We start from the raw sequence: 288,358 nt of genomic DNA, 5'->3' as shown, positions 1-288,358 counted from the left end.
AAACAATGACAGTGACCCCTGGGTAAGCAATGATGACTCGGTGAGAGACAATTATATAGTATAATACTCATTACACAGAACATCAGCAAGTCTGCATTCTACAATAAGATGGCCACTATTTTTTTTTTCTTTCAGTACAGAACTCTCTTTCACAAACCTGCCATCTTCTACAAAATTTTGCTCAAAGATAACAGTTTGTATCAAAATACCTAACTTATGTCCGATAACAGTTGAACTTACACAAATTAGTTCTAAGCTGTGGTTTGAGTTATAATCTTTTCCATTGGTTCTATCAACAGGAATTAATTAACCACAGACTGCAGCCTTCCATAAAATCTCCTCTTATTACTGTGTTCTCAAGTAGCCAGGTAGCTTTCCTGTCTTGTCTGAAATACATCCGTAACACAGACATGACTGCATTACTTTCTTCTCGGGATGGTAGTTGGAGGGGGGCACTCATTATATCTCACTGAAATGTGGTACATATGAGAACCAAACACAGCTTGAGCAAAGTCTATGTTTGGAATCCTATTAGACCCAAATGAAGAAATAACAAAGAGCATTCATGATGGGTACAATGTGTACTCAGATCCCAATTTTAAGCTAATATTTTGATTTGGGCTCAACTAAATCTCACGACCCTGTCTGCATATCCTGAAGCGACAGACCACAAATACAATACTGCACATACTCTTTGGCAGGTCGTTCATGTACATGTATATTTACTGTGTCAAAATTGAAGGAAAGTGTCAAAATGTGACTAATTCTTTGTCTATAAATAAAACATTAGTATTCAACCTTCAAGCTCCAGCATGGCAGTTTTAGAAGTTTTGAATGATTTTTGTGAGAACTGCACTATGTCTAAAGTGTGTTCAAATGCTAAAAATTATATGAAAACTGGTGTCATAGCAAAGGACATGGTCTCTTGAAACTGGATATCTGTATCATCTATTTAAAACTATTTAAGCCATGAAGAAATCGTGAGTCCAAACTGACTGATTTACTCAATGCTTTTACATCCAGAGCACATAACTTTGGTGAGCTGAAATCAGCAACATGGCTTTATAGACACAAACCCCTGCATAGCGGTACAGCAGTGCACAATTATTGGTGTAATTTGCACTTTGATTCTTGTCTGTGACTTTCTCCAGTGAACTTAAATCAAAATGTTCAATTCTGGAGTTGATGCACATTTAAGACTTTGAGTTTGATGTTGAGAATTCCTTTGGTGAGGACAGTGACAGTGACACTGGTAATGACAGTGGCAAAGTCAGGGATATGTAGACTAGAAGAAGAAGCATGCAGACATGGACTTGATTGTGTGCGGCTTGCCAACCTTAGTCGTCTATCAGCACAAATTAGCGCCCCATGCTTGAGCTAAAACCTCCTTTATATTCCTTGTTTTGAGAAAATGTATTCAATATCTCCTATAAAGAAATAACTAGGAATCTATGAAGATGATGAAGGAACAATATTCATGCACCTGAGTCTATGAAGAAGTTATGACTGATTTCGTAACAAAATAGGCCATGCAACACTTGGCACACCATACAAAACTTACGGTCTTTGTCCATGGTGTATATTTTACCACCTTCGTGAATTCGGGCCATTGCGTACAACATTACCTCACTACACTATGGCTGTGGGGAATTCATGTATCTGCTTTGTAGTTAAATGTGTCTCTAGAATGAAGTCATAATTTTGGTGCCTCAAATTCTGCATCAGATCGAGTTTTGTGTTCCATCAAATCACTTTCTCTCAAACTTTGTAGACAAGTTTTCATGTTCTGAATCATGATTATTCATACTACTGCACTGCTAAGCTTTCCAAAAATGTACATGTGTAATGTGACTTATTTCTGAATTTCAAACCATTTTCCCTGTTACCAATAATTTACAAAAATAATGCAGCAACTACAGCAGTCAATTGGGATGCAGTTCTGCTTATTACCCAATCGCTGTGGCCTAAATTTATGAAGGTAGCTTGAGATCAATCCACGGTTTAAAATCAGTCCATGGACTATAAAACAAGCCATAATACCTTTCACCTGGTCCCTTTTGGTAACAAATATTTCATTCGTTTACCCCAGTCTCACCCCAGTGAGTGTGACTTCATCTTGTGACCTATTATCCAACAGTGTTCAAGCAAATAATTGTCAATGTATTTCTACTCCGCCCCCCCCCCCCCCGACATTCACACAACCATTTGAGAGTCCAAGCTATTCTGCAAAAGTACAGTGACCTTTGACCTTGACTGCTCATTGATATCATGCTCACACAAACAATTTTCAATGCACTTTCTATTCTACCCTATTAATCATATGGCATCACTACTGGACATTGTTTAGCATTGTTGCAAGCATAAGAATGCAACAGCATACAGTGCATACAACATATCTTGAGCAGTTCACCTATCTGGAGTGGGAACCAAGGACACATGCAGTCCTGGTGCCCAAATTAAGGTTGACTGACAAGGACTGTGTTTACAATTAGCACCAACACAAGGGTATGCTTCTGTGGCATCAATTATACATCCTGGGGAATCCTAACATGTAGGTTCAAAGCCATGTTTCTCAGACATCATTTTTCCCTTCTACTGCTAGTCTACAAAATAAACAAGGTCTAAAAAGTCAACAATCACTTTACAAAATGTAATGAAAAAAAGTAATAATCAAAGAATTCATTTGATTTGGAGGAACTGATTTTTTTTTTCACCATTTAAGACTCGCACACATTCATACACAAGAATCATTGGGTTTTTGGATCACGATGCAAAAATAATTCTATTCCCAGCTATTCGCATTGAACCAAAGCACTCACTCAGCTGCACAAGTTTCAGAACTTTGCATGTTGAAGCAATAACCAAAGCATGACATGAGGCATTGCTACCTAGGCTTAGAGTAGTGTGTTGAATCATGTGATTCTTTTAAAAAAAAGAAAAAAAAATAGAAATGTCGCTATGGCGACTGGTCTGCCTCCGCCATAATGTATGATTCTCCTAATAGGTCTATAGTACATGTGGACAACCTGTGATAACATTTTCAAACAAGGAAAAGTAGAAATTACGCGGTGCGTAATATATGTCCCCGCCGGAAGTAGCATTTTGTAGCAAAATGTGCAAAATAGGTAAAAAATCAAGGTCAAAGGTCAAAGAAGTCAAAGGTCAAAATTCTGTGTAAAAGTTTTGAAGCCCTCACCTAGTGCCATCACATAAAGCAAACGGAATCGAAATCGGGTTAGAAATGGCGAAGGAGTAGCATTTTATAGCCAATGTACAATACAGGTCAAAAATCAAGGTCAAAGGTCAAAGAAGTCAAAGGTCAAAATTCTGTGTAAAGTTTTGAAGCCCTCACCTAGTGCCATCACATAAAGCAAACGGAATCGAAATCGGGTTAGAAATGGCGAAGGAGTAGCATTTTGTAGCCAATGTACAATACAGGTCAAAAATCAAGGTCAAAGGTCAAAGAAGGCAAAGTTCAAAATTCTGTGTAGAAGTTTTGTTAAGCCCTCACCTAGTGCCATCACATAAAGCAAACGGAATCGAAATCGGGTTAGAAATGGCGAAGGAGTAGCATTTTGTAGCAAAATGTACAATAAAGGTCAAAAATCAAGGTCAAAGGTCAAAGAAGGCAAAGGTCAAAATTCTGTGTAGAAGTTTTGAAGCCCTCACCTAGTGCCATCACATTAAGCAAACGGAATCGAAATCGGGTTAGAAATGGTGAAGGAGTAGCATTTTGTAGCAAAATGTACAATATAGGTCAAAAATCAAGGTCAAAGGTCAAAGAAGGCAAAGGTCAAAATTCTGTGTAGAAGTTTTGAAGCCCTCACCTAGTGCCATCACATAAAGCAAACGGAATCGAAATCGGGTTAGAAATGGCGAAGGAGTAGCATTTTGTAGCCAATGTACAATACAGGTCAAAAATCAAGGTCAAAGGTCAAAGAAGGCAAAGTTCAAAATTCTGTGTAGAAGTTTTGTTAAGCCCTCACCTAGTGCCATCACATAAAGCAAACGGAATCTAAATCGGGTTAGAAATGGCGAAGGAGTAGCATTTTGTAGCAAAATGTACAATATAGGTCAAAAATCAAGGTCAAAGGTCAAAGAAGGCAAAGGTCAAAATTCTGTGTAGAAGTTTTGAAGCCCTCACCTAGTGCCATCACATTAAGCAAACGGAATCGAAATCGGGTTAGAAATGGTGAAGGAGTAGCATTTTGTAGCAAAATGTACAATATAGGTCAAAAATCAAGGTCAAAGGTCAAAGAAGGCAAAGGTCAAAATTCTGTGTAGAAGTTTTGAAGCCCTCACCTAGTGCCATCACATAAAGCAAACGGAATCGAAATCGGGTTAGAAATGGCGAAGGAGTAGCATTTTGTAGCAAAATGTACAATATAGGTCAAAAATCAAGGTCAAAGGTCAAAGAAGTCAAAGGTCAAAATTCTGTGTAGAAGTTTTGAAGCCCTCACCTAGTGCCATCATATAAAGCAAACGGAATCGAAATCGGGTTAGAAATGGCGAAGGAGTAGCACTTTGTAGCATAATGTACAATATAGGTCAAAGGTCAAGGTCAAAGGTCACGACTGAAATACTGTGTAAAAGTTTCAAAGCTCCCATGTAGTGCTATCATATAAAGCAAACAGAATCAAAATTGGCTCATAAATGACAGAGAAGTAGCAAATTGAAGATTTTGATCACACACGGACGCACACACGGACACACGGACGGACGGACGGACGGACACACGGACACACACACGTACGGAGCCCGTTTCATAGTCCCCTGCTCGAATTCGTTCGGCGGGGACAAAAATTGGCAAAATATTAAAAATGACATGTTTGTCACAGATCAATGTGTTGAATGTTCACCTTCCTTGACCTAGGTTTAATTGGATGAATGGGAGAGCATATATTTGGGGATTTCAGGACTTTTACTTGACTTTGACCATTTTATAAGTTTATGCATTGAGTGATTTTTAAGGTACAGAGAAAAGAGCGCAATTTCTGTATTGAATAATAAATTGTTACCATTTTCATCTGGCCTTTGACCCTTGACCTTTGACCCGAAAATTCATCAGAGAATCACTGTCAGGCAGAACATACATAAATATGTACTATAACAGTTTCAATTTAACTTGAGCCACTTCCAAGAAATGGAGGAAGAAGTAAAGTTCAGCACTTTCAATTGATCTTTGACCTTTGACCTTTTTGGCCAAAAAAAAAAAAAAAAAAAAAAAAACCTTCCCAGAGAATCTCTATTGGGTTATACAGCATACACCAAGGTTGAACAAAGAAATAATCCTGCAGGCATTGCATATATATGAGGGAAATAGTACAATTTTGAAGTGTTGCCCTTGACCTTTGACCCCTGACCTTTGATCCCATGAACCCAAAATTCTGTAGATAATCACTGCCAGTCGGTACATACATATATACTATGTTCCATGAAGATACCTTGAACCGTTTCCAAGATATGGAAAAAAAGTGAAATTTTAACATTTTTACTTGACCTTTTGACCTTTGACCTCATGACCCCAAACTTTCACCAGAGAATTTTGATTGGATCATACATGTATACACTAAGTTTCAAGAAAATATCTTCAGGCATTGCATAGATATGGGGGGAATAGTGAAATTTTGAGCATTGACCTTGACCTTTGACCTTTAGCATGTGCACCCAAAAGTTGATAGGCACATCTTCACCCCCTAATACACATACATGCCAAAGTTCCATTAGGATACCTCAAAAGGTTTTTTATTTACGCTGTCCACAAAATTCATTACGGAAGGACGGACGGAAGGACGGATGGCTGGAAGGACGGACAACCCGTAAACATAATGCCTCCGGCACCACTTTGTGGCGGAGGCATAAAAAAAAAAATGTCTGCCTGCCATTGACACACACTGCGCACAGCAAAGTGTTGCAATGTTTTCAAAACAAAATGCAATGTTTCTTGTCTTCTTTTTTAGTGCGTCTACGTACAAGAAATTTTGGTTTTTGCAGCATGTTTCAAAAATTGAATTTTGGCAGTCATTATTTTTGGGTGTTTGAAAAGGCCTGATGTGAAGTAATGCAGAGACCTTGATATATCCTGTGTAAAGTCAAATAGAAGTCATCCAATCCACAAAATAAATAAATAGTGATGATTTCACAAAGAAAAAGAAAGAAATTCTAAGACGAAAGAAAGAAGCCTTATTCAGTCTATTTTAACCCGTTTAAGACGGACTGATTTTGCTACAACATGCATTTCCCATAGACATCTGCTAAAGTATACTTGGGTCTCATCCTCAATGGGTTAAAAGATTTCAAGAGGATTATAATGTTACACAGCTTCAACTGAGACATAAATGATAGCATTTGAATTATGATTTCAGTAAAACTTTCAGTCCTACATTAGCATACACTATTCTTATTCATATCAACTCTGTGATAAAGTTAAACTACCCCTTCGTCAGGTTGCATGGGGATGGGAAGATGTCACAAGTACAGCTGTATTAAAGCACTTAAACTTAGTACAATACACCACCATCCTTTAGTTGACTGGGATGCCTCTGCTTCTCACTCGGTCAATATCATTTGCAATATATACGTAGCACAAACATAATATTGTCCAAGATATTTTTATCCATTACACCACATAGCAGAATCTTTAGCCTTATACTTTGTTGATAATATGTTGAAAAACTTATATAACTATGGAATTAAATCATCAATGAACATTCCTGGCCAAAGCTATGCCTAAAAAAATATATCTTCAACCAAAGTACTTTGACCTTAGATCTATCACCACTAACATGTTCATGCACATAATTTTAATCTATTTCTACCCTGTCCACCAACTTACACCAGCACTACACTTTCGTAGCCGCAATAATTATTTGAAATGACAAAACGTACAGTGTCCATTGACATTGGATTTGGCCTCACACTATTATAATTTCATGGAAAACACTTAAACTGTCTTTTATTTCTACCAATCCAACCAAATTATACTATGAAAGGGTAATACTTCATGAAGTTACAATAGAAAAAAAAAGTCATTTTTAGTGAAAGTTCAGTGACTTTTGACCTCTGACCTTGAGATATTTTGTCAAAACTCTAAGTACCAAGAAAATCCATTGAGCAGTTTGATTCTGCTGTCACAATAATTAGATGAGAGACAGACCAATAGATGAACAACCAGAAAACATGATGCCTCAAGAATTTTTTGGGTTGGCAGTTTAAAAATGTGAAGAAATTAGTCTAATTTGAAGGATGCATGAATATTGTATAACAGCCCAGTCCAACTTCACACATATTTGACAATTGAAATCTCAAACTACATTATTGCAAATCATGTACTTTTTTAAGAGCCTATATATACATTGTACATATTGTCCATGTACAATGTCACTCATTTAAGACTTGGATTTCTTTAGGGTAAACAAAAAATACATGTATGTTGCTGAGTGCTCTTTGTTTATCTTTTTTTTAATTTCCTTTACTTTTTTTCCAAGTAGCACCTAGCAATAATTGCATGTTAGTAGCTCGAGCAAATTTCTGCCGGATACATCTAGACTGATTCTATACTAGGTACTGAATAGGTCTGAGTGTATGTTTGTTCCTACTCTCTAAAAAAAAATGATTGAAAATACTCACTCTTGAAGGAGTGAATACAAAAAAGAGTGAATTAGAGTGAAATTGGAGTGAATTTTGAGTTAAAATTTTGAGGGATCACTCGAAGATTTTGGAGTGATCTCTGAGGTCACTCTAAAACGAGTGAAAATGAACATTTTCACTCAAAATTCACTCCAATTTCACTCAAAATTCACTCCAATTTCACTCTAAATTCACTCTTTTTTGTATTCACTCCTTCAAGAGTGAGTATTTTCACTCAATTTTTTTTTAGAGAGTAACATTATTGCACTGACTTTGTCAGTTTACTATATGACACAGACTTGTGTGATAGCTCTCTTTATCATACAACAGAGTACATTGTAAGTCTCAATAAATCATTTGCCACCCGTCACATTTGTCACATCTTACCCTTAGTGCTTCACCTTTATTTCAGATCTGCAGTTTTAAGAACAGTACAATCCCATAAAGATTATCACTAAAAGGCTCATTTCTTGCGAGTTAATGTTCATATTGTCATACCTGGGAAATTTCATTCTCTTTCAGGAGAGCCACTTGGGAATACTCATGTTATGAACATATCAGGTTGTCGCTTCTCAGATGGTGGACTGTATTGGAGATATCCAAACTGTGATGTAAAATGAATGATGTGGACAGGCACACTGCAAAAGTGGGTATCTTCACACATTTTACACTCTTACAAGCAAGGTAAATACATGTATCACTGGTTTGTAATTACACTGAATTTTCAGAAAATTGTGGATTCTTACAGGGAAACGGTACAGCAAGGAAGCATTTTTACGTGGCTACTGTCATGCTGCATTCACAATAGTGGCAGTCACACTGGCAAAAGATTGTGATCTTTAAACTTTGTGTACACTAGAAACTGAAACTTCGTGAAGTTGGTCACTTGACCATTCCACCATCTGGTTGCGGGCTGTACCTCCGAAGTGCGCGGTCATTGTGATGAAAAGGAGTGCATTATTACATCACAATCATCAGGTGTCAGATGGCGTACCCTTTCCTCTCTGTTGCACACGTGCAGTAGTGACCCATAACTTCTTGATCTAAAGATCGAGAAGTTTGGCTGCCAGTGTGAACGGATGACAAAAGATCGCAAAGACTTTGTGATCTTAAACTTCACTATCATTTGCCAGTGTGAACACAGCTATAGAGCACTGAATTTTTTCCATGTACATTTCACTCAAAAGATTCTATGCAGCCAAATCTCTCACAAGCAATACCACCTCCACACAGCCACAATGTGAATCCAAGACATAATCATTACTATGGGTTTGCAGCAGGACACAATTTCTCTTGTATAACTCAATGAGGCTCATCTAACCAGAAGGCACAGCCCGCCTGCTTTCTGCCCAGTGAATAGATATTGCTATGAGCCAAGGTATCCCAGATGTCATTACCTTACAGCTTATAAAACATGCATAGAATGACTACTTGTTACAATCAATGCAAAAATTTCTTTATACTCTTTTTTTTTTCTTGGCTTAAAATTGTGTTTCTGATTTGATATTATTGTCCCAGGATCATCATCCAAACAGTCTTTCTTTCTTTTTTGTATTTGTTGTTGTTGAAAAGAACCAAAATTCTTCATATAAAAACACAACATCAAAACATTCCCACCCTACCAACACAACAATCCAATGTACAATAAAGTAAAAGAATAATATTAAAGGTCCTGTTTACCTTTGGGAGCAGCGATTTTAAAAATGTTTAAGATATCACTTTTGATGCATATGTGTAGGTCAGCTGTATCATAAATATCCAACTCGTCACTCAGATGAATTCCATCTGCCTTTAACTAGAACAATGTTTACACATTCTATATTTACATTTGCTGGACCTAAATATTGGAACAACCTTTCTAACAGTTTGAGGACATCTCCAAGTTTAAGTTCCTTTAAGAGTAATCTGAAGAAAAATATTTTGAACAGTTATAAGAATTGTTGATTCTTTATTGGTTGCAAAGAAGTGTAAAATCCAACCTTATATTCTATTGGAATTACAGCTAAGCGGCCCCATCCATCCACTACCTCTCGTGTCCTTCTATTTTTTTTTTGTCTCTTATCTTCACACCACGCATTAAGCTGCTTTCTCCCCCCCCTCTCTCTCATACACACACACACACACTCACACACACACACACACACACACACACATACTATTTTGTTTCTCTCCTCTCTTTTCCGGCATGACAGCGACTTAGTGTAGTGTAGGGATTTGTTCAGGGTTTTTGTTTCGGATAAGTTAGGTTATAGGTCTTTTTGTCTTAGTTTCTTTGTTTCATCCATTTTCAATGCTTATCAGTCTATCGATCATATAATTTCTTGTATTACGTGTGGGGGGAATGCAGCCTACAAGCTCAGCTTTTTAGCATTCCTCCCCATTTCCAACATTTTCCTATACCTACAAGTTTTCTGTAAATTTATCCTTTACTTTGTATGATGAAATTTATGCACTGTATTCAATTTTTGTAATATATTTATATGTTTTTGTTGGAAATGAAAAATAAATGAATGAATGAATACCTTCCTACCATATAAAAGTTTAGCAGTAAAGCCTAAAATATAAGGACGTATCACTATTCTTCTCATTACACCATAGCTGTAGATGGTTTAGTTTGGAAACATTTTTATTATAACTATTGTTCACATTTTGTATATTGAACAATACTTAACATCGATTATACTGGTTCAAATTTTTACATTGGTTGTTCCTATCCCGAACTAAAATTTTAGAACTATTTTGAAGCAATAATACTGGGTTTTTGTTTCATCTGCAAATGGTATATCATGCCTTTAATAGTAATAATTAACAAATAAATAAATAAATCTCTCCATGTCTAACCAAAATTACAGAAGTGTTATGTACAGTCAACTCACTCACCAATAATCAAAATTAAAACAAAACAATGCTGTGGGCCATTAACTTTACAAAATAAGGTATGCTGGATAAAAAATTCATATCTTGATAAAATGTTGTGATTTCGGTTGTGATCTTTTCGACCCCTTTCACTTAAAAACCTTATTTCATATGTTATGAGACACTTTTTTTTTTAAACAAATGATTCTGTAAGAAACTACAGAATTTTCCCCCCATTATTTGAGAGTGTGTGTGTGTGAGTGTGTGTGTGTGTTTGTTTTTGCCAGAGATATTAGAATCTGTCTTCCATCAGGAATTACCATCATGGCTTGAAAGAAATTTATTATCATTTTTTTTTTCCTAGATAAATCTACTCTTGAACTCTCAACACTGATTCTGCATTGCTCAATAAAGGGAAGACAGTAACATCTTGCCCCTCTCTGTCTCTCTATGTATAATGGCACTGCATATCAGTCGATATCCATGTTATTTGCACAAAACATGGTCGATCCTTCCCTACTAACTTTTACCCCCTTTCTCTGCAGTGTACATTTGTTTTAGTTTTTTGTATTCATCTTTACTTTGACGACACACAGTATACATCTCCCCCAAAGTACAGCATAAAGAGAGGCACTAGACATCATTTATTCATTTCCATAATGGCCTACCTTCCACTCTGACTTCTCTAACACCTGCCAGCTAGGCAAAGGAATAAAAGATATCGCATTGATTAAAGGCCTGCCATAGACACCATCTCTAGTATACATATGATGGATCTCAGATGAATACATGGGGCCAAGGGGGGGGGGGGGGGGGGGGGAGGGGGCAAACAACCTGGTGTCCACCAGCACACGGACAAGACACAGAATGCAAATTTAGTAACTTGCATTCATTCAGCAACTCCTCTGCATATTCTTGAAAGATTTCATTTATTAGGTGCATTCAAATACATGTATAAAGATTACTGGTTTGCATCATGATGTAAAAATGCATTTTATTTGTCACCATTCTCACATGAAAAAAAGAGTCATTTGGCTGCAAATGAAGCACTTTGAATCTCAAGACTGCACAAGTTCTTGTACCTTGTCAATAATGTACAAAACAAACAAAATATATACACATGATATATACAGTAACTATGATTATAACTGGTTGAAATTGAAATTGGGTTGTACAAAGAGAGGTATGACAGGACCTACATGAAAGCAAGCTTGTTTGGCTGTAAGTCCCAAATAATCAGTGTTTGTGAAAGAGAAAAGGAGAACGGATAGAAGTCCAGACCAGGTGATTTGATGATACCAAATAAGGGAAGCTGGGAATGCCTAACTGATAAAAAAAAAAGAAGATATCATAGATTTGTGAAAAACAATACTTTTTGTTTCACATCTTAGTGCACGGTCACCAGAACAAAAATTCCTACTGTCACTGTGCACATTCAGCATTAAAGCCACTGATACATTAGACGTCTTCTACATTGAGAATTCCTACCTGATATCTTAAAGGGACTGTACAGTACTGGTTTAGGTGGGGATTCATGTTTTGAACATTCCTAAGTGAGATACTGAGAAACCTCTTATGAAATATGAAAGAGCATGTAATTTTAAGAAGGATCCCATGTTTATTTGATGAACATTGGTTTTCAAATGGCTGAGATATCCAAAAAAGTGATAATAATAAAAGACTACAGGCCATGTCTTTTATTAGGATCTCTTTGTTTCACCTTGCTTTTGGATATCTCAGCCATTTCAAAACCGATTTTCATCAAATAAACTTTTGATACCCCTTAGAATGGCATGCTGTTTGACATCTCATAGAGTGTTTTCTGAATATCTCGCAAAACGTTAAAAGCTAATTCCTCACCTCGACCAAAACTGTACACACCCTTTAAGCTCAACCTATACCACATTTGAACCAATACATGTCTGCATTACATGATTTGTGATTTGCTATTTGCATACCAACTTTAATCAACTGAAATGGTAAAAAAAAACAAAAAAAAAAAAACACCCTTAACCCTCTACATAATTTGACAAGCAAGGGTCTTTCATTTTCTCTGAGTTCAATGTGCTTGAGATAATTTCTATACAGATGTAAGTGTTAGGTCTATGCAGCATCCAACATTTACAATATGGAACAGCCATGTTATAATCTCCAAGAAGCTTGCTGCTCAATAGTATGGAAATTTCACAAAATGTCCGCATGAAAAATCAATCTTGCATCAAGAATAAAGACAAAGCTTGTTTTCCTCCTTACAATACACTGTATGATACAACTAAATCATAAAAGCATGCATTGTGTCCCCTTAGAAAGACAGCATATATGGCATCTACATCATTTCACTTCATATCGCTGGTCGATCAAGCTTGAGTTATTCACTCTGACTTTGCACCAGCAACAGACTGACACCAGCTTTCATCTCCTCTTTCCTCTTTATATTCTTTCTTTCTGTCTCTCTATCTTTCTTCATCCCTCTCCTTCTCTCCCTTTGTCACCTACCTTACTCATTTCCTCTCCAGGGAATAAAAAAAGACAATTCTTCTCGGTGCGTTTCATTTTTTTTTTTAAAGCTTGAACACACTAGAATCGATACTGAACTTGCAATGCAAGATTGCATAAACATCATGTTCAATTCAGCATGGAGACATACTTCAGCAGCAGTGATGAGGACATACATGGTATCAGCCCTGGAATGCACAGATATTATTATGAGGCAGTTGGTATGCTGTATACAGAGGAACTGCGCAAATGTGCACAGATAAACCGCAAACTTCACGCAATGAAATACATACATCATCCAACAGTGACATACAGCTGACCAACTTACCCAAAGCAATTATTTGGAAGGACTAAAAAGTCCTTGCCACAACAGTCTTTAGAGCTGAGGTTGGTACTTTGCAGAATTTAACTGGAAACATACAGGGATAGAGGTTGCAAGACTGCCACTATACCATACTGGGGGTTCACACAACAAAAGGAGTGAGATTTTGATCACAATCCAAATTGTGATCCAAATCTGACTTTACAGTCACCGTTCATACGAGGCAAATGATGTTACTGAATAAACGTTTTCTCAGGGTTTCTGACTTGTGTACCCACCTTACATGTGACATTGTCTACAGTAATAGATGCAGAGATCATAACTTTCGAAGACCTCTGGTCTCCCCCCCCCCAAAAAAAAAAGACAATTTACTGTACACATTACAACATAGTGCTACCAAGGAGGTATGTGTGTGATTATGTCCTTGGTGCCACAAGATAACATAACCCTTTTCCACCAAACCCATATTTGCTTATTTGTTGTTGTTTTTTTCACTTCAACATTCATCCTAAAGAAAGGTACGTTAGGATAGGTACTACCTTATAAAAAGAAATGTGCACAAGAAATATATGAGAAATTTGCCAATTGAAGCAAAATTACACTACACATGCATATTCACAAATACTGCGACAATGACTAACAGTTCCAGATGTTGCTTCAAATGGATTGAAAAGGAATAAAGTTAGTTTTGCGGAGCATAAATTTGTCCATATTGTGTAATAAATTGTTTTATATCATTGCAGATGTATAGTATGTAATACTTACTGACATATATATCTCACATGCCTGAACCAATAGTACAGGTATGTGAAAAATGATCGACATTTCCTACTCAACCAATGATGGATGCAATAAATTGGCGAAGAATGTATTCGCGATACATTAATTTTGAAACAAAATAAATACTACTCAAGGATGCATGAGCAAAAAAGGGCTCTCTGAACTTTGCGGAAGTGCACTGCCATCACACGTAATTGCATCGAAAGCTTCAATTATCATTCAACACAAATGCGAACAACCAGTGAACCTGTAATTATCATTTCATGTGATTTGAATGCAAGAGAGTGTGTCTGATGGTTCTTTCCCTATAACAGGTCTATCTTCTGGGGAACATTAGGCAATTAAAGCTCACAAGTGGTTTTGGCTAAAGCACAGGATTTCATCTGAGAAGATTTGCATTAATATCATATTAATTTGGAGGACAGCATCTCAGGTATCACCGTCAACTGAAAGCAACAAATCACCCGGCAGAATTTGAGCACGAAGTTATTGTTATTTTATTTTGTCTATTATTATTATCATTTTTTTTTTTTTGGGGGGGGGGGGGGGGGGACAGCCTTGCCTTTGTTCTAGTTATACACTCTATTCCCATTGAATCCTGATCATGTGCTAAAAGTACCAAGACAGAAATGGGTACTTATGGGACTGACAAGAATATGACATGTTTTTCAAAAGTAGCATGTCTGAAAATAATTGCCCATTTCTTAGTGTTTGAAATCATTTCATGTCTGAACTCTAATCACTCATGTGAAAGTATTTTTGTCTGTTTGGTTGCATGGACATGAAAACAAAAATCACTTAGCAGTTTTGCAAGTTTCTCAAATTTACTCGACAGCTTTTTAAAGTCAGTTAGAGCTCGTGACCTCATTAAAAACCGATGCCGTATGGACGAATTTGATCCATCTTTAGCACTCACCAAGCATGCTGAACAACATTAGAATGAGGTTAATTGAATTAAGACAGTGTGCATCACAATATCCACTGGATTCTGATGTGGAAGCATCATGCATTATCTCCCACTCCATCAAATAGTGGCCTGATCCTTTCAGTAAAGGATGTGCAATAGTATCAAAATCCTCTACTTTGGGCTGATAACTGCAAGTCTGCTATGCCTCCAGTTTTAGAGTGCTACAGACAAAATCATAGTGAAATTACAGCTCACTGATCTGTGTAAGAATGAATTCAATAGAGGATATCCCAACCAACTAATATTGAAGATTGTCCTTTCCTAATTGCTTCCCCTATACAAGTCAAATCCAGGGAGGAAGTGGACAATCTAGTTCCAGGTCACTGATCCCTGGGGAAGCAGGAACAATGTGCACTATATGACAGACTAGGTCCAGCATTAACCACTTGTCAAAAAGATGAGGCCTAATAAATCAGACTGAGACAAAAGCCAGGGAAACTAAAGCGGTTGACAGGTGTAGATCATATCCTACTCAGAGGCTGTGCTCTGATGAATTGATAGCCATGTCTTATTAAATGTACAAACTTCATATAGTATTATTTCTGTTGTTTGAATTCATGTTGTAGCCATTTTGTAAACACCATTACTACATCAGGTAGCCATGTCAGAATGAGGAAAACACTTTTAAAAAGTCAATTATATTGGTAAGTACATTTGTTTTTTAAATTCTGTCAGTTTCTTCTCGATACTTACTGACGTTCAACTGTGTCAAACTGTGGTGCATGTTGCTATAATATCTATTAAATTTACTGGAAACACCTGTACACTAAAACAGTGTGTCTCAACTTCTCAAAGTGCTCCTCTTCAGTTTCTTGTGCTAGTGACTGACTGAACACTCTAGCATTTTCATTGTGCTGTAGAGATCGAATGCTTGCATACAAGTATAGTGTGCCTTCTAGTATGTATCCCTAGGACATACAAATAGATAAAAAATGCAACCATTCCTGTTTTGTGCTGAATGTGTACCCTCTGAATGCAAGATTTATGCTAAACATGAAATGAAAGGAGGGTTACTGAGTGATAATGATTTTAATTCAAACTTTGTGAAACAGCTGGAGGTGCAGATTTCTGTTTTAAAAAAATGTAGTACAGAGTGCAATCTTCGAAAGAGGGAGAAAAGGTATGTTGGCACATGCTTTTGCTGTATTGTACAACTTCATATCAGTTGATTTCATTTTTGGATATAATCACTTATGCGCAATTATTTTTTTGTGCAAAATCAAATTGTGAAATAGAATTGTATTTGTAGTTAATGTAATAATGTCCATCATTTTTGTTTGTCTGTTTGTTTGTTTGTTTAATGTGAAGGACTATTGCACTGTGTTGTTCGTACATTTGCAGCAAATGGCACATGCCTCAGCCTCAGGGCTGCTTTGTAGCATTCTTGTTTTGATGAAATAAACCAATATCTATCTATCTATCTATCTATCTATCTATCTATCTATCTATCTATCTATCTATCTATCTATCTATCTATCCATCTATCTATCCTGTCATTTTTGCACTGAATCCTCTTGGTGTTATGATGAACACACGTACCACTGCTCCCAATTAGTGTGCCTGGGCTGTTGTCATGTCAACCCCAATGCCATAGCCGCCACCTGCACAGCCTCAGAGCTGCAAAGCACAGCATAGCATCCATGGTAATCACATGCAAACCAGGCACTGTGGCAGAAGAATAGCAATAATCGTCCAAAGGTCATGATGAGATTTTGACTTAATCAAATTTTGAGGAGCTAACCATTCATAAAGACACTCCCTGTAACATCACAAGCGGCACTGAAGCGCAAGAGCATCAACATTTTGTCTGCACTATACATGGTAATCAATCTAGCAGACTGCCTCACAGATTAAACCTATATGAAGACCTCAGCCCCTGCAGCTCATAGGGGATTGCTTGTGATATAAATTACAGAGCAATAGTGCTAGATTCATCCCCTGCATGATGGCAGGCTACAGTGTTGCATACCTCATTAACTGACGGAGAGTACAGAATTCATTCCTTTGTGGAGAAATATCGAGATAATGATATCATCTATATTATTGACAGTACTATGATTAACAAAATAATATGATGTTTTACAGTGACATCAATTTTCAAGTTATTACACAAGGCATTTCTAATACCGTACGTTAATAATAAAGTTGATTTGAATTCTTTACAAAAATGCACACACACACACACACACACACACACACAGCTCAATGAGAATACAAGCTAAATCAGACATATTTTGGGGAACTGCATTGCCTATGAACACCAGTGAAATTTCATACTTGGCATCCTGGGAGGTTTTTTGAAAATTGTCTCGTGGTTACATAATGTTCTACACTTGTAGCATCCACAACTAATATAAGTATGACTGCCTTATCACAAAAGCAAATATTACACAGTTCTTGCAAATCTTCTGCATTTGTGGCTGCTAGAGAATTTAAAAAGTGCAACATATTATTTAGGTCACTTATCAAAAAAAAAAGAAAAAAGAAAAAGTACATGTACATTTGTAACTTATCATTCACGTCACAAAATAGACAAGGGTGACCTGGTGCTGGGATCAGGTTTAAGACTACAAAACCACAGGACTAGTGATAATTTCAGTCAAATTTAAAGTTGATCAATGAGTCAAAAGGATATTCACTATAGTCAATGTCTATTTAGCTGTTCACTGTTGTACCATGTACATACTTGTTTATTTGTTCAATATTGTGAAAGCAAAACTATTGAAATGAGACAGGGGTCATGTCAATCATTAACTGGATACTTGTCATATTACAAGTTAATACCCTACTGTTTTCTCTGACATGCTTCATATCTTTCCTATTCCTATGAAGTAAGTTTCAAGTATCACATGCATAATATTTTCATATCTAGCATACAATACAGGCAATACATAGCGTAGCAAGACAGACTTCCATGACATCTATCAACATACATACTTTAATACACATGGAACAGATAATTAGGGGAGGAGATGATTATAACTCAACTAGGATTTCTAAAAAGGTTGAAATAGGGCACATTTCTACTGAACCCGTTAATCACATTGTTCTATTTGGCAGGGCAGGATGCTATTTTTGGATGAAGAGAAAGGAACAAAGAGGCAGAGACAGCACCCCATTATTAATCACACTTCCTCTGTCAAATGAGGGTACAACTTTTGGGGGGACTCTCTCTATGTTGCAAGGGTTATTTTTTATATCTATTGAAAAAAGAGAGAGAAAAAAAAATGTATTACTGTAACAGTAATGTAACCCCCTTAGGCCCTACTTCTTGTACTAGAGCCATGTATTCTTACATATTTGCATATAACTATAGCTATTACAATTTGACTATTAATCACCACTATCCCCCCCCCCCCCAAATCCAAATAAAACAGCTTTAATGGGGGGAAAATTATCCATTGGAATGTTCTTGATCCAGTGCTAGATATGATGCTTTTTAAGCAGTATAACTACTGTTGGCATTTTTCTTGGTTTTGTATTTTTATAAACTAGTGCTCACTTAGGTTCTGCCATAAAATGGTATGGAGCACTATACAGATACTGCTACACTCACCGCTTTTGTGAATTTTACTGTGCGAATCATTGTCTGTCTATTCTAACGGATGTAATTAAGGATTGAATTGATGATTTCCATTGCTACAACACAAGAGTAAGAGTCACAGACAGTGTAGGAACCGCAGAGGATATTCTATAGAGGGCAGTATTCATTCATGCAACAAGAGCTTGTTTCACCTATAATTCATGATACAGCATGCATCCAAAACACTGCCCTTGTTGGAACATTCATAACACTTTATCATCAAATCCTACAATAGAATGTAGTGTCTTGCAAGAAAAAAGAGATTAAGCAAACATTTTAATGTGAGGGAAAAAAATCACATAAATAGCTTAGGGCTTTTTAGCTGACAGTAGAAACTTCAAATGTCTTCAAAAGTGTGCATACTCTTGCTCTGGGATCACATTCTAGGCAGGGTAACTGTCTTGTTTAGAAGAGCTAACTTGATGATTGTCAAGTGGGACAAAAACAAAACATTTTGTATGCCCTTGCATGTTTAGAATCTTCATAATACCATGTCTTAAGAGGCTTTGCAATGTCTGGGTTCTGTGCCCTGTGAAAAGAATCAAAAGAAAATATGACTACTGCATGTATTCAAGATTTCACATACATACAACATTCATGCACAATTAAATCAAAGAATTTGGTCAGCACACATTGTATTGTAGTGTCCTGCAAAACAATTTTGGAATTCATGCTTTTGTGGTTTCTCTATCTCAAAAAGGGAGATCAATGTGTGATAAAGTTATCTCCACCCATAAAACACACATAAGTTTCTGAAGCAATGCATTTGTCGCAATGCTTAGGATCCTATAATCAAATTACAGTAAATGCCATGAGCATCGAAAGGCAGACCTGTACACTATACAAGTAGCTACCACTATCATCATGCATATCATTATATCTTTGTTACTATTGTTTCTATTAACATTATTATTATTATTATCATTATCATTATTATTATCATTATTATTATTACTACTACTACTACTACTACTACTACTACTACTATTACTACCACTACTGATACTACTACTACTACTACTACTATTACTACCACTACTAATACTAATACTACTACTACTACTACTACTAGTACTACTGCTATTACTATTATCTTCATCATATTATCATCATTACTATTTTTATCATCATTACTATTACTACTCTTACTAATATCAAGTTATACTTAGGATTGCATGACAAAGCCACAAAAACTTCATCAAGAACAGGATGGAACCTGTTAGGTTTGAAAATTTACTTCTTTATATCTCTACCACAGTATAGGCCTACATGTATAATCTGTGTAATTCCTACATATTTTTCAAATCCGTGCATATGCTTTCTTCCATCATCACTTACCTGTGTACAAATCTTGTTGAATTTCTTGTCTTAATGGTAATAATGATAAAAAAACCACATTAGTGGTCCACTCCTAACACATGCAGACTTAACTTCCACAGGAATTTAAGTGTAGATTCATGCAAAGCTCATCACCAAGCCCATGTTTACTGCTAAGATTGCACAGGTGTTAATGAGTGATTTATTATTTGCTGAAATGACCAAATCTGAACTTCTACAAGAGATAACATTGAGATTAATTTGATTGAAATGTATTTGGTGATACAAGGGGCAGAAGCTATTGTATGTGTACAGGTTTCAGACTTGTTTGCTTGTAGTGTTATTCATTGGAACACTTCACCTCTGAAGATTACTTCCAGATCAACAAAACCCCACTCCCGATTTGTTGGCAGTGTACACAGAACAGCGACTGTCAAAACACAGATGCTCACTACTGCACTTAAATCATCATTTATTGTTTTCAAAGGACATGCAATACATACATATATATATATATAATCATACATTGTACGTAATTACATAAAACTAACCCAGACTACCAAACTGAGACAGCAATCTTTCTGGGCAAAATTATGTCAAGTTATTTCTTGAAAATAACAACATCTGGGTTTAGTAATGTTATATCATAATTCTTTTTCTTTCTGCTATCATAATATGCAATGAATAGATAGAATAAATAAATGAATATTATCCTTATTTTGTCTCAAGCTAACAAGCTATGATTTTTTTTTCTGTTTTCTGTGATCATAACTTTATTACCCGTTGAGGATGAGTCCTGAGTATACTCAGATAGGTGTCTATGGAAATGAGTGTTATAGCAAAATCGGTATGTCCTCAATGGCTTAAGCAACCATTGAAAGCAATATAACAAATGACACACAGGTGGTGGAAAGATAGAGTCATTTGTGCAGGCTGAGTCTGAATATTGATAATCACAACAGTTTATGGATGTTTTTGTTCTTTTGTGGTATGGCCGCAAGACCAGAGCTAAAGTGGTCGTCCCTAGTCAACGAGACCACAGCCCATTGCATGTAGTCATCCCTGGTCAAAGAGAACACAGCCCCATAGTCATCTCTAGTCAAAGAGACCACAGCCCATGTAGTCATCAGACTCTTCCTGACTCTTCTCCTTCTCCTCCTTGGTGTCTGCTCCACTACTTCCTGCTGCTCCACCACCAGCACCAACATCTCCTCCAGCCGGCATGAATACAAGCGTACCCTTGTCATAAGATACTACCTCTCCCAGATCATTTCTGCTAAGTTTGGAGATGATCTTGTTCAGTTTTTTGTTGCCCGCTTTAATGCCTACGGTTTACCTCCTTAATTGATTTCACTGGCTGAGGGACTGCTGTCATCCAGGGCACAGAGAAGGTATACGGCCAAGTACACATTCATAATTCTTTGCGATGATTCTAGGACATTTACCCACCCCCTGCATAATTACCCTCTGGACAACTTATCAGGCAGGACAACTATCCCTTACCACAGTTGACCCGCCCCTGACCCCGACAATTAATTCTTTATGTGCCACGTTTGCACGCACGACTAAGTCGCCGATGTGCCAAGTTCGCATATTCTGCTCATACACACAAACCCGCCCAAACTGATCTATAAATCGCCAAATCCCACACTACAATGAAGCATTTATCACGATTCTATTTCTGTCACATGTAGCTTGCATTTCACATGGTGACTGACTATCAGGTGGTGTTCCCTACTGGATTTGCAAGTAAATTCTAGGTTTCTGTCACTGTTTTGTGTGCAAAAGTCACGCCTCTACAATATCGTAGATTATTTAAAAGAAAAAACAATCATAGATTTGTCATACAATGTACATCAAAGCAAGGCTTATCATTTTTGCATTAACTCTGCTCATTACATGTCCAGGGTAACAAAAATCTGTAAAAGTTACACAGATTTGAAAAACAGAATGCTTTCAGAAAGCATGACTACAGTCAGAATAATGTGGGACACTGGGGGTTTATACCATGGCACATATAGAGTTAACCAGTACACAACTACCTTCCAAGGACAATCACCTCCCAGAAGCAAACATATGCAAAGATGAAGCAAAGAGAAACAAGAAAATAGAAATGGTAGGGAATGACAAGTAAAGTTGAAAGGAAAAAGAAAAGGAAAGAAAAGGAACATGAATAGAAAAAGATTGGATAAAAACAAAAAACTAAATTGAAAGTTGAAGGGTTAAAGAAAACAGAGAATTACATGAGGAAAGATGAGAAAATGTGAGAAGACAACAAGAGAAATATGACTGCTTAGAGAATGATATAAAATAAAGATGATTGCAGACATGAAAGAAAGACCCACACCAAGAAAGAATTACAAAGAAGATAAATTACGAAATGAAGGAAATGCTCACTTAAATGCACACCAAAGCTGACCTGTACTTCCTAGTTAAAACTGTGCACTTCACACTCATAGTTGTGCATTGCTCATAAGAATGGGCGGATTAGTCATAAACATCAAATTGCATGGAGCTGTTTTGAAACATGTTTTAATCATGATTCATTATGCGAGTTCAGCTTCAAAAAGTGCATGAAGACATCCTCACAGTTGTCATCCCATTGCTGGTACCCTATCTTAACCCATTACCTATGGGTACCTGATGGCCTGGGCATTAATTCTCTGAAGATCTCAGAATTCAGTATGAAATGGGTTAACACAGCCTTTTCAATGTCCGCTTCACCTCCAAAGAACAAAATTCCTAGCCTTGGGCAATGAAAATTCAGGAGATAGCAAAGGTACTGTTTTAACAGACATGTAGCGAAAACCTTCGCCCAGGAGATTTCCATAGCAACCTACCCATTCACACGTGATCCAACCCCAGCGAGAAAATTTGGATCGTGCTAGTTACACCATTTTCTAGTGATAGAGTGCCACTGTAGGATCCTGGATATGAACACATTTAACGTATCCACATGCATTTCATTGACAACCCTGGCGTGTGTGTTCAACATGGATTTGTGGTGAACGACTTTGCCAATACTGTTTGGAGATGAAACCGGTACAAGAGTAAATGTGTTGAATGGTACAGGTACCATTCATCTGTTAATTCACATTTTCCTTGTTCTACATGTTCCTTTTCATTATCAAGAAGATGAACATAATGTTGTACAGCATGTCAGTAAGAATTACTTTGGCTTACATGTACTATACAAATGAATAATATGATGGGATTTACGTACACCTACATTATTCTGATCTCACACAATTTTTGGACAAAACAGTACGAAAATCAAGGCCAACAGAAGGGGCTTCTGCAATTAGCAACCTACATATTGAATTCTGAAGGTTTTTTTTTTCTCTTTTTAGCTAGTCTGCCAGTCTTTTTACTCACAAAATAAAATCTTGCCAGTCATGCCACCATAACAGTTGGATAACCACATGATAGGTCAACTAGAAATCCATCACATGCCATGCTTTGTATCTTTAGAAGATGGATCTTCTCACATGCTCTCTCGATCTTCCTCTCTTTCTTTCTGTTGCCTTCTTTCAAGCAGGATACCTACAGATGGGTGTTCCTCACCTGGGAAATTCTGACCTAATTGTCACTTATCCTATCTTAGGGTATATTTAAAGACCAATCAGCCTGAGGATACCACAGACATAGAGTGGGTAGGCTGGTACAGCTCTTGTTATATTCAAGAATGACTGATCTCTATGTGTGTATGTATAGCCGAAAAATGTCAACTGGAGTTGACCGTTACCGAGGAGCACATGCTTCAATGCACGCATTAATTTGCTGAGGGGTGCTCTTCATTGCAAACATTTAAGAATTAGATACGAGAACATCAATACTGTAAAACATGATATATTCGCGGCACAAAATTTTCGCGAATTGCCACTGGTGTTCAATGCATATAGTGTAGACAAGAAATTTTGCGTGCATTTTAATTTCACGAATCTTGGCACTCGCAAAATTAAAATGCACGCGAACATTCCTTGTTTTACAGTATCTCATTTGATATGAACCCTTTACACTAACTATGCAGTTAGATATCATAGTACTTATTTGTTTCTATTTTTTCTGCTCTGTTTATGTTCTTTCTCATGTGTTTTATGCTCAAGATTACAAACAGATTGTTCCTAACTACCATATTTACGTTCGTTCTGTCTTGTTTTTTTATTGTGTGCACGTGTCATGTAATGTAGTATATCGACACAGGGCTCCCTTGTACAGCAGGCCTTTGTTTCTCTGAATGGGACTACCATGCTCTTAAAGAAGACTTAATAAATAAACAAGGAAAAGTAGAAATTACGCGGTGCGTAATATATGTCCCCGCCGGAAGTAGCATTTAGTAGCAAAATGTACAATATAGGTAAAAAGATGAAGGTCAAAGGTCAAAATTCTATGTAGAAGTTTTGAAGCCCTCACCTAGTGCCATCACATAAAGCAAACGGAATCGAAATCGGGTTAGAAATGGCGAAGGAGTAGCATTTTGTAGCCAATGTACAATATAGGTAAAAAAATCAAGGTCAAAGGTCAAAGAAGTCAAAGGTCAAAATTCTGTGTAGAAGTTTTGAAGCCCTCACCTACCAGTGCCATCACTTAAAACAAACGGAATTGAAATTGGGTTACAAATGGCACAGGAGTAGCATTTTGTAGCAAAATGTACAATATAGGTCAAAAATCAAGGTCAAAGGTCAAAGAAGTCAAAGGTCAAAATTCTGTGTAAAAGTTTTGAAACCCTCACCTAGTGCCATCACATAAAGCAAACGGAATCAAAATCGGGTTAGAAATGGCGAAGGAGTAGCATTTTGTAGGCAATATACAATATAGGTCAAAAATCAAGGTCAAAGGTCAAAGAAGTCAAAGGTCAAAATTCTGGTAGAAGTTTTGAAGCCCTCACCTAGTGCCATCACTTAAAGCAAACGGAATTGAAATCGGGTTACAAATGGCGAAGGAGTAGCATTTTGTAGCAAAATGTACAATATAGGTCAAAAATCAAGGTCAAAGGTCAAAGAAGTCAAAGGTCAAAATTCTGTGTAGAAGTTTTGAAGCCCTCACCTAGTGCCATCACTTAAAGCAAACGGAATTGAAATCGGGTTACAAATGGCGAAGGAGTAGCATTTTGTAGCAAAATGTACAATATAGGTCAAAAATCAAGGTCAAAGGTCAAAGAAGTCAAAGGTCAAAATTCTGTGTAGAAGTTTTGAAGCCCTCACCTAGTGCCATCATATAAAGCAAACGGAATCAAAATCGGGTTAGAAATGGCGAAGGAGTAGCATTTTGAAGCAAAATGTACAATATAGGTCAAAGGTCAAGGTCAAAGGTCACAATTGAAATTCTGTATAGAAGTTTCAAAGCTCCTATGTAGTGCTATCATATAAAGCAAACAGAATCAAAATCGGGTTAGAAATGGCGAAGGAGTAGCATTTTGAACATTTTGATCACACACGGACGCACACACGGACGGACACACGGACGGACGGACGGACGCACGGACGGACATACACACATACGGAGCCCGTTTCATAGTCCCCTGCTCGAACTCGTTCGGCGGGGACAATAAACAAATACATAAATGAATAAATAAAACAAATAAACTAGAGGGGCCGTCAAAGGCGACAGACCCACGCCTTAGCGGTGCTACAGAGTAGTTGCAATACTATACTATGGGGTCAAAACTATAAGGTCACATAGAATTTGCAGGGGTCAAGTGATCATCACCAAAATCTAGGCGATTCTTCCCTGTCACTATCCGAACATTCCCTGAAAATTCTGTTAGTTTGTCAGAACAAAATTAATTGTTTTTGTTAAATTAGAACAGCAAAATTGCCGAAGTTTGAACTTAAGTCACTTCCACCAAAACACTCTACAATGAAAAAGAGTGCAAAGCGGTGATCTTGGTGCTGTGTCCATATTTCGCCGAGTGAGATAGTGCACTACTAGCCCAACCAGAAAGCATGGCGGCCCCGTGCGCCAGCACGACACTTGTGTACAGCGACAGGGCTGTGTATAGTTAGTGCACAATGAAATGGAAGCATACGCACTGCAGTGTGATTGGGACCAAGCAAAATTTTTCCGTGATTGAGGAATGTTCCTCCAACGAAAAGAGAATCAATATTAATATGAAAAATCACCAAATACAGGCCATTTTGTGACGACGGAAAGCAAACTTTCACAAAATGTTTACAAATTCAGAAGGATTAGTCCCTCAAATAAACATAAATTTCGGAATTCTTACGAACATTTGAGCAGCGAAGTCCGTCGTCTGGGAATTCTGTTTTCGTATGGTAGCGGAAAATCGCAAAGTAAGAAACAGGAAAATGTCTGGAGCGGTCACCCCATCATATGGTCAAAACTGCAAGGTCACACAGAATTTGCAGGGGTCAACCGATTATCACCAAAATCTAACTGATTCTTTCCTGTCACTATCCAAACATTCCCTGAACATTTGGTGCAAATCCGTTTGCCCGTTCTCTTGTTATCTTGTACACAAACAAACAAACAAACAAACAAACAAACAAACATACGGAACCCTTTACATAACCCCCTGCCGTGGGTAATAATTAGTCGCAATGTAATGTACTCTGGTAGGCAGCATATGAAAATTGGTTCAACTGAACTCCCCGATGTTTCCCCACGCTACTGCTCAAGTCTCTAAAGCTCCAGTTGTGAAGAAAGTACAGTGTACCAAATATACACAATAAAACCCTGCTTTTATTTGTACGAGAAAATTTACTGCAAAGCTGGTGCAGAGATATTTCAAATTGAAAGTGGCAAACATAGGAATTTTGTGACAACAAAATACAGTCAAACCTGTCTATAGCGGCCACCCAAGGGAAACGGAAAAAGTGGCCGTTATAGACAGGTGGCCGCTATAGACAGGTAATCCAACTTTATGTGCATTGCTTACATGTACATGTATCATCGTTGTATCCTTACATGTACATGTATGTGTGTACGTATGCATACATCGTGTGTTTCATGCATTTAACCATGCCGGTGTATATGTGACTCTGCACCTCAAAACAAACAAAAAGTCGCCAGACATGAATTTTTAGTTAAGACCCTACTCTGAAAGAGCAGACTTTAAGCTTTAAAATGATGTATAACTCAAATCAAATGGACTCTCCTAACCTATCTAGATATTGGAAAGAAAGCACAAACTCAGGAAAAGTGTGAACTGAGAAAAGAGGCTCTGAAGTACAGTGTCTATTCAAGCGCTTAATCTTTACCAAACCGTGCTGGCTGTGTGATGAATGGGACAAAAAACAGGAAGTAAACCACCAGAGTAACAACAATGAAGGGATTATCACATTAAACTGAAATTAAGCATGCCTCATTAACACATTCTGTCCATAATTAACGCCAACTTTCAAAGCAGTAGCACTATCTTTTCAAAAGTTATTAGAGTTGAAAGTGAAAAGTGTGGACAAGGTTTTTCAGAAATGAAAAAGGGATTCTAAAGACACACATAATCACACTATTCTACCAAAAGTGTTCGAGATAAACGGCTAAAAAAACACACTTTCCTGCCCGTTTCATGATACCAAATTTTAGCATAATGTAAAAGAAGACCCGTTCTTTCAGAAAATATGAAAAAGTCAAGTTCGGCTAGGTTGACGCATTTCACTTATTTTCAGTCCTCACGCAAAATCAGTGTGTGCGACTTTATGTTCGTTTTGAGGTGCACGGTCACATATGAAATTGTTGCACAGTAGCATGTTTATTGTCGTGAAGAAAGCTTAACAATCCTGCATTATTATGACTGAATGAGGGATGAATGCAGCGGTGGCGATCACTGAACGTTGCCTGCCCGCACGGCTACCAAACAGAAAAACACACTGAATTATCGGCTTGGCTACGGCTCCATTGGGTTTTTGGCCGCCATAGACAGGTTGATATCTCCCGCGGGAAACAAAATTTGTGGCCGCTGGCCGCGTTAGAGAGGTGGCCGCTATACACAGGGTCTTTAACACAGCTTTTCTCTCGGGGGGATTTTGCAGTGGCCACCATAGACAGGTGGCCGCTATAGACAGGTGGCCGCTAAGGCAGGTTTGACTGTACAGAGAAAATCACTATTACAGAGACTCCAACCCCAAGCACCTTCTGATCTAGAGATTCTCCCGCCTGAACCCAAGGCAAAAGGGAGACTCTAACTTGATGTGCGCAAAGTCCCTTGGGTCATTATAGGGTGCTATAGATACTCTCTCGTGCTATCTCAGGCTTATTTTCAACATACGATGGCAATAAGTAAGTAATAATTCAATGAATCAAATAATACATTTTGGCTTAAGAAAACTTCATTTCATATAATATGTGCAGATGCTATACATGCATGTGTATTATGAAATTGACTGGCATCTACACAACCATACAAGCGGGAGACAAAGAGCCAGGGTGGGAGAAAATAAATCTCAAGCAGGAGAGTTACAGTCTCTGCTATTAAAGTTCGCTCTCAGTTTACTGGCCAAACAGGACAGAAAATGTTGCGTACATAAACTCCTCAGCAACCATAAGTTTCGTTAGAATCATTACTTATGAACATTCGCACAATGCATCACATGACTTCATACTCATAAGATTTCAAAAAGATCGAAGCAGGTTTTCTGTCTTAATTAGTGTTAGAAAAATAAGGGGCTTCTAGGGCAGCTTACGGCACATGTTATTTTGCTTGCAAGTACGTGACTCAGTCTCCAGTCACCAGTACGTAACGTGGGGTACATCAAAGTCTGTGTTCGTTTGAAAAAGAACAAAAGCAGCGCCATTCAGAACTATTGGCCAAGCAAGGGGGGGGCGCACCTGTCAAGCAACAGTAAGGACCACAACCGATTACGGGATTACACCCTGGGCACACGCTGTCTATTGTTTGCTTCAACTACGCTGAAGTCGTCTCTTCAATAGAAACAATAACGCTCTGAGTTTACGATCAATCGTTCTTTTGTAACTTGCACTTTGGCAATGAACGACTTCAGTGAAATACGTCATCACCAGCCAATCAGCTTTGAGCAGTTGCTCGGGGCAGAGCTTGTGAAATCGGCGCGCAAAGACCTTGCTCAAGCTGTGCAGCAAAAATTGACGAGCTGAAAAATGCCTACAAATAATCACATATTCCACACTTTTCTGGTAAGCGCGACACCTTGAAATTTGAGCTAGTGGTAGTTAAAACCCTATCAGCCACAAATCAGAATTTTGATTTCTTATCGGTACCTCAAATAAAATCTGATTTTTCTCGGTTGTGGTACCAGTGAATTGTGGCTGGTTTTGATGTGATGGGTCACACACATGCATGTATATATCTTCTTTTTTTTTTTACAGGAGATATAATATGCATATATTTTGATCTCTTATCGGTACCGGTACCTCAATTCTATTGATGGTGACCTTAAAGCTAGCACTATAGTACTATATAAACAGAGTGTATTTAGACAGATGGTATCCATGACTGACTAGACTTCCTTCCTTCCTCTACCTTTCTTTTTCTCATCTCTTTCTCTCCGTACACTTAGGATGGATGAATCTTGATATGATACAAAAAGTAGTGGAGGTATAAGCAGCTGAATCAGATTCCAGAGTACTACCTGATTTGTAGTTACAATATTTGTAACCCGCTACAACAAAAGGATCCGAAAGTAAAGGGAGGTCTATTTTCTGAAAATGACATGACATTATTCCCTTACTCTTCCGCCTTGATTTCATACATAACACGACTCATAAAAGTACTCCGTTGCGGAGATATTTTCTGAGACCATGTCGAGCGATCTAGGAAATCAGCGTTTTGTGAAAACCGCCTTCAAAGTTTTCTTTCCGACACAATCGTGATCAAGGGGAGGAACAACAGTTTTCATCTCTGAACAATAGAAGGTCTGCTCATAGCAAGCTCCCCGATGTTAATTCAAGCTGAGCACCATGACCAATTAGTAACCAGGATGCTCCACAATGACCAATAAGATCACTCCCTTGTTGTTAGGAGCGGAGTCGATCTGCAGCGCTAAATCCAAATCTTCGGACATGTGTCTGTTTCACTGAAAAATCTGAAAATCATGGCCCAAAACAATGCTAATTTTGTGCCTTTCCCTTGATCATTTAGCTCCAAATTTCAGCAGATGATAGATGAAACATTTAGATTACAACATCATGCCAAAAACAGAAATTTTGTGATTTTGACCGATTTTGATGATATGATTGACTTCAAACTCAGCCGTCAGTGACTTTCAGATCCTTTTGTCTTGGCAGGTCATGTTTACTTGATTTTGGCAGCCATGATTCATAAACATAATATAAATGAGTCCAGTCTACAAATTGTATTGAATCCATCTGTTCTCCCCAATGGCCAAGTAGCCTGGTAGTGTAATATGGATCCCTTAACGTACGGTAGCAAACTGGACTCTCTGATTGCGCAATTCTGATTCTGATTTTATCACCCAAAATTTATAGGGTCTAGTCATCCTTACAATGTTCATACTCATAGACAGTGTTGTTCCCCATCTTGCATTACATTGGAAAGACAATAAAATAGACAATTTTTTTTTTGTTGGGGGGGGGGGGGGGTATTCTGAATGTTCTTTGATACTACATGTAGATTTATAGTTGGAGAACACATCTAACCTGTTGTGTTAAATAGAATCTACTCGTGTGGAGCCCATCAGTTGATAAAATAATCGATCTCACAATAGCTGTACTCACAACACAACTTGGCTTTTTTTTTTAAATTAATATTTTGCATTGTCTTGGATCTATCTGAGGTTCACACTAACGTTAGACTCACTGTTAGATCTGTAATCTAGCTGTAAATGGAGCCGGTGTAGACGAATGAAGGACAAGACAGTAGGACCAAGGAGCTTCAAGAAGCTCCTTGGTAGGACTAGGGAGGTGACCTGGTAGGTAGGACCTAAGGTCATCTGAGGACGACCTGCTGAATTTTTACTGCTCAATCTCACCTTAATTTAAACCAGATGCCGATGTCCCCTGAGAGTTGCTGTGTGACTGGCGATACGGTTTCCGTCAAAGCCAAAAAAGATAACAGTGTCTGTCTTGAAGGAATGGACCTTCTGTCAACAAAGTGACAAGATTATTGTAGAATTGTTGGCGTACCAGATGCAGAGCGCATCAGTATTTTGCGATATCAATCATTCAATACCCTATCATTCAGGCTACTCACCTCCCTGTTGTTACCAATCGTGTGCAAGCATCGCGCTCGTAACCGTAGACCCAACCACTGCTGGTGCAGGCGGCAGTCTGGGCGGCATGCATGAAACGAAATTACACTAGCTGGTTGACAGCGAACAAGTCGCGTGGAAAAATAAATAAAAACAAAGTAGAGAAAACACCACGTGCTCGCCGATGTTAGTCTATTTTCTAGCGCTGTTACAGAAGCGTGTTGTCCCTGTTGTCCCTCCTCACGTCATACGATGCATCGAGGATAATCTATTATATCTGTCATCGAAGTCCTGCATTATGTAGTGAAAATTATATAGTAAAAATATCAATACATGTATTTCTTTATTGCATGCTCGTTTGGGTCATTTTGTTTTTTGAATTGCTGATCGCTGACTAATCATAAAATGTATTAAGGTGATTTCAAAAGGACTTGCATTTTCAAATTGATTGAAGCATTAATCTTTGATTTTTTTTTTTTAAATCAGATAAATCTAACCTGATTTGAAGACTAGCTTTTGAGAATTACAGGGGGGGGGGGGGTCATCAACTTAGTAAGCGCTGACAAGTTGTCATTTTCTGACAATCACCATGGTAACAGTCAGTGACCAGAGCATCTCAGCCAATCAAAACCAAGGATTTTGCTGAAATTGTCAGCGCTGACTGTATTGATGAAACACCCCCAGGTGGTGACTACAATTATGATCTTCGCAACTTTCCAATTTTTTGAATTACTGTCTATGAAATCAAATAAAAATAACAGATTATATTACAGCAGTGATTTATTACAACTTTGTAACTCTGATTGTTGAGGGTAGACCTATGTCAAGTGTAATAACTTACTAAACAGATAAACAACGTTTTTCATGTATTTTTACAATTAATGGGGAGTTGTAAGCCAATAACATCTTTGTCTCATCTTATTTGCATATGACATGGCAACTGATGCTATCATTATTTTGTGAATTTTGAACATTTTCCAATTGAATGTAATATCGTAGGTTTCCTACAGTAGGCCTACAAATGTAACAAAGCTTCTTCTGTTCATTCTCTACGACTTTACTCTATCTATTAAATCAAATTAAGACTGGGGTCATTTCTGTAGCTGCAAGACAGTGGGAAATGACACTCCTAGGGCCTATATTCTAGGGATCAGATAAAAGGAAACTGAATATAGCCTAGGCCTTAACTTCCTCATCACTGACCAGAAAACAATGAAATTACACTCACATTACATTTCATTGAAATGACACAAAGGTCAGACATTAGATTTTCTCATCTCATTGGGAGAGTCTCAAGTTTGACAGACAAGGATCACTGGCTCAATCAAATAAAAAAGGCAAAGATGCCATAATGAACTTTCCTGATAACATGGAAAACAATAGGAAGATATGAGATCCTTTCGGTTAGAAATGATGAACATCTTCATCTGATAAGCCAAAGAATCTTGGCATAGCAGGTATCCAAGTATAAGCTGGAAGAACAGGCAAGCAAAAACAAAACAAAACAAAAACAAAACAAAACAACCCCCCTCCCCTGCATAATTCCTCAAATAAGTTTGACAGATTTCAGACCTGAAGGTAGTAGAAGTTCGGTCCAATTACTCTTTAAACTGGTTATGGTATGGCCTCATCAGAATTTAGTCTGCCACTCCCCCCCCCCCCAAAAAAAAAGAGATAATAATAACAATAATTAATATATAATGTATGGTGTATATATACTCAACCAAAAAAGTAAGTTCCCCCTAGCATTTTTGGATATATCTCAAAAAGTATTTTACCGATTTTCATACTTCAAACGGGAATGGATAGGCAATTTTATTACTCAGAACATGAATGGCATATCATTGCCACCAGATATCATTATTGGTGTGGAAAAAATGCATTTTATGTCAAGATGCATGGAGAAAAAAAAGTTGCACTTATAGGTTATACGAAGCATATTGTGTACATTTCCTATGCAAGTTACTAAATGACCTTTTTAAATTGTGCTTCCCTATTAAACAGATGTTATGCATACTTTTTAAACAGTAGGCCTTTTCAATATGAAAATGTTGGTCGAAGCCATGTGCTTTTTAATTTAAATTTTGGTTGATCACATTAATGTGCTTATGACCATTTTGCATCATGCCGCGTCTGCAAATTTTTGAAAGAGGGAGAGCTACAGCTTTACTTGAAGCTGGGGTTCCGGTTAAGGAGGTGGCCAGGAGACTAGGGGTTTCGCCCAATGCCGTAAGGAAACTTAGAGCAAAGTTTCAGGAAACTGGAGAGGCCAAAGATCTGCCAAGAAGTGGCCGACCAAGGGTGACATCTCTTGCAGAGAACATGGGCCAACATTGAGAAGCGCCAAATACAAACTTTAGTTAACAGTATGAGGAAGAGATGCCGGCTGGTCAATGAAGCGGATGGTGGACATCTCAATTATTAAATACCTCACTGTATGCTCATGAAAAGAAAGAGATAGAGAAATATGCAATAAACCATGCTTAAAAGTTCAGAATAATGAGTGATTGTTTGATTATTTGTGTAAAAGTCAATGCAAATCACTAAAGTGCAACTTTTTTTCATGTATTTTGACATAAAAAGCATTTTTTTCACACCAATAATGATATCTGGTGGCAATGATATGCCATTCATGTTATGAGTAATAAAATCCCTATCCATTCCCATTTGAATTATGAAAATCGGTAAAACACTTTTTGCGATATATCCAAAAATGCTAGGGGGGAACTTACTTTTTTGGTTGCGTGTATTTATATATATATATATATATATATATATATATACACTCAGCAAAAAAAGAAAGTAAACACTTTTTCGAGGTCATATTTTTCATTGAAGATTTTTATGAAAATCAATGTATTATATACCATACTAAAGGTAATCTAATTGGCTATCAAGCTAATAGCTTTAGTAAAACGAAAACTTTACGCATGAGTGAGCACATTCGTTTTCATCCTCCAAGGCACAAAATTAAAAATTGCAAAACTTGACATGTTCTCTTTCATTTGCAAATGCCTGTAACGATAACATTGACAATAAAAGGCCAGTTTAACACAATGAGGGACATGAATGAAATAGGAAAAATAAGTTTTTGTCCTTTATTTCTTTATAACCTCTAAGAAAAACAAAGTGGGAAACTAAAGGGGAAAAATAAGAATTTTCTGTCAAGTCAAACTTCAAATGACAAAGGGAATAATAAGCATAAAGATGATTCAATGAGCAGAATTTCTTTATTTATTTCTTCTAATCTAGTGATTTAAAATCCATTTGACAATTTCAAGAACCAAACATTATCTACAATTTAATGATTTGAAAAAAAACCCCTCAAATTTCTACCATTTTGATCAATTATTACTTCTTCTCTTATTTCATTTGAATATAGATTTGACATAAGATGCTTCATTTTCCTCCATTATTTTCAGCCTTCATTGGTCTTTTAGGCTTTAAAAATATGATAGAGATCAAAGGTTTATTTTTGCAACTCAATTCATGTTTCTTTTTGTGCAAAATTTGTTGTTTGTTCTTATTGTTCTATGGAGGAGCACATACGCATGAATGACAACTTGTTCCGTTTTGCAATTTTTACTTTTGTGCTCTGGAAGAGAAAAACAATGGTGTTCACTCATGCATAAAGTTTTCCTTTTTGTTGACCTACCAGGCTGATAGCCAATTAGATTACCTTCAATATGGTATATAATACATTAGCTTTCAGCCAAATATTCTATGAGAAATCTAAACTTGAAAAGGCGTTTACTTTCTTTTTTTGCCGAGTGTATATGGTGATATCGATTCCATACATAATATGTGAATGTTGTTAACATAAGTGTTTTTTAGTCTATTCTTGCCATGTCCTCTCTTTTTCTTACTCTTCCTACTTCAACAATATATATATATATATATATATATATTGTCTATCCCTTTCTCTCTCTCTCTCTCTCTCTCTCTCCCTCTCTCTCTCTGTCCCATACACTCTCTAAAGGAGAACCAGACTGTCATTGATACAATGTGAACTCCTTGACATATGAAATATCATCTTTTATTATCTTTTATTATCTTTTTATATCCATATACTCTATACGGATGGAGACTAGAATACATATTCTATTGAATAATGTACAGTGCATGCATCTTTAATGCATGCTACCCACATAAAGGCTAGTGATACAATGTAATCAATCGCTGAAGGGCAATCACACTAGTATTGCAATTTCAAGTCAAGATATATCAAACATGCATTCATTCTACTGCTGGTATGTCTTGAAATAAACCTTTACTTGTAGGTAAAGGGATGACTAATCAGCCAGACACTGAAAGGATTTCTCTTTTAAATGTACCTGACTTCTGATTATCTTGGAAATACAATTGTTCTCAATATCAAACAATATGAAATGATATTCAAAGAATATCATAATTGCTTAACCATGTCAAAGTTAATATAAGATTTGACACATACTGGTTGCGATACACAATATCATCCGTAATTCTGTGACGGTATCAAAATGAATGAATAGCAGATTCTGTTTTACCATTATTTCATTCACATCCAAAGCAAACCCACAACAGCTCTACATCTCCTTTTTGATGATTTCTTTGCAGCCGATCAGAAGACTGGTTTCTGTGCAATCTTGGCAATCCCTTGGAATGTAGGGAACTGTCAACAAAGGACAAGTGCTGTAGGCCCTGTTTGAATGCTCAAAAGCAAAGTGAACAGTACGGTAACGTGACAATTTTGGGGGTTTGAGTGCTCTGTGGAGACAGTGTATATCTCCGAGTTATTTTGGATATCAAGTACCAAGAGGAGTCACACCTTTTACAGCAACGGGGTCATTTACCTTGTGTGCTTATGCTACATACAGGTGTCCCTTACAAAGAGGATCACATCCCTGTACTATGATGCAGTGTTTCCTACACACATTCTCATGTCAACATTTGGTACCTGGCACGGGACACTTTTGGACCACTTTGCACTCCGAGTGCTCTCTGGCAGGATATATTACAGTACAATACACTTTTGGGAGCATTTGAACACTCCTCTGACATGGGTATGGCATGGCACATTACACTCTAGGACAATGTTCAAATGACCCCTTGTCTGCACTGCCAATTAAAAGTTCACCCCACAGGGAACACAGCAAACTTGTAATATATAATATATCATATGTACGTTGTATATAATGGCAGAAACTAAATATGTATCTGGCAGCACAGGTGATTTCTTAACATTTCACTTGTCCACAAAAATCCTTTGTGAACATCAAAAAAGTCTGCGTATTGATTTACGTCATTTGAATGCAAATGTCAAATTTGACAGAAAAACTTGCGATATATGCATGCAGTGGGTTTATCCAGGTATCTTGAAATATCAACGCATCATGTAATTTGGCTTACTTACAACTAAAATGAGTAACTAAACTGATATCAATAAAAAAAAAATTACTGTTAAAACAGAAGTCACAAATGGCATATCTCACTCCCCTTCACATATGTTGGAAGAAAACAATACATACTGCAGATACATGGCAATTTCTAATCTGCACAATATGTAGCATGCAATTCATTTGACATGTTGCAAAACTGTAAATTGGCCTGAGATTCTTTTCCCCCTACTACACCCTAATTGCACAACCTATGCTCACATATTTTTAATAACAAATGAGTGAAAAATTAACTCACAAGCATCCAGTGCACAATCTACAGACATTAGATACTGAGAGCTTCAGAAAAATTCATCACTAACACCATCACCATAGAGACATACTCCTGATGCTCTGCCTTGTCACTACAGTGTGGCATTTCATGAGGTGCTCCATAATGGAAATAGTAAGATGCTATTCATTGATGACATCTGTGTCACTTCACACACACCCAAATACACTCTGACACAGACACATGCAACACATACTCACTGATAATATAAATGACAGAGGAATCAGGTTCTGCCAAAGGAACATATAGGAAATATTGTCATTTAAGTCATTACACCATGTGCTTGACAACAGTAGCATAAAAACAACAATAAAAATATGTTTTGAAGTATCAAGTAACTGGCACTATAAATTCTAACAAACATGTATTTGTGAAAATATCAGCCACAGTAGTATATAAACAGAAGAACAGACATTGACAATTCCATTTCATCAGATACCGTATATGCCGAAAATTTCACAAGGTTTTTATTTTCGCGAAATTTTGCGAATCAGGTACTATTTGCGAATCTAAAAACACGCAAAAATATTAACATCCATCCAGACATGAATGTGACGTGCACGCATACATTTCTCTGTTCAGTACTGTACCCCACAATCACAAATTTGAACTTGCGAAATTGTCGGGAAGTCCCAGTTTGCAAAAAAATTAGACTCACTAAATATATGACGTACAGAGTACATGTATCAGACATCAAATCATATTAAATGGCACAGAAAATGCAATTAAATTAAAAAAAAGACACTGTGACATGGCTCTGGTTATCTACACATCACTGATTTTTGATACACCTAATTTGACTGATGATAATATGTAGAGAGAGTTTGATTGTGGACATAGAAATTGAAAAGTAAAAGATGTTAGCTGTCCATGATACAAGTTGTTTATCTTTTATTTCAAAGAATACTACAGTCAAGTAAGTCAAGGCCTATTTCATACAATATATTCTGTATCAAATGGAATGAATACATGCACACCTCCTTAGGCTAATTATAATTTCCACACTGACAGATGCGGCAAAATTCTCTAATCTTAAAAGAATTGTCACTTAGCAACATAATATAAAAGAGATGATAAGCAGTCAACTCATCAAATTGTAGATTAAAAAAAAATAAACCTCATCTGAATAAAATTGAGGGAAGCTGAATGACGTTTGATTTACCATGATATTTACATGGCATGAGACTTTTGTATTTCACCATCTCTGCACATGGCAGTATAGAATCATGGTTGCTCATTGTTGCTGCTCTTCATCAATACAACATTCATAATCATCAAAGCACTTAAGTTTTCTTCAAGTAATCAATACACATCAGTTACAATAAATATATCTCAGTCCCAGCTTTAGACATACTGTAACCAACAGGCAATGTCCTTATTCACTACGACGTTACAAACTTCAGAAATTGCATCACTGGTCATGGAAACTCAGTACTGCTGGCTGCAGCTTTGAGGGTAATTACATTCCTCCAGTCACATGTTCTGCATCTAGTATCCTCTTTCGATGAGGAGCACAGCCGGAGAAGTTTGGAGAATTAACAGCCAAAAGCCAGGAGGTAGACAAGTAAGACATGAAGAGTAGCAGCATAGATGACAGCAAGAGATCGTGGTCTGAGTCCACCTTGAACAACTCTCGTCAGACTTCTGGAGATTAAATACATGATAATGAAGAAGAGCATTATTATTGACATTACAAGTCACAATGGTAAGTAGATTACTTGCATCACACATTCTGCTATATTTCAGAAGAGGACAAGACCTAAAGTGTTATTCAACGTGATATCCTTTCCTCTCTCTTTCCAGTGAACATAAAACAATAAACTTGCCAAAACCATTTCAGCTGTAATTGTGCCTGATATGCACAGCAATCATATCAACCAATTCCTGCTTGAGATGGACTGGATATCACACAGTCTAACTTTCAGAGGAATAAATAAAAACATGTGTGACAATATAGATTAAAAGAAATGAGTTTTAATGTATGAACAGAGCAGGCAAAATGATGATGTATGTAAAATGAAGAAAATAACGTCTTCAACAAAGGTATTGCAGAGGAAAATTCTCAAGATATAAAGATGAAAGACATAAAAACAAATGTTCTTTTCTTGATAATGTCAGGTGCATACTGCCAAGCACATGAAACAAGGATCCTTATGTTCATGAATAATGCATCAGTTTTCTGAGTGTCTGATAGGACGATACAACCAAAGTTTCGGTCAATGAATAAAAGATATATTGAGTACGGATGGAAAGCACTTCACTTTCATCTCGCAAACATTAGCGCCAAGTAAAGCAGTTCCAAGTCTCTCATACTTTCACAATCAATGACATCTCCAAAGTTATTGATGGGTCAACATGACTCTATCTACTAAGCCAATCAAAGCTCAGATAATGCAGAGCAGACATGTATAACTGTATATATGAAGCTCGGCAGTGGGGGTAGTCACTTACTGTTAGCATGCAGTGATTACAAAATAGTAACCCGGTACTCAACAGTAGTTTGCTGGTTTTGACATGGTGCTTCAATTTGACCACTGTTTGGTTTGGAACAAATATTTCCTCATTATATCCGCACAAAGTCTGCCATGTTTTTCTTCATTTTTTACTGAGAAGGAACAGTTTACCTCATCAGAAGTGGATTCTTGTGTCTGGCCTTGTTATAGCGGGACTCCCCTGAACTTAGCAAAATTCCAAGATCTGATACCATCATGCAAACATGCTGGCTTGGCTTTAAGCATCTTCAAGAATACTATCACCTAGATTTCCCAATCACCTACATGTATTTCACATCACTTACCCTCTTCCTTTGAAGCATCTCCTAAACTTGTTTGCAAATGTATTACCATGGCGAGCTGTCAAACACAGAAGAGAAATATGTTAATGCAGTGTGTATACATATTTAAGATCTCCATGCCAACTAGAAGTGTGCAAGACTGTTTCATTCATCCACATAAATGTAGAAAGGCAAGAAGCCCCTGTTTGTAATTCATTGCATGGTCTTGATCAGCACTCAACGTGGCTTTAAGGTGTATCTTTGGCCAAAAAATTAATTTGGATATGTGAAAGAGACACATTTCAGTCATCCATTGCACCATCTTTCAGAGAAAATGGGTCATTAATTAGTGAAATAATGCATCTCAAAGTTTCCAAACACACTGTGTCTGGGAGATTCAGGAACCGCTGTGGTTCTGTAACCCAGTGGAAACAACAGGGTTTGCTGTAGTCTTGCCTCCCAGACCCATTGTGTTTAGAAACTTTCAGATGCATTATTTCACTAATTAATGACCCATTTTCTCTGAAAGTTGGTGTAATGGACTCCTGAAATGTGTCTCTTTCACATATCAAAAATAATTTTTTTGGGCAAAGATACACTTTAACTGAAAGCCCCTATGATATGTACAACATAACTACACTAACATTAAATGGTAGTGTTTCATTGAAGCTAAGATTTTTTTTTACCCCAGAGAGGTACTTGTAACTCAAAATTGTCTCAAATGGTCAGTGGAGTTCGGGAGATATCATTTAAAAATATTTCAACTCTTCATGCTACAATCCGTAGACACACATGTATCTGGTGTACAACGTATGTGTCTAAATGACTAGGCCTAAGTAAGTTTCTGCTCATGAAAACTTTGCTATATGACTGAATATACAAATTTTGTAGAATCTGTTGCAAATCAAACTTGAAAAATAATTGAGTGCTTATTTCAATAAAGGGTGACATATTTCATATATTTACATAGCGTGATCTGACTGCCTACTTTGTACTATTGCAAGCACAACCCATTACATGCTTACAAAATAATAAAAATGATATTAGATTATAAACTAGAGACACACTCTGAGAGCGCAGACTTCTGCCAAGCAGCTCATTTCAACCACTGATCTTGTTCTTCCATAGAGATCAGTGATTCCTACCCATATGTATTCATGCTGAAAATTGCCCAATTTCCCAAAATAAAGCTTTTTGTTATGTCATTAATGCCAGCTGCGCGGCACCTCGCCTTAGACCAGAAACTAGAGCATGCACTCTAGTGCATGTATGAAAACCTCAAAAATACGCAGCTTCAACTCCCCAGTTCATTGACCCTACCTGCCAAAATATCAAAAATCCTTCATAAAACCATAAAAATTCCCGGATCACTTCCAAAATTTAATCATCTGTTCCTTGTGTCATTTTCAGCCTTTCCTGAAAGTTTCATGCAAGTCCATTCACAACTTTTTGAGATAGTTTGCACACGGACAAACAAATACCGGTAAGTAAACCAACAGTAATGAAAACATATCCTCCTCCCTTGGCAGAGGTAATAATGTAGAGTTTGACAGCAGCACCAGAGCACTTACTCAAGCGATGACCAGCCTTGTATGCCTTCACCATAAGTTGAGTGTCTTCATCATCTGAATCAATGTAAAGACTGTACTCCTTCCTCATTGCCATAGGGGTTGACATTGAGGAGTGATGAGGGTCAGCGGACCGCTGCTGAGCTCGTAGTCTCTCCTGCGTATGGCGTAAAGCTTCCTCAACAAAGGCCCTCTGTTCTTGCTCATACAGAAGGGATGCCTGTAGAAGGAATTAATCAATCTTTAACTACAGCAATCTCAAAAGAACTAAAAAACAAACAAACTATGTGGTGTGCAATATGTGGTGCAAATAGGTTGAGGAGGGGGGCTAAAAAGGAAGCTTTGATTTATTTATTTTTTTTTTTTTTGTGCTGTAGAGGTTCAAACATGATATCAAAATTGGGCGAAGTGCTTCTTTTAATATGTGACCGTGCATCACAAAACGAACAAAAAGTCGCACACACTGATTTTATGTGAGGACTGAAAATAGGTGAAATGGGTCAACTGAGCCTATCTTGACTTTTTCATATTTTCTGGAAGAGCAAGTCTTCTTCAACGGTGTGCTAAAATTAGGAATAATAAAACGGGCAGGAAAATGTGATTTCTTGAACATTTTTTGGCAGAACAGTGTGATTGAGTGTGTCTTTAAAGTCCTCTTTTCATTTCTTAAAAACCTTGTACACACTCTCCACTTTCATCTCCCATAACTTGTGAAAAGATGATGCTACTGCTTTGAAAGTTATCATTAATTAAGGACAGAGTATGTTTATAAGGCATGCTCAATTTCAATTTGATCTGATAATCTCTTCATTGTTGTTACTCCAGTGGTTTACATCCTGTTTTTTGTCCCATTCATCACACAGCCAGCACGGCTTGGTAAAGATTAATTGCTTGAATAGACCTGTACTTCAGAGCATCTTTTCTCAGTTCATACTTTTCCTGAGTGTGTGCTTTCTTTCCAATATTTAGAAAGGTTAGGAGAGTCCATTCGATTTGAGTTATACATCATTTTAAAGCTTAAAGTCTGCTCTTTCAGAATATGCTCTCAACTAAAATTTCATGTCTGGCAACTTTTTGTTTGTTTTGTGGTGCAGGGTCACATATGTACTTATTGAGTACAATAGTCTGTTGTTGTCATAGTAAATGCTATTCTTTATAACACTGATGATAAAAACAAAACGAAATCATAATCACTCCATAGAGTGTGTTTCAGTGAGCACTGGACCATAGCCAACAGAAATTCAAAGTTAAGATTTATTTTTTTTTCCATTTGTAGAATGTGTAGAAAGCATCACTGTTGAGTACAATGCCAGAGACTCCAACTCTCCCGCTTTCGACGGGATATCTCCCGCCGAAAGCCCATTTTTCGCAGAATCTCCCGTTCTCCCGCTTGAAACGATTTTCTTCTTATTTTCATTGCAAGTTGAAAAATAAGCCTTAGCGCGAGACAGCATCTAGAACCATAGCCCACAAGGAACTTCGTGCTCATGATGTGCGCGAAGTGCACATGAAGTTGCAGTCTCCCGTTTGCTAGGGGTTTCAGGCGGGAGAATCTCCAGATCAGAAGGTGCTTGGGGTTGGAGTCTCTGCAATGCCCAAATGATAATATTCATAAGTCCCCCCTCCTTACGATTGCTCAACAAATCACAGGTCTACCTGTAACATTTTAGTTAGCAATGATTTGTGGCACTGAGTCGAACATAAGTGCCAATGCTGATATCTCTTTTAATAGCTCTGTGTACTATCTCTTCTTAATCCTCAATTTACACCTGACTAAAGCCTTCAAAATGACATCCATCTCAATTTTTTTTTTTTTCAGAAATAGTACATTTCACTAATTCGGTAAATTTGAATTTCACAAAATGCACATACACAGACTCCTTGTAATCTACAGATAAGCTCATGGGAAAGAATTCAGCCAAGAAAACATCAATCTAAGATGAATTAAAGTACCACTACCTCCACTTGGGAAACTGTCCTGGCCAAATGTTCTCTCTCTTTCTCAGCTTCCGTCAATCTAAAAATGAAATAGAAACAAGAGGTCAGGAGGTAGATGGATGAACATTGATATCACAATGGTGGCTACCAGTGGATAGCAGCTCAGTAAGGGTTTGGTTCTTATTTTCACCAAAAGTAAACATTTAGAATAACAAATACGAATGGAACAAACAAAATGGACTCTCTTGCAGTTCAAAAAGCTGTATTAACAGGCATGAAAACATACATGTGTAATACTCTCTTAGAGCCTGGGTTTGGAAAGGGTTCACCAATATTCAGCAAAGTTAGATGCTGCCTTATGCAAGGATAGGGAGCTTTAGATTTTTGCGATGTGGATATTTAGGGGAAAAAAACCCCTGTTCTGCGCATACGCAAAATCGCTTATCAAAATTGAATTTGCATCAGCTGAGTTTTCACTACGCATTCTGGGCAATTTTTGCATCCACTTGACACACTGATCACAGGGGTGCCATTTCACTTTGTATAGGCTGCCTCTCCACGTAATCTACAGCTGCTCTGCAACACGAGGCGGGGAGTGAGGAGAACAGTCAACACAATCGTCTAAAGCCTCCACACAAATTTAAAGCTCCCTGATGTCACAGTGAAAGTAACTAACTTGTTTGTTAGAAGTGTGACTTCTTCCTCTTTGATGGTCAGAGGGGATGGTGAAGTAGGAGGAGCCATCTGGTCTTGGGTTGGAGCACTGCGCTGGACAATCACTTCTTCCTTGACCACTGGTGATTCAGCCATCTGCAGAAAGAGCAAAACAACCATTTTTTTTTTTTTCACAAAGATGAATACAACTTACATATTTTTTTATATAATTTTATGAAAGGTTTACAGAACACACACAGAACTGCACTCAACCAGCCCAGTGTACAAAGGACTTACTATGATAATTCCCAGATACAGAGGTACACCATGTGCATTGTATGAAGGTACAGGAAGTCTGGGAAAAAAATTTAAATTACAAAAAAAGTCTGAAGTGCATTAAACTGTTCCTCTTTTTGTACCAAAGACCATGCAATAAACTGACAATTTCCAACAAAAATTTGCTGTAAAGAAAGGCATCTAAATATTGCCTTCGATAATGGTCATTACTATGAAGACGAAACCAAAACTATAAATTACCAAGTCATATATTGTTGAGTTACTTTAGGTCTGGAATACTTTTTACATGAATTAATAGAATACTTTTAGCAATGAGGAAGTACAATAAAATTATGAATTAATGTAAGTTTTCTTTCTGTGACGTTGTTGTGGTAGCTCTCTTTGAAAATATGTTCACTTAATCAATCTACATATTACAATAGACTAAGCGCTTTTTTAGGTGTAGATTAAACATGCAGTCAAACTAATGGAAAGAATATTCTCATAGAGCATTTGGTATACATCACATGGCATGTTGTCATAAACACATCTATTATGATATAACATGTTGGCATACCATCATCTTGCTGACATTCCCTTGACTCTCTTCCACCTGCTGAGTGAGGGCAGCAAACTCACTCTTCAATCTGTTGATGTATTGCTCAGCATCCTTCAGATTGCGCTCCTTGTTTCTGAGGAGGACTTTTAGACTCTTGTTGTCCTCTACAAGGCCAGCTATCCTCTGTGTCAGAGTTTCACATCTACAGTGTAGGTCAAAATATAACATACAAATATGAAATATAAATACAGACATTGTCATCTGGAAATAACCAATGACTCCACAAGAAAACAACATTCCTGCAATCTTTTATGGGTTGGAAACTCTGTTAAGATGTACACTTGTAGAGCAACATACATTGTATTGCTTGCTATTGTGAGCTCAAAGTTGCACACACTGTGCATGTATGCATGATAATCTAGCTAGTCTACAACTGTACACATGTGTGCATTGCCTGATGCTTTCCTATTAGTGATGCTGTGGGCCCAATAATGTAGAAGCAATAAGTGTTGAATGTGTGCATATCATTAAAATGCACAATCAGAGTCATGCACAGATATTACATACTCAATAAATTCCATAAAAGCCATTCATTCTTTCTTGGTTTTCTCAGTACAGAAATCACAGCCATGCTATATATATCTCATGGATATATCATATTATATATATAGACATCTATCCAATATGGGGATGGCGTACAACATTTCCCTGTTTATCTCATTAAGGTAAATCTATCAAATGTTGTGCCCTCTACAAACTTGCCTGAGTTCCCTCTGATGTAGGCCTTGGATAGCTCTATCCCTGTCCTCTGTAGACCGGGCCAGTTCGAGTCTTATCGTTTGCTCAGAGTCCAGCAGTTGTTGCAACCTAAAACAGCACAATCAGGAAAACAGAATAAATAAATAAGTCTTAGAAGGAGTCCTTAATATTGTCAAAGAAATTACATGGATTAATTTTTAGAGAAAACCAAAAAATAAACAAAAATATAAAGAATCACTTATTTGCTCAAAGACATGTCATGGACAATTATAATGCAATTCATTATTCATTTTAACATTCAACATCTTTGTCCTTTTACCTGTCTGCAAATTACAACAACATTTGTTTGTAAATCTGAATGCACTTCCAGATTTTGGGCTGTTTGTTTCTCTGTATTTCTTGTGGCACTTGATGCGTTGAAAACAGCAAAAATTAGAGAACTACAATGTAACCTCTATGACCTAGACAACAGCCTCATCTGCTTCTTGACATAAAGGATAAGACTTAGTGATTAAGTTCCCCAATCCCAACCACATCTACCTGTCTCAGATTCTGGAAAGAGGATAGACTTATATGAGCAAAAAAGCTATTCAAAACTTGGTTTTGAGAGAGTGACATCTTTATATCACTGCACTTCTGTACATACATTCACTTTAAGATGTTTTGATTATCATATCTGTTTGGACAGATTCAGCTCATGGAATACATAATGTATGTATTAACCATCAAACATTTCCCTGTCTACTCCTTGAGCTGTAGAAGCATACATTATGGCTTACCTCTCATCCACTGACCCCTGGCCCTGTAGTTGTTGCTCAAGTCCTTGGACACGTGCAGAGAGCACCCCAGCCTCACTCTTCAGCCCATCCCTTTCCTTGGTAATAATCTCTGCTTCAGTAAGAAGCCTAGAACACTCCTCTTGCAACCTCTCCTCTTCCTCCCGAAGACTACTGGTATCATTCAGCACATCCTCATACTGCCTTTGGAGTGACTCCATCTCTACAGCCACGGACGACTTTTCCTCCTGGAAGATCGCAAGTTGAGAAGACATCTCACTCTGGAGGCGTTGGATTTGGTCTTGTTTTCCTGCCTCCATGGCCCCAAGCCTCTGCTGCAGCTGCTTGTTTTGCTCTCGCAACTCCCTCATCTCCGAGCCAACTTCATCAATCTCTAAGTGACAGTGCTCCAGTTCATCACCAAGCTCACGATTCTCTTGGGCAAGGTTTGTCAGTTCCTGCTCCAATCTTGCCTTCTCCCCACTCAACTGTTCTGCCCCTTCATTAACACCATGCATCTCAGCAATTTCCTCCTGCAGTCTCACCACCTCCTTTCTTGCTTCATCCAAGGCATGATCCGCTGTTTGTAATTTCTCCGCTGCTTCTGTAAGGGTGTTTGCGAGCTCAGTGTTCATGACCTGCAGTGAATTTTTCTCTGTTGTTAATTTACCAATGTCCACATTGGCACTAACAACATCATCATTACTCTTCCTCAGTTCCTCAGTCATGTCTGCTACTCTCCTTTCATAGATAGCGACATCCTTCTCATATTTATCTTCCCACAACTTGTGCTGAGCCTCTAGCTCCACCTCCAGGGATTTTAACCTGGCTTTCAGCCCATCTCCTTCTTTGCCCCGTGTCTTCACCACTTCCTTCAGCTCAGCTGCTAACCTGTCACCCTTCTCTCTTGCTACCTTCAGCCCCATCCTCAACTCTTCTAACTCCACCTTGTTAACTTCATCCTCACCCACCAGTCTCTTCACCTCCCCTCGCATTTTTATGTTTTCCTCTTCTAGTTTCACCTTCTTCTTTCTCAAATCCTCCACTTCTGTCTTCAAGGCATCACAGTCTCTCCTTGTCTTATCCAGGCTTGTTCCTGATTCCTCTACAACACTCCTCAGAAGCTCATTCTCCTGCTGCAGCTCCTTGGTTTCCTTGGCAAGTCTGTCAATATTCTCTTGAAGGGATGATTTTTCAGACCAGCTCTCATCTCGAGACTGACGCAGGACTTCAACTTCCTTCTCCATGTTGCCTAATCTGTCCAGATAACTCTCCTCCTTCTTGACAATGCCCTCAGAGGCACTTTCCTTATCCTGACGAAGCTGCTCCATTTCTAATGACATCTTCCGCTTGGCCTCCTTGATTTTCTGAATCTGCTCCTTCAGCTTTTCACTTCTCTGCTCAGCTCTGGTCTTTAGGCTCTGCTCCTTTTTTAAAGCATCAGTAAGCTTGGTAAACTGCAAGAAAAAAATAATGGAAGAAAATATTTCCCTAGTCCATGCACTTTATTCTGCTTGTTTTTCCAAGAAATAAATAGAGCATACATTTGCATACTTCTTGTTACATATGTATTTTCTAAATCCTTTGATTACACATCAGCCTTCTTCATTTTTTTTTTGAGACATCCAATCACATTAATTCCAGAATGAATTCAAATAACCTTAGTAATGTGGAGAAGATAACTATCCTTTATTGCTATTGTTGCACAGAAGGCCTTATTCACAGGTAGCCTTGGTGATACAAAATATAATAGAAAATAGCTTCATGCATAATTTTACACAACATCACTGTTCCTTCACTTTCTGCAAGAACTAAGTTAGCTAGCGTCATTGAGCACTAGATGGCGCTCTCGCGCAAGTACATCGTTTTCTACACACGCAGTGCTCAACTCTTCGCGATGATCGCTAGCTGTAGCAGTTATGACAGGGTGCATTGATATCATTCTTTTCAAAAGTAATACGGCCCTATGTCAAACGACATGTTCGAATCACAAACCTGAACTACTTTTGCCTTCCTTGTACGTTGGTTTGAGTCTGCTACGAACCGCTAAGGTAGCCCGAGGAGGACGATCTGTTAGCACGCTAAGTCAAAATTTCGCACTTATTTGTCGTGACCTTGGTATATTTTGTACTTAATCCACATTGCGCAAAATATGGCAGTGTCGAAACTTAACTTTTTTCAAAATTGAAGTGTTTTCTGATTTTTTGAAAGGAAGATTTATCGACCCAAAGTAAGCCCATGTGGTAAGAACGGTACACGAAATGGACCTTGCAATGCCTGTTTCAGTGAAATTGGCTGCCCGATCGCGCAGCCCGTGGAGAGCTTCGCGGTTGCTCCCATTGGAGTCGCTATAGGTGTTGTGTGATTTACGACTGCCCGTGGACGCCGCACGGACGCCGCGCGCTGGCTCGGCGCTAGCGAGCTCTCTACTTATGAATATGATGATGGGCGAATCGAAGCCACCGCTACGACAGGCCTACGTGTACGCAAAAAGTTATTAAAATGCGAGATTTTTCCAAGAAAATGAAAAGATGGACTGATTTAAACACTGTTTATGTGTATGTTACACATCAATCTACAGATAATTGATCTCATTTCATGGTTCGGTGAAAATCTGATTTTCTTAGGATGAAGGCTAACTAAGTTAAACTTTTTAATACCAGGCAAGACTGGGGGAATTTTGTGATTGCACATTGAATGGAAGGTATTTGTGCATCAGTAGAGTCAAAACTCCTTAGATGATGGACAACTTAAAGCAGAATATAATTGTCACAAAGCATTTTTCATTTAACAGAAAACAAATACCAGATGCTTTTGACAATATGCATAAAAATAAGGCACTTTTTTTTTTTCATCTTTAAAAAAAAAAAAAAGCAAAAGGGATGTTACGGACCTGAAAAGAAAAGGGGGGGGGGGCGGAAGAATCAAACACAGAACTTAGGGCCTTCTGGTACCCTCCCAAAACATAATATTATCATAATACCAGTGCTATACCACCAATACCTCTTATGCACAGTTCAACTTATCCATCAAGCCATTAGAATGTTTTAAACTTGTTCAACATATTATGCTACCTCATGCTATTCCACATCACTACACAGACCAAATGTATTGGACAATGCAGTAAAGAAAGAGAACACATAGCTTCCAAGTCAAAGATTTGAATCAATGCTCATATTAGATCCTTACGATATCTTACACAGAGGTTTTCATTTTCTTGCTCGTGTGTCCTTGTACTACCATGTTAAGGAAAGCAATAAAAGATCTACTCGATTTATGCAACAGAGTTTTGAAGACAAAACTACTGTACCTTCTCATTATCTAATTACTAGATTTATTTTTATACATTAGATAATTTACCTCATTCCTGCTCTCCTGTAGTTCCTGTTCAATTCTGACAAGTTCTTCATTAGCTCTCTGCAGTCTCAATGCCAGCTCCTCGTTTTCCAATACTGATGTCTTTCTTTGGTCAACCTGATCTTTGAGGACAACTTCTCTCTCCATTAATCCAGCATTTTCCACACGCAGCTCCTCAAGTTTAGAGTGCATGTCAGTATTCTCTGTCTGGAGCCTTGCCATCTCCTCCATTGTGGAATTCATTTGTGCCTTCATCGCCTCTTTTTCTCTTGAGTACTCCTCAGCTGACTTTGCTTTATCACTGATGGATGCATTCTCTTCTTTCACGCACTCAAGTTCTCTTTGATATGCAACATTTTCTTCTTTCACTTTGGCTAGCTGAGCCTCTACCAATTGTAATCTCTCTACAGATGAATCACGCTCTGCTGCAAGACCTTCCACATGCTTGTTTAGTGTAGTAACAGTTTTCTCCATTTCTCCAGAATCTTCCTCAAGTTGCTGTGACTTCACTGCCAATTCCTCAGTGAGTCTCGAAACCAATTCGTCTTTTTGCACCAAACGCTCAAACAATTGCTCTTTCTCATCAGCTATTGCCCTTAATTCCTCCAGCATCTGTTCTTTCTGTTCAATGGATCTTAACAACTCCTCAACCTGCACATCTGTCTCCTTCACTTGGGTTTCAGCTTCAGCAAACCGTTTCTTCTCCATTTCTAACTCCTGTTTGAACTCACCTAGTAGTCTTTCCTTCTCGTTAGCATCATCCTCCAGTTTTTGGATGCACTCTTCCTTCATCTGACAAGTGTCCATTAGCTCTTTGATCATTCTCCTTTCATTGTCCAGCTTCTCCTCTATCAACTGATTCTTCTCCTGGGAATCCTGTAAGGATGAGTTGAGTTGATCAACTTTAGCAGTCAGCTCAGTTATTGTACTCTTGGTCACATCCCAGTCAGCCCTAAGGTTGGAAACTTCCATGTCCTTTTGAGTCAGTATTTCCTGAAGCTTTTTGAGTTCATTAGTGGCATCCCTGAGCTGGACTTCTTTATTCCTCATTTCCATGTCCTTGTCTCGGACAGTGGTATCTAGTGTTGAAATCTGAGCATTCAGTTCATCATTCTTTCTAAGCACCTCTAATAGCTCTTCATGTGACTCTTTCTCCTCAGCTTCTGAGACTGCAGCAGATTCCTTCATACTAGCCTCTTTCCTCAGGGCTGCAATTTCAGCTTCTAATTCCCTATTTTTCTGGTTGGCAGCTTCAAACTTGGATTTCACATCTTTGGCTTTGGTGAGAAGTTTTCCATATTTCAATTTTCCTTGTTCAATCTCCTTCTGTAGCTTAGCGATTTCATCTTTAACGCCATCAGACTCATCAGGAGCTGAAGTCTGTTTCCTCTCTTCAATCTTGGCAGTCTGAGAAGATAGCTCTTCCTGCAGGTTGGCAATAAGCGAATCTCTTTCCACAAAGCTCTGGTTCATGCCTTCGAGAGCTGCCTGACGCTCTGCTAAAGTGGTCTGCAAGTCTTGGATTACTTCATCCCGCTGCCTTACCTCCATATTCAGTTCATCAATCTTGGCATTCACCTCTGCTAGTTTCTGAGTTAGGACATCTGCCTGATCTTTGACGTCATCTTCTCTAGATATCATCACTTCCTTCAAGGTCTTCAGAGCCAAGTCCCTCTCTTCTAATTCTTGTCTCATCCTTCCTAGCTCTTTCTGGTATTCATTTGTTTTCTGAGTCACAATCTTCAGGTTCTCTTCTATGTCGTCCTTACTCTTAAGCCTTTCCATGAGCTCCTCTGCCTCTGTAGTTTTCTGAGCCACTGCATTTCTCAGTTGCTTTACCTCTGCAACAGCCTTTTTCAGCTTCTCACGTAGAGCATGAGCTCTGTTCTCAAGCTCAGACTTTGCAGCCACATTTTCTTCATCAGTCTGTTTTATCCGCTCATCCCGTTCTTTAATCTGCTGAATGAGCTCTGCGGTCTCCTCACTGTGGGTGGACATAGCGGTCAACTCACTCTGTAGTCTTTTTTCAGTCTCTAATGCCTGCTGGGTGAGATGTTCAATCTTGTCCCTACTGACTTTAAGATCCTCCTGTAAGGAACTCACTTCTTCTTCTTTGTCATTTAACTTCTTGATCATATCTGTTCTCCACTCATTGTTTTTGTCATCTGCCACCCTCTTATCATCCTGACTGTGGGAAAGTTCATTCTGAAGGGACTGTAGCTCTTCATTAAACAGTTGTTCTCTGTCTGCCTGCTGAATGCTAATCTTTTCCAGTGTTGCCTTCCTCTGCTCCAACTCTTCCATAACTTGTTCTTTTTCCATCTTGATATCCGTGATGGCTTCTTGAAGCTGCTTAATCTGTTGTTCCATCTCATGTGTGATGGCACCTTTCTGATTTTCTGCATGAGCTAGCTTTTCTTGCAGCATTTCAATTTCTTGTGCTGCTATCTGTTCATTTTCTATGACCTTCTGAGTGAGCTGTTCTAGAATGTCACTCTTTTCTTGTAGCTTCTGTTGCAGTGTTGTTTCATTCTTTTCTTGCTCTGCCGTCCTCCCCATTAGTTTATCAATGGCACTTGTCTTGTCAGCAAGCTCAGTTTTCATTGTCTCAAGAGTTTTCAGAAGTTCTTGTTTTTCTCCTTCATGGAGACTCTTGATGTCCATTTCTACAGTTGCTGCTTTCTGAAGAGATTCTTGAATGGCTGTTACCTCTTCCTCCTTCTGCCTTTGTTGGTTGTCAAAGACTTGTTGAGTTTGTACAATCTCCTCTTCTTTCTCCCTCAAGGCTAGATGAAGTTTCTGCATCTGTTCTTTTGCAACAGCTAGCTCTTCAGCAAGCTGAGTCTTTTCTTTTTTACTCTGACTACATCTATTCTCTGCTTGGCTCAAAGTCTCTTTCTCATCTTCGACTTGCTTTTCAAGCATTTTTAGCTGGTCTTGTAATGTTGCTTCTTTATGTAAACTGTCTTGCAGCTGTGACTCTATCTCATGCAAAGAGGTTATTCTATTTTCCTTCTCTGTGATTACATTCTGCATTTGCTGGAGAATCTCTTCATTCTTTTTCTTCTCATCTGCCTTTTCATTCATCAGATCTTCTAATTTTGAAAGTGAAGAAGTAGATTCAGCTTTGCTTTGACTCTCCAGATCTCTCAGCTTCTCAGCCATTGTGGACAACTGATTGTCTCTGTCACAAACAACAGTACGAAGACTTTCAAGTTCTTCACTGTGATTGTGATTGCTCTCTTCAGTCTCAGAAAGAGCTTTCCTCAGTCTTTTAATTTCCAGAATGCTCTCCTCATTGCCCTGTGACATTGTTTCTATCTGCGCATCCTTTTCTTTGAGCAATTCTTTAATACTATTGAGTTCTTCTGAGCACTTTTCAAAGTTTGTTTCCAACTGCCCTACATTCTCTGTAGCTTTGCTCCATCTCTCTTCTACATCCTGAATTTGTTCTTTCAAGCTAGTCAGGGATGCATCCTTTGCCTGCACAATTTCCTCTTGTTCAGCACCGTACCTGACTGCTTCATCCAGCTTCTCTCTTATTGCCATCAAGTTTGAGTCTTTAAGACCTAATGCCACCTCAAGCTGTTTCTTGTCTGTCTCAATAGAAGCAATCACCTCTTCATGGTGGATAGTTTGGTCTTTCAGTGAAGAGAGTTCTACTTCCAACTTTCTTTGGGATTCCTCCAGGTAGCTCTTTTCAGTTTGAGACAACTCAAGTTTCTTCTTCAAGTCATCGATAACATTCATAGACTCCATTTGCTGCACACTCAGCTCTTCCTCTTTCCTCCTCAACAATTCATCAGAGGATTCTGTATTTCTCTTTATCTCTCTTTCCAATGTCTCCTTTTCTTCTCTGAGATCTTCACAGATCCTTTGAGATGATTCTAACTCATTCTTCAAGTGAGCAATCTCCTGACTAAGTTTCATTTCTACATTGTTAGCCTCTTCTTTCTCTTTCTTCAAGAGTTCTTGGTAGGATGATTCCTTGTCTTGTACAAGTTTCAGGGAGGTCATGAGCTGCTCTTGTAAGGAGTTAGCATGCTCCTCCTTCTCATCTAGTTCCTCAGACAACTTTGCAAGTTTGGACTCTGACTCTTTCTCAGTGTCTTTCATCTCACTTTTTGTTTTCTCTAGATCTCTCTTCAAGTTCTCTACCACTCTTTCCTGCTCCGTCTGGCTCCTCTGATTATTCATAAGTTCTGTTTCCAGTTCTTCAATCTGACTGAGAAGTGATGACATCTTGGATTCATGTTTACGACCTTCTTCATTCTGCCCTTCTTTCAGTATTTGTACTTGTCTCTCTAATTGAGTTATCACTGTCTGCAAAGACTCAACTTTGAAATCCTTTTCAGACACTTCTGCCTCCAATGTCTCAGACTTTGAACTTGCCATCTTAGCTTTTTCTGCCAACTCTTTCAGGTCTTCATCCTTTTCTTGACAATTTTGCTGCAGCTCTGAAATTTCTTTCTCTTGTTTTTCTATTATTGCATCGATCTTGCATTTTTCAGCGGCAAAAATTGAGCTTTGGTTCTCAGCGTGTGAGTGAGCTTGTTCAAGGTCCATCTGAAGCATTTCAATGTTGGCTTCAGCTTTCAGCTTCTCCTCAGACAACTTAGCATTAGATTCTTTTAACTCACCAACAGCAGTCTGGAAGACAGAAATCAGAAACAATTCAACCTTTCAGAACACATTAAAAAACAGATGTCCTCATAGTCTCACTTAATGTTGACTCCAGGGATGTGTTAGTTGTTGCATCAACACAGGGCTATTTTCTTTTTTGCTATGTGTATAGGGGCTTAATCTGAATCTAAAATATTGTACTGTCATTGATGGCATAAAATGCCATACATGTGGGAAGCAGACTAATTTACCTTGAAAACTCAAGCTCATATGACACTTCTTAAACCATAACTGACCAATGAAATTAGTCAGACAAGTAATTACGAATAAAACTGGAGTAATTCAACTGTGGCGCAGTTGACTATTTCCGCTTCTCATGCAATCATTACATGTGCCTTAAATGTTCATGGCCCTTCACGTTAAAGTCCACTGATCTTGACCTTTGACCAATGATTGACCTTTGACCAATGATTGACCTCCATCCCTCTCTCCATTAACATTTTCTCATTCAAGGAGAGGTTTTTGGGGGCCTATAATATCCCTATCAAAAAAGACCATATGAATCCCTTGCTACTGTAAACGCCATATATTTAACGAGTTTAATTTTTCGCAAATTGGGACTTCGTGACAATTTTGCGAGTGGTTACATTCATGACTGTGGAGTACAGTGCTGAACGGAGCAATGTACAGTGTATGCATGCACTTCACATTTATGTTGGGGATCAGAGTTATTATTTTCGTGTGTCTATGAATTTGTGAATAACAAATGAATCGCAAAATTTGCGAAATAAAAACCTTGCAAAATATTAGTCTATGTAGTATCTCTTTTAGAACATAAATAAAGTAAGAGTTCTTGGGATGCTCTTCAAAAAGCCATTACTGGGCATGATCAACTCACTTCTAGCTGAGTTTTGGTATCCTGAGTCCTGGTGAGGTCAGAGGTCAGTGTCTCCACCTGTTCCTTCCAATTTGCCTGCTCCTTGAGGAGGACTTCCTTCTCCCGCTCCATCTCCACCAAGGACTGGAACTCGGTCTCCATCTTTCTCCGTTCCTTAGCCAGCTCCTCCTCCAGACAGGAGACAGATTTCTCTAGGCCTGGTAAATGAGGACATTTGCTATACTTCAAGTGCACAGATTACTGAAGGGGAGGTATATTTCATATAATTTTTATCATGTAAGATCACTAAAGACAGAGACCAGGATATGAGAACAAATAAAAGCAGACACAATCAACATATCTAGATGTGTTCCTATGAACCAGTCTCTTTCTTTAATTAACAGTATGAAGTTTTGGAGCAAATGTTAACATTCTCAACATTGCAAACAGAGGGAAACTGACCAGAAATGAATATAATTTGTAAGTGGAAAAATGAGCAAAGATTTTTCCACTAATTCTCGACATTACACAACATTCTGTGTTATAGAATGATATACAGCAATACCGGGAAATGGCTGCTAAAATTTACAATATTAGGCAACCACAATCGATATATCTACAATATATTTGTTCCCCCCCCCCCCCCCCCCCCCAGCTCAGTTGAACATTTGCAAAGACTATACTATGCATTTACATAAAATAAGCACAATCACATTACATAATATGTGACCGTGCATCACAAAACCAACAGAAAGTCGCCAGACATGGATTTTTAGTCAAGGGCAGATTCTGAAAGAGCAGACATTAAGCCTTAAAATGATGTATAACTCAATTAAAATTCACTCTCATAACCTATCCAAATATTGCAAAGAAAGCACACACTCTGGAAAAGTGTTTACTGAGAAGAGAGTCTCTGAAGTATAGTCTATTCAAGCACTAAATCTTACTAAGCCTTGTTAGCTGTGCATTGAATGGAACAAGTGCAATGAATGGGACAAAAGACAGGGTGTAAAACGCTACAGAAATGACAATGAAGGGACTATCAGATTAAGCTGCAATTAAGCATGCTCTATTAACACATTCTATCCATAATACCAACTTTCAAAGCAGTAGCATAATCCTTTCAGTTATTAGAGTTGAAAGTGAAGATTGTGTACAGGATTTCTAAGAAATGAAAAGAGGCCTCGGGGATATACCTATATATAGTCATACTATTCTACAAAAAAAAAGTGTTAATAAAACTCAAGATTGACTAGGATGACCCATTTTACTTATTTTGAATCCTCAAGTAAAATCAGGGCATGCAACTTTTGGTTGGTTTTGTGATACATGGTCACATATTATATGATCACAATTTTAATAAGCTTTGAGTATGCAGGAGCAAACCACTATCAGACCCATGGGTACCTTTTTAAAGATATCTTAGGTTGCCATTAAAGGTACTTCTTCTGCCATCTTTATAATGAGGTACATGACATACAAGGGAAACATTGTTACAAGCAAAATCATGTACCCAACTATAATATGCCAGTTTCATGAGAAAGCTCAGATTTTTCTCTTCACGAACAGCTGAAAGAACGACTATGTGCACATGTTTCTGGATTTAATGCAAATTATGGTACCTGAAAGACTAAATTTAGGAGAAATGTGAAAATAATTATGAGAGCTTGTGAGGCCTACTATCCTTGATACAAGTTTATTAAGAAAGTTGAATTACCCTCTTTCTCTTCCTCAAGTTGAACCATCTTGAGCTCCATGGAAACCTTCTCATCAGCCAAGCCTACCCTAGCTATCTCTGTGTCCTTCTGAGACTGGTTGGATTCATCCAAAGACTGCTGGAGTGAGGCAATTTTCTCCTCTTGTTCCACCTGCACATAGAAAATCATATGTAATTAGGCAAAACAGAAACAAACTGTGTGCCATCACATTTTAGTCAGTCCTAGTGATGTACATGTTGTAGTTTCTTGGAACATATGAATGTTATTTCATTTTCATATGAATGGAAAATGTAGCAACAAAAACATATCCTCACTAAAAACAAGTTGACAGTGCACATGCACACACATTGTCAACACTGAGCACAGAAAATGCCCAGAAAAAGTTCGTTTCCTGTAATATCTTTGCACTTATTCATTTATATTTTCAACACAAAAGACAATACATTTTAACAAACTTAATTAACCATGTCTATACTATCATGTATGCTAGATTATGTGCATTCATAAAATGTAAGCACACTATAAATCATAAATGCCCTGATAGAGCTACTTGTATATTTGTCCATTTCTCACATCTTTTCAAAGGAGGTAGATGTTTGAAAAACAACTGTTTGTCAATTTTCATGCACGAATAATGTGAGATGACCATAACAAAAATTCATGACACACTGTCAATATATACCCATACTCTGAATGGTCATGAGAGATTAGTGAAATATAATATTCTAAAAGAGCTAATTTTTGGAAAATTCTTGATGCCTCATGTAAAGGAGTTTAAAAGTGTCTTGACAAAAAAAAAAGGTAACTATCAAACAGGGACTCTCATAAAGCACACATGGCATACACATGTACCGATAACCTTATCACAATGTCACCACTACAAGATGTCTGCTATGTTAGGAGTGTGTAACACATGAAGTGTATAGTAGGGCATATGTTTAAATCACCAATGACCTCAATATGTTTGCTTTATAGCAGAACAGGACTTCATTACGTCCTCTCTTTAAACACATTTTTGTTGTTGTAAGTGAGAGACAATAGAAGAGAAATTTTGCTGATCAAAACTTATACAATATATCAGCTATGTATGTGCTATCACTAGAGAACTTGTCCAAGTGCTTGTGATGGCTGTAATAGGCAACAGTAATGTTTGTTTCTGGTTTTCTTGCCATATACAATGAGAACTTTGTGTTTGGGTCAAATCAGGGTACTTGCTACGCTGCTAAGGATGCTATAGACTTTTGAAGGATATTTAAAACAGAGGGTACAATACAAATACATGTACATGTTCACAGAATCTGGACAGGCTGCATGCATGAAATTATGAATAAAAACAAAATCATTGTCCAAAACACATGCATATAATCAGCATAAAGAGAGCCTATGTATCGCACTGCTAGCTATAATTACATGGTTGAAATCAAAAGAGTTACAAATGGTAAAACCTCATAAATAGAGGTACATAAGACTGAGTGCACACCTAAAGTGGACTGATTTTACAGGTGTCTTGTCATTAAAGCTCTAAGAATGGTACATGATCCCTAGTTCTTTTGACCCATGTGCTATGAGTTCAAACTAGTAATAATGCTTTTCTCTGTTCTGAAGCATGTGTAGGATATACTTTATCACAAATCAATTGCTTCATCATTATATCATAGAGTCTTAGCTATGGGTGACTACAAGCTTTTTTTTTTCAGTATCACTTTTTCTATGGATAACTTGACTTCAAAAATGTCTTTAACATCCATTAGCAACGAATGTTTATGTGTGTGTGCGTTTTCTTTTTTTTTATCAGAAGGAAACAGTCATTGCTTGTTTTCAAAGTCCACAGAAAACGTAGTGTGCAGGAAGAACCAAATGCAGGTTATATGTAATGAACAAGTCATGCTATAACATATTTCAGGTGGATATAGATTTCCAAATTAGAAATACCAGTACCTATTCTGTCTATGCAGAAGAATTTGAATGTTTAAATGTGAAAGTTATCATGATGTTAATAGATACTGACAATGCCACGGACATGTAACATGCAAACATAGAAGACAAAGGATGGTCAAACAGTGAGTTAGAGGGGAGGGGGAATGGGTGGTGGATGGGCTGATGGGGGATGCAGGAACTTTTACTGGTTCGTTGTCTTCTAATGTGTTGCTGACCATTTTGGACTGAGAAGATTTTCTATAGTCAGTGAGCTCCACCAGCCGAGATTCGACACTGACCCGCCATTTCACTTCCTGGTGGCACTTCTCTTCAGCTTCACTCAGCTTGCCCTGAAGGTCATCGACCTCCTGGCTCAGCCTGCTGATCTTGTCCTGTTCAGCCTGGTTGTGGTTGACTTGATTCTGGGAGGAACCCAACAAAGGATGTATACATCATTATGTCAGTGACAAATGTGCAAAGACCCTTTGCCGTTTCTCTCTTTGGAGAAACATCTATGAAGAGACAGAGTCTCACTTCTGTAATCTACACCTGGTGACAAAATAATTTGAGAGACAAGTGGTTGTGTGTGGCTTGAGAAGTAAGTGTCACAGCAAGCCAAGTGTTCATTCACTAGCAAAGATGTATACAATGTCGTTATGAGACAAAAAGGGTAGGCGGTACAGAAAATGGAATGACTACAGGTCTTTACATAGCTTTACCAGAGCATGGATGGAGAGACAGGAGTATAGAAGATCAGAAACAAAGAGACCTCAGAAAGGATGACCAGAAGGGGGATTATGTAATGTTACAGTGAGATGATACAGATGACATGTGATGACTTTTTCAGCTAACATACATATTAATCAAAAGGCATCAAATTAAACATGTTGTCTTGTTGGCAAACATTAGTCAGGTAAACACTCTCTAGCTTCACATGCTATGAGTTAAAACAAAAAAAAAATACAAAATTTATTGTAATAAATCATATTTTACAACATATTCTATCAATTCTTCATCACTTGGTCAAATGGCTACCAATCCTAAAAAGACAATTTAAACCACATTTTTAACAGAAAAGTGGCCCAAAATGCAAGAACTTGTGGGATTATGTATACATTTTTTCAGTTTCCTGTGTGAGAGTTATTTGCGATACATTTCCATTAAAACTTGCTGTCATGCAGGCATATGATAAACTCTACACTCTGCTCACTGAGAGTTCAAGGTAAATAATCTCCTCCTTCAACAATAAAGCAAAGCAGTTGAGGACTTTGTTGTAGCATTGCAATCTGTAAAGTCCGAAGCTTTTTCCCCTCTAACCTGTTCAACCTGAGCTGTAAGTTGAGAGATTCTTTCCTCTAGCTCCATCTTCTTCTCCTCTGCCTGATGGATGATAGTCTGAAGCTCAGTCTTTTCTTCCTCCATCTTTTTCTTCCTTTCCTCTCCTTCCTCAATGGTCTTCTCCAAACTCTCTGATACACAGGATACATTGGATAGAATAGATAGTCTTCTCCAAACTCTCTGATACACACGATAGATTGGATAGAATAGATAGTCTTCTCCAAACTCTCTGATACACACGATAGATTGGATAGAATATAGCAATATTTACATGTGCTGCTCAGCCATCACAAACAACTCATCTCCTAACTAAAGGTGGAATGACACACTGTACCAACATCAGCTACCTACTAATATGTTATGATGTAAATCACACTAACACACGTAGTGGTATATACAACGTTACATTCAGAATTGTATGTATATGCATACTTTTTTTGCTGTTTGAATTCCCTTTATTCTTTAAGTTGTATCATCTACATTATGTCGAGAGATGTCATTTGATCCTTTTTCAAGATTTCTCTAGAAGTACATGTAAAAAAAAAAAGAAGCTTTAATATTGTGTCATTGCATTAACATGTGGTTTCACGATGATTTAGAATACCAGCAGTTTAGATTATGCTAGGCATAATTATTATCATTATTATATAGTAACTTGCTCTTGTTGGTTGACTCTCACTTTCATTTTGTAGCCTATCTTTGTACACCAGGTTAGGGCACACTGCTTGTTCAGCCCCTCACCCCTTCATTCATGCTGTTGCTATTTCACTCTTTCCCTATTCTTTATCCCTTTGTTTGATGTTGCCTCCCTATTCATCCACATCCTTCACAGGTTGCCCCCATGATCCTTGGGATCATCACTCACCCACCTCTGCCTATTGTCTGTCCACCTTCCTGCTTTAATCCCCCACCCTTTATACTTGTTGGGCTCCTTGCCCATGACTTCCAATGCATCCCTTTTGTTTTCTTTGTTCTGTGTCCCTAGCCCTCCCCTGACTGTTCTTGTTGTCTGTAGTCCTTATAAATTTGTGATTGCTTTCCCTGCCTGTTTGTCATTTTGCCTCTGATGAAGATTCTGCTAGGATCGAAAGCTCAGGCCCCATTCGACTCCATTATGCTAAGCTAGTGGAAAACACTATAGAAGCCTTTGTTTACAAAAACAGCCATGAAGTATAGACAAAGTTGTACAAAATTGGTTTGTTTAAAATGGGAAATGAAATGAATATTTTTTTGTTGTTGAAAAGTGCAAGGGAATCCTCTGTCCCAGAGGATGCAGAGTAACTTAAGTGATGCTATGAAGAAACTAAAAATATCACTGAATTGATACCACCATCTAATAATGTGATGTTACCATGGCAACACACTTTTCACTACTCTAAAAATATATGTCCACACAACTTTACATAACCACAAAGAGCACCAAATTTCTTTTGAATCGCTTACAAACTTGAAAATTTTGATTTGCAAGGCTTTTTCCTGATTTGGTGCCATAATACGTCACTATGGCAATGCCTTTTCTGCCACTCTTACAAATTTGTCCTGCATAATTTTGCATCAACTTGTTCAAGTGTTTCCATATTCTTGTGAATGGCTGAAAAAAACTAACCAAGTAGTTAATCTGCAAACCTTTTACCTGATTTTGAGGCTGGTCCTGTTGCCATGGCAATGCACTTTCCCCTACTGTTAAAAATGTGTCTTGCAAAATTTGACATTGAGTTTCACATCTGTGCCATATTTCTTTTGAATTGCTTGAAAATTGGAGAAGTTTAGATCTGCAACATTTGCAACAGTAAAACTGCCCACCCGCCGCCTGACTGACTGACTACACTCTGATTCATATTTTCCCCTTTGCACTTTGTTTGGCTGGGGTACGCACAACTATGCTTTTTTTTTGTCAAATAAGTGACATTTCACTCACATGATTAATGTGTGTCTGTAGCCACTGCCCTTGTTAAGTGATGATGACCACTTCGTAATGCCTACTACATAAAAAGTAAATTGACTTTACTAATATTCCAATGTCCACAGCTTTCTATATAATCATATGCCCAATGTTGCTGCAACTTGCATGGATATGAGAGACTTACCCCGAGTTCAAGCACTGTTGATCTTGCAGGAGAAATTTCTCCTATGTACACTGCTTTCCCATGTGGATTATAATTGCATGTTTGTAATGGCCAATACTCTTTTTTGGCTTGATGGTAAGCAGTCTTTAAAGGAGTGTTTATCTCCCTCTAACACTACCTCCACAGCTGTCATATGACCTATCTACATTCTCACTGAAGAGCACACGGTGAGATTAAGTACCGTCACACTGAATACAAGTATAGCAGTGCATCAAATGAAATGGCATGAAAATATTATTGGTGTTCTTGCTGTCACGTGGGATACGTTTCTCCTTTTCTACTTTCACCTTGGAAAGACTTCCACTAAAGGCACTGACTGATTGATGCAGAGCAATCAAACCAGGACATCTCAGGAAGAATGAAATAATTTCTGAATGTTTAATGCCATCCCATGTACACTATACCTATTTGAGCCTTGGTCTCATCAAAGTCCACCAGTCTCAGCTGTAGATGACCCTTCTCATCCTCCAGCTCAGCCACCTTGTTCTTAAGGTCTGTCACCTCCTCAACCAGAGCATCCACCTGTTACAAAGGAAAGCAGCAAAGGAATAACAACTTCTTGCATTTGTATATTGTTGGATATCTCATAAACATATTGAAAGACAGAGACAGACAGACAGACAGACAGACAAACAGACAGACTAACTGACCGAGATAGACAGACAGACAGACAGATAGACAGACAGAAGGAGAGATACAAATGTTAATACAAATACAGTGTATAATGGTTTCGAGATAGCTTCTTGGGACTCTTTGAATCAACCGTTCATAATGTAGAAATGTCTGCCATAAGTTGGAACCAGAGAAATGACACATTGTTTTCTGGCAGTACGCTAGTCTTTAGGGCTATGAGCATACAGCTTCACAGAATGAAGCCGTTGCCACAATTATACAAGCAGCTACATAAACAAGTGCAAATAAAACCTCTGCCTTGATGAAATACTGCAGTAACGACGTGGCACTAAAGTCCAATGTTCTTTGTCACAATTTCACAATTTTTCACAATTTCAAGTGCAAATTGCATGGCATGACACTCCATAAGTGTGAAATATTTTTTCCCAAATCTCACAAGCACTCAAAACCAAGAGAAGGTTGCAATCCTCAAATAGAAATTTTACAGTAACAGAGCAGTTCATCAGTTTCTAACAATTAAACACATGTATGAATACACTATGCTGTTTAACAGGCTGATCAAGTAACAGGCAAAAATAGATTGAACAACTTACAACCCAGCGCAGTTTACATAGGATACTATTTTCTGCACACCTCCTGCAGGCATTCACAAGTCCCACTGTGTACCAACACAGATTCAATGTATGGTGTACATTGTGTTCGACGGCAGAAATGTGCCTACAATATTGATCAATCTCCCATCTTTATTTACACTGTAAATATCACACAGATGCAGTATAAGTGAATACTGCTGACATGTAGGTAAGTATGTACTCTATCAGCTTTTGATAACAAGGTCCCAACACCTGCCTTCTCTCCCACTAAGTGGTAAGTAAGGCATGTGTCCTTACTGCAAGAAATTTATAATTAAGTTGGACAGTATTTTTTATTCAAAAGGTGGATGGTGGAAAGTAGAATCACAAGAGAGTTTAAAATTTAAGATTACATATTTTTCAAAGATTTTGTGATGAATTGCACTGCGAGTGTTAAAAAACTCATGTTACAATATACAGCATTAAAAACAGGGCTAACACTCATGCTCCATTGAGTCACTGAATGACTTATAGTTCATGTGTACATTAATGCACATTGCACAAGCATGTTCAACTTCATAATTTGCCTGAAATTGTGTTCCATAACTAAGTAAAGGTTGTTTGGAGATATAAGGATTTGAGGTCTATGAATTGACACCTTACAAAAATATCTGCATACAACCAACTGTTCAGTGATCACCACCAATAAACTTGTCAACCACTTGCAGATACATGTATGCTGCACAACAATTAAAAAATCCTGACAGATTACTGTAATGTGTGTGTATCAGAGATTTAACTCATTCTCTCACAAGGTTTTCACATGTACTATTAGCTGTTTGTTGTTATATTTTGGTGACTGTTGGGTGAATGTTAGAGGAGGAATGTCCATTTCCAGCCACCTGAAATCAACTAAAAGTGTGTGTTGGGGGGGGGGGGGGGACCCCTGCATGAACTAACTAGACATTCTATAGTCACTGTCTATCGTTTATTACAAATTAACTCATCTAGGCACACACAAAAGCGAAATAAAAAGATTTGAAAAATTTCAGTCGGCAGCTTCAACACCAAAGTAAAACAGAACTGCTGCTAACCAAAATATTTGAAAGACCTCTGACATCTTAACATTTTTGTAGAGTACCAAAATCACCTTTAATGTCTTACAGTGAAGTACACAAGAGTGTTTTTGTAATCTAAGTGTAAGTGATAGCATGTTTGTGTGATTCAACTTTAGCATTCAGAGATTGTGGCTCCTGGTGGATAGATGGCATTGTTACTCAGGTCCAAACACATAGAGAAACAAGCCATCGAGCATTTGAACATTTCTACACAAATCAGCATCAGCGAACTCATCCAATAAGATGATTTGGGGAAGGAAGATGACACATATTACAAACTTAAATCCTTTGAAAGAACTTAACATTCATTTGACTGTCCCTACAACAAATGCAGGATAAACAATGTCACAAATAAATATCTGCCTCATTTTCTGAAACCTGTCCGCCAAAACAGGAATACACACACCATCAGAGTCTAGAATAGTGCAGAGAATTCACCAAAACACATTACACTCTAACCTCAGACTGCTGGTGATCCATTTGAGAGAACACATATGTACAGTGACTCTCCATGCCTGGTCTGACTAAATATGTCACTAGAGTCTCTCCAGAAATCCACAGAAACTTGAGAATTTTCAAAATGATATATACAGTCCACATACTGGTGAAGCACATGGGTGCTCACTGTTGAGCTCCCTTACATATAGCAGAACTCTATGCACAACATACAGTGTATGACATGCAAGGAAACACATGTGGATACACTCTGCCTAATGATGTAAAATGTGTTGCATTGTTTGCCTTGTGGATCACATTCCCAGACTGCCAATGGTTGCATATCTTCAAAGTTATGAATATGCAAATATTTTTATCTTCATGTAATCACATACCTGAAAAGCACACTTAAGTATGTCTGAGATGAATAGATATCACCTACTATGCTGGAGATCAAGTCATTCCAAAGAACCATGGAAACAATTAATCCTGACACCTGTTACTCATTTCTTGTAAAGGCAATCACCTGGATTGCTGGGTAGAGCATGAAAGGATTATGTTATATGTGCATGGTTTGTGTGTGTGCATGAGTTCTTAAACTTCCCCTTGTGTAACTGTACTGCTGCATGTGATTTTAAGAGCTTGTCTGGTTTTGATCTTTTCTTCTTATTTTTTTTTCTCTTTCTGTCTCATGCAAATACAACAAATGAAGATACAGTTCTTGCTCATGTCATCAGCATTTCAAACTTTCCTGACCTTCATACACAAAGCACTACTAAGCTGTCGATGTATTAACTTGAGGGATCGATATAATAGCAACAAGAGGGCACTTTATCAAATGTTTGATTTGGAGGGTTGATGTGCTGTAGAATTAGCGGGTGCAAATCTCGTTGTGCTGCCTACTTTGGGTCTTTTACATCACCTGCAGTACATTTCTATGCATGATTGCCAATATCTTACAGCTACACAAAGAAATCATCAAGTTTTGCCCATTATTTCTTTTTTGTATAATAATGAAAAGCGGATGTAAACACATATCACAAGTTTTGTCTAGATGGCAGAGGAACTTCACTAACAAGTAACTTTGAAGGAGAAACTACAAATGGCTTGTAGGACAGGCCTATGAACAGCTGCAATCCTCCAGCCGATTCACCCTCGAACCTTCGGTTTCAATGCTGGTGTGGCACCAGTGGATTCCAATAGTTTTTCTTCACTAATGTAGGATCTTTATCCATGGATACCTCATTAGACTTCTCCTCTTGCTTTCCTCTGACCAACACACCACTGCTTTGCGGCGGAACCCAATACTCATAAAAATATTTTCATATGGACTGTGATTTGAATTATTGTTTGAGTCATTTTAGACAGCATTTTAGATACATTCTTGCATAAGGCATATCATGATATTGGCTGATATCAATAGGAAAACTATGAAGATACAATTGTATGCCTGTACTTAAAGGCAATCGGTCGTCGCAGGCGATTCGCAGCTCAGTAGAAAAGCACGACAAGCTGCTCCTCCCGTTATTGTACCCCCGTACGTACCGAATGCCGAACACGACGCTACGCAGCGCACCAGCGAAAACCAGATGGGGCACGAGAGCCGTGCGAGCCGTCCACTGTAATTTCAACATGGACGCCCGAATACCTACCGAATGGGGCCGAATGGGTGCACGCACAAAACCGCACAACAGCCATGTGCATGAAAATCTCTCCTACGGGTCCCCGTCGCGACACAACAGTAGAGCTGTGTGGTGTACGTACGTACGTATCTGGCTGCAGTCTCTGTTTATTTGCACTATGGTGCCAATTTCAGCAATCTAAGCAATAATATTTTAAAATGTCTGAAAATATTATATAACAATATTTTAAATCATTCATATATTACGTTGTTTAATATTTGGTATTTATAGATATGCTTTGATGAAGAAATATTAAAACTCTAAACTTCATGTATAGCAAGTTACAATGCTCATTGCCATATGGCGGGTTGTTTTGATCTCATTGGCAATTGTCTGCTGCGTCAGCTGTGTTACAGTATGTTGGGCCGGATCGGAACATAACAAAGTTGGTGTAAAGTCGTCGGTACCGGTATGTCAATATCAATAATGTGTGTGGTATGCGTTTACTGTTTCGGATTAGCCTTGGCTTTGGTTTAGTAATTAAACCTCACAATGGAGATCAAAACAGCCGTCCAACTCGAGTAAAACGTATCTACTTGTTTGACGCTATCGACGAGTGGAGAACGCAGAGAGACGTGTTCTTAGCATGCTTAGGACAGGGAGGTTTCCTCTCACCTCCCTGCTTAGGACGAGTAAGAGACCAGTGGCAGAGGGGGAAGCTTCAGCGTCAGCGTGCCGATGAAAAATTTGCTTTCCACTTGCTGGAGTTGCATGAACAGTTTTGCAGGAATTTAGAATGTGCAAATTCGTGTTACGGCATGCACGGTGGAATTGTAATGCCACGGCTTACGCCAATCAAGCAACCCCAGCTGACCAAGCAGGGGTCGCATTTAACTTTTTTTTTGACTAGCCAAACGGACTACTTAGAATCAATTTTGACACTGAAGCAATATTTTGGCTAGCCAGACGGACTAGTTACTTCAGAATTTTATGATTTTTAGCTAGTCCGACGTGATTTTGGGTGGCCAATGGCCAGCGGACCATTGCCAATTTCGAACCCTGCCAAGTCAACAACTTCAAGGAATCCAGATCCAGATGATGTGTAAGTAACGTTAGAAGTCTATTACATGAATCAATGATTGAAGTGGAATGACTTTTTCTAATCTATCTTTAACTGCTAGGGCCTTTGCGTTTCATCGACAAGTAGGCCTATTTTTCTATGTATAATTCCGCGAAAAACTTCTCTAAGTTCTCATTTATGTCAAATTATGATAACGCCGTAATCGAAATGACATTTGCTGGGTCAGTTTTTTTGCTGGGTCAGTTTATCGCTTCTTAAAAACTGACCCAGCAGTAGGCAGCAAATGTCATTAGTCAGGGAATCGCAAGTAGTGGTAAGTTTTTTGTCATCACAGTATTGAGAATTTAAAGTATTTCATGTGCAAATGTAGAATCTGTAGATAGATACAGAGAGGTCACTTTCCTGAGCAGCTAGCGTCAACAATCCAGGTTAAATTTGCATAGCCAGATTTCATGGCTGCGATTCAAATACTGTTTGTCCCCATTGATTTAACTGTATAGCAAAGTCTCCTCTTTCATCATATTTACGGGCCCTACATTTTAAGTTTGGTTAAGGAATTTTGATAAAGATTGTAATTTTCATAAGCTTGGCAAAAGTTTCAGGCATCTATGTTGCATTTATAGTCAAACTTCCAATGCATTTGGTCCAATAATTTGAAACCAAATTCAAGTGATCCAGTGAAGTGTACATCTTTTCATGTGAATTTCTACAAGTATGTTGAAATGTAAATTCTGAAGAAAAAAAAATTGATCCTTAACAGTTGAAATTCGTTAAAGTTTGGTTACACCGACAGTGTCAGGTCAGTGTAGTAACTACAGAGTTACAGTAGTGTACGTACAATACCCTTGTACGTGAAAGTTAGTTTTATTTACCTTCACATCTTCATATAGGAGTGTCTAATAGGGATGTTGATTGGTGTGGAAGTTGTTGATGAACAACAGTTCATAAGAATCCATCGTTTTAATTCTAATACAGATATTGGTCATAGGTCAAGGGGCAATATGAACCTATCAGTTTGTAACATGCTAATATGTACAGGTATGAGCTTCATCAAGTACGATTAATTGGTATCCGTGGCACATCCCTTATTTGTTGATCAAAGGTACGCCTCTGATTGGTATTTTAATCAGTGTTTGGTAGAAAGCTAACCCATTACAATGGCTTTGCGATGTTACACTGAGTTGACTATGGACAAAGGTCTACTGTCCGCGATTTTCATTAATTTGTAGGGCATTTTTCACACATAACCTCAAATACTGATACCTGTGATAGGTTTATTTATAATGGTTATCCTTCACACTGTATTGTTGAGACAATAGTGTTCTGTTTGTTTGTGTAAGAGGGAGATAGACAATAATTTCTTTATGCTCCTGTCTGAAGAAGGCATTACATCTTATTTGTCATGTACTTATCTATGAGTTTTAATGTTCACTTTGTGTGTGTGTGTGTCTTTTTTTTAAAGATTATTCACACCAGGCTAAGCTGACAGAACTATAACTGTGAGTTTACCTAGTCAAATGAAAGGGTTTCGGCATTGCTTCTTACATATAGTATATTCCAGGAAGGTGATACAACGCTCACCTTCTTCATATTAGTTAGTAAAACAATGAAGAGTGCAAAAATACTGCATAAATGTGCAGTGCAACTGTGGCCGTTGGCCGTTGGCCCTGCACGGGCACAGTCGCTTCCCCGTCCTGAATTTATGTACACACGCCAGGGCAAGTACATGATACAGGCAGGGTCTCCGACCCAATCGTCCGCGTTCAGAATAGACAACTCGGCGGTAATATCCGCTACCCATGACGATGTGTCATCGTCCATGATGGCCACCCTATCTATTATAATGTGGTCTGCACTCACTAATCTGATCTGATCTGATGATTACAGTATAGTTGACGAGTGACGACGATCGACGATGCGATGAAGAGAATGCGTAGTCGTACGAAGTATACGCAGCTAGCTACTAGCTCATGCGAACATCACTCACAATACACAAAACGTACTGTCCCGCGCTCAGCAAGCGATCGCGAGCAATCGAGATACTATAGCGCGATACATTGCTTTAGGGATGTCTTGCGCACACACACATTTCGCTTCGTAGCAACTTCGGAAGCGAGTTTACGTGCTGCCGCCCGCGGCTGAAATATGTCCATGTATCCTCGCGACTGGGTGTCTTTAAAGCAGACTCCATAACCAAAGTATGCCAAAGTAATATAGTGCTGCCACTGGCCAATATCTTACAGCTACTGTCGAGCTCTTGAACTGTGATTAGGTAAGGTAAAGTACTGCATGACTGTCACTGTAAATTTGATCGGAATGTATCATTTTTTTTTATAGTAGACAACACTGTTGGTGAAAGTCACACAATGGTATCAGTGAAGCTACACATGTGACATTACCTTATCTTTGTTAAGTATCTTCTAAGTCTCATTTACACAGCAACAACAAGACAGATAGAAATGGCAACATTTTTTTTTTCAGGGCATACGAGGTATTCTGCCACAAAGATGGTTTCAAGAGAGAGAGATTGAGGGGGTAGGGGGAAAGAGAACACAGTCTTCAAACAGTTGTAATGGTACAGAAATCACAAATCTATGTCTGTGGTGTATATGTAAAAAGAGGACTTACAAACCTTTTTCAAGCCTTGCAATTCTTCTTCCAGGGCCTTGACCTTGTTCTTGGCCTGGTTCTTGAGTTTGTTGAATTTCTCCTCTGCCTTGGATTTAAAATCTGCAATCTCCTCCTCCTTCTCTCTCAGTTCTATTCTCCCTTTCTCCACCTCCTCCTCTAAATCCTGTATCCTAGTCTCCAATCCTTCCTTCCCTTGTTCACTGATGCGGTCACGTTCCTCCTCTCTGTGCTTCATCTCCCTGACTTCAGCCCTGGCTCCATCCAGCTCTGATTGACCAGCTTCCAGTGTGGTTGTCATGTCCAGCAATCTCTCTTCCATTTCTTGTTTCTCTGTACCAGCTTTCCTCATCTCCTCTTCTTTCTCTGATTTAGTCCTCTCCATCTCTTTCTCCAGAGCTCTAATTTTGTCTTCCAGTTGTGTCTTTTCTGCCTCACTACTCTTGACCTTCTCCTGTCCTTCAAGTTCTGCCTTCTCTTTGTCTGCATTCAATGATTCTAACTGATTGCGTGTCTGCCCCAGCTCCTCTCGAACCTGTTCAAAGCTCTGAGCCAGTGTAGAGTACTGGCTGCTGGCTTGTTGGTAAGCTGTCTCATATTGACTGAGGGCTGTCTGAAGAGCTGATATGGCATTTGATTTCTCTGACAGTTCTGACTCCCACTTTTCTCTGACTTCTACCGTCTTCTTCAGCTCAGACTCCATCTCCTCTTTTTCTTTCTTCCACTCCTCCTCCTTAGATAATGAAAAAATGAGAACAAAAGCCATGAATAGAATTAGTCATATGTACAATGAGAACAGTGATGAAATTTACACTTTAGTCACTGCCATGATGAAGTTTAAGGCTGCATTGTGCCAAACCAAGTTATGAATATATGCATGCCAAACATCATAGATACTATATCTTACTGACAACTTGTGTCCAAAACTAACTTTGCCCTTCGGTCATCAAAACATTCCACAATGGCAAGTAAAAAGAACACAACAACTGAATTTAAAGTAATTATATAGAAAAAAATATGATGTCATCACTGTGACAGTCATACTTTATCACACATTCCAATAAACATGGTGAATATCATTGAGTTTCAGAAAAAAACTTTATATTGCTCAATCAAATAATCAGGATCTACTGTGAGACATTGTGGTATATGGAACAAATGCCTTTTTTGTAGAATCATTCCCAAAGCGAGAATTGCTCATAGCTGAAGATAAGTCAGCCCCTAATTGTAATTACTTGTAACACCTCTACCCTGAAGTTGCCTCAAACTCATAATGTACAATGTATGAATACAGAATATATCAAGCCCAGGAAATAAATCTTTCACGTGTATATGAACCTAGATAATTATGAATGACCAACAGGGGAGGGAACACACAAAATGAGCCATGCAAAGGGACTGACATGCTATTGAAACAACATGTCAGCAAAGATCACACTTCGTCAATTATTGATTGGTATTTCACTAAAATATTTGATATACACATTGATGCTCCCCTAGCCCCCTATCATACCCTGTCTGCAAACTGTTCTTGCATGGCTCTCATCTGTTCCTTAGCGATCCCCAGCTTCTCCCCCACTGATGTCATGCTAGTCTGGTGATCAGCCAGGGAATGCTCCTTCTCAGTTATCTCTGTCTGTAGTGCCTCTATCACCTTGGTTTTACCAGCCAGATTCTCCTCCATTTCCAGACAACGCCGCTCAAGGGTCTGCAGGTGACAAAATAGTATACAGATGATATTTCCTTCTTGCTAATACATTATCACCATCTACACACACAAGCTCATGTACATGTAGTCATGGTTACACTCTTTGATATTACATATGCATTTTTAGATTTAAACAATGTATCTATCAGTCTAGTGCTCTTCACTTGACTGCATATGGTGTGTGACAGCATACATGTACCGGTAACTTACGCAATTAAACAGAGTAGCCAATCAAGAGATAAATATAATTACATGCAGCAATGTTTATCAAATTTTACCAATTCAACAAGACTACCCCACTACTCATTACCCCATTACTCATTACCCCATTAGTCAGTACCCCATTATGATGAAGGTTTTCGTTTTAATAAGTTTTTAACACATTTGATCATTGTAATGACACATACATTTTTTCTCATTGTACCATTATTCATTTTTACTCACATTGTGAATAGCAAGTTAATTAAAATATGACAGATTCAAAGCCTAAAGGGAGTTGATGTCATTTGTTGATGCCTCTCCATACAAAGAGCAAGTGGGGGGGGGGGGGCCTTCCCCTTCAGATCTCGGTCCAACTACATACAGACACTTGCCCAAGTATATTTGAGACTACTCTTTAATGGATTAACATAGTCTTGCAAGAATAGAACACTATTAAACAGAATGACAAAAAAAAAAAGCAATGAGGACTAATTCAACTAGATAATGTATACAGATTCTTCGCATGGTGTCTTAGAAGATGGGCTGACTTAATTAAAATGCCACTAGATATATTTGGGAATGCTGGAAGTTGCTACAAAGTTTCAATAAAAAATATCAGTAAGAAAAGTAAGAAGTATTAAGTCTTCCCTACCAAGGCCTCCATCATACCTTGATTGATTCCTGTAGCTGAGTCTCCCTTTCTCCCTTCTCTGCTCCTTCATAGACTTGTAGCTTTTCCTCCATTAGTGCCTTCTCCTGGTTAAACCTCTCCCTCTCCTGCCTTAAGAGGGCAGTCTTTGCCTCTAGCTCATCAGCTAGCTGCGTTATTCTCTCATCGGAGCTCTCCATCTTGGAACGCATATTCTCAATGACCCTGTTCAGGTCACCGATCTCTTGGTCCTTCTTGGACCCCTCTTCTTGCAGCACCTGCCCAAGTACAGAAAACTAAAAATTAACCTATCCAGTGCCTATCAAGTGCAGTGAATGAAACTGATTTCACTTCAAATTTTCTCAGCACACTCAGCTACAAGATGATGTTGGACAATAGCATTTAATACAGTAAAGGGCAAATGTTTAGAATTTAAAGCACACAAAAGGGTGACTGTACCTTGTCAGTATGATACTGTTGGTTTTATGGCTTTTGCTCAAGCTAGATTGGTATTAACCACAGGCCAGATATGGCTTCCTTTCTGCCTCGAATGTTTATAATTATACATGTACGTCTAAAATGTATGCTGAGGACCATTTCATGGTGGATTCTTTACTCCGCTGGTTCTTTGGTGTCATGTAAGTTAAAGGACAAGTCCACCTTCATATACACGTGGATTGAGTGAATGCAGCAATATTAGTAGAACACTTCAGTGAAAGTTTGGGGGAAATCGAACAATGCGTTCAAAAGTTATGAATGCACAGTCACTGATGGATGAGAGGACTACTACGTAACAGTAAATGATGTCACATGCATACAGTGCTATAAGGAAAATAGAAAGAGAATTACACAAAATTTTACTTTTTGAAAAAAGTGCACATTTCCTCGACTCATCACTGACGTATGTTAAGGGTAATATCATTCCCCCTGCCTTCTGAAAGAGGGAAGTCAAGTGATCTTTTTTTATGCGAGAAAAGTGCAAATATGTTGAATTTTCTTATATTTTCTTTATATCGTTGTACACTTGTGACATCACAAGCTGTATTAGTCTTCTCATCCAGCAGTGACTGAGCAGAAACTTCAAAAATTCATAACTTTTAAAGAGATTGTCCGATTTTCCTCAAACTCTTGCTGATGTGTTCTATTAATATGGCTGCATTCATTTAATCCACATGTCTATGAAGGTGAACTTGTCCTTTAAACTTACAATATACTAATCACAGGCTAATAGACATATCATGTACTAGGGACTATGACAAAATAACAAAACTGCTTCTAGTTCATCAAAAACATCAATAGAAATAGCATGAATGCAGCCAAACACAGCAAAGCGATTTTTACAAATAGTGACTATTTCAAGGTTGAAATCAGATTCACACCTATTGAGTATGTTCAGCTTTGTTCACATTTCTTTTAAAGACTTCATTTGTAGGAAAAACATATCAAAAAATATTATGAGATTTCTAGGAAGATAGTGCAAGAAGGTTAGGAGTTAGGTGGGATATAGATAAATCCAAACACCAACATTGTGCACAGTTAACAATGTATTCTCTCTCACAGGGTAGAAAGACTTAAAGAGTAAAACAGGAAAAGGAGAGCACAGTCTATGTGACATGCCAATGTGAAATAAATACTTGAACACATCCTTATGATATCCCAATGAAGCATGCAACACATAAAAGCTATATTAGCTTTGAGCGCACCACAACCAATGAATGAGACATTGACAAATTACAACACACACACACACACACGCACACACATAATAACAGAATAAATATGGAGTAATTGGGTGGTTTCACTGGAGTGAACACATAGAAATGACCTGGCAGTATTTTTTTTTTTTTTTTGGGGGGGGGGGGGTAGGGAGACAAAGTAGTTATACTACAACACATATATCAAGTACTGCTAATCCTTCAGCAATCCTAACCCAATGTTAACCAGCTTTTGTATAAACATCTATACCTGACTAACCCCTCTTGACTGATATACTCTTATGTCACATGAATCAGATATCATTTTTGCCTACATTTTTTTATCAGTCTGCACACATTATATGTTGTAATCTATGCATTCACTATGAATGTTGACTACTGTAAACTGATCCTTTCACCTGAAGCAACATTAAGACTAATAATGATCAATCATGATGATAATGATAATCATATCTACAACAACAATAACAGTGATAGTATTAATAACAAGTTTTCTTAGCCATGATGTAAACAATGTCCTACAGAAAGTGTCTCAAAAAAAGTGTCCATTGCTGAAACTCTAAAGATCAAAGCTTGCAATGAGAAACTACATGGTGCAGGCAAATGACCACAGTTTGGACCTCTATCTTCACAGATACCTCTTGAGCTGAGACTTTAAAAAAAGGAAAAATGCAAACCAATTCACACCTCAAACATGGAGGAATATAATGCCAGCAGAAGCAGCCAAAGAAAAAAAAATGCATGAGAAAGATTATATTTGAAATATATGTTAAATGTGTGTGTATCACAGCAGCAAAGAACAGCAAGGAAAACTAAATGTCAGTCACTCGAGGCCAGGTCTCTCACCTTAATTGCCCTATCTCTACCCTCTATAACTTCATCCTGGTCACGACTCATCTGCTTGGCCCCTTGAGTCTGGTATTCCAACAAAGCCACCCTGTCACTCTGCTCAATCAGGAGCTGGTCCTTGCGAACAAGATGGTCCAGGACCTCTTGTGACTTTGTCTTCTCCTCGCGTAATAATTTCTACATCCATTGCCATGAAGAAAGTCAGTCACATATCAAGTCCAACACACAGTCCATGGATGTAAATTTTATTCAAACCCTTTAGCCTTCAGCTTGTATGTGTCTTTTCATCAACAGTAGCAATAATAGATTAAAGAATCAGTAGGGATATTGAAGGTGATCCAAGAAGATTGTCGGATCATCTAAAAAAAAGTCTTGATTTTTTTTTTTCTTGGAAGGGGTTAGGGAATGAATGTTTCTAGACATTGATAAACACATACTTTTCTTCTTTATAATCCCAAACATGAAGACTTAATGCTAATATGTGTATTATCAGGTTTGAATTACACACAATACACACAGAAGAAATATAAAAAGGTTAGGGCTGCCACAAGTTTCCTTTTTCATGGATTATGCTTCACTTATTATTATTATTTTTTTTTTTTTTTGGTCTAAAGATTTGGATGCAATTTAAGCACTACATTCTCTACTGTTATACATATTTGACTAAGTAAAACAATTAGATTTGTGACTGCATCACAACACCTACAAAAAGTTGCAATATCAGATGTTTCATGTAAGAACTCAAAATAGGTGAAATGGGTCAACCTAGTCAATTTTGAGATTTTTATGTATTCTAAAAGAGCAATTCTTCGACATAATTCTTAAGTTTGGGATCATAACATAAATTTAAAATTCAGGGATGATATTGAGGTTTTTTGACAGAACCAGAAATCAAAATTTTCAGGTGATTTTGATACATCAAAATAGCAAAATGTGTACAGACTTGAGAAAAAAAAACCTGAAATCAGATTTAAATCTACAGAATATCATGCCTGAAAATTGTGTTTTGTTTTTTGTTTGTTTGTTTGTTTGTTTGTTGTTGTTGTTTTTTTTTTTTGGGGGGGGAAGCTCTTCTAGAACTTTTTTTTTTGTACAAATGTGATTAGGTATGTCCAAGAGGCCCCTTTATATTCAATTTCTTAAAAACCCATTACACACTCTTCACTTTCAACTCTAATAACCTTTGAAAGGATGATGCTACTGCTCTGAAAGTCAGTGGCAGTCATGAATAGGATGTGCTTATAGAGTGTGCAAAATTTCAGCTTAATCTGCTAATCCCTTCATTGTGGCTGCTCTGGAGTTTTAGATCCTGTTTTTTGTCCCATTCATTGCACAGTGCACAGCTTGGTGATAGACCCTAACTTCAAAGCCTCTTTTCTCAGTAAGCACTTTTCCAGAGTTTGTACTTTCTTCCCATTATTTAGATAGTTTAGGATGGTCCATTTGTATTGAGTTATGCATCATTTTAAAGTTTAGAGTCTGATCTCTCAGAACCTGCTCTTAACTAATTATCCATGTCTAGTGACTTTTTGGCAGTTTTGTGATGCAAGGTCATATTTGCATGGGAAATGTCTTTTTCTAATTTTTAACATGATTTTGCCATGCAAATATGTTCAACAAATACGAACGTAATGCTTGATGGAAGCAGAATGGGAAAACAAAGTTTTAGTGAGGATTTCACAATTCATCAGTGATGATCATCATGCCATCAAGACACTCAAATAAGCTCTCATGCATTTGCTGATTATGAATGACACATTGTGCATGCATGCAGAGGATTTGTCTTCTTAAAATATAGTTCATGCTTGTTTGTGCATCATATGAACTGATTTCCATGTACATGAAGTAAACACAAACATATTATTTAGACATATAACACAAGTATAATTTGATGGATGAAACACACTTTGTATACAGTTTAGGCAGTGTGAAAAACAGGAGATGCAAAAATGTCATTATAGCGACAAACAATAAACATGTATAATTAGCATGCAAGTCACAATACTGGTAAGAAAACTGAGACAAGGGATGATAATGATGACAGTTTATATTGGGGTGGAGTTTGTATATATGTGAGGAAATATGAAAATACAGCAAAACAAAAGATGAAGACATATCTATACCTCTAACTCCTTCACTCGGTTATTGAGTTGAGTGGTAGGACCAGTATCCATGACAACAGCGGCTCCTCCACTCCGAAGAGCCTCTAACATGGCATCTCGCTTCTCAATGATCTTTTCTTTCTCCTGGAAGATACATGTGACATTTACAGAGATGGAAGCAATAGAGAGCAAAGAACAAGGAAAGTGTGAAGTACAGTCCAAAGTCTTTTCCCATCACAAAGGAAAATTCAAAATGATGACAATGGAAGAACAAGAAAGACTGGTCTATGTGGCTGCATGGTAGAATACAAGAAAGAAGGGACTTATGTGGTTTATACCTGATTCAGCTGATGGCAGACAGTCCAGGCACTGGAAGCTACAGCATCTATAGAATCTACACATGCATTTTGATTGAATTGAATTTTCCCCCTTTTAAAGAAAGCTTTATTCATGGCAAAGAGAGATGTACAAGCATGCTTAAAGAGATTGTACGAACCAGAAGTTCTCCTGTCGTTCTCCTGTCCTGTTCTTCCAGTTCTTCTATCCTTTGCTCACAGACTTTGATCCTGTCATCTCGTTGGTTCAGCATAGCCTGCTTCTCATTCACAATTTCTTCCAGCTTGGACAGTTTGGACTCACTCTCTGCCAGACCCTTCTCTTTCTCATCCAGCTTCTTCTTAAGGACCAGAAGTTTACCTCTACTAGAGGCATCATCACTGGCTCCTTCCTATCAGCATAAGGACACACAAAAAAAGTTATATAGAACAGCTGTATCTGATCTTTCAAATACTTTCAGAATACTGGCAAGACAGAAGGAATTTGCATCACACACCAGTGCAGCTAATTCACTGATACATGTATGTTATTGTATTCACTGGCAATAAGGCAGCAGTGCAGTATAAGCCACAGCCCATTTTTGGTGACTTGTGCCAACAAGAAATGTGCAGTAAAACTTTCATCACTTTTAAGAATTTAGATAATAATTTTCATTTCTATTTCAGCCAATCTTCATACTATTACAATTGATGATTCATCAAGTTGTTTTTATTGCAATCAACAAATTGCCCTTCATTGACGTACCGTACATAAACATTGATTATTTACAGTTTAAGTAACAACCATAATAAAAAATCATGGACATACATACGCAGGCAGTACAGCTTTCACAGGTTAATTTAAAAAAAAAAGTTTGTGTTTGTTTTATTTGAAATTCTACAGGTATGGACAGAATGAAGTGCTTGCATCAGGATTTTTGAGCATGTAACGTGAAGAATTATTGAGCGCGTGTTCGCGAAATTTTGAAGTGTCAAACTTGAGCATAAAACTTGTGTGAAAAAGAGAGTGCGTGCAAAAATGTTTGAAAGGTAAATATCTATTGTAATGTACTGCCAGAGAGAGTGGTATTGTGTAATGTCCACAGGGCAGGTTATTAGATATCAGAATCGCTACTATGGCTATGCAAACAAAGTTTGCATCGCGCTTCATATTTAAAGTTTCATTTCAATCTCCTCAAAATTCACACAGAAACAACTGCTACTAGAAGCTAATGACATAAAACAAGTTGCCACTGGACTGCTGAACACAGCACTGTCTGTAAAATTAATGAATTCATTGGATGTTATGGAGTTGCTCAATAGGATTATTGTAGGGTCCCAAGCATAATTTTGTGTGGTTCATTAAGCAGGTGATTTGCTGGGTTGGAAAGACCATGATTTGGTTGTAGTGATGTATAGGCCCCATCCTGACTTTATTGCTCTATTTCTGTTAAAAATAGTGTGGCCTTATCACTAGCAAATACAGTAATATAAAACGTGACATGATTGTCTGGTTTACCACAGCAACCAACATAATCATTTCTTTTACATTTGCCATTTGGAATGGTGCATATTGTTCTGCTTCTTCAGTTAGTTTTGATGAATTGACAAAACACTATCAAGATCTTCTCAGTTCAGAAAATAGCTACAAATTCTCCAGCTCTCCAATTTGTCTCAGTTATAAGAAACAATCAGCTATAAGACTTTAACTGCAGTGAGAACACAATTTGTGTTATTTCTTCATGTGGATGTGTTCTGTGAGTGCAAAGGCAGACTTGCAGTCCCTTCTGTTTTTTAAGGCACCCTCTACAATAGGTTTCACAAACAGGAAGCAATACGTATCTTATCAACAGCCAATCTATGTGAGGATTTATGAGAATAACAGGCTACCTTGTGGTACATGTAGAATCCATTGCTTATATTATCATTCCTTTTTTTCTCTCTCTCTTTTTGTTTTTGGCTCTTCTTTTGGGATGCACCTTTTGTTTTTGTTTTCATTTTGTGTGTGTTTGTTTTGTTTTGATACGATTTGAAGGTTTTTGAAGGGGCAGTTTGCCACATTGCTTATATTGGTCCCTGTTGCATCTCTGCTCTTCCTATGCATTCATAAACCCTTGGGGGTAACAGAAACATTAGTAAATTTCATATGTTACACAGGAGGCCACAGGAGAGGTTTGAACAAACTCTAATGCAAAGAAAGTGGCTTCAGCCAAATCCCCTCTCACTTCTGACAGCTTTGAGACCTGTGCTGCCCAGCTGGAGTTAATTACCTTATCATCTCCTGCTTTGCCTTTGCCACCTTTCTTGGCTTCTTCCAGCTGGTTGGTCAGTGTGGCAATCTTGGCCTTAGCCTGCAGCTTGAACTTGGACAGCTTGGCTGTGGACTCCACCAACTCCTTGTCCTTCTGACGGATCATGTCTTTCAGCTGGCTCAGTAGCCGGCTCTGCTCTGCCAGCTGCTCCTGGGCATCCGAGGCACTGGCGAAGCTAGAGTCTCCTGCTGAGACAAAGCTGGCATCACCAGGAGACATGGCGCTGGTGTCCATGGAGACAGAGCCCTTACACAAGGATTATTAGATGTAATGTATGAAGTGATAACAGGAACTCTGGTATCTTTTCATTTCTGAACTCAAATTACTTCATAATCTAAAATCATGCTGCTGTCATCACTTTTGCTCCTCTGTTCCTCTCTTTACCTTCATGCAACATACATTTTTGTCTGGTCCCTTAACTCCACCGTATCAGCATCTCATTACAATGTTGTCAGTGCATATATTGTGTATAAATCACAATGTCAATAATATATTCACCACCTATCCATGAGCCAAGACATTATACACACAAACAGGTTGTTAGAATTGCAAAATTTCTAAGATACATGTAATACTCTCCTTGTTACATGAAAGCTCATTGATCAGTGAATAATCTCTACTGAAACTCTCGCATCACTCTATCAAGATATGACATGTCATCTTTATCAGGTGGCACAAAAATGTCTGGACGTATGGAGCTATATGAGGCTACACACAAGAAAGTGGACACTTTCTATACATATAAATTGTAGTTCACCATACTCATGAAGCCATAGACCACTGTGAGTTATCACAATCTTTTGATGATGGGATCAAAGACAGTAGGAGCTGACATTAGACAACTGGAAGCATAGTCAAAATATCTCAAGAAAACACACATTACAAGCATGCTACATAATATTTATGTAAGTAATACATAATGTACATGATGCAGTCTTCACCTGCTTAGTGCCTCTCCCTGCATCCTCCTCCTCACTCACAGACTTGTTGACATTGTCCACCACAGTGTCCAGTCTTCCCTGGACATTTTGCACCAGGTTTGACATGCGCCCCCACATGTTGGTAGTCTGCAAGTTTCCTCTTCTGCAAGATGTCACCCTCACTCTAAATCTGCAGGTAGTAAATAACATGCATAACAGCATTCATTTATTATAAATACTCTACATATAAACTGCAAACCAGAAATTAGATAAGTTTCTTACAGTGTGCTGTGTGTTTCTTCAGTATTATCATTATTCCTATTATTTTATTTATTTACTGTGTTTTATTCATTTACTTTTATTTTTTGCTGGGTGTCTACATGGTACACTTTTGTATATCATTTTAAGACCTATCATGGACTCCCCATAGAATGTGGATGCATCCTGAAGGAACAGTAAGTAATGCACTAAACACCTTGGGATATGCTGAACATGTGGGATGTGCTAGCTTTTTATATGTGTACGTAGCAATCAAAGATAATGCTGGTCTATCAAAAAAAAAATCATCCTGCAGATTTTCAGATTAGAGTGGATGTGTCCTAGATTACAAGAACAAAGTAGTTAATGTTTTTGTTTTCCTAGAAGAAAAGAAATTAGACAATCAGTTATCATGAGATTCTGAGCTCCAGCTCCATAAAATAGAAGCTTCAAGAGCTGAATTTAATCCTTCCGTCACAAAAAAAACAACTTAAAACTGAACTTGTCACCTAATTTGGGACCAAACTTACGAGAACAGTGGATTTCATAAAGGGTCAGTCTCCACTTGAGATAATTAAAAGTTCAAGAATTTAGCTTTAACTGTAGTGAGGCGAAGTTCCATCAACACACATATACATCCTACATGAATCAAAAACAATGATCCAAGTCTCCAGCATGCTTCATTTGTGAAAGTTTGACAACTTTCCAATCATCATCATCTTGTGTCATCACACAACCATTTCCCAATGTCTAGCGCATGCAAGAGCCACGTCATTCGCCACTGCCAGGTCCCTCTCGGTACAAGGTTGTAACATTGCATTGCAGCTCAGAAGATGAGGCATAGTCGTGTTACGATGGCATTAGTGGGAAATCGTGTCTGGAGTAAAAGAGGCACCCTAGAACTTCTAGGGGCCCTGCAGTTACGACTGAAAAATTACACTTGATTTTATTTTAGCTTACAGGATGTTACTCTCACATGTCTCTGCTTCCACAAAATTTCATGATGATCTTATTTTGGTCATTATAATGATATTGTTACAAATATAGCCAGACGGCTGTTATTAGGATATGACAGGGTAATTCATACATGTCATGCTTGCCAACATGTTTACACTGTATCCATATGATGTACTGTAAAAGTGGAAATTTTCGCAGTGTGGAAATTTTTTCGCATTGCACGCGACAAGAAACTGATGCGAAAATATAACAGCACACAAATATTTTGGCTTGTTATAGAGCTACAGATTTTTGTACATTTGTCACAATACAATGTCTTGGAGTCAAAAGGGGTCTGAACTTTCAATTCAAGCAGAATCTTCTTCAGCGGCAAAATGACAAACAAGTAGGGAAAGCAATCACATAAGGACTACACACAACAAGCATAGTCAGGGGAGGGCTAGAGGGACACAGAACAAAGAAAATAAAAGGGGTGGGCTAGAAATCAAAGGCAGGGAGCCCAACAGGTATCAAGGGGGATTCAAGCAACAGACAAAAGGCAGAGGAAGGTCAGTGATGATCCCAAGGATCATGGGAGGGAAACCTATGATAGATAACAATGAATAGGGAGGCAACATCAAACAAGATAAGGAACAACAAAGGGATAAAGAATAGGAAAAGAGTGAAATAGCAACAGCATGAGTGAAGAGGGGGGGGGGGGAGGCTGAACAAGCAGCGAGCCCTAACCTGGTGTGCAAAGATGTGGCAACAAAATGAAAGAAAGAGTCAACCAATAATTACAAAGTACAAAACATATCACCATGTATACACATAAAGGTAAAACATACTGGATTGATACTAAGCAAAAATCCTAAAGGGAGAAACATATGCATGTATGTGTATACTATACATATAAACAAAAACAAATTATACAAGTTAGTGTATACGATGTATGTGGAAAGGGCTATATAAACATAACTCTGACAAGAGGAAGGACCAAACCAGGAATAAGGGTTGTTCATTAGGAACATGTGTAAAGTATAAAGGGATGACAAAAATTATGTTAGTCATTTTCCTTCTGGATGCTGAGGCCATGGGGTTGGATTGTGTGAAGTCATCTCATCCAGAGCTTCTCTCTGTTGGTTGGGACTGTTTCCGGACAAGTGCCCAAAGATTTGATGCCCTCTAGAATCATGTCTGTGACAGAGTGAAATAGGGAGATAGAAATGGTGGCCAATTGGAGTGTCCAGCTTGGCTGTGTTGACAGTTGATCTGTGCCCATACTATGTAGACACATCTTTTGAGTGTGGTCTTGGTTTCCCCTACATGCTGGATCCTACCAACTCTGCAAGTGGCGAGATACAGTCTACGTGACGATAGTGGTGGTACAAGTCAAGTGATGTTGCCCTTGGTATGGCGAGAGAGGCCGGTAGAGTTGCTGGCGAAAGAATCATAAGTCACCCTCATGGATGTGTATGTTACAAGTTACATCTAATGTACACTGTACTATAGTATGGTACTGGCTGTGCATTTGAAGGTGCCATGCTGTAAGGGAGAAGAATTGTCAGTGCAGTGAGGAAGAGTACAATATGTACTCAAAGCTCAGGCCCCTTTTGACTCTGAATTTTTAAAAAAGAGAAAAAAACACAAAATTCACCAAACGCGGCAGAGTGCAAAAAATGATGTGCATGACTAATTTTCCCTCCTTTTAGTATGATCAGCAATGATTGCAAATACATGTCACTAGACGCATGACATTCTTTCTCATAAGAGTACAGGGAGATTGCACGAGGATACAATTTTACATCCTTAGAGTATCAACGTGAACGTTGAGATGTGATTCAAGTGTTCAAGATTTTGCATGATATGGAAGACTTTGATCCAGCTGTTCTCTTAAAGATTGAATCCTCAGTCTGAATGGCCCTCTACAAGTCTCCAACTTACTGGGCGTCATCGTAGGTAATTCAGGAAGATTCTAATTGAATGATTGATAGATTAACTAGAATCTAGGTCTAGTCTACTGCTAGACTCCAGATTCTTAAATACCTAATCATTAACGTGCAAGTCTCTGCACGAATCTCATACTTGGTATATGCCTCAAATGCAAGCATAATACCAGTCCTTTTTACTTACAATACATCCCTGCAGGCATTCATTTTGGCAGGAATACAGTACCGTGCTACTAGTAATTTACTAGTATGGGTAGTTATCACGTTACAAAACTTTGAACACCGTGTCACGCTTAATAGACCCTCTTCACATTGTCATAGATGCCAAGTTCAAAAAATTTTTATGACACGAGTGAGATTTTCATGACCCAGCATCTTGGCGTGCACAAATGTTCTTGAGCGAGGGGAGGGTGTGGGAGGGGGTTGTCTGCCCTCCCACGGTAGGGAGCTTTTTCAATTTTTAGCTCTTAATGGTAGAAGGGCAGAAGCTGGTGCATACTTATAGTGACTACCACTGGTATTTTTTACTTATTTTGAAAGACAAAAGGGAAATATGCCTTCAGTTGCCACTCGCACTTTAATCATTTAAGCTAGGCTCCCAATGCATGAGAAAAATGGGTGTCATGCATGAGATCGTGAGACAGACCCTGAATGCTTGAGTCTCACTCACAGTCACAATGCGTGAGACTTGGTAGCTCTGCCTCTTCAAAGAAGTAGTATCTAGACCACCTTTAAACCAACTACAGTACAGTTATACCAGTTATACCTTGTACATTAACATGTACATGATATGTTTGGACGTGGAACTGGAATGCTAGCAGATATTTTACTACATCTCTTGGACAAGGCTACATGTATCTGACAATGACATTTCTAACGTGCTGTTAGTTTTGTTAATTTAGATCCCGACTCCTACTCCCGTCTAAATTTACTAACGTTACGTCGTTAGACTAGAACTCTAACGACTAGGGTTAGATCTATTAACGTTACTGAGTATTTCTGTAAAATACCTTTCAGTTTCACACTAGCTAGACTAGTCGCCATACCACTGTAAAATGAAACTTGACAACATCGAAGTGGAAACGGTTTCCTGGCTAGAGCGAAGGTCGACGGAGATCGTCTGGGATGAAATTCCCGATTCTTCGATCATATCATCGACATCAAGGCATGTAGAACCTCACTCACGGCACAGCTCTCGTATTGAACTTGTACACGGATCAAGTTGATGGTGGTGAATCGAAGCAGCAGCTGGGCAAAGTCCATTCATTTCTGCAGCACAGGACTCGCATTCAGTTGGTACACTCGAGCTGAAACTGTACACGTCAGTCGCGCATCGTTGTTTATATCTCTAGCGCCATCTACGATGATTTTTGCAGGGGGGGGGGGAGATCAGTGGTTCTTTCTTGTCCTTTCTTTTTGTTTTCTTTTTCCTTTGATGACGACGATCGATGAAAAGCATCTATTAAGTATGTAGCGCTATTTATCTGTTAAAAGGAACAACATTCAAAGACACCCAGCTCCCATAATATGCTACACATTATTCACAAAGTTGATGCAAAAGTTAGGTTTTTAGCTTAGATTTGAAGGTATGTGTGAAAGGTTGTTATAATTCATTAAAAAATATCCCTAAGTTGGATTGGTAGCGACTTTTAAAGATAATTATGGGGTATGAGATTTTCTTCAATTTGTATCTCTCTGTAATAATTATCTGTGTAAGATCACATCTGTTAATCCCCATCTTTCGACAAACAAGTCGTAAAAAGGAACTAACGGGAATCGAACATGTCATAGTATATGCTGTTACAGTAGGCCCCAGAGGGAGACAACTTGAAGAAGATTCATGTAACCCGCCCCCATAGTTATCTTCATACCCTCTGCCTAATATCAACACGGCGTATGCATGGTCCGCCTGGACTACTTAACATAACAATGTCAGAATTTGGGAGCTTGAATATTGTCCAAAGCTCATTGTGTCACTGCCGACAACCAGTGTGGATAGCCTGGTGGTAATGTCGCTGCCTGGAAAGCAGTATTAGGCCTATGACAGGTCTGTATTCTTGTTGGTTCATTTCTTTCCCGACATGTTAGTTAAAATGTAGATCAGCAGTTGCGATCTTACAAATTTCGTTTGTAGGCCTACAGGACGAGACAAATTGAAGAAAACTCATGCCCCACATCTTCACCCCTCTGCTTAGTAATCTCATACTTTCAGTTTCAAAGATGTGGAGCTACCGAAGAGAAAGATCTCTATCCCCAAAAGTTGTAGGCGGCTTCTCTATAACTTTCTTCTTCTTTTTTTTTTCGTCTTTTTTAATATTCATTTATGCGTGTATGTATTGGTCTGTTTTTTCAATCATTTATGATATCAACATTAGGACCAAACAAATGTCCCATCTGAAGTTCTCAGACGATACAAGATTTCTGAGTATCACTGATACTGCATGACAGATGTATAGTGACTATTTGTATAGCAATGCAAATGTGTTGGCACTCATGGCAATGGCCAAAAAACAACGACAACAACAAATAAACAAAACAAACTTCACACTGGATAAAAAAGGGACATTGGTAACCTGAGCATCATTGATGGCATATCAGATCACTCTGCTGTACTTGGTAAAGTCCATCGTCACCGCCCCCCCCCCCCAACTCAGACCAAAGTGGTGATATCACGTAATATCAATTTTCTGCCATCGAGATTCCATCATTTTGCGAGGATGTGAAATCTACCTTAGACTCTAACCACAATATAGATGGAGATCTGAGCATTGAAGTTGAAAGCTTCAACAATGTTCTTGCTGAAGTACTTGACAAGCATGCACCTATGAAGGAGCGAACTGTGAAACTGCGCCCACAGTCTCCATGGTTTGATGAAAAAATCAGGGAAGGAAAGCAACTACGTCGTCAACTGGAGAAGAAATGGAGAAAATCAGATCTTCTTATTGATCGGCAAGCATACTGTCAACAGAAGCAGACAGTAATTCGTGATATTAGACTTGCAAAATCACATTACTACAATGATCTATTCATTGAGCATGCCAAAGACCAACGACAGATTTTCCATTTAACCAACAAACTTCTCAACCAGAGGAAGAATTAATCTTTTCCAAGGTGTGAATCTCAGCAGGGCTTGGCCCAGCTTTTCTGCGAATTCTTCACAGACAAGATAAAGAAAATTCGAGAGGAATTTGGAATGGCTGATAACTTTTATCTTCTTCAGCAAGACACCCCTGCAGCATGTCGTTTCCCAGGTTTTGATGAAGTATCAGAGCAAGAGGTATACTTCAGATTCTTTCAAAATCCCCAGGAAAGTGTTGTGATTTAGACCCAGTTCCTGCATCATTGATGAAGAAGTGCGCCACTGCAGTAGTTCCAGCTATGACATCTACCATCAATAACTCTCTAAAATTGGGTGAGGTTCCTCCTGTGCTAAAGGTTGCTAAGATCTGCCCTGTGCTGAAGAAGGCAAATTTGGATTCAGATGTGATGAGCAATTTCCGTCCTGTGTCAAACCTCTGTTTTCTGAGCAAAACCTTAGAGAGAGTAGTATCCAAGCAGCTCACACAACATTCTTACAAGAAAACAGCTTATATGATGATTTCCAGTCGGCTTATCGTGCTCACCACAGTGTGGAGACTTCAGAATGATCTCCTTCAAGCTATGAATGTTGGGAAGATATCTCTCCTGGTCCTTTTGGACATGTCTGCAGCCTTTGATACTGTAGATCATGGAGTTCTTCTTACTCGCTTGGAAAGCCTCTTTGGTGGTAACTGAAATTGCGCTTCACTGGTTCCGTTCTTATCTCACTCAGAGAACACACTTTGTGAGCATGGACGGTGCTAGCTCTGACAGATTGCCTTTGCAATATGGACTTCCTCAAGGATCTGTCCTGGGCCCAGTGCTCTTCTGCATGTACTGCTTGCCACTTGGAGATATCATCAAGAGTCATGGCCTTAGTTATCATTGCTATGCTGATGATATCCAGATATATCTATCAGTGAATACTGTCCATTCTGAAGTAATCCAAGCAATACAGCGTATTGAGGCTTGTGTTGATGAGTTGCATAAGTGGATGATTTCAAACTTTCTGAAGCTTAATGAAGGGAAGACGGAGTTTATGATCATTGGGTCTAAGCATCAAAGACCAAAGGTAAACGTCACTGGGATCAGAGTGGGTGGAGATATGATCCCTCCTTGATACTGCCAGGAATCTTGGAATAATTTTTTACTCTAATCTTTCCATGGAAAGCCACATCTTGGCTGTATCCAGAGCAGCTTTCTTAGCTCTCAGAAACATTGGCTTGATCCGCAAGTACACCAATGACCATGTTGCAGAACTTCTGGTGCATGCATACATCACATCAAGGCTTGACATGGGAAATTCAGTATTGTATTATCTGAATAAATCACAATAACACAGACTTCAGCACCTGCAGAATAGCGCAGCTAGAGTTGTCACCATGTCCAGGAAGAGTACAAGCATCAACTCTCTTCTGAAAAAGCTACATTGGCTATGTGTTGAACAGGGGATTGAGTATAAGATCAGTTTGGTTGTGTACAAGGCACTGAATGGCAGTTCTCCATCATTAAATTATGTGATCTACTAGAGCCATATGTCCCAGCAAGAGAAAATCTACGTTCTGCAGACAAGTACCTGCTGGTGGAACACAGAGCACACTACTCTTGGGGAGCTCGTTCATTCCGCGTGGCTGCTGCAAAGATATGGAATGGCCTTCCTCAGTCTATCCGCAGAGCTCTTACCACAGAATCTTTTAAAACAGCCCCCAAGACCCATCTCTTCAAATTGAAAAACTAGCCAATGTGTAAGAATGTATGCTTACACATTTGGAGACAATTACTTCCTGGAACTATTTCTTTTTATTTTAACTGTCATATCACTTTTTAACTGTCATTTTAACTGTCATATCATATACCCAGTGAGTGGGTCAACCAGTATACGAACCACCCCTTACGATAATTTTGTTACCGATAGCCTGAACACTGCTGCAAATGAATTGCCTTTTGATTTTAGTAATGATCATATCACCCAAAATAAGTTGTGTAATTATATTACAGTGAATCAATACAAAAATATAATTCAGAATTTTTCTGAGGATACATTTTCTTTTTTGCATCTAAATATAAGGAGTTTGAATAAACATTTTGATGATTTAAAATTCTTATTAGAATCTGATGCAAGTCAGTCGCTATCCGTTATCGGATTAAGTGAGACATGGTTAGCTTCCAATGCAGAAAATTATTTCGCAATCGAGGGTTATAATTTATTTGTTAACAATAGGTCTGATAAGAATGGAGGGGGGGTTGCATTGTATGTAGCACGTTCCTATGATACTATTATTCATGAAGATATCTCTAGAATGGACAATATTGTTGAATCTTTGTTTATAGAAATTTTCATCCCAGGATGTAGAAATCTTATGGTAGGCGTTATATACAGACCCCCTAATTCAAATTCTAATGATTTTTTAGATTATTTTTCAGATCTGGCTAATTCACACGTTTTTAAAAATAAGGATTGCTTTTTACTCGGCGATTTTAATATTGATTTGCTGAAGTCTGAGCATGATAATATCTCTAGTGAGTTTCTCCATACACTTCTGTCCTCGTCTTTTCTTCCGCTTATTTCTAAACCCACACGTGTTACAGATCGCTCTGCCACCCTCATTGACAACTTGTTTTGTAATATTTTACCCCTCCCCGATTCTTTTATAGTTCTTTCAGATATGACCGATCATTTTCCAATAATGACTTGTTTTACACCTAAAACACCAGCTAATACTAAACCTGTTTCATCTTTTTTGTTCAGACGTAGAGTTTCACCTGAAAAGTTAGCAAGTTTTGATGCGGCTCTCGAGAATGCTGACTGGTCAGGAGTATTTGGCAGCGATGACGTTAATATATCTTTTCATAATTTTATGGAAATTTTCAATCATCATTTAGATGATGTAATTCCAAAACAAAGAAATAGAACCGAGTATAAAAAATCACCCAGGTTACCTTGGATTTCAAGATCAATTCTTCGTTCAATTAATAGGAAAAATCGTTTGTATTATAAGTACAAAATTGAAAAAACTGAGCGATCGAAGAATAGATATACATCATACAAAAATACTTTGACAATGATTTTACGTTCTGAAAAGAAAAGATATTATTCTAAGCAATTATCGAGATATAAGTTTGATATGAAAAATACCTGGAAAGTTTTAAAACAGGCCATGAATGTTCCGAGTAAAAACTCTGACATTGATAGAGTTAAAGTGAATGATGAATTGATTAATGATCCCCTTTATATTGCAAATATTTTTAATACTTATTTTTCAAAAATAGGCGAAAATTATGCTCATAATATTCCTGCAACAGAGACTCATTTTACTGAATTTTTAGGTCATCGTAACTCTGATTCCATATTTTTCACACCAACTAACAGATTTGAAATTATTGATATAGTTTCCTCTTTTGAAAATAAACGTAGTTCTGGTTATGATGAGATAGATAATTTTGTACTTAAGGGTGTTATTTCCTCGGTTGCTGATCCACTTGCTCATATATTCAATTTATCAATTCTTAACGGTGTGTTTCCCGATAAAATGAAATTAGCTAAAGTAATCCCAATATTTAAGGCAGGTGATAAGTTTGAAATCAGCAATTATCGCCCAATTTCATTATTATCGTCATTGTCCAAGGTCTTAGAAAAACTCATTTATAAGAGAATGATTAATTTTTTGAAGGCACATGAGGTTATTACGAATTATCAGTTTGGTTTTCGCGAGAAACATAGTACTACGCATGCTCTTTTGCATTTTGTTGATAGAGTTGTTCATGCAATTGATAACCATTCTCATTTAGTTAGTATTTTCTTGGACTTCTCCAAGGCCTTCGACACTATCAATCATGATATTTTACTTTATAAGTTATCGCATTATGGAATACGTGGGAAGGCCTTGGAGTGGTTCAGGAGTTATTTAGTTGATAGAAAACAATTTGTAACAATTAAAAACTATGATTCAGACGTCAAAGAAGTCAAATGCGGCGTCCCACAGGGAAGTCTTTTAGGGCCGTTATTGTTCATTATTTATATCAATGATTTTTGTCGCGTATCCGACAGCCTCTCTTTTATTCATTTTGCAGATGACACAAATGTATTTTTTGCCCATAATGATATTGATTTTCTTGTTCATAAAATCAACATTGAGTTGAAGAAAGTGACAAATTGGGTCAGGGCCAATAGGCTATCACTCAATGCTCAAAAAACGAAATATATGCTTTTTAGTAACACTGTTGACAGTTTAAGTATGAATATAGTATTAGATGACTCTCATCTACAAAGAGTCTCACATACCAAATTTTTGGGTGTCATTGTGGATGACAAACTTTCCTGGAAATCACATGTTGATAATGTTTGTAATATAGTATCACGTAATATAGGTATAATAAATAGATTGAAATTTTATATTTCACAAAAATCATTACTTATGTTATATTCGTCGTTAATATTGCCTCATCTTAATTATGGAGTATTAGTTTGGGGCAACACTCATCAGAATTTATTAGACAAAGTGTTTCTTTTACAAAAGAAAGCTCTTCGTGTTATCTGTAATTCCTCTGTATGTTCTCATACAAATATGTTGTTTGCCTCCAACAAGCTCTTAAAAATGACAGATTTGTTTTTGTTTAATTTAGGGCAATTTATGTACAAGTATTGTAATAACTTGCTTCCATCTATTTTTGATTCTATGTTCCTCAAAAATCAATCATTTCACAAATATCCCACTAGGCGATCTGGTGAATTTCATTTACCTCTTTTAAGAACGATTTTTGCTAAAAACTCACTTATTTATGTAGGCCCAAATTATTGGAATTCTTTGAATCATGACTTAAAAGATGCTCCATCCATATACTCTTTCAAGAGGAGACTGAAGACTTTTTTATTGCAATCGTATGACTCTACAATACTGAATTAACCTTTTGGCTTTTTTTTATACTAACCTGTTTACTTTGTCCCCTACTCGAAGAGGTTTGCAATGTTGTCATCTATGCCATTTTTTACCCATAGAGTCTAGTAGATGACTCTCCGTGTGCTACCTCGGTTCATATATCCCTCTATTTTCTATTTTCTTGTCTTTCTTCAAGGCGTCAAAATTTCGCTTTCCCCAGCAACTATCTTCTGTTTCTCTCGGCATGCTTCTGCCGAAGATCGCTGTTTATGTTTATGTTGTTTCTGTTGTTCTGTTACTGTTTCTGTCTCTTGTTTGCGTTCTTGTCTGCTATTTTGTCTTCAGTTCGTCAGTCTTGTCCATCCCGTTTTGTCCTTTACAACCTTTTCTTTAGTAGTTGTCTTGCTGTCTAATCCTGTTTTATGTTAGTTCGCGTCTATGTAAATGTATTTATTTGTTAATCTAATTTCTAGTGGGCTTCCAGACTTCTTCCACTTTGTTATCTGCTTGTATATACGACGGTTCAATTTAGGATCTTTTCGTTGATGTTCTTCTCCAGAGGGACCCACATACTACAAGCTCTGTCTTTTTAGTGGGTCCCTCCATTTTTCGCATTTAAAACAACGGTATACATGTATTTCGCTTTGATCACTTATGTTTCTTTCTTGCAATACAATGTATGATTACTTTAGGTCCTCAATTGTTATACTCTTTTTATTTCACTATGTTCTACTTACCTTATTTTCTGTTACAAAATGAAGTGAAACATATGTTTTTTTGTTGAAAAAATGAAATAAACTTTGAACTTGAACTTGAACTTGAACAAGCGGTGCACCCATGAAATTTAAGCTGAATTATGTATTTATTTTGGAGCAAGCGCCATGAGCGCCTGACTTGGCGGATACCGGCGCTATACAAGACTTCATCATCATCATCATAATGCAGTTATTATAGTTTGTGTCAAGAAGGCATTGGTCAGTCATTCAGTGTTATGGTTGTGAACGTTGGTCAAAGATGAAATGGATAATAATGGGAAGGCGGCGGTCAGACGTGTGGTTCATGAGAAGGAGATTATATGCATACTGATTATGTCAAATATTAGATAAGAATGGTGAAATACTCGTGACGGGGGGGGGTATTAAGGTAACATAAGAAAAGGTAGACAATGTCATAGAGAAATAAGCCTGAATTTCAAATTGATGAGATTTGTTAATAAAAAAAACACACAACAACACACAAAATATAGGGCGATGATTCGAAAGATAAATTATGCTGGTGTGATCGTTCTCTCTAATAGGCTTAGATATACTTCCGAGAACCCGTATGTGAAGGTCTCTGAGTTACAGTTTCTTCATAAGTTTAGAATTTTTGATCATTTACATCAAAATTAGTCACTAACAAATTACCACATAATCTATTATGAGCAGTTGTTGCTATGACATCACACGCCTAAGGGACTCTTTTCACCTCCAAAATAGGCCTGTATACTTGTCGGGTGTACGTTCAGAGTTCGACACCCACGAGTCCTACAGCCCATGACTTATACAGCCTTGTGAGCAAGGGTGCCGGAAAAAGGGGGGGGGGGAGGGAGGAGGGGGCACGTGCCCCCCCCCTCCCATAACATTTTTTTAGGAGCAAAACGAGTTTTTGTCAATTTCATATCTGAAAATGCGAATTAACTAATTATATAATTAGTGTATAGGCCTATACATCATACATCATTGCCTCGCGTCCGCCATTCAGTGTGCCGCTTGAAACATCCTTTAGTAAGCCTTTCATTTTCCCTTTCTTCTATGCTCTCTAGCAATATAAGAATAATTTTCATTTCTCGAACAATGCAAAGCTTTTAATGAATACATTTCAGACGAATGGCAAAGTAAAAGTGGCTCTCTCGCTCTGCCCGTAATAGTAAAATGACTAGTTTTCATAGGTTATGATCCCTTATAGCCCTTCGCAGTGATTTTTTTTCTTAATTCCTGCGAGAAATTTGATTTAAAATGCGCTATAAACGCGACTTATACTCTGTTTTTACAAGAAATCCTTACCGTGGGAGGGGGGTATCCCCATCTCACACCCTCGCCGAGGATCTCAAACCGTCACATTAATGTGCCCCCGTATGTTATAATCATAGTCCTTCGCACTGATTTTTTAAAACTATGTTTAATTCCCTAGAAATCTTATTTGAAATGCTTTATAAACGCGACTTTTATATACTGTTGTTTTACAAAAAGTCCCTACCGTGGGAGGATGTATCCACCACCCCCACCCCCCCCCCCCCCCCATCCTCGGTCCCTTCTTTCCCTCGCCGAGGATCTCACGCCGTCACATTAAAATAACATACCCCCGGATGTTATAATCATAGTCCTTCGCACTCATTTTTTCACTATATTCAATTCACCAGAAATTTGCTTTTAAATGCTCTATAAACGCGACTGGTATACTCTGTTTTTACAAAAAGTCCCTACCGTGGGAGGGGGATATCCCTCCTCCTCCCACACACCCCCCCCCCCTTCCTTGGTCGCTTTGCTCCCTCGCCGAGGATCTCACACAGTCACATAATGTACCCCCCGGATGTTGTAATCATAGTACTTCGCACTGATTTTTTTCTCACTATGTCTAATTCCCTAGAAATTTGCTTTGAAATGAGACCGGGCATCACAAAACGAACAAAAAGTCGCACACACTGATTTTGTATGAGGACTGAAAATAGGTGAAATGGGTCAACCCAGCCAATCTTGACTTTTTCATATTTTCTGAAAGAGCAAGTCTTCTTTTACATTGTACTAAAATTTGGGATCATGAAACGGGAAGAAAAGTGTGTTTTTTAGCAGTTTATCTCGAACATGTTTGGTAAAATAGTGTGATTAGGTGTGTCTTTAGAGTCCCCTTTTCATTTTTGAAAAACCTTGTACACACTCTTCACTTTCAACTCTAATAACTTTTGAAAGGATAATGCTACTGTTTGGAAAGTTGGCATTGATTATTGACAGAATGTGTTAATGAGGCATGCTCAATTTCAGTTTAATCTGATAATCCCTTCATTGTTGTTACTCCGGTGGTTTTACTTCCTGTTTTTTGTCCCATTCATCGCACAGCCAGCACGGCTTGGTTAAGATTAAGCGCTTGAATAGACAGTGTACTTCAGAGCCTCTTTTCTCAGTTCACACTTTTCCTGAGTGTGTGTTTTCTTTCCAATATTTAAATAGGTTAGGAGAGTCCATTTGATTTGAGTTATACATCATTATAAAGCTTAAAGTCTGCTCCTTTAGAATATGGTCTTAACTAAGAATTCATGTCTGGCGACGTTTTGTTCGTTTTGTGGTGCAGGGTCACAAATGCTCTATAAACGCGACTTTTGTACTCTGTTTTTACAAAAAGTCCCTACCGTGGGAGGGGGTTGCCATGATATGACATATTTTGTATTTGTCACGTAATAATTTGTCTCATTAATTTCGGTTAATGTTTATCATGTAGATCATGGGGGAGGGGTAAGAAATTGAATTGAAAAGTAATGGCTAGAAAAGATGTGCAACTTTAAAAACAAAAGCCTGCATCAGCTTGACCAAATAAGGAGATTTGCGATGCACAATGAAAGTAAAAGACAGTGATTTGGAATTCAATGGTTTTAGGATGAGTAAACCCTATGTGACGTCAAAATACGAGAAAAGGGTATCATGATGCTATGCCTCATACTGTTTCGAATGTGGACGTCATTCACGACGTAAAAGCACAAGTTTCTATATAGCTGGGTCAAAACAGGACCATTTCAAAGAAATCCTGGTTTCCGTGGACAGGAAGTGATGACGTCAAGCGGAGGCTTGACCAGTGCAAAATGAGATACTCAGGAAAGTTTTGACAGGCAGAAAACTCCAGCCAATAAGAAAAGGGGGCATGACTTCTGCAAAAACTTTCTAGGAAGTCACTTCATTTGATTTATTTTACATGGAGACCTACGGTCCAACAAATAAATATGCAATGTTTAGGCGCAAAGTTCAGATGCCATCTAATTTGCGGAACACTCAGGACGAGGCTACGTTACTTCGAGATTGCGAAGTTAGAGAGTAGTATAGCAGAGTGTTAATTGGAATCAGTGTGATTCAGGGATTGTTGCATTTCGGCTCGGACAGCCTGACCGTCCAGAAGAGAATCTAGGAGGATTCGAGTTTAAACACCCACAACTGTTGTAAGTACACGATCATTTAATTGAAAGTTGTTTGTGCCTTGTAAGTTTCTATGTAATTCCCGATATGGCATGTATGTGTGATGTTTGTATGTCAAACCGAATTTTAATTGCATTGTGGAAGAAATAGAACCCAGAACAACGCTAAGATTTTAATGGGCTGATTAATCATCCCCTACTCAACGTTAAAAGATAATGATATATTGTGAAACACTATTATGGAAATTATGTGTGGTTAATAAGATGGAATTATACATGTGTTTTGTTAAAGCTTTATGACTAGAATCAAGAATAACAAAGGACCACAAATTACAAGGGAGGTATCATGTTATTGAATTAACAGGGTGTTTAGGGTTCCAGAGAGGACCAAAAGTTTGGGTTCCGTGTCGACAAGGACCGCAGTCGGGAAGCCAACGATCAGAAAGGGGAGATTCAGGCAGGGCATCGTAGACCACCTAGAGCAACCCAGCAAGGGAGCTCATAGAATTACCATCCGGGCAGAACAACCAAGCTCAAGATCAAGTCAAATTGGAAATCTGTACTCAAGTTTGTACTATGTTATTATTGCAAACCATCACCACTTTGAAACCAGTAAATATCATTGATTGTTATATTGGAAGAATACTGTGTGATTGGCTACTTACTTCGAGGCACGTGAGTTGCACAAGTCGAGAGAGTTGATTGAATGAATGGTCTGCTAACAATCTGCTGCATTTGGAGAAAGCCAACCTTTGACTATATATACGATCCCAGTCGCAGGGAGGACTTTCGTTCCCCACATTCAGAGGAAAGTCCCCTGCGACAAGGGTATCCCCCCTCCCACACCCTCCCAGCGTTGTGGGGTTCAAAATACGACAAAACGATGTATCTGGACACTATACACCATTCTGTCAAATAATTGATCTTGTCTTAGAAATATACGACAAAAGGGTGTATTATAGGCATGTAGGTGGTTTTTTTTTTTATTCAGGTTCAGTTACCAACTAAGTCTACTAAAAAAATGTACACGTAAATACTTTTTTAAAGTGCATAATTGTCCTCAAAACCTCACTAGTAAAATATAGCCAGAATCCCATACCCCAATGACGTCATCAACACAACAATAGAGCTGCACCATCAGTGTGGGATGAGATATGTGACGAAAATCGCAAGCTTTAGTTTTGTTATATATTGTAACTGACTTTCTATAACCACAATAGGTAGATATAACTGTGTTTATCGATATTCAAGTTTAAAAGTCGCCGACAAACACGGAGGAGAAAAAAAGAAAGAGAACTGAGAGGTCCACTAAAAAGCAATGCTTGTACATTGTGGACCATTCAAGAATTTCTTCAAAAACACTTACTACAATTACAAATACTTTACCCAAAAATAATTCAGACAAAATGGAACAAACAACAGAGACACAACAACATGACATTGACTTATGCTATAAGAGTCACACACGGCCGGGTCACAAAACGGATTTAATTCAGGTGAAAATGAGCCGGATTAGTCCCGGAATGGAGGGTAATTTATGCTATACAGTCACACATGGCCGGATTTTGAACCGGGTCCATAAGGAATTAAAACCGCATCGACCCGGTTCGAGCCGTGTAGACCCGTACTGACCCGTATCGAACCGTATAAAAATCCGCTTTAATGAATCCTTTTCGACCCCTATCGACCCGTGCCGAATCCGGATGTAAATCTTGTCATCATCCGTTGCATGAAGGCAATGCGGAACACGGCAAGGGTCCACACGGTTTTACGCTGCGGGTTGCAGCTGGTCGATGCGAGTCAATGCGGTTCGAACTGGGTCAATTCGGATATCGATACGGAATTGAAATCCGTGAGAAAATTTTGAACATGACCAAAAATTTTTCACCGCCGTATTGGACCCCCCGGAATCCATCAGGAATTGACACGGGTTACGACGCGGGTCAATGCGTGTCTCTACGGCTCGAACCGGGTCGATACGGTTTTAATTCCTTATGGACCCGGTACGAAATCCGGCCGTGTGTGACTCTAACATAAACTGAGGGGGATACGATTGAACGGAATGAGACAAAAACAAAATTAAAAGAAGAAAGGAAAAAAAGAAAGAAAGAAAGAAAGAAAGAAAGAAAGAAAGAAAGAAAGAAAGAAAGAGAAAAGAAAGAGAATGCCTACACGCTGAACAAGAGAAACGGAAGAGAGAATTGAGGAGGTACTTCGAACAGCTGGTGACTGCACGCAGCTGTCTAAAAATTATGCAAATAAGATGCCGTATTTCATTGCCTAGTAATGCCATTTTTCACTGCGTAATGATGAATTCACTGACTGATGATGAACCTTATGTTTGCTGTAACCTATATAGGTAATGAAAATAGATATCTCAGCCAGAATTTAACAAAAACGATTTCAAATTACGCTTAAAAAAATGTATAACGATGGAGAATTTTTTATTTCAGAACTTAATGAATTCCAAAATTTAGGGCCGGTGTATATAAATGTGGTCTGAGCTGATAATGTTCTCAAAAGAGGTAAATGAAACTCATTAGACCACCTACTGTTTCTGTAAAATTTTATCCTTTTTGTATGTTTCTTTGTCTCCCTCCAAAGCGCATAGAGACCATGCCAAAGGTATTATGCGCTTTATAAGAACGGTGATAATAATGATAATAATAAATAATACTCATGAAAAGATTGATGTCTTCGAACATTTTAATTAAAGATATTGGGAAGAGCATTTGTGTTGTAATTGAACATGAACTGACCCAGTTGAAAAAGAAACAAATCTTTAATTTTTAAAATCTTATCTTAAGTGAACAATGAATCTGAATGGGAACGATGCGAAACCCCACTTAATAATACGAAGTGCTTTTTTTTTGCAATAACAATAATTTATCTAATAAAAATTTGATGGGCGCTACCCCATGCTAAAATTCCGTAATTAAGATAAGGTAATATTACAGAAAAATAGAATGTTAACAAAGACGACAATGAAATGTGAAACTTAAGTCTGTTAATAATTCCAATATTACGTGAAATTATTTTACTTACGTTGATAATATGAGGCCTCCACGAAAGCTTATCATCCACTGCAATACCAAGGAATTTTATGTGGAATACACCTCAATTTATACATTTAGCCAAAATTCAATTTAGGGAATATAACATCCACATGGCTTCATCAAATGACATCATTATATCTTCAGTGCAAAATAGTGTCGATTATGTTACATCCTCAATATGGCAAGCACACACACACGCACACACACGCACACACGCGCACACACACACACACACACACGCACATAATATATAGGGCCTATTTATGATAAACGCATGTATATCATTTCATGACTCAGTCGACACAATATGCTCAGAGACTTTTCATTTCAACCCTTTCTCATACATTGTTTGTGTACATTTTCTCTCATTTTATGTCACTATATCCTTTCTTTTTACATTTTGAAGTAAAGTCTTTCTTTCAAGTGTGTTGATGCTATTTTCGTATCGATAATTCGTCTGCGTTCTTGCTGTAGTCTGGAAGGAAAAATTAGCCTTTTCGCTGCACGGTGCGCTATTTGCTGTAATGTGTTTGTCTCGTAACCCACTGAGTGTTGGTATTTGTGATTTGTGTGACATGTTTGATGGGGTGCTCTGATGATGACAGTGGTTCTGAAGATTAATTGACAAAGGATAAAATGATAAGATTAGAGACAGCAATAATAACTTCTGATGCTGGTGTCAAAGACGGCTTGCTCACATGTGTTCATTCTTTTCTTCCCTTTCTCGTCTCTCACTCTTCCCCTCCCTATAACACATGAATGATGAAGAAAACAAATGGCAAACCGAAAATACGAAACACCCTTATACTGCCACAAAAAAAAAGGATTAGGCCTATGTGGTATAGAAACTGTGTGAAGCAACATGTTCATAACAACGAATAATAATAACATCTATTTTTTTATGAACAGTAAAGTGGTAAAAAATTAGCGAAAGAGTGTTAGACTTGGCAGGGGAAGAAGGGAGACATTTGAACAAAAGAATGCACCACACACGCATTTCTTAGGTTTCATATGAAATGTAAACAAGTATATATCGTGACTTCATTGACTCTCTGCGTTTGAACAACGACGAAATGTCTAAATATAGATGCTGTTCTCTGTGATTTGATACACTTGGCAAAGTTGTAGCAAATATTGGAACTCAAGGAGAACAGTTCCTATGAGTCATGTAGATAAATTTGATTTGGAAAAAAAGGTCTCGCTGCCATCTCATGATGGAATTTCACATTTGAAATAAAAGAAATTATAGACCTAACGAATAACAACAATTTGAAGATTATATCACAAAAATTATATACTATATCATAGAATTTGAAAGCAAACATGTCGGAGTATGTCGGTGGAACAACTATGGTTGAGGAGGATGGTATCTTTGGAATAAATTTGAGCTAATGTAGTGGAGCGATCGGCGGGGCAAGTGTTCTATCTTTGGAGCATATTTCGGAAGAGCAATAATGTCGGCGGAGCAATTGTCGACGAAGCAACAGCCGGATGAGCAAATGTCTCGGAGCGTTTGTAGAGGAGCTTTTGTTGCAATTTTCGGAGAAACTGATGTGGGCCGAGCATTGTTTTGTCACCATCTCCTCAACTGCTACAAGTAAGTCCAGTAAGTATACGTACGTATGCACACCAACCCCATCCCAAGTAATCATGGATGGACGACCATCCCATGAAGCTGTGGTGGACCCTGAGACTACCCATAGCCATCACCCGTTATTGCCCAGAGAACCACCATTTGACGAGGTTCTATTATGGGCAGGTGTCGTGACAAGAAAGCTCCAAAGGTACAGAGCTGCGTCTGATAGACCAGACACATGATGAGGTTGTTGCGCACAATCCATCCCAAACGACACTTCATGTGACGACTACGTATGTCATTCTGTGAAAAGACTCGATGAATCTAATCCAGCTTCTTCCTGGTCGTCAAGTGGTTTGATGTTTGCTGTCGTCGTGGTATCACACGAATCCTGACAAATTTGTGTTTGCCCGTGATATTTGTTACAATATCTTTTTCTCTCCACTTCCTTCAAGTTTCCCTCTTTGTCTTTATTGTTTTCATTCATTCCTTGGAAATTGTACTTCTAATGTTTTTTTTTGTTTTTTTTTGGTGTCGATTGTCCATGCTCTCACTTGTTACTGTGCCTTCTCTCTACAACTCACATCATCTTGGTTTGCATGGAATAAACTCTGCTTCTACTGTCTAGGCCTACATTCTTCCACTCTTCGTGCTTGACAACAACTTTCTGTTAAATATCATGTCCTTGCCACAATACTTTTCATGCCTTGATACCATCGACTTGTGTTTCTGCGATTGAAAACATTTTGATAAAGTACATACAAAGTTAATGACCAAGCTACCTGCCATTTGTTTATTCATATTCCAAACTATTTCTTTGTGTCTACAGGTATATGTGATTTACAGACACACTTTAGTCAGCACATTATAATTATAATGTCATGTCTCTTGGCTTGCCGGCAGCAGTACGGCAAAAGATTTAGACCTCTTTCATAATCAATTAACTTATTATGAGTAAACGACTCTTTGCAGGTCAGTTTCCTTGCAGAGAGTATTTTTTCATCCTTATTCTTTACTTTTTTCTTTTAACCATTGTAGGAAAAACTATTTGCTCTACATTTTCACTGGATGACGTATGGAACAATTCTTTTGATTTTTTTTTTGCTCATTATTTACCTAAATTCATTCATATTCTAAGAAAGGTTGATGTGATCTATAATGAATTGATATACTTCTGCACATTATCATGACATTTATTTTACATACAATGCTGTCTAAATAGTTGATGTAATTTTCATGCTGACAAGTTGAACCCGTGCAAGAACAAGCCATATTCCACTTTCAGCTTTCTTGAATTCAGCATCTCTTGCAAAAAGAAAAAAAAAGCCAATGAAGAGATAGACTAAATTCTTTTGAGAAAAAGTGAGCATTTATTCATCATTTCTCATTTCACAAAAACATCGTTAAAGTAGTAAAAACTTGAATAGATTATCGCACTGGTGTCTCTATAAAGTCATGATTGTCATTCAGTTCTCAATCTGTCTTCAAACTGATATTGATCCGATAATGATTAACTCTTAATAATGTGTGATACATCCCAAAAAAGAATACCCAGGAAAATAGGTTTAACAGGTAATTACAAACAATAGTGAGGCCAAAACACTGGGAGAGGTAGGCCAATTGATTGGTTTACACTGTATACTGCCACTTACATCCTTTCGATCGGTTCGGTGTAAACTCATATTTTTACCATAACCGGGGGGCCAAAAGCTAAAAACAGAGGTCGAGTTGCACTCTCTCTACAAACTAAGTAGACCATGCTTATTTTCAATTTTTTATTGTAACAAACAACATTCCACTGGTCTACCTCAAAAAATTTGTTGCGAAAGCCTCCAAATCCAAGATGGCGTCCAAGATGGCCGCCATATTTACTGAATTTGTTATTTAAATGATAGAATTCGATAGAAACATCATATTTCAACAAATGTGATATCAAATGAAAGAAAATAAAATTTTCTACAAGTTGATATCATTTTTGTGGGTTATTGTGATAAATGGATTGAGATTTTAAGGAAAAAATACTCATTTTTTGATATTTTTTTGAAAAAAGGAAAATCATGAAAATGCTTGATTCAGCATAAATCAGTGAAAGACTGAAGGATTATCTTGAAACGTTTCAAGAATTTTTTTTGGACATATAATTGATATTTGAAGAAAATTAGGGGTCAGTACCATTTTCGGTTCAGGAGTTATAATGTCTCAAACTTGAAATCTCACTACGTAAAAATGGCCACTTTAGTTGTGACCTTGTTGGTCGTAAAAAAGCCTGTGCGCGCCAAGACTACTACACGCACCACTGACACTGGCGCTTGTAGCAGTGCCAGTGGTGCGTGTAGTAGTCTTGACAAATGCAGACTTTTTCTTTGACAAACAAGGGTTTGTGCCTCCAAACTAACTTTTCATACCAAGTGGTAGCTCAGGTGATACTGATCGCTATTATTTCAAAGTAGATTGTTCTGAAGCAGATGAGATGAAGCAAAAACAAAATTCAAATAGAGGTAGTAGCTTGAAACTTGGCACCAATCTTGTTATAGATAGTTTAAGACAGAAATTAGATCAACCGCTCAAAAAAAAAAAAATCAAGATGACAGCCATCAAAGTTGACATAGTGTATTGCGCCAAATTATGTATTATTTCGTTTTTGATACAAATTTGTCTGTTGAGCTATCTTAAACCGTCTTAAGTTTTTATGGACACATTTTTTAAACCAGTGATATTCTACTCTCCGAAAAAGAAAAAACAAATCGAGTGGAAGTTTTTACTTTTGATGTGAGGAGTGAATAACAGAAAACGGTGAATTTAGAGTGAAATTGGAGTGACTTTTGAGTGAAAATGTTCTTTTTCACTCATTTTAGAGTGACCTTACGCAGAGCTTCACACTAACTTTTATTTTTGGTGGCCCAAAGGCAAATATCCGACCTTTTTTGGTGGCCCGATCAGGCCACCAAATTCTTCATTTCTGACATTTTGGTGGCCCGACGTGCGTTTTTTGTGGCCCCGGGCCACCGGACCACCGTTAGTGTCGAGCCCTGCCTTAGGGATCACTCGTCACTCTTCGAGTGATCCCCGAGGTCACTCTAAAATGAATGAAAATAAACATTTTCACTCTCGAGTGATCCTGATATCTAATAGGAAAGCATCTACCAATGGCATAAGTTCAGATCAATTGTGACACTATAACCCACATGAAATCAGCCTAAAAACAATGTAAGAAAAATCTGATAACGGAAAATACAGTTTCAGCATGATTATTTGTAAATGTGAATATACAGCACGAATAATCAATTTGGACAATTTTATTCGAACAATATACTGAAAAGTAATTTCGCACAACACATTTAAGAGCAAAGTTGAGAAATTGCCGCCATGTTGAATTTTTTTTTTTTTTTTTTGGGGGGGGGGGGGACCGGATCAGAAGGGCTTTCGAGGACATCTACGGATCAGACATTATTACACATATACCATCATCATTCACGTTTCTACAACAGCAGAGTAACATACAAGTAAAAAAGCATATCTTTGATACAGAAGCATTTCTTTTTTATCAAAGATTGGGCCTTACCCAAACACTGGAATGAGCTCCACCCCCCACCTCCCCCCCCCCAAAAAAAGACCCTCAATATGGTTTACACTAGTACAATATCGTTCGGATGTATAGAAACATGTAATAGACAGCAATATAAGAAGATTAAAAAAAACATATCAAATTATAAGTTATAAGTTGAGATAACTTTGACGCAACACACTAAAGGTATTGTTTACCATTGGGAGAGATATCACATTCGATTTATATGTGCAGGTTAGTTGTATTACAAAACATTCTACCATGTAAAAAATTATAATAAAGCCTAAAACATACGGAGATATCACCATTTCTTTTCAAGAAACCATAACCATGATAACTGTTGACATAAAAAAAAAACATTCTTATCAGATCTATTTAGTATATCTAACAATATCTAGCATTAATTATACTGATTTAAGTTTGTACATTAATCCCTAACTCACAGTTTACAACTAGTCTGAGGAATTAAGTAAAGCTGGGTTTTTGTTTAAGGTGCACTAATGATAAATAATGCCTTGAACGACAACCTCGATTAATTACCGCCATCTTGAATTTTGTGTGGATACTATTTTTATCGCTAAATATTACACATTGGCAAAATTTGTGCCAAATTTTAAGCTCCTATCTCTTTTTGGAAAATACTTTCTGTTCAATCTTATCTGCCTCAGAACAATCTACCATGTCTACTATGATGAAATGCTACAGTATAATAGCAACCAACGTCACCTACCACTTGGCATGAAAAGTTAGTTTGCAGGTACTTGCAAGTCACTAGACCATTACAGTATTACATGTGACCATGTAAACACATTGTAAGCAAAATTTATAATGCATAAATATAATTTTTTCAAGTTTTAGATGTTAACTTGTCAACAGTGTATGATATTGCCTGTAATTTCAGAAATATGAATTATGTCTCAATCTCAGTAAATCTCAATCTCAATCGCAGGTTTCAAAATAATTCTTCAGTTCTTCTTTGATAAATACTAAATCATGCATTTTTATATTTCTTCCTTTTTTTCAAAACAATATACAAATATGGATCCCCCCCCCAAAAGAGAAGCAAACAATCCCCCCCCCCAATATATCACAATACACAGCTAAAGTGGTATCAACTTTTAGAAAGTTTTACTCTCCTTCATATGACATCAAATTTGTTGCAATCCAATGTCTCTATCAAATTTTATGTTTGAAATGTTAATTTCAATAAAATGGCGGCCCTGTTGGACCGCATCTGTACTTTGCAACAAATCTACTGAGGTGTACTTACGGAACATTGCTTAGTATGCTTAATATTATGTATGGTCTTGTTTATAGAGAGAGTGGAACTCGAAAAGTAAGCACGATCTTGGATTTGACCCTCTGTGACGTCTTTGGGAACAGATGCGTGTAAATAACATATTATGTAAAATGGGATTTCAAGTTTGAGACATTATAACTCCTGAACCAAATACAATACTGACCTCTAATTTTCTCCAAATATTGATTATATGGGAAAGATGTTAATTTCTGCATGGTTTTCATAAACATTTTTAATTTTATCTTTTTAAACTTTTTAGAGAAATATTCATGGTGTATTCTGAAAAATGTCTCCATAAAAACTTAAGATGGTTTGAAATGGCATTAAAATGTTCAGAATATATAAAAACCATATGAATAGACAGCAAAACAGACAAAATTGTATCAAAATCGAAATGACACATTTACTTTGGCGCAATACACTATGTCAGCTTTGATGGCCTGCAATCTTGAATTTTTTGAGTGATTGATCCAAATTTTGTTTAAACTTTCTGTAGCAAGGTTGTTTCAAGCTTCTACCTCTATTTGAAAGATATGTTTTGCTTCATCTCATCTGCTTCAGAACAATCTACTTTGAAATAATAGCAATCAGCGTCACCTGAGCTACCACTTGGTATGAAAAGTTAGTTTGCAGGCACAAACCCTTGTTTGTCAAAGAAAAAGTCTGCGTTTGCTAAGACTACTACACGCACCACTGGCACTGCTACAAGCGCCAGTGGCAGTGGTGCCTGTAGTAGTCTTGGCGCGCGCAGGCTTTTTTTACGACCAACAAGGTCTTGTCACAACTAAAGTGGCCATTTTTACATAGTGAGTTTTCAAGTTTGAGACATTATAACTCCTGAACCAAAAACGGCACTGACCCCTAATTTTCTTCAAATATTAATTATATGTCAAACAAAATTCTTGAAACGTTTCAAGATAATCCTTCAGTCTTTCTTTGATTTATGCTGAATCAAGCATTTTCATGATTTTCCTTTTTTCAGAAAAATATCAAAAATGAGTGTTTTTTCCTCAAAATCTCAATCCAGTTATCACAATAACCCACAAAAATGATATCAACTTGTAGAAAAATTTATTCTCTTTCATATGACATCAAATTTGTTGAAATCTGATTTTTCAATCAAATTCTATCTTTCAAATAACAAATTCAGTAAATATGGCGGCCATCTTGGACGCCATCTTGGATTTGGAGGCTTTCGCAACAAATTTTTTGAGGTAGACCAGTGGATTGTTGTTTGTTACAATAAAAACTTGAAAATAAGCATGGTCTACTTAGTTTGTAGAGAGAGTGCAACTCACTCGTTAAGTAAGCGACTTTTTGGGGTTTGGCCCTCCGGTTACACTGACATTTTCACCTTTGACATTTTTTATACCTGTGACTCTGACAATTCTATCTCTGACGTTTTTGTTTGTTTGTTTGTTTTTGTTTGTTTTTTGACCTCTGACATCAACTTTCCCCTCTGACATTTTTACCTGGCACTACTCTTTAGCATTTCTTTCAACACATTCCAAATTGAGGCCAACAGCAGCTCCAAGCTTTTATCCGAGTCAGAATGTATCAGCAACTGGAATTTGACACGCTACAAATTGATGGACTTTTTAAAAATTGTAATATGTACATTTTTAGCGTGATCGATTCATGTACTGATGTACAAGACAAATTCTAGGACACAAACTCATATAAAAGGGCTGGATTTGTACCAACTGTGACTAAGAGAAAGAAAATCAAATTAATGCAAGTTGGATTTCAGATGAGGTGGTATACTTTCCAAAGTCCTGATGATGATGTGACTGGGACAATTATTGACAGTATTTTATGTCTCTATTGAAACTGTAAATATGATTCACAATCCTTTTTACAAAAGCATACAGTAGAGAGCAACTGGTGCAAAGTTTGTAAATGTCTGTAGCATATTGCATGTCTTCTCCATCTTCTGCTTCACAATCAAATGCACCTCAGTGCAGTTCTCCTGGATAGATGGTGTCATTATAAATTTGTATTACTAGTATTAAGGTATTATTGTTGTCATGATTAACAGAATAATCAAATATCTTTTAATCAAGGGTGATTCATCAAGAAGTAGTGAACTTTATTGACATTATAGAAACAAATGTATACAAAACACACAAATATACATGTAATTATATAAAACAAATCAAAATTATACACACAAATAACATATACAAAAGACACAAATATATATTAAACAAAGATACATATACACAGTTCACTGTATATCATTTTTTAAAAATAAGATATTAATATATCTGAGCAACACTGAACCACTCCATTGCTGTCAGTAAAACCTCCTTTGTTGTAAACTTGTTTAGTTGTTTACAATTGCTTGACACATATAATTGAGTAAAAAGTACTGTAAGATTATATATGTTCATTTGTACATAATCTTATAAACAAAGAACAATAGATCTTTGGTATATTTAGGCCTCTGGAATTCTGAAGTAAAAGCACGAATCAGGTGCCTAAGGAGAAATATGTTTTGCCAATTCACTTGCATAACTATTATCACAAATTTTGAAAGGCCTGTATGATAGACAAACATAATATAATCGTTCATATATCACATATATCAACCTGATATATTCTCTATGAGGTACAGTACAGCTGCCTGATTCTAATGAAGAACTGTCTGTGTGCAAAGATTACAGACATTGACCTTATGCTGATAATTTGCATTTATAGATATAGTTTGATTGATTGATTGTCCATCTGAGAAGATGGCTGGATAGGCCATGTTCAGCTACACTAGCTGGTCTTCCCTGGGGTCCAGTTGGATGCGATGCATGACCACTTCACCGGGTAAACCACCCTGCTCTTTGCGAAGAATAAATGAATTGGTATCTTTTACGTCGGGGCAGATCCAGGAATTCAATAAAGGGGGGGGGGGCACAAAGCAGTTCATATTTCTCGTGCCACTTCCAGGTTTCATCAGCTGAGAAGCCAAAAAAAAGAAAGAAAAGGTCATATCTATGTTGGTCATCATGCGATTTCATGCATACTTTTATTTAAAAAAGATAAAGGGGGGGTGCGTACTTGGTGCACCCCCTCCCTTTATTTCTTTTATCAAAAAAAAAAAAAAAAAAAAAACAGAATTAGAGGGGGCACCCGGTGCACCCCCTGGATCTGCCACTGTTTATGTGCATGAGTTATGACTCTCTCACTCACGGGACCTCCATTTTATGTCCTATATGAAGGGCAGAGTGTTTTGCCTCTTACTACATGCATGGGACGGTATGATTACACACAACATTACTCAGTAGGACTCGGGGAATCAAACCTGGATCCTTTGGATCTGGAACCAGACATGTTCCTGACTGAGCCACTTCATCGCCCCAAAATAGGACCATTTTTTTTTGTGATGTTCACAAGATGACTGGTATGTATCACACAATATTGCCTGTGGTATAAGGTTTGCCATTCCTTTCTGAAACTAGGATAGGTGTAGTGGGTTTTATTGGTCTCAAATGAATTATTATTCCTCCCTGCCCTGAAAAGAAATGAAAAGTTTACAGGAGCTAATCTCATACATCCCAACATCTAGGCTATCAATGATTCTGGTTGTTTGCCTCTCTTGAGATCTGATTATGAAAGCCTCTGATAAAACTGACTTCAATTCCATTTCATCAAAATAGCACATCATCACCATCATTCTATGACAGATAAATTTCCATATGTTCGCAAGCAGTGAAATGATTTAAACCCATTATGATTTAACGGAAAACATCTGAAATAGGCATACAACATGAACAATTCTATCAGTGGGCAAGGTATTAGAAGCAGATACCACTTTGAGATTGTGAATCAGCTATGAAAACCATGGAATACCAAAGGAATCTCTAAGACTGAATAACATGTTTCCATGACAACAAAATCCCCCCCAAAATGTGGTTGTTCTGACATTAATGCTTCATCTCATCAGATTCACCCACTTCAAGTTACACTGGCTCCCTTTAAAGCCTAAACATGAGTGTGAGAGAAGCATTGTGGTGTCTGAAAGTTTGTCAGACACTAGCCTTTTGCCAAGGCCCTCTCGCTGTATGGTGGTGAGCAAATACACAGCGAGAGGGCCTTGTCCAAAGGCTAGTCAGAGACAGGCTGAGCGTGATGTCACATCAATCACTCTCTCATCACGTGACAGTGTGGAGGATCTGATCAAGGTTGGTTCCAGATCACGGGCAACGGAGGAATGCGTTTGCGCAACCAGTGGCAGCAGAGGGTGACAGAGAACGTGCTTGGAATGGTTACGAGAAACTCGAGTCACATTTCAGGCCATTAGTAGTAAGACAGACTGAAATGCAAATTGCTGTATTACGTATCGGAATACCAAATGAACGTCACACTAACAAAATCAGTTTCACACAGAATGTGTAATGTAATTTGTCCACCTTTTATACAATTTGCTCTCAGAATTATCAGAACACATGTTTTCCTTTTATTTTTTTCAATGCAAATCTACTCAATATCCAAGTTGACATTGTGGAGGGATTTATATCAACCAATCAGGGTGGTAGAAATTCAATCATAATCAGACAATACACAAGGAGAGTCAGAGTCTCCAACTCTCCCACTTTGGGGCTATTTTTGTAAAATCTTCCTTTTTCTTTCCCTCTCTACCTGTGTGTCCCCCATTTAACGAGGGAAAGAAACCCAAATATACATTGTACATGTGAACGTTAATCAATTGAGGGGAATAAAACCCTATGTGGATGATGGAGCAAATGGTGCAATATTAGTAGAACGAATCAGTGAATTAAACAACAAAATAGGTGAACAAAAACACACACTCCTGAAATAGCAATAAACCCTGATATTAGTATCATTAGGGGATAGAGTTTAGATAGTGTCTTTTCCAAATAAGGAAAGAATGGTCTCAAGCCTGGCTGTTGTAGTATCAACAAAAACCTCCTTAGTCTCCATGAAATATCAACCATGGAAGACATATGACTAAAGGAGAGAGTCTATGTTGACTTCAAACTGCCTCACTTTCTTGAATAATTTTATTTGTAAAAGATTTGGAAAATTTGGTAAGACTTGAGTTCTGTTGGCTATAAATATTTCTAGACCATGCTGTACAAAAACAAAAACAAAACACATAACAAAAACAAATCAAAGCAAAACAAAACAAAACACAAAACAAACACACACACACTCACACATACGCATCTATGGTGGAAATCGAGGACATGTTTTACCCACAAGAATTTTACCACATAACCGAGGACCTGTGTGTATAAGTAGGAATCTGGTTAACCGAGGACTCATTCGTATATTACCATACAACCAAGGACTTATTACAGTAATGTTAATCGAGGACCTACAAACATGTACCCCGAAATGCACAAGCAGACCGTCTGGTATGGTCTGCAAACCGAGGATGTCCTCGGTTCGCTGGGTGTCCTCGGTTTAAATGTAAAGTTTGTGCGTATGTCCTCGTTTACCACCATGGGTAAGTGTTCTCTCTCACACACAAAAATATGCACACATCACAGAAATCATGGTGCAGATATAAAAGGAGACAATAACTGGATAGATCTGTGTGATTTTATTTCTCTCTTCAATGCTGAGGGAAGAAGAGGCGTAATAATAATCATTATCACCATGAGAAGAATCTTTCCACTACAGCTGTGTAAGTATATGGAAATCCGGCTTTTTGATACAACAAATGCCACAATGGTAAACCCTACAGCCTTTTTACTGTTTGTCCAATTTTGATGTATTTTTCCTGTTCTGTCTGTTACCCTTTACATGTTACGATAATTCAACCACAACAGAGAGTGAAGTTTGCTTCAAACATGTCGCTACTTTTCGGTGGCAGTGTACAAAAATGAAAACAACATTTCACATTTCTGGGAATGAAGTACTACAAATGGTCATCATATAAGGAAGGATAATCCATCTTATTTTTATGATTTGATATCACTAGAGTAAGATTTTTGTTGAGTTAATACCATCACATCAACACATACAGAACTATACATGAACATAGCTCTGTGTTTTTGTTCTCATAATCTCAAAATTATATTCACATATATTTTGGTGTTGATTTTGCATTGATATATACTTTGTACATAATCAAATACATATGCACTTTTTATTAGTGTGATAATCCTATACATTGTCATAATGCTTATATATAAATATGTCAGCCTATGTTTCTCAATAATGGTACATATATGTACTGTAAAAATATCAGCCCCACATTGTGGAATAGTATACAATCTGATAAGGAAACAATACAGTCCTTCCAAGTCAGTATCTAAAATCCTTCAGAAAGACAAAATCTCAGTGAGTGAACAGTGGACTGTCACACCAGTAAAACTTCCAAACCTGAATTCAAAATGAATGCAACCCCTTTCTCTAAAACAAACTGTCATTAAACCTTTTGCAGGTATTTCACCTCCATCTTATCAACACAAAATTACCTTACATGACTCTCTGGCACGACATGAAATACCTGCATATTTTTATTCATTCATTCATTTATTTTTTTTTTCCCATCTCCAACAAGTATTTGCTTTCATCCCTCTGCTGCCTAGGAATAGACAAGACCAAATTAGAATGTGTTGCTCCCTATCACACCTCACCACGGTTCAAATATCATATCTCTGAGATATCTGGGACTAACTAGAACATTTGCAGGGACTTCAACCAATGCTTTCTCTTGTACATCACACATAGGGAGGTGCCATAACTGTTGCCAAATACCCAACATATACAACACAATCCTAATGCTGGTAATTTGAGAACAAAAGGGAAAACTTTATAGATCATGATTACAATTTTAATAGCTTTAAATCCACTCACCCAACAATACTTGTACCCATGTTGAATATCAAGAAGACATGTCTTAATTGATGTACCACTGAAGTATACATAACTTTACATGTTTACTACATGCGGTGCATCGGCTTCTGACAATGCCAGATAAAATTATGCAAGTAATGGCACCTTAATCTACATCATCATATCTAAACATAAACAGGAGGCTTGGAAGGAAACTAATTTGTGGATATGGACATTCTTTCTACGTCCATCATCATATAAAAGTTCATTTCAGCCATTGCACACTTTAAATCAATGCTGAACCTGTCAATAAATTTGCATAAACATATAACATTTTGAGGAATTAACAAACAAAATTGTAATTAATAGAGTGATTGCACATTACTCACTGTTTACCAAACCTGACTGTTGAGACGGCAAGTTGGAAGTAAGATGTTTAAAGCTCCAACTAATGAGATTATGTGATATCATACTAAAACAGCCTATAATAAGAAATTTATGTGTGTATTTCCATACCTATCAAGATCTAAAGCTTTCCAGGGCTGATGAAATATCTGTGACTACTACGCCACTACAATTTAGCTCTATGGTGAGTATATGAATCACAGCTCTTTACCAGCAGTAAAAATTCATCCTTAGGTAAACCATGATTTCCACACCATTTTCAAAAACTCTGTCAACATAATCTTTTTTTCCCCCTAGTTTTAATCTGATATTTTCAGAACTTTATTCAGATAGTGTTGACAAATCTATATCCAGCAATCTGTGCTATCCTTCAATGTCTGTATAGATAGGAATGAAATAATTAATGATAGCAGATGCACAAAGAAACTCACAAATTTTGGATCTGTTCTTGGTTTCAACAATTTTATTGCACACAAAGGATCTTGGTCCCATTTGAGTTAGGGATTTTGTGTATATACATATGACTTTTCAACAAAATGATACATTAAGAGACTTGTGTGACTGGTGCATTTCAGATTTAGGCTAGACTAGTAGGATCTAGACTAGTAGGATCAGTAATGATCTTTTTATGTGTTAATGGTTAATTCTTTACCTATATCTTCATATGACATCATTCTTTAATGCTGCCCTCTTGTCTCACCAAAGAAAAGAAAGCCCCACCATGTCCCCAGCGAATTTAGACCCCCTCCCAAGTATTGCTGGCCTATAAAAACTGCTCCTCAGTGGCCGTGCTACCTCTTCTAGCAGGTAACTAATGTCACCTACGCTAAAAGGATAAAGGATCAACACAGGTGAGAATTTATCACTAACAGATAAGATGATCATTACTGATCCTAAGAATCTGCCTCATGATAGATATTACCTGGGACTTAATATTGCAGATTGGCACAGACCATGACAAAGTTTCAGAGGACACAGGTTGGTGGACTGAACTGAATGAGATGATCTCCGACCCGTGTCCTAAAGGCTGGGGAGGAGCAGGCAGGATGTGATGCAGAGAGCGCCATGAAACCAAATAAGGCTTTATGCACTACCATGTCTTTCAAATAGCATGAAATGAAGGAGCTTGGAGACGGCCAAGAGGCTGCAGACTGACTTTGGTCTATGGAGGCACTCATAGAGAGAGCCGAGGTGCTGAGGGACTTGCTGTGTCATATGAGCTTGGACTGGTCCTCTATCATCATACCTGAAAAATCTAGAGGGAGATTGAAGCCTGTGGTATACTAAGGACAAAATGAAAACACCTGCAGTGATTTTACCAGCCAAGAGGGAATCAAAGGAGATAGGCCCAAGAGGCCTAGCCTGAACCTGTGGTATAAAATAGGGGTGGGGTTGGGGGTGTCAGGGAGGGGCAGGGAGAGGGTAGGAATGGTTGTGCACAGCTCTTGAATGCTCAAAGAAAAAGACTCAGGTTTGGCTGGACTATTCCTGACTCCACCTCATGAAGTCGATATGAATTTATAACTGTGTGATGCAAATGGCTTCAGCTCTCTGTCCACTGCCTTGACTGTAACACAAACATTAGATATGGCCCATGCAGCAGCACAGTTTAAGCTGCACAGTTATCCGTGCGCTACTCGAGGCTGAGAGCCAATGGCCAATGAGTAGAGCACTAGATTCAGAGCACTGCTTGATGCTTCTGAGACAAAGCAGCACTGCCCATACTCAGATTTATACATCAAGTGGGATTTGAGCATGATATAATTTGGAAGTAGATTGCATATCTGTTTCTCATGCATGTACCCGTCCCCTTTTGTGTGGACGGAAGTCTCCACTCCCATGGTGTTGTCATGAGGGAAAGATCCTTGCCTAGGTGATTCAGCTTGTTTAAGAATTCAGCCACTGGGGAGGTGTGGTTATGAAAAATAAAGTGCTTAAAGATACAAGACATCCGGTGACAGCACAAAAGTAAAGAGGAGGCTTGGCCTCTGGCGAGGGGCGTGTAGAGGGCAGTAGGTGGGAAGCAGTCTGAGTTCACTGGGTACACGTTAATGGGGATATCTGCTTTTTTTCGCAAGACAAAGAACAGCATGAGAGAGTAATGCAATATAAAGTACAGGTAAGAATTTAACATGAGGCAAATAGATAAATGCAGCTAGATGCTTTCTTTTAGGCCTCTGCAGTCAGAAACTTTTCTGAACTGACTATCACCAGCCTTCAGCTTGTATTTGTTCATATTAACTGCACCGACAAACAAAACAAGTCTCTCTCCAAGAAACTCAGAGGCCATCATGAAAAGGCTGTGATACAAAGGAGTTTGAAGTTCAATATACAATTCTTTACATATCTGTGAAGTTATAATGCACTTTTTAATTACTATCAAAACAAATGATTGCTATATTTGAACTGGAGGACTAATATATGTATTTAAATATGTCAATGTTGCCATAGTAACTGGTATAACCATCGGAAGAATTCTCTTGATGAAGTTCAATCTTCATTTGTGTGTCTCTCTATCAGTCATTGTGATATGGCTTGAGTGCTCACTGCAGTGATCTTGTATCTTCCCATTTTTTTTTTTCAGGGTAAAGATTTCCTCTATGACTAATGGCCATCTAGAAAACTTTCCTTGGGCAATCAATTCATGTCTGCTCATGTGTCCACATCAATCTTGCTGCACAGTGAAAAGGCATGTCACATCTTCGATAGAAATATTAGGTTGACTCGCTCTTGCGCCTGCCTAGCAATCGATACCTTCGTCTCCAATGTGCTTGCAGCTTTCAGATGTAAGCACACGCAGCCTCGACCTCCTGGAATCTGTCACCAGATTGCTTCATCGTCTGCTTCCTACAAACTTCATCCAGGGTTTGTCTCTCTGCAAAATTGTGACTTCAGTGGCACAGATAAAGCTCCACACACTGTGACCTACTGCTATCACTTTCTGGGATGTTACTGGTTGGGCAGACATAATTGTGCCACTCTTCTGTTGTTTTTCCCCTGAAACAAGTCTTTCAAGTATCCACTGGCCTTCGATTCTCTTTTCTCAGTGATGTGCTGTCTTCATCGTCATCCTCTTCTGATGAGGCTACGGAAGAAGATGCCTTCCTCTCTTGCTTTGGGCTTATGCTGATTTGAGGTGCAGTGCGATCCACTAAGATGGTCAGAAGTCGCATGCACTTGTCTAACTTGTGGTCCATAACTTGCATCTGGACAAGAAAAAAATAACAGCACATGAAAAAACACTCTTACTTTATTCATTCATTCTTGGAACCATGAATACGTAACATATTGACATGGAATAACGTCACAAAAATATACTTTAGCATTTCCCTTTAAAGTGACCAGAGAAAATTTTGATAATGATGACTGTACATACACATATTTAACATGAAAAATAGCTACTGCATTTCCCAGAGAAACTTATCAATCTTATTCATATTGTAGTTTCTATCACTGCAATTACACATGTACGTAAAACTGAATGCACTGAAAAACAATGAGATGTGCAAAACGTACAGAGCAGTTCTGCCTGTGATAAAGGTAAATGCATAATTATTATTACTTTTTCAAAATAAAATCCGAAGAAAATGAGAAAATAAACATTTTGTAAAACAACTGGACAGAGGAATCTAACTAGGACATACCAGGAAAGAAAAGAATGACACTCTCCACCAACCTGAATACCAGTGATAATGAGTGACATACATTGCACACTATTTGAACTTAGCCAATTTCTCTTTGACACTTCTTTCATATGTTATTGCATTCTTCTCAATTCTGTTGGCAAGGAAAGAGTATTAGAAGCAAAAATTGCATGGCTCTACCCAGCTTTGATAGAAGGAAAACTTACATTTTGTTCCACTGCAGCCACTCTTGCTACTACTGTTTGCCTCTTTCTATCTCCAGCTGACGTTGGAAGTAAAGTAAGCACAAGACAAAACACATTACACGATTATTTGTGAAAGTTTACTCACTGATCACGAACAAAATGATGACAAACATACAAATCAGACAATACTTTTGAAAGGGTCCAAGCTCTACTACACTGTATGTACTTTTTAAAAGACACATTTATGCATATTTTTGACAGTCTCCCTCAAATAAATGTGTACAATTCAAGGTTACATTGGATAAATTTTGGCAATTTTGACATCAGAAGAGCTATTAAAGTGTTTCTGGATTGATCAAATCGCAAGTATCTGAATTTTGTCATGTTAGCTGAAGGGATCACAGCTACAAACAGAAAGGGACTCTGTCTATGTGTAAAATGTTGTTTCAAAAAAGATACTTCATCTCCAACCAAAATGATATTGAGAATGCTCTATTAACACATTCTATTCATGACTAGCACCAACTTTCAAAGCTGTAGCATAATTCTTTCAAAATTTATCAGAGTTGAAAGTGAAGAGTGTGTAAAAGGGTTTTTAAGATATGAAAAGGGGACTCTAAGAAATGCCTAATCACAATATTCTACAAGAAAGTGTTCTGGAAAAAACTGCTAAAACACAATGTTGAATTTATTTCATGATTCCACACTTGAGAATAATGTAGAAGAAGAATCACTCTTTAAGAAAATATGAAAAACTTAAGATTGACTAGGTTGACTCATCTCACCGATGTTGAGTCAACAGGTAAAATCAGCGAGTGTGACTTTTTGTTGTTTTTGTGATGCACAGTCACATGTGACATGACCTTGGTTTTTCCCTTTTCTACTGTCTGAATATACTATTATGCCAATATGCCACAAGGAGGGATAATCACCCTGAAGTGCTGCTTTGTGTGCTGTAAACCAGCAGCAGTGTCCTACAAATAAGTTGATGTATTTTAACTGTGAGTACTCTTACTTACCAAAGTGCATGGAGCCAGGCTTGCCCAGTGTGGTGTCTATCCTTCGCTGGAGTTCCTTGATCCTCACCATCATGTTCAGATGACCCTGAGAATATTGTTCTATCACATCCCGCACATCGTACGGCTTTCTGGCTTGCTGTAGTTTGGCAGGCAGGGGAGTTATAGGGATGTCACATCAGATGATGAAAGGTTTCACCAGCACCACAAGGAGAAAACATGATGTTACAAAAACTGACATGATAAATGAATCCTCTGCATATGATAGCATGAGAGTCATTTGCCAAGTTTATGGAGATTTTAGAATCTTATATTTGGAGTGAGGTGAATGTTGCATGGATAGTTGGTACTAGTGAGACAGGATAACTTTCTAAAAATGTTGAAATACAGAAGAACTGATTTTCAACAACAAAAAAGAGCATTTAAGAATACAGCATTGTTCCCATTAAGAAAAAAGTCTCATGTTAGAAAGATTGATGTTGGGAATAGGTTGGTAGAAATTAGGTTGAGATGGAGACTGACAACTCAAGTATGGTTGATTAATACATACAGTCAGTAACAACACATTTTACTTATCATTGATGACTGATAAAGACAAGAGGAAGCTCTTACCTGGAATTTTCTTCTTGCAACAAAATATCTAATTTTCCTTATTGCTCGAATAGCATTTTTATGGGCATCGGTGAGCCTGGGGAGGAATAAAACAAAGGGAAAAAGAAAGATGATGCAAACCTGTGACAACTCTTTGAAAGGCATAGAAGCAATTGGTCTTTATTGCCACAACACAGACACTAGATTTACGGAAACCTGTCGACAATACTGACAGGCCTTTATAAAGTTGATGTGAGCATCTGAAATAAATGTGAACTCACTGGGATATAAGCGATACAGTGACTGAAAAAGATTGCATAACCATAATTTCGTTCACAGTCATAATGGTAACGTTTGTGCAAACCCAGGATAGAGGCTGTTATTATGGTCACAAAGAAATAGCTTTGATTTTGACACATAGTGATTCATGATGTCAAGGCTCTGTGTTACTTTAAAGGCAATGGGGATATGTCACAACTTCTTCATGGATCATCCTTATCAGTAGATTGTCAAATCAACAAGGCTAATACTACGCCCATTCAGAGAAAGATTTGTAGTTATTGTATGGTTCCAATGATTGCCATTACTGTGGAAGAAGTCACTCAATAAACATGCAGCCAGCCTTTGGAATTTATAGTATTACTTGAATAGCAGCAGTAATTGCAATTTACAAAGGCTGCAGATGTCTTTGTGAGACTGGCCCCAAACTGATGCAAAAGAGATCTCATATCCACTCCTTGTATCCTATCTTCATACTGGATCATTAGCTCCCTCTACACAACTTCTTGTCACTGCTATTCTCTGAATTTCATCTCCAAGGCATTTCACAGAAATTTGATATGTATTCTCTCTCTCACTTTGATAACTAGTACTACATACAGCACTTATGTTAATGGTAAGTTGAGAAAGGTGAGTAAAGCATGAAATTCTCATAAATTTTCAAATTGCAGTACCTTTCTGAGACCACTCCTGTTCTAAGAGGTAACTTACGTTGTAATTGTTTCAGGCACGTAAGCAAGGCTGTAGGTATCACTTTCCTCATGTGGATCGAGGCAGATCATGTCACCCATCTTCATTGTTCGCTGAGAGCTATCTGATACAGAGGCTTCCACTGCTCGTTTCCTGTTCGGGTTTCCTGAATTAAAAAAGAAAGATGAAAGCCATATCATATTATATCTCTATTTCTGAGTTATCCTTTCTTCTTTCTTTGTTTTGTTTTGTTTTTTGTCGTTGTTGCTGAAGTAGAACACACAGTGCTATCATCATTTGGTAAAAGTCACTGATTTGGTGACTGAGGGAAAAGAGTGTGATAAAATTGGACAGACGGGAAAACTTCATTAATATTCAGTTTCGGGCTTAACCCATTGAGGACAAACTGATTTTGCTATAACACGCATTTCCCATAGACACCTGCCCGGGTATTCTCTGGACTTGTCTTCAACGGGTTAATGAGTCACAGTTAGAAATTTGAAACACTTGAGAGTGTCTTCAGTCAGTACTCTTACCAACCATTAAAACGATGCATAATGACTAACTGATAGTAACTCTGCACACAGTCTTTCAGATATTCAATTTAGAGTCATGGAAAAAAAAAATTTTTTTTTTTCTGTGTTGCTGTGATAGGTACGGTAGATGTTAAGTAAATAGGAGCTAATTATGGAAATGTCCAAGAGCCTGTATCTGTAGTAATGACCTGTACAGTACATATTTTCCAGATGTCTAGACTTTGCTTATTATATCGGAGAATCAATTGTTCTGTCCCTCACATGTCATTTGATGGAGACATATAGCTGTCCCAATGGTAATATTGAAGGAGGGAATTACTAAGGTTCTTAGACTCACCTGCAGTGGGTTCTTCCATGTAGCAGACCATATCACCTCCAGCACCTGCTGCTGCCACAGCCATGGACCCTGCTAAGTTGCATGCCACACCGCTAGCTATTAAGGGGGATATTCTCTCTGTACCAGTAGATGAAGCGTTTTGATTAGACGAAGGCTGCTCACACAGCTCCAGAAGTGTTGTGGGTAACAACGCTTCTTTCAGGCTGAGTTTGGAGCTCTTGCGACGTTTCAGCGCTAAGTGAGGCTTGACAGAATTCACCACGCCTGCTATCTGGTTTTGGGCTGTTGACTGCTGTGCCTGACCATCTGAATTTTCACCAACAGAGGGCGCTAGATGGATTTTCCATGTTGCTTCTGAAGTAAAACCTTCCTGATTAGCGGCATAGAGTCTCCAGGCACACTAAAGGCAAAAATTAAAGAGAGAGAGAGAAGAAAAAAAAAGAAAGAAATGGTATCCATGTGATGCTCTAGGAGTGGGAGGGACATACATATTTTATCAATATTTCCAACTATTGCTCTCAATAAACAGATTATCTGTTGGTCCCCTCCATGAAGTAAAACTCATAGGCATTGATGCGCATGGCATCATGAAAACAAAAAGAATGACAATTTTGAGTCAAATATGAAGTTTTGTAGTAATAATAATAATACTACATTTATAAAGCGCATAATAAGCACATGCTTTTCTATGCACTGTACAATTCAGATATACAACATACAAACAAATGACTAACAAATGTGTGTACTTGAAACATTTAATTAAAGCTACTTGAGAGATACTGTCAATTTACTGCAAAACTTATGTAAGTTGCTGTGACGGGACAGATCTCAGTCCAAAGCCCACTTGCTGCATCCATGGATTTAAACAGTTCCAAAGTTAAACTCGCACATCCAATTCTCACCGATCCACTCAGTCCTGTGCATCATTTGTATACTGAAGGAAGGAACTCTCTCTTTCAGTCTATAGCTCTGTATGTATGTATGTGTCTCTTCCAAATCAGCCATATGTGTGTAAGAAATGGCAAAGGGGATACGACAGGAATTCAGAGGGTATTTCCCTAAAAATACACCATTTAAATCAATAGACTTGTGGGATGCTGAGTGTACCTCCCAGGCAGCAAAATCATCAACTATAGATTCTTTGGATTGGTGGGGAGAATGTAAAACATGTTTCTTTTTTTAGATTTGTTTTTCAATAATTCAGTCAACTCTAAGAAATAAGAGCGTCACAGACAGACCGACAGCTGCTTGAGTATAGATGGCACTGCAGGAGAATCCATACATTTAATGATACAAAATGTGTCACTGTAAAAGTGGAAATTTTGGGGCATTTTCCATAATAAAAGCACATAAATATTTTTGCTTTTTACATCCACCACTATTAACCCGTTGAGGACGGACTGATTTTGCTGTAACACGCATTTCCCATAGACACCAGCCCGAGTAAACTCAAGACTTGTCCTCAACAGGTTAAATGTCTTGATTCTGCATAATTAAGAACATACATTAAATCATCTTACTTGACCGAGCATAACAAATTACTGGTGCAAAAATATCCACTTTTACAATGTAAAATTTCTTTAAGAATGTGAGGAATTTTGCATCACACCCAGTGTAGTTAACAAAAATCTTCTGAAAAAAAACCCCAACTTCTGAACCCATGATGGGTTAAGAAGTTTGTTTATTTGGGGTTTTTTTCCCGCGTGATTTCTGGTATCCTATCATCTAGTTGCAAATGAAACCTACTAACATGGTTCTTGTATTGCACACATCTAACTAAGAGCTAAGTATATATGTATCCTAACTGTTTTAATTACTCCAGCACTTTTCAACCTTCATAGCCATGTGCTGATGATTATTCCAAGGTAAGCAATTCTTGCCTGATGTCGGCTTTCCTGACATACCACTAACCTGGATGAGGGTGGCAGCTGCAGGAATCTGACGACTGAAGTGCTTCTGCCGCTGCTTGTGCTGAACTTTCAAGGCAAACCCTGAGCCAAGTATCCCCTGCAGTAAGGAATGAATACTGCTATCTCAATCACATTATCACAGGATACATGAATTACCTTACACAACAAAAGTGCAGCCCCCAATGTTTCCCCTAATTAGCTGTGTCTTCCTTGTAACAGACTGCGGAACCAATAACATCAATCAGGGACCATAGAAGGTCTTTAATTTCATTTATGGGAAGGATTGGCTGGGATGGGATAGAGCAGATCATTTTACATGGATGGGGTCTGGAACCTGTGGGTTTAAGTGATCTTTAAATCAAATTTGACTTCCTAGAAAGACAGTTTTTGCTGAAATGGTATGTCAACAAAATAGAGTTAGCCATACACATATCACAGCACCAGTTCAGCAATGATGCAGTGCAATTTGCAATCCATTGCATTGTCAACTATCCCAGGGAATAATATTCCAACTCAAATTTGATTAGCAATTTCAGCTGATGAACAATATTTCACATGGTATCCTGTACATTTCTATGGAAGAAAACTGCTACAAAAAAGATAGTTTGTGTAGCAGTGATGTAAAAGTGCATAGCAAATTGCGATGCGATACCAGGAAAATTATTCCCTGTATCCGAATCCTCTTTTCACTGACATTACTCTGCAAGACTGGTTAGTTTATTTAATACCTAAAATCACTTCCAGTTTAGACTTGTAGTATCAATAAATAGAGGGTGTTTTTAGATATTCATTGCAGAGCTTTCTAAAGCTTTCCAACTTTGTAAATTTCTTGAGATTTTAGCTAAAATGTGTGGGAATGTGATGAAATACTCTGGTCCCCTGGATCAACAGCTGCTCAAGCTCAATCAGTTTCTCCATCCAAATACATGTAATAATAGGTGAGAGCAACATACAACTCCACGCTTACCATCAACAGGGTAAGCGCCACTTCACTCTCAGAACACTAGCTACTTCAAGAAAATATTGCTTCCACCAGAATGTGGCATTATTTTGGGACTCCCTTCTGACTCCCTTCTCCTTTTTTCATGACCAGTTTGCATTAAACTAACCCTGATCTATAGCTTTCATTGAAAACAATGAATATTTGGACAAACATGCCAAGAAAAAGTGAACTGGCTGGGGAGTCGTGACTGTCTTTGATAAGAAGACACTCACTCTGCTAAACATGTGCTTGCACATTAACTAATGTGTTACAGCCACATCAATCAAAATAAAGAGACATATGAAATAAGTCATTTTCCCCAGTTTCTTCTACCTAAAATACTACTGTCTATACAGATACACACCTCCTCCTCCTCTCCCCTCAGTTTGCTGTATGATGTAATGTTACATAATATCCTTGCTAACCTTTTAGGAATGGCAATCTCCTACACAAAGAATAATTAACCCTCCAGACCTAAATGTCTGCTAATCAGGCCGCATAATGACCAGGTCTAACATAAAGGAAGAAAGGGAACAGAACATGTTGGTAACAAAGCTAAATCACCTAAAGATTCAAACTTACAGATTTAACATGGTCAGAGATCAGTATTCATGCACATAATACCAAGTCATCATTTTTTCCCCTTCAATGTTATGTCAAGTTGTTGCAAAGTATATGTATTTTTTTTCTGTTGTTTATAAATTTGAATGCAATTAATGGAAAAAAGAAAAGAAAATCATGTCACATGCACAGGAGGGTTTTTTTTTTTTTTTTTGGAAATTTTATGCAACAATATGAATCAAAGAAGACAAATATTTCCAAGAGTATGGTGGCATTCACACAGCAAATGAAGAAAGTATAAGCACAAATGTGATAGTTTGGAAAACAGCCTTTGCCTCATCGTTTCTTTCATTCTCCTTCATTTTTTTAAATATTATCATACTGTATATCTTTATTATATTACTAATTCTAGGTTCCTATTGATGAATAATAGCAGGGCAAATTCCATCTGCTCCTTCCAACTTGGCCTCCATAATTACAGTACTTCTTTTTTTCCCAATTTTTTTTGGACAACATAATGAAAAACAGTGAATCAAAATCACTCACATCTTCTGACTTACAAATCTAACCTAGAAGTAACTTCAGGCATCATTCTCTAAACATATCTGCTTTGATTATCATTATCATCATAGTTTCTGCAATTTGATATCAGACATGCTTTTCATCAAAAGGCAGCCTCTTAGCCTTGATGCCAGTCACTTGAACGCAATTATCCCATCAGTCTCAGTGCCCTCACAGTTATCAGCATTAGATATGAAGACTTTTATTGTACATGCATCACTCACATATTATGGTACTTTGATTAGATTTCATTAATCCCTGGATTCTTCTTTAAAAGTCACTATGTTTAAAAGAATGTAAGGTGAGAAGTTTCAGAATAAAACATTGGGAAGTTCAAAAGAGGCTCTAGCATAGTGTTTTCTCACCCATTATGAAAAAAAGACATCTTTAGTCACTGCTCGTCTGTTATCTGTATGGAATGCGTTAACAGCTGACAAAGAGCAAATGTAGTGATTGCTGGAAAAAAATCTGACAGGTTGGAAGTTTACAGAGAGCAGTTCAAATTAATGCTTTTCTCCAAGTCCACATAATGTAAATGACAACATACAAATTTGGCTGTGAGTACAGAGGAGTGATTTTTAGACACTATATTTGTACGCTTCATGAAAAGTAAGAATTGAATTATTCTTGATGAGAACACAACATTATCCATAGCTGGCAGCACTGTCTCCTATCATGAGTCTGAAATGAAAATCAATTGTGGACTTCACAAATTGAATTTAATTGAATAAAGAGTGCCCCAACAATGCTCCAGGAAGACATGAGGGTCTTTGTATATTGACACTACACAGCAGTTTCCAAGCAATATCTAGGCAAACATTTGTCCCTTTCCCCGCTCCGTTCATGGCTCTGTACATATCCAAGCCGTTGTGATTACACAATGCTAACACTGCTGCACACCACTCCTTCCTGCACACCTATCTATGGGGAGGGTGGATTTATGACATCACAACTGCAGTATGACGTCAATGCATCGGATGATATCATCTGATTAGATGCCACAGCCTGCAATCAATCAGCGTAGACAGCCAGGATGGCAAACCTCATCAAATGCAATTTTGTATGCGAACGCCATTTACTGTTTAACCTGGACGACCTATTACTACTTAGCATGATTCAGCTTTTAATATCTAATCCCTTGTATTCCCTGCAGTCATGGCCTAACTTGTTCTCATTTAATATGGAGAAAAAGTGTGACACTGCAACTTTCCACAAGCAATCTGAAATGGAGAATGTCACATTTTATAACATTTCCTTGTGAGGGTCTGTAAAATTTCAATCATTTAAAAATTGATAAGCCTCATCATTGGCACCATGCTATCATCATTTATGTCATATGAAAAAAACATGTTCACATATCTTAACCCATTGAAGACGAGTCCTGAGTATACTTGGGCAGTCGTCTATGGGAAATACGTGTTATAGCAAAAATCAGCCCGTTCTCAACAGGTTAATATTCTACTGGTTACAAATATGTCAATGCATATAAAATATCAAAAATAATTGACATGTTTCTGTAGGCCAGTACAATGTTAGTTAAAGCTCTCAGTGCTTCTGAGAGTGAAGTTTGATACTGTTTTGACAGAGGACTTTAGACTCTCCTCATAATGTCTGCTCTATTACCACCCATCCTGGCTGTCCCTGTCCTGTATTAATAACTCACAGATTATAAAGTCATATTCAATAAGCTTCAAGTGAGTCATTTTCAAGCATTATTTCCATTCCACACCTTTCCTGGTAGGCATTATTAATACAGTGACCTCCACTTAACAGGGATGGGCCAGTAGACAGTACAGTTGGCCCCACCTATCTGAGATGGGTCAGGACGTTGAAGGTCACTCCCTCTTCATGAGTCAGCTAATAAGATACACCTTGTCCCCTCCCCCTCTTCATTTTACTGTGATATAGCTTGTAGGCAAATAATGCATCATTTACTGTGATACAATGAATGGACTGGAAAATAGTAGACACATGTTTGACGGTATCTACACAGAGATTCACACCCTATGAACATTCCTTCCCTAAACTGGATGTGTTTTTTAGTATAAAATGTAGTTCTATACAATCTAACTATCATTTTCTGTTCTCATACACAAATCATGTTTGTCAGCTCAATCCACAAAATATGTGAACAATAATATCTTGAAGGTTATATGCATGCATGATAAATGAGGTTCACAATACATATCATTTTTCTTTGTATCTGATGATGTCAACATTGTTAAACACCCATGCTAGATATGTTGTTGGGGTTACTTTGTAGAAACAAGTGATGAGATCTGTCCTCACACTATCCTGCCTCAGAGTACTGATATGGACCAGTCAAAAAAAAACACAACAACAAAACTTCTGCAGTGATGAATACAGAGTTTAACAGTTGGTAGAGATCAAAAGAGAAACATATAAATTGACATATATATATATAGAGAGAGATTCCTAGGTCTTCCCATGTTGTCTTAAGAAGAATTCCAAACAGCTACTAGTACATTATTGTACGTTCAACACTCAAACAAACAAACAGATTGCGTGAATGAGATGCACAGGAAATAGCAAAAAACAACAACAAAAAAACAAATGAACAAACAAAAACAAAACCAAAAACAAAATTACCCATGATTCTAATTAGATAAAGACATTCATTAATGTGGGGTCTTTTACATACACGTACGTACGTAATGTACATTTGTGGGCAGGGCATTTTAGCATGGGGATTGTGTGCTATGAATCTGCCATGTATGGTAACATCATTTAAGTATTGCTGTCGAATTTTGCTCCCTTTAGCAGGCCTACAAATCCTAATTTAGCCATCCCCCACACATACTCTGAAATGGCAATTCTATGAAGATTTTAATGGACAACCTTTTCAGCAGACTACTTATATCATGAAACAGCTTGATCAAAGTAGCGCTTGGCTCATAAGTAACAGACACCTCTAGAGCTTTAACATGCCTAAGAGGGTCTCTACTATCCAACACCACAATCAGCGAAGCAAGTACCACATTTTTAGGGGAGATATTGTACTCCAGGGCCTTATCTTCATACGCCACACTTTGTCTATTAATATCTAGGAAGAGACGGCTGCATTTGAAGTGGAGTTTGTATCTGAAGTTCCCCTAAATATCCTGTGCCTCTAATAGCGAGTGCTAGTCACGGAGGGTGATAAGCAGTGCTGTGATTCATGTGGCAAGGGGGAGAGATGATATGATACGCTCTCCAGCTGGTGTGCTCATTTTGGAAGCAGACAGGCATTTTTCCCCCTAATCTTGAGTTTGCTCATGGGAATTACAGGGAAAAAGGTGCATGCTAATTTCATTTACCCAGCCTTTTGTCGGCTCTGTCTACTTATTGTATGTAGTTTATGTCTCCACTTTAGCATTATGTCAGGAGGGGGAGAGGCAGGCAGGAAGAGAGCAACTCAGTGCATAGGACGAATATCATCAATGCAGCTGGGTATAATGACTTCACCCCGTGTCATACTTCCTTGGCATACTAATGGCAAGATGTGTACATAAGTAATAACAACGATTATTATTTTTTTGTTTACTCAGGGAAGTGTAAACAGTCATCTCATTATGTATGCAAGGGAACCGTGTTGTCATTATACCCCAGCATTGCCATGAACTCAGGAGTACACCTAAATCCACAGGGACAAGGAGGGTAAAAAATATTTTCTCCACAACCTGAAAAACACAAAAAGCAGTGAAGAAACACTGCTCCATGTAAACAGGAAAGACAGTATTTATTCACATGTCAGCTGGTGGCTACTGGAAGACAGAATTAACTTCATATTGACATGTCTCCATAGATTTTTGTTCCTTCCATTTACACACAGAATTTTCTTCTTAATAGGAACAATGAATTTCTGTAGCATTTTCGCCCACATGAAATACAAAACCACCCTGTTATTTGATCTGCCATAAAGGTGGCAGTGGTGGGTGGGGAGGGGATATCTATGTGTTGTAAACCTCTTCATAAGTATAGTATATGCAAATGCTTCTCATTTTTCTACGCTTCAAAGGGTCAATAGTTTAATCAAATCATGTTAGGGGCAAAAATGACATCTGATTTGACGCAGCTGAAATTGGATATTTTGTGCTTACTTACCGCTGGTAAGGCGAAGAAAGATATTGCAAATATGGAGAAACAGGAAGCTATCATTTTGCCAACCCAGGTGTTTGGGACTTTGTCTCCGTAGCCTATCGTTGTGACAGTCACCTGAAACACAGTGATAAAAACAGAAAAGTGAACAATGAAACACAGTGATAAAAACAGAAAAGTGAACAATGAAACACAGTGATAAAAACAGAAAAGTGAACAATGAAACACAGTGATAAAAACAGAAAAGTGAACAATGAAACACAGTTATAAAAACAGAAAAGTGAACAATGAAACATCTACGTGGACTCATTAGACTGCCTTCATGAAATCAATGAAATCATCTTTACAAGATGACACAAACTTCCTTTAAGAACAATTATCATGAAAAGATCATGGATGTCTCTCTGTGATGGAGCTCTGACTCCCTGAAAGTTAAAATACTACAAACAGCAGAGAGGAAAACTGGTTTGATGTGATAACAAACCTGTGACATTTTCAGCATTCATTTGAGTGATCGTAAAGAGTCAGTGAGGTAAGATAAAAAAAGAAGCTCTGCTTGTACAGCAGAATGTCAAACCGTTACATGATAGAAAACCAACACTGAAAAAATTATCTCAGAATATGACAGGGAAGGGGAAAATATTATTTGGCAGGTTTGTTTTTCTAAAAAAGGGATGGAAAATATGAAGACAAAGCTATGGCATAGAAGAAGACGTGGTGACAGGTTGCAAACATGGAACATGTGGTAAATGCATGTACATGCCTGGATGAGAGAGAGAGAAAGCAAGCATGACACACTGTGTACATGTCATCTATCAGATTTGCCATTGTTTGGTCAGATGCTTGTCTTACAAAGCAGTTGACACAAGAATGTGCCTCTTTTTCTTCTCTTCCTTTTTTTTTCCCTGTCAGCTAGAAGAACATTCCATTCCGCTTGTGTGTTTTTTGCAATAAGAAAAAAAAGTTAAAAAGTAAAAGAAAAAGTCATAGCAGGCGGGCACTACATAAGCAATGAGAGAGAGAGAGAGAGAGAGAGAGAGAGAGAGAGAGGTGGGGCAGGCAGATAAGCTCCTTCTATTTGCCGTATTTAATCATGTTATTTCTTAAATTAGTCACCTTAAAATGTTTGATCTCACAGCACTTACATGAGCAGTTCATCAATAAAGTCATATTTTTAGTTTGCTTGCTGGGGGAGGGGGTGGTATTAATTGAAATAATGCTGTTTTATTTGCAGTTAGAAGCTGAGAAAAGTTTTGCATATACTGTAATAGGAGGAAAGTTTGTGTGCATTTTAATTTCGCAAATTTCGTGACAGCCAAGATTTGTGTAATTAAATTGCACGCGAAAGTTCTTGTACACTATATGCATTGAATGGTAGAAGTAACTCACAAATATTTCATGATGCAAAAAAGGCAGTCGGCTCCAATTCGCAAAAAATTCATGCTGCGAAAATATCATGTTTTACAGTAAGGTACAGACATTTGTAATGTTAATGTCAAGTGAATTCTGTTCTCTCTAAAGCCAAACTGTTGGAAAACATCTAATCATCAGTGCTCAGTTGCTTGTATGGTAAGTTTCATTGGTATGTGTTGCTATTCTTTGAGTTATGATGAAGTAACTAGACTTTTCACAAATGAAATAGAACATAGCATGTAAAAGTTAAAAACATCCACATTTTGTACATTCAGCTGCTAAAATATGAGCTTGGAGAGAATGTTCTTCTGTGTTTACACCATGCTATACCATTGTGCTTGATTTTGCAGCCTTATAAATTGGAGGTTAATACCTTGTGATTAAAATGGAACCTAGATAATGACATCCTTGAATACATCAAAACAAGGAACCCTTATCAAATTATTCATGATTTCAGCATTAGATTCAGCATTCCTTAAAACTTGCACTTATGAAGTAAACTTTAGGACTCCTTAAAAAGGCCTGAAAGGTTAAAAAATAGATCAAAATTTCTTTGAGACTCACATTTATTGACTGAAATTTGACACTATTAAAAAATTGTAATGTACACACCAAAATAGCTCCAATACTCTGTCATACTCAGACTCAGCTATGGCCTGAAATTTGCTACTCTGTAAAAATGCTTCAAATGTTCAAATAACACTTCTAATATTCCAGAAAACTCACTGGTACTGTTTAAAAATACTCACTCTGTATGTTAGATTCAGTCGCTCACAGCATGAAATAATACAGCCTAATACTCTGCTAAACTGCTGTGAAGTTTACGAGTATTTTTGAGTTTAACAGCATAACACATTACCACTGGATTTCACAAGCAGTTTTATAGTACAACAGGGTCACAGTTCTACAAGATTCATTGATAACTTACCACTCCCCACCACAGGGCGTCTGCATATGTCTCAAACTGGTGGATCCCCTTGGCATCTTCATGATCTTTCTCAGCCAGATATACAAAGTAAGATGTGAAGATGAGACCAAGAAAACCTATGTACAGTGTTGTTATCAGCTCCTGGAATGAAAGAAAAAAAAGACAGGAAAAACAAACAAAAGCAGGGTACGATGACTGAGTTTTATATAACAAAAATGGTTGATACTTATTATCTGTATCATGAAAGTTTCACAAGAAGGCTCTCCTTATAGCTTTACTTCAACATACCAACCCAAATGATAGCCTTTATGACTGCCATATAACATATGCACCCTGATGTACAATATCATTTATATATGGCAACTTTGTTAACCTTTGGAATTTTAAACCTCAATATGCATACACTTTCCTGGTATATTCTGGACTTTGTGGTGCACTATATCAATGTGGTGCCTAAGCTGCACACCTGTTTTTCTTGTGAGCCAATTAATATGGTCACTAAAAGGGCTACAATTTCCTATGTTCTCCCTTCTATATAGACCAGGTAGATTTGTGAGTACTATTCAGGGTATACTGCTTTGTTGGATGCAATAATCATTGCTCTCTAATGATTAAGCAAGGAGCCTGATGCCAAAATCTTCATACTCCCAAATCCGTCTCGACAGATTTTTTTTTTTCACAAGGAAACTTCCACCAAATATATAAAACAGGCAGTTTAAAAAAATGTATTGGATGACTTTATCTGATGGTGCAATCAGAGGAAATAATAATATGGAATAGAAGGGAGAATGAGAGGAAGTAAAGTGACTGTGAAGAGGACTGATAGTGAAGTCAAGTTGCTGATGAGCAGCATGTAGAGTTCATTGAGAATCAAGATGCAGGCACTGCCATGCCCCTAGCTGCCATCTGGATATGGGTTGCGGAGACGAGTTCCAAATTCTTCAGAGGCGCTGTTTAAGGGAAACTAATTGTGATCTTTTCTATTTGCTGATTGAATTGCTCTATTTCCTGACTGATCTTCAATTTGACTGTCTGGAAAGTGTTATTACTTCCCTGCACATGTCATACAAAATGTAGTCACCTGCTCTATGAGAGGTAGGGAAGGGAAGAAGTGTGTTCATTATACAAAGACATGCACAGAAAATGTATTGTGTATGTGCATATGTGTGTGTGTGTGTGTGTGTGTGTGTGTGTGTGTGTGTGTGTGTTTGTGTGTTAGTGTGTTTGCATGCCTGAAGGCACAAAGACAGTTCAGCAATTTAGCAAATTTTGACATAGTCCTGAATACTATCGAACAGAAAATAAATCTTCAGTGCATTTATAAGCTCTAGGAAAATTTTTGAACATTTTGTAAGTCAAAGATATGCAACACACTTACAGTTTACGATAAAGAATAATCATAACAACTTAAATTTTGCAGATAAGAAACTGATGGAATTATTTGTTGGACCAAGGAGTTCAACACTGATTTCAAAATGCAGAGAATTTCAGTTTATATCATGACACTGAGTTGTGTATACCAAGGAATAGCTTATGAAATCTAGTTTTGCAGTAGATGATTTCTGTTCTTTTTGTCAGCAGGATCCAGGGACACATTTGCATTTATTTTTGCATTGTGATAGGATTAAATAGGTACGGAAACTCACTTGTGATAGAATATTTTGATACAGCTGAAATGAAAAATATGAATTAGTAATTTCTTTTCTGGAATCCAGGGTAATTCTGATATATCTAAGTGTGCTAATAGTTTATGGATTTTGTTGCAATTTACCATTTATAAACCTAGGCTAGAAAATAATTTGCCAACCAGAGAAAAGATAGTAAGAATAATTTTTGAATTTATAGAGGATGAATGAAAAAAAAAGTAAACAACTTTAGCATCTAAAGCAGGTAGGCTACATTTATTACGAAAATGGGAAAATATTGACCTAGACTGATGATTGATACATTTGCACATACCATATTCTGTTTTCAGTTTTTCCTTGTTTCTTAACACAATCCATACTCGATTTGTATTCTGTGTGTTTATGACTTTGCTAACTGTTCATTCAAATATTCAAGTCAGGAATATGGACAAGAGGGAGTGAGGCTGAGATAATGTAGCAAGAAAAGGTGGAGCTTCATTGGTGTTTTTTAGTGTATGAGAGGATAGCGGTGTATGTGTGTGTGTGAATAGATCTCTAGTGGATAGTGGTGTATGTGTGTGTGTGAATAGATCTCTAGTGGATAGCGGTGTATGTGTCTGTGTGAATAGATCTCTAGTGGATAGTGGTGTATGTGTGCGTGTGTGAATAGATCTCTAGTGGATAGCGGTGTATGTGTGTGTGTGAATAGATCTCTAGTGGATAGTGGTGAATGTGTGCGTGTGTGAATAGATCTCTAGTGGATAGTGGTGTGTGTGTGTGTGTGAATAGATCTCTAGTGGATAGCGGTGTATGTGTGTGTGTGAATAGATCTCTAGTGGATAGTGGTGAATGTGTGCGTGTGTGAATAGATCTCTAGTGGATAGTGGTGTGTGTGTGTGTGAATAGATCTCTCGTGGATAGTGGTGTATGTGTGCGTGAGAATAGATCTCTGGGTATGCTATGACATTGGATTAGTGGGGGGATGCAGGGGGACGCATCGAGTAAATGGAAATAAGGGAGTGGAGATTTAATTATGTTATCGAGATTGTTTAAAGTATGAGATTTATGGTATATAGGTAAGGGGATGATTTTGCAATATTGGTGATATTTCATCAATGATATATAGGCAGATGTTTATAATATGTGGCAACATGTGTGGAACTAGCGGGAGAAGGTAATGGTTAGAATTTGGGCATAGGTGAGCAGGGAGCATTTTATCAGTGTGCTTTTTCACAAAATGGATTCCGTACGGTTTGATGTGTCCACTTTGATTGATTATACGGTATATCCTGATCACGACAATTTAGTATCAAAAGTATGTGAGATATTCTCAGTTATTTCTTTTTAACATAATTAGTTGATTTGTGCATTATAAAGATTAATGGTTCTATTTGTCAACACACTCCAAGTGATTGTGTAATTTCCATATGCATCATATGGAATCAGTAATTAAAGTGTATGTGTGTGTGAGGAGGGAATGAAAGAGGAGAGAGAGGATGAGAGAGAGAGAGAGAGAGAGAGAGAGAGAGAGAAAAGGGAGAGACAGGAAGAGAGAGGGAGAGATGAAGATACTATCAGACAGAAAAGGATGGAAATACTGAACACTGTAAAATTACATGTTACTGCTCCACTTTATGTGAGCACTGCTTCAGAAATGTGTACAGGGCAATGTAGCTGTAAAAAAAACCAATGAAACAAACAAATGTAAAAAAACTAATGGTGAATGCATGTTAGAATTTCACCCTGGCTATGACTTAATAGGAACTGTGAGTAGAAAATCTCCTATATAGTATTCTTCCAAACATTAACAATCAAAACCTTGGGCAATCAAAACTTTTAGTCAATCAAAATCCTTTTGACTCACCAAAATATATGCCAAACATATCTTGGAGAAGACATGCAAATAGGGATGGGAAAGAATATGGGGAGAGAGAAATGTAACCCACCTGCCGATGAATGAAAACGACTGATCCCAGCAATCGCCATGTCCCTCCCTGTCGGTCTATGTGTAGCATCCGTAGAATTTGCAGGAAGCGAACTCCTCTGTAGGGTTAGACAGAGAAGAGACACTGTAATCTAGCAACCTGAACAAGGGACTGATTTGGTCACAAAGTTGGCATATGACCAGCCTACAGGTCATATCACTCACTCAAAAAACCACTCAAAGATTCCATTCAAATTTACATACAGGAGTAAAGGTTGTACTTGAACAGTCCAGGAAAAATCCAAGAATACATACCATCTTTTACACTCACTTCATCCTTCTTCTGTTAAAAAAAGGCTTTTATACAGTTGCTCTGGATTGTTAGTTGTTTTGGTGTGTGTGTGTTTTCTTAATCAATACCTAACTAGATGAGCTCCAGGTAATATCAATCTTAGCTCCAGGTAATATCAATCTTACCTCCATCTGAGAAAAGCCTACACCAATGTGCTTGTTTCTTTGGTCAGTCAGTCAAGTTATAAAACATTTTACAATGGTCACTTACATTCAACAACTGGCTGGGCAGTAACAAATCAACTGCCATGTCAAACTGATTGTCAATCAGTTGCAATCAACTGCCATGGTTAGCACTTGCTTTAAAATCTTTGAGAATGCAAATTTTTGTTCGAAAGGTTCCTAAGTTTAGGGAAATCTTATATGAAATACGTTTAATTTACTATCTCTATTACAGTAAGGGTATCTCAGTACCTGAAACACTGCAATGTATTTTTTACTGCAGTTCTGGTAGTGTTTCACCCAGAGGAGGGGGGGGGGGGGGGGGGGGGACACGTTGAAACAAAGAAGGGCAAAACACACAAACAACAAATATTTCTTTTGAGAGAGGTTCAAGAGTGCATCTTCAAATTCTTCCAAGCATGGAACATGTTAACACAGACCTACACATATCATTATAGCATGCTGTTAAGAGTGCCATATGTCACGGTGTGATAAGAGGTCCCTTTATACTGTTAACACACTAAAGCTTAAAGGCTTGTTTGTTTTTCCTGAGGTATCTGTTTCAAGTAGTACACATAGTGAGGCAGTCACTGCAAGCTAGGCCACGGGGTCAGGCCAAGACTCCAAAGCATTCCATTGAGTTCTTGATTTCATAATATTACTACTGACTGAGATGCAAAAGAGTGTTTACTCCACTGTGTGAGTCCATACTCACACAGTGTGTTAGGCAAAGTGACCTTCTGCCATTCTAGTTCTTCACTGATGGGGTATCAATCTTACAATGTTAGGATGAACATTTCACTTGTGCTAGAAGATTTCTTACACCAACTTTGCAAGCTCATTGATCAAGGACTGTACAAGAGCCATCTACAGATTTTTGATGATCGACATATCACAAGCAGCACTAGCAAGATTGATTATCTCAATTTTGATTAAAACTTATGCAGACAGGATATGCTTACTGATGATAATATATCAGTATGTGTGCTCTTTGTCCAGGGCATCTGGTACTGCAGATATTCCTATTAAACAACAAATCAGCTAAATCCTAAATTCTACATTTGGCCTCTTGCTATACGCAGACGATGTCCATGGAACACGACCTTTGACACGAAGGATTCACATTTATTCCTTTTGGATACATCCCTATTTATTTCTTTACTTTTCCTAGCAGGTCACGTTCCCACTGGACTTTCTAAGCTGAAATTATGACTGAAACACTGTCATGTCAGTTAAATTTCTGTGACCTTTTCCTTGGAATTTTAGATTCTAAGCTATGACTGATATGTCATTTCAGCTGTGTTCAGTCCCCCTTAATTCTGTGGAATTTTACCACCACCTAATTCAGAGTACATCTACATCATGTAGATTATTTGTGTCAAGAGTCCAGTATATCTACCCTACAGGTGTTTTTTTTTTTTTTTAATCAACATAATAGGATCTGTCAAAGGTCAGAAGGACAGAAAGAGAGACAGATAATCTGAAGAATGTAATGCTTCCAGTCCTCCTTCAGGTACAGGCACAGAAACAAAATCCCAAAAGGGAATTATCATTTAGTGGTGTTTATATATCTATGCACCACTTGAGTCAAACCTGAGCTGTGGTACAACAATCACTGTCCATTCATGAAGACCTTAGTGATGCTAGGTAGAGATGCTATTTGAATGATATTTGATTTGGGGCCTCCCAGGTGACTGAACCCTCCCACTCCATGCTTTCCCCTCTCCCCCAACAGTCTTATCACTGTCTGACACTCCACAACCCACTCACATTTATCACCATCAACATGGAGCCGGAGGGGAAAAGTCATAAAAGTCTGATTTTCTCCTTGGGATGAAACAGGCCAATGGATGTCTTTGTTTCACAGACTGGGAACATGACATGTCTCCTGCTCTACTCCCAACACAAAGCATACATTTTAGATGACCCTCCTACACACATGGAATATTTAGAACATTCTCTCCCTCTCTTTTCCTTTCCTCATACAACCAAAGTTCCTTTCAAGTTAAAATAATCTCTTGTCTTGATAGATCACCAAAACTTGACGACATTAACTTTTCCATTATTTATCAATGTAAAGGACACCAGAGGCTATCATCCATACATTAGTTAGTATAAACGATATCTTTCATATCTATACTTGTCATTAATAATTTGATATTAAAGTGTTGGTGTTCTAAACAGAAGACATTCTAGTCCTTACACATATGTTTAAATGTTTATAAAATAAGTGCAAAAATGCCTAAAGGATACCATTAAACAAATGGGTATCAGGAACTAAAATGTACTGACTTCCAAATCCAATTTACAAGAAATTCTTGGACTTATAGTTAATCAGCAATCCTCCACTCTACACACCTCCTATCTGGCCATTCATCATGTTCTGTATGGCTTCATGATGTCCTTGCATACAAAATTTGTCAATCAATCTGATGCCATCCATTTAGGATGGGAAAAAAAATGCTCTCTAAAAATCACCTCATATATCTTCTAGGTCCTGTCATTTGGCAGCTAATATCCAATATTCACAGCTCACAATGCAGTCAGTCCTTCATATCGCACATCAATAAGCAGTTCTCTACATTTTAACCCCGTAAACCAGCATGTCATCTCATTACAACCATTCCTTCCCAACTGGCAAAGTGATCCTTCTGATCTTTTTCTCAAATCTCACTCTTGCCCTGTAGCTGTTGAAAAGTTCTTTGATAGCTCTCACAGGAGCACATCATTCAAATCATTTATAAACTGTAGTTAGTAATTGTACTACTGGGATACCTATATGTATCAAATATTAAGTGTGTGTGTTTTCCCTACAGTACTATGGAAAATGCAGGAGACAGAACATCAAACGCTCACTAACCCTTCCTACGCCAGGAAGTTTTGCCAGTGTGTGTAATCCTATGGGGTTTCTGTGCCAATCAGCACTCAAAAGCACGAAAAGGGTTAAATTACTTCAGAAATTTAACCCAAACGAAATCTCTGTCTGTCATGTATGTTTCAGGCCTGATTTGTCATGGTCCCTTAATTTTAAGTGCAAAGCTGCAGGTGTAGAATTCAATGATTATGTATTGTTTGATTACATTGAAGCTGCCTGTTTCAATGATGTACGTAATATTAACATACTGTCGGCAGTCATCCGAACGGTCGTATATCCTGATTTTTGGTCAAATTTTTGATTTTGAGATTTTCGGTCATTTCAATATTGGACATTCCATTACACATATTGCGATATTTTCAGTTTCTAATTTTTTTGAATTTTTGTGTAATCATTACTTTTGAAGAGCCTTGTCATTTCATTCTGTTCATTTCCCCATAGGCGTGTGTGTTAAAAAAAACCCAGCAATATGCCATCCTCTCCTATGTATATACAGTACGATGGTTCAGATGACTGCAAACACAGTATGCATGGTCAACCAAACCCTTGTATATTGGGCGCATTGACTTTGCACGTAATATTAGTGATATACGATGGTTTAGTGACCGCAAGTACTGTGTGCACGATCAACAAAACTGTTGTATATGTGATAAATGACTACGGTCTTTGCAAACTGAAAAAAAAAAACATACATGTAGCTCTCTTGCGATTTCTCACATAATTCCTAACAATACAATTTGATGAAAACATCACATGTTAGAGTGAAAATTAATGTCTGACGTATTACAAAAGTAATTGGAAATGCCAGACATAAAAGTGTAGCAATCATGACTGAACAAAGAGTAAACTTCAAACAGGTTGATCTCAAAATTCTCATGTGAAAATTGCATAATACAGGTTCAGATGACTACTGACGATATGACACTCTTTATTGAAATCAGAACCTTCAAATCTTCTACTGTGAAAAGTTGAGTGCTACACTGACATGCTCTTATGCAGGTATTAGATATTCGTAGACTTCCTACTATAGACTTGCTGATGATAATTGTTGCAAGTGAAATTTCATACATAGTACACACTGAATTTTGCAATGTACACCATGTATGTCCTACAATTCAATCGCTTTTTTTTTGTGATGCCTGGTTACCATTAACATCATCACAATTATGTTTGTGATTTCCTGCTGAAGTCCACAACCAACTGTTCTGTTTGTATGAGCTCTTTACTCAACTGTGCCAACGTGGCTCAGAACTATCTTAGGAAATTCATCTAAAGTCTTGATGCTGAATAGGAGTAAATGAAATCTTTCAAATCTGGACTGACGAACTAGAAAATCTCATAAATCTTCTCTACTCCCGATACTGTTAAATATTTCCTTCTCCAAATCCGACATCTTTTGATTATGATGCATAATGCATGAAGTGCCTGCCTCATGGGCTTCATAGCGATGCCAAGTTATACATGTCATACTCGTAACGTGCAAGCATCTTGCGTGAGTTGAATGCATTGTATGTCTTATCATCATGATTGTTTGTATCTTTTACATAGGTCCACATGATAACTTGGAATGGCTACAGTGCATCAGAGTTATCACTGTTGTGCTCCATTGATAAATATCTGTTTGAGACTAATGGCATTGATATAATTATTCTTTGTGCTGCTAAATATTTTACCAAGCCTTTAAAAATTTTTTACATTATTTAATTCAATACTAAAATATGTCAGAAATGAATATCAAGGTAATGTTATCACCACAGTTTAATTCCTAGGGCTGCCATGCTCGGGGCAAGTGAAATGCAGTACTTGTACACTTTGAATTTAACAATGTATACCATATACAGTTCAGTGGCTTGGTTGGGGTGTCTTGTTACCAACAGAATAACCCTGTTTGTAAAGTGTATTAAGTGCATGTGGGACCATCCAAGCAAAAAACAAAACAACAACAAAAAAAAAAAAAAAATGGCACTCACTTAAGAGAAAGGGAGGGACAATGAATGACTGAAATTCAATGATCTGGTGCACACCTTGGGTGGAATATATGAAAACTTTTTAACAAAAAAGTCAGATGGTAAGTTGTTTGATCATTGAAATTACAAAAAAGAGAGAAAAGAAACAAACAAAAAAATAAATTACCTTTATATTATTCATGTACTGATCAAATCATTTGAAAAGCTAATACCTACATAGTGCAGCAACTGAATGGAGGAGGGGGTATCTCACTCCTACACAAGGGAGCTTTTGCATATCACTATCTGACATCCCAGGTTGTATCTATTTATGGATTCTTGAAAATCATTTGATTATGTGAGAGTAGATACTTTCAGACAGCAGTTTTGCAAACATTGCTGGAAACGTGTTTCACTAAAATTTGTACTGCACACAATTTCATGGTGGAAAGTAAACTAAAAGAGAGAGAAAAAGAGACTTTGCGCAGAGAACTTAAGGGGACAAGTTGATCCCAACCATGCCTCACTCTGTTCCCTGTGATCACAGAAATTTGATTCCATCAAGATCTTCTTTACTCAGATATATCCCTTGTCACTTGGAAAGACACAACATACAACCTCCTGGTCTACTGCTACAAAGCATATCTATCTGGCCAAAAGTACACTGTGAATATCAACTTCATTACCATCTTTATCACTTTTAAATGTATTTTAAGGGTTTTGTGTATGGATTTAAGGAATATATGATCAGTGCATCCATTACAAACACATTTTTGTACCTTTTTCCCCTTTGGAATATACTCGGTCAGTATTGACCTTGTCACTTTTTTTATGCTTTACATTTGCATTTAAAGTTGTGATTCATGTAAATGCAATAGTTTACAATAACATTTGTACAGTAATATCTATTTACAAATTCGAATATAAATCATTACCAAATTGATTCTACAGAATGATCATGATCATAGTGTGATGTATTTCAGTCAAAATATATACACCAACTGCCATTAACATTCACATTCATACACACACACACACACACACACACACACACACACACACGCACACACACATACACACATGCATGTACACACATCACATGCAACACAAATTTGATTCAGTACAATTTAATGTCATCACTAAAGTCATGTATTTTCAACATATTGATATTATATAAGTTGTATACTGTATGTCCCCTGCGTTCTTATGTAATCTATGTTTTAAATGCACCTTGTACACATCTAGTCTACACAATAATGTACAGCATGTACTGATGTGTTCTATGTTTGCATGCAAACAAAACAAATGTCCAGATATGGACAGAAAATTGAATTGAATTGAATTGAATTGAATTGAACTTTATCTGTATAATTATCTCGATGTATACAAGTCGATACCCAAAAGAATAATGGAAAATACTGAACAATACATGATTGCTTTTGTATTATTTTGCACATTTTCTCCTTTCTGGCGCTATGAAGGAAAAGATGGTAGAAAACCTACCTGATTGCTGATGCAGCAAACACTTGCCCCTCAGACCCAAAGCACATTACGGCAGTTGATGATATCACTACAATTAGATCTGGATTTAAAAGACAAAAACAAATTCAGGAAACTGATGGATAAAATGAATTGCAAAGTAAAATATCAGAACATAAACATAAAAAGTGCTGGAGCACTCTGATATTATGAACTCTCAAACAAAACAACCTGCGAACAATTTCTGCTAGGTTTTACCTCATTAAACAGTTTTCAAAAAATTATTTATTATTATTATTACTATTTTTCTTTTTAAACTCAAGCTGACCCTTGCAACTATTAGGAGTCAGGGTTTCTCGAGGGCAATGGACAATGCTCTCTGGCAAGGCAGTGATAAAACTTTTCAAGCTGCCTGGGAGAAATGACACATCACTGTGAGAATTCACTGCGATTGCAGTACAGTATGTCCCCCCAAAAATTAAATCAAATTTTTGCATTGATAACACACCATATGATTAAACTGGCTAAATGCCACTTCAGGGTCTTAAAATGTAACATCTTAGCTCTATTTTGCAATAAACCCCATTCAATTTGGTGAAGCGGTCACGGAGAAATGTGGAATGTTGTAAAGCATGTGGTGAGTCTGATTCTTCAAAGTTTAGCACTTTGACGCTTTTGTGTGTGAAAACAACAGACAGAACTCGGAGGGAAGAGATTCTTGACATCCTCTACAAAATTCCTCTTTTCTCTTTGACTACTAAAGCAAATCAAATAGGGTTTTCTGTAAGATGCGGGCAATGAGTTATAGTTTCGTACCCTGAAATTGTGTCTGGATGGATTCACTATTTTAAAGATATCATTGCGGAGGGCCTGTTGTAATTTTTTTTGGGACATACGGTATACATGTAGTTCACATTCTGGTCATCCTTGGAAATAAACTCATTTCACACTATGTTACTATATTGCACCCTTCCATTTCATGCTTAAGCTTAAATACGTGTTTTATGGTGACCAATTTGGGTTGCATCAGGGTGACAATACAGGTCTATGGACCAAGTCAGTAGTCACCTTTTCCCATAACACAGCAGCCCAGCCTGATGTACTAAAAGATTGAGTCATCCCTCTTTTGTCTCTCTCATTTATCTGTATCTTCTGATTGGATTGTATCTTCATTTGCTAATGAGTTTGAATTATTTGCATCAAAATTTAGAAAAATAATGATATTGTGGAGGATAAATACTGACAATATGGGCACATTCATAAATAGCAGATGGACAACATAAACTGAATATAAAGGAGCCTTATACTAGAGGAGCTTGATCATCAAATAACAAGTTTGACACAAGTTTTTTCTTCTTTATTTGGAAATATAAATCCGTATCTTGATTGAATTCTAAAAAATGAATATTTGTTGGAACATGAAAGGGATATACTGCAATAATTTCATACTCCAATAAACATAATCTCTTAGCTTGCCATGAACTCATAAAACATTCTTCAATCTTCTCTTCAAATTAGTTTCAAACAAATTTGCTCCATGAGGAGACTGTAAATTACACGGTCTCTCTTCTCAACCCCTAATTCTGCCTATGTTTCTAATTTTGTTTCGCTCCCCCCTGAATCTCTCAGTTTTTCTCTCTCCTAATTGCCATCAAACAAATGGGAAGGATATGATGATCGGTTTCCATCTCCAGTGAAGCATGCACACTTCACACCAGCCGATAATCATCCTGCCGTCTACACTCAAGCAGCCAAGCACATCTGGCAGTCAACTTCAGAGCCTGAGTTTTCTCAGCCTGCACCTGCAAAGCCCAGAAGTCATCAGGCTCTGACATGAGGAAGGCGTTTCAATGGCAAAAAACTAAGACTAGAGTATCCACTGCATTCAATCTTGGTAGCTGCTGCACAAAAGTCACACCATGACTGCAGCTTGCGAATTAAGGTGGAAGCAATTTAGTGAATCTTCAGCCTCAAATGCATTAAAAGTCAGCAATATAAACAAAACAACAACTAAACAGTGATTATAAAAAGCGCCATAATCAAGCAAAAAACAAACAAGCAAAAATACTCTTGATCCATGGTAAAAAAAAAATGAGAGAGTTACACCTAGCAAGCCCATTTACTGACACTACGTAAAGGGATTCCTGGCGTACACTAGACCTGGAATTTGACTTCTGGAGCATAATGTTAATGGTTTGTTCACATTTCACTGGAAGAGAGAGACGGTAAACATTGAAGCCAAGGCATGGCTGATCACCACTAATGAGTTAATGTACATTTACATGAATAATTGTCAGTGCTTGTCCCTCATGACATGCTCTGCACTATATAGCAGCAGGCAATGAGAGCTGAAGTAGGAATGGTTATGGGCTGGACTGAAGTGAGCAGGCACTAGGATAACTAGCTGGGGTGGATGGTTTGACTCTCAATGCTAGTCAAGATGGAAATAATGGCACCCATGGGACTGGCCTGGCTGGGGATGGCTGATTTTCATGACTTTATTATGTATGTGTAATTTTCTGTATCTTCTTCCATCTTCAAACAACATGGTCTCATGATCATACTAATATCATACCTACTACGGAACATATTATGTGACATAAATTATAAGATGTTCTGCCTCAATGAAATACCACATAAAATTCTTGCATCTACCTGTCTGTGTCATTATATTCAGTTACAATTTATCAAAGTGAAATATTCACTTGAATTTTGGATTGCATCTACTCTTTTTTTTCAGGATATTGCACTCCAAGTAACTGGAGATGAACAATAATAGAAAAGCTTCACAAAACATGAATGTAAATGTGTGAATGCCTTTATTAGGAGAATTCTGTACAGAACCTTCAAAGAGAGGAATACCACAACATGGCTATCTACTGTAGATTCAAAGAAGTAATAACAAATTCTAACCAGTAGCAAGTACTGCAGTGATAGTGAGCACTCAAAGAATCTATCAACATTCCATCCAAAGTTTATTTTTTTTTCTCAATGATGGTTTTCAATGTGTACACTATGGCACATCCAACTGGGCACTGCTGTATTGATCCAACTGCTGTATTGCAGTGGGATCAGACAAGAATGTGGGAAATCTTACAAACATAAACCAGAATCAGTAAGCAGTCATTCACAAAAGAGCTTGAGATAAGGATATCATTCCATGAGATATTTCACTATTCTCCTGGAGTGCTCCAGGGCCAGTTGCTCATGACACAGATATCTTAGACCTGGGGTTTACTTGTCTTATTGAGAGAATGATGCAGATTAGATTCCATTCACAGAAGATCCATTTTTCTTGCTACTGCTCATTTGTGCAAGATTTCATCCCTGCATTAGATAGTGGTATCAAAGCAGAGTATTTTCCACAGGGTAAATAATAACGATAATGATGATGATGGTGATGATGATGATGATGATGATAATAATAATGATGATAATAATAATGAAGATAACAATTAGTTGGTACACTCTCCATAGTATAAACTATATCACAACATTTACACAAAATAGTCAAACAACAAGAATGATGAGTAAATAGCATAGAAAATATACAGAAGGACAGGTAAGGAGGTCTCCTTATACAATTTTGCCAGTGGGAATGTACTTTAAGTTCTTCTCAATATACTTGGAGCGTATTAATGACTTTAAAGCCAAAACATAGTTCTGGTACGCCTGCAAAAGTTGTCAAATTTCGCTCCCAAATATGCACGTATGCCTAGGAAATGTGCAGAATAACGCTGTAATATCAAGACATTCGATGGGTAACGACGAAAATGCGAAATATTAACCAAAAAGGTTCAGTCTCAGAACTTACCCAAACGGGGTCAGGCTAAACTCGGACTCAGGGATAACTCGGCCTCGCTTTGACGGCGGGCTGAGTTGTATTGGTTGTCGCTCTGGATTGTACAGTGTTGTACTATGGGAGCGGCCCGTATAAAATAGCGCTTCGGGTTCTGGCTACTCACAGTAATGGTCCGAGTTGTTACAACACGCGCATCAAAAAACCTCTTTGGCACGCATGCAAAAATAGTGTGCGCCTATCAAGCACCTCTAACAACAATCAAAGATGCTTGATAAGCAACAACAAAAACTTCAAAGACAGCGCATCTCAGCAACTGAGGTGATGTGCGTATAGGCTTGAGGACCGCGCGCTGTCCATTTGTTTTGTACAGGATTAGCATGCACTTTCCTGTCTGTTCAGTTAGGCCTCATTTGGTATACAGTAGAATATGGCGATCACGAACTGCGTGTAAATTGTCTGAAATCGGGTCGACTTTTCCCTGAGACCGAGTTAGTCTGGATCCTTCTGGAATAAAAGTTGGTTTTCCGACTTTTATTATTTTTCTCAAAATACTCCAAAACGACTCATCATCCCGGCAAATCGCGTCAGCCAGGTAAGTTTCTTTGTAGACTCTTTCGATATATTGCAGGCAAATATGAAATGGTGCCAGACGGGTTCTCAAACCCTTACCAAAACTATGTTTTCACTTTAAAATGCCAAATTTAAGATTTAAGGGTCAGTTACACCTTAAAATACAGTCACTAACAAAGAGATGATTGAAAGGGATATGAAAGTAAATATATGGATGTTTGATCAGTGATGAGCTGAGGGTATTAAGTGACAGTAGCTGCCTCCTGTGTGGAGGAAAGCCTGATGCCATAGCTGATGCCAGTATTGGTGCTTGCAGTATCTTCTACAGCAGGCAGCTTCACACTGGGTTGACCCCATTAAACTTCATGAACCAATTTATGACACTCTAATAGATTGGCAGTCGAAAACTCAGGGTTGTTAACTGGAAGGCTGTTAACTCCTGACAGAATTATCAGAGCCTTAAGCCATGTCTCACTACAATTTAATGGCTCTGAGCCGCCTCATCCACAAGAGTAATGCTTCTACACAGCAAATGTCTAATTGCCATCATTTTGCATGGTCACTGGATATATTATAAATGAGTGGATATAAATATACCATCTTAGTATATCTCTTGTTTACTTCTAGGATTGATCGCATTTCTTTTGTTTTAAATTGCAGGTTAGGACAAAGAGAATATATCATCAATAAAGCCAAAGATGCGATATCCATACTCACAAAATTGAAAGAAATTTGCTGGAAAATGGTTAAAGAAGTTAACTTTAACAAAGACTAGTCATATACCTTCATGTGGAGAGCCACAATGAGATGGTCAATGAGTCAGGTACTAAAAAGTGGTTAACAGAATTGACCACATTCTCTAATGAAGGTCTGTGGAACTGTCCCCACTAGCTAGTGCAGCAAGATCTCTCTGACCAAATCAGTTTGACAGAGAGAAGGAGACACTGTCATAATATGGCATCAGCTCAACCTTGTGTACCCATCCAACACGATAAGATATTTGACTCAAATTCATTTCAGTGTGCTCCTTTTGATTTCTACCTCAAGCTTTTAGTAGTTATCACACCTGTCCCAAATGTATCCTCAAAGGTTAGAGTTCCGTGGGCATGATATTCTGCGATATTGTACAAGTGTAGCTATATTAATATCCGAATTTTGCCCACTTTTCTGGAGTTATTTATTATCCTTCAGCTAAGCTGAGTATTTCCATTTAAAAATTTGTGTAAATTATGTCTTTGCTGCCCTCAGGGATTTAATTACTGATCAAACACAATGCCCTTATTAACACTTTGAATTACGCGTATGCATTCAAGGTATCTATATTAACACAAAGTTTTGCATTATGTCTAGTCAAACTATTTAAGCAGAAACTGTGTAGGCATTACCACTAATGGAACCCTTTTGATCCTTTATGAATCAAGGCTGTGGTATATTTGATTGTAAACTCACTACTGCCGATGGATGCAAATGGCCCTTCGGTTGGACAATTAAGGTAATTGTCCGAGTAATGGGAGGGATGTGTAGCAGCAGAACAGATTAGGATTGGAACAAGAGCTTGGATAAAGGGCAGGGAGAAACATCCATGGTTGAGAAATCTAAACTTGGACATGGCCGTTGCCCATGGCTGGACAATCTCTCATTAGTCTGAAAGTCATACCAGAGTGGCTTCTTTGTAAATAGATCATTGACAAGTATCAAGGACTAAGGAAGGAGAACAAAAAGTGACATGGTAAAATGGTTATAAATATCACAGAACACAAAACATGCACATTAATGAACTCTGTTCTAAATATCAACAATCCTCCTCAGAGGTGAGATTCTATACACTGCACCTGTGACTTTAAAACTAGAAAAAAGATAAAGGAAGAGGGGTTTATGATAACACCATGTCACATATGTGTAAGTAGTCACTGGAAGGATTGTTGTATGGCAAAAGAAGAACCTAGAAAGAAGAGAGGGAGGAATAGAAGCGACACAGGGAGAGAGAGTGTGTGTAAGGAATGCAGATAGTGACAGTCAATGGGCAGCAGTGAGCTGGATGTTGAAGTTACACTGAGGGAGATAGAAGGCCTGTAAGAGACAAGGACGGTTGTGGGGAGGAACAGAATGAGAGTCACATAAAGGGCTTTAGGAGTTGGTGGGAGAATCAAGGAAGATGAGCCAGAAAGGAGAATTAAAGGTTGGAAAATCATGGAAATAAGAGAGTAAAAGTAATGAGAATGTGAATTTCCAAACAGTGCATCACAAAACAAAATTATTCCATAATAAAGTCACCATAGCCTAATGAAGATGACTTGGGTGTTAGACCATTGTCCTGAATTAAAAGAGATTGGAAACTAAGTCATCAATATACTACATGAAGTTTAACACATAGGCCTTTAGATTACATCATAACTTACATGTACCAGGTACACACCTTATTTCTCCAATAACAAGCTTAGACTATAACTGTACCTACATGAATCTAATGAGGAAAATATTCATCAGTTTTGTGGGCATTTTTTTTTGTACAAGGTTGTAATAGAAATTGATAATGCACAACTGTACACAATGTCACATTCTACCAAATGGTGCTTAGCACTTGTACAGACTATTGTAGTCATACAAAAGTCTTCACAGAAACTCCAATTCTCCCTATCACATATATACATTGTAGCTCTCCGAATCTGAACACGTGTGTGCTCTATTTTTTTCACCATTTATTCCTGGGATATAAACTTCTGGATATGAACACCCGATGTGTAAATGTACGCTTTTATGCACATGGAACACGGAAGGAGTTAGTATTCACAGATTGTATCAAATTCTGTATTGAATAATAGAGTTATTTTCTAATCTGTAACTTTACATTTGATGAATGGGATTCTTCTGCGAAGCGGTCCAATGCTGGGCTGATGATGAAAAACAATGAAATTATGAAAAATATTCATAGATGGAGGACGTGACGTGGGTAAACCACAAAATCGGGAGTCACTTGATATCGGCTATATGCGATAGGGAGAATTCCCTGAATGCAAGATATAGTGGATGTAAGAAAAAAATATTCATACATTGATAGCCCCAATATTGTATGAAAAAAACAGTTAAGGCCTGTGTGTGCTTACTTTACATGCATCATGTACAAAATGTATTTCATGGAAACTATGAAAATAAATTAGGCTTGTTTGGAAAATTCATACCCATTCAACCAAAATGCCTACCCAACCCAAAATACATATAAGCCTGTGTGTCAACTAAGTAGAGTAGCCTATATAAAGTGGTACGGAATTATGCAGAGACTACTGTACAATATGGTTCTTTTGAGTGCTTAACTACCCTCCTGAGTGAGGATTTTGACATACAGCTGACGGCCTACATCATCATTTTCATTTACCTTGTTGACTTAATGCTGTAACAAGAGGCATCTTATCTGCATTTTACCTTTATGTATTACACTTTTATGCATGTAATTCCGATAATTGGTAAGCATCTTTGAATTTGTGTGGTTTCATGTTGTCATAAATTCACAGAAATTTCTTCCTTTACTAAGATGTATTTATACAATGTTTCAATTTTGTATATAAACAATTGATCAGAACATATCTCAATCATTGTCTTGTCACATCAAGAGATACAAATAACATCCTTGAAATGTGCTACAACTCTTATCACCCTGTTATTGAGAAGTGACATGCTCATTCATCCTTGTCCAAACTGAACTGTGTCTGTCTATATATTACCTTTTTGCAGAGGTTGGCCCACTTCATGTTTGGTACTTGAATACATCAAGTAAACTTTGAGTCATCAGATGTCATCAGGGTTATATCATACATGGTATGAATTCATCCTCCTAGAGGAGGAGACCTTGACATATATCAGAGATGACAACAGGTCTACGCCCTCTCCCACTCATCAGTAATCACATGGAGACCAGTGGTACCTACAGTATAACAGTGGGTGTGTGACACTTCTGACTAAATTGATGTGAAGTAGAGAGAGAGAAAACATACTGCTTTGTCATCATCAATCCCACCATGATAAATGCCACTGAATGGTAAAACAAAAAATAAGATTACAAGACATTGATGCATGCTTCCAGAAGAGATCGGCAAAGGTCAGGTTTGGTTTGAGAGCTTTCAGTGTGCTTTATTTGCTTGGTTAGAGAATGTTCATTTTTTAAAATTTTGTTATTATTATTCATTTATTTTTGAGGATGGAGGTTTGCTTGCCAGGCTACATTCAATCAGTGTTACTTTGTTACCTGGTCCTTGATCCCCCTTTCCAGATCCTCATTTTCAACCTGATTCTTTTTTAATACATATAAACAAACATTTTGCCTAAGTAAAGTTATTTCTCCCTGTCAGTACGTTCAATTCTGTTTCTAAAACCTCAATTGCAAAATTACTTTCTAAACAGAATAAAAAAGAATGCTCTGTCACTGATAAGATGTTAATGAAAAATATATTCATATATACATGGTTTCAAGGGACAAACCGATCTGAACCATAGTGTCCTATTCAAATATTTGATGTCTTAATATCTTAAAGTGTAGGATGTACAATGTACGATGGTAGACAATGTGGGCATGAAAGGTTCATCTTCACATGTGAACCTGCATCCTGTGATGTGTAGCATATTAGTTGGTGTAATATGATCAGTAAACTATATGCATTAAGAAACACCACCCATATGGGCAAGTACTTGTTATGTGTGCATGCATACACTTTTATCCAAACCATGCATAATCTACTTACAACTATTGTAGATCACTTGCAAACATGATATTGCATATCTATCTCTCGTAAATCACATGTGTCTCTCCTTGCATACACAAAGTCTGATGGTGAATAGGTATTCATGAAATGATGTAACATATCTGTGTAGGCCTACACCACAACCAATAATCTCCTTGGGCTGAAAATCAAATTCATCTTTCATCTTTTATTCATCTTTTTTTCGAATATTCAGTGTGGTACACAATGTGAGTTATACTTTTCTCAACATGGCATGAACTTCTCACAAGTACAGAATCAAGATCTTGTTCTTGATGTGTTTATTGCTACAGTACAGACAGACAGACATATTATGTATCAGACAAAAAGAGAAACCTACAGAAATGACTGCCTTCATCCAATTACATTTTATTGTTGCTCCTCACTGCTCTCCGCTCTCTATCTCCTTCCATTCTTCTATCATGTTTTTTTTTTTTCTCTCTAAACTTTTGTTGAAATGTACTGAACTGGAATAACATATCTACGATGTTATGCAACATTCTGCCTGAATCACAATCAGGCAGTATTGGATAATTACTCAATTTCCTGCGATTGATGTTGCACAGGTTACTGCCTAATTCCCAGCCGATTCCCAAGCCTGATTCCTTGGAACTGACATGTCTGTATGTCAAGTGCTTTCATCTAAGACTTGCTCTGCTGTGATAAGATCCATGCTCACCCTCATTCCTCCCTCTTGAGACTGTGTGTTCAGGAATCATAAACAAATCTAGGGGCCAGAGATTTACTGGACAAATTTTATCTCGGTTGTCCATTAGAAGAGATAAATAATCACCGATGTGGAATTACTCCACAGAGAAAAGCGTGTTTACATAATCTGCACACACTGTATCATGGCTGTTCATAATGTGCCGCCATGCCTGGGGGTTTCCCACCAATGCCCTTCCCCTTTTTCTGGCCAATATTACCAGGACTACTTGAACCAAAAGCCAAAGTAAAGATCACATTTCTATTTGTGAGTGTGTGTGTGTGTGTGTGTGTGTCAGCTAATTTTGATCATATCAAAGCATGGTCAAAGCCATTTTAGAGCACATCACTGTAAAATTGTCTGAAAAGAGCCCCCTGTTTGTTTCAGTAGTATGTTGCTAATTGATATAAAAATTACTTTGAAAGAAACTTTTCTTGTTAAAGCCACAGAAAATATATGAAAGCAAATATTAACTTTGCACATCCTGATATATAAAGAGTTCATGAACTAAACACAGTCAGTAAGACACACCAGAACTCACATTGTATGTCACCAAGATGTGCATTTCAAATGACTAAAAAGACAGCCAATCGTACTTTGTTATTACAGAAAAGTTCATCATTATCTCTATATTTGTTATTTATTTTGTCTTGACCTGTGAATAAATCAAATCAGGATTGAGTCCTAGGTCAAAAAAAAAATCAAAGTTGCATAATAATGATGGAAGCTTTGAGTAGTTAACAGAAAGTACCATAATCATCATCATGCTGGTTTATGTAAGAGCGCCATGGGCATCATTCTAGATGGACTTCAGCGCATACAAGAGGCCACTATTATTATTATTATTATTATTACAAATACACAAATAAGCTCTTCATCATGTAAGTATAATTTGTCATTCATGTTCATGAAGTTTTTAACAAAGCTGTCTTTTAGACAGACATCTTTTGCTTTGAAGCATGGTGTCCTTAAAGGACAAGTCCACCTTCATATACATGTGGATTAAGTGAATGCAGCAATATTAGTAGAACACATCAGTGAAAGTTTGGGGAAAATCAGACAAACACATGTGACATCCCAAGCTGTATTAATCTTCTCATCCAGTGGTGACTGAGCAGATACTTTAAAAATTCATAACTTTTGAACGGATTGTCAGATTTTCCCCAAACTTTCACTGATGTGTTCTACAAATAGAGCTGTATTCACTCAATCCACATGTCTATGATGGTGGACTTGTCCTTTAAAAATGCCAACATTGCCTGGAGACACTAAACATGACTAAACTGGTGAATGTTGCTGGGATGGTGTGCTGCAATAATGTGTAGCTACAGGCATCTTGTCCAGATCCAAGCAAACAGACAACCTTAGCATTCTCTTTCTGAATAAGATCTGTTCATGTATATACCTTTAGAGAAAAGTACATGAAATGTCCTATGCATGTTATGAATTTCCACTTTAAAAAGTTTCCATTGTCTTCTTAAAGGTAAAACATAGTTCTGGTACGCATGCAGAACCGTCAAATCTTGCTACAAAATGTACATGTATGCCTAAGAAATGTGTGGAATAATGCTGTCATAACAAGATACTTGTTGGGTAATGACGAAAATGTGAAATATTAACCAAAAAGGTTCGCCGGAGTTGCAATCTCAGAACTAACCCGATCAGGGGCAGGCCCACTTGGACTCGGGGGCAACTCACTTTGACGGCGGGGCCGAGTTGTCCCTCTGGATTGTACAGTGTTGTACCATGGGAGCACTTTGCATTCTGGCTGGTTGCAGTTAGGGGCCGAATTGATACAACGTGCACGTGCACGTGCACAAAAAATCAAAGAACCTCTTTGGAGCGACATATAAAATGAATATGCGCCTCTGTATAAAATATGGCGATCACAAACTGCATGTAAATTGTCTGAAAGTGGGCCGAGTTGTCCCTGAGACTGAGTTAGCCTGGATCCTTCTGGAATAAAAGTTGGTATACCAATTTTTATTATTCTACACTTTTGATCTCGAAAAGCTCCAAAATAACTCATCATCCCGGCAAATTGTGTCAGCCAGGTAGGTTTCTTGGTAAACTCTTTTGATATATTGCAAGCAAATATGAAAAGGTTCAGGATGGGTTCTCAATCCCTTACCAGAACTATGTTTTCACTTTAAACTGTATATCCTACAGAAAAAGCATGATCTGTCACATATTTTCAGGATCTATGTGCAAACCACCCAACGTGAAGCCCAGTATGTGGCTATTATTCTAAACCATGCAATGTTATTAAACCCACATTCACAGCAACAGGTATACATGCGCTATGGTACATGGACACAAAATGGCAAAAAAGGACATAAATTGATTTGAAATGAAGAAGGACACACCATATTCTCAGTTTGGGCAAATGCATCCCGAGAACAAATCTTCGTTCATTTGATCCACAAAACAACCTCTTTTCAGAGTTCACAGTACATAACAAGTCACAATACCTATGACTGTGCCAATTTTATAGAGAGGCTATGTTTCTGTTACACCATTCAAGTTAACAACATACACATTAACAAATATTGGCAATGAACATTTTTTTTTCCCGCATTCATCCCTCCTTCTCATGTTGTCTGCCACACACACACACACACAAACATGAACACCAGTCCACAAGTACACAAATTACACATACAGATCATGCACAAAGAGTGTGGGCTGCACATGGGGAAGGTGACTCTGCAAGGGTGGTAAGTCAGGTGCATGAGTAGAAGTTAACAATGCTTGATATCAGCGCCGGCACTATGTCCTAACAAGGAGGCTCTCGTCTCGCACCTCCTTGGTCCTACTGCGTATCGGCAAATGTTTAGACTGTGCAATCTGCAGAATCTATTTGGGATTGGTTACAAAATAACCCTTCTGGTAAAGAAATGAAATCCCTGTTAATATTTCTAGGGATTTACTTATCATTTTAGATATTAATGACAATTAATGGAAGTGTTTCAGCCAAAATTTGTCCAAATAAACTTATGTTTCCACTTAAGAGATGGAAATAATGGACAAAAAATTTGTTATGTCAAATTTTGTTGCACTTAAAATATCATAGAAAAGACATAGGTGTCTCACAAATACAGTGATGAACTCTTGATGCATTGCGAAGTATTCATAACCCTAGCACCCACTGACCATTATCTGGTGTATGTCTCTTCACACAGCCAGACAAGTCTATGCAAACACTATGTAAAAACAAAAAAAAAATAATGTGGTGAGTGCATCAGATAGGGTGACAAAAAAAAACCAATTTGTTTTCTGCTGGCAAGATAGTATAAATCCAAAATACAACAGAACATGCCTCTGCATGAATTTAAACTATCAATCCCAAGAGTCAGTGGGGTTCCAAGGGAGGTTGAAATTGCAAATATGAAAACACACTCAGGTGTACAGACACCAATACTAGTATGGACAAAGATTTTTTGCCTTTTTATGAATGTTTATCATTACATCAGAAGTACATGTATTCCTACCATTAACAGAAAAAAACCCCCAAACTTCTGAACCATGTGAGTCTATCATATCAGGCGAGAAACATCAACTGAGGATAATCTAATTTGGGGATGCATTTCCATCCTTCCAAATACAATTCCTTGCTCAAATATAATGCACACGCACCCTTTAATGACACCACATGAATTTGATTCTTTTTCCTCTGGCATACGGAGAAACACTACTGAGTAACCCAACCAACAGGTCCTCTGTTAAAATTGAGAAGTATTTCTCATACTGACTGAAAGGTTGTCTCTAAAATCTTCCAATGACAAAATCTGTAGCAGTGAGTCATGGTGAAATATAACAGAAAAGTAGCTCTATGAAGTAAAAGAGAATGTGAATGAAAAAAGATGAGAACTAACTCTCCTAATAAATTTCATATTCTTCCTAAACATCTCAAGAGGTAGTGAGCCAGGGCATCTGAGAACATCTCTAAATGTAATATGATGGTCTCACAGCTCTACCTAAACTGGGTTGTGCTGAACTCTCTTATTTTAGTGTACTTAGCATAATAAGCCAAATCAGTGAAAAAGAATGACATAAAATGTAGATTACTATCTTGATGATAGCAACATGACTGTCATGAATTGTAGTTGATGCGTGAAATTCTTTCACTAAATGTATCTCAAGAGGACATACTTTCTTATGAATGTAGAGGGACTACATATCCTGGCAGACATTCAAAAACACATGTAGTCTTCTGCTGCTGATATTAGTGTGCTGTTCAGGGCAACTGAGAAGTACTTTATTTCAATCACCTCCTTCCTCTGGACAATCAGAAAGTGAAATGACTTGGATATTAAACACTGACACTGAATCTCTGTAGTTTTGCTACTAAATGTATGTCTCTGTGAGGAATCAATTTTAATTGTAGAATCAACTGTATTACCAGCAATCCTGATTTATTGTATAGGCAATACATTTTGACTTTTTTTTATCCTTGCAAATTTTGGGAGTCAGGTGCAATTTGCTCATTTAACAGCACACAAAAATATGAACTCTAATCTCACCATAAATGTGACATCCACACATACATTTCCCCCTTAATAACTATACTCAGCGATCATGAAGTTAATCACTTGTGAATTTGTCCATAAGTCTTGATTTGTGAAATATTATACAGTACATTGGATCATGGGATTTGAAGGTCTAAAATGAGTATAAAGCAGAAGAAGTCCTCAACAGCAAAAACTCAGGCACAATTGTAGCACACATAGAAATGGGCTCACTGATCACTGCATGGTAGCTTAGGAGGTAGAAATTTTACAAAATTCAGTTAATGGTAACAATGTAACTTCTTAATGACAAGCCACACCAATTTGAGTGCTGGTAATTGACTGGTACATTTCCTCCAACATTATTCATGACCTTTGACCTCAAGGACTGACATTTCACTTATGATGTTATCGAATTATACTACGGGTTTATGCCACGTTTAAGTGCGTGCATGTGTGTCACACACAAACACACTGGCATATGGCTTCTGACCATCTGGGCATTGAGAATATAGGGTTTCTGGGACAAACACTGAACTAGGGCTTTCTATAGCTCAGTCCGTAGAGCACTGGGCTAGCAATCCAGAGGTCTCTGGTTGGAATCACGATGGAATCCCAAAGTCTTTGCTCATTTTTCCACTAAACACCATCTTGTATGCTTCTTCATTTTTTCTCCCATTATTTACCACTGCACTGTACTTGCTTGAAGGAAATACAGTCCTCTGTGTTTAATCCTTTCTTATGTATACAACAAATGAGATTCTAATTAGACAGTTTAGCTGGAAATGCATCTAAAACAAGGTTCAGTAACCTTTGGCCTTGATGACTTTGCCCAAAGTGCATTCAGCAAAGCTAATACTCGTGTAATTACACTTGAGGCAAATATGAAGAAAAAAATCCATCCAAGGGTTTTTTTTCCCCTCTCCCCCTAAATCACTAACACCGCACACGGGTCAAGCTCTCAAACAACCAGAAAACAATACTTCAGGCATCTTTTGATTGCAGGGGTACAACAGTCCTTCTAGCTGGAAAAGATATCACATACTTTTGAATTAGTGAATATCAACAAAAAAACCTCTGTCATTTCACACGCCAAACAGTTCAGTATTCTGAATTTATCCCATTAATTAACTACATTGGCACAAAACAACATCCTCAACTGACATAGGGTATACTCCAGGGGGGCTTGTCGAGATGCATTCTACCTGTTCCATCCGCAACAATGGAAGAGACCTTTTCGGGGCTTCATACTCCAAATATTTCTTTTGTTGTTGTTGTGAAAATGCAATCTTGACAGATTTATCTTAAATGCAGTCAAGCCCTAGTCAGTACTCTTACATAAGGGAGTCACTGATTTGAGAAGAGCACACACATCTCCAGCGGGGACAAGCTGAGCAAACGTCCCATTCCAAACAGTCTCACATTGCAACCATGGTGAGTGCAATGACATCACCATAAAGGAGAGTGCTAAATTCCCATTTCCCTCACCCCCAAAACTCAATCGTGCCAAATTCCCATTTCCTCCACCTCCAAAACCCAGTCATGCATCCCTTCAAGATGGTTTCTTGCTATAAGCCAACCACAGTACCAACTCTGCTGACATTTTCATGTCTGAAGTCGACTGTCCCTCTAAGCCTTTGTGTCTCTGGGGCCAAACCACACTCACATCACACATTCTGCCTCTGGGCAAAATGTTATTCACGTTTGATACCTCATCACATTCCTCCTCAAAATACTACCACAAATGTGCTGTGAAATAAACTGATCATACAGTGTACAGTCCCAGCATGCTTGCACAGCGGAAAAGACACAGGAGGCAAATGCTGTGTGATGTTTAAGCACTGCAATTCAATCCCAAGCCTGAATGTCTGATCAATTTTTTGTCTGATAGAAGTAGCAATGTAGAGAGATCATCTTTATGAACCATTACAATAAAATCAGCCTAAAGTTGGAAGTGGCCAAAAAACACAGATACTAACATAATATTATTTCCCCATTTCCATACTTTAATTTGATTCATACTACACATTCATACAAATACTCCTGTGCAGAGATATCAAGGTTTTAAGGAGAGCATGTAGAGCAGTCCTAGAAATCAGTTTTTCAAAAAAACAAAACACTTTCTAAGTTTCCATGCCTTTATGTGCACGATCAAGGACAAGTAGAAAGAATTTCATCATGGACAACAAGCAACAAGGGGGTCTTCCCACGAGACCAACACCCTCGAGTCATACAGCAGACTGACACTCACGAGTCTTATAAGCTGTGCTTACACCATGCTCCCGGCAACCACGGCCGCCCCATTTCAGGGCACCGTGGACAAAACGGGATGGACTTAAAATGATGCATTGAGATGGGATAGGCAAACGTGACAGGCCGTGATTGCCGTGGATGCCGTGTCAGATTTTTAGACTGTCAAAAAATTTGCCATCATGGCAGTCCCGCCGCTAATGAGGAATTTTGTATGCCGTAATACAATGGGGTGAACGCAACAAAACGGGGCGGCAAGTAATAGGCTGTAACAAGACTTGGAGGCTGTCCGTAGTGGGACGCGACTGAAAATATTGGTAGTCTAGCCAGACTGAACGTTGTGAGAACACTGTCTGATAGCTATATGTTCACTGTGGTGAGGACTGGAACAAACAAGACTAGAATGCCAAGGGGGAAAAAAACAGAAGAATGTCTCATCTACCCACGGCGTACTGTGTTTTGGGCAAAATGAGGCTACCATGGCCGCCAGGAACACGGTGTAAACGCAGCTATACAGCCCAGGGTTTGACACTAGGCAAAGCAGGCCCATGAGTTTGACACTAGGCAAAACAAGGCCCAGGCCATGACTTTTAGATTAAGCAAGAAAGTCCTTGGAGTTCAACAATAGGTAAAAACCCCTCGCAAGTTTGAAATTGCATCACAGGGCTTAACATATTGGTCTAATGGGCCTTGTTTGCTTAATGTTGAGCTCATGGTCCTTGTTTGCCTAGTGTCAAACTCACGGGCCTTATTTGCTTAGTGTTGAACTCATGGGCTATGTGACTTGTGGGCTGTATAATTCATGGGCTGTATGACTCACGGGCTGTATGACTTGCGGGCTGTATGATTCATGGGTGTCAGACTCGTGACATGCACCCATAGCCAAGTTCACCCTCAGCAACCTCCAGTGTTAATCTATCTAGGCATAAAGCCAGGTGTCTGTGTCAAAAAATGACCACTCAATGACCATGTTGCATAGAGGTCAGAAAAGGAGAGCACTCTGGCCTGTGCATGTGTATTTCAGGTACGCGTTGATTGCAGTCACAAACACGTGTTATTCTCTCGGGTACTGTCGCAACGATTGATCAGTCGTAATACATGAAGCATCACACAGCAGGCAGTAGGATGTGTTAGTTTTGCAAAACTTGTAGGATGTTATTAATTTTCTTTGCTTTCTCTGTAGCTATTACAATTATGTCTATTTCATCTCTCTCTCTATCTATCTACATATATACATATATATATATATATATATATATATATATATATATATATATATATATATATAGATATAGATATTGATATAATATGTTTTATCTGCTTTGCATCTAGTGTCATTTCTCTCTGTTTAAAAAAGAACAATGAGGTATCATATTCATGGACCTACTTCCTTCAGTGTTCCTTCAGACATTCCTTCAGTATCATACACTCTGCATCTTCATCTACCATTTTCCATCTTGTGATTGAGATCAATGTGTCCATTTTCTACTTACTTTGGTATCTTAAGAAGGCAATGATTCCCACAAGGGAAGAAATTACTGTAAAAAAAATGTTTGTCCTGTGGGAAAAAAATACAAACCAAATACTTTGAATGTATTTTATGTTTGATATTCTCCAGTTATGTCTTCCCCCACCCAAATCAGGCATATTAGACACCTGTATGTGTGTAATGGGCCTTGCTGTTTGTATATGGGCATTTCCAAGGTAAAAGGGTGCATTTCAGGGATGTCAGGATATTTTCTGTTTTCATTGTGCATTACCCCAAATACAATATGATATTTGAGAACACTTTAATGAGAGATAAATTTGCACCAAAAATGCTGCAATATATTAGAATTTATGCCAAAATGATTTTGTGCGTGTGTGTGTGTGCGTGTGTGTGTGTGTGTGTGTGTGAATTTATACTGTTCGTTATGCTGGACTGACATCTATGTATTAACACATACAGGTCAAATAACAAATGATCATTGGAAATTTGTTGTTTTGTATCGGAATGGCAGTATATTGACCAGAAAAGATAATAAAAGCCCTTAAATTCTATTGAACACTGTGTTTTATACAATTTCTAGACACAGGGGTGAACGTACTTTACGTGGACCGACAAAAATGTCACGTATTTGTAAGTCCATGTAATGTACATGTACATTCACCCCAAAATTTCAGGGCAAATTTATCTCTCATTAAAGTGTTCCCAAAGATCATGTTGCAGGGAGGGATAATGCGCATTGGAAACAGAAATTAAAGCAACATCCTTGAAATGCAGCCTTTTACCTTGGAAATACCCATTTGCTCTCAGGGCACAACTGGCATGATTATGCAAGCATCTGGTCTCTCTTGTTCAATTGTAAAAGTCTGGTGGCTGGCTACGGTAAGCATAAGCTATCCAAGCCCTTGCCAAAATGTTCAAATTACACATCATTTTCCTTTATCTCAGTAATGTCCATTTCATTTCTCATTTGGCAAAACTTGTGTGAAGTGATATTACATCTTTATAACAAACTTTTTTTCTAACTCACTTTTTGTGTGTATGGCAAATCATAACAATGCTGCATTTGATAGATTTTAAAATGGTCAACTGGCCTTAAAAAATGACAGCATACACTGTAGCAAACCTCACCCAGTTGGGAAGGATCAAAACTCCAACTCTCCCACTTTGGGGCCATTTTTTCCAAAGTCTCCCAATCTCCCTTTTGAGTTTGGATTTCTCCCTCTCTAGATACGTGTCTCTCATTAAAGACATATTTTTTCCCACTTAAAAATGAGCTTTCTCCCACCCAGCTTAGTTTTGTTCATATAACACATTCAAAACTAAGGTTAAGATAGCAACAGAGAGCATCTATAACCCTAGAGATTCCAGGGCCCTTCAGTGACCCCTTGACCTTGGCCGCTATATATGTTATGCTTTTTGCTCATGTGATGGATACACAAAAGAGTGTGCACATCTACCATGATCAGTCTCCAGTTGGCTAGGGGGTCCCATGAGGAGAATCTCTCACTGAAGAGCTATGGTGGGTTGGAGTCTCTGAAGATCTGGAGTTCAGTTCTACTACACAACACATACCATACAGTCCCTACTGACCCATTCCCATCGACTTACATAGTTTCATACACATACATATGGTGACATTAAAAGTAAGATAGATTGGAGACAGCACAACTGCTGCCAATACTTGCTAAACAGTATTTTATACATCCTTAAAATGGAGCAATATGCCAGTTTGCAGCACAATATTACTGTTAGTACGATGGCACCCTATTATTTAGTCCAACAAACTGCATTTTCTGCCACACAACCATATAAGACTCTGCAATCATTGGGCCTGGGATATCATACAAAACGGCTGTCAGGGACAGGGGAAAATATCTGTGAAAATATGTCAGTATCTAGTCATAATTGGATACATCAGTGAAAGATGATGGTATACTATTTCAGCCTGTAAATCACAAAATCAAGCAGGATATTGTCTCAATTGTGCGGTAAATTAGTTTCATTATTTGTTGCAGTTGAGAAGGGTTCTCACCAAAGTGTTTCCAGATTATAAAGTGAGGACTGTAAACATTTAACTTCTTCATTACATGTGACAAGCTTTTGGCTAATGAAAACATTGAAAACAGCTATTTGTCATGAAACTCTAGGTGACCTAAAAATTTTGATGGCTTGTCAAGGCCTAGAGTGAGACAGCTACTTGTCAACAGTAGATGTGAAAGCACCCACACTAATGACTTCAGTACGCAATCAATACTGACTCCATTGACAATCAACATCACAAATCACACTCACACTCACAATGATGTAATGTTCTTCCTTGTTACAGATAATGATGGGTGATGTTGATTATTTTGAAGGTTTGTTTATCCAAAAATGAAATTAGTTTTGTTATAATCGAGGTTCATTATTCCGAAGCACAAAAATGTTGTATACCTAGAGGTTTGTTAATCTTAAAATTTGAAAAAAAGTAAGTTTAATCCAAATATATGTAGTGTTATTCTGAAGGTTTGTTTGGAAAGTTTGACAGCTTGTCAAAGTCTTGAGCCTAGAGTGAGGCAGCTTCTTATCAACAGTAGATGTGAAATCACCCATACTAATGACCTCAGTATGCAATCAATACTGACTCCATTGACCATCAACATCACAAATCACACTCACACTCACAATCACAATGATGTAATGTTCTCATTTGTTAAAGATAAAGATGGGTGATGTTCATTACTCTGAAGGTTTGTTAATCCGAAAATGAAATGAGCTTTGTTATTACCGAGGTTCATTATTCCGAAACACAAAAATTTTGTATATCTAGAGGTTCGTTAAACATAAAATTAAAAAAAGAGCTTATTAATCCAAATATACATGGTGTTATTCTGAAGGTTTGCTCGGAAAAATTTGATGGCTTGTCAAGGCCTAGAGCCTAGAGTGAGGCAGCTACTTGTCAACAGTAGATGTGAAATCACCCATACTAATGGCTTCAGTATGCAATCAACACTGACTCCATTGACAATCAACATCACAAATTGAGTTCCCTGCCAGCTGACATCACCTTGCTTGTGTTTTTTTGATGATGCAATGTTCTCTCTTATTAAGAATAAAGATGGGCGATGTTCACTATTCTGAAGGTTTATTAATCCAAAAATGAAATGAGCTTTGTTATTACCAAGGTTCATTATTCTGAACGTTTGTAATTCCAAAAATGAAATAAATTGTTATTTTGAAGGTTTTTCATCCAAAAATGAAATTTGAAGGTTGTTAATCCAAGAAAAATAAAAAGACGGTGTGTAATAACGAACCATCGGAATTATGAACCTTATGTTTTTCTGAAATAACAAACCTTTGGAATATCTAACCTTCTTTCATTTTCGGCTTAACAAACCTTCTGAAATAATGAATTGTAACTGATAAAGATATTCTATTTCAGAAGGAAACTCTCTGGTAATCATAGTATATTTTATGTACATGTCTGACAGTCATCTTGAACATGAAATTGGAGTTAAATTCAAGATTGCATACTATGATGAATGAAATAAGTATTGGCAAAGCAGCATAGAGAAATGTGAAGTATTTCATTATCTTGAAACAGGGCTAAGATACGGCTCTTTTTTTGTCATTGCATTCTGGAACTTGACACACTCCATGCTTGGTTTACATTGAAGAATTGGTTATCAGCTTAGTTTCACTGTTTGGTATTTGTTCAGCTTTACTTTTGTTCCATTAGTAATATACACAGTTTTGCATTTGACAAGCACAATGTAACCTTAACATCTGTTATCAAGGTTTGTTACCTAATATCACCTCTAGTGACTGGAACATGGCATTTATCAGCGAGAGCCAAAAGGAATCTTCTGTTGACAAGGTCTATATTTGGTATTGAGGAAGTTTGCACATCCATTGCACCAAATCATTTTTATAAGTGCTATAGAAATGAAGGTACACTTTCATAACAAACAATCCAGTAGGGGATAATAATAAACACACACTGATGCACTATATCAAAACTCAACGCTACTCTTAGATGTCATCTGAATCAATACTGCATCTCTTGGGGGATAGCAACAGAGAGAAAGAGAAAGAGAGAGAGAGAGAGTTTGTGTGTGTTTAGGAAAGAAAAAAAAAAGAATGAGCATTTTTTTTCTTAATCTCTATGAGAGGGAGTCGCCATGATGCCACCAGCGCTGGTAGGCCTATTGCTTGGGATCTCACACCAATCAATGATGCTGGGTCACTCAAGCACTATCAAATATGTAGAACACAGCTATCTTAAAGGAGTAAGAAAGATCAATCATTTCATTGCTGACCACAAAGGCATCAGACTGTAACGTACTCGCGACAATGACATTTCATTATAATGAATGGAGTCATCCAAGTTGGAGGGGATTGATGGAGCACTAATGTGGGAGAGTCACAGATGCACCCAATTCACTTCTTTGATAGCATCATACTTGGCTGAATTAGCTGTTAGGCAGAGCAATAAACCAACAGTAGTCATTGCTGTATTTTAGGGTTTCTTCTGCAGATCAGTATGGACAATATTCTGGAAATATTGATTTCTACAAAGGCAAAGTTATATTTCATATTTTTCAGTGTATCTAGAGGAGAGTGAAATGAGAGGTCTGACCACTTCATACTTGAAAGTTCTTGAAAAGAAAGGCCTTATTTAAACTTTATGGTGTGTTAACAGCAAAGGATTCACCTCTGTTTACTTTCCCCTTGTAATATGTATGATTCTAAAGAAGAAAATGGCAAATGCATGAATTTTAGTGACACTGTTTAATATTTGACTAAAAGTTCTTTCCCTCGTTTATCAATACAAATGATTCTAAATGTGCAGTTATGGGTAACAAAGGATACTTTTGGGAGAACCTTTAAGACTGATTTCAATGGCTTACTATACATATCAAAACATATCTGGATCAAAGAAAAAACACATGACAACAAAAAATAGAAAATTTAAATGAGAACTTACCTGTTTGAAATTTAAATTGTATTTTATGAGGAAGGCGAAGGAAGAGACTACGATGCATAAAGAGTAATAATAGGAGAGCCCGCACGCGCGTCCAGCAATATTAGTAGCTCCGAAAAATGTGAATACCAATACCAGCAGTCATCCTACTGCTATTGAGAACTACCTGAGATTATGAAGAAGGGTGGGAGAGGAGGGACTGTAGTCTCTTCCTTCGCCTTCCTCATAAAATACAATTTAAATTTCAAACAGGTAAGTTCTCATTTAAATTTTCTATTTTATTTCGGAAGTCTCGAAAGAGACTACGATGCATAAAGAGTAATAATAGGAGACTTTGAAGCTGGTAGTCACATTTTTTGGCCACACAGAACTGTGCCAATGACCATAATTACCACAAGGGGTACAATGTATGGCTTTACCTTTTACGATAATACTGCATGGCTGAAACCCCTATTCTCATTCCTGAGGGGTTTCGCGTAATATGTTTGAAATGTCTTCTCGTTACTCCAGCCTGCCTGTGCCAAAATCTCATGTACAGGCAGATCTTTCCTCTGGGCAGCAGACGCTGAGGCTGCTCTCGTGGAGTGTGCCGAGAACATGCTGGTGTCAATCCCAGCTTCTGTCATAACTGTCTTAATCCATCGTGACAAAGTTTGGGTAGAAACCCTGTGATACGGTTTACAAAAACTTATTAACAGATACTTTTGGTCGTTCCTAATGATCTGAGTCCTTCTCAGATACTCTCGAAGGTATCGTACAATGCAAACTCGTCTGTCTGGAGGGTACGCTCTTAGGCTAACGACTTGGCCTGTATTACCAGGTCTGTGGTGCTTTAACAAGTCATCAATGACGAAATTGACAGAGTTGTCTTTGAATGTCATCTTGTCTATTCTCAAAGCATTCAATGTCTGCACCCGCTGTGCTGAGAGAAGCGCTAATAACATTGTCACTTTCAACGTTAGCTCTTTCAAACCCAATTCGCCTGCAGGTGATTTCCTCCTCAGATAGTTGAGGACAGTTCTAACGTCCCACACCTCCGTGTAGCGTGGTCTGGGGGGTCGTAAGTGAAAGACTCCCTTCACAAATCTAGTTATTAGAGGATGAGTGCTTATGGAAAACGAACTGTCTGTGAGTGTCAGAAAAGAAGCCAGTGCACTTCTAGCAGAGTTTATAGTACCGTAGCTGGCTCCCTTATGGAACAAGTCGGAAAGAAATTCTAGTGCCCATTCCGATGAGGTCTGGAGATAGTTAATGTTGTTGGCAGTGCAGAAAACTTTCCATTTGCTGATGAAGCTATGATATTGCTGTCGTGTAGATTTCCTCCAAGAAGCTACGATGACCTTGACGGTCCCTGCACTCAATCCCTGCGACCTGAAGGGTTGGCTGAAAGCCTGCAACAGAGCAAATCCAAATGTTTGTGTAAGGGGTGGGGCATAAAAGACACAGGTTGAACAAGAAGTTGTGCATGTCTACATAGGACAAGTGGTTTTTCAGTCAGCATGTCCTGAAGTGCTGGGAACCATGATTGTGTAGGCCAGTTTGGTACTATTAACAACCCTGTGGCTTTATCTGCCCTTATCTTTTGCAGACATTTAGGGATAAGGCAGAAGGGAGGGAAAGCATAGAACCATAATGGACCCCAATCCACTGTAAATGCATCTACATTCTCTGCCGAAGGATCAGGCTGCCAAGTGATATACCTGGGTAGCTGTGCATTAAGTCTGGAAGCGAAAAGATCGATTTCAGGGAGGCCGAAATGTTCTACCACTTCAGTAAATTGGGCTTTGTTAAGCATCCACTCTGTTCGATCATTAAACTTCCTTGACATGAAGTCTGCTGTGGTATTGAGCCGTCCTGGCAAGTAGGCGGCTGTGATCCAAATCTGTCTTTCAATACACCATTCCCAAATATCATGTGCCAAATTGTTGCATTCCTGGGATCTGAAGCCCCCCATATTGTTGATATATGAGACTGCAGTTGTATTATCCATTCTAATGAGAACATGAACATTTCTCAGGTTAGAGCAAAATGACTTCAATGCCAATCCTGCTGCAAGGGTTTCTAGATAATTTATCTCATTGTTAACAGCCTTTTCTCTTTCCACTTCATTCCATCGTCCCCCTATGTTTGTGCACATGTCTGTTGCTCCCCAACCAGACCCACTCGCATCAGTGCACAATTCTATTGTATGCCTGGGTCTGTCGATAGGATTAGAGGTGTACTGTATGTGATCAATCCACCACTTAAGTTCCTGTTTGGCTCTACTAGACAAGCTCATTTTCCTATCAAAATGACCTTTATTGGCCTTCAATGCCAAAATCTTCTCTTTTTCCAAGATTTTGTAGTAGAGGGGCCCATATTGGGCTGCAGGAAAGGTAGCAATCAGTTTCCCTATTACTCTAGCCACTTCTCGGATAGAGGATTCTGTGGCATGCAACAGACTTGTGCACTCAGCAGCGATATCTTCCTTCTTAGATTCAGGAAGAGTAACTGTCATGTTCACAGAGTTAAGGACAAATCCCAAAAAGGTGATTTCTTTAGTGGGTTTTAACACTGATTTAGTCTGATGGACAAGAAACCCCAAGTCTTCGAGAAGATCAGTCGTAGCATCGACTGCTCTTTGAGTGCTAGCCTCACTCTTCCCAATAATGATAGTATCATCAAGGTATCCCACTACCATGTGACCTGCTCTTCTCAGATGAGCAAAAACTGGTTTGAGAAGCTTTGTGAACAAACGCGGTGCTGTACTAAGCCCGTTTGGCAGTGCGCAATATTGCCAAAGTTTGCCCTGCCACACAAATCGCAGGTATTTCCTATCCTGCGGATCAACTGGTACTGAATAGTAAGCATCCTGAAGGTCGACTGAGGCTAGCAAGCAATCTGGTGTAACAAATTGCGTTGCTGTATGGATGGAATCCATTTTGAAATGCTGATAGACTAGGCTTTTGTTCAACTCTGAGAGGTCAAGAATGACCCGAAGGCTGCCATTCTTCTTAGGGCGGGTAAAAATGTTCGAGATGAACTCCCCCACTTCATGTGAACAAGGTTCAATAACATTCTTGGCTGCCAGTGAATCAATTTCAGCTTGGATATTGGCCAAATCTTCATTCTTTACTTTGAACTGAACCAAAGGATTAACCCTTTCAGGTGGAAAACATTCAGGCTTGAATTCAAGTTTATAGCCATTCACAGCTTGTAGTACTGTGGGATCTGAAGTTAACTTCTCCCAATTACATGCATGAAGCCTCAGTCGACCTCCAACTGGATGGTCATTTACACATGAAGTGGTAGGTCTAGATTCTATAGATCTAGTAAATTGAGGAGTAGATCTAGAATACCGTTCTTCTAGATAAGGTAGAAATGCATCATGGTCAGTTACTGACATGTCAAATGAGCAATATGTTGAATCTATATCTCCTACCTCTTCAGAGGCGGGCTGTTGGGTTACTTGTTGTGGGGAGTCTTGCTTCTGGCCTGTGGATGAGCTCTGCTCTGTGGCCGTTGCTGTGGGGGAGGTCGCGACTTCCCCTGGTAGCGCTGGTCTAAAAAAGGACGATTTGCCGTTCCATGCACGAAGCGTGAGGCTGCAGCGCTACGCGAGCCCGTCCAGCCCGCATCGCGAGCCTGCCGGCGAGCTCCGCTGTTGAAGGGCCGTCTGTACGGATGGAAAGAGCCGCTCGGACGAGAAGTATGTTTCTGCTGGGTCCTCATGACCCCAGCAGAGGCCTTATGTTGTTCTTTTAGATCTTTCATCTGTCTTGTGAGATCATCACCAAACAACAGCTGCGTGACTGGTGTAGAAGGCTTACAGAGATGCACGTATTCCGAGTTGATGTCCGGCTTAATCAGCTCCTTTCGCACGCAATTCAGTTCAAAGTGCGCATTACTCAATAGAGCAAGTGCGTCTTGCTGAGACTCGGAGATATCTCGCGCGTCGAGAGAGCGAAGAAGAGCCCCAATACCGCGAGTCAGACATTTCTGCACTCTCTGTAGTTTCAAATCACGATTACGCGTGACGGACTGCAAGTGTTCCCAAATGGGAGCGTTCACTTTAGGTGTATCGAGGTGGGGGCAGTTGCTCGGTGGGGGGTATTTTTCAACCGTTTCCTCAATGGCTTTATCTTCTAGTTTGTTGCCAATAAAGTAGTTCACCGATTTTGCGATTTCCTCGTCAACTGCCTCCCCAATCCCGAGGGGGATAGCATACTTGGCTGCCAACTGTGGTAGCTGTGCAGCAGGGGGAACCTCTTCCACCCCTTCGTCAAAATCGAACGGTCCATCACGCTCTGCGTCTTCAGACGTAGACGTATCAAAATCGTCCCCAACAAAATGGCGGACGTTAGTAGGCAAGCGGGAAAATTCCTCCGCTGTAGATTTCGATGTAGACGCGCCTGTATGTACCACAGCAGCACGGCTAGTGGTTTTATCATGCGATTGGGGAAGGTGTTTCACCACTTCGGCGAGGAGATTTTCAAGTTTGTCTAGACGAGAACTAACGTCCCCGGAGGTAGACGCCCGATCCTCGGAAGGGGCTTTTGATACCGTATGAGGAGCTTTTTTGGGAATTTTCTTCATCGTCTTCTTCCTTGAATCTTGAGCCTTTCCGATGCTCACATTCTTCTGTACGTGCGCCGTACCGGCATCGCCGGAGGGAGGCGCTGGTTGTGGTAACTCTGACTTCGTGGCACAGACCTCCTGTCCACGTGTAGCACGTAAAGCGAAGGATGGATCGTGCTGCTCTTTCGAGCTCATATTTATCGAACCACCGTAACGTTTAGGCTCGAAAGATGCGTCAAAACACTTCTCAGTAGGTTCCGGATGACCGGCGAAGCAAAATTTCTCGCGAGAAGGAAAATTCCGGCGATGAATTTATGGAAAATTTTCAAACCGCGGAGCTATGCAGGAGAACCTCCTGTCGGCTGGAACGAACGCGAACGTATTGCTGGACGCGCGTGCGGGCTCTCCTATTATTACTCTTTATGCATCGTAGTCTCTTTCGAGACTTCCGAAATAAAATTGCATGTGTTTCTTACACTTTGAGCTTTACATATGTACTGTAGAGGGTTGTCCCCTGCAATGACTTATTGTAGTTACATTCACTCTTAAAAATAAGTGCATGTTATTAAAGTAATCTGAAAAAGATGCCAGACTATCAAAGTGATTAGAAAAATTCGTGAATAATGTACAAATCATAATACTTAGGTATAAGCTAATGGTGAATTAATGCATGTATATCACCCGTGTGGCATACGTCCTTTATGCACGCATGCAATGACTGTTGTGTTGGCAATGTTTGGTGTCCAGTAATTCTACTTTGATTCATGAGAAGACTGTACTGCCAATGTGGTACAAAGTCAGTGCTTCTAACTGCCCACAATTGTATAAGCAGTTGTACTATATTATACCTACAATGTATAAAGGGTAGTGAAGCTTGCAGTCAATTAGACATAGCAATACAATGAATTGATGACGTGAGACATGGATGTCTTACACTTATAACCTTTTGGGTAGCTAATGGCTTCAGAGTACTCAGGAAAGTGTATAAATCTATCCACTATAATTAACTCTTTGGTGCCCTCTTCTGTTTTTGAGATTTACACATGATCATTTAACCTCGCCAGGAAAGTGTAATGGTATCGCATGATAATAACTGTAACAATATGTTCACCTTTGCTCTAAGGTTAAAAGTTTTTGGCTTTTTTTCTTATGACGATATCATGTGGTCTTAATAAATGGTGCTCTGGCAAAAATAAATAAAAAAAGACATCCTAGGATTAAAACCAAATTATTGCAGTGTAATGGAAATGTACATGGGATCACGAGATGATGAATAAACGAACAATATAAGGAAGCATAATTTTTCACTTTGTTTCAAGCATGAACAATGACTGTCTAAGGTTTCTTGTGGTTTACAATCACCTCCCAAAGAGAAGACTAATACACACATGCATGAGAATGTCTGGTGAGGGAAACTGCTTGACAATATGTGGCAACCAGAACATCTACAGAAAAGTATCATAGTGTCAAATTAAGAGTGATGTGATGCTTAGCGGTGGGCATACCAATTTCATCCATTTTTTATGCCTAATATCTTTAAAGTGATGAATGATGTCAGAATAAAGGAATGAACATTTGATTCTTTTTCATCTATCCCTGATGCCTCTAATAATTTATAATGATGACTAATGTCAGAATGAGGTAAAAAAAATGATGGTGGTCGCTGTAACATGAAACATTTATTGTAAAATGTAGAGCTACAGGAACATATTTTTCAATGCTGTTTTGACTGCACAACACCAAGAATTCTATGAACAGTAGTGGCTTGCTGTGGTAGCAGTCAACAGAACTTGAAAAAGATGAGCAAAAACATTTCAAAATCCACAATACAAATTGTATATATTCCATTTCAAAATTACATGACCACTTCTTTTTCTTTGTATACTTTGCCCAAAGATCAGTCTGTTGTTGTTAGCTTCTTATGGAGCAACAAAAGTGCCAGTTTGACATTTTTAGAGCTTGGTTCAGCCTCAGCAAAGCATACTATATAGGTCTTCCTGAAGACTTGAGCTGTACACAAGTTGGGATTTTTACTTAGTAAACCCATTAGGTTTTCATGCATTGTAAGCCATTAGTCTCATCTGGGCAGTACGTGATACATCCTAATGTATGCTCACAGGAGAAATTACAATACTTTAGAGAACAACAAGCACTATCAACTAGCTAATGCCACTGAGAATATGTTGCACTTGCTCTGAATAGAGCTTACTTGACTAGGAAAACTAATATGAGCCTTAAAGCATTCTGTCTACCCGCTATAGTCTTTAGTCCAAGTTTTCTAATCTTAATCATGATAAACAAATTATAAACCTAGCATGTGCCCCTCGTATACCATTCTGTGTACTCCCTTTCTGCTATATTTTGCAGGCCTTCACTGAGAGAGCAAAATTGAACAAATTCCATCTAATTTTTCTTGTTTTAGACAACTGTAATTCTGATATCAGATTTATCAAATGAGCTGTTTTAGCACAATTATGAGACATATTCTTTATGTGAAAGTCAGTCCACATTGGAAAAGATGTTATTAAATAAGTCAAGCAGTAGCTTTTAAAATATAACAGCAGTCTTCCCTTTTTTTGTTCTATTCTTATTTTCTCATCAATTACCTGCCTTGTGCCTAAGATGTTTTTATCAGTTTGTCTGTCTTATTTAGACCTTTAACCAATCTATTTCTAGCACAGAGTTTGCCAGAGTTCAATTCAGTCTAGCTCATCAGTGGAAGTTTTGATGGAAAATTAAAGATCTGTATACATGTGGTAACTCTCCTTCCCAGTGTTAGGAGGGCCTCAACCCAGATTAGGGGTTGACATCATAGAGCCCTGGTGCTCATATCCATTCATATCTGCAGCGCCAGCCTCATTGAAGCAGTAATAAACACCTCCCACTCACGTGGGAAGTGGAGGGAAGGGAGATGCAAATGAATAAATGGATTTTGAAATTGAAATAACGACATCAGTGACGCTAACATTTCCACCTACCACAAGTCAGAGGCTTATGGAGCTGGCAAGAGTGTGCAAGAAAATTGTTGCTGGGAAGTATTTATGCAAAGGCTTAGAAACAATGATTATCCCCTCAAACTGCTTTACTGAAATCACTGCCTAGTGTAAATTGATGAAGAAGTGAACACATGTCAAGATCTGCTTATGTTGCCCCCCCCCCCCAACCTTGGAAAAAGGCTTCTCATTCTGGATACTAATCTGCAGTGTACAAATACAATGATTGAAAGGCAACACTTTTTGTAAATTGAACCTCTCAAAAAATAACCTTTCGCAATTCACAAAATGGTATAACTGAAAAGGATTTTATGGCATATGCAGGAATTGTGATTATCAAACACAAATAACATTTCCATCGGATCCCATTGTAGCTGACCACTGTTCTGAATGAACTTTACAAACACATTTGCATAAAAAAATCAACATGCACTTTTCAAATTTTAGAAAAATGACTGCCTCATATCTAGGAAGCTCAAAGAAAATACGCAAAACATGCCTGCTTGGCAACACATTCTCATTTAATATCAAAGTAAACTGCAGCCACATAGAAATAATTGCAGACAAATGGACAGCATTTTAGGATTATATCTACATTAAGTTGGCCTGATAATTGACAACTTTGACACTATACCACTTAAGGAAGTATTCACTTACAGGTGCTTTGAATTTCAGTAATAAGTCACTGATTACAGCCATTAGCATGATTTGCAATAAGACATTAAGAGTCAGTCATTATACCCAAATCTAACTACAAGACAATCTGCCATGATTCTAAAAAATGGGCCAAGTGTGACATATCATGGCTTGATCACTTAAATCTTCTCTGTCTATCTTGCACATTTTTGAAGCGAGAAGGATGGACACCACCATCATGGTCACCACCGAGTTTTGAACATGTCTAAAACTAGCGTGAGGGCAATAGTTTTAGAGTGTGTCACAATTTCCTCATGAGTGTATTAAAAGTGGCATATTTCCAGCTCTAACATGGTAGAAACGGATAAAGGGTAATTCAAATGCATTGAAAGCAACTCCCATCGCCTGAGAAAATTTCCCACTTTTACAGTATCATGGAACAGGGACCAAACAAAAGGAAGCAGTGCACCTGACCAGGAAGATGGAAATGGACAAAAGCGTGGAGAAATTGTTTTCTTCACATACACATGAGTATGAATCTTCTTTGTACGTTGAATCGTCTGTTTTCATTTACTTTTGTTACTCAATGCAAGTAGTTTAAGTTGCAATCATTGCAATATGTCTCCATGAAATTGGCTCTTTGTGCAATACAATTAATAGCTTGCTTGAATGTGCTGGTTCTTTAGTGTAAGTATATTTTATCCTGTTACCGTAAACACTGATATTTTAACGTGATTAATTTTTTCGCACTGGGTGGCTCAAAAACATATTTGCGGGTTCTTGAATTTGTGCTGTGCAATTGTAAACCCATTCAAAACATGCAGATAAAATTGTGAAGATATTTTTGCGGGTTTTAGAATTCGTGCTAGCCAAAAGTAGCGCAAAATATGTGAAAATTAATGGACCGCGACAATTTCTACGTTTACATTAATTGAATGGATGACTTAAATAATGGTGCAATTCTATACCAGGGTCTAACTGGTGTTGCTCTAGAATACTAAGATATAGGAGTGAAACCATATTCTGCACATCCATGCTAGTTTGACACTGGCATCTGACTGAAGAAATTCAACCATGTAAAGCCAATTTACATTCCGATTGATTGAGATCACAGCATGAGACTGGCATCTAACGCATCACAGTCACTCTGCTCACATAACCACTGTAGCAAGGTCTCGATAAGCTTAGGAATAACGCAATATGATCGGTTTGATCGCATCCCTGCAATGCATCTTGTTGCGGCCTGGAAAACTGGCAACAATGTGGCACTATCATTGTCGCACAATTGTGTAAATTGTATCATTGTCGCACAATTGCCATCAGCAGAGGTTGACCATAGAGAAGCGGTAGTGTAATCACATCACAGCCCAAAATGGAGATGGGAAGGAACTCTGTCATGCTTTGTCAATTTTTGGCAGATTGCCATGGTCACCATGATATTGCCTTACTAGCGAGATGAGGGTATTACATAAAAGCTTTCACCTATGTGCATGTGTGAAAAGTTCATTCCAGCAGACTACCATGCTCTTTTAAACACCAATTAAGTATTCATAACCTGCGATGGGACTAGATGCTCCCTTTATGAAATCTGATTCCCTCTGAAAGCCTGGTGCACAAAATGAAATATTCACATCCTTCTGTGGAGGGATGATCACTGGAGAATGATGCCAAGTTGGGTCCTATGCTTGGTGTGCGTGGCAACTCACATAGACAGGTAATCAGGTCATCCATGTTCGCCCTCACACTCTCAATACCACTTGAATGACCTTGTCGAAGGCACAAGGAGTGAAATCTTGCACCAGTCACACAGTTATCATATTCAGTGTACATCCACTTCACCACTGACTACTACTAAGAAAAACACCCCATTCCTTCTTTTTGTGTGCACAAGTGTGTGTTTTATATGGTGGTGCAATTAAATGCCTGGTTAGATCTTACTTGGCAAAAATCTGAAAAGTTACTTCAAGAGACATTGGAATTTTTGCAATCTGATGTCTTGACAAATAAGTAATTCTGCACCATTCCACATACTAAGTGATATATATAGGGCCTACAGTGTAATACTTCTTTGCTGGCTATAGGAACTTAACATAGAAGCTTTGTTTCACTGTATGCAAAACCTTTTACATCAAAAGTATCAGAATGGAAAGGAAGATACACAGCTCTTGTTAATATTTGGGAACCACAGCAGGTTTGGATAGGACTTTTCCACAACAGAAAAGCATTGCTTTCACTTGGCCTTGTGTAGACCTGAAAGTGTGAGGTAGATTGGGTACTAGTCTCACCTGTGTTGAATTTAACACATAAGTGTTAGCCTTCTGAAGAAATCCTTCGATTCATCACTTGCAGTATCCCAAGGCAACTCCACAATTCCCCATTAAGGTAGCTCATTGAAAAGCACCACTAACTCAAAATAGCCTTCATCAATTCTTTTACAAAACATGCCATCGAAACCAATGTGCAAACCACCCCCCCCCCAAAAAAAGATAAGGAAACTAGAAAATGAATGTTGACACCATAACTATAATTCCTGTATTTTAATTTACCACTTCTGACATTAACCTTTGTGGCAGCTTTTGTATTGATATTGTTGTTACTGTCATATAGTCCAGCTTATGATAGAAATTAACCCCTTGATGTCTTTCTTCAGACCTGAGTAAAAATCATCATTAGTAATAATATTACTTTCTATACCGGGTGTCCCCAAAAAAGTGGAACGGTGGATTTTCAGTACCTTGCGGTTTAAAAGTTATATATCTTTTGACATCATTAGAAAGAGCAACTTCCGCAGAAGACTATGATACCAAAATCAATAAATTTGGTTCAGTACTTTTTATTCTACGCCAATTTCTGAAAATGCAGTCATTGTCAAATTTCACTGGATTTTTGCGACTTCTGAGATAATAATTTGAGTGCGACACGCGATCCACACGGTGAATATTGTGTAAGCTCGGTGATCCATGTCAACAAAAGATACAGCTTTCACATTGGGCACGGGCCAGGAAAAAACAGTGTATGTGTGTGTGTGTGTGTGTGTGTGTGTGTGTGTGCACTCCCAATATGAAAGCCATATCTTTTGTTGACATGGATCAACGAGCTTACACAATTCACCGTATGGAACGCGTGTCGCACCCAAATTATTATCTCATAAGTCGCAAAAAATTGAAAATGACCGCATTTACAGAAATTGGCGTAGAATAAAAAGTACTGAACCAAATTTAATGATTTTGGTATCATGGTCTTTTGCGGAAGATGCTCTTTCTAATGATGTCAAAAAATATATCACTTTTAGAACGCAAGGTACTGAAAATCCACCGTTCCACTTTTTTTGGGACACCCGGTATAATGTAAAATGCCTCATTTTCATCTTTGACTTGCAATCAATATTGTTGGTCTCAACAGGATGCACAAGATGAGACACATCTCTTATAGACTCCATGAGGTAAATTTGAACATAGAGGTAGTAATCATCATATGTAAACAGACACACAGACAACTGGAAAACAATGTCTCTGGCATTCAAGGAAACAGGTGGTGCTTTACCGACAAAACTAATATGGATTTATTACTGTGTAAGCTGTTATGAGGTTAATTTGAAGTGAAAGATCCAAATATTGCCCAACAAACCACAATCTGATCCACATCCAAATCCAATATCCAACACAAGGGGGTCAAAATGTTTCATTTAAAAAAAAATCTAATATTGCATTAAGGTTTGGTCAGCCATGTATTATTCATAGACAAAGATCAATTTTATCTTGAACAGTGCACACCTTCAGTTAAAGTTTTACCAATAAATAGAATTTAAAAGAAGGCACAATGCTGATTATTCACTCAGGCACACACTGTAAATGCATCAACATATTGATATGTTTGCTTGGTGCACTAGTCTGGTAATAAATCAACCATGTTTAACATAAAGTACGTTTTTGTCTGCAGTCAGCTTGCATGCTCTAAATTATCATGATGATTTTAAAATGTGAAGTGTAGCATTACCTCCAGAAGTTACCTCCTCTTGAAAACAACAAACAAAAACAAACAAACAAACAAACAAACAAACAAACAAAAACACACACTAAGACTTTATGTTTACAATTAAGGTACAGGATTATTTACTTTCCTACTAGAATATAAAACAGCATAATTTGAACTTCGACGCAAGTGTTTTCTCAAAACTGTCATTTCTGGTGCTATTTCAAGGACAGCATGATCTAGTATTTTCTTGGCGAAAATGCACTGAAAGGTTTGAATCCAAAGGAGAGTTAGGTGAACGTTTTGCTTTTCCATTCATGATTTGAGTGTTTTCACAGCAGGAACTGGGTCTTGGGTTAGGAATGGACACAACTGGTATCCCTGATTTAAATGTCATGCATCCATGGAATGAACGTGCATGTAAGCGAGTACTAGCCACTGGCCAGTATTTGCCTCCTGACAGTCCCATCTTCAATGTTTGCCTACAGGAGATGGATACCGGCTAGTTGCTAAGATATTGACTGGTTGCCAGGATACTGTCGTCCAGTCATTCACCATGATATGCCTCATCACAGAGTACATGTCATCCACACATTATACTCTGTCTCCTCACCAAACTTTGACCAATCAGAAACCTATTTTCTCGCATGTATTTCATTCCCTGTAATACTAACCCTTCCCTCCATCATTCTGAGGAGTCAAATAGTATAGGACACCACAAAACATTTGAAACTAGAGGAATTTAACAATTGCACACAGTTGACTAGGATGCCTCCACTTCAAATGCAATCATTACATGTGCCATAAGACCATCATCCCTCATTGCACATCTTGATGAAGTTCTTTGATCTTGACCTTTAACCCTCTCTACATAAAGATATTTCATATTTATTCACACCCTTTATTTACTTAAAATAATATCATTACTGGCCTAAACTGATGAAATTTATGATCAGAAAAGACATTTTGGTACATTTTGGTGGTCTTCCCCATTCACCTTTCATCTGTCATTTTTGGCAAACAAATGAATTCAAAGCTGATTTCCTCTAACACAAATTCTTTCAATATGAGACACCAGAAAAGTTAATGTAATACAATGCTTTTGAATACACATATTGAAAAGGAAAAACAAGCAAGAAATAATCATCATAATAATAGCTTTAGCAAGAATAATAATAATCATAATAATAAGACAACTTGTCTTGTCGCTGCAATCCCACTCATATTGTTCTACGTGGATGCTGATGTGCTGGAAAGACTCCAGTCACTCACTCATTAGCTATCCCTTAAAGAGGGTCATTTTCTTTTGATGGTCAAACCTTTTATCCTATTGTCTTCCTGAGCAGCTTTGCAAAAATACAAGCTAAAGAGACAACAGGACAATTGTGATGTCTGGCATACATCCCGGATGTCTTATTCATCATGCAACACTGAAGTATCTATTCTGTCTGTTTTACTTCATTGTCTGTTTCCTTCAAACTTTATCTAATTTATGCATAATGATATTACATGGGACTACGCCATCATTTCATCTGTGTCACTGTTTCTATGACGTACTTTTGCCATTGGATGAAACCTCTGGCACTAAAGTTTTATGAGTGCACGGTATATCTCAAGATGCCTGGGCCAGGTACTAAGAAAATTCATAAAATGTTTTTCTATTTCTTGATATCACAACTAGATGTGGGCAGATGGATGAATACATGAAAACCTAAAAGCATTCTGCCTCCTGTACCCTTCCTGAAACATGTGAAACTTTGAATCCCATAAATGTCCAATTCTTTATCTGATTTAGATGGAACTTTTACCATATCAACACTTTTTTTCTCTCTGATAAGATTGAGTGGAATGGCATTTTTAACATACTGAATGATCAGGATTTACACCATAAGAGAAACACAAGCATGGCTATGTTAATGTTTGTTATATGACTATACACATTAACATTACTAAGCTCAAACCATTTTTGAATATTCTGCAATGTTCTCTTTCTAGTGACCAACTGAGACTTGCAAAATGCCAAAAAAAAGAGAGAAATAAATCAGCTTTTAGATGAGCTAGTCCCCATGAAATCTGAGCTACCAGAGACTCACACCAATGCTCACCAAATGTGATATCCATGCCAGAAGAGTCCTATAATGAGGCCTAGAGTTCACCTGTCCTATATGTTCATCATCAGACACACAACAGATTCTCACAGTATGTCAGCTAAATCACAAATATTGAGACACATGGGACTGACTCCACCCTTTTCCAATACCATATAACTCAAACTGTAAATGGAAATGGTGTCCGATGACAAACTAAGTTCTTAGCATAGTTCAGACAATCTTGCCTCATTACATTACTGTATACGCTAAATATTTTGCGAGGATTTTTTTTTTCGTGAATTTCGCGAGTGAGGTGCTATTTGCAAAATTAAAGACACGAAAAATAATGACTCCGATCCTGATATCAATGTGACACGCACGTATAAATTTCTCCGTTCAGTACAGTACTCCACAATTGCAAATTTAACCACTCGCAAAATTGTCGGGGAGTCCAGATTCACAAAAATTCAGACTTGCTAAATGTATGGCATATACAGTACACTTGGTACATCAAATACAGTGACCTGATAGTCTACCAACACAAATCTGATTCATTGGACTGTGTGATACAATAAAATTCAGTGGGTGATCAGAAGAATAAACTTATCTTTTGGTGAATGACCAAAAGCAAAAACTCTGTGAGAGGATTTTTACACAGCTCTACTAGAGGATTCATGGTCACAAACACAAAAGAAGAATGATTAGCAGGATAATGAAGATGAGACTAGGTAACTGAGCATTATAACTTTACAATGTGACAGTAACAGATAACAGGTATTGTTAAACAGAGGACATTCTTCCCACAATGTACTCCTCCATTCCTATTCAAAGAATTTGCCAGGAAAATATTGGTTCCACAGACTTACATTGTTCGATGAACAGTATGGTTGTAATGACACTAATGAAGTGTACCATGCCTGCAAGACATATGTAAAGACAAATAATGAGATGATTGTTTTCTTTTGATCCCAGGATTGGTATTTCTGGCCAAAGCAATGAACATGAACCTTGGTCTGTCAGCAGTCATCTGATTGGAACACACTGTGCATCATTGTAGATCACCCCTCTTCTTATTTCTTCCTCTCTATCTTTTTTTTTTCTTTCTTTCTCTCTCCTCTCATTTCCGTATCTATGAATAGATTGAACGTGCATTATACATTTTTTGAATGATGTTTATGTACATAATATGTACATGTTATCCATACTGGGCATCCCAGTCAAGCTTTTCATAGCTTATGACGATCCACACAAAATGTATAACATATTTCGTGTACAAACTATGTGCATATTTGTGAATAATGTATGTATATATGCAATTTGTGAATATATCAAATCAAATCAAATCAAATCAGCCACTATTTATTAAGATTTAGGTAAAACGCAGAATGGAAGCCTCTTTCAACCATCCAAATACAATCATACAGTATCTAGTCTGTAAATGGCATCTCATATCATTCAAGAACGTGTCACATTGTCATTCAGACTTGCCGCAGGTTTTGCAGTGTGAAATTTCACTTGGAATACCCTTCAATTGCATAAAAAACTTCAAGATACACTATATCTCCAAAAATGTGATATTGCCATGACTGGTGTGTAAGAGTACATGTGAGTGTTGCCACTTTCACTTTAAACTCTCTTGACATTCCATATCCCTTCCCACCCCCACTACTTTGTTGATAATGGCAATATTAGATTCTGATGTCATGATGGTGGATTTGTGGTCCAATGTTGATGGATTTGTATGATATTTGTGTGCAAATATGATTGTCTTCCAACCAGAACACTATTGTGCTACTGAAAATTTATAAATATCTCGGAAGACTCTTTGTGATTTATGAGATGGCCAATTTGAGAAACTAAAACCTTACCTTGTCTACACTTACTGTTCATGATGAAGGGATGGTTCATTAAACATATAATGCCAATGTTTTGCTAAGACTTCATTTTAATTCTTCTGTGTGTATAAGATGCCAATGGATATATTTGAAAAGTAAACTTAAACATAAGGTAAAAAAACAGAATACCAACCATGCAGTCACTTAACCTTTCTACTCAATCAAACAAACAAATAAACATGCCCTGGTCATTGTAGATGCTGTCATATAATTGACAGTAACCGATGTTGACTATAACTCAAAAGGCAAATGATCCTATATGAGCAATAATTGAGAAAGGTCAATGAAAGACATGCATTCACAACACACCATACAAAGGAGAACAATTGCCTTTTCCTCTTGCAGTTCAATGAATGTGCCCTAGTTGTACTATTCAATCAAGTGAAGATAATATGATTATGTGGACAAAGCACAGGCTAGGTGCAAGTTTGAGTGAATGGGAAGTAACCCAGTTACTGACTATCAGTGACTCACAAACCTCACCATTACTGAAAAATAGCAAACCTCATCATCTCTGCAAATGAAATAACAAATACAAAACATAATGCCATTTTTACTTCCTCGCACACTTTATTTCGCACCACTTTGCAACAAGCCAACTGTTTGTCTTCACAGAGTGACACAACATGAGGAAAAGCCAATTGGATCTCGTCACAGACTGTCTTGCTTTAAACTGTTCACTTCATGGGCTGAATTATATTATCCTGATATATTTCAAGTAGCTAAATTTGAAAATGACATTAGGAATAATTCGATTATGAAATATCAAAATAGATTGCATGTCAAAAACGGTATGGGAAAGGTATAGTAAAAATAAACCAGTTAATTGAACATGGATCATGGAAAAGTTGTGAGAAGATAAATGATAAGAATTCAAATTCTTTCTGCTGTACATTCAATAAGTAGAAACTGAAAGCAGCTTTAAAAAGGTTCTGGTTTAATAAGTTGAATGGGAATCAGTTGGAAATTGTGACATTCAAATAATACAAGATGATAGATTGATTCAAATAAAAACTGGTGATTTAATTGACATTGGCATAGAACCATTTTAGGTTTATATCACATATTTATTGACTCTATTGATCATAATATTTTATTGCATAAGCTTAGTCAGTATGGTATACGGGGTACGCCTCTTAAGTGGTTTGACAGTTATTCAGATAATAACTTATGTATGTATATGTATGAATGTATAATATATATGTATACATATGAAGATTGCACCAGATATGGTTTGTAACCATCATATGTATGTTGAAACAGTCATTGATGTTTTGTTGCAATGCCCACAGGTGAACTCATCTCAATATTAACCAATTCAATGAAAACATTAAGATTGATGAGAAAATGTTATTTATTGGTTATGATCTTGAAATGAAGATATGATTCTCCTAATGTAATCCTGATTTTTGTGCAATTCACAATATAGAAAGTGTATATGTTATGTCAACTTACTCAGAACAGTATAAAGAAATAAAAAATTGTAAGCTGTGAAATAAAATCTATAATATATGATGCAGCTATACTATCATATGATTATGGTATTTGACCAGTTTGTATGTTGAATTATTTTAATGGAATAAATACTCTATGAGGAAAAAATATTGCTTAACACTTCCTGTATTAGGCATTTTACATGTAATATTATGGATAAGTCTGATTCTTTGTTTTCTGCTCTGACCACAGATGTGAAAAGGGTTGCTAAGACACAATGCTATGCTTGGATAAAAAAACACAATAGTTCATCTATGCTTTGTGCTTCTAGCAGGGCATATCCATTGTCCTACTGGATATTGTCTCATCTATTCAGTGTCACAAAATGGAAAGGAAATTATTAATGTAAAGAGAAAGTCAACACAACAGCAGACCTTACCATGCTGTGATTGCATTCCAATTTTTCTTGCAATCTTTGCCTTATTCAAGTATCATAAAAATCACTGTCTCTTTAAGCGATAAAAAACAGGAGGTAGCTACTCTGACATTTGTAATAATTTGTCCAAAATACTAGGGGCTTGTGTGGACTGTTCTCTGGCGCTTGCGTGGACTGTTCTCTGGGGCTTGCGTGGACTGTTCTCTGGGGCTTGCGTGGACTGCTATCTGTGAAGTCTTGCTATATCTAAAAGGAGGCAAGAAAGCTTAATTGACAAATCCTTACCTATGATGAGAATGGGTTTTCTTGCAAATCTGAGCCGACCCCTTAGGCCCTGGTACTGCTGCCTGCAGCCTGCTGACCAGAGGCGCACCACGTACTCACAGCTGAAGAATACCACCAGGAAAACTTCCTGTACCAGTTGGGGTGAAATAAAAGGGGGCATGGTTGGGAATAAAATGTAAAGCATAATAACACTGCTCTGACAGATGTTTTCAGGGCTGCAAGAAAAATCATTCATTTATTCAGAATGTTGAGTAAACTTGAATCAGTTGACTGAACTTCAAAAATATACCACAACAGTCTACACACATTGGCATTCCAGAAGAAGAAATAAAACTTGTGAAATGTTTAGAATTGCCTGTACAACAAAAATTGAGATTTCAGATTTTCATCATGATCTTTAAACTTCAAAAGATAAATCTTAAAAAAGAAGTCAAACTCTGCATTACGATGAATGCTTTCACAAAGTTTTAAAATGCTTTTAAATAATTGCTCAAAATCAGAACTTTTGACCTTACAGCTTCAGCCAGTAACTCTTGACCTCATCACCAACATCTTTTCAGGGTTTTTTTTACCTTAGCAATGCAAACTTACACCCCATTCTATAACCCAAAGTGCAATATGCTGCTTTTGCCATAATGACAGAATGCCATAGATAAATACATTTCCATTACTTTAAAATAATTGTGGATTATATAACAAAGAAGCTACAGTTGAGGATCAAGTTGTTCAAATATCCTGTTACCTCTGAGATATTGTAAACTCATATTGGCACAATATAGACCGCATCCATTTCCTATAAGTAAGTTGGCAATAATCACACGGGGGTAAGAGGGATGTGTACGACTGATGTAAGGTTGTGACGCTTGTAATTGCTGGCCTATGAGATTACCACAAAGAACCAAAATTACCACTACTTACTAAAAGTAACCCAAATTGAATATGCATAGTTCAGGCTTATGTCTCAATATACCATGCCCTCTCATTCACCACCCCTTCGCTGCTGTCTCTTATGACATGCCGAAGGACACAATAGTGTTGTTGCCTTGAATATCACATTGACTTACTGACTTGACTTAATTGCACAGGACGTGGTGTCCCCTTGCGCTCCCTCGGGTAACCCTCCTCCATATGCTTCTATCCCTGGCCAGTTCCTCAGCATCCCGTAGGCCTATCCTACTTCTAATCTGGTCACTCCAACGCAATGGGGGGCGACCCGGTGGTCTGGGGGTGTCAAAGTTGTTCCTGTATGCCCTCAGGGGCAATCGGTTCTCTGTCATCCGAATGACATGGCCGAACCATTTGTGTTGCCTTTTTGTTACTTCATCATTGATGGTGTTAGTGATATGGAGCTGGCATATGATGTCACTGTTCTTTACTTTGTCCATAAGGCATACCCCGGCAATAGTTCTCAGGCATCTCATTTCGAAGACCTGCAATCTGTCCCTGTCTCCTTTCTTCAAAGTCCAGCTTTCAGCCCCATATGTTGCAATAGGTCTTATAAGTGCTCTGTATATGCGTACCTTCAGAGATCTGGTAATGTCTTTGTTAGTCCAGATATTTTTCCTTAGTCTTCCAAAGGACCAGGCAGCAAGAGTAGTGCGCCTCTTCACATCCTCTGTTACTGAGGGTATCACACTGCCAAGAAATACAAAGTTCTGCACTTTGTCTACACATGTAGCATTGATTGTTATGTCATCTTCTGAGGGTGTCATAACTTTACACTTGGAGATGTTTATCTTCATACCCCATTTTCCGCAGGCTTCCTCTAACTTGGTAGTTGATATTTGGAGTTTTTCAAAGACTAGCTCGACCAGGGTAGTATCATCTGCATACCTGATGTTGTTGGTACACATACTACCCATCTTCACTCCGCTGTCTAAGTTTTTGACGTCCGTCATTACAAACTCTAGGAAGATGTTGAATAAACTTGGGGATAAAAGACATCCTTGCCTGACTCCTGTCACAACTGTGAACCACTCTGTAACTTTCCCATTAACAAGCACAGCACATTTGGATTGCTCATACATATATCTGATTAGATGAACCAGATCCTTTTCCACTCCTATGGCATAGAGACATTTCCACAGTGCTTCCCTCCATACAGTATCAAAGGCGGCTTTAAAGTCTACAAAGTTCCAGTGTATGGGAATGCGTCTTTCCTTGGCCTTTTCTAGTATCTGGCGGACTACAAATACTGCGTCTGTTGTACCTCTGGAGCTTCTGAATCCACACTGCTCCTCTGAAAGGTGGTTGTCTATTGTAAGTTGGATCCTATTGAGTATCATCCTGCAAAAAACTTTTCCTGGTACAGATAGTAAAACAATAGCTCTGTAATTCACAGGGTCTGATTTGTCTCCTTTTTTATACACCGGTGTGATAAGGCCCTTACTCCAGTCCTCTGGTGTTTTCTTTTGAAGAAGAATCTCATTAACAATCTTTAATATCATTTGTGCCATAGATTGTCCCCCTGCCTTTAATACTTCTGCTGAAATTTTATCAGCTCCAGTAGCTTTGTGGTTTTTCAGGGTCTTAATAGCTGACTCAACCTCTGCCATTGTGAAAGGTTCACTCTCAGGAACTGCAGGAGGTGGATCTGGTATTGATTGCAGGACATTGTCATCTCTTGGGAACTGTGTGTTCAGATGTGTGCTAAAGTGATCTCTCCAGCAGTCCAGCACATCACTAGGGGCAGTTTTCAGGGTCCCTTCCTTGTTCTTTGCTATTGGTTGTATTGTGTCTCTTTCACCAGCCAACTTCCGCACCTTCTTGAAAAGTTCATGGCTATCATTGCGAGCATATGCTGCTTCCATTTCCTCCACTTCCCTCAGTAGATTTTTCCTTTTCCACTTCTTCACTTGGAACTTAACTGATTTATTTAACTTCTTATATCTTTTATTATTAACAGTATTGGGGTGATTTAGTTTGGCGATTCTTGCTTTCCTTCTTTGTTCACATACTTCTCTGACTTCTTCCGGGAGCCCGGTTACTAGTTTAGCTCTTCTGAATCCAACTGTTTCTACCGTGATGGCATTTGTGGTGTCACGGAACTTTGCCCATACCTCTTCTACATCAGTGTCCTCAAGTTGTAGCAGTGGCTCAAAAGCTCCACCAATGCGGGCTCGGAATTCTTCAGCAACAGAGTAATTGCTAAACCTGCTTACATCGAATGGTTTAGGGAGGCTTTTCATTCTTCTTGGCTTAATCGGTCCAAACCTAACATTGGCTATGACTAGGTTATGATCCGATCCAATGTCTGCAGAACAGTATGATCTGCAATTATTGATGAATCTAGCATTGTCCTGATTTGTGATGATGAAGTCGATCTGGTTTTTATAGAGACCATTCGGCGAAATCCAGGTGGCTCTTCTGCAAGTCTTGTGCTGGAAGCGTGTATTGCATACTGTGAGTTTGTGGAGCATACAAAACTCCAGTAACTTCTCCCCTCTACTGTTGATCTGACCCAGCCCATATTTGCCTAGTGTAGGAGCCCAGGTTTGGTAGTCTGTGCCTACTTTGGCATTGAAGTCACCCAGTAGCATCAGTTTCTCATTCCTTGGTATCTTCTGGATCTGCAGCTGCACCAGGTCATAAAACTTGTCACTGTCTTCCTCACTGTAGGTTGTTGTGGGTGCATAGACCTGTACAATGTTCAAGATTCCTTCTCTGAGTCTAAACTTTGCAGTGATAATTCTTGGTGAAACTGCATCGTAATTCATTAAACATTGCAGCATTCTCTGTGAAATCAGGATACCAACTCCGTCACGACTGATGTCTTTTCTGCTAGACAGAAGAATAGTATATTCTTCTTTATTTACAAGTGTCTCTTTGTCGGTAAGGTGGGTTTCACTAATTCCCAGAATATCCAGCTCAAATTTTCTGGCTTCCGCAATCAGTAGGTCCCAGTGACCTGATGTTCTCAAGGTCCGGACATTCCAGGTGCCTATACTAAGTGTTCTGGCATTGTTATTCCTCTCAGACATAGGTGGAGCCCTGGAAGATACCTCCTTTGTCATATCTGGTATGTTTGTCAACGTTGTCATGCTGTGATTACTTACTCTCGATGTTTTACTCCATGGGTAGTCTGGATTTCCTTCAGTCAGATCCTTTCCTTCCTTTAGTGCTTGTGTTTTCTTCCTTAGTTCCTCTGGTGTCATCTTAGTCCCTGCGTTGTTGGATGATGTTTCTCCAGCGATGTGTACCTGTTGGGTTGACAGCTGGGAATCATCTGGCATATTTTTAGCACCCCTGCCGCTCTGCTGTCTACGAGCAGCCACCAGGACTTGGGGCCGTGGCTTAAGGTTGTGATTCATATTGAGGTAGTTTTTTCCCGAAGGAGATTGGCCATTGTGCAAGGCACGTAGAGCTGGGCACTTGGCGAAGGACTTCCCAGCCCGGTGAAGCGATGGTCTGCTGATTTCTAGGAGGGGGGACACCACTACCCCTCCCGACCCAGAGCCCCTGTCTGTTACCCAAGCTGCAAAGCCCAGGCATCCAGTTGGTACCACGGGGAGGTAGGGGTTGAGTTATATGCAGAGAGGCGATTATGGACAGATAGGCTTATGGGTGCTATCTGTACATACAGCATTGAGAGGAGAAACATATAGGGGGACAGGAGGGAAGTTTAAAGCAGAGGGAATATAAGGGATAGCATGCAGTCATACATGCAGTGATACATGCAGGGTGGAAGGGAAGGGATAGGAAATGTGAAAAGGCGACTCAGCTGAAGTTGCGCATCTACACATCTTACCAACCACACTAACATAATTATATGTCATAATCACCTATATTTTTTCAAACAATGTCTATTATTGATCAAAGGACAGCTTGGTCGTCATATTTCATCTTAATAAAACGGTATCAGTCCATAAAAGTGATAGACAGAATATTCAGTCCTCTATGTTTAGCAAAAACAGCAGAATAAAGTAAACTAATTTCTCATTTAACACTGCCACAGCTGAGCCCCCCTTCTACACTATTGATGGTTTTGACACTATCACTACTGCTATAAGGTGCTGTGTGGTAATAAAGGGCCAAGATAGCCATGGCTATTACACCAAGAGACAACTTTGACAGATCATCAATCCTACAGGCCACATGAGTCCACAGGAAGTATCCTTTTGTGTCAATATAGCTACAATTTCAAATTATTTAGCATGATCCCAGTAGTGAGGTTGATAAAATAGTAAGCATGCATGGTAAATACGGTTTATGCAGAACATAGTCCATAACACCCATAGATTTCTGATTCGATTACTTGCCTTCATGTGGCATTCACTGTTTTTACTATGGTGCAGAGTCATGCAATGAGCTCTGTGGATTTTTGTATTGTTCATTTACTATGACCAATGAAGCATGATTTGTCCTGCAGTTCCAGAATGTATGCACTCAAGCAAAATGCATACCGGTATATCAACCCTGGTGCAATTCTATCTCAATGCAGTTGGACTTAGCCCTGCCATGCCTTTTTGGATGGTTGTCTTAAACTTTACCAAGTTTGCAATGGCTGGAGTCAAAACTTTGGCATGATGTATGATTTTCATTGAACATTATTTTACATTTGCACAATAGATAGTTTTCAACCCTACCAGTTTGTCAAAGTTTATTTCAAATTTGCCTCAATACATCAGATTTCACCATACAAGCCTACATCAGATTTCACCATACAAGCCCTCATCCAATTTTTTCAATAGAGACACTGGCAGACACTCTGGTGACTTAATTTCAGAAATTACCCTACCATGTTGACTAAGCTGTATGGCATTGACTACATGAAACAACATTCCAACATCAAAAGTTTTGAGAAAAAAATACCATGCTGATAAAATGTTAATTAAATATCTTATTCTAATACCACTAACTTCAAGAAATATGAGATATGGTAAATCTGGTTACCCACAGATTCTTTGGAGGCATATATTGGTATATAATTTTCAAACCTATTTACTTATAGCTTTATGTTTTTATGATATCAAAGATTGTAGTAGCATCTATAACCATACAGCTCAGTTTGTTAGTTAGTTAGTTAGTTAGTTAGTTAGTTAGTTAGTTTGTTTGTTTGTTTGTTTGTTTTTAATAGCAAGCTCTATGTGTCATGATAAAATGTAGAGGGGCAATGGGAGTGAGTTGCTTGTTTTGTCATTTTAAACTGATTTGATACTCAATCTTCACAATCTTAATATGGATGACTTTGAACTGATTGTAACTGCTGAGCTCCACCCTGTGTGTAGTCACTGAAAGGCTAGAATTAATGCTTCAAAATCACGGATTACATGCAATTTTGCAAATAGATAACAGAAAAAAAAATGAGGAGAACAATACTGATGATTACTTTCCTAAAGAGACATTATAAAGCCCTGTAAGGATTCAGTCAAATTGAACATCTGAATATGATCTTCAACCCTCTAATATGTAAGGACTCTATGACTTTGAAGATAACATGTGAACATGCATCTAATTATATAAATATGCATACATATTGTCACATACACATTCTAATATGCATGCATATTGTCATGTAAACATTTTAATATGCATGCATATATGCATACAAAATCTCTTGTACCATACCGTAACAATGTAACGGTACCCAAGCCAGTGCTGCATACTTGTGCATACATCACTGTGTGCTGCATTGTACTTTCATAAAAAACTTGCGCAGGAACTGCATATAGGCATATATTCTGTGTAGAAACAAAACTGTAGTTCCAACAACAGTCGTTGTGACAGGCATTTTTCTACTTGATTTCTGAATAAAACGATGTAATGTCATCCTCTAAATTGTTCTTTTAAAAAATGACCATAAAATCATTGAGACCATATCGTTCAATTCTAAATTTCTGACCATATTTTGCGTAGTTGCATGGACCTCACTTTTTTCTTGTTGATTATGAAATGAATGAAGTCTTAATGAACAAAAGAACCATGGAAATTGGTCAAATCACTTTTACCGTGCAAAATCTGACCAAGCATTTTTAAGAGTGTATGTCAGATGAGTGGGTGATCTTTACTGCTTGTTTTTATAATGCATACAAAATTCTGATTTCATTCCAGTGATTTCTAAACATTTTTTTGTTATCTATAAGATAACACATGGGCAATCACTGAGTCAAGATTGAATCTCTTTCATAACACAAATCTGCAAAGCTTGTTTCCGTTAAAAACAAAAATTGATGCAATTTCTCAGAAAATGGCAGGGCTGCTACAAATTGTAGGTGACTGGTTTCAACCAACAATTTGGCAGACAATCAATGCCAGCAACCTCTGTGTTTCTAAATAACTCAGAGAAGCCCAATATTAAGTTCATTTGTACCCTAATTTTAGTACAAGCTTAGCTGTGGACTGATATTGAATGGGGAAAACATACAATAGAATGAAGAATCCATACAAGTTCCCCTGAGTTAAATCAAGGCTGTTTGTGATATATGCTTGTATGCTTGTGCATGTCCCTATGAAGCATCAGCTTGACTTGACTGATAGAATGTACTCCATTTTCTTCAGTTATTCAATAAGATTTCTGACATACTCCAACATATCCTCTGATCTTTGACTTTTGACACAATCAGCCACAAATTTAAAAGAGGTGATATCCTGTCACAAAAATACTTTAATAATGCTTTTACTTCATCTAATCCAGTATTTTCAAATGTCTTAGGCCCTATTTATCTACAACAGCTGATAACAAAATATCGTCCAGCAAGAAATCTTCGCTCTCAGTCCAAACTTCTGCTGTACACCCCCACAATATCAACACAGTTTTACGGTGCAAGATCTTTTCAACTGGCAGCAGCAGAGTTATGGAACGCATTACCCACGTATCTCAAGCAAACCAACACAGTAGATGATTTTAAGCGTTTGTTGAAAACACATTTCTTTAATGTGTCCTTGGACTAGGCTTAACACTGTACAATGTTTGTCGCTGCTCTGTCACTTTTCGTCTTGTTGTGTCTCCTATCTCTCTCCAGTCTCTCCCTCTCTCTCTCTCTCATTTCTATTTTCCCAATTTCTATTAGCTCCTTCCTTCAATGTGCATAGAGACATTAATCTATTTTTTGTGATATGCACTATACAAATACGGTTCATCATAATTATTATACAGAGAGGCATCCTTGATCTTGAAATTTGACTAACAGATCCCCCTGCACAATAAATTCCACAAACTGTTCCATTGTAGCTGTCTTTGCACAACAATTGCTTAGAAGTTAATGAGAGACTCATAAATCTTTGTTCAATCAACATAATATCAATTTTTGACACAAGACTTTGCAAAGTATGAATTATACAAGTCTGTCCTTGTGTGCTACCTAATCAATGGTATATGCACCAAGTTTCTACAAGATATCCCATGTAATTCTCCAATTATCAGATGACTGCAAGAGGTTGGTACACTGACTGACAGACATAAGACTCTCAGAATGTCAATGTCTTTGGTACCATGGGGTGGTGCTAAAACAGAAATAATAGTCGCAATCACACACTGTGGTTATTGGTTTTTGTATTGTGATAGAAAAACATTTGCCACCATTCACAATTGCTGTGTAGGAAAAATTATCAATATGTTTTATCAAAACAAAAAAATCAGAAATTACTGAAACGTGATCCTTGGCAACCGAGTGTACATACCTACTGCGGCGAGTTGCATTATGGGATTTAAAAAAAGATGATATAGTCTCCGTGTGCCATTCACACACACACTGTACAGGTCAAATTATTGAGATTCTTTAAAAAAAAGAATCAAGTGGGACTGATTTTTACATCACGATGCAGACTGCAATAACTAATATCTATTTATTTTTTCTCCACACACACAAATGAACAGTTTTTGCATCAAACTGGAAAACTCAAGCTTCAGAAAGCATCAATTTTTGGTGTGTGTGAACGCAGCTCTTGTTGTAAACACTCTAGACAAGGAAATGATGAGTCATGCTGATTAAAAACCAACCATCAAGCCACACACTTCCATGATTCCTATCCTGAGGCCAATCCCACCTAATTTCACCATGGGACATCACAGGTATCAAACATGCTACATTGAAAGGTGGTAAATTCTTCTCTCATAGCATTATGGGTTGAAGATACCTCGGAGAGATGGATGAAGTGTGATCTGCAAAAGCTGGCGCAAAATTTGTTAGAATGTAATCTAGGTTATCAATGCATTTTACTATCATTTTGTTTGTTGTTCCATAAATAGAAGCAATAACTTTGCTGTGGAACTGGAGGACTCAAATGTGATATGTTCCTGTCCATTGAGGAGGGATAACAGACAAGTGCAATGCATATTTCCTTTTTTAAAACACTCTTTTCCCTCTATTGGTGTGACATTGAACAGTATTTCCTTCCCTATTTCATGCAAGAATCTTGGTGGTCATGTTCTTCAACTCTTTACTTAAACAAGATCACATTAAAGCCATGTTTTCTTTTCTATTGATTATTTAATAGGCAATTTTTCTGTGATTGTTTCTTTCTTTTCCGTGTATGTATTACAAACAATACTATACTTTGTTTTGAGTAATACAATGTATGCATGCAAGTAAATTCAATACCGGTACTTTTCATTTTCTATACTCACTACTTCCATTCATTTGTACTCACTAGTTCTGAATACCATTTGTACTTTCATGTATATGTCCTCACACCATGTACATCAAGCTATGTTCTGCCATATCATGTCATGTTCACATGTATTCACTGCCTTCATCAATTTATTCATGTCAAATGTAGTGATCAAATATAATTTAGTAATCTAATTTTCTGAAGATTCTTGAACACAACAGTATAGAATATTTCATGAATTTCAGCAGACAAACAGACAAAAACAAAACAAAACAAAAACAAAACAAACTAATGTGCTTGAGATAGAAGTCATTTCTTGTTGTAAATTCAAGAAGAAATACAACATTTCTTCCTGGTGCTAATAACAATTAAAAGTAAAGATTACGATACATTTGAGCCCCGTTTTATCAAAAGATAAAATCAATTTCAAATTTCCTTACCACACAGTCTGCCATAGATTTACAGTTGAAATCAACTTTATCATCAATTTTACCTCTTCATAAAATAGGGCCCAGATTCATAACATTTTCAACTTTGAAAGGATAGCTTCCTGTTCATAGCTTTTTTTAGCTGTGAAGGTTACAAATCCCCAGCATAAACTAAGGTGACCCATCTAAGCTCAGCAGGCTGAATGACTAGAACAACATGTAACCTTTCTGGCAGACAGCAGCCAACATGCTCCTTATGCATCACATGTTTATCCTTCAGTGAAAACTCTTGGAGTTGATACAAGGATGACGATTGATCACTCACACTCCTTCTCAAACGAGTTCCCAAATATCAAAGTGGTTACTCCCTCCCCCTTCATCTATAGACCCACGACAAATTTATCATCATGGCAGCACACACAGTCTGGCTGTCTCATTCACTGCATCATGGGTCGGATATCAGTTGCCATCTCAGGATATTTTTTTTTTTTCACTGAGTGACATCTAAACTATGCTTTAGTGTCTGCAGATCCACACAATTTGAGAAGCAAGCTCAAAGAAGAATTTTCTGCTTCTTGCTGACATCTTTTTTAAATGAAATCACTTAGACTTGTATGACTGTACAATACATTTGATCATTAGCAAAGGTTGTACTCTTTTATGTAGAATGAATATTCAATCAGTCGTCACGGCATGCGAATCTCGCACAGAGCGCGGAGGACGTATGCACGCTCGGAGCGGTCATGAATACATAATTAGCTGTGCAGTGTTCTTTTTAAACTATCATTGTGCAGTCCCAGCATAATATTTACAGCTCATTTTTGCATTAAATGAAAGAAGAAAGCTCAAGGTCTAATTTAATGACAATGACTTGATAATACTGGAAAGGGAATTAGGGTAAAAATACAAGTGATTTCACACATTGAAAATATAAAATCTAAACACGAAAGAAGTGGGTCAAATATGTTCTTAACCACCTTGCATCTCTTTCAAACTAAATAAGTACGATACTTGATTATCTTATTTTCAAAATATGGAAAAATCAAGTCACTCTATCTTTTATACCTCATGGGATCCAGCAAATTACAATAGTATGTCACATCGCTCTTTGTTTGAAATCGTCCATTAGCACCTTCGTACAATGCTGGATCGTGATTGTTCAGAAACGACGGTCGCATAACGTCATCACATCGTCTGCTACTGTGGTTTTTTTACTTCCTGTGTTGGGTCTCGAAGACTGAAACTCAGCTTAAACATGTAATAGGTTTATTCTGTCATATTCTGTCAAAATTTCGTAGATAATTATTTAAGGATTCGTTATCGCCACTTTGTGTTTATATGGATTTGTCATTTGTTTGACTACTTGCAGATACGAGCACATCAGCAATTTCACACGTTGTAAAAAAAAAAACACTTGGGTTTAGTCCCGTATACTAATATTTGTGTTACGATGTTTCTCATGCCTTTTCTTTTCTGAAATGTTCCATTGTGATTTTCTTTTCATGTTTAGTTTCACATCAAGTTGTCTTGCAAGTTACAGTTTGATAAATAAAATAACCTTGTGTCTGTTTTTTTCCTTGGACATTCTCACTCCTTCAAATTATATATCTGGTTTTGATGATATGTCTGCTAGATTATGATTTATCCATTTATTTTTTTATTTTAATTGTTATTATTTTTTTAACTGGAACTTGGAAGCTGCAGCTGGGGACTACTGGTGATTTGCATGAATGTAAATCTTAAATAATCTGATGAACCATTAATCATGCCACATGTTTTTATTATTATTAATATTATATTATTATCATTATTATTATTATTATTATTATTATTATTATTATTATTATTACTGATATTATATCATTATCATTATTATCATAATCATTATTATTATTATTATTATTATCATTATTATTATTATTATCATTATTATTATTATCATTATTATTATTATTATTATTATTATTATTATTATTATTATTATTATTATTATTATTATTATTATTATTATTATTATTATTCTAGGGCCCGAAGGCCTGGATTCATGAAGCAAGCAGTTTCGTTTTCTTTTCAGGGTGATTATCTAAAATGTTAATTTCCCCTTCTTTTTTTTGGGGGGGGGGGGGGGGGGGACTCCCGATTCCACAGAAGACTCTCTGGAAATGAACAATTATGAACCAGCATAGAATCAGAAGCATGTCATTGAACAATCTCCCTGATAATTGCATTTCAATGTTGGCAGCTCTATATTATGAATGCAAACAACCCCCCCCCCCAAAAAAAAAAACCCAACAAAACAAAACAAAAACAAAAACAAACACACACACACACACACACACACATCTCAGAGAGAGAGAGAAAGGGAGAAGGAACGTGAACAAACACTCCCCTCACACAGCAACAAACATTAGTGAATATATTTGACTACACAATCAGGCTAAAGAGGAAGAAACCTATATATGATAATAAACTCGAGAGGCAGAGTTTACAAAAAAAAACAAGTTTTTATTTGTGGACAATACCACCACAGAAGTACACAGGAATACATGGAATGTAAAAGAGGTACACAATGACGTCGTGAGAAAATACTTTCAAGGACACGCCAAGCTTCGCGCCATATGTAGGAAAAATCTTGACTTCGGCGATCGCAACTTCCACTGCAAGTCTCTTTTTAGTCAGTTTTTTAACGAATTTTTAAGTAACTTACAGATATTGCATCTTTTCGATTTTTAAAACAAGTATCGGTACATGCTTTCTCTGCCGAATTAAAAAAGAATTAGAGTATGAAAAGTTTTATACCAGCCAGGATCCAGCAAAATAGAGGTTTATGTTTCGAATACATCAAAACTACGCGCAAAATATAAGGTAAATTTAACGAGAGATTAAACATTGAAAATATTTTTAAGTATGGACAAATTTTATATCAAAATGAAGAGTACGAAACGGGTAATTGGACTCACCCTACCATGTCGAAATCGTATACACTAGCGCTAACTGCATGGTAATTGTACTGGAGCTTGTACAGAGTCTTGCAAAATCCTGTGAAACCTCAAATTCGCGAGACGGTCATGCGCATCGAGTAAACACTGGCACATGGAACCTCATTATGCCGAATTTGCAAACGGCGTGATGACTGACTGTATTATCTTTTAGTGATCATGAATTCTGTAGTCTCATTGGTCAATCACGTAATTCATAAAATCCTGTATTACCTGTGTTACTCAGACCAACCACTGAATATTTCCTGTATTCCGTGAATAAGGTCATATTGTGCGCATGCGCTAAGTCCGCCACTGAATATTTCCCGTATTCCGTGATATGACGTCATATTACACAGCTAGCTGCGCGTGTATGTATGCGCGCATAATCAGCTCACAAGACGTAAGTCAACATGGCTGACAGCCGGCGATTTCAACATCATTCATGAGAGGAAATCAGTAAGAAGAAGATAAGCCTGTGTAACTTTACCAATGAAATTACACTACAGAATTCATGTAGATCTACACTTAAAAAGATAAATCGTTACCCCCTGCTTGTTCTTACGAAATACGGGACATATCTACGGTATGGTGCCATATTCCATGAGGCCGAATATGGCACCAGACCATAGATATTTGCCCACAATGTGAACAAGCAGGGGGTAACTGATATCATTATGCAATTCTAGTAACACACCACACAGATATGAAACTCGCCACATGAAGACAAGTTAGGTGATACACTGGAGGGGGGGGGGGGGGTCATCAGATATTGGTCATCCGTGATCGACAATGAAAAGAATGTGATATAGTGACTTGAAGTTATATCGAGATACATTTGTGTAGTCAAGTTCTATGTACTTACATAATTCACACAAAATTGTTTCTGTAATGCAGACCAAAGGGAAATTCCGTGCACGTGTATGCGTGTGCGAGTAAGTCGATTTTACAGGCTGTCTTACTGTGTATTTACCAAGAGGTCTTTGACACGAACGAATTAAAGACTTGAAAATAAGTGTTTTAAGGGTTATCTTGACTTTAACATTAGCCTTTTTAAATATGAACTTTGAACCATATTTGCATAGCAAAGATGACTATAATGCTGCCTAATCTTGCCACTATTATATATGATCAGTTGGGAGAGTTCTAAAAGCCTACAAAATTTTGCAGCAGTCGAAACAATGCAGCCTTCAATACAAAAGAAAGGGAAATTGCATGTGTGTGTGCGTGTGGGTGCAATTACATGACAATGTGATTTCTACCTCGATGAAAGCAGAATTACCTAAATTGCAAAAAAAAAACAAAACAAAAAGAAACTACAAGAAAAAGCACTTTTGTTCTGCGTCCTGTGAGGTTCGAACCTGCACTAGTCCAAATTTATGTCTCTGGCACCAGAGGCAACATCTTTAATCATGCAGCTATACATCTCCATGAGCAAAGCGTGTGGAATGTGATACATGTAAGATGAATCAAGAATTTCATGTTAATTAATCATGTCACTGTTGAGATATTGTGTTCACAAAATCCATCAGAAAGAAAGAAGAATACAAAAAAGAGGAAAATTCTGTACAGACACAATAGGTGATACGCTAACAGCGTATCACCTGATGATGAACAAGGAGGCTGGAAGAATTTGATGCACCGCTGTCATGGACTGATGTACCCTGGTATAAATAATAGGTGTATTCTCACTGGAATTACCATGGTACTATATAGATACTGCAGTCATTCGTTGTCACTGTTCTTATTGGCAAAATACCACAGTAACAGATACTATGGTATTTCAGTTGGTACCATTCTGTACACCTCTCTGAGCTACAAGCACAGCACATACCCATAGTTATCTATCTTCAACTGGGATAAAACATGCAGTATGTCAAGGTGACATGACATATACATTGCAGTACAAAGAGTGGTATTTCATGACAGAATTCACACTCAATTGACGCATGCATAACTCGCATGAACTTTGAAATGCAACCCCATATACCACTTTATTTCAAGCATCTGTGTTCATATTATGAAATACTGTAAGAAATAACACAGTGGGTATTTCAACAAAAATGTGAATGGCTCTTATGTTAGACAGCTTAATGAGATCACTGTCCTCTCATCCACTCAGTTACAAAAAAAGTTAAGTGCGACCCCTGGCTGACCTGCATGCATACACCTGGTTTGCACCAGTATTAAGGGTATATACTGTGGGAATTTGTTACTGATTGAATGCAATGTTGAATTATCAGGAAAATAATTTGTGATAAAGAATGTTTGCTAAATATTTACAGAATGGTCATATTCTTCTTTGGGAGACTGGGGAATAATTTATGGGTAACTGAATGGTGTCGGGTCAAAAAGTGTGACATGACAGTGGAAACATAAACTATTGTAAAAATCAGATTTAGCCTTCTTTCCTGACTTCTTCCTTTTATTCTGCAACTAATTCTACCTAAAATAAGTTATCATACTTTCATTCAGTATGGGTTGACAGGTACTTCAGATTATGTTACGTAGACTTCAATTTATAATTTCCTTGCATATTTTGCATTCTGAAGTGATAACAATGTACATTTGTATACTATCCTGGTTTTTACATCAACTGTAAAACATTGAGATGTCATCTCACAGGCACATTCTTTTGATTTCTATATTACTTGCTCTGATAACAATTAAAAAACACATTCTTAAATATGTCTTCTTTTACAGGAGGGTTACATATTTCCTAAAAGGCTGAACTTATCCCCAACAGTAGCACATGAACGATATTCTTAAAATGTCAACACTTCAGGGGAGCTCAAGACAAGGATATTCAAGTGACAAAATAATCAATTTTTTGTTTAATCTTTTTTTTTAATACATCAAACCTTGCCCAAGAACATGTTACCTATGCTACACTGACATTGTGTCTCAGTTACATGCAAACTTGTTTTTCTTCCTTCAGGGAATGTGTTTTTTCAGTCCTTTATACTGAACATCCTATGATCATCACCTTCATCATCCCATGACCATCAACTACATCATTCCATGACCATCAACTACATAATTCCATGACCATCATCACATTAGCCCATGATCATCACCTCCATCATCCCATGGGCATCATCACATTAGCCCATGACCATCACCTTCATCATCCCATGACCATCACCTTCATCATCCCACAACCATTGCCTCCCTCATCCCATGACCATTGCTTCCCTCATCCCATGACCATCACCTCATCATCCCATGACCATCACCTTCATCATCCCATGACTATCACCTTCATCATCCCAAGACCATCACTTCCCTCATCCCATGACCATCGCCTCAATCATCCCATGGCCATCACCTTCATCATCCCATGAAAATCACTTTCATCATCCCATGACCATCGCTTCCCTCATCCCATGACCATCGCCGCCGTCATCCCATGACCATCACCTCCATCATCCCATGACCATCACCTTCATCACCCCATGACCATCACTTCCCTCATCCCATGACCATCGCCTCCCTCATCCCATGACCATCGCTTCCCTCATCCCATGACCATCATCTCATCATCCCATGACATCACCTCATCATCCCATGACCATCACCTTCATCATCCCATGACCATCGCTTCCCTCATCCCATGACCATCGTTTCCCTCATCCCATGGCCATCACCTCATCATCCCATGACCATCACCTCCATCATCCCATGACCATCACCTTCATCATCCCATGACCATCACTTCCCTCATCCCATGACCATCGCTTCCCTCATCCCATGACCATCGCCTCCCTCATCCCATGACCATCGCTTCCCTCATCCCATGACCATCCCCTCCCTCAACCCATGACCATCGCTTCCCTCATCCCATGACCATCACCTCATCATCCCATGGCCATCACCTCCTTCATCCCATGGCCATCACCTTCATCATCCCATGACCATCGCTTCCCTCATCCCATGACCATCACCTTCATCATCCCATGACCATCACCTTCATCATTCCATGACCATCACTTCCCTCATCCCATGACCATCACCTCATCATCCATGACCATCGCCTCCCTCATCCCATGACCATCGCTTCCCTCATCCCATGACCATCGCTTCCCTCATCCCATGACCATCACCTTCATCATCCCATGACCATCGCCTCCCTCATCCCATGACCATCGCTTCCCTCATCCCATGACCATCACCTTCATCATCCCATGACCATCACCTCATCATCCCGTGGCCATCACCTCCATCATCCCATGGCCATCACCTTCATCATCCCATGACCATCACCATCATCATCCCATGACCATCACCTTCATCATCCCATGACCATCATCTCACTATCCCATGACCATCACTTTCATCACTCCATGACAATTGCTTCGATCCCAGAGTCTGATTTGACCCTCTCAACACCTTCATTCTATTTTCCATTATTCTTGTACACAAACAAGTCATAAAGGGTTGATGGTAGAGTTACATGTCAGGCACTCAACCTGGGAGTGGGAGAACATTTCAATTGAAGCACTTATTGACAGGCAGCAAACAGGCCAACTGGAGACAGCCATAGTATTTGAACAAACTGCCAAGTGCCAATATGAATAAGAGTCAGGCTGGAATGAAAATGACCTAAAACACATGATATCAGGTGCTGGCAGAAGGGCTTGCTCTCCTACCTAACGTAGATGTAATACACATAAAGTGCACTTGAAATTCAGGGGTTCATATCAGGAGAGTCAAGCTAGAAACCCTCCAAGGCCTTCCCTCCATTGTGAAAGTCTTTCTTCTTCCCCGTTAGCACTCTTATCATCACTGATCTCATACTGAAGCCAAGGCTTCTCAAGAAACTAAACTGATAAGTTGTATATGTCTATATGTGCCCTCATATATCTACATGATCTTATATTTGGAGTCAAAAGGGGCCTGAGCTTTAGATACTAGTAGAATCTTCATCTTGAAAATGCAAAATGACAAACATATAAAGTTAAAATGCATTTATATGGACTACAGACATATATCAACAAAACATGATAACTGGAAGTTGCTATAGGGACACATAACAATGGGAACAAATGGAGTAGGTTGAGTGTCATAAGCAAGGAGCCAATCAGGCATGGACAGGAAGATTAAAGTAATGGAGTGAGCAAACTAAAAGTGATACAGGGCCAGTGATGATCCCTATTAAAACTCATGGGTAGGCAACCAGTGAAGGATAAAGATGAATGGGTTATGCATCATCAAAGAAGTTCAGGAACAACACAGAGGCTTAACAGGGAGCTATTCCATTGATTAACATCCTCTCTGAACAGTGAACTGCATCACTTTTTTTTCAGTTGACATCAACAGATTGGAAAATAAACTATGCTTTTGCATGAATCATTGTTTTTCTTTAATCATTGCACTGAATGAATCCCCCTTCTATACCTGATTGGCTCACTACTTTTGACACCCAACTTACCCCCTTTTGTTTTCATCATTCTTTGCCCTTACCCACTCCCAGTTGGTGCATGTTATGTTGTTATATATATCTGCAGTCCACGTAAGTGTATTTTTACTTTTTATGTTGTCATTTTGCCTCTGACAAAGATTCTGCTAGGATAGAAAGCTCTGGCCCCTTTTGACTCAAGTATTTATTTTCACAGATAAATGTTATATATCTGAAATCCATAATAAGTATCACTGAACAGATTTTCATGTTATGTGAAAAAGTCAATCCTGTGCCACTAATATACCCTGACGGTCTTGTAAAAGAAACTAGAAATGTCGCTATGGCGACTGATGCCTCCGCCATAATGCATGATTCTCCCAATAGGTGTATAGTACAATGTCTTCACAATGTGTGATGACAGTTTCACATAACTGGCAAAATATCGAAATGACAGGTTTGTCAGAAATATCTTGAATGTTCACTTTCAATGATCTGGGTTTGCTAAAAACATATGGGGTTCCAAAAGTGGTAAGCAGGGGGAAAAGAGGGGATTCCCCTAATTTGTGTGTATTCATGACTCAGAATGTGCTTTGGCTGCAAAGCAAAAAGACATTCTCCCTTCCAGACAATCGATCATACTTGCATGACCTGTGTGTTGGCAGCATGTTCCACTAACTGAATTCTTATTTGAGAGCATAATGTAATTCGAAGCAAGTCATTTGAGGTAGATTATGGATGCTAAATAGACAATTTTGTCACTTAACTTTTAAGTGAGGATCAAGAGACAAAAACAAAACAAAACAAAGACTGTCTGCACGATTTGATTAATTTTTCTTCCCCAAAGAGAAAGTAAACTCTCATAAGCAAGGATGTAGTCTCTAGAATCTATTTATAAGCATGATGTATATTCTCCATGATTCTGATATGTAAGACATAAAAGGGATTACTGAAAAAGTGGATATTTTCGGGCGACTAATTTTTCGCGCTCGGCTGGGTAAGAAGAGTTTCGCATGTTTTTAATTCCACTGAATCCAGACATCAACTACTGGAACATAGGGCAAGCAAAAAATATTTGCGTGCTTTTATTTTTGCACTGGTTTTGGATTGTGCGAAATGCATGAAAATTTCAACACCGCAAAAATTTCCACTTTTACAGTAATGTTTTGTTTGTGCGACCTGGATTTGCAACAGCAATTCTTGTGAAAAAAATGCCTCATCTGCTTCAACTTTCCTGAGCTTGGTCATATACTTGAGAGATGGATTTGATCTCCTGGATACGGAGAACTGGAAAGGTGGTTCATTCATGAAATAGCATTGTGAATAACATGATATACAGAGCATTTTAATGGCTCAAATTATTGGTATGATTAAGCACACACATCCTAGTGATGTTTAATGAATCCATGTATGGTCCAATTCGTCTGGCTCGTGACAATTCTACATGAACATTTGTTTTTGTCACAAAGTAAATACCTAGGGAAAAAACAACACCTTGTTGTGGGTCTTTTTGCACATAACATTTGAAATATTAATCTCTATAATCATCACCTTTCTAAAAACTAGAAGTATTTCTCAACCAAGACTGGAGTATATTTTTACAAAATACATCACAACATGTAGTTTTCATGCAATCAAGCATTCGGATCCATTGTCGTTTATCATTTGTCTTCTCTGACAGTAGTGGCAATGTTGTCCCCTAACCTACTGACAGGAGGCCCATAAGTTCTGTTATGTGGTGCATGGCTTTGTGATTGCATAAACGATCTCTCATATCGGTGGGAGCTCCCCTTCCATTTCAACAATGTTGTCATGACAACAACAGTGTAATTTAAAGTGCATGAGTTCTTCATTACACAAACCTGGCATGAGGTCGTGCAAATAAATTGATAGAATGAGGCAAGCTCATGATCAATCAAGTCAAGCGTGAAGGGATTTACCGTTCTGATCCACGCACACAGGCGCTGTCAGATACTATGACCTCCAAAAGGTTCTCTGGGCTATGAGATTTGTAATGTTTCCATTGTTCATATCCCCTGACACACTTTCATTGAATCTACACACCTCATCATATATAGAAAATACATAGATACACTCTCAGAAGAAAGAAGCATCAAAAGCAGCTGGATTTCCCACTTTATTCAGCAGAAGCTACGTATGAATCAATATACACTGACACACACTTTTTGTCTTCTCCAACATTTATCTTATTTGCTTATTCATTTCAAGCTATGGGTGGACAGCCCTTTCAGCACGGCTGATTTTCAAAGGGGTCCACTTAACAAACATAAGAATCCACATAAAACAAAAGCGATAAATGCACGATAAGAACTTATACAGTCGTGGGTATAAATTAACTGGAAAACAAAATGTTGCTATGGTGACTGGTATGCCTCCGCCATAATGCATGGTTCTCCTAATGGGTCTATAGTACAATGTCTTGATAATGTGTGATGAGTTTCACACAATTGCCAAAATATTAAAATGACATGTTTGTCACAAATGTGTTGAATGTTCACTTCAATTGAACTAGGCTTAATTGGATGAATGGCTATAATCTAAGAGTGCATGTATTTGAAGATTTGGGGATGTTTACTTGACTTTTGACCCTTTTATAAGTCTAAGGAAGAAATGAAACTTAGCACTTTCACTTGACCTTTGAACTTTTGACCTTTGACCTTTCAGCAAAAAATTCCAAGAGAATCTCTATTGGGTAATACATGCATACACGATACATGCATTTTCTGAAAAATCCTGAAGGCATTGCATAGATACGAGGGAAATAGTGAAATTTGGAGGAGTTGACCTTGAACTTTGAACCTTGACCTTTGACCCATGACTCCTAAATTACCTAGATAATCACTGCCAGTCAGTACATGCATATGTACTAAGTTCCATGAAGATACATTGAACCATTTGTGAGATATGGGGAAAAATGTGAAATTTTAACATTTTCACTTGACCTTTGACCTTTCACCTTCGACCTCATGACCCGAAACTCTCTCAGGAGAATCTTTGTTTGGTAGTTCATGTATACACTAAGTTTCAAGAAAATACCTTCAGGCATAGCATAGATATGGGGGAAATAGTGAAATTTTGAGTATTTGACCTTGACCTTTTGACCTTTGACCTTGAGCATGTGCACCCAAAAGTTGATAGGCACAACTTCGCCAACTCATTGATATACATGCCAAGTTTCATTGTGATACCTCAAATAGTTTTTTAGTTACGCTATCCACAAAATTGATTACGGACGGAAGGACGGACTGACGGAAGGACGGACGGACAGACAACCCGAAAACATAATGCCTCCGGCGACATTTCGTGGTGGAAGCATAAAAAATGTTTAAAAATATACTCAGAATACTAACTATACACAACTAAATACCTAACCAACATAGTAATCAGCAAAATAAGAGAGCGTGTTTCTGTGTGTGTGTGTGTGTGGGGGGGGGGGGGTGGTTGGGTAAAATTATATAAACAACTTATATCTTTAGTGTTCTGCGTATTTCCCTGAAAAATAATACCAAAATCATAACTTCTTCCTTGAACTAAAAATCATATATTCTGTTTCACCTGCATTCAAAATCAGATTATCTGCAGTCAACCACACACACACACACACACACACACAAATCTCACTCAAATCTTGATTTATACATGTTGCCATTTCAACAGGGTCATTAGAAGGAAAATACATACATGTATATCATTTGCACAAAAATATAAATCACAATGTTGACCATGCGGGTAATATCATTTATAAAAAGCAGAAATAATACTGGCCCAAATATAGAGCCCTTTGGCATCCCATACACAACTACAGCAGGATTAGACATGGTACCATATACTTCTACTCTTTGCATTGTTCCTTTTAAATAATTTGTAAACCACAACAAACTTGCTTGGTCAAATCCATATCAACTTAACTTTCCAACCATTATTGTGTGATAAACCATGTCAAAAGCTTTTTTTTTCAAATCTAGCATTACAAGCCCAGAAACCAGGCCTTTATCAAAACTACACAATAAATTTTCAGTGACGTTTAATAGGGCTGTGGTAGTGGAGTGACCGCGTCAAAACCCTGACTACTTTGGAGACAGAACTGAGTATTTAGAAAGGTATTTGGTGACTTCTATGTGAATAAGTGGTAAAAGAATATAATGGCATTGCCAATTTAACAAATCTCGCAGATATTCCATCCAAACCTGTAGCTTTAATCACAAATGTATTATCAAATACATTACAAACATCATTTTCAATCACTTAGAATCAAGCTCCATCTTCATATACTGTCAAAAATCAACTTGAAACATTGTATCTTCATTTGTCTGTTGAACTATACTAAAAAAATAATTATCAAACACATTTGCCAATTCTGAAAAAAAAATCATTAAATTTAATCATTAATCATTAAATTATCTACTTTAACATCATACACATTTACGTTTTTAACTTTAGTGGGTAATACTTTTTGTAAGGTTTTCCACACTTTTCTACTATTTCTTGAGTTTTCATTAATGCAATTTTGTACATAAACCTGTTTGAATTTTGTCATAAACACTGTTACTTCATTTTTCAACCTTGTATAATCATTCCAATCTATACTACTATCAGTCATTCTAGCATTCTTTTCAGTTTTATCTCTCTTACACATCATATCTTTTACTTCAGCTGTTATCGAGGGTACGTTATTTTGTTTTACCTTTCTTTTCCTAAGTCGTGCATGTTTATCAAACTTTCCTAAACCTTGTTATCCACTTCAGGTAGGCCTCCTCAACATCACTTTCTTCTAACACGTCATCCCACAGTTCATTAGAACATGTAACAATCAAATGGAATAAGCTTGGTTGTCAGATGGTTGTGGGACTCAAGTGCTGTACTCTATCAAGATCACTTTCATCTGTGATATTATCTTAACTTATCATTGTCAATGGAATACATGATGTGTAATAGAGCAATTCCACAGTTGCACACAGCCAAATGAGATGTCTCCACTTCTCAAGCAATATTTGCAATAAATATCTGGTACCTCAATTACATTACAAAGTTCAATGATCTTGCTCACTGACTGAGGAATGGCATTAATACTATTCCTGCATGAAGGAAACATTTTTTTTAAAAAATTTGTATCCATTACGGCAAATGAATCTGTTGAACATTAAACTAGTGGAATACAAGACCATAGGATGACATTTTAGTAACCTTGATCTTTCACCCCTATCATTTCATGCAATAGTTTATTATTCATGGCTACCCTTCATATCACATTCTAAATGAAGTTGCAGCTGAAAATGTCACATTAAACCAAAGTATATGTGGCATTTGACCTTGAATATCCCCACCATATCATTAATGAATCTACAACTCATACAGCATGTCTGTGATAGGCATTAAGAAAATGCACTGAGTATATTTCCTGAATGAGATATGGGAAGGACAACCACAAAACATAATGCCTCCCACACCCTCCAGACAGAGGTATAAAGATGTATCACCGAGGGTCTGGATGAAATACTATGAAAAGCCCTTTAGTCTAGATAAGAAATTTAAGCCTTGTTTGTACATTTTTTTCTTTTCAAAACAGTCAAATCATATACAAAATAAACAGTGTTGAACATGACATCATTGAGACATGAATCAAGAGTGAAGCATCAAAACACAATCAAAAGAAATTGACGTGTAACAATGATATCAATCTACATAACGGAGGGTAGCCCATTTCAGATCTATCTACATGATAGATTTGTTCTTTCATGGGGTCCAATGTCCAAGATTTATCAAAAATTTATCCAAGATTTAGGCCCAAGTATATCAATGTATAGATGGTATGCTGGGCTCCATTTGCTATATCACACTGCTTGCAAATTGACCTGAGCAATGTACAGGAGACTGGGCTAGCTGATCCCAACCAGCCAGTGACAGGTGGTCCTTCTGTTATACTGGTATAGAAGGAACATCCCAAATTTCATGAATTTCACAATGCAGAGAGAAAGAAAAAAAAAATGTGCCTTTACAATACTAGTAGAAGAGAGTCCCATATGACAGGTGCTAGGCCCTAGTCTTTTAGAACATACAATAAGTCTGTATGGTTGACATTTAAATCATCCTAGTAACTTACAGTAGTACCATATCTGGCACTTGTCTTCCTGTCAACAGTTCTTTGCTCACTATGCAATGTATGAACACTAGGTTGAGTGAACTTTTGCCACAGGGCATGCTATGCTGCTGACAGCTATATGATTTGTCAGCTATACTGCAAAAGTGACCAAAGGCTGGATCCATGAATGTTTACACTTCTCAAAGAGTTTGCTAGGATTATCCTTCACTCTGCAGGAACAGCAGCCAAGTTGGATTTGACAAACCAACATGGGTTAGGATTTTGCCACATATACGTAGTGGGCAACCTTTGGGTTTAACAGGTAGACTCCTCTGGGCACTGAACTAGGAACTCACCAAGTCTTTTTAATAGCCCGGTCACACAGCGCTTTGCAGCTTAATCACGGCCAAAACATGTCAAAAAATTGGTCTCTTGTGAAGCAGACGATCGTTTGCATTGATGTCGAGTTTAAGACAAGCTACAGTCAATTTATAGAGGTGGCAGGACGCGGGGAAAAATCGGAACGGCGTCTAAAAGATTTGAACTGCTCAAAACTTTATTCCGCGGACAACCAAGGGCGGCACACGTGGTAGGACGTGCAAAGCATGTGAAACACACGTGATAATCCATGTTCCGGCAGTGATTAAAACTTGGGGAGATGCAGTAAGACGCGGTAAGATGTGGGTAAGACGCAAAAGTTTAGCGGTCTGTCACAGGCAGAGCACGGTCATCTATGACGCGTGTTACACGTTGGTATCACGGGAAATAGCATGTGTTTAGTGGCTTATCACTGACAAATGGATTTATAATGGCTTCATTAATACCCCGGTCACACAGCACTCCAGTGATTAAAACTTGGGGAGACGCAGAAAGACGCGGTAAGATGTGGGTAAGACGCAAAAGTTTAGCGGTCTGTCACAGGCAGAGCACGGTCATCTATGACGCGTGTTACACGTTGGTATCACGGGAAATAGCATGTGTTTAGTGGCTTATCACTGACAAATGGATTTATAATGGCTTAATACCCCGGTCACACAGCACTCCACGTCTAAACCACGTACAAAAAGTTATGAAAATCTGGTGGACGTGGTTGTAAGTGGTAATTTTTTGGTCAATTTTGGTTTGGCCGTTCTTTGTACAGGGTATGGCCATTGGCGGCTGTTCCACTGCTGAAGCGCTACCTAAGCACGGCTAACCACGTCCAGCCACGTGTATGTACAAGGAAAAATCAATTTGTCAGTGATAAGCCGCTAAACACATGCTATTTCCAGTGATACCAACGCGTAACACACGTCAGATGACCGTGCATCTGCCCCCTAAATTTTCGCGTCTAACCGCGTCTCCCCAATTGTTAATCACTGCCGGAACACGGATTATCACGTGTGTTTCACATGTGTTGCACGTCTTTACCACATGTGCCACCCGTGATTGTCAACGGAGTAAAATTCTGAGCAGTTCAAAACTTTTTGCCACGTCTTTAAATCGACCGTAGCTTGTCTTAAACTTGACACCAAGGCGAACAACATCGTCTGCTTCACGGGAGACCACTTTTAGACGGGTTTTGGCCGTGATTAAGCCGTAAAGCGCTGTGTGACCGGGGCTTAAGACACACTACGAACTTTACATGCTGTGAAGCAAAGACAGATTTTCTCCTCTCTTTTATGGTACTTACCATGTAGAAGAGAGTTTCTTCAAACGTCCCAGAGTAATTCTGTATGGTTGATAAGACACTGAAGATGAGACACACTAGCACCATGATAAACCTAGAGGAATGAGATATAAAAAGGGAAGCCATAACATAGATAAAACTACAGTCATGAAGTTCATTTGTTTGATTTTGAAAGCTCCTGGAGAACTTTTGTACATAAAGAGATGCTCCCTAAGACTTGTACTAGACCATAGACCTCCTCTTAACCCGTTGAGAACAAGTCCAGAGTATACTCGGGCAAGTGTCTATGGGAAATGTGTGTCATAGCAAAATCAGCCTGTCCTCAATGGGTTAACCCATTGACGACAAGCTGATTTTGCTATAGCACACATTTCCCACTGACACAGGCCTAGTCTTCACTGGGTTAATCAGTCACTTAGAAAAACAAATATTCTTTATTCACAAAATGTGTTTAGATGTCACAAAGATTCATCATGACATTATATTGGCATGTATGACCAAAATCATTCCACACAGGTAATATTCTATGACATATAACATCAAATATTCCAAATACTGCTCATTGATGATGAATTCTAGGCTTGTTCATACATATTTACGAATGGAAAGGGGATCCTGTCTTGAACTCCAACATTTGTTTTTGTTTTTTCCCCAGAAAACATACTGTACACTGATTAATCTTTCACAGCAGTGTGTTAACAACAACATAATGGTTTCAGCATCCTGCATTACTACACATCAAGCGCCAATATTATTTTGAAGTCATACAAGAGCTGAACATGTGACATTTCGAGTTATAACTCTAATCAAATCAAGGTACTAATCAAGATGGATAGCAGGCTCCATTAGGTGTAACTAGAAACAAGAAGCAATAGAGGAGCTTGTGGGAAGTGAGTTTGCACAATGACTGCACACTTCATTACACCATACCACCCTCTTAACGTTTCCATCGGCTCTTGAGCATTTCACATACAGTGGCAGGGTCCAAAGAAAGGAAGAGAGAGAGAGGGAAAAAAGTGAAAAGAAAACAAAATTCTTCCTCACAGTATATTTCAGGTAGCAAAGCAGCTAATAAATATTTGCCCTTCTGCTCAACTATGAATCTGAAATTCAATAAAATACATTAAATTGTCACTATATGTACTATTGAGGATTAAACATAAGGACATGAAGTGCCAAATGTAAGAAATGGAAGTATAGTAAGCAAAGGGACTGTCTGATTTCAAGACAAGGTCTATGTTTTTTATGACATGTGACACAGAATTTGTGATTGTGATATGATTGCTTTCTTGTTTCTGCTATCTATACATTGTGATATTGTTAACCCATGCATTCATCATGATCTACTTTGTACACTGGACTGTAAAGTGACATTTTGACATTACATAAATGTCCTAAATACCTGTTTTTTGCCTTGTATTTGAGATGATAATCTGTGTGCACATATACATGTACTAGAATCTCTAGTTAGCCATACTTAATATAACAAGTATTATAATATCACCACTTCTAATATGTCCCTTCCAGTATTTATCATCATGCCAATGCACCAAACCTCATCCCGCCAACCTCATTCCACTGATTCATTGCCCCTTCATATCTTGGGCATATCTACATGTCAACTAGATTAATTGCTTCCCCCACATTCCAACCTATCCCTGCCAGCTCAACATGAATCCTATTCATTAAATTAATTGCCCTTTTGCATTGCAATTTTGCACCAAATCTCATCATGCTGCTAACCTGTCCCCTCTCCATTATATTACCTTAATGTTGATAAAGATAGCAAATTTTATATAGCATATTAACAGATCTGTAATGAATCTGAATGTACTTTGTAAAAAAAAAATATAAGATAATACAAAATATATCAAGGAAAATTACAACACAAACTACAAAATATAATCCTAGAATGATTATTTCAGGTATAAGTAATGGCTCAAAGTTTTCAATATGTCTAACATAGTCATGTGGATGAATTCAAATTAAGTAAACATATGCAAGTTTGTACAAATGAGTTATTGAATATGAAATCATTGACAGACATGAGACTTCTGGGCCTGGTAGAGAGTTCTGAAGTGTTTGTGAAGCATGAATCAAAGTCTTTTCCCCATAAGACTTGAGTTGACTTGAGAGGACCAGAGACATTTAGAGAAATTTTACAGAATTCTGAGTTCTGAGATGTAACACTGATATATTTCCTCATCCCCATCCATTCTACGTTCATTCCAACAGTTTATTTTCCTTCTCTAAATACAACAGAGCTCAAGTCAGTTCTCATTCCTAAAAAAAAAAAAAAAAAAAAAATCTCCATTTAGGTAACTTTGGAACAGTGATGTGATGCTGTGATAATGATTAAATTAAATATGAAGTTGATTGTGTGTTCATTTAAAGAGACTGTACAGTACTGGTTGAGGTGAGGATTCAGGTTTATAACATTTTTTGGTGAGATAATGAGAAACCTCTTATGAAATATGAAATAGCATGTAATCTCAAGAAGGATTCAACAATTATTTGATGAAAATTGGCCTCGAAATGGCTGACATATCCAAAAAATGCGATCCAAATAAAATTGACAGGCCACGACTTTTATTAGGATCTCTTTGTTTTACCTTGTTTTTAGATATCTCGGTCATTTCAAAACCGATTTTCATCAAATAAACTTTTGATTCCCCTTAGAATTGAATGCTCTTTAACATTTCATAGAATGATTTCTAAATATCTTGTAAAACATTACAAGCTGAATCCTCACCTCAACCAGTACTGTACATTCCTTTAAGTTCAGATATCAACATTTCATAAAGAAGCTTTACCTGATTATAACATAATCAAATTCCCTGAGAAAAGCAGTGATTCATGATGAATGGAACCTTGTTACAATGAGTTAGATATAGTGAGATACCTGGGGGCATTTCATGAAGCTTTTTGTCAGATATTCTTTTCTGACAAACTGTTAAAAGCTACTGAAATCCTTGTACCTGATTGGGTGAGAGCATATGTCAAATATATACATTTATCTTACAAAACGCTTCATGACATGCCAGCTCCCCATCCCTGATAATAACAAGGAAATTCTGCAAGTCCAATTCCTTTTATATTTTTTGTTTTTATCCCTGATATTAATCCGTTCTGTGCCAATGAGTTTTATGTGCACAAATTTCACACACAAATCTATGGACAGTTAATCAATGTGGCATGTAAAGGGTTAAGAGATATCCGATATAACTAGGAAATTTTAGTGGTCCCAAGGAGCTGATTGTTACAAGGTTTTCAACACTATTCATTAATGATTTAATTCATTGTAGAAACCATGTGTTATGTGATGGCTGATAAAAAAATATGTGGTTCTCTCATTTTCTGGTAATCTGTTCATATCTTCCTCTGATAATTCTTATACTATAGTTTGAAGTGGGTACTGGTAACAAAGGCAATTTATTAATTCTTATACTATAATTTGAAGTGGGTACTGTTAACAAAGGCAATTTATTAAGTTTGAAAATCAAAAGCTTCTAATGTAAAGGACACCAGTGAAAGCCTTGTTATGCAGTACTTAGTATAAGTTGTGTTTCTTTAAGTGAGATTCCTAACAGAACCAGGCCATGGCATTTCTCTGCCATTCTTTTCATTCATTGGCAGCAACAAAATGGTTACCTCTTATGATCCAGATTTAATTTTTATTACCATTCATGGTATAGTGCACTATATTATGAATGCCATCATGATATGGCACATTTGGCTCCACTGGCATTTTTTTTCTCAACATTATCAACATCATAGCAATGTTATGTTTGGTCATGTGATGCTACAATGATAGACCAATCATTTAATAGGATTTTATTAACGAGAGATAAGATAATAGTGACAATCTTTAGCTTTGTTACCTCTCCTCAGTAGTGGCTTACAAATTGGGATAATGACAATATACCTCCCAAATTATATTATCTTATTCAAGTTGTATTCCATGTTCTTGCTTTCAAAACTTAACAACATAATGACTGATCAATAGGGAGACAACGGAACTGTTAATGTGAATCATTCTAAATTTCATATGTGCCGAGCAAATTTCATCATGGGTGAATGATTGCGTAACTAATTCTCCATTACCTAGATATGGACTCTCTCTGATAAAATATTCAACCTTTCATGCAAATCTCAGGTGATGAGTCAGGGTGTGTTTTTCTTTTCAGCCTCCTTGAGTCTCGGAGAAAGGAACCTTTTGACGTGTCAATCAATGCATTGGAATCTTAATGGAATAGCTGAGAGGCATCTAGCTGTCAGAAAGGAGTCATGATTTATCTCACTCCCCTATGTTCACTGATGGCTTGTGTGCATGGACACAATGAAGTAGAGAAATGAGAGGTGTTACAAGGACGTTTCTTGCCTCCTGTTTTTGGAATTACTGGAACCAAGCTTGAAGTAGACAATATGATGCCACTGTCTAGTCAGCCAGGGCTACTTAAAAGTCAAGAGTGGGAGTGAGTGAGAGAAGAGAGGATGGTCACCCTGTTACCCTGAGAGATAAGCTGGATGATAGTTGTGGAGCTAGTCAAACCTGGAATGGAAAACAATGCGCTGTGACCACATCAGCATGAGGTTGGTGGTTGTGACTACATCCACCAAGAATTGTCTGCCATGTATCTCCAACTGACAATGCCTTCTGGGAAGCAGAGATTTCCTTGAGGCAACCTTCTTGAGATGGCACATTCTGCAATTCTGATATTCTTCATTTGACAAATAATGATTGTTTATAGCATCTTTCATAGAAAGAAAGGGAACAGCAAGAACTACTGAGGGGAGGCTACCATTTACACCTTACTTGTACAAATAAGAGTTCCTCAATTCTCTAGCAAAACATCAATAAAGGAAAAGTATTAACATAGGTATTAGGTGTCAAACAGGAATATTCCCATTCTGCTTAAAGACTTATAGACTGAAAACATCAACAGCTTCAATATCATGTGTAAATATCTTCGAAGCTGAATTCTATAAGCGTTATTTTATTCATTTTATAAATTAAAACAAATCAAAAGCTTGATTTCACTGCATCACAGATGCGTAAGTCATGCAGCATCATGGGTGTTATGAATGTATCCTATGCTACTCATTATGCTATAGAATGGCGTCATTGACAGAAAGAAGTACATCCACCCATTGTAATGGTAAACCGAATACAAGTACATTGGATTAAAACAGACACCACATTAATCTCTCTCTCCCTCTCATCAATTCTCTCTGGAGAAAATCACCTCTAGGATCAGGTGTAGCACCAACTGCCTTCATTCAGTTGTAGCATCACTGGCATTTTCCTTTCACAGTCAACTGCCCTACTTCTATGCCACTGTTACCTCACAGCCTGTGAATTGTACAAAGTGCAATGCAAAAAAGACTGATACAGCCGGGACAAATTGGGTTAGGAGAATTTGTGCTACTGCTAGACAGTCAGACATGGCCAGAATTCAAGGCCCTTCATCTTGATGACACAGGGACAGAGGCAGAATTGGATGTGAAGGTTATGAGAGTTATTAAGTTTCCATCACATACCAAGTGATGCCATAAAAAAAAAAAAAAACATGAAAGAGGCATATAGACTAGTCTCCAGCCGTCTACTGGCAGTAAGCACAGCTCTGGTAAATAATGGATCAGGGAAACATTCTCACAGCAAGGCTGGCAACAAAAATCCTCAACTTTTTGGTAAAGATATGGAAGCAAGGGAAGCAGAATGAGTATTCTGCATTAATTGCTAAAACAATCAAAATGGAGAAGAAATAGAGTTGATTATCACAGCAAAGTGGTCCTATGCAAGCTTATTTCCTTTGAAAGAATTTTGAAATAAGAAATATATGAATATTGGACTCATGCTAAGCAGGAATGAATACAGGACAGAAGTAAGATTATGATCTCTTATATTATATCATTCGAAAGATAATGCAGCCCAATTTATTTTGCAGTTTGGTTAAGGCCTATTTCGTGGATCGCTGAAAACTGGATGCTCCTGCTTAACTTTAGAAATAGTCTAAAATCAACTTGCTGCGTTTGTGGGTTTAAACAGTTTCAAAGTTAAATTCATGCATCCAATTCTCATCAATCCACTCTGTACGGTGCGTCATTTGTATAACAATACATCTCATTATAAGTGCATATGTAAATCTTAACCCATAGACGAGCTGATTTTGCACCTACCCTACTATACTTGGGACTATAGTCTTTAATGGGTTAAGATGATTACTCAACAAGTGTACTCTACTCTGTATTGTATGGCAAAACAAGAAGCAAGTTTTTTATTCCGTTTTATGCTATTCTGTTCCAATAATGGACAACATTTGTCCCCCCCCCCAAAAAAAAAAAAAAAGAAGCCCTCTAGCTTCCAAGGACCAACTTACAGCCATACTGGGATGGCACATGAAGAATCTATAATGTATATCAAGGTACCTACAAATCCTTCAGGTAAGAAACATCCATATAAATCTGGCTACAAAAAACAAACAAACATTAGTTTGAGTCCATCAGTTATTGAATATATTTAGAAATTATTCCTTTTTTTCAATTTTATTCCTGTGATACTAAGTTATATATTGATTTGACCAACAGTAATTTCACCATCACATTCTAGCACTGATCTTCTGTCTCTCAGGCTATTAACCTCACACACATCAGAGAGACTGACTTTGTTGACTCACTTGCGGTCTAGTTACCCACTGCTTGCCACACATGTATTGATTGATTCAGTCCTGAATAGACAGAACACACATTATATCCGGATCAAAATTTTCCTGTGAACAAATATGACTCGGAACAAATTACAGCAAAACTGGCAAACCTGTAGTCATACAACCTTTGGTCCTAACTGTGTGAATGTATTTTTAGATCAAGAAATTAACTGATGGAAAAAATGAGTGTCTGGTGTCTGAAACCACAATACAAATTAGGTGCTACAGCACCATAAGCCTCATTGTGCCCATAAAGTGCTGAGAATCCTAATGGGAATAAACAGAATATGTCATTTTGCCGCTATCAGTCTGGCATTGCGTATCAATACTGCCAACGTGAAATGTCAAAGTTGAATAGCCGTCCTGTTTGTGAGTGACTGCATGGTAGTAACACCTCCATTATAGATGAGGTGAGTGGACTGACAGAAGAATCCCACAATAGAACAAACCCTCCTCAATAATGGCCCACTTTGATAAGTTTGAGGATGAATATAACAATACAACTCAGAAATGAAGGAAGAAAATTATATCTCTACTGCATACCAGGTAGATAGAAGACTTCCACACTGACTTTATATCAGGCAATAAAAGTGATGAAGGGCACAGAGTTACAGGTAACCCTGGTGTGCTGAAGAAAGAGCTATGATGCATGATTGATAAAAGGGGGCATTTATTGTGTCTTCATGAAGAAATATCACAAAATAGATGAATTGTACATATATTTGTACAGAAAGCTTATACTGATCAGAACACAAATCTTTTGTCTTGTAAAGTCAATGAACATGATAAAAAGGTTTTTACCAGACCTTTCTCAGCTAAAACCTCCTTGCTTGAAAACAAAAAATTAATAAGCACAGAATAATGATGTTACAAGTAGGGCCTAGGGCAATATCTAATCTTGAGCCTAGCTTGAGACTTGGCGTACAATGATAATATGCAAGTGTGTATTATCCAGACGTCATATGACTTGGATCTAGGCCCCAGCTGATGACTTTAAAATTGTGGAATAACAATCTCTAAAAATTAGGTACTGTAAAACAAGGAATGTTCGTGTGCATTTTAATTTCGTGAATTTCGCGAACGCCAAGATTCGCGGAATTAAAATGCACGCAAAATTTCTTATCTACACTATTATGTTTTGAACGCCAGTGGCAATTCGCGAAAATTTCATGCCACGAAAAAGGCCGTCGGCTTCAATTCGCGAAAATTTCGTGCCGCGAATATATCATGTTTTACAGTATTTACATTTTTGCATGTTAAGCACATGATGTGTGACTGAACCTGCTAATAGATTTGTCCATATATCCCTCTTTTTTGTATAATTTACTGGAATGTTTTTGTATAACTGGGTAAGGTCTTGTACCTTGAGCTGGCTGGCATAAGTTAGTGCTATTGATAGTGTTCAGTTTGGAGACCATAACAGTGAATTGCAAGCATCCCTTCACACATATTTCTGATGTCATGCAGTTCCATTTACAGTGACTACATCTAATCGTTATTCCCAAGATATGATCTCACATTTAATCATCTACATTGTATACCAGTTAAAATGTGTTGAAATAACCCTTCGCATACCCAAAAAAAAAAAAAAAATGACCCAAATTTTATGTCTTGCCATGTTTGCTTACAGCTTACCGCCAATGTGCATGGCAGATTCGTCAATTCAGCAGTATGGTAGCTCAGTGTCTCAGCCTGGATCAGCTGGCTCAACATAGCCATTGCACTTAGTGCAGGCCCCTGCAGGGCCAGAATTGGCATGAATTCAGTTCAGCCAGAGCCCTGACCAATGGGCCAGTGCCAGCACAATTATGCAGCATTAATAATATATGAGTGGTGATTGATTTCATAATTCACACAATTTGAAGAAAAATGAGCATATTGGCAGCTTGAATATCTCAACCATCCAATTATCTGAATTAGATGGATCTGTCTGATTTCATTAATTTGAATAGGTGGATCGAGTCTTGTAAAAATTGAGCTTCTCCATCATGATCTGACTAGCAGGTACACCATTGTCATCTTCTTCCATCTCCCCTACATCATCATCATTGTCAATATCATTATCACTAACAATGTCACTACAATTTTGGAGCTGCTTTTGTCAACTTTGATGTCTAAATTCAGTAAAAGTTCTTCCTCGATATTGGATGTCATGAAATATTTGGCATTCAAGAGGCATGAACACATACACAGCACTCTCATGGAACACGATTACCCTTATACTTGCTAAATCACAAATCATACCAGCACAAAGTGCCGTCTGCTCAAGTGCAAAAAACAAAACAAAACAAAACAAAACAAAACAAAGCAGCAATGCCATCAAGTTTGATAGCAGATTAGTCAATTCTGTGTTAATTTTTGAAAAAATAAATGAATTTAGAAGATTGCAACATTCCCTTTGCAGTAATGCTAACACTATCAATGTTAAAAGCATCTTAAATCTTCAAACAGGTAGTTATCCCATGAAGTCCAAGGTTCATCATCTTTCCCTCCTCAATTTGGCAACTCTGAACTTTACTGCATATACCATATTATTCTTGAATGGTTTCCATGGCTAAAGGCATAGCCTTGGTGATTTCATGTCCATCATCTATGAAATTCTTTCTTTGAGTAAGAGGTGCTCCTGAAAAGGACCAACTCAACTAATGTTTTGATCTGTCTGTTCTGATCTTTGTCAAGATGTATATAACATGAATTGTGGAAAAAGATTTGAGGAAACTGATCGAGTTCACTAAATCTGAAAAAAAAATCAGAAAAATATCATAGTTTACCACAAAAACATCAAACTGTAACCTTGATAACTTTGTTGCCAAGTTAAAAGGGAACAGTCCTGACATCATTTGAAAAAAGGGTGGAATATGATGTCAATTTCATATGGTATTCAGACCTCATTTGTGGAAAAGAAATTTTATTTCAGTCCAGTTTGAAAGAGAGTTCATCAAAAGAAAAATATGACTCTATATAGTGTTCATATGCATATCCCTTAACATTTAACACTGCAGGATGATACAATGTTGCAATGATTTTCAAGATAGTTTTAGACAAACATATTTTGCTGAATTCCCTGTGTTCTGTAACATAGCTCCGCTTCCATTCATCATTATGGCACTAAATTTTTCTGACAGATCAGTGACTGCATAGCAACAGACACAGTTGATGTCATATGCCATGCACTGGTAGTGCAAACATGTGCACCATTAGTCTTCTGACTGAGCATGACGAGGTCTGGCAGATCAGTCAGTGGCTGTTGCTGGGTATCGTCAACTATGCATCCTACACTATTATAGACTCCCCTCACTCACAGACAGATTTAAAGTTCTTCTCAGACATGATATCTCTTCTTTTGCAACGGGCTGGTGGAAAATCATATCTTACAGGTCTCCTGCTATGATAATCTTCTGCTTTTAATCCACTGCTCCAACACAAATTGTTGCTAAAACTTAATAGAATATGTGTTTAGTGGAAGTCAGAGCTCATATGACTGTATATAATGAAACTAAAAATTTCCAGCTGGCTTTGTACAGTATGTTTAAGTCCTCATAACTGTAGCAATTTAAGCTATTCTTTTCTTTTTTTTTGGTGAAAAGTCAATATTGTCAAACAGAGTGGTTTACAAATCTGGGTAAGGGGTAGTACTGAGGTTTTATATGACACCTGTAATTAACAGAAAAGTGTTACTTGTCAAGACCGGTCCCTTCTAGGGATCAATCACTTTAAAAAAGTGAGCAAGAGGCTTTGAATCAAGAGAAGCATACTTTATAACACACACTCATGAGGAAGAAGAGTATTTCAACCTTTGTGCACAGTCAACTAAGATGCTTACGCTTCTCAAAACACCACCATATCAGCCATAAGAACATGGCCCTTCATTTATACATGCATTGTATCAGAGCTGTATGAATCATTTCCATGTCAAAGTCACTGTTCTATGAATTGAATATACTGCCAGTATTTTTACTTGATGAATATCAAGTAATTCGTTTCATGCATTCATATCATAAAAATGTTACCAGAAGTATTTGATAATTTGTGTGCATGAAACAAGTCCTTTAATAATCATAATACAACATGTGCAAATGATTTTTGTGTGCAATATGGGAAATCTTCTCTTACAAATTCTAATAACTTATGAGGAGGACCTAAATCGTGGAATACATTACCTGAGAACTTTAGACGATGCAGCTCTGTTGAAAGTTTTATATCAAAGCTGAAAAAATATTTGATACAAAAGTTTATATCATGTAATTACATACAATCTTCGTATTCAGGCCGATTTATTCCTTTTCTGTGTAATGTAACGTCTCTGCGGTTCTTCATGTACATGTATATGTTTGTCATGCTCTTTGAAAACTTGTACTTTATGATTGTTGTAGGATCTTTAAATTATAAGCTACCTCATTACTTTCTGAAGTTCCATACATTTTCCATTTGTCATTGTCATATTTTTTTAACTGTTAATGTAATTTGTATCTTTATTTGTATGTCAATGTTGCGTATCATGTTTATTGTACAAATATGTAAACATCTTTTACTGTGGAAGTGGAAAATCAATTCAATTCAATATTTTGATGAAATAAATTGATCTTGACCATAGACCAAGAATCAACCTTTAAATAACCCTTTCTGCATAAAAAAAAAACAAACTCCAATGTGTTTTTACTACATCAAATGACATTTTTATCAAACTTATGTCAAGTACAAATTATGGCCAGAAAATGACATTTTAACTAAACCAATCATTTTGATGACCTTTCACATGCACCTTCAATCCTGACCCCTGTCATTTTAGGCAAATAATTGTTGACTTTATTGCTATGAGACATTCCTAGTTGAAGTTATCACTTGAATGTAACATTTCTGGTCATACAGAAGTAACCATTGACCTTGAACTTTCACTGCTATCATGCTTATGTGAATAGTTGTCAACCTACTTCTACCTTGTCCCCTTACTTACATAATCAACACACATTTCTAGCAGAAGTACTGACAAGATTTTTTCAGGGGTGGGGAACATACAGTGAACTTTCACCTTGAATGTAGACCTTTTACCACTATCAATTTACAGAAATGATTGCCTATTCATTATCCCCCCCCCCCAGCATTGTTAAGGGCAGAAGCATAAATAGAATGATAATAGAAAGGCACAGCACAGAACTGCAGAAATTTGATTTGCAGGAAACATTGACTGATATACACCAGTAGGCATTAACAACTATATTTTGTTCACCTGCACCAAGTATGTGAATGCAGGGTAGATTTAGCATGTTATCTTAAGTGCATGTTTTCAACATATCTTTGCTTACAAAATGTGAACAATATGCACTCTGGTCATTTTCCAATACAATTCTATAACAAACACAAAGATTTTATCTGGATTTCATACATTCAAACCTGTATCATGACTAAGAGACATGAGAAAGTCAACATCTACCCAAGATTTCACCAAGTATGCACAACTAGATATGCAGACTGCATTGTGATAAGAGCATCAAGCAAAAAGTATGATGTTACAGTCACGTGCAGGTGAAGATAACGACAGATGCTTTGTCATTTGATGGGATACCACTAATGCTTAACATGATAAAAAGTTTGCAATTTTACTTCTTTCTAATATATGAGAAGATCAAACATCTGAGGAAAAAACTGATCTACACTCACTTTTGGCTTTGCAGATCTGAGGTACAAACTACACAGTCTACATAGATAAGTTATATGGCTATCTCCATACTAATCCACCCATTGTTTTCTTTTTTTCTCCAAAGGAGTTGTTGCACCACAGTCCTTGATGCAATTTTTAAGACAGATTTCTACCAGCTATGGAGACTTGATTGATCATGTATAAAGTCTAAGCAGATTTCAGAATTTTTTAGATAACACACAAGTCACAAACTTAGAGAGGGCTTTGAGAAAGACCAGTGACAATTACCTCCACAGTAATAAAAGACTTTACAAAATTTTCACCAATGTCTAAGGTTGGGGCTATATGACAGTTTAAATGATTTATATCCACATAAGCAGGTTCTGAGACTACAGATCTTAGGGCTTTACACCCCCTTTTTTCTTGGGGGAATACAAAACTTAAAACCTGGAATTATCTTTAGTATGAGAAACACAAAATAATCTTGGGTGAGCAGAGGTATGATCTTAAGAGATGGACACAAGGGGAAGTGGCTGCTTCTAAAAGGAAAGAAGTCATTTACAAAGATGACCACTCTCTTCTCATAAATGTCAAAAAGGGCAGTTGGCCAGCCTTAACGAGATGCACCTGCCCAACCAGCCAGTGGTGCTCTCTTACCAAAGAATACCAATGTCACACTGGACGACAGAAGACGATGGTGATGAAATGCTCTGTACACAACAAGCCTCGTCAGGACTGATCAGCTTCCCTCTTCACACCCATGTTTATACATGCCTGGTGAAAAACTGCTTCATTACCCCAGTGTCTCTGCTGCACAGGCTGGGAGATGGGGGAAAAAATGTATCAACATCAAGTGTACTGCGGCTGCAACTTTCCAAATGTTCTTCATTGCCCATTGTAGTATAACTACATGATAACAATCTCCTGATGAAATTTTAAAAAACCCCATATACATGTTTACATGAAATCACAATGAACCTCCTGAATGTGCTATGTTTCATAACATATTATACAAATATCAACTGCTTCAAAGGGGGATGGTTAAACTATTTTGCACCGAGGTGATTTCTCACACAGTGCTATGCCCCGAGACAAAGTCAAGGGGCATGGCACTGTTGAGAAATCAGAGGGCAAATAGTTTAACCATGACCCAAAAGAAAGCAGTCGATATTTAATTTGTTTTATATCCCCCACTAGCATTTTACTAGAATGATGAAGAATTTTTCTCTTAGAAATGTATAACATTAGTTCTAACTGTTAGGCCATAGCCATGCAGCGCATGCAGTGAGCGAAAGGTCTGTGTACTAATGTAATAGGCCTCCGTAGTTACCACGTACTGTATACGGTATATGTACAAGGAATTCACTGCTGTTGATTCCTCCAAGCTATAGCATAGAACTGCAAGAGAAGGGGGCCTAGGACTAGAAGTAGGCCTAAAAAGGCTGTGTTACCAGATTACCATAAAAATTGGTTTTAGTTTCATGAAATAATCCATACGCTGTACCTTATTATGTTGTACTTCTGCTGCAAATTTACAAATATTCCTTCTTTACTTGAAGCAGCCATTTTGTCAATTGAGTTGAAGTACATTGATCATACACTCACCACACACACCATTACACCACAGATTTCTGTACATGGCATGGCAGGGGCATTGTGTTGTTAGCTAGCTAAATAGGGAGCTTTAGATTTTCGCGGCGGGGACGTTCAGAGGAAAAAAACATGTTCTGAGCATGCGCAGGAACGCGCATTAAGTCGATCTATTTATAGCTCACGGTGTCTGAGTTTTTCACTACTCGTTCTGGGCTATTTTTACATCCGCTCAATTTACGACGCAGAGAGCTACTTGATGCACTGATCATATGGGGGCGCCATTTCATTTTTTATACATTGCGTCCCAGCGTAATCTAAAGCTACTTTTCAGCACGATGAAGGGATGAAGGGAGAGAAGAGAACGTCCTATGCACTCGTCGTCTCAAACGTCCGCGCCGCAAATCTAAAGCTCATTAATAGCTAGCTACCGTACTATGCGCACTGCAAAAATGTGACAAATTTAGATATCAATCGCAAAATCGCGATTGCGTGCAGATCGTGGATTTCCAAACGTACTATATCACGCTAGATAGTACCGTAAGTCATTGCACCGCTCTCAGCTGCTCATAAATTGCTAGTAAATCTTAGAGCCCCTTTTGGTGCTCCGTACAATCATAATGCAAGAAACTTTACATGAAGGATATATAATAAACATTAGTCAGCAATCCACCCAGAATACAGACAATGCAATCTATTCAATAGGAACATACCTCTGCCATGAGAATATGTATACATGAATGAACCTTGAAAATGAATACATTTGACAAAATCTTATTTCCATGCCATATCTGCAATTTCCACCACCTCCCTGCTCACATTTATAACCCTATTTTTTTTTGACATTCGATGAGAAATGTGATTATCTGTAATCCATGCCCTAGTAGGCTTAATATAATGTGAATCTGAAAAGATCGTAAGCAGCTTTGATGATGTAACCCTCTAAACACTAGCTAAACCAAGATGACAAACAAACAAACACACACACACACACACACACACACACTATCATGTGCACAAATGAAATCAGCATGGGTCAATTCACACCACTGACATTGCAATTAAGTGTTAATTACATTGCACACTATTGAAAGGCTCCCCTTTGTCTACAATGCCATTGTGTCAAGGGAAAAAAAAAAACATACAAGATTGTAGTAGCATGCATTCACCACGTCTCGTTCATTTCCAGCGTGTAGAAGTAATCACATTATCATTTTTCACTAAAAAGAGTTGACTGCATTTTTTCTTTACAACGTGAGCCTGAATTAACATTTTAAAAAGAGAAGTCAAGTTACAGCAATATTGGTCTCAAATTAGACCAATGAAATTACAATAACAATGTCCAAACTGTGTAAGAAAGCAAATGCGAGAAAGCCATGACCATTTGACTGTCCATTGTCATTTACCAATTTGCAGTGAGCAGCTCAAAATAATCATTAAAACAATGTGATTGTGTTATAACTGGCATGGAAATCTTTATAACATGATTATAATTGTGCTTGCATGTACAGTACCACTCAGTTCACTACTCACAGGAAACATTTCTCTCTGACTTTACTCAACATGTGTTTTGAGAGTTGTTTTCTATAGTGTTTTTTTCCTTTTAAGACAGAAGTTAGTACCTCGTGTATCAATGCCAATGAAAAATTATCCTGTCTATTTTGTTTGAACAGTAAACAATAATTAAAATTGAACAGCAATGTTAGATGGAATAAGTCATATGTCTTGCAAAGCCAGACCTTAAGGAACATTATTTTGAGTTGTAAGTAGAGAAATTTGTTTGGCTGTGATTGAAAGTGTTTATTTGGTTTAACTCAGATTTTCTTTTTCTGAATTACTATGACAGATATACCAACAATTTCCTTTGAATACAATTTCTCAGTATCACCCATTCAGTCAGAGCACTTGGTACAGTACTACTCTTTTCTTCCATGATATCAACCATTTCATAAACTATCACAGTAGGAAAATATGATGTTCACATCATTATCACACAATTATGACATTTATACTAGATGTTAATTATAAATCTATGAATTTATGATTTGTTGTGTTTTGGAAGTATATGTCCCTTACAGTGTGTTTTCTTGTAGATTACACATCTTTTGTACTTCTTTAAGATCATCATCAGTATAGTACCATTAGTAAAACAGAAAATAGGGGTAAGTATAAACTTTAAAGGGGATGGCTAGTAACTAATCAGTGGGAATCAGTGGGAATGCTGGGGGATGAGTGTTCCAATCCTTGTGGGATTCATTTAAGAGTACATTATATATCTATTGTTGTGTGAAAATTATTTGCTTCAGAACGGTCTCATATTCAAGTAATGTGCAGTTTAATGCCCCATCACTGTACAGGCATGCTAACCTGGAAACATTAAACTGCACATTACTTGAATATGAGACCACATGAAGCAAATAATTTTCACACAACAATAGATATATAATGTACTCTTAAATGAATCCTACAAGGATTGGAACAATTATCCCCCAGCATTCCCACTGATTCCCACTGATCAGTTACTAGCCATCCCCTTTAACCCGTCGAAGACGAGTCTGGAGTACATTTAGTTGTACTCGGGCAGGTGTCTATGAGAAATGCGTGTTGAAGCAAAATCAGCCCGTCCTCAACAGGTTAAGAGATAAACACAAAACAAAGTGCATGACTATAATCCACACAATTAACAACATCTTCAGGCTCACAAGGGACAAATTTGAAATATATGTCATTCAAAATTGTAACAAAAGCATTATATGAAAGAGAAAGTTCACCAACAGGAAGCAGATGAAAAAAGTAATGCTTTGAATAGAATGAAGAACAGATCTCTAATAATTACGAGATGACATCCAGGTTTCTCCTTCATTCGACCTGTTGTGCAAGTTACATACAAGAATGATGCAAGTCCACTGGTGATTTGAAATCCCTATTGATATCTCTATTATTATAAATTGTCTAGGTGACAGCAAAGGAAGGTTACAATGTATGAAGTCATCACAGGGAGCCCCTCTCCCAAATATCATTCCTGAGCTCTCAGTGTGTGTATACTATGGTCTTTCACTATTCCTGACTTAGTCCACTTTTACACTGCACACATTTTTTGTTTGTATAATATTCCCACTGCTGAAGAGTGTTTACATCATGTATGGAATCACAAACTGTTCAGTTCCAAGTCTCAAACTGACTGCAAACTATGAGCTGCATGCCATAAAAGAGTTATGTTGCAAATTTTATAACCAGTTAATCAAACCCTATCTCTGAGTGCACATATATATGCAAGAGTATGACATGAACATTCACAACACACTATGTCTAAAGAGTACTGTTAACCCTAAAATGCCTGTATTTTGATTTTGTAAATTTTGTGAGAGCCAAATGTCACGAAATTAAAATGCACATGAAAGTTCTTGTCTGCACTATATATAGTAATAAATGCCACTGGCAATTCGCGAAAATTTCATGCCAAGAAAAAGGTTGCTGGCTCTATTATGTGTTAAATTTCATGTCACGAAAATTTGTTTCACAGTATGCAGTTCATGTGTAGAAATGTATAGATGCTGTTTAGAGGTCAAACTATTCAGATTACAATGTGCATCCGGAACTGAGCAGAGCCTGATTTGGAAAACACCTCAGTCCGCAACTTGCATTTGCAAACTGAAAAGCATGTCTTGGATAAAGAAAATTCAAGTTTGCTTTCAGGCAAATTTTCCATGTAACTAATTAATCATGATGAATGTTGCTAAGATATTAGATGTGCTTTTTAAAATGTACCAGATCAAAGGGGCTCATACCCACTCAGTCTTTCTGTCTGCATATGTCTTTGTCTTTCAGTTATATTTATAGCACAAGCTTAAAGACCTATTGTATATGTGGAACATGTTCTGGAAAAAAAAGAAATCTGCTATTGTTATGTCAAAATAAATAATGCTGAGAAGTATACTTATAGAAGTAGAATTCAAGAAAACCATGTCCGCTAGTTGTGAGCCACATGAATGAATTTATTTTCAATACACTGATAAATATCCTTAATAATAATTATACATCTTACTCATTAATCAGTCTTACACAATTTCTACATTTAATCACTGCACATATTTCAATAAATCAAGACCTTTTCAACTGATTAGCAAATAAAGACAAAAAAACATTCACATATTATGCTGGGTGACATAGTCACATTTATACCCTCATATAGCATGCATCTACAGTGTATATGAATGAAATAGTCATATTACACCAATGTACATAGTTGTTCCTTAGAAGAAATAGTCTTTGTCATAAAAATCATGTACTCTCTTTCAATACCTCCCAATCTTATCATTATTCTACATGAAGGGGAGAGAAAATGGTGGTCTGGTCTCATATGTTGCAAGTAGCTCACTACAGCATAAGAATTAATGAAATAAACTTATGTCACCAAAGGCCTATAAACCATCTGAATACAGATGGAAAGTTTTATTAAAGAGAAGGAAAATACTCTTATGTACAATATAAGACTAGCAACACTAAAAAAAAAAAAAAATGATTCCCTGCCTAGCTAATGCAAAAATCTATGTATGAAAGCATTTGAATTATAAATGGACCGTACATACTCCTGGTATTCTAGTTACCAATTTTGCTGTCCTAAATCTTCTTAAATCCATTTAAATCACATACCTCTATATGTATTCATTAATTCAGCAGCAGCTTAAGTAAAAATCCATTGATTTGAAACCAATAGAAGGGAGCAGTTGCAGGTAAACACAGGTAGGAAAGAAAATAGATTTTAAAATAATGTGACAAAATTCAGCAATGTGGCTGTGTGTGGAAGCTGTCAAAAACACATATAACTCGAACCTTTGAGAAGCCTCAGAAGAAAGCTGGCACTCTCATCCATAATACCCATTCCAATTTCACAAATTGGAAAGTGTTACCTGGTCTTGAGACAAACGAATATGCCAGTGCACTATTGGAGGAGAAAAAAAAAGGGAGGTTGGGGGAGAATGCAAAGCAATAAAGTGATGGTGATGGTTGCGCTTTCTGATCTCTTGTCCAGAACCAGAGCATGTACACATCCCCGCCACCTTTAAGCTCAGAAATATGGCCGGTGGCATATCGCTCAGAGCCGCATCCAATTACGCCACAATAGAAACTGGAATCATGTTCTCTGCCCAGCAATTGATCTCATAACAGACATCCTCCCTACCCCTCCCCCACCTTCTACTTCCCACACACACAAAAAGGTGTTGGCAGCCTGTGCTATTTAATATCAATGACAGTATGTGTGTGTTGACACAGCACCTTAGAAACTAAGCTTAAAGGGTCCTTCAGCAAAGATAGGCTTGTGTTGTTCCCACACTGTAGCAGGCTCAAAATATCCCTACATTCAAACGAGGCATGAACATAAAGTCTTGAAACACACGTCTGCTCATTGCACTGTAATTTTTGTTAACTCTTCAAAAGTGGTTAAACAAATCGAAATACATGTTCACATTTGTAGAAATAATGAATTTCAAGCAATTTTCTCAGATGGACACTATACAATTTAAAATAAGTAGTCTAGATTCCCTTAACCCGTTGAGGACAAGTCCCGAGTATACTCGGGCAGGTGTCTATGGAAAATGATTGTTGTAGCAAAATCAGTCTGTCCTCAACGGGTTAATTAACTTAATGATTTATAGTTTGTGCCAGTGACTCATCTTTCACAGTAGCATGAAATAAACAATAGAATGTGTGCGCACTACTCAACAAAACAATAAATGGAAGATTTTGAAATGAGAATCAGGAGAGTATAGAAATAATGCAGTCCAGAGTGAGTTAGTGCAAAGTCAGTGCACATGAGGTTCCTTTAGATTGGAGCTGCTTCTGTGCACAAGTCACTAGTAAACCAGTGATCCTGACTTTACACCAAATTCCATGAATTGCATTTCATATGAGTTTATTACAGTGTTCCGACAGTCTCATGAAACTTTGACTCTTCACTTTAATAATGCTGATTACTGAAAATCCAACATATACATGAACATCACATGAACATTTGCTGTAGATAGTTTGGTATAAATACCTTAGATTAAGTACAAATAGATATCAGATCAAGACTGCACTTACCTAATTGCAATACAGATTACTCATCTATGATTACCTGTGCAACACAGATCTCCATGTGCACATGGGTAAAAAATTACCTATGAGAGGTCTCGATCTGTAGACATTCAATCTTTCTATTTATTCAGCTCTCTGGAAAACACACACTGCACTCCAACAGTTAAATGTATATTGGCTGAAAGATGACTGTGTTTTTATTAAGTCTGTAAAAGTGCCTTGGACTCATCCAGAAACATTTTTTTTTTTTAGATTAGGTAAGAGTGTGTGTTTTGAGTTTGTCTTTTTTAATAAACCATGGCAGCCAGAGATTTAGTATTGGTGTGTGCATGCATGCATACTGTATGTACAATTTATCATATGCCTAAACCTCAAAAACTATAGTGTATAACTGTGCCTTATTTGTGAGCATATCATTTTGTTGAAGAGTGTCACGTGGGTTTACTCAAATAAGGATAACTTCACACATGCCATGTACAGTTACCTCTCAAGGTTTATTTCCAATAAAATTCGATTCACATACAAAAGATTATTTGACTAGTCAATCCATTTCTATAACAAACTCGTCCGGTCAAATCTCTAAATTCCAAAAATTGACCCAATGTAAGAGTCAATATCAAAATCTCACTTTTACTGTTTAAAATGGCATCAACCCCTTAGAAAATAAACGCATCAGTTGACACTGTCTTGACTTCAAACCATTCCACTCAAAGGTCACTGACCTAACCTCAATTATCCTCACTTAAGGAATTTCAAACTTAATTCACAAATTGACTTCCCTTTGCTTAAATTCCGTCTCATGTGTACAGGTCATATGCGACGCTGTTTCTGTTAAACAAATAAGTTTGGCTTTACCTCTGGTCCACAGCAAGTCCTGAGCTGACTTGACTCTGTGCGACCTCTCTGATTCTGAGTCAATCCAAATTTACCAAAATGTCCAGGTCCTAATCTCACCTGACATCTCAAACTCTATCTCTTCACGTCCACTCTCTAAATCGTGCCCACCCAACAGGGCTACCACAACTCAATTGACAGTCCTGAATTGACTTGTCCTGAAAATTTGCTAATTGTGGCTCAGAATCACTGCCACATCTTACTTCATAATCTCATTTAGACTTGTAAGACAACTTTACAAGTGGTTATTCTCACATTTTCACAAAACTACAACCTTACAGATGAGATACACAGCATGTTGTATTACATGACGCAATATTTTGGCCATATTTTGCCAATTCAGAAAAATTGCAAGTGTAAAATCATCTAGAAATGTGTGGCAAACTGTATTGCACCTTCAGGTTTTATGTACTTGTGCAAGTATGTTCGTGATTTAATAGAGAAAAAAAAAAACAAGCAAAAGAAGTATCCTCTCCTGTCGAGGCAGAAAATTTTGCTGAAACATCTTTTCAATGACAAATCATGCGCACAAATTCCAACACGCAAAGATTTGGGTGAGACTATTAGTCTGTTACAGCTAGAAGGGCGACTGAACACAGAGCCTTTAACTGGCAGTAAACACCCTGGGAATTTGAAGTTCCATGCCTGCTAATTCAATTAGGGTTGCTCCCATCCTACAGAAACTTTCATCTCTGACTAAACTCTGACCGGCCCTATAAGACAGTCACCTCATCAATGAGTGTGACTCACAACCTAGACAGATTAGTGCAGTTTTTTCTAAACTTTTACTAGAAAGGTTATAGGCAAGAAAGGCTTCAATATATATCTGATCAATGCAACCGCAATCAACAGAATGAGGATATCTACTATAGACAGTAAACTATTTGCTCTTTTAACTCTTTATGTGCCACATTCACATGCCTAACTCAGTTTATGGCGTGCTTTTTTCTATTTTGCGTATTTTGCTCAAATGCACAAACCCGCCCAAACCGATTGATTATTCATCAAATGCCACAGTGGGTGATTTCAAGTTCGGAGCTATTGCTATCGCTAGCAATATATATAAAACTGAATTTGAAATCATGTTGGTGGTGGGAGTTGACCTCAAGATTATGACATATTTCCTGTTGCTGGTGCTGTATGGCCTTGGTGTTGAATGTTAACTGCTGAACAGAGCTCTGTCGTTTGTGTTAGCAATTTATGTGCTTTTTCCCCATCGACTAACACTAGCCCCTAGGGATTACTGTAAAACATGATATATTCGCGGCATGAATTTTTCACGAATTGGAGCCGACGGCCTTTTTTGCGGCATGAAATTTTCGCGAACTGCCACTGGCATTCAATGCATATATAGTGTAGACAAGGACTTTCGCATGCATTTTAATTTCGCGAATCTTGGTGCTCGCGAAATTCGCGAATCTTGGTGCTCGCGAAATTCGCGAAATTAAAATGCACGCGAAAATTCCTCGTTTTACAGTATCCTCTTCGTCATTTCAAGTTTGGTGCTGGTGTTAGCGACGCCGTGTGAGACCCGCATTCACTTCTATAACAGATGCATGTTTTACATGCAAAGTCTATGCTAAAATACAATGGTCGCCCACGTAGCGTACACGAACGCTCTAGACATGGCTACATAAATCTGAAACTGGGAGCAAAATTATGATCGTTTTATTTTGTTGAAGGGATGAAATTTGTGGCATTTTATACTGTCTTCCTCATTGTGTATCTGTGACTAAGCAGTCATGGCTGCATCTTGTAACATTTGACTGTGATCATGCGCAATAATTGTTTTTGTCGCACAATTCCCGCGGACTTCACGGTGGTGGTGCGATGCTAGCACCTAGTGCTGAGATTGATAATTTTGATCGGTATCGCTTCGTTAATCTGGCTATCAGTGTTGGAACTCAATTTAAGGCAGTTGGATGGGAGATGGCACTAGCACTAGCACCGGGGTTGAAATCACCTAGTGAATGATGAAGATAAAAAACATAATTTTTCCCACAGCATACCTGCGTTGTCATCTAAGAATAATGTGGCACGTACACAGGGGGTCTACAACGTGGCGCATAAAGAGTTAACAAAAGCTTATTCACTGATTGCTTGACATTATTGTTGAGATTCATACTTTGTAATAACATGCACAACATTTAATTTGGAAACTTGTATAAAGCATGTATGTCAGGCTAGCCTACATAACATGAACATATTGAGCTGCCAGTTTGCTGGTTTCTATGTCGTGCTCACAAGCTTCAGGTCATAAGAGTGTTGGTAATGTATTTACATAGGCTGCTAATATGCACCACAGCAGGTATCCCTTATAAACAAGCTCTCCATGACTAACTTCAAGAAATCTTGTAGTTAAAAAGTGTTGAGTTAACTTTAAAATAAGTCCAAGTTGGGAAACTACAAGAGGTATCACTCAGATACCAAGCTAATGCCAATCTCATTTGACGGTATCTTTTGCTGATATGTACACTGTAGGTCTTCATATCACAAATTAAGGAATTGTTTGATTAAAATATGAACTGAGATTTTTAAATATCTAATTTGCCCTTTTTTCATTTTTTTCATTGAAACTTCTTTATGTCTTTTTCTATGAATGCTTATACTTGCAAAATTTGGGAAATGATTCTTTCTTTGACTAAGTGTTGAAGAAGAAGCAGTGAGAGGAAGAACCAATAGGAAGGTATTGATGTGTGACCAGGGTTAGTCTTCCTCCCCTCTACAATGGCCAATACTTCAAAACTTTCTTGTAATTATCAAGAAAGTATGATGTGTCACACACCAACATATTCCTGTTCTTTCTGCAACTTTCATAAAACAACACAGAATGAAAACTTACCTGATTATTGCACGACATACGAATCTAATAGATGAGACCAGTGTTCCTTCTTAGAAAAGGTAATAAACCTGGTATTTGAGCCATATTACATGGCATGATATCTTCCTTTTTTTTGAAAGCCACAAAGAATACGATAAGGAGAGAGCTGATAAGATGATTTTCTTGTACTCTGGTCATGACTGGACCAATTGGAAGTAAAATACTCTTGTACAGAATACCAGGAACAACTAATGGGCAAAACTGAACATAAAGAACAATTCAAATGTCAGTGTTCTCAATGATGGCCATGAATCATTATGTAACATAGACATTTTATAAAATAGCACACAGACTGCAATATGAACTGGGTGTTTGCAAAACAACATGCATTTGAAGTGTCAGAAATTACTTCAATCTTCTGCTCTCTCTTAACATAATAGATGAAGTAAAACAACATAAGGCCCCTTTTAAGAATTCATAATGTGATAAATCTGTTTTGATTTTTTGTTGATCAAAGTATGGTTTGAAAGCAGGCACAATACCACCAGTGAACTGATACTATGTTGCAATTTTGTGTGCTATACGCAACTTGTATGTCTTATTCTTCCTATTTTATGGGTTGTTTTTGTTTTTGTTTTGACTAATCTGATTTCAGCAGCTTCAGAGGAAATATGTAATGAATTAGTGCACTTTCTGCGTGGGTCACTAACTTAGGTAGATTAAAATTTAATCTTGTACCTGTGCATATCATTTAATATCAACATGTGATTAATACTTCATGTACTGTCCTTGGCTATTTGATATGAGTAGTAGGCCTACATTGTAATTCAACACTCAAGGTATATGAAGGCAGTCACATGAGAGCAATCTTTTACAAGGCATCATAAGGGGCAGGCTGAAAAGCCTGGAGGGATGTGTGTTGCCAAGGAGAGATCTCCAACTTCAGCTGTTTATGAGGAATTTGCCATTTTTTTCCAAATGAATTTGACTTCTATTTATTATTGTTTGCATAGGAAATGATAATTAGTATAGGAGTATCCAACACATCGAACTGATAAGTATGCCATAATGTTTTCAGGTCGTCTTTTCCTACTTTTATCCATCCATCCATTCTACATCCCCTTATTACCTTTTTAGAAAGTTGGATTTTGTTAATACTTGATTCAGGTGGGCTACAAGAAAATATGTAGATGTGCTGATGAAATTATTGGGAAAAATCCCCCCAGGTCAAAGGTCAATGGAAAGTGAGCTTTAGACAAAATGACATTTTTCAGTTGTGACCTCATCTGGAAATGTCCAGTGGTCATACAAGTAGGGAAGGAAAGATGTAAATAGATAAACAATCATTTTAAGCATGGACATGATATTGTTAGTAGCTCAATATCAATATAAATTGTCAATACACTTTGGTTTAAATGTCATTCTCAAGGTGTAACTTCAGATAGGAATGTTCACTTGGTAATGTCAACATGTAATTGCATGAAATGACACTGAGATAAAGACTTTGAATGCATGAATTGAATATTTGTTTTGCTGTCTACCTTCCCATTCATTGTGCAGAGAAATAGAATCTGACACCTGAACAAACCTAACACAAATTTCTCTATTGGTGGATCATAAAAATTTACTTAGCATGCAAGTAAAAGCTTCTCCTTCTTTCCTTTTCTTTCTTCTTCTTCTCTTGAGCTCTCACTTCACTCCTGTAGCATGCACTTTATTCTGAGAGAGCAAATCTTTCATAAATGAAGGCTGACAATGTAACTGAGACAGGTCTTACGATGTAAGCTGGAAAATTCTTCTCCTGTCTTATCTATGCCAAAGTTCCAATCTACTCACTGAATAATGCATTGATTGGTTATGATAGGTTTTGACTCAATGAATTCTCCAACCACTACCTTTCAGGCCACTGGAGGATTTACCTGCCAAGGGGACTACAGTGGGGGAGAGAATGGTTCCATCAGTGATCTCCTAAATTTGAGGTGATCAAAACATCTACACATACAGAGACACACTCTCCCCTATTCTTAAAGATGTGCTCCTCAATCTGCCATCTCTCATATGACACACAGCCGCACGCTAGAGCTCATCTCATCACTCAACAGCTATCACATTCCGGTCCACCTTGCATTTTGCTAACAGAAAAGATGAGTCCCTAAGCAAGACTGGAAGAAGTAAGACCCCTCCATCCTGTCTCTTTGCTCACTAGACACATGGAATATCGTGCTTGGTATCTTGGTATTTGACTCAATGTTAAAAGTTTACATGCCACATCATCTACAATGTATTACTATACCATCCATTAAAAAAATAGAAAAAAAAACCTACCATATGCTGGTATTTTTGTTTCAACTTGTCTCCTTTAGAATACTGCACATGCATTGCATGGTTTATACTTTTAGTACTTCAAGAATAATATACAAATAGTGAATGGTCACGAGTGCAATTCGCCTTGTTGAATAGAGCGCCTCTATCTTTCACCTCATGCGAAATCTCGTTCCATTGCACGAGTAAAGACCATACGCTGTTTGTTTTATACAACGTCCAAGTAGATCTTTTTGGTTGGAGGATTGTTGGGTAGGTCTAAGTAGGCCTAGAAGTCTATATATATGAAAAATACAGCCACACTTACAATTTTTTACATGTGGATCCACTGCGATTCTCTTTCTGGCAGGCTTATGCAATCAGTGTAGATACAGGTCGCTCATACACATACACTAGCACTACGTAGGCCTACATACGTGCATGCATGTACCACACACGTACACTGCGCTAGCTGCATGCGATCCTCAATATGCAACACACAGTCATGCAGTACCGTAAAATTTCTCGAACCCTGGAATAGAACGAAAAAATCGAACCCAGTTGCACGCAAAAATAGAACCAAAATTGCACAGCGCGTTGAATGGAGTAGTTATTGAATATCACGTCACCAACAATCCTCCAATCAAATTACAAGGATCTACTTGGATGTTGTATAATATACAAGCTTTCAGCTTTCACCTGGCCAGTGATGTTTTCTGAAAGTGCGTCATAAGAGCCTGCCACATATGACAACACAAGTCTAGATAATTTTACACAACTTTGCTTTGTGTTACAAGCTTAAACCAAGTAGTCATATTTTCAAAGACTCACAAGATAAATCACATGATCCCAAAGCACCAGGTGGATTAAATTGGCCTTCACATGTGCCAACCATTTTCTGCTAGATGACTACTGCAAGCATCTACTTTTCCTCAATATCAAGGCCTCTACTAAGACTAATATACCATATATAGATGTCATCCCTGGGAATCAATCTCACAACCAATCAGGTATGGCAGAGGCCTCCAATAATGTCACTTTTGGGCTTATTCTGCTCCACTCAATTCATTTGGTTACATAAATGTGAGTCACAAATAAATCTTTCTCCACAAACAGAGAAAATCACCAGAAAGAGAGAGAGAGAGAAAAAAAGAAACAAACAAACAGTACAAGTACAAAGAAAATAGCAATCTATCTGTAATAAAAATAACGACTCAGATGTTGAGAAAGATGGAAATGAATCTAAGTGCTTTGACATACATATCACTAAAGAGATTACTCTCTTGTGCTATATGATTGAGTTAGAGGAGATGTGATTAGAATATTTATATAAAAAGAAAGATAATAGAACAGATATTTAGAATATATACTCCTGTAAAAAATCATGCGTGACATGACAAGATTACATACATTTATATACAAATGATGCACAGGATAGAGTGCGTTAGTGGAGATGTAGCGCACTCGAGAGTATTTACAATTGTGAAACATGCACAAGGCGAAGCCGAGTGCATGTTGCACTACATTGTAAATACCCGAGAGTGAGCTACATCTCCACTAATGCCATGAAATAATCCTGTGGATCATTTGTTTTATAAAATGGGTCGAAAACTAACAGCATTTTTCACGTACCTTTGTGGGTCAATACCAGTCAGCTACATGTAGCACTCGCTCAAGTCAAAAAGTCAAGATGTCCGAAGATGTTTGTCCCAAACATTTACGCACGTCATACTCGGAAATCCCGCACATATAAGTACTGTACGTGTAAGAGTATACGTACGCCACATGTTATGCACAAGAAAGGCCGACCGGCAGCCCAAACTAGACGTTCTATACAGGATTGACAGCGTGTATAGTAGCGCGCGACGCACTTGTAACAACTGATTGAGTGCGCACTGCTAGTGTAAACATTGCGATGTCAGGCTGTGCATGTTAGTGAGAAATTAATGCACGCACACGTGACTCATTTCAGCGCTTCCAATTGGCTACATTCTTGAACCCATTTTATAACGTACATTAATGTACATTAGATGATTGATTACACCTGTTATCATGAGAATGACATGTACAATGTACTCTATATTGCAGGAAGAAATGCTTCCTGTTTTATTTTGTCTATCCTGTGATTGCATTTGTCACTTTTAACTTTGATGCCCCATCGGGACAGAGTCTCTGCAAATGTCACTATTTTCCCCACTGCTATACTGATGTAAGACCATTCCAAACTATAAACTGATGTACAATTTTTTTCTTCTTATTATTATTGTCATTTTAGATGTACATGTAAGACATCAAAATAGTGAAAGCCTGTGACTATTCAATCAAAGATAGCATTGACAAATCATCTAAAAAAATTGAAATTATACAAAATCTGAAACTGATGAAATTGATTTCAGGGTAGACATATTAATTACAAAGTAAAGGTACAAAATTCAATCATTGCATGTGGACTTACTGTTTTAAATTCTGAAGATGGTTCACGTCCATTCCTGGATGCTTCATCAGTTTGTCAGACATGAAACCGTCTTTGAAATGTAAAACAAAAATTCTTTGCAAGTCCTGATGCAATGATTTATTAAATTTTGTACCTTCATTGAATGTTACCTGAATAAATCAGAACTTATATCAATTATAAAGTACCTATTTTGCACAAAGGAACTAAAAAAGGTCAATTTTCAAGAATTACTTTTATTGTGTTTGCTATCATTGCATTATATTGATTAACTTTCATTTCAAATATTATGAAAGGAATGAGAACTGTGAAAACTGCATGGCAAAAAACAAAAAAAAAGATAGAAGGCTTCAGTATTATGCCAGCAATACATAACAGTTTAACTCCTATCGAGAAAACTAATTTCTCGTATGTATATGAAAAGAATAAATGAGAATTTGAATAATTGATATCAGCATTGCCACTTCCATATGAAGCTATGCCATTATGAATTCTCAAATTTTACCATGTTCAGTATGCCAATGAACAAAATTTCAAACATTTTCTTGAAGACCAAGCATCTCCTATGTGTAAGGAATAGATCTGAAATGTTCAGAAATAAAAAGACTGTGGATGTCTGCTAAAGATAATGCAGTTGTGACTTATGATTGTTTCTTACTACAAAGCAGTCAATGTCTTAACACTTTTATTGAAACTCAATACTACTTTAATAGCTATCATATGGTCAGGAATCCAATGGAAACAAAAACTATAACCTCCCCAAAGTCCATTGTTTTTATTTGTCACATTTGCTGCACATTGTATTGGTCTGCAAGTGTTAGATATTTGGTAGAGAACTGCCATTTGACCTCTGTGAATGTCTGCAATCCCACTGGATGGCATTGATTAAACAGATTGCTGTAGCATGACTTCCCAATAAACTCTGGGAAGTTACCCTCAAAGTTACAACCCTGGGAAAGGAATTATAATGGGGCAGCTGTTAGCTTTATCCATCAAGATCATCTCCGCTGGGTGAACTTGGTTTCTCTGGGCAGTCTGGTGCAGCTGAGCTGTTAATACATGTCTGCAAACATAGCCTCTGGGCAGATCAGTGCAGAGTTGACACAGGTATCTTTATCTGGACTTAAAGGGCTTTTACATCTAAAAATATCTCATTTGTCCAGTTCAAAATCTGAATGCATTCCATTCTCATCAGGATTTTTTTTTTATTAAATCTGAATTCATATTTGAATTCCTATGTAATATGGGATATCAAATCAATACTGTCAACTGCTATCCCAAGATTCCAGAGATCCTTTTCTTTTTTTGCCCAATTGTACATACTGTCCATATATCCTGAATTGTATAACCACTATAACTTGATTGGGGAGGAAGAACCTGGTACGACCTAATAGTAACTTCAGTCATGGTAAAATGTACTCTTGCGTGTAAGCAAATCTAGATGTATTTGTTTGATTGACAGACTTTGGAGTTTGTGACACAACTGGTAAAATCAAATGTTGTTTGCAATAAGTCATCAGTGAGGAAAAATATCTTTGCATCAAAATCCTCAGCAATTCCTAGGCATTGTGAATTACAAGTACTTTCAGGGACATGCTTACACGCTTGTAAAGTGTGAAACCCATTTGTGCTGCCACAATGATCGTTGGAGGGTATGACAACTTGCATCAGGTTTGCAGATACATTTTGCACAATAAAGCAGTTTTTTTTTTTTAAATTCTCTTCCTGCCCTATGCCAGTGTGTATCCACCAAATATTTGCAATAATTCAGACCGCAAACAAGACTCTTTAGCTGCATTCACACACAACTAGGAGTCATTGGTTTTTTGCAACCCGACACAAAAATTGATTTTATTTGCCACCGTTCACACAAATTGTCAAGAGAGTTTATATTAAAAAAAAAAAAAATCAACAGTGATCAGAACATGACGGCATGGCATCCACAATCTACTGTGGCAAGTTGCATTATGGAATTAAAAAGATGAATAAAGTTTCTGCATGCATGCTGTTCACACAAACAAATCATGACTGATTTTTGCATCATCATATGGATTGGGATAATTAACAACTTTTGGAGTCCATACACACAAATCATGGTTTTTTAAATTGATTCTCAAAAACAATTGATTTTGAGTGTGTGTGATTGCGGCTTTTGTGTGAGTTTGAATGACATCATCAAAGAACACATGGAATTATCCAATTTATTGTATCATTAAAGGTAGTCAGTGCTACTTGGCAAGTATATTCAATGTCAATAATATTTGGTATATATCCACTCGTCATACATTTTAAATCACATTTCTCCTCCCTTGGCAAAAAGAAATTTGTAAAAATTCAGTGACTTTTGTAGGAATTTTTTTCATGAGGAGCCCTATTATCTTCAAATCACAATCGGGTTTGTGCCCACATGAACAAACTGAAATTCTATCATATTAGGGATGTTAGCTGCCAAGTTTGGTGAAAATCTGTCGTTTAATGAGGAAGTTGAATGTGTAAAAAGATTATGCACGACGTACAACAGGTGCAGGAAAATGACGTCAATAGCACCTTGAGTTTTTGGCTCTGGTGATCTAGCAATAATACCAAACAAGATAGGCCTACCTGGCAAGCTAAAGAAATTTACTACTACATCAGAATATTTTGTTGTTATTGTCATTGAGTATGTATTACCAAATTTCTTACAAAACACCAACGGTATTAACTTGTTTGATTAGTCTTTACATTACAAATGATGTTATCATCATTTATGGCTTACATTAACCCTTGTTAGAATTTGACACAGAGTGCTTGTTACAAAGGTAAAAAAATACAGATATGGCACACACAAAAAAAAGAAAAGAAAAGAAAGGAAGCTTTAAAGCTATATTTGCTTATGACATACTTACAAAACAATGCAACATCACTGCATGCCTGACGTGGTGGTTGCTATTAAAGTGGTGTCAAAAAATGGAAAACAAAAATAGACAGGCACCAGCCTGTAGATAGACTGATAGACAGGCTCTAGCATGGGATTGCCTTCTAATCTCTCCAAAGGAGAGAAAAAAGTCAACTCAACAAAATGCAGCCATCAATCCCATACACACATCGAAGATAAAATGAAGGCGAGTGTTTTTCATCTATTTGTGTATATCAAGGCAACCCCCTCCAACTGCCTGGGTCCCATTAATGGGTTAATGAGCCATTTTAATGGCTTGGCTTGGATACTCTAGTGGTTACCACATGGCCTAGGAGGCATTCCCAGTAAGACAGGGGAAAAGGGAAGAAGGCATATGATCTTTTTCTGGTACAACTTACTGCCTTTTAACAGTCCATGTGGCCTTACTCTGCCCCTTTCAGTCATACAGAAATACTTTGCAAATGACACCAATTAGGCATTTCTGTCCAGACACCAACCCACTTCACACATTTCATCCTCACATTTTCCTTCCAAAGGAAAAGATGAACACAACTTCATAGAAGAATCAGTTTTCTTATGGCAGCATTTGCTGAATGTGTGTCCAACTGAACATAAGAAGCAAACTGTGTATGAACACATGCTTTCTTAGATCAATGTAGGAGTGAACACTGACCACATGATGTGGTAGGTCATAGGTACATTGACCTTATGTGACATCCACAACTGGGATTAATACCAGATGGAAATAACTTGTGTCTATGTGTTCGAAATAACAATTGAATGAATATGCATGATTACACAATAAATCTATCACATTTCAGTCATATCTATGTCAAGTAGGGCAATTTGTACTCTTATCTAATCTCTTTCTGGTAATATTCACCTAATTACTCATCATAAATTTTCAACAGGATTTTTTTCCTAGTTTTAAGTCAGTATATTCTCTTGGGGCTTCATCCTGCAGTGGGCATTTACAAAAATGTCAAGGAAAGGTTTGGAAGTGAGAAAATGGAAATTTTTTTATATGGGTCGCTATATTTCATTTCTTTAGTCATAAGATGCATGCCTTTCATTGTGTAGGACATCTTTCTTTCATTATTTGTGATAATCCACATAATTTTGGCTACATCGTTGGTTCGTTTCTTTTTGTTTTATATCTGTTATAAACATACATAGAGATATAAAAGAATTCAAAAGGTACAAGGAAAATGATACATGCATTGTAAAAATGAAACATATAGCAAATGAAAAGTATCCTCGACACATCATTGATATACGAAAAAGAATAGAATGCAGGATTAGAAAATGATAATGGAAGGATAGCCCACACTGAGCTGCACTTTTCTCTTGCTGCTTGTCTTCCATGGGGTCCAGTTATAAAGGGGCAAGGAAGAAAATAGATTGTAAAGGTTACATATAAAAATACAAAATTATAATATTCTCATGAAATATTTTTATTGCAATATTGTAGAAGATCTCAATGCAATATGACTAGCAGATCTTTGTTAGATATGAGTGTTGTGGTCAGATCATCACATGCATAATGACATTACACATTTTACATTTAACAGACTAGGTGGGATGGATTGAGTTCTAAATTGATATATCAACTACATGTTGAATTGAATAAACACACAGTCACAAAAACACACTTAGTCAGCACACATACTTACAAATCTTTAAGGCGAATGAAACCAAAGTATACATGACAATAGATACAGTGAATGTAGCAATATTAGTAAAGCACATCAATGGAATTTGAAGAAAATCAGACAATCCATTAAAAAGTTATGAATTTTTAGTTTTGATGCAACAATTGCTTTATGAAAAGACTACTACAGTTTGTGTGTATCTAAATGAAAATATAAAGTGAATTCCACAAAATTTAATTTCTTATCAAAAGTACACATCCCTTTGACTTGTCAGTAACATAATGTTAATTGGGAAATATTATTCCCTCTGCTTCCTGATAGAAGAAAGTCAAGTGCTCTTTCACTATGCTAGAAAGGTGCAAATATGTGGAATTTTCTTCATGTTTTTTCTATATATTGTTGTACGTATGTGATTCATGAAACTGTAGTAGTCTTCTCATCCAGTGATGTAAAATTATGACTTGTATGTTGTGTTCCACTAATATTGCTGCATTCCCTCACTTTACATACTGGTATATATTTGCTTTTCATTCTCCTTTAACTTTGTGGTCTTTCCTACTAGTGATGGGAGGATTTCAAAGAGTGAATGGATAGAGGAAAATGCAAAAAGGGAAAATCTGTTCTTCAAAAGTACATTACTGAATTCCTCATTATGAAGACAAAGAAAATCAGGGGATAGATGAGTGCATATTGTACTCATATCACTAGTACTCTAATTCCTAAGATTCAATCATACTGATCATTGAAACCAATCAGCTATCGAAGATATTTGTGGTTTTTTAACTGCGTTATATCAACAAGTAAGGATTTGATTTAGACAAGGAAACACACATACGGTTCAGAGAGAGAATTGGACAGAAGGCTAGATTCATGCTTGTGTGAATGTAAGTTAGTCTGCAATTAGGGAAAGGGGCTTGCAGGGTAGACTAGGCAGCTTTCAAGGTCCACACATGTCATTACTACTATTACTGTGTCTGTGTGTGTGTGTGTGTGTGTGTGTGTGTGTGTGTGTGTGTATTTGCATCTCTTCTCAACGAGCGAACAGTCTTCTCAGCGTCAAATTACTGTTACAAACATTCTGCACTCACACATAAGTGCGCACAAACACACAGACACACATAATACACAAACACATTCAACACTTCCTTACATTGGTTTTAACTGATTCATGATACACATTTCATTAACTACGCATTTAATCTAAATGCCTATGAGACAGGACACCTTTAGAAGCAGCGTTCATTTAGAAAGTAGATTCAACATGAAAGTCTTTTTTCTCGATAGTGGTTTTGGCATGCATGACTATTATACCATAATGTAAAAAAAAAAATGCTTCTCTGATTGTATAATCACAGAAAAATAGTTGATTATCCTTGCAAAATAAAGTAAATTTATGAACTTATGCAATTTGATCTTTATTGCCCTTTTATTCATTGAAGCAACATTGGAATAGATGGATCACTTTCATATATTACATTCAGTTGTCACTGATGAATGGCATACAGCCAATCCCCTTCACTATGGCAGTCCATCCTCTAGGGAGATCCACTCTGCTGTGGTGATTCCGAGCCCTCCTGAAAAACCCAGAAATGGATAGGTGGGACTAATGAGGCCTGACACTATTAGATTTGGCCACACTACAGAGGCTGGAGGGGCTATTAGCCTCTCAGGAAGAAAAAAAAAGTAAAGAGAGAGAGAAAAAATCCCCCTTGATCCTTGCACCTTGCACTGAAGAATTTATGGAGACATCCATTCTGCAGTCAAAGCAAGAGCCATGCCACTGAGAACAGCTGACCGAAAATAATCCCAATGACATTCTTTCAAACCCCTTGAATCAATTCAGATATATATTTGCTTCCCTAAAGACTCACACACAAATGGCTAGTGCGTGCCCAGTAAAGATGTAAGTTAATGTACAACTGTACATTGTAGATAAGGGCAGATTATTTGCATATGACATGAACAAGAGCCGATATTTTTGCACAATAAAATCTTTGCGATGAGCAGCTCAAAAGCATATTTGCGGGTTCTTGAATTCACACTGCACAACTCCTTTCTCATATGATTTCTGCCATATCACAGAAAGACAGAAATTGATATGACATAATTTCCATGCATGAATATCAGTGTTATGCACTGTGCACAATGCATTAACTCACTCTAGACAATTACATATTTAGTTGATTACATTGTACACACAAACGACCCATTGTACAGCCTGCACAGTGAAAGCTACTGGCAAACACACATGCTGTCAAATAGATATAGGACACAAACACACCCACACACAGAAACACACATGTGCTACTAATGAAGTACTTTATCAGCTGGTGAAGAACATGATTCAACCCATTCAAAATGTGTAAAAAATAAAGAAGATGTTTTGAATGCTTTAAAATTCACTACCGTGGTACATGCAAGTGTTAAGGTAGTGCGAAATTGGGAAAATGAATGTACCGCAAATATTTCTGTATTCACAGTACATGACAGTGCATAAGAGGTCAAAGGCTAGGGTCAGCGTTAACTGTACTTTGGTTAACAAGGTGATTTTCCAGCTGCAACTTCTGCTTTGACTGTCGAGTTGTTATTTTATCTTGTAAGAAGGTAAATCAATGAGTTTCCTGAAATGACTGGGCATGATAGGTTAGAAGTCAAGTTCAAATGTCAAAGGCCACCAATATTCAAAAAGCTGTTTTGCGGCTTCATATGCCATCAAGTAACCTCAATATTATATTACTTGGTGTAATGGATTAAAGTAAACTTGACACTGAGCCATTCATCAAGCGACCTTATTGTGATGTGCTAACTATAGGTTTCATATCACATGGCCACAAAAGTTTGAATTTATCTAATTCAACTTTCTTCCTATTGCTACATAAAAAGTAATTTATGATTACTTTTTAGATTCAGAAATCATATGGACCTACAATTGTAACTCTGTTTAATGTGTAGGCATGGTGTTTACATCACTTCTATTCATCTACACATCTATCAGATTTTCCAGGCACAAGCTCCAGCTTGTTACACAGTACAGTTTTTTCAGTGCTGCTATAAAACCAAATTTACCCAGGTTTAGAGCACTAATCAGTTCCACCTTGCAGAATAATATAATAGTCTATCAAAATACTTCATTAAAAAATCACATCCAAACCACCTTTCCAGTTATAAAATCCTTTATACAACTTAACAGCTTTTACAGATAATTTTCGGCATACCCGCTGCTAATTCTATGATACATGTAGATCTCAGAGATGTAGCACAGAATGGCACCAAAAAGAGAAAAGTAATTTTGCGAGTCACGCTGAACATCAGGGACAGAAAGGTTGTATATGAACAGCAAATTTTTAATTTCAGCAGCAACAACCCTGGCATTAGCGATACCTGCTTGCCAGACACTGATTAAGTACTTCTCAATAGAAGCCAAAGTGAGCTGTTTACATGATGCACAGGGAGAAGGCAAAGACGCTGTGATGGTGGCGAGTAGATTAGCGTGGAGATAAGCTCCAGCCGATTATTAATGATGATGATGAATGGAGCTGGTGAATTAAGACTGATTTTTTGATGGAGCTAAAACTCTGATGAGTAAATGTCGCTGGCTTTCCAGTTTCCTGCCTGAGAGGATATGACAAGGGTGGTAATATCACGGGAGGGAGGGAGAGAGGAGGGCTTCGGCAGTGAAGCAGAAGCAGAGAGGAGTTACACACCATCCAATCAAACAGTTGACAATCATGTGTTGGCAAGCTGGTTTTTGCATGTACCGCCAAAAGACTTACCAGTGAGAAGTAGTTGTATTAAAGGTTGCTTTCAGCTAAGCGTTTGACCTACATGCCACAATCAAAGTAAGACATGTGTCATATGGAGTGAGGGGGGGGGGGTGTGAGGGGAGAAAGAGAGTGAAAGAAAGAGGGAGGGAGAGAGAGAGATACCATAAGAGAATGTCAGAGCCTGGCAAAAGGAGAGGTGAGTGGGAGCAACAACAACAAAAAAAACCAACACAGTTTGGAATACCAGCAAAAAGCAGTACAAAAAGTAAACAGGGCACAGAATGCACCAATGATGTTTGTTTTTCCAAAGGTTCCATAATCTGAAAACAAATTAATGTTTGTTATTTTGAAGGTTTGTTTAGTATTCTCAAACAAAAAGTCTGTATTCCTAGAGGTTCCTTAATCCCAAAATGAAAAGAAGTTGCATACTAATGAACTTTTCACATTAAGAACCTCATCTAATTTTTCCTTATTTCAATTTCAGTTTAAAGAACCTTCACTATAATAAACTTTATATCATTTTCGGATTAAAGAACCTTCAGAATAAGAAACCTTGTTTATTTTTGGATTAACGAACCCTTGGAATAACAAACTGTAACCACTCATGTACATGTTGTGTGCAATTGTTTTGATCGCTTGTTGTTTTTATAATTGACATATAATATGTAAAATTAAATTAAACTTTCAGTGTGGTCATAAATATATTTTATAATATTTCTCTGGATATTGGAACAAATTATGGCCGACAATGACAAAGTAAATTGGAAACAAAGAGGTTTTGGTTTTGATCATCATTTGAAGGGATGAAGAGATTTTTCAGGGGGTGAGAAGAACTTCCAGATGGGAGAAGATAGTGTACAACAAGATCGTCTTGACTCTTGCAGATTTGGGATACACTACAACAGCAAACAAAGTGAAAATCAAAATCTACAGGCAGAAAGCACAATACAAAGATTGTGTTGAGCAGTAACAAACCATCAGGAAGAGGGTTCCCCCCCCCAAAAAAAAAAAAAAAAAAAAAAAAAAAATTGCACTGGTTGCAGTTGGCCGGAATGTTTTGACTTCGAAAAATAAATTGCTTGAAACCTTTTAGTAAGTTGCAAGGTGTTTAAACTTTCAAACAATAACATAACTTCAACCAAATTTGTTCACATCTGTACTGTGAACATTACACAATTATAGCATACAGTCAAACCTCTCCATAGCGGCTACACAAGGGAAACAACAAAAGTGGCAACTATAGACAGGTTGGTGGCCATTTTGAATTTCAACATTTGCATTGAATGATAGCATAAGATACCATATAGTGCTATTCTTGAAAAAACAGCAAATAAGTTTGCATGACCAGCTATAACAATGGGATTTTTTTGTACAATTTATTTCATTTTAAATTTCCTTTAAGCCTTCTTCTATTCTTTTGATTTTTAAAATAACATTTTGAGCCTGAGGAACTGGTTTGGTTTTGCATGAATGGGTTCACGAGCAAGTTCTAGGGAATCAATAATGTGCAAAGCTGACATAAACAACAAACAATACCCAGACAAGTATCCCATTGTCATTATTTAAAGGGATTTAAATCACCAATTATTCAGCATTTTGGTAAAATTCTAAGATGTCACTACAAGCTGTCTTTGCCTTTATAGCATCTATTCAGAGCATCATTACTGAAGCCTACATTTAGTCAAGTCAGTGGTAAGACAGCTCTTCACAGCGAAGAACTGCATTTGTTAATCATGTCTGTGTGATTGTGACTGAGCTAGAACTCAGTAGAATTCACGCAAAAGGTAAAAGCCAACGTATTCATGGCTGGGTTAATGGTTCAAGTAAACTTTTGTGGCTGCTATACGCAGTTAGACAGTCACTATGGGATACAAAATGAGTGGCCGCTGGCCACATTAGACAGGTGATAGCTATATAAAGGGTCTATAATACAGAGATTTCATGCATGCGATTTTTCAGTGGCTGCTGTAACCAGGTGACCACTATAGACATGTGGCTACTTAATAGCTGCAGACAAGTTTCAGGGGGATTTGTTTGATGAATTTAACAGCCTCTAAAGCTATGATTAGTTGGTTGATTTGCTGCAGGGGGGGGGGGGGGGGGTGTTGCTTTGTACCATTCTGTTTGTTGTCAAAAGGAAACCAAAATCTGTGGTGGCCTTGTGCAAGGCAAGTGCTTGCTATCACAGGTCTTAAATACATATTTTCTTTGCATGGGATTTCCATGTGATCACTATGAACAGAAAATTGTGACAGGTGGTTGCTAGAACAGGTTTGACGGTATACGATATGCGACTGTCGGCATATTATCTTACTGTTATTGCTATGCAGTTGAGCAGTGCAGTGGTTTGCTTTATAATCTCAATGCTTCTTTTTTTTCTTCTTTTAAACACCAGTGGGAAGAGGGAGTACATAACACATCACCTATGTTTGTGGTTAAGGAAAAAATAGTGTTGTGAATCCCGATTTCTTTTATATAGGCCCTACTCTTACCAAAGTATACCTTATCAATGCATGTCAATAATTGTTTCACATCTTCTTATGATGTCTGGATTGTTAGCTGCTTTACTGGCAGTCAAATTCAAGAAGTGTTAAAACTGCTTAACACACATACCACATGATTAAGAGTTGTATTACTAATGGTGCCATATATGCTTCAGAGTGGCAAATATGTCTGCAAAGTAACACCAAAGAGGTTGAGGGTCATGAAAAGGGCTCAAGGTAATAGGATGGGAGAAAAGTATTTGATGAGAAATGACGAACCTTGAAGGCTATCTTAGCCTCTATCCAGTTCATGAGTGTCTCATCATTCTACCCTAGACCCAGGCCTCTTCTTCCTGGCCAAATGCTAATTTCACGCTGTGGAAGTCGTGAATCAATCAGCACCGACGAGAGGCTTGCAATAAAAAGGAAAATACGAGAATACGAGAGGAAGAGAGGGAAAGAGAGAGAAAAAGAAAGAAAAAGCGGGTCTAGTTTGCTTTCTCATGGAGGCCTTTATGCCACCACTCTTAATATGAGCCTGAGCGGTTAAGTGTGCCCATCTCACTCACATCATTAGCAAATAATATGATAGCCACTTGCTAAATTCTGGCCTATTTTCAGCTTGTGCTTCTGTCTGTACACAACTATGACAATGTACAATGTAAGGGGCATGGAGTAATTCAGTGTAGTACAAGTGACATCTCATTTTTTTTTTTTTTTTTTTTAGCAGCTGCAACATAAAATTGCTTCTATACCATAAGTAATTTTAGGACACATAGCCCTCTATAGATACCAAATTTCAACCTTGCACCAGTGCAAATGTGCCACGTGTATGAGCATAACACAGACATGCATAGACTCTCTCTTGTGATCAATTTTATTTCCTATGAACCTGAGCAGTGGTGTTATTGGAAGTGTTAAACATAACCACTTGCTTTGATTTCTGTTGCTACACTAGTCATTGTTCGAAAGCCATATCAAATCTCTCTAGCTGCAAAAACACTTCCACTCTAAAATCTTACACCTGCTCATATGCATATTCTGATAGTTTAAATCTCTTGATGTGTGAACGATTGTGTGTCATTTCACTGACTTAAAATTAACATTATCAATGCATGTCAATAATTGTTTCACATCTTCTTATGATGTCTGGATTGTTAGCTGCTTTACTGGCAGTCAAATTCAAGAAGTGTTAAAACTGCTTAACACACATACCACATGATTAAGAGTTGTATTACTAATGGTGCCATATATGCTTCAGAGTGGCAAATATGTCTGCAAAGTAACACCAAAGAGGTTGAGGGTCATGAAAAGGGCTCAAGGTAATAGGATGGGAGAAAAGTATTTGATGAGAAATGACGAACCTTGAAGGCTATCTTAGCCTCTATCCAGTTCATGAGTGTCTCATCATTCTACATTTTAGGAAAGTACTGTATCCAACAACTGATGTGTTAATCATACAGAAATTTAATGAACATGATAAATGAAATGAAAATAAATGTGCACACACACACTCTATAAATCATTTGCACTGAAACACAAGCATGAAATAGATCTTGAGACTTGTTTGGGTTCAACACAATGGCACAAAGCAGTGGTATTAGAATCATATCATGCAAATTAGGCAAGGGAACAATGTCATTGCCTCACAACTTTTCACATTGGTTTGTGTAAAAAGATTATACAATCTTTATACAATTATTTTGGTCAATAAACCAAGAGCTATGAGGTAATTACTGCCACACCATTTCAAATCAAAAGATTGATGCGATGCATATGATATATACTCTTAACGCGGAGTGAATTTTGAGTGAAAATGTTCATTTTCACTCATTTTGGACTGACCTCAGGGATCACTCCACTCATTTTGGAGTGACCTCAGGGATCACTCCAAAATCTTTGAGTGATCCTTGTGGTCACTCTAAGATGTGTGGAAATGTCATAAAAGTGTTATTCTCATGACAACAAATTTGGGTCGTGATCAGGGTCAATCACCTTTTGGTATTAATGAACAGTACCATAACAGAGGATTGTACCTCATAGTGTTTTGTACAGATAGTAGATGAAACATGGTGCTTAGGGTGGAAAATACGGATATGCCTAATGACTAGTTAAACATGCAAGAGTTAAATGCAGGATCATATACAACATTTAGCTTACAATGGTTACATTAACATTTCAAAATCTACCAAATTAACTGTTACCCAAAGAGCGCCATCTTATGCTTGGCTACAAAAAGTGGATACAATTTTTATGCTTTATGTATTAAACCATAGCTTCCTTTCCTACTGCACTAAACCTCTACTGGGAAGTGTGACTTAAGACCCCTACCCTCTTGACCTCATGGCTACATCACATCTTTTTATATCCTCATTCAGACTTTCCAATTACTCCTCAAGGAGTCTGAGCAAAACCTCACTCTCTTTCTCTCCTGCTCTCTTACCCAAGGCATGGATACTTTCCCCACTTACATGCAACACACAGCTACAGACATACAGGGCACCCTAAACAGCCACATGAAGCCAATATGTGCCAGGGACTCTTTCCTATCTCCCTGACCCTCCTCAACAAAATCTTTATTTCCAAACACTACAATCATGAGAATAACATACAAGTGGGGACTTTTGCAGAATTTCTCTCCCACAGTGATATGATTTAGTGAACTTTGTTTTTGTTGCATTTTTATAAATGGGAATTTTTGCATCATATAAAAAAGTAGTATGTGATACATGTGTAGTTCAGTGGAACACGAAGTTCATGGAAATTTCCACACTGCCATATATTTCACACTTACAGCACACTGCAGCCCAGCCTTGCCATGTATACTGATTGTATTTATTCATCATCAATTTTATTCTGACTTAATTACATTTAACTTCAACTTTCCTTGAATTGCTTTGGGCTATCTAGAGACATTAAAGGCATGTGGGGGGGGGGGGATCAAGTTTTTATGATCTCCTATGCAGCTACATTTTATATGAAAACATTCTGCATTATAAATTTATCAAGATTCTTCTGATATCAAATATCAGTCAGTTAATATTCATTTTTATAACAAATAATCCTTACAGTTTGCATGGAATAAAACTTCCCCTTCAGCAAGGGGGGGGGGGGGGGGGTTGCAAAGAGTGCATGGTATTGCAAATTTCCAATGGCTAAACTTCCTGAAAAACAACTGAAAGACAACAAAGTTCATCTGCAACACCTGCAGAATTGGGCAGCATGCATGTCTGGTGTTTGAGGTTGGAGAGAGTCATCTTCCTCAGCCTTTACTTCATTCCCTTCACTGGTTTCCTATTCAACAGCATATTATTTTCAAAGTACTTCTATCCGACATGAAATGTTTCAGCAACTAGGCCCCTAAGTAACTAAATGCATAACTGTATGCATCCCTGGTAGAAATCTCAGATCCTCAAATGACAATCCTCAGCTCAGCTAAGCTACCCAATCACCCGTAATCTTGCTGGTGATAGTAGCTTTAAGGTTACTGCATTAAAGCTGAAAACATTTATTTCAAATCCAATTTCTAGCTCTGCACAGGTTTATGTGCATCTGTATGTGTACATACAGATGTAAAATATGTGTATGTGTATATGAATTGTGTACAGTTACCATATGTAGTGTGTATATGCCTGTGTGGACCTACAGTGTGGCATCCAAATGATGGATCTAAAGTTGATCAAAATGGCTTTTTAAAAATTAATTTACTATTTTGCATTCTCTTCATAAATGCTTCCATTTCTGTAATTCTGTAAGTGCTCTGAGCCTCATGGGAAGAGCATATTAAGTACTTCTATGTACGGACATCTTATTGAATTGCTGATTAACCCATTACTGCATGTATTTTTGTTCGATTGATTTTTTAGTACATTTCAATGACATGTTAATATGCAATATGAATGGAAACTTATTACTAACTACTGGGTAAAAGCAGATATCTTGATATAAGGTTTAATAATGTCAAATATAGACAAAAGGAGGGGAATATAATAGTACAGGTATGCCAAAAGAGTCAACATGAGGAGTTTTCGATCAATACCATCACATTGTATACATGTACTGTACCTATCAAGTGAAACACACATCTATAATCCTTGCCTGCTATCATCATAAGAGCCATAAAATGAAAATCACATAGGCAGGGAGACATCATTCACAAATAAGCACAGCCATCCAAAAAGCACACCAAGCTCTACTTTCAAATGGTGATAGATGGCCTATCAATCCTGATGAACTACAACTCAAAATTGGACTCTGCCTGCTAATAAATTATCTTCCTTTTTAATTGATGAGAGGGGCTCAGGTATGAAGCAAAGAAACAACTGAGTTTGTCCCAAGTCCACTTCTCCCCAGTGCGTGTGGCTGAATTTCAATATATATAACATGCCTTTCCTCTCACAGGAATATGAGTTTAAACAAGTGCATCATTTCTGACAGACATTTCATGTAGATTACAGAAAGCAGGCAAGTTGAAGTAAAAAATTGCTCTCGTATTCTACTTACTTTTTTCCCCTTCCTCACACATAGTAAACCAGCAATGTATCAGAAAATATTTACAGTGCAAAGCCTTTGAACAGTTGATTTTCAGTTGACTTTTATAAACAGCTAAAACACACGATGATAGAGGATTCATAAATTGGATAAGTGAAAACATTGCAAATTTTGGAAGTTTACATTTTCACAAAACAGTGACTATAGTCACATATGCAAATTAGTGGTAATGTCAGCCATCACATAACATATCTCCCACTGACCTACCTACAAATTTTGCACATTTCACCTTTAAATGAAAACAATGAAAACTGTACCATAATCAAATATGCTGAAATAAAGTGAAATAAAACAGATCATCAATTACACATTGTATGAGGCAATGTAGCAGTGCATTAACCCGTTGAGGACGGTTTGCTCTTGCTAGAACACGCATTTCCCATAGACACCTGCTCAAGTATACTCGGGATTCGTCCCCAACGGGTTGAAAAGCATTTTTCTTCCCTGATTGATTTGCTTGTGTGATATCAGAGTATCAATGAAACAACAAATTCCCCATGCTAGTGTAGTAAAGTGGCCATGCAGTAATACCAGTATACATCATATTTTGTCTCATCTATCTGCTAAGTGTGTGAAGACTTTCTACGTTGTAAGTGAACATCTGTATGTATAAAAACTCTTGCTACATTAAGAGCAAGTCTGAACTTTGTGCAGTACAAATATTGTATATCAAATTCTAGTAACTGCTTTTTACAGTTAATGCCTTTTCTTGATAATGATAATAGATAACTATATCAAATTGCACTATTTCACGGATTATCAGGGAAAATTGCACTCCGCATTGGGCTAGTACGTACACCTGTCCTAATCTTGGATTTGTGCCACATTGGTCCTAAATTGTGCAATAATCATTGCCATCCAACGTAATTATTATCAATACAAGGCATTTTGGTCATGTAGGGTAAATGGGAATAGAACCCGAATCAATTTGATTGTGAGGCAGACACACTTCTGACTGAGCTGCATCACTGCACTGTAAAATCAAATGTAAATCTTCATCATGTTTTCAATATACAGACCAAATGAAGAGTAGCGAGGTGGTGACATCACCTCATCTAATCTGCATACATGTGTTTGCAACCAATGCTGTTTGATTTAAAATTGGCAGGCCTAAAACCATTTGATTTTACTGCTAATTCACTCCTTTCCTTTGATTATAATCTACATTACAGTTACAGTTGACTTGAATAAATAGACTAGTTTTTCATGGAAAATTTTCCGCATTATTAGTGAGGTGAGCTTTTTTCAATTCTTTCTTTCCTATCATGGACAAATATGTAGAAAACTGCTCTCAAACTGTTAATAACAGCCAATTTGATGGGTTTGCTCCACGTAACTTTAATTTAAACTCTATGTACATTGAAATGACGTTCATCTGTTGTTTAGTTGTATTTAGCGTCACACTGACTTCATAATGTCACATCATGGCCATATCTACATAGGTAGCTTGAAGAGAACCTTTTTTCTTTTTAAATTGTAAAAGTTTTCTTTTTCTCTCTCTCTCTCTAGATACTTCCTCCCAAAACTGCTTCAAATCTAGAATGTTAAATGGAGGGGCAAATCTACTGCTCCTGGTGAGGTTAACAACCTTCTATCCTGAGGTGGTGTAATTTCTCTTTAGTTATGATCATTATCATTATCGAAAAGTGTAATTTTACCATTCTAACGAAACTCTGACCTCTGTCCCAAAACTTCCAAAGAAAATTGGCAATATCAGGCAATACATGTTAAGTACTGTGTTTCATGATTACACAGTGAGCGATTTCCAAGATACAGAAGATAAAGGTGACATTTTGTCATTTTAACTTGACCTATGACCTTATGACCCACAATTGCACAAATGGTCCAATTTTCTTTAACTTCTCCGATGTGTTTTACTAATATTGCTGTATTTGCTCAATCCATAATGGTTTTATTCCACTAAGTATTAATAAATTTAAGCTGACTTAGGCTACCATGCATAAGGCTTTGCATCTCCCTGTATAAGTTATATGTAACCACATTAATCCTCGTGACCCTGTGAGCTTTGGCTACTGACCTTCTGATGGTCGCTCTTTGCATGGCCATGCATGCTTTAATGCCAAGTTGATTTCTATACCTCCAGTCATTTTCAAATCTCTCTGACAAGCAAATATAATTACAGGCAGAGAGAAGCACACTTTCATGTTTTTGACTGTGCTTTCATCTTGTGAGCATCACAATGACAGTTAATTTATGCCTACTGGCAGGTAATTATTTCATGTAACATGCACACAATTTGGTGCAGAACATCTTGACAAGGGGGGGGGGACAGGGAGTTTCAGTGAAATATTCAGAGCATATGGATTATTGATTTACAATATCCTCCCATTACTGACAGCTCAAGTGACATCATTAGTCATGGCTGTCTTATATCATTCAGTAGTCCCTGAATGCATGCAATAATCACTGAGAAATCATGCACTCAATATTTTATGACACTTTTCTCATATGACCTTTGGAACATTATGACACGCAGACCTGCATAAATGCAATAATGTAATATTTTCAGGATGATGTTGCATTGCCTAGTAACAAAGGAATTTGGGTAAAGAACACCTAAACAGACAGAAAACTCTATCACATAGGAATACAAATGTTATATTTCTCGGAGTGAGACACAATGCAATGCATACCGATAGTTAAGGATTTCAGAGTACCCATACTTCTGCTCCAAAGCATTACAACTGAGGCAGATGTAAAATTCAATTTGATGGAATATCTAGTTTTATGGAAAACACAAAATGGATAGAGAGTGACTTTGTCAAGGTGTTTTAAACCAGTGTCCCTCGTGTCATAAGCCATTCTAGTCCAGGCTAGGCTCCATTCTAGTCCAGGCTAGGCTCCATAGAAAGTGCACCTAACCTTGTTTTTCGATATATATAATGTTTTTTTATGGTTTCTTGTCAATTCCAGGGTGCTGATTCCAAATCCGATTGATGCCACTCGCAGAAACTTGAGCATTTTCAGCAAAATGCAAAAATCCAAAATGGCCACCAGATATGCTAATTTGGCCATGATAATCCCATTTATGTCAATTTCATGACCGATTATTCCATCAAACTTTTTAAAATTTTTGTTCCTTGAGTAATTCTATTTGCACATGCAAGACAATTTTCATTTAATGTAGGTACATTTAGTATTTTAAGCTTATTTTCTATTCAAAATGGCCACCATTCCTATACTCATGTACTTTATGAATGGCAAAAAAATATGCATAGAAATAGAAGACAAATTTGCTGTTTTTCCAGTCACATACCTACGCTGTTATCAAGTTTTGTATGTAATGCAAATCTGATAATTGCCACTTGCAACACAAGCAAACAAACAAACAAACAAACAGAAAATATATTCTTTGTAATCTTATATGTTCTTATTAACATAAAAATTCAAAATGAATGCCACTCATACACCCCTGTACAATATGAACGATAAAATGCGCACAGAAATAAACGAATTTTCTCTTTTTTTCTGTCATGCAGCAACACTGTTTATCAATTTGGATGCTGATTAGAAATCAGAAGAAATCAGAAGGTTGTTTAGGGCTGTTTTATTTGTGATGCAATCATCCAAATCTGGTTCCTCAATCTGGATTTTTCACAAGGAATTTGGGAAAAACACCAACAAAACTTGAATTGATGCCAACATCACGATCGTTTATCAGGAATTATTAAACATGAACATTTGATACTTGAGATGTTCAACATCATAAAATTTACTCTGATTTACTAAAGCTAAATCTCAGATGATAACACAAATGAAATTTCCAAATAACTGTCTAAAATATCGAACTACCTAAAATAACTCTAATCTAAAAGTGATACTATACAAACTGTTCAATCCCCTCTTCCGAGAAAGAACATGAGGCAGGGGAAAGTTGAAGAAAGGACCACCCCACTTCCTTCCCTCAAATCTCTGATATTTTTAAAAAAAAATTTTCATGTACACCCAGAGTATTTATTTGCATGAAATTACAAATGGCAAATGACCTTCTGTCTGATCTGTATGAAGTAGATCAGATTTACCACTGATTCTGTGATGGCGTGATTTTACACTTATTTGCTCAAGGTTGGTTAAAATGTAACAGCATGAACTTGTGTACTTGCCACTGTAAAACTGGTTACAGCTCGTTATTCCAAAGGTTTGTTATTCCGAAGGTTTGTTATTCCGAAGGCTCTTTAATCCGAAGATTTGTTAGTCCGAGATTCATTTTTCCGAATTTCATTTTCGGATTAATGAATCTTCAGAATGACGAACCTTCGGAATAACGCCACAAATGTTCGGATTAACGAACCCTTCTTCATTTTCGAATTAACAAACCTCTAGATATAGGGAATTTGTGTTTTGGATTGACGACCCTTTGGATTAACGAACCCTTTTTCATTTTCGGATAAACGAACCTCTAGGTATAGGGAATCTGTGTGTTTCGGATTGACGACCCTTCGGAATAACGAACCCTCGAAATAGCGAATCTTCGGAATAACGAACAGCACCCGTAAAATTGACACATTTTTGTGTCTATAGATGAGTACACTGCTCTTACCTTTCCTTCAGTGATGAATTGTGAAATTATTGAATATTTACCAATGTTAGTACAATGCAGGTGATTCATGATGAATATAATGGGATGAGTTCATATTAGTCAAGGGGCTTGTTTTACACCTGTTTGCCCCCACCTCTGCTGCTGCCCAGCCCTGCCCGACAGCGACCCCTGCAATCCTGCAATTGCCTTCAACAAGGTACTTAGCGGTCACTCGGTGATCTTGCCGTAGAAAGAAGGTAAAGACGTGGGGACTTGCTTGAGCACTCCTTTACAGAAGATCCAAAGCCCAACCTTATTGTCAGCAACCATCCACAGAGCTATCTGACAATAGACTCACTGACATTGATGCCTAAATGTAGCCATGATGGGTGAAAGGTTTAACTGTTCTCACGATAGATGGATTTTATCACCAGTTTTCTCGGAGTGAATGTCTTTGCGTATGATGTCTAGGGATGCTCCAAGATTTCTAAAGTGCTGCCTCATTCTGAAAGCAGTGCTATAACAACTTCACACTGCTTGTCCTTAAATTTCAGCACTTGCAGCTTCAGGATGTCGCAGACCAACTGACTTAGGACTCTGAATGATGGCCTCCTCCAGGGTGGCTATAAACTAACTCCACTCCTTTTAACATGGTGACATGATAATCACTTCATGAAGGAAGTTTGCTCATGCAGATGATGTTACCCTTACTTCTCATAGAAGGTCCTTGGATGACATTAGCCGAGTACTGACCCATCTCGAGACAATAGAGGAGTAATTCTCCTTTTGGAGACTTTGCCTCAACCTTTACAAGATTACCATGAGGCCCATGCCTTCCATCTTAGCAACCATCTTGCAAACACTATATGTTCAAGGTAGCTTTCTGTGGCAGGCAGGCATACATTGTAGGCTAAGGAAGTCTACCCTCCTTAACTGGTGCTCAATCACTCTCCCTCCTTACGCTGGAAGGAAAGGATGACAAGTGTCCCCAGTGCCGTCTACGCATACCCTGATCTTGGCTTCCAATCATGTTAACCTGATAACCTGACCTGGGGGCATTTCATGAAGCGTTTTTTCTGACAGATTTGTTCTCAACCAATCAGATGCACTGGTTTTAGGCTTACAGCAGTTTGTCCAATCCCACAAACCAATCTAGATCTCCCTCAACCTCCCCCCCCCCCCCCCTCCCCATCACTGACAGCTTTGACCCCAAAACCGGATGGTGCAAATGCTGGTTTGAGGCCATGGACCATTCAAGTTACCAACAATACGGTCTCTGGCATGGCAACAAAGCCAGACAGCTTCAACGGGCTTTCATCCTGGTCCTATGGCAAATAATCACCCTCTGACCCTTGAGGAAGTCATGGAAGTGCTGAACATCATTAGATGTGGTTGCAACTAAGGCAATTGCAGGACTGATTTGCATCTATAGCCCTAGAAACCTGCAAATCTGTCGCCTGCTGCCAAACATCAAACTAAAGAGATCTTTGAAGACAATAAAAAAGAACAGTTTTGGTTTTAAGACGAGAATGAATGACCTCATGATGTTAAAGTATAATAATAAACACATGGGAAGTGTGACAAAACTGAAAGAGGTACTTCACATTGGTCCTTGGTTTTGAATAGTTTGAAAGGTATTGCATCTGGACAGTGTTGTTTATACCTTCACCAGTGTTTGTTGTTGTTTTAATTCAAGAAGAAAATCAAGTTTGCTCGATAACATCAAGGCGGTACTCTTAAATTATATCATATAAAAGTGATGAAAGTTATGATCCATTTCAGGCCCTATATATTGTACATGGCACCCAATATATTTGCGTTGCACACGCAACACTTTATAACAGCGTAGGAACGGGACTGGAAATACAGTAAATTTGCTCTATATTTCCATGCATTTTTTTACCATTCATATTGTACATGATCATAGGAATGGTGGCCATTTTGAATTGAAAATGAGCTTTAAATACCAAATAAACCTATATGAAATGAAAATTCTCTTGCAAATACAGATGGAGTAACTCTAGGAAAGGAAATGTACAAAGTTTGGCGGAATAATTGGTAATAGAATGTGCCTTATTCTGATTATCACGGCCAAATTAGCATATTTGGTGGCCATTTGGATTTTTGCATTTTGCCAAAAATGCTCAAGGTTACGCAAGTGGCATCAATCGGATTTGGAATCAGCACCCTCGAATTGACAAGAAACCATCAAAAAACATTGTAAAAAAACAAGGTTAGGTGCCTTCTAGCCTGGACTATTCCCCATGACTTGACGGCTTCTCAACCATTTCTACTTTCAGTAAACACAATTAGCTGCTGTCAATACACTGTCCTTGAAGCCCAATGTGAGTGGTAGTTATGTACATACTGTAAAAGTGGATATTTTCGCGCGACTAATTTTTCATGCTTGGGCGGGTAAGAAGAGGTTTGCGTGTTTTTAATTCCGCGGAATCAAGACATCACGCACAGGTACATATGGCAAGCAAAAATATTTGTGTGCTTTTATTTTCGCACTAGTTTCTGGTTGCGCGAAATCGCGAAAATTTCAACACCGAGAAAATTTCCACTTTTACAGTAGTTAGACAGTGAGTCAGCTATAGGATTTCTGGAAAGGTCTTGAACTCACAAGTACATTTTGTATACATGTACAAGTGTGTAGCCCCAGGTTGGAGCAAATTACAGAACATTCAAGAAGGGGTAAATGGACCTATATAAGCCACAGAAATTCTGAGGTAGGCAGAGTACCACGTCCAGTCACCTTTGCTCTGAGAGTTACGTCACTTATGGCCCTGAAGCGACTTGTTATACAAGTGTAGTCAGTCCTGTGTTACCTGCTGACCTGCTATATTTGTGGAGATAAGGCCTGGGAGACATTTTGCCTGCAGAGAATTGATTTGCCTACATTGGTGACAGACTCCATTTTCATGTCAATGGACATTGCGACGTCAAAGCTGTGATGGGCTGGATTCCTAGCTGGATATTATTTGCTGGATTATCATTCACGCATTGACTGGACGTGGTCATCATAACGTCTGGATCCTACATGTGTCGCTGTGGATTTATATGGTGGATTTTACCTGGATAATACCTTGGATTATCGTAACCTGCGAGGTTCGTGGATTTGTGTGGCGCAGTGCTGGTCACCTGACTTACGATATAGCACATGTCACGTGATGCCTCGGGGGAAGATTCACCCCACGAGTGTCTTAACAGACACTATCGCCGGGTAGCCTCCGGCGGTTCACCTGAGGCTAGTCCGCGTCTACCCTTGTCGATCGAAGGGTAAGGTTTCGCCCGAGGCTATTCCGCGGCTACCCCGAGGCTGTCCACTGTGTTGCGTCTTAACAGACACAGGGGAAGATTCTTCACCCGAGGCTACCCCGCGTTTTTAAAGACTTCGCCCGAGACTACCCCGCGGCTACCCCGAGCCTGTCCACTGTGTTGCGTCTTAAAAGGCACAATCTTCCCAGGGGAAGATTCTTCACCCGAGGCTACCCCGAGGCTACCCTGCGTTTTGTGGCCTGTTAAGACAGGGTACAAGAGTTACATACTTGAAATATCATTGTACAAAATCAAGGTCTAGTATTGGCTCCCTATAAAGTCAAAAGAAAAGAGTTTTAAACAATGGTAGGGGAGGGGGAACAGAAGTAGAAATACCAAAGTATGAGGAAAGGACGAAATGTTCATCAGATGAAGATGTTAACATACTGTAAAACCAGAAATTTAGGGGATCTACTGAGTTACTATGCAGCAGGTATGGGCATTTTACACATTAATCTCAATCTACATTTTCCTTTTTTATCATGTATAAAACAGTTTTGGAGATAAAGATAGTGCTCAGTGCTCACATGCTATTTAAAGGGCAAGTCCAAGATAAGGTCCCCTCAGAAGGCAAAATTTCATCTTTGCTCAATATTGACATGTTTGGTATCATTTTGAAGCTTATGAGTTGAAGTTTTGATTTCCATGGAGGAAAAAATTATATTATGTAAATTTATGCAAATTTCAAGGGCTTCATTTGCATGAATGTGAAACACAGCGTTACGTATGGGACATTTATAAAAATTCATATTAATTCAAAGGAAAGCAAATGATATTTGATTAATATGTGGACATAAGAAGTTTATCAAATAGTTTAACTTGGTATGAAAATTTAGGGATTATGCAAATGATTATGCAAATTAGCTCGTGTCCTATCATGAGATGTCCCATACGTAACAAATTGAGGTCATTTTTTTAGGTTTTTTCTGAAATTGCTAAGGTTATATTAATGCCCTTTTGGAAAGTTCTGATTTATTGTTTAGAGAAATTAAATACCACAGAAAAAAGAAAAAACAGTAAAAGGAATATTTTTTATAAGGCATTGAAATAATGTTACGTATGGGACAAATGCGTTACGTATGGGACATCCTCATACATAATGCATGTGAATGCATGTAGCTAGCTGGGAAGGTCTCTCAGTACACAAATGGTCAATCATCCTGAAGAAAGCATCCCAACATTGTCGCTACTTTTTGAGTTATAGACACTTTAAACAATACATGTACTTGACTGAACAATTTTCAGAAAGGGGGAGGGGAAAATACACAATGAAAAAACAGCATTAAAGGGATGGTATAGGTTTTTTTTGTAGAAATGGGGATTCAGTTTTCAACATTTAATGAGATGATTGGAAACCAATTATATGAATTACTTAGGAGCATACAATCCTAAGACTAGAGGAATTCAAAGTTTAGTGATGGAGATCCAATTTGAAATGGTTGTGATATAAATATTTAAAAAGAATATAAAGTAGAATGATTTTTTTTTATTGCAAGTGATACACAAATTGTCCTTATTCAGGTTTCAATAATAGCCACGACAAAATTCATGGGTATACATACTGAGGTGTGACTCGAATCAATGACCTGACTACTAGACAGACATCATATATCTACTCGATCACTGGGGTTCCACGTAGCAGGTATTGCTTATTTATAAAAATTGATATTTCTTGTGTCAAGTTGTTTTTTATTGAAACGAAATGGCAAACTGCCCTTCATCAATGGAAGTAAACACTTTAAACTATTCAATTTTCAGTAGTAAATATCCTGATAAAAATAGGGCATACCCCATACTCAGGTTGGTCATGAAAATATAGAATATGATTAAATATGATTATGATGGTAAATATTTGGGGAATACTGTTCCCTTGTCAATCTGGATCAGTATTTGAGTAGTTTCAACTGATTCCATTTCAATAATTATGCAAAAATTTGTTTATGGGTATTTTGCAAAATTATTTTGCAAAATACCCATAAATGTGTCTCTCCACACACTAAACGAATGGGGGACAAAGGGCATGCATACTCAGGTTGGTCATAAAAATATAAAAATATGATTGAATATGATTAGGATGGTGAATATTTGGGGAATATTGTTTCCTTGACAATCTGGATCAGTATTTGAGTAGTTTCAACTGACTTTACTTCAATAATTATGCAAAATACCCATAAACATGGTTCTTCACACACTAAATGAATGGGGGACAAACTGTCCCATACGTAACTGTCCCATACGTAACACGTCATGTCTGTCTTTAATTAGAACCTGTAATTAGAGCTTTTTACCTAATGACACGAAACTTACCAATGATAATCTTGAGTGTTGTGACTTTCATCACAGTGAGTTACAAGTTGTAGAATGAAATACTTTCAGAGAGTTCTGAGGTTGAAAAAAATGTTCAAAAAAACACAATTTTTCTGGTCCCATACGTAACGGCACATATTTTCTCTTCTAGAATATGATTGTGAAGGTCATTTTTCTCCATTTTTTGCATGATTATACTTCTCCTAGATATCAATCACCGTGATAAAGTTTGATATGATCAAAAGCAATTAACACTATTTTTCAGGTCATAAAAGTCTCTGAATGTCCCATACGTAACGTGCGTGTTATCTTGGACTTGCCCTAAACCAAATACAGCTTGTGCTATATACCAGCACAACAATGCCAATTCAATATCATGGAAATTGTAGCCAATTACATCTTTATGCAATAGGGAGAATGCATTGCTGATTCACTGGCAACACCAAAATCTTACTTTCATTTTCTGTCAACAATACACTACATTATGATGTGCCTTATCTCACCGACTTTTCTTCAGTGTTGAGCAGTGTATAATGTGCTGCGGTGTCATTTCAGATTTTGTGTGCTGAGGCTCTTACAGTGCAATTACACGCTTGCATTCTGTAAAAGAGGAGCAGGGAGAAACAGTTCTGCCTAGTTTTATTAAGCATACAGGGGTATGATGCACTGTAGCACTTTCTCATTAACAGGCATCTGACAGAACTAACAGTGTGAGAAACTTAATCCTCACAGCTAATAAGACGAGGTGGAGTTGAGGTATTGCAACTGGTAAGCAGTGCCACTAGGGTTTTCTGATTGGATACGGCTGCCAGAATGTTCTGAACAAGAAGTACTTCGTTAAAATTCGATACAAGAAGTGGTTGTGTGTGTGTTTTTTTTTTTCCTGGTACCATTAAATAACTCTGATACACATCAGCTGAAATTGTGCTCTCATGGAACTGATTATTCAAACAATGTTTCTATTGTCAAATATTTACCTAGAATACAAAATATTGGTACAGTGTGTTCATGAAAACACACACACAAACACACACATGCACATTTCTACACACTTTCACTTCAATGTCAGAGAACAAAAATTAGATTTGGACATTCTGGTATGAAATGAAACCATCAGGCACTGATGTTTACTGATAATGCTCAAGATCATTATATTGGTCTTTGGAATCAGTACTTTCACTTGCAGAGTATTTTGTCAAAAAAAACAGAACTTGTCTAGTTGCTTCTCCTTGGTAATTCTAGTTGACAGAGATGGAAAAACCAAGCAGATGAATCCAAATGAAAACTGAGGACAGGATACACCCTTTCTGGAAAGATTCCTGCTTATAAAGAGTTCCCTGCACTGTAAAGGGACAAAGCTCCTAACAACCAAATGCTTAAAGCTAAAATTCTGTTCCTTTTCTCTACATGGGTAACACATGAGGGTAAAAAACAAAGAGGCATGTTTAGTGCTACTTTGCCTCCTATATTGGAGGACCAGTAGACCCCAAAAACCCTGACATTAATAGACACCATATTTATAAGTCTTCCCAAGGGTAATTTCCCCAGGGAAAAACTAATCAAATTTCACACAAAGGCAAGAAAGGTGTCAGGGAAATGGGTAATTCCTCAAATTGAATTAGACGTCTACGAACAGCAAGAAATTCCTCTCGGATAAGTACTGGAAATGTCAAACATCCAATTATATCACGGAACACAAATGGCACCCTTACGTTGTAAACAGTGCAAATAGGAGGTGGGGAAAAACAAAAATGTATTCATGATGTGGAGATCACTCTTCTACATCTAGAATTCAAGTGCATGAAAAGCATGTACCACACTGATTCCACTAGATAACTGATGTCTTTAGGGATACCGTAGTTGGGAGGTACTTGTAGATTGAAGATGGCAGCTTGGTCATTTTTCATTTATAACAGCACAGTAAATTGTGACAAATTATTTCAAGATTATTGACAAAGGTGTTAGAAACTGGTGTTGAAAGTAACACCGGTGTAAAGGTTAGAAGGAAAAAGAATCCATTCATATCTATATGGATGTGTACATGCATTTACTGCATTCTGAATGAAAAGAGTTTTCTCTTCATCACACAAGGAAGAGTTCCATTTCAACACAATATTCAACTCGAAATACACTTACTAGACTATATGATTATGTTGACATGTATCACCAATTAAAGTAAAATACATGTTGTACTTCCAAACCACATGCCAGTCTGTTTTACCTGGCATTTGTGATCACAGGATACAGTACCCGTTGGTACTAAAAAACATCATTCCACTTTTTCTATTTGTGCATTATGCGTGTTTCACTGAAGTAATGATTCATACATTGTGTATTACTTCTTACGTTTTATCATCTTTATCTTCATATTCAAGAAAATTTATTAATGTGAAACATCGAAAACAACGTAAATATAAAAAAAGAATGCTTTTAATTCATGTCTGCCTTTTGATGGAACTTGTGCTATTTTGTTTTTATGACTTTACTCTATATAGTGACCATGCATCAGAAAACCAAGCAAAAAGTTGCACACCCTTATTTTACATGCTGACTCAAAATAGGTAAAATGGGCCACCCTAGTTAATTTTCTAAACTTTAGAGCCATTCTTCTAGAATTCTCAAATTTGGGATCATAAAATGAATGAGAAATTGTTTTGGGGTTTTTTCAGTTTTTCTAGAACATTTAGAAAAAGTGTGCTTAAATTATATCATATCATATTGTAGGCACCTATTCATTTCTTAAATGCCATTTACTCCGCAATTTCACCTCCTACATGTATGATAAATTCTGAGAGGATTGTACGACTGTATTTACTGTTGGTATCAGATATTGATATGATGTACTTAATGAGTGTGAACATTTTCAGCTAAATCTGATTCTTTATTGTGTTTTTACAGGATTTTACATTCCTGTTTTTGTCCCTTTCATTGCATAGCAGCAGAGTGAGATTAAGCACTTAAATAGGTCTACCCTTAACTTCAAGGCCTACTTTCTCAGCAAACACTTTTTCAGAATGTGTACTTTCTTTTCCTTACTTATTATAGGCTAGGAATGTTTAGTTGTATTGATTATACATGTACGGTATATCATTTTAAAGCTAAGAGTCTGCTCTTTCAGAATCTGTCCTTAACGAAAAATCCATGTCTGCTAACTTTTTGGTACCGGTACCGGTAGTTTCGTGGTGCAGGGTCACATATAAAGTTGAGGATGTGGAATTGCACCCTCAGTTGGATAGATGCTATGCACGACTTAGATACAATGATCTATCGCGATCAAAATATAAGTCCTATAGTAGTGCTTTCATCTTTAATTTAGCCTACTTCAAAATGACATTAAAAACTGCTATGCAGCATGCAAGTCATGATTGATACAAAGAAAGTACGGAAATGAAAAAAAATCCACTGTTATTATGACTGAATTTAAAGAAAAAGTTTCAAAAAATTTATGATCCTTTCTTGTTTGCTATGCGATCAGTCTTGAATGGAGTTTACCAAATCTTATTCATTATCAACTGCTGTGGTAGTCATAATTAAATTGCTTTACACGTAGGCCTACATACATGTACTCTTGGCATAGGCCTAAATGTTCCTGAGCGTGCATGCTCTTACACACAGAGAGTCCGACTACTAGTAGTACTAGAACTCTATACTAAATGGGTTAGTCAAATACCAGTTAGTGATTGGCTAAACACAGTCACATGATGGAGGCACATTGGTCATGTTCGCCCATGGGCAGAACATTTTTGTAATGTTCTCCCATGGGAAAGCATTTTCACATAACAAATGACAAACGATACCATATGATTGAACTATCATACAATGTATCTTTCATGCAATCGATAGGATACATTTGCCTATTCCATACAATATGAAAAAGCAGATTCAATGACTAACTCGTAAAATATAACAGATGATGACTTTTGTTGTTCGGGAACATGTATCAAACTTTCCACCCTCAGGGTTTGAAATGCTATTTTGGGGGGCTATCTAAGTCCCTCGACTTCGTCTCGGGACTTATAACCTCCCTCAATAGCATTTCAAACCCTTCGGGTGAAACATTCGGTATGTTCCCTCCCCCGCCAGTCATCATCTATATAATGTACCTCTCTAGTCTAGCTGTAACACTGTCACTGAGTGCTAAATATTTTTTTTTCCCCCAAAGGACATGTCTACCACACTAGTCGGTAAAGGAAAGCAATCAAGCAACAAAGCAACAACCAATTGTAAGTGTTGCAACCATAATTTTCATCACTGCATCTTGTATTGATTAAAAATGGTTACTGACACCATCATGGGTAAAGTTACTCTTTAGGAGGATTAGATCTAACATTGCAATACACACAGCTCAAGCGAAAAAAACAAAAACAAACAACACAACAACTTACACTGCAAAATGGTAGGCAAAGCATTTCCATCCTGACGGTCTCTCCAGAAAGTTGTAGACTCTTCCCTGAAAACTCATTCGGACTGACGGTCTCTTGCTCACATGCTCCGAGTACTTTCTTTCAAACTCCTTGTCAGTTTGTACGCTGTTGTTCAGGTTTATGTTCTGAACGTTCTGAACCAGCGGATTGCGCGACGAGCTATCGGCCTGCTGGGTGTACACGGCGGGAGCAGTCCCGGCGCTGCTCCCCATGTCCGATGAAGTGCTGACTGGATCCATTTCAACAACGCTGGAGTATGAATACGTTTTACTCGTCGTTTGATTTCGGGATTTTACACTGTCCTTTTCTGCCATTTCTACTACACAACTGCAGCTTTCAGTACATCCTATACATATTTAACGAACGTGCCTTGCTTTATCTTTTTTCCTCCTTGGCGTTATAAGATAAGGACTCATCAGTCACAGGTGGACAGATGGAATACACGACCCGACGCGTTTGTGTTCTACTATGCAAGTGCGTTTATGTCGCAGTTGACTGAGTGAGCTACGCCTCGATCAACTCGTCAAACAGTCTCTCTTGTTCTGGCAATCGGCTATTAGGAATGCACGTGTAGATGGGCCCTCGAACTCTTCAGTCAACAATCAATGTTGCTCATTAGCCAGTATATCGTTGCTTTTTAATATTTTCTTGGACTACCCGCGCTAGACACGAGTTTGCTTACTCTCGGTATAAATATTAGAGTACACTGCTGACCCAATCCCATCACTGATCCATTCAGCGTTATAGCGGAGCTAGCTACCTAGCAGCCCACACTCGACTAGTGACTCCGTAGAGGGCATGAATCAGCGTAGCATCCATACTAGTACCAGCCTTGGAAGGCTCTGCAGCATACCAAGTTTGACGCCGCAATAATATTTATGAAAACGTAGATGGCGAGATAGCAAAACTTGCGCTATCCACATCATGTCATAAGAGAAGATAATGATTTTGGTGTCTGATGCTTCAAAAGAACTATGCTAACCCACAAACCAAGCAGCCATGGTCTTATAACGAAAATGGTCAACAATGAAAGATAAATTCGATTCGACTATGGTGTACAGAATCATGAACGACCTTGTTGCAATTCATCCAGATATACATTTTTTTACAATCAACTCGTCTAAAACGAGGAAAAATCACGACACGTGCCTCCAAACATACCGCCCCAGGGGCATCATCGACAAATTTGCATTTGCCCAGAGATCCATACCTGAATGGAACAAACTTCCAAGCTCTGTAGTTTGTGCAGTCTCACCTGAGCAGTCCAAGGAGCTTTTAATGACCCACCTTAAAATCACACCTTGTGATTATAGTAAGCCCACACCCCTCCTCTCATCGTGCACATAAGTTGTATTCATCTTCGTGATAGGCTGCATTTTATAGCCCTTTGAAGATTATAGAAGAAGAAGACGAAGAAGAAGAAGAAGAAGACGAAGAAGAAGAAGAAGACGAAGAAGAAGAAGAAGACTTTTGACTTTTCAAAATGGTACTTTATTTACACCACTCTTGCACACTATTCACACAGTGAATATAGTGTTTACATACAAATTATTTTAAAAGAGGGGGTACATTCGCCCTCGACATTTTCATTTTTTTTTTTGCATTTTAATACACCACGTGTGGTTCACAATTTCCATGGGGTAAAGTCGAGGTGTTAAATGCAAATCAAATGAAGTATAACAGTATTTGATGACTGCATTTGCAGTCGGCATGATTACATTGTCATGACAACTAAAGGAGGTTTTACAACATTGTTGCAGTCAGCTTGTTAGCAGAAAGTTCGTAACCATGATATTGAGAACTAATTGTTGTTTTCAGTGGGTATATATGCATGATTGACTCAGATATCCTTATTTGGCCAGGTTATGGCGTACATGCTGTGGTGACAGCGGATGGTATATAAACGTCGCAAAGTACTGTGCGGCGTAATATGGGGAGCAATAAGCTCTACACCGAAAAAGAAGAAAACGTTATGGCTTTTCAAAAATTGCTTTGTTTACATCATGCTTGCAAGCTATTCACATTGATACATGTTATGATGTGTACATACAAGTCAAAACAATTGATGACTGTGCTTACAGTCAGCATGATGATTTCTCATAACGAGCTAAGAGTGACACAGAAGGCAATAATTTTTGCACTTTTTTTTTTTGCATTTTTGCATTTTTGCGCACTTTTCACATCGTGGTGAATGCGGTGTAAACATACAAATCAACAAAAAGGGGGAAAACATATTCGCCCTCGACATTTTCATTTCTATGTTTTTTTTTCTTTTCTTTTTTTTTGACATTTAATACATCACGGGTGATTTTACAATTTCCATGCGGTAGAATCGAGGTGTTAAATACAAATCAGGGGATTCAGTCGGTGGTAAATGGAAATGAACAGACTCTGTGTAACTGTCGGGTCTAACACTAATCGAGGACTGCGTTTGCAGTCGGCATGATTGCATTATTATAACAATTAAAAAGGTTTTTACAAGGTGCAGCCAGCTTGTAAGCAGAATGCTCGTGACAATATTAAGGATAATTGGCTGTTTTCAGCGGGTGTACATGAAAAACTCAAATGTGCTTGTTTTGCCAGGTTATGGCGTATCTATGCTGTGTTAGCAGCGGATAATATATAAACATAGCAAAACATTGTGCCGCGTTATGGGGAGGCAGTGAGCTCTACACCGAAGAAAGGAAAAACTTTGTGGCTTTTGAAAAAGACACTTTGTTTACATCACACTTACATACTATTCACATTGGTACATGTTATGATACAAGGCGAACAATATGACTGTGCTTACAGTCAGCATGAAGAAATCTCATACTTTCGCTCAAGGTGTATTGAGCCAAGAGTGACACAAAAGCAAATGGAGGTCATAATGTTAACAGTAATATCAATTATTATATCAACCATGTGATGTTTTCCCCGTGCATCGTGAAGAGTGAGTTGTTATGACACCATCGTTTTGTGAAGGTGCTCGTGTTGTTCTGTAGCTTGTAAAATTCATGTTCAAGAGTGATCCTGTTCTTTATCTTTGTTGTCCAAAAGGGGATCGGGTCTAGGAACCGAGAGGTACGATAGAGCCAATAAGAAGAAGAAGAAGAAGAAGAAGAAGAAGAAGAAGAAGAAGAAGAAAAATGTATAGGTTCTATTGACCCCATTTTTGTGTGTGGGTATATCATCAATATACTCTGAAAGTCGCATTGTTGAACTCTGACTTTTCCTGTACGGTGGTTAGGTATAGATTGTTTCTCTTCTTTTTCCTTTTTTTTTCCAGGCAAGATACAGTTCCAGAGAAACGAGATCCCGTGTAATTTCGTTTTGCCTCAACTTTAATACCTTTGTATGTATGTATATGTGTGTGTGTGTTTGTGTGTGTGTGTGTGTGTTTGTGTGTGTGTGTGTGAGTGTGTTGTGTGCTTGTGTATATATGCTTATTAATTCATATTGTTAAAATGACTGGCCTCGACTAGCCTGCACGCTATAAATATGCCGGTTCTTGTTTTACCAACAGTATTCTTTCACTTCTTAATATTTTGATTATACATGTATTGAAATTTTTATTATTTTATTGTTAAGTGATTAAATTTCATATAGAGGGTTCCGTCACACCTTTACATAAAAAATAATGCAGCACCACTTCACGATCGTATGTCCCACAACATTACAACGGGACCCTCCGCAATGATAACTTTAAAAATAGTGAATCAGTCCAAATGGAACTTCAGGGTATGAGACTATAACTCATTGCCCACATCTTGCAGAAAACCCCATTCGTTTTATTTCAGTGGTCGAAAAGAAATGAGGAGTTTTGTAGAGCATGTCAGGAATCCCTTCCCTCCAAGTTCTGTCCAACGGTGTTCACACATAATTTATGCAGTTCCAAGAGCATCCAAGTGCTAAACTTGGAAGAATCAGACTCATGACAACCATGCACATTGAATGGGGTTTTCTGACCCTCTAGTAGCATTTAGACAGTTTAATCACATTGGGAGTGACATGTACCAATGCGAAAAACTGATTGTATTTTTTTTTACATGGACTGTACATGGGATTATGTCTGTCACAAGTCAGTCACAGCCACATCTACAAATAAGGTGAGGTGATTTCAATGCCTTGCTTGTGTCCAACTGGTCTATACAATATTTTTGTGTACATGTCAAAAATAACAAAGAAAGCATGTTTTTGTCAATTATCCAACAAATAAAGCCACCTCCATATACTTTTGTGCATGTCATCCTTCCTAAAGCTGTCAAAACTTGTAACTAATTCGAGGTGAAGTGTTCTTTTTTTTTTGGACACGCTGTTTATATGTATATATATATATATATATATATATATATATATATATATATATATATATATATATATGTATATATATATATATATATATATATATATATATATAACTCTCAAAATGATTAAACTGTCCAAATGCTACTTCATGGTCTTAAGAGTTAAGATATAATATCTTAAGTCTATTTTGCAGAAAAACCCATTCAATTCGGTTAAGTTTTCTCGAGCAGGCGTAGATCATTTTTTTTAACGCATGAGATGTCATATGGAAGGAAAAGGAATGGATATTAAGGCTATGATTTTATTTTTTTTGCAAAGGATTGCCGAAAAAGCCTGAAAAACTCATTCAAGGTTGCCATTTGCTCTTGCAAATGAAAATTTAGTAGCATTACTGTCTATTGTTCTAACTCAGTCATCCATGCGTGTATTATGAACTATGAGATGTGCATGAAATGAAAGAAGAGAGGTATGTCTTTCCATTCTTGCATATCTCATAAAGCAAATACATGATTATGATCTCAAAGAATTGCAATGAAACTCGGTTTATTTTTTTTTCTGGGACACGCTATATATATATATATATATATATATATATATATATATATATATATATATATATTAATGTAGGATGATGCTGATATTTGTACCTAACGCTTCTGTCATCTTGGGAAGAATGACCTCAGGTCTTCGTCAGCTTTATTGTCCGTTTATACGAAATGGAATAGAAGTTTTAAGCTTAGCAAATCATAATGGAGTAATGAACATCATACATTGAGTATACAGTTTCAGCATGAGTCTGCCTAGCAGGTTACTACATTATTAAGTTTAGTTATATGCTTATTTCTGTTTATTATTTTTCATTGTTGGATATGCCTGTATCTAATATATATCCATTGTACTTACAGTAATATCTTGTGAATTTTTGTAATATTGCTAAATTATGTTGCCAAGTATGCTCTGAAGTTGTTAACTCATGCTATTCATGTATGTGGAACAGAAGAAACCCATTTGCCTTACATGAAAATATCAATTTAATTAACTTTATTGTCCACATTATTTACACATTGTATTTTCAGCAAAATAGTTTATTCAATAGATTTTATATTCTGCTGGAAATGAATCATTTTGTATATAAATGATATAACAAATGCTTCTAATATCTTATCTTTTGTACTGTTTGCTGATGACTCAAATGTTTTTCTTTTTCATTCACATCCTCATAATTCGAGAATTGTTATGTTGGATAAGTTCAAATGAGTTGGCTATAAATCTTCTTAAAACTAAATGTATATTATTTAGCAATATTTTGAATAGCCTCCCCAATAATATAAAAATAGATGATATAGTTGTAGATGAAGTTTCATCAATGAAGTTTTTAGGTTTGGTTATTGATAATAAACTTTCTTGGAAGTCAGTGTGCATATTGATAGTATTTGTCACACAATATCTCGAAATATTGGTGTTATTAATAGAGTTAAATATTATTTCCCCACTCCCATCCTTTTAATGTTATATTCAGCTTTAATTTTATCTTATCTTAATTATGGTATTATAGCTGGGGGGAACACTCATCCAACCTATCACGACAGACTGTCCCGTCTCCAAAAAATGCTCTTCGAATAATTTGCAATGTATCTTGGAGAGCTCAGACCGATGTTTTATTTTCTGAAAACAAAATTTTAGAATTAACCGACATTTATTATTATTGTCTTGGCCAAATTATGTACAAACTCAGTAATAATTTGTTGCCGTCTGTTTTCACCAGCATGTTTGCGAGAAACCGCTCGCTCCATAAATAACCTACTCGTCACTCTAATGAATCCCATCTGCCTTTAACTAAGTCTATGTGTACACAATCTATATTTACATTTGCTGGACCTAAATATTGGAACAACCTCTGTAATAATTTAAAGGCATCCCCAAGTCTAAGTTCTTTTAAGAGTAATCTGAAGAAAAGAAATTGAACAGTTACAATAATTTATCTAAATATCATTATGAAAATTAATATTTTGTATATTAATTTGATGAAATCGTAAAATTGTGTTGATCAAATTGTTGGTTGCGAAGAATTGGAAAATCCAACTTTATATTCTGTTAAAATCACGGCTAAGCGGCTCCATCTATCCACTTCCTCTGGTCTTGTGTTATAGTCTTCTATCTCTTTTTTTTTTTTGGTCTTTTCACTCCACGTTATAAGTTTCTCTCTCCCTCTCTCTCTCCGTCACACACACACACACACACACACACACACACACACACACACACACACACACACACACTCTCTTTCCTTTCTCTTCCGGCATGACAGAGACTTAGTTTAGGGATTTGTTCAGGGTTTTTGTTTTGGATTATAGGTTGGCTATAGGTCTTTTCGTCTTACTTTCTTTGTTTCTTCCACTTTTTATGTATATATCAGTCATCGATCATACAATTTCTTGTATTACGTGTGTGGGAATGCACTTTTCAAGCCCAGATTTTTAGCATTCCTCTCCATTTCCAACATTTCCGTATATATACTTGCAATTTTCGTAAACTTATCCTTTATTTTGTGTTATGATGAAATCTATTTATTCAATTTTTGTAATATATTTATATGTTTCTGTTGGAAATGAAAAAAAAAAATAAATGAATGATTGAATGAATCAAAGTCGAAAATTTACCAAAAATGTGGGAAAGCTTGCATTCTATTAAGACATACAGGTGCAGTTTATGATATCACTGGATACAAAGAACATAGTTGAACGTTACCAACATCACAAACCATCGACGATCCTGACCGCTGTGTGGCGCTCTAATCCGATTTCTTACAGAGCCGTAATAGACGGCTCTGATTTCTTCGTTACTGAATCAGAATACACTATACTAGTAGGCCTACATGCATGTATTGTACACGTTTCATCGTTGCTCCCACTCAGAGTTATTAATGAAGGAGTATATTCTTTTTGGAAGTCGAGGAATGCGCCTGAGGTGCATTCTTTGGTTTATTGATGACTCCCTCACACACAGTACCAAAACTCTTCTGGTTATGAGACACACGCTTTACAACTATATAGGGGGAACCCGGGGCAAAGTGGACCAAAAACTGTTGTCCAGCCAAAACAGGAATTCAAAGAAGAGTAAAGCAAGATTGTTGGTTTGTAATAATACCTTAGGACTACCGTAATGGCAGTAAAATTTCTTTTCAAATTATCAGTTTTATCAATACTGTAAACTTGGAAAAAGTATGAAAATTCCATTTTGCCCCAGACCACTGGGGCAAAGTGGAATACGAAACGGGGCAGAGTGTAACTACGTAAAAACCCATACCTTCAGCTAAATTGCTCTTCTTTGGCCTTGTACATTCTTGTATAGTTTTGAATGTCCTGTTCCCTTAAAGACCTACTCTAGTTTCACAATTAAAGAGTATCTAGGCCCCTTTCCAAATGACCTTTTGTATGTGTGGTAATTTTCCACTACAGAATTTGAAGCCTTTACTAAGACTTTAATTGAAAAACATATGCGTTGATATTTCGAGGAATAATTGTATGCAATTTTTGTGTACTGTCATGTCACGTGACCAACCTTAGAATACTAGCAGTGATTAACGAGGTGTTAACAACGGAATCGGGATCAGATTATGCTATAGCAATTCAATCTAGCAACCTGCTATAGCGTAGTATGCAGCAAGGCATGTAGTCTAGCTTCTGGACTCTTTTTACTCGTAGGGGTGATTCAGTGTACGCGACAAGCCGTATGAGGGCGTGACACCCGAGAATTGCGATACGCCGAGAACTGCGATACCCGAGAATACTTCGTTGGGCGCGCAGTCTCTCGATTAGCGCAATCAGAAAATTTGCGCCCTCTCTTGGTCGCACCAAGGAAAAGGGGACGGAGCCCAGACTACAAGGCATGCGGCGAGCAGCCCTGCATGCTGCGCTGCCTCGAGCGTGGAAACGTACCAAACTTCATTTTACCCACAAGCCCATTACCAGTATAGTTAACATGTTTCACTTTGCCCCGTCCACTTTGCCCCAACCATTTATAATTTTTTCGCGACATGCATTATTAGGCCTACTGCGACGTCGGCCAATATTCCTATAGCCCTGATACCTTGATTAATGGAAGCTTAGGCCCATGCATCGTTACCACGGTTTTCGGGATATTTCAGATAAGCACGATAATTTGGCATAAAACATATAGTTATCAATAATTATTGATTTTGAGGTTTAAAAACAGACATTTTCCCAAAAACACACATACAAATCATTTATTTGCACGGCTCTGATATCAAAAGATGTAGCCTCCCGAGAGGGTTCTTGATGCACGAGCTTTAGATTTAAGACTGAATATACAAAGATTTAAAGGAGGTGTTTCACTTTGCCCTGTGTTCCTATTCGCCCCGGGTTCCCTCCACATAGCGCAAAGCGAAATAGCAAAACTCTTCCGTATATGCACTGCAGCAAGCAGGTAAATTGCCGATATGAAAATAAACACGTACACTATAAATATCACTTTAAAAAAAAACCGACTTTACTTCAAGACGTACAAGGAGAAGATGGAGTGACGTCAAATGAGAGAATTCGTACGGAAACATGTGTCAGAAAGGGTATGCACTCAGGCGGACAAAAAGGATGTCAATCGGAGGCAACGATACTTTATTTACTTGCAGAGGAGTTGTTACTGGGTGTACCGCCACCCTCGGAAAGAAAGACAAGTTCTGAAATAACTGGTGATCAGACCTGTACAAAACAAGCATTACAACTGACGCGAATGCAATATATTATTCTCAGCTTACATACTTTTAAAAGCCGTCCAAACCGTATAGCAAACACACTAGGTAATGTTAATATTAAACAAGTGAATAATATTAAATTTCTTGGTGTGATAGTTGATGATGGTTTAATATGGAAAGACCATATAAATGATGTTTATATTAAGATAAGCAGAATTGTAGGTGTTATGAGTTATTTGAAATATGCACTTCCTTCAAAGATTCTTTTAACCATATATCACACAATGATTTCCCCCCATTTAACTTATTGTGCAATAGTGTGGGGTCACACTGTCTTCATTGTACTTATTAAACCATGTGTTATTATTACAAAAGCGTGCAATAAGAATAGTCTGTGACGTAAGCCCTTTTGAGCACACTGCAACATTATTCAAGAAAATGAAAGTTTTAAAAATTGATCAAATAGTGCAATTACAAGTGGCCATATTCATGTTTTCATATCTTAAAGGCATCTTACCTGTAACCTTCCATAAGTTATTCGTTCAAAATAGTGCAGTCAATAGTTATAATACAAGATGTGCTAATATGTTTACCTTTTTTTCCAATATAAGTTTTCAGAGACTACAATTAGATATATTGGAGCTAAGTCCTGGAATGAGTTACCTGCTATTATCAAAGAATGTACTACATTATCATCTTTTAAACGTAGATATAGAATGTTTTTAATCCAAAGTGCAGCTGAATAATTATTGGGATATTTGCCTTTTTATTTTGTTTTGTTTTGTTTTGTCTTTTGTGTGTATTTTGTCCTTTTTGCAATTTTGTGTATAAGTTCTAATGGTATAGATTCATTCTAAAAATGAATATCTTTGATTGCAATTTGTAGCCTCATTTGTAAGGGAATCGGCCTTGATAAGTGCTATATGGTCTTTTTCTGATTCCCACACATGCTAATTATAGCTGTTTGCATCATTCCTTTTGTTTCTTATGTAAACCTAATGTGCAATATATGTTATGCCCGTGTACGTGTATTTGTGTTTTTTATACTTTTTAGCATGTGGAATAAAATTGGATTGAATTGAATTGAATTGAACTTTCATTTTCATGAAGTGTAATGAAATGAAATTGATGAAGGAGACATTGCTCTATACAACCTATATTGAAAACGTTACACTTTCAAAGGTGCCTAAAGTTACCCCACCCCTACTTCCCCGAACAGACATGAATTAATGCAACGTTACTGTTCTACATGATTTTCCTCAAAGTTTCCCTGAGTTTTTCACAAGTATGCTATGAATACATTCAATTAATCCGCACATCATATACGTCGTCCCTTTCGGGAACTGTCCTCTCAAAGTTGCTCATTTGCATATTTGGCTGCGACATGCAAATGAAAAAATATATTGCAAATCGTACAATATTTTTTCTTGTAACCTGTTACTGTAGTTAATTAGTCCCTGAAACAGTTTTGTAACATAATTAAGTCTTAGACAAAATGATGCATGCAAAATAGGCAGAATGGTACATAGAATCAGTATGCATGTACAAACAGTTTTTTTTTTTAAATTGGCTGTCAAAGGAATCATGAGATGTTTTGTGTGCGTGTGTGTGTGTGTGTGTGTGTGTGTGTGCGTGTGTGTACGTGCGTTTTCTTTGTTTTGTTTTGGGCGGGGGGGGGGGGTGTCCATAATCTGATTTGTCCAGATTATGTAGATTAAAGATATCACCATTGTAGTAAGACCCCACAAAATCAGACACGGAGTTCACAAAACATTTCATATGTAATTGGGAGAAGTCGGTCTTGCCTATAAAAAGTAATGATAATGACACTACTACATGCTATACTATAGGCCTATACTGAGGATAATAATAATACTTAAAATAATAATAATAATAATAGTGATGATAATGATGATGATGATAATGGTAATAATAATAGTAGTAGTAGTAGTACTAGTAGTAGCAGTAGTAGTAGTAGTAATAATAATAATAATAGTAACAATAACAATAATAATGAAAGTAATAATCACGATAATGTGATAGAAATATAGGTTTTCCGGCCAATTTCGCACTTTTGCCAGTCCAATTCCTTATTGCTGCATTCAATTTAGCAAAACTTACAGCGTATAGAAGACATGTTCGGTATTTCAATTTTATGATCTCTTCATTCAAATTCATTTTGGAGCATTCAAATTACCTTTAACCTCATTCCATTTGACACTTTTTCAATTCAAATTCGTAAAACAAGCACCATTTCGTTATTCGTTCATTCAATTTAGAATGATATGGTCACGTGATCACGCAATGCATGCGCTCGTTCATTCGAATTCATTTTTGGGCATCCAATTTATCGTCTTTTGCAGTCAATTTAGCGCACAGGTTTATGCTTTGGTTTTTCTTTATTTTTTTTTCAACATAATATAGTTATTGTTTTATAGGCATCGTTACATTTTATATTTTCGTATTCATTTTAGAGATTTTGGCAACAATGTTTTTTTCAATGTGCTAATTGAGTCTCCCAGTCCGAAGATCTGGCCGTTATCTGGCCGTTGAGCGCTTTATTCTGAGTGTGTCGGCCAGTTCTATAGAAAGTAAAGGTTGTGATCATTAATGTTCCTACAATTCTTTCTCTGCCTTATTATACGTCTGTATCTAACTTGTGCTGTCATGACTGTAAGAATATGAAGTTAATATGTAGTATTGGTACATGTATGCCTACTATGACATGTTTTAATGAAAAGGGGCGTTACTGAACAACAAATTCGAGTTATATAGGGTCAAAATATGATACTTTTACTGCTTAATAGTGTGTGGATGAAACAAAAAGTCACATAGAAATACACGTTTAAATGATCTCGGCCTATTCAATGAAAAAATAAAATGATGTTAATTTGAATGAAAATTTTTGGAATTTGACTACCCATTGGCGAAATTGAATGACTCAAATACCCATTTCGGTGAGTGATGGCGAATTTGAATAAACGTATAGGGTACCAGCTAATTTGAATGCCTTTTTTACGAATTCGAAAGCCACATGTGCAAATTTCATTGATCGAAATGCCAAATTGAAGGCACAAGTTGCAATTTTGAACGACAAACTGCGCGATAACGAGGGGTTTTGCTAAATTGAATAAACATTCTATCAAATGGACTGACAAAAGTACAAAAAAATGGCCGGAAAAACCTATAGTCTTCTTTACCCAGGATAGCCTCTTCAGTGTTGCCACTGAATTACCAGTGGGTCCTGCTATCATTATTGCCCCAATACATACCTGGGTCAAGAGGTACACGGTGGGTAAAACATTATATTAAAGGACGTAGGCACTTGACGGAATTCAAACTCGTGACCTCCAATTCAGAAAGTCTCGAGTCTTATCCGCCAGAGCCTTGAAGGCTCTGTTATCCGCTATGCCACAGTGCCCTCTCGAGGCTACACTTTGTAACGTGAACGACTCGCCATCTATTGAAGAGCAGTAGGGCATGAGTACATGATATAATGGGAGTACTGGTATTATGCTGGTGTATGGGGAAGAGTACAGACTATAATATACTGGAGACGTATATCTGTCATGCTCAAAACATCTATTTCATTTCATAAACAGACAATAAAGCTGAAGAAGACCAAGGTCGAAGGCTTCCCACCAGCCGGCTTCCTGCACCATCTTTTGTCATCATTATTGTCTCGACTATATAAATTATATATATATATATATGTATATATATATATATATAATATATATATATATATATATATATACACACATATATATATATATATATATATATATATATATATATATGTGTGTGTGTGTGTGTGTGTGTGTGTGTGTGTGTGTGTGTATATACATGAACATTTTGTCAGTAATAATTTTGGTATGCATTCTATGTGTATATTGTATATTTCTGTGTTATGTGCCTAGGGACAAGTGGCAACACATCATCTACTCTTTATCTGTACCCGCGGGTTCCATGCCTGTTATTGTAATTGTTTGTAAACCAGCTGTATGAGTTAAAGACCGGCAATGACCACGAGAATGCTCATTGTATCGCATCTTTAAACAATCCTCCGCTGACACACTTGTATGAACACTGAACCTAATTCTTTATACCATCGGACCCTACCCTACTCCTGCCTGACATACACCACCGCACACACACCTTCCCTCCCAATATATCACATGATCACTCTCATCCCGCCACAAGACAGCCACAAGACACCCAAGTAACACACATGTCTGCTTAGCAGGTAACTACATTACTAAGTTTAGTTATGATATGTGTTTGATATTTTTTATTGTATGATGGGGATATTATGTCTGTATGTTACATATGCCCATTATATATCTACTTACAGTTATACATTGTTGACTGTTTTGCAAATGCCAAATATGTTGCCAAGTATGCTATATGAAGCTGTTAACTCATGCTGAACTTGTATTTGATGTATTATATTCATTACTGCATAATATGATCTGTCATGTTCAAAACATCTATTTCATTTCATAAACAGACAATAAAGCTGAAGAAGACCAAGGTCGAAAGCTTCCCACCAGCCGGCATCCTGCAACATCTTTTGTCATCATTACATTGTCTCGACTATAATTCTTCCTAAGATGACAGAGGCGTATGGTTTGAATATGAGCATCATCGCACTATATATATATATATATATATATATATATATATATATATATGTATATATATATACATATATATATATTTATGTTCATTTTGGAATTTTCCACGTGTTGGACTTCGAATATTGTAATTATCAGAAGAAAGAGTCTCAAGTACGCCATGGATCCAACGATTACAAAAAATAAAAAAAAAATTGTAATCGTTGGATCCATGGCGTACTTGAGACTCTTTCTTCTAATAATTTATATATATATATATATATATATATATATATATATATATATATATAATATACTAGCGTCATCATAAGAATTTATATTTCGAGCCAAAACGTCAGCCGCGACTTGAGTGATGTCCTAAAAATAAGAAAGAGAGAAAGAAAGAAAAAAAAGAAGAAAGAAAGAAAGAAAAAGAAACAGCAGCCTGGTCGTCGAGCAGTCTAATTTTGAGGTTGTGACCACAGTTTTACGGAGGGAGAATTCAAAATCTAGCAAGTAATTCGGTTGCGTAAGTGCCTGCGATGTGAAGACAACAACAATTAACAACCAAATGAGTAAAGTTTGAAAGTGTTGATAATCAATGGAGTGAATGAGAAAGATTTCATAATGCATGGAATTGTAGTGACAAGTAGATTTTCTGAGCAATTTATCTCGAAGACAAACATGTCGAATTCAACCGGCAGAAAATTAATCGACTCACTCACTTAGAAGGTATAGCATATACATTTCCAAAGAGACGCTTTAACGTATAATATCATCGAGATCAAGCTGAAAAGTAATAGATACTATGATGATTGCTATGATACATTAATTTTCAGTGTTGCGGTCAATGAAATGAATTGGAAAATTACACAAAATAGAACTCATGTGATTACCGGGTGCTGCATGTCGTATATTGGTAAATTACACGTGCTCCCTTTCTGAACTCACGTCTGAGATGCGCACAAGCTCCTCAAAGTTGGTGAGCCCCTGATTGCTCATGCTAAAAACCGATGGGTCATTGATACCCATGCATGTAATATTTTATGTGGTTTACTTTACCTCATTTTCCATTACTTTATTGTATAATATTGGATGAGGAAAGCAGAGTTCTACTGGTGAATTGATGTCTGTCAGACCTATTCGAATAATGGGATGCATTGCAACAGCGATCACCAAAGTTACCTTCAGTAACTGGCAATGGTTAATTGTTCATGTGTTTGAATCACAGAATTTGCCTTTAATGTTTGCAGACTTCCCACACGTCACAAGCGATCACAGTCAACTGCCTAAGTTGACTTTAGTGTTTCGCTGCTGTATGGGGAGTGCTTCGGGCCAGTCACGGTTTGGCGGATTTAGATAATAATCACATGACCGAGATAGTCGGTTGTTTTTATTGAATTTACCCGACCGTATAACGAATCAAATTCTTGTACGAGACAAAAGGTGAAAAAAATGAAAAGAAAAGGCGAATTTCGCTACAATTGTCGTCTGTAAGCAGTTCGTACAAACACGTATCTATCTGAACATACGTCAATTGCTGTAACCTGATGTATACCCTATATGATAGTAAAGTTTATATCTGAGAAGAAAATACCCATAATTTTCTTTCTTTTCTTTCTTCTGTTATCAATGGGTAAACGTATCAAACAGTGATATATCAGAGTCACGAGCATACTAAACTATGATGTTTGCGTGCTCCGAACAGAATTACATATGGGATCAACTGGTTTGCTGTGCTGGTTAACAAACTTGGTACATCATAAATATGACCTAAATCAAGATTCTGACATGGTGAAAAAAAAATATGTTGTTCAAGTTCAGGTTTTTTTTTTCCATCTCCAACAAAGTCAATAGCGCATACGTACAATTATATAGATACAAGGAAAGAGATGTTATCATGTTTTCGTATATGAACATAATTCGAAAGATTTTCATATCACTGCAACACATGCGTCTGGGGTGTTTTGTTCTGATGAGTGATAATGATTAACCCAGCAAGGGCGAAGGACTCCGGTATCCACTATAAGTACGAAAACGCATCGAGCCGTAGACAACAGAGAGAGAGAGAGAGAGAGAGAGAGAGAGAGAAGGAGAGAGAGAGAGAAGGAGAGAGAGAGAGAGAGAGAGGAGAGAGAGGGAGAGGGAGGGGGGGGGGATGGAGAGAGAAAGAATTGTCAGACCGACAATGGTAAATACATAACGTTATACCGCATGCAGACCATCGTTCTTTATCAACTGTCACGCACAATGTTCCAGAGTTTAGGCAAAGGAAAAACAACTTTAATCGAACCGTAACGACACACAATGAAGCAGTCCTGAGGTTAATCACGAGATGTGTGCCTACCAGTCAAAAGAACTCCTCTTTGGCGAAGTCTCAACTTACCATTGCAACTTCTACCAGCATATTTCATACTTTGTTCACTTTCCGTACTGCGCGAAATAATAGTATAGGGCATGCAACCCTTACATGTTTGATACGATTTCCGCCCGTCTTTTACCACGTCTATTGAGATCAAGTCATTGGTAATGAACGTGCACTGTGGGCACATACAGGACGGCACCTACTCCGAACAGACGGTGGTAACTGAGTATTCATATTTTTCTCTGTGATGCCGTATCACATAGAAAAGGGAATCGTGATAAATGTTGGCAGTCTGTGCTACTTCATCGGATGAATGAATTACGCCGAATGGGGAGGAAACCGCCTGCCATATAGGATCTGGAAGAAACTACCACAGGTAAGATCACAATGTATAGTGATATCTAATATCCCTTCACGACTGAAATTTGAACACCAGTGCCAACCTTATTCAATATCACCACTGGACAGTTTTTTCTTCTATTAACTTTGATAACTAATAGAAAATATTCATTATTCATTAACCAGGCGCCATTTCAAAGCAGGTATACTTGTCCTAAAATTTCATCAACAACAAAAAAAAATGGCTTTTCGCTTATACATAGATTAATGTGATCGTGGGTACTGTTGTTACACAGTGTGCGACGACACACACAAATGAAAAGTATCCTTTCAATATGAGTCAAATGTCAATGTGGTCTGAAACAATAGTCAGAACTGAGGCAGATATAAAAGCATTAAGGTGTGTGTGTGTGTGTGTGCTTTGTAACGGCTTAAGGTCCCGCTATAGACCAATCATGTAACTGTAATAAGATTTTTTTTTTCCATAGTGGTGTCTGTCCGACTTCCCCTACATGAGTATTATACTGGGCATTTTTACACTGTGCATGTAGCACTTTGTGTAGTTTAGTTTGAAGTGATACATGTACAGTCGTAGAGCCATAATTATAGTAATATGACGAAGAAGACCAGAAGCTCCACTTCTTTTTTCCAGTGGATTACAAGAAATCTCCATTTTGAAGCTTCTATGAATATCCCACCTTATTTCCACAACACGCAGCATTGTGGAAGAGAAAAGAATGCTTGGGCTTTTAAGTTGATGCTCTTATTAACACGTTTTATAAATACGCGACATTTCTACACACTTTCATGGTACCTTTTTTCTCTCTTTTTCAATTTTCCCTCTGTGTTTATAGCAGTCTTCATGGCTTCTCTCCCTTGAGTGTGTACACGCCTTCCTTCTAGAACGTTCCTCTTTCTTCTACTCGATGGAGTGAAGAACAGACGAAATTGAATCAATGAGATACTCTGACTCATTTCAACGCTCCATATTTATACGAGCTAATTGTGATTATCTAACGAGAATGATGCTACTCGCATATCATTCTGAATTTGCAATGAATGAGACATTAGTGACGAATATGCTTATGTCTGTAAAACGACTGATCTGCCGTTTTCGTCTTCACTTCGTTCTACAATTTCGTTCTTCTTAACTAAAATGATTTCATCCTATATTTCATTTCCTCTCTAATTCTGTGTTTCAGTGAAGAGGCAGCTCCCATGTAACTTGGTAATGAACACTGGCGTGGCCAAGGGGGGGGGGGGGGGGGGGGGCGGTGGGCCCCCCCAAGATTTGGACCGGGGATTTGGAAGGCGGAAAAAAAATGCGTGTATACTGTATGCATGTACATGAAGCGGGTCTCCCTTTCAACCTTTCATCAAGTAAGATCATAATTTTTTCAATATTTCACTCAAAGTGTGCACCAGATCGTTGAATTTCAATTAAAAAATTAAAAAAAAAATCCAGAATCTCTCTTGCTTGGGAGAGGGGATACCCCCTCCCAAACCCTCCCCTTCTGTGCCCCTTTAGCCTTAGTACACTTTTCAGATTTACAAAAAATAAAATCTGTATAATTCTGAGGTGCACAAGACTTATCGCTTATATTTCGAAAAACTCAGAAGTTCCCTCATGTACAACGGAATATTCCCTTTTGATCAACCCTTTCCTCGCTCAGTTCCCCCAGATCAGTTATATTTTTGATAATTTTCCAAATATTCCATCAAATATGCGTGTACGAGATATCTCAATTTCAACTTTAGAAAGGCAAAAGCTCCATCATACGGGAAGGGTGGTAATAGCATTCTCCCACGCCTTCTCCCTGCTCGCCCTCCCCCCCCCCCCCCCCCACCCTCATGTATACAAGTAGACTGTGGCCACACTTTGAACATAGACAATTTTCAATATATGCCACAAAATGTGTGCACCAAAACGTTTAACTGCAATCAGAAAATACATGAATCTCCCTTGTGTATCCAAGGAGGGGGAATAGGGCTTATCCCCTCCCACATCCTCCTGCTTTGTCCCCTTCCACGGACTTGCTGCACTTCCATTATTGACAAATTTCCAGATATTCCAACAAAAGTGTGCGCCAGATTGTTGAATTTCGGTTCTAAAACTGAAAAAAGGGCCCTCGAATATGGAAGAGGTATCTTGCCACCCTCCCATTGTTTGGTCCCCTCTATATAACAGACTTAGTACACTTTGGGGAATGACAATTTCCGAATTTTCCACAAAAGGTGTGCTTCACATCGCTTTATTTCAATGCTATAAACGCAAAAAGCTCCGTCGACCTCCCCCTAAGCTCTACCTCACTAGACTTTGTACATACACAGAGAGGATGCATGAATAGGAGCTAAATTCCGTGATTTTAACACTTCCCTGAAAAAGCCCTATTTATTTCCATTATTATTATTTTTTTTTTTGTATTGCACCAGAGTTTGCACCAGATCGCTGAATTTCAGGTCTGAAAATGCAAAAATCACCTTCATGTGGGAGGAAAAAGTGCCCCTTATCTACATCCTTGTGTGCATGCTTTTTCTGTTTGATTGCTTAACAGACAGCGTTCATAATATTCATTTTTTTGGAATTAATACAAGAAGTTTATTTAAATGATACCATTTTATAGGCAAATTGTTCAATGATAATCTACATCAAAATATACTGCTACCTTAAACAAGTGGGACTGTTTCAAGTCAATAAAACACCCCAAACATGCATCAAAATGCAAAAAGTTCTCATGCACCGTGGGAGGGGGAACCCCCCTCCCCACACGCTCCCCCTCCCCCCTCGCTCGCTCCGCTTGCTCGGGCTCGGTCGCGTTCATGATATTCAGTGTAAGAAATGATACAAGAAGTTTATTTTAAATGATACCATTTTATAGGCAATTGTTCAATAATAATCCACTTCAAAATAAACTGCTATACCTTAAAGGAGACCTCAGGATGATTTTCAGATTTTTACATTTGAACAACTATTAATCATTAGTTATACTGAGGACAGAGTTTCAGAATTTGTGATAATTAGGATGAAGAATAAGAATATTTTTTAGAATTTAGAACAAATTGCAATGAACAAGGATGATGACATGGCAGAGTCACCATAAGAATGCATGAGTTGGGGCTCAAGGAAGCAGAACAAAAGAAGAAGGCATGCATATATTATAAACAGGTGAACTCGCAAGCAAGCGGCATTGTAATGGAATTACACTGCTACATTTCTGAAATATGTGGACCTCCTATGTCATCATCCTTGTTCAGTGTAATTTGTTTTAAGGTTTTTCAAAGTATTGTTTCTCTGCTCAAGAACCACAATAAATTCCAATAAATCTATACATGGAGTTGTCGATTTATGTACTACATGATGTGACATTATGAAAATCGTCTGGAATGTCCCTTTAAAACAAGTGGGACTGTTTCAAGTCGATAAAACACGCAAAAACATGCATCAAATTGCACCATTTACAGCATCAAAATGCAAAAAGTTCTCACCGTGGGAGGGGGGGACACCCACCTCCCACACCCTCCCACCTCGCTCGCTCCGCTCGCTCGGGCTCGGTCGCTTCGCTCCCTCGCACACTAACCGCCCCCCTCCCCAACATCAAATCATGGCTACTCCGGTGGTAATGAATTCCATACATCAGGACCATTTGCCGTGGTGTGTGTGTGTGTGTGTGTGTGTGTGTGTATTATATTGTTTATTGGTTTGTTTGTATGTTGTTGTTGTGGTTTGGGTGCTGGAGTAGTATGAGGTTGTCTCAGTGAATATCAGAAGAATGACGAGTTGGATAAGAACGGACACAGAGAAATTGTGTCCAAAATATATAGATCACCGTTCAAAAGACACGGATAACATTAAATTTAAACGTTCTAGATTATCAAAATAGTGTATCAGTTTTTGGGAAATAATGCGGAGACTCCCAAGTCTGCATTTATTTATCTATTTATTTTTGTATGGGGGGGGGGGGGATGTTTATTTTTCTTGTATTACCAGAATTTCCTGTATGCTTAATTGCAGCATAAGAACAATGAGGATACATTCTATGTCTTAGGTTGTGTAATGATATTCCTATATACTCCTTTTGAGACATCGGAAGAGATGTTGACAAAATGATTCCTGATATCAAAATATTTGTCTGTTTAACATCCGAACAAAATGTCAATTTGTGTGTGACTGAAGAAATAAAAAAATATATAAATATATATAATGTATACATATAAAACACTGAACATAATATACACCATAAAGACAACAAACACACACACTCTCACACACATCAATCAAACGACCATCACACACTGTCACTCAACCTTATAAAACTAAGGAAAACTTAGATTGACATCATGCATTCACTTCGAAATTCCCAATATCGAAACGAATGCACTTATTTAAAAACACACCTTACATTGTATGTATCACTTATTGGAAAATAGGCCTACTTGCACATTATGCCGAATCTGAAGAGATGTCGGACCTGACAGGAATTGAATATAAATATTCAATAGTGAAACAAAGGCCTTTGTTTACACATGAATGAGTGGGTATAAAACGTGAATGACGCATGATAAAGTGCTGTCAGCAAGAGCCTCGTGAAATTGATTCTTCGAATATCGAATTGAAGGAAAGTTATGAAAATGACCTGGGAATCCTACGAATGCCTATCAGATGTTTACCAAATAAGGAAGGAGATGAACTAAAATGACAAAAGTGTGATTGCTCTTAAAACACGATACAATGCAAGACGTAGACGATGCTTTCCAAGACTATAGCACTGAACTAATACTAAGTAAATAAAGGCCAAATAACATTTCGATGATTTCTGTGATCTTTTGCCTTACCATATAAACAAAGGAACTTTGAAATAAAACCACCCGGACATTCGTTGATTAAATGGCGAGATAATCAACTTGATTAAATATTGGAGGCTATGATCACATTCATATAAAGGATATTTTATTCTGTGCCTCACATTAGATATTGTTGTAATTACTTTTATTCCCAGGGGTAAGTTAACTTGTTATTCAACGTTGTACACAAAACAACTGCAACATGAACTTCATTTTATTCATTCATTCATTCACTCATTCATTCATTCATTCACTCATTCATTCATTCATTCATTCATTCATTCTTTATTGGTCTATGTCAGACGTAGAAATTTGGCTTCCATTGACATTACATTGTGCCAAAATGATC

General features: G+C 37.6%; 2 protein-coding genes across 2 annotated transcripts; both read right to left on the bottom strand.

Annotated features, from left to right (window-relative positions):
- Positions 1-40,867: 40,867 nt before the first annotated feature.
- On the bottom strand, positions 40,868-85,078 carry LOC139728442 (uncharacterized). The gene is made up of 22 exons (XM_071639384.1): positions 85,072-85,078; positions 80,940-81,108; positions 79,930-80,244; positions 77,869-78,099; positions 77,394-77,516; positions 75,268-75,447; positions 72,727-72,984; positions 71,662-71,898; positions 70,153-70,881; positions 62,464-62,581; positions 59,913-60,064; positions 58,832-59,017; positions 56,678-56,828; positions 54,982-55,178; positions 49,464-54,110; positions 46,107-47,560; positions 45,331-45,435; positions 44,587-44,770; positions 43,756-43,889; positions 43,101-43,158; positions 41,145-41,361; positions 40,868-40,893 (listed from the first exon to the last, which is right to left on the bottom strand). Exons 2-22 carry the CDS (start codon positions 81,054-81,056, stop codon positions 40,868-40,870), a joined length of 9,819 nt encoding a protein of 3,272 aa, XP_071495485.1. The 5' UTR covers positions 81,057-81,108; positions 85,072-85,078.
- A 30,317-nt stretch (positions 85,079-115,395) lies between these two features.
- Positions 115,396-267,304, bottom strand: LOC139728440 (potassium voltage-gated channel subfamily KQT member 1-like). Its single transcript, XM_071639382.1, has 14 exons — positions 266,811-267,304; positions 208,434-208,524; positions 182,309-182,435; positions 140,996-141,074; positions 134,181-134,277; positions 130,610-130,750; positions 128,275-128,385; positions 122,068-122,163; positions 120,157-120,556; positions 119,305-119,449; positions 118,336-118,411; positions 117,727-117,862; positions 116,729-116,784; positions 115,396-116,084 (listed from the first exon to the last, which is right to left on the bottom strand). The coding sequence occupies exons 1-14, from the start codon at positions 267,161-267,163 to the stop codon at positions 115,890-115,892; spliced, it is 2,103 nt and encodes a 700-aa protein (XP_071495483.1). The 5' UTR covers positions 267,164-267,304; the 3' UTR covers positions 115,396-115,889.
- Between the last annotated feature and the right edge of the window lie 21,054 nt (positions 267,305-288,358).

This window comes from Diadema antillarum, unplaced genomic scaffold (genome assembly GCF_040938485.1).
Source record: "Diadema antillarum isolate AM-2024a unplaced genomic scaffold, OU_Dant_1.0 seq00000179_RagTag, whole genome shotgun sequence".
NCBI lineage: Eukaryota > Metazoa > Echinodermata > Echinoidea > Diadematoida > Diadematidae > Diadema > Diadema antillarum.
The sequence above is the reverse complement of the archived record's forward strand: the minus strand, read 5'-3'. Positions and strand labels throughout refer to the sequence as shown.

Coding starts and splice junctions, on each gene's coding strand:
- LOC139728442 (XM_071639384.1), bottom strand. CDS start 81,056: ATGTGGGGGCGCATGTCAAACCTGGTGCAAAATGTCCAGGGAAGACTG. Junction 72,985..75,267: donor GTAGAGATAGGGCAATTAAG/GTGAGAGACCTG, acceptor GTACTTGGGCAG/GTGCTGCAAGAAGAGGGGTC. Junction 47,561..49,463: donor TACAGGAGAGCAGGAATGAG/GTAAATTATCTA, acceptor TTTTTCTTGCAG/TTTACCAAGCTTACTGATGC.
- LOC139728440 (XM_071639382.1), bottom strand. CDS start 267,163: ATGGCAGAAAAGGACAGTGTAAAATCCCGAAATCAAACGACGAGTAAA. Junction 208,525..266,810: donor TTTGCCTACCATTTTGCAGT/GTAAGTTGTTGT, acceptor TCATTCCTCTAG/GTTTATCATGGTGCTAGTGT. Junction 116,785..117,726: donor GCCTGGCTCCATGCACTTTG/GTAAGTAAGAGT, acceptor TTCCAACGTCAG/CTGGAGATAGAAAGAGGCAA.